This window comes from Hemicordylus capensis, chromosome 1, assembly GCF_027244095.1.
Source record: "Hemicordylus capensis ecotype Gifberg chromosome 1, rHemCap1.1.pri, whole genome shotgun sequence".
Taxonomy (NCBI): domain Eukaryota; kingdom Metazoa; phylum Chordata; class Lepidosauria; order Squamata; family Cordylidae; genus Hemicordylus; species Hemicordylus capensis.
Genome location: NC_069657.1, coordinates 114,458,163 through 114,746,520, shown reverse-complemented (window position 1 = coordinate 114,746,520; position 288,358 = coordinate 114,458,163). Strand labels below are relative to the sequence as shown.

The following is a 288,358-nucleotide window of genomic DNA, read 5'->3' as shown; positions in this document are numbered from 1 at the left end:
CAGGCAGGCAGGTAAGAGCCTGCCTTCCTGCCTGCCCTCCTCCTGTTGGTCTTGTGAATGAGTTTAATATGTTTCAAAAATATCTTTATCAAAAGAAAATTTTCATATCTGCTACTTCATGAAATGGCTTTTTTTTTTTTTTTGAAGTGACACACATAAGTTACTTTAATCTATGGTTTTCCTATTGGGGCAAAAATCAGGTCAGGGGGATAAGGGAAGGGGAAATGGTTTAGAAGTCCTCCCCCGTGCTGCAGTTCTGATCCAGGTCACACAAATACGTAGTGGCTGGAATTTATGAAACATTAAAGCAAACAGAGATACATCCACACAGCTCCACTGTAAGACATAGTTTCTAGGAGTGATGTTCTAAGATCTAAAACACTTTGCACTTTAGCTCCTTCAGGCTACTTGAAATGAGTCTTGTAAAGTGTAGTATCCTCAATCAAAACAGAGTTTTTGTTTTTCTTTTTAAAAGGAGCATAGCCAGGGGAGGGACGGGCCAGCATGGACAGTTGTGTTCAGGCAGGTATCGCCCAGTCTTAATTAACTGTAATTAAGGGGGTGTCCATATGGCAGCTAACCAGGCTTTGCACTGTTGTGCCCAGTTGGGAATGTCTAGATTTGCCAGCTTTTTTGCTGGGACAGCTCCTGTGCGGGACAGTTTGGCAGGGTGTTTTTCACACAGCAGGCTTTACCATGAGTTTACTGTGAGGCTTTACTGCGAGTTCAAAGTTGCCCCACAAAACCAGCACAAAAAGTGGATTTTCAAACCCTAGATATCAATCGGGCTACATTCTAAGGTGCCATGAAAAACCTGAATTGTGCGTGAAGTGCTCCCTGATAGCTCGCAGGGACTTCGGGGTAGATTTGGCTGATATGTGAACACAGACCCTTCATTCCAGAGGAGATGCAAGCTAAAAGCCCTGTGTGAAAATGCCCAGGTGAAGGTTTTCTCAGCACAGTATCTGGGAATGGTGCTACCTGCTGAATATCTATTTGTCACACAACTGTCAAAGGCACAGAAGCATGGGTGTAGTGTCTGTTGGACAAGAGGGGGATGTCCCCCAGTCCAGAGGGTCAGGGGACCCTCAAGGGGCACACAAGGCTGCCGTTGGGCACTGCTGAAGTGTGTGGTGCTTTCCCCCGCACTTTCCGCCGTGATTCCTCCTCCCAGCTCCTCGCCGCTGCTCCTCCCCCTGGCCTGGGTACTATGCAGGAGCCGCCAGAGGAGGGGCTGCCCGGCCCTGATCCCCCACCACCCCCAGACAGAGAATGGTGTCCCCGGTGTCCCCGCACCTGGCCCCAATCCGCGTCGTGGAGCTGGTGCTGCTGTGGCCACCCTCCTGAAAGATTCACTGAACTCTGAGTTAAAGAGGAGAAGGCTTGGGAGTGAGGCAAGGTTGCCCTGCCCCCTTGTGTCTGACATCAGACACAGAGGGCATGGCTTGGGGCTCTGGGGCATGTGAGCGCTTTGCAAGCACTAGGAGACCCCCTGAATAAACTTTGTCCCCCGGCCACCAGGTACCTCACTACACCCCTGCGTGACAGAAGCCCTCTTAGAAAAGTTGGCAATCCTTGAAATCTGGAAAGTATCCCAGAAAAAGAAAGTAGCTTTTGCTCTGGATCATGCCTTTACTTATTCTCCCAAGCCAGGTATGCAGATGGCATAGCCCATCCTGGTCCTGCAATCATCCCTCTCACCTGTGTGAATGGATGAGAAACCAGCACAAGCTGGAGCATCATGTACATGTGTCCTACAGTACCTGGATTGGCTGAAATGGCTCTTCTAGCTGCAAAATCAGAGAACGTCCAGTGGATAGAGCATTGGACTTAGGAGAGTCAGGGTTGAATTTATCTGATTTAGGTATCCCGGTTGTTGTGAGGATAAAATCACAGAGAACTTCCACAATCCACATATATTGCCTGGAACTCCTTGGAGGAAGGGTGGGATACAAATGTGACAGGTAGAAAGTAATAAGCACATGAAAATATCCCAACAATTGTTTGCATAAACTATGATTTCCAAAGATTTATATTCACAAGCCTCTGTTATACGTGCACTAACAGTAAACCAGTGGGAAAAGTCAGGATCTGAATGCAGCCTACAAGACGAGTCAAAGTCAAAATTCAGTGCTCAAGTAATGCGGTGGGCGCTCCCAACTCTCTGTCTTTTGTGGCTGCTATGGGAAGGCCATTATTTGGAGGGGAGGGACCAGAGAAGTCCATTTACAAGAATGGACTTGTAAAGTTCATGAAGAGCCCCTCACCTTTCCCCCCTAAAATGCAAGTATTGACAAAAGTGCTCAATATTATGCATATCCTTTAAGAGAGAGAGAATATGTAGTTTTAAATGCAGCTCAATGGATCTTAAATTGCACCTAATCCAACAGAAGATTATGTTCAGGGCCTATTGGACCCTTCTACATCTTAAGCGATTAAAAATGTCCACAAATGTTGGAGATGCAGTAATCTGCATGCCAATTTAACACATATGTTATGGGACTGTCCCATTGTGCAAGGCTTCTGGAGGGAGGTTACTATGCAAATTAACTTAGTGATGCATTCATCTCTTGCACTGAAGGTGGAACACTGTAGTGTTGGGGTATATCCCATCTGACTGGGGACTAAAATCCAGTTCTAAACAATGGCTATGGTGGAGCTTGCTGGTAGCCAAGAGGCAGTGGTTAATATTGAGGCAGTGGAAATCTCCCAATCCCCCTAGGAGAGAAGATTGGGTGCAGGATCTGCTTGAGCTGGCGGCACATGAAAAATGGGCCTTCTTAAAAGTATATAAATCAGATAAATGATCAGAAATCTGGGACAACTTCCTTGAACTATTCTTAGAATAGAAACACCTCTGATCTAACCATACCTACTAGTGCAATGGTGAGCATCCCTTCTCCTCTTCCCTCCCTCCACTTCTGCTTTATTTCTCCCTCTTTCTCTTTCCATCTCTCCTTTCTTTTCTCATCTTCCCCCAACCAGTGCTGAAGGGGGAAGGTAAGGTTGGGCTCAGGGGCAGGGTGGGGGTGGGGGTGGGGGTAGGGAAAGCCGTTGTAAAATACAAAATGTCAAAAAAACATTAAATAAATAAATAAAGAATCTGCTGTATTCAGATTTTTATATGTCAGTTGTATTCTGAAAGTGTGTAAACACGAATTTCATTCTAGGTTATGATTACCCATGGTTCAACCTGAGTGCAGGCTGACACAGTAATCATCAAGTTCTACTCCCACCCTTTTTATGTTTAAAAACCTTTTGTGCCACAGGTCTGGGCATTGTTCCCAGGAAACCTCTCCGTCCTCCTGGTACACACTCTTCAGCATTCATATGACATATAACATGATATATACAGCAAAGCTATCCCCACTTTACAAGGATTTTGAGTTCTGCAGATTGTCCTTTAGATTAACCTTTGATTGAGCTGTAAATTTCAAAAGAAGAGTAAAATCACACTTTCTGTTTTTCTTGTGCTGCTGGTGGTTAATGTGCAAAATGCTATCCTGGCCATTTCTTCCTTAGGAGTTACCTAGTAAACTAGATGGTGATAAGCCTATCTTTGCTTAATTCCTCTTGTATAAACACGCTCCGAAATTCAATGCATTCTTAAAAGAAAAAGCATAGCAAATGCTGGCACTTATTTGATTCCATATAGTTTTCTATGTTAATGCATAACTTTTTTGCTTGCTGGCATACATGTTATGTTCAATGCATGTACAATCTGTGTACAATATGTGCATGATTGTTGATCTGCTGCACACTCATACAATTATCCATATATATTCAGCATATGTACATTAGTACATACGATCTGTACTCTACCATTTTGTGGGGTCCAGACCCCACATTGACTTTTAATATGAATGCATGTCTAGTCATTCACATGAAAATCTGGACATCCATACAGATATCTGTTCACATGTATAGTGTAACTGGTGAATAGCCCTATAGTGACATGATATGTGCTTCACAGCTAAATATTATTGTGATGAAATGCAGACCTCCATCTTAGCTCAATAATGTTTTACACGTACGCTCCACTCTGAGTGCTCTGAATGGGAGACATTTCTCCCTTTTGTTACTAAATGGGGACAGTTTCTTACTTTTGTTATTGAAGGGACAGGGCCATCCAGTTACAGGCCTACGCCCTTTTTCACAATAGGTAGCCAGTTCAAACTGGATTCACCTTTAGACATGTAAGTTCAGACCCACTAAGGAGAAGGAACCTCCAGTTTGGAGGGGAAACCTCTACCCTGGATTAGCCTAAGACTAGCCTTACATCAGAGATGCACTGACTCTTTCCATTGGATCCCAGAGCTGTCTATCTCTGGAAGAGTGAGAAAACCTTTCCACTCTTTATTCGCTTTAAAACAGAAGACAAGAACCTCACCATATGGTCACCAGTACAGTCCTGAGTTGCCAGCAACCAGGCACCATGTCACCAACTGCTACTAGTGTCCAGGAAAGGAGACACTGTAGAGATTAATACTCTCTCAGCCAAGGACTTGCCTACTGCTAGACTAAGGTAGAACTCAGTGCTAGTTAGTTAATGTTTTTCCCCCCTTATGAATTCCTATGTGCCTTTATTTACTACCACTTTCCTCTGTTTCTCCCAATTCCTTATTCTGTGTGCAACCCTTGTTATATAAGAAAGAGAATATACTTTATTATTTTTTATTATTTTATTTATTACATTTATACCCCACTCTTCCTCTGTTGTGTTTATCCTCACAACAACCCTTTGAGGTAAGTTAGGCTGAGAGATACATGACTGGCCCAGAGTCACCCAGTGAGTTTCATGGTTGAATGGGGAGTCAAACACATGTCTTCCTGGTCCTAGTCCAACACTTTAACCACTACGCTATGCTGGCTTTCATTGTTTCTCCACATTTACTGAGAGCATTTCCATATGCTGTTCCTGGACCAATTTCATTCGCAGCATCAATCATGTATTGACCCAGTACTCCAGGGCTATTCATACGACTTGGTGCTTTGCGGTCCAGTGTTTCATGGACAAACTCCTCTATTCTAGCATTTGGATTGGGTTGCAATAACACTTCTATCTGTTTCATAACTTTTTCTGCCCATTGTTTAGTACATTCTGCTTCACTGAGAAGATTTGCTAAATGAGCATCCAATGCAGTCTTCTCTGCTTGACCAAGTGTCTCTTTTGTAAACTTCACGGTGCGGCTGAGGAACATGCCAGCATCAGCGGCCAGCTTCTTCACGTTGAAATCCATAATATTCATCTTCAGCGGGGCCTGGCCACTCAAAGGTGTTATTGGCGGCATCCACATGCCGCCACCACACTTCCTTCTCTCGGAGGCTGCCGGCCAAGGCGGCAGCAGTGGGGAAGGGGATGGGGTCAGAGCGGGTGATGCCAGCCTCGACTGGGTGCAGCAGACTTAGAAGTGACTTCAATCTGATGTAACAGGTTCTGGAGGGTTACTTACAAGATTTCCCCCCACGTGCCTTGTAAGGTCATTCACTACTATTGAGTTGTTTTCCTGAATAATGTATTATTGTCTAGAGCTGGGTTGTGTGGGCTCTGGCTGCACATCCCAAGCCAGACAGTTCTAGATTGTTGAAGCTGTCGTTGTGAACCAAGCCTGATCTGTATACTGCTGTATACTGTATGCTCCAGAGCTAGCATATGAAATTAGGCTTGTTTCATCAGTGTCACAAAGTGACCAGTTCTTTTATACGGTGACCATGTATAGTCTGGGCGCAAAGGTAGAAAGAAGATCAAAACCACTCCTAAATGATTCAATGGGCTTTATTATAGAAAGTTGCTCATCGGGATAAAATTCAAACAGGTCATCTAAGTTAAACATGTCTCTGATTCAAGGTGTAATGCAGTGTGCCTCGCTATCATATGTGTGTGCAATCAATAATTGCAGCTGTCTAATAAATCCTAATAAAGCATTTAGAGAGAAAAGAGAGAGAAGGAGGAGGAAGGGAGGGCTTAGGAAGGGAATGGCAGTGATTAGTAGGGAGGAGGAAAGGGGGAAGCAGGCTGGGCTGTGCAGTGGATAGGCATGTCACCAGGTTCACGAAGAAGGCTTCAAAGGACTTGTTCATTGCTGGAGCTTTGTGAGTGATGCAGGCTTCAGATGGAAAAAGGCTTGGTGCTGGATTTCACAGACAGAGTCAGCCCTCGGTTCTTCGCCCCGCAGCAAGAATCACTGAGCAGTGTCTTGTCTGCAGGTTCCAGGCTTCTTCTAACTGTGTGGCTAGACAGCAAGCACTGGGGATGAGCACATGAGCAAGATCTGCTGATTAGGCAAATATTGCTGGGAGTGCCATGGCTGGGGAGTCTTGACTTCTCACTGCACAGCAGAGGTCAACAGACAGTCCCTTCTCCCTGGAAAGAGTTCCTGCCTTTAGCCCCACAGCTTGAGCAGCCAACTCTGCAATCGCTCATGAGCAAGTATTGCTTGTAGGCAAAGATTGCTGGCTCTCTGTTCAGTGAGCTCCATTCTTGCAGTTGCTTCTTCCTTTGATGTCCATTCCTGTTATCCTCTGGATATTGTCTTTTAATTATCAAAATTAATTATCAAAATTTGGTCAGTCAGGGAACACAGGATCTGAGTTCATCTCCTGTTAGCCGAGTATTGTTCTGTTGTCATTTCCAAAGTAAATTTTCTCCTCTCTTGGTTCCAAGAATGCTAAAAGTCAGAAGAGTTAGTGAAAGAATCAGATCTATTTGTGTGAGACAGCAATTAAATTACTTCTTGTGCACACCTATCTAGTGTGTAATTATAACAAAAGAGTGTTTAAAGTAACATCAAAAAGGGGTACATGTTTGAGGCTGGTTAATCAATACATTTGACTAGGCAGAAGCATCCTGTCAGCCAGGTAAGGGGATTACCGGAGAGCAAGTTAATTTTAGCAGTGTGAGACTGGTAATCAAGTCTGACCCATTGTGTCTCATGTGAGTTTCACAAACACTGATAAACAATGCTAGATTACCCCTGCCTTCACAAATCATTTACCAGGCAGTCTTGAGGTCTGGGTGTCATGCACTGGTCAGTTCATCTTAATTTAGGCATTAATTGATTCCTTAATAAAATGGAATTCAGACACAGGCCTGAATTCTACACAATTCTGGGTTGGTAATTCTGGGTTTCATGTTGGGGTCAGGGTGTCCCCAACACTGTGCTTAAGCCTGGTCAGTGGCTTTAGATCAGTCTTCAACTGGTGGCAGCCTACCTCGAAGGAGCAGCGTGCTCCTCGTTTGGGATCAGAACAATCTCTCTACTGAGGGTAGATCCCAGGATAGCATAAAATAACCCTCAGTAACAAACATGGCAACATTATTAACAGAATGACTAAATAATCCAACTAAGTAACTTTAGGGGAGCTACTGTAACTTTTTATCTTAACAAGTTCAGCAGAAGAAAATTTGTAATATCAGATGCACCTCCAAAGGGAAACTTTTATAATATAGGGTCCTCTCTCTCCTCCATCACCCACTTCCAATTTTTATATTATGCTGTTTTTGCTTTCTATTTTGCCCCCCCACACACACACACACTTTTTGGCTGTAACTTATTTGAAATGTCTTGAGCTTGGAAAGAAAGAAAGAAAGAAAGAAAGAAAGAAAGAAAGAAAGAAAGAAAGAAAGAAAGAAAGAAAGAAAGAAAGAAAGGAAGGAAGGAAGGAAGGAAGGAAGGAAGGAAGGAAGGAAGGAAGGAAGGAAGGAAGGAAGGAAGACATGAAAATATTGCACCTCTTTTTAAAAAGCAATTTTATATTTGGGGTAACAAATGTTACAGTAAATCTTTACCGAACAAATGTTCGTTAAAGCTTTTGTATCAAAAGACATGTTACCACTTGTTTGAGTACTGACACTGATGTTTAAAATATTTTCTTCATTGTGCTATATTATTGTACTATAAGCTTATACAACTCTGCCCCCTTGTGTTTTATTTAATATATGCAAGTGCTATTTTTAATAGTAGACAAAGTAGCACAACATAACAGGCTTAGTTAGTTCAGGCTTTAAAATGTACACCCATACAAGTGTAATGAAGGTAAACAACATTTTCCTTTTTTTCCCTTTTTAATAGAATTTTAATTTTCAAAATAAAAAGTAGATAAAGGAGAAATACAACAATAGTGTTCGAAAATATCAAGCAATATAAATTTTTAAAAAGGAAAAGAAACAACAACCTCTTCCCACACTTTTCACCACCCATAGTTTGATAACTAAATAAGGAAACAACCTAACGTTTCATAATTACAAATATGATAAAAATGCAGTTCTATTGAGTAAAAAATCGTTTCTATAAAAATCATTTAATTTTTATTTTAAAAAATCATTTCTTTAAAAATGCCAAGTTAACGAACAGAATAACATCCTTTTCTGCAATGTTTTATGCCATTTTTACCTTGTGTACATGCCAAAAAAAAAAACTGGATAAAAAAACAACCTAACATTCCATAATTACAGATTAGAATGATAAAAAAACCAACAGCAACCAATTCTACTGAGTAAAAAAAGAGTCATTTCTATTAAAAAGCCAAGTTAACAAATGGCAAAACACCCCTTTCTGCAATATTTTATGCCGTGTTTACCTTGTGTACACAGAAGATCATAAATCAAATCCCGACATTGGGAACAAATGGAGACCTTGTTGGATGTTGTAATTTATAAAAGGCTCCCAAACAGACATAAACGACTCAGAAGAGAGACCCTTCTTGTAAACTGAGATTTTTGAAATTGATGCATAATCCCATAGCTTCAAAAACCAGTCGTTTAGAGAGGGAATCACAGGTACCCGCCAGTTTGTGGCGAATATAATCCTTGCTGTGGTAATCATATATAGGAATAACTCATTAAGTTTAGAAGAAATGTAAGATTTAGTCATACTGAGAAGAAATATTTCTGGGGGGGGAAGAAGCTTAACCTCTAAGATTTGTTCGATTTTCTTATGAATTTGCTTCCAAAACAGTTGAGCTTTGTCACAGCTCCACCATATATGATAAAATGAAGCAGGATGCTTGTTACATTTCCAGCAATTCTTCGAGATAGAATCATCTATTTTGTTAATTGTCAAAGGAGTTATGTACCATCTAAAAAACATCTTATACCAGTTTTCTCTTAAGTTGTTACTCAGGGTAAACTTAATGTTCTTCTTCCACTGATATTCCCAATCAGACATGTCGATCGACCTGTTAAAATTGTGCATCCATTTTATCATGCATTCTTTAATCTGTTCAGTCTCTGTATCATATCTAAGTAACAATTTGTATATTCTACCTAACAGATGATCCGTATTTCGAGTAATGAGATCCTCATAGTCAGTTAATTCTCTGAGCTTACCACCCTGTATCTGCAACTCCTTCTGTACTATCGAACTGATCTGGGCATGTTGAAACCAAGATGAAAAAAGTGGCAGTTGTTCAGAAGATTTACTTTGGGCAAGGCATTGGATTAAACTATGCAGAGTATGTGAGTGCTCTCTCAAAGTTTTATACTTGTACGAAGATTCCTCTACATAGAAATACACATTCAAGATTGAGGTCAAAGGTGATAGCCTTGGACTTATTATTTTTTTATATTTATCCCAAACGTATAAAAGACTTTGCCTAATGGCATGATATTGTATCTCCGAATCATTTCTTGAGCTTGTAATCCACAAATAGTTATGCAGTCCTCTAGAAAGACCAGAGTTTTCCATTCCAGTAAGATAACCGTAGCGGGATATAATCCATTCTGAAATCCAAGTCAAACAACTGGCATGATAATAGAGTTTCAAGTTTGGAACACCTAGTCCACCTCTTTCCTTTACATTTTGCATAACCTTAAATCGTATTCTGGGTTTTTAATAGTCCCAGATAAATGAGTTAAGCTGACTCTGCCATTTATTCAGTATACTATCTTCTATCTTTATAGGGATCATTTAAAAAAGAAAATTCATCTTGGGCAGTACATTCATTTTTACCGCCGAAATCTGCCCGAGCCAAGAAAGGGTCAGCTTTTTCCATCTGTCCAGATCAGCTGCGATAGATTTCCAGATTTGCATATAATTATTTTTAAACAGGTCTTTATTATTCTTAGTGTGATTTATTCCCAGGTATTTTATTGGCTTCTTCTTTGTTTGTACTCCTAAAACCTTAGTGAAATTTTCCATTTCCTCTTCCGTAAGGTTCCAAGTCAGAATCCGTGTTTTATCCCTGTTAATCTTGTAACCGGAAACCAGACTGTACTGATGTAGCTGTGTCAACAGTGTGTCAAGAGAATCTTCTAGCTGTGTTACAGTAAGGAGTACATCATCTGCATACAATTTTATTTTATGTTCTAGGTCACCAATATTAACACCCTGGATCTGTTGCTCCTGTCAAATTTTAACTGCCAGGGGTTCAAGAGTGAGTATAAACAAAAGTGGAGAAAGCGGGCATCCTTGTCTAGTTCCTTTGTTAATATAACACTTTTGGGATAATAACCCATTTACTATTATTTTTGCTGACTGTTGTTGGTATATACTGTGAATCCAGGATAGAAAATTAGAGCCACAGTTCATTTTTTCTAGAACTGAAAACATTCCAAATTATCAAAGGCTTTTTTGGCAACTGGGAAGAGCATAGCTGCTTTTGTACCTGTTGCAGTTATTTTGTTGATTGCATTCAAGACGAATCTTGTATTATCTTTCATAAGCCGTTTTGGGATAAAACCGGTCTGGTCTGAGTGGATTACCTCAGACAAAAAACCTCTTAGTCTCGCAGCAAGGATGGATGTAAAAAATTTGTAATCCACATTCAGAAGAGATATTGGCCAATATGATTCAGGCTGGGTTGGGTCTTTCCCATCTTTGTAGGTTAAGGAAATGAATGCTATCGCTTCTCAGCCTTTTGGCTAAGATCATGTGTAAACGTCATTTTCCTACCAGTTTAGAGAGCAGGAGGCTATTGGTTCAAATCCTCGCTGGTGTGTTTTCCAGAATATGGGAAGCACCTATATCAGGCAGCAGCGATATAGGAAGGTGCTGAAAGGCATCATTTGGTACTGTGTGGATATGAGATGATGCCTTTGAGATGATGCCTGTGAGAAGGCAATGATAAACCCCTTCTGTATTCTTCCAAGAAAACCACATGACTCTGTGGTCACCAGGAATCAACACCGACTCGACGGCACAACTTTTCCTTTCCTTTTTTAAGAAGTACTTTAGCAAAGGTAGCCTAACTGGCCAAACAGTTTGGTCCTCCATCTTTTTTTCTTTCTTTCTTTAGTTCTAACTTAACCAGCCAGGGTGTGGGGGGCAATCAGGATGAGGACTTCAGCATCTGGGGAAGGGGGAATTTAACCCCATTTCCCCTCAATTCTATTTAAAATAGCCCTCTCGGTGCCATTAGCCTCAAGAAGGAAAATCCAATTACATCCAATTCCAGAGAGGCATCCATGCTAATTTCTTGCAGCAAAAATAATGGAGTCTTTTAGTACCTTAAAGTTTAACATCTTTATTTATTATCAGTTTAAGCGTTTGTGGACTTCATCAGATGCATGAAGTTTCATCCTCAGCTGGCAAGCACACACACACACACACATACAGGAGTAGGAAAACTGGCGGAGGGAAGTTAATGGGATAAAAGAAGTACAGTCAATAACCATTATGTAAAGTTAAATTAAAAGATAGAAGGATGATGACCATTCGCAGCAGCAGTAATAGTGCATCCAATATTAAAACAGCCTTTCTGGCAGTGCTATTCCATTCCTTGCTATGAATTTCTCGTTCATCCAGCCATGGTCTGATAACCTGCATTTTTTCAGAGCAGGGGAGCCCCTCCCTCTTCCTGATCCACTAAGGTTGAATCCCAGCAAGCTACGTCGTGCTCACATCACCAGAGTGAGGGCAAGGCACCAGCATGTCACGAGAGCAGCAGCCATTGGCCGCAGTCTTGAAAGGAATGTGCCAAGGGTGATTGTGCCTTTTCGGAATGGTCCACCCGTCCTTGGCAAGGAAAGGACATGTAAATCCCTTTAAATGCTATGCAATGCAAGCCCTTCTTCTGACAGTGATTGCACCGCCACCCTCATAAGAGCCCTGAAACAAAAATGCCTCACACAAGTACAATTTCTGGGGGTTGGATCTGTTGGAAGTGGAGGACAATGCGCTGTCTCTTGTCTCAACGACAGTGGAGGACAGACTAGTGAGTCAGAGGGCTAGAGGGTAAAGACATTGGTAATCCCTTCTCTACTTCTCTGACACTATCCCTTTGATATGTAGATTGCTAATCTCAGGGACTTCCTTCCTTCCAGCCATTTCCTTCCTCTCTCCCTTCTCTTCCCTTCCTTCTCCCTTGCAACATGCAAGCTCTTCTCCCTGCACCATGTGTACAGAGATGCAGAATCCATCTGCATCCAGATGGATAGATAGTTTAGAGATTCTATCTCCTCACTTTCCTATCTAGAATGGAGTTCTCTAATAAATATCACTTACATGGATTTGAAACAATGAACTGGCTCCAAGTTACTTTACTCTCAGCATACACACATGCCTAACTAAATTCCGCTGTGTTGTGCCTCTGTGCACTCTGCTATAATGAAAAAGGGTTTCTCTTACCAGAGAGAATTCCCAACAGGTTATGGGAGTCCAGTATTTTGAGCTGCATGTGCTGCAACTAAAGAGTTAAGTCTGTTCCAGGAGATCCAGTGAGATCTAGCCGTGGACACTTTGAATTGCTAATCTACAGCAGCTTCCCTTTTATGGAGCTCAGTGAGGATGGCTACTTACCCAGAGGAAAAGCTCAGGCTGATTATCCTGAACCCAGACAATTACTTGGAATGGAAAACTCAACTGAGGCTTGCATTGCGAGCTGAAGGACTACAGAAAGTCACTGAAGAAGATCCCCCCACAGATGGAACCTCAGCTGCTGAGAAAACTGCTAAAGAGGCGTGGCAACTCAACGATGCAAAAGCTCAAGATTTGATTGCTGCTTCAGTGAGTAAAAATTACCTTTCTACCATATGTAATCTTGAGACCTCAAAGGAAATGCTAAGCAAGCTAGATTCCTTGCATATGAAAAAGGGGTGGGCATACACCTTTAACTTGAGAAAGAAAATGCAGAATCTCCAGTATAAAGATGGAGACTGTTTTGCCAAGCATGTGGGATTGCTGCAAGAATTTTTTTTAATTTAAAGCTGCAATGGAGGAATTTACAGTGAATCAGAAGCTGGAAGCTCTGTTTCTAAGCATGAATCTCCAATATGATGACGGGGGCTGTTTTATCAAGCATGTGGGACTGCTATGGGACTATTTTGCTGAATTTAAAGCTGCAAGAGAGGAATTTACAGAGAATCAGAAATTGGAAGCTCTGTTCCTAAGCATGCCACCCAGCTATAGCAATATAATCGGCAAATTGGAAGTCCACACCACTCTAACCTTTGAGAGAGCTGTGGAAACTATCTCTGCTGAAGCAAGCAGAAGACAAGTTTTGAATTCTCAATATGAAGGTGAATTGGCAAATAACTTTGCTTTTAAGGCAACAATTGGCCATTCCAGAGGAAACCCAAGGTGGGGAAGGAATGCTGCAAGAGAAAACTGCATGGGCCCTCCACAATTGCATACAAAGAGGTCTGGCTCCATTGCCAAGGGAACTCAATCCAGAGAGAGAGGTCACATGACTGCCAGCAGGGAGACTGCTCTGGGAATAAGACCATCTGAGTCTAATGCCTTTAGATGTTTTCTGTGTAACCAATTTGGCCACAAGGTGGTGAACTGTCCCAAGAATCAGACAAGGAAAGCTGACTTTACAGAAAGAGATTCAAATAAGAATTTCAGTGTTTGCCTGATGCAAGGCGATGAAAAATTTATTCTGGACACAGGTTCGATGGTCCATATTCCAAATCATTTAAATTTCTATACTGAACTGTTTGATATTCCTGAAGAGATTGTTCATTTGGGCAATAATACTACAACTAAAGCGAAGAAGAAAGGCAGAGCAATTTTGTATTGCAAGTTATTGGATGGATCAATTAAACAATTTTTTGTGAAGGATGTTTTGTATATTCCTGACTTCTCAAGCTCCTTGCTTTCAATATCCAAGCTAGAGAAACAAGGCTGTGAACTGTATATTAGAAATGGACAATGTGTTGTTTCCAAGAATGGAGACGTTTGCCTTGTAGGCTCTGAATGCAAAAGCCTGTACAGCATGCAGGAGCAACTTGTGTCAAAGACAGACAGAGAAGGACCAGCCTGGTCCAAACCTGAAGCATACCAGCCCAATGAAATGAACTTTGCTCAGTCATGCTTGCATGAAAACTGCTTGCAACTGTGGCATAGACGCCTGGGACACAGGAGCTATGAGTCAATTCAAAACATGAAGGAAAGGGGATTAGCTGATGGCATTGATTTTGTACCATGTGACATTGTGACTAACTATAATTATTGTCTTGAGTCCAAAGCAGTTAACCAGCCATTTCCTAAGCAGAGTGAAAGGAAGACCAGAAGACTCCTGGAGCTGATCCACAGCGATATTTCTGGACCACTACCAGCCACCATAGGTAATTTCAAATATTTTCTCATATTCATTGATGATTTCTCATGATACACGGTTGCTTTCTACTAAAGGAGAAATCACAGATCCTCAAGGAACTCCAGGACTACGTGGCCATGGTAAGCAACAAATCTGAGCGGAGGCAAAAGATCCTGCGCACAGACAATGGAGGAGAGTATATGTCCAGCGCCACGCAGCAGTTCCTGAGAAAACATGGAATTATGCATCAAACCACGGTAGCTTCTAACCCATCACAGAATGGAATGTCAGAAAACAGAAGCCTCCTGGATATGGTAAGATGCATGCTTACTGACGCATACCTCCCACAGAAACTCTGGGGAGAAGGCATCATAACTGCTACATACATAAAAAACAGAATGCACACAGAAGCTGTAGGAACAACACCATATGAACTTTGGCATGGTCATAAGCCGTCCATGACGCATTTGCATGTCTTTGGAAGCATGGCTTACTCATACATCCCAAAGGAAAAAAGGACTAAGTTAGGGGCTAGGACCACAAAAGGGATTTTTGTAGGCTACTCAGCACAATCGAAAGGCTACAGAATTCTGGATCCTGACACCAACAAGATAACCATAAGCAGATCGATGTATTTTGATGAGAATGAAAGAGCTATGTCTTCAGAGGGAGCCTACACCAAAGCAAGCAACCAGACCAAACACCCTGACGACTGGATTATGATTCCTGATCTCAACAGAATTGAGGAGGAGGAGACAGCAGATCCAGATCCAACCACGCTCGACACAGAGACCCCCCAGCCATCCACCAGACACACCTGAGATAATGGAAGGGACCACAGAGGATGAGGTGAGGCGCTCAACGCGCTCAACCAGAGGTGTTCCAGCCCTGAGACTGTCCTACCTCGCAAGAATGGCGGAACAACAAGAACCCTCATCATGGGAGAAAATATCCCAGCTACCACAACCAGAAGCCCAGAGGTGGAAACAAGCTGCAATTGAAGAGCTTGAGGCTCTACAGAAAAACAAAACCTGGACTCTTACTAAATTACCTCAAGGGAGGAAAGTTACAGGCTGCAAATGGGTTTTCAAACTCAAACATGATGCTGATGGTGAGATTCAGCGCTACAAAGCCAGATTAGGAGCGAAAGGATATTCACAGAAATATGGAGTAGATTATGATGAAACCTTTGCAGCAGTGGTCAAACACACCACAGTAAGGACTCTGTTAAGTATTGCTGCTAGCAAAGGAATGCATGTTGAACACCTAGACGTGAAAACTGCATTCTTGCATGGCGAACTAGAAGAGGACATTTACATGCAACATCCACCAGGTTTCTTAGAGAAAGGCAAAGAGGACCTTGTATGCAAACTACAAAAGAGCATTTGTGGTTTAAAACAGGATGCCAGAACATGGAACACAAAACTAAATGATATGCTGCTTCAAGCAACCTTCAAATGAAGTGAAGCTGATCCCTGCCTGTAGACAAAATGCAGAGATGGTAAATGGACTTACATTTTGGCGTATGTTGATGATTTGATTCTTGTCTATGAGAATCCAGATGACAGCAAGGAAATAATGCATCATCTGAACAGAGATGTGGAAGTCAAGCAACTTGGCAACACTGCACACTACCTGGCATTCAAGTACAAAGAGAGAAAGATGGAAGTTTCCTCATCAACCAAGGACAGAAAATAAAGCCCTGATAAACCTGCTCAGACTAGAAGATGCGAATCCTACACCAACTCCAATGGAAGTGAACTACATAAAGCAAGACGATCAAACTGAGCCACTATCTGACAACCATAGATATTGTGAAGCATTGGGTAAGCTTCTATACATTACTGCACTCACTAGGCCAGATATTAGTACAGCAGTTGTTGGCTTACTTTGCAGAAAGACTGCATCACCAACAGTCAAGGACTGGAATGCAGTTAAGAGACTTGTTAAGTATCCAAAGGGTACTGCACACTTTAAGCTCAAGCTACCAGCTAACAGTGAAACAAAACTAGAAGCATACGTAGATGCTACATATCTGGGGTGGAGACAGGGGCGTAGCTAGCCTGCCGGTGGCCCATGTGCGGCCGCAGCGGATGCCCCGATAGCCCTGCCCCCTGCATCTGATGTCAGACGCAGGGGATAGCCATGCCCCCTATCCCACAGGGGATAGCCATGCTGACATCAGATGCGGGGGGCATGGTCTGGCTCCCGAACAGAGCCTTGAGGCTCCGTTCGGGAGAAGTAGCTTAACTGCTGAAGGGGCTGCGCGACCCCTTCGGTAGTTAGACAAAGGCTAGTGCTGCGTTCGCAGCGCAGCCCAGGATCGGCTCTTCCCTGCAGGGAAGTTTGCATTGCAAACGCAGCACCAGTCTTAGCTCCTGAAGGGGCCGTGTGGCCCCTTCAGGAGCTAGTTAGGCTGGCGCTGTGTTCGCAGCACCAGCCAGGAGCAACTCTTCCCTGCCTTTGCAGGGAAGAGCCGCTCCTGGCTGGCGTTGCAAATGCAGCACCAGTCTTTGTTTAGCTCCCGAAGGGGCCGCGCGGCCCCCGCTCGAGAGCTAAACTACCACCCCCGCGTCTGACGTCAGATGCGGGAGGCGTGTCAGGGCTGCAAATGGCGGCTCCTGATTGGGCACGGGTCGGGTTCTTTGAACCCGTTCACCCAATTATAGCTATGCCCCTGGGTGGAGACCTAACAGAAAGGAAATCCACCAGTGGTCACATAATTTTCTGTGGAGATGGAGCCATAAGCTGGTCAAGCACCAAGCAAGAAATAAAAGCATCATCTACCACTGAAGCAGAATATGTATCAGCTGCACAGGGCTGTCACGAGATACAATGGCTGTGTCAACTACTGAAAGGTCTAGGTATAGATGTACCACAGCCCATACCATTGTATGAAGACAACCAAAGCTGCATTCAACTCTCCAAACATGAAGATGTAAAGAGGCGTACCAAGCATATTGATGTGAAGCACCATGTAGTGAGAAGTCTGCAAAAGGATGGACTAATCAAGCTGATCTACTGCCCAACAAATGAAATGCTTGCAGATCTACTCACTAAGCCACTACCAAGATCTGCTTTTAAAAGCTGAAAGAGAAAATGAATCTTGTGAACTGAGTCACGAGACATCAAGAGGGGGTGTTGGAAGTGAAGGACTATGCACTGTCTCTTGTCTCAATGACAGTGGAGGACAGAATAGTGAGTCAGAGGCCTAGAGGGTCAAGACACTGGTCATCCCTTCTCTACTGCTCTGACACTATGCCTTTGGAATGTAGATTGCTAATCTTAGGGACTTCCTTCCTTCCAGCCACTTCCTTCCTCTCTCCCTTCTCTTTCCTTCCTTCTACCTTGCAACATGCAAGCTCCTCTCCCTGCACTATGTGTGCAGAGATGCAGAATTCATTTGCATCCAGCTAACTATATAGTTTAGAGATCCTAACTCCTCACTTTCCTATCTAGAATGAAGTTCTCTAATAAATACCATTTATATTGAATTGAAACTATGAACTGGATCCAAGTTACTTTACTCTCAGCATACGCGCATGCCTAACTAAATTCCGCTGTGTTGTGCCTCTGAGCACTCTGCTATAATGGAAAAGGATTTCTCTTACCAGAGAGAATTCTCAACATGATCTGGGGAGGGGGCACAATTCTCCTATTACTCAGGAAATGGAAGGGAACATGATGTCTTCTTAGGAGGGGATAGGTATATGAGGGAGGGCAAAGGATCCTGGGGTCTGGCCTGCTGTGACCAAGGATGCTCTTGTGAGGGCTCACCCCTGCAAAGCAGTCCATGGAGACCAAACCACATTCCTGACCCCATGGTGGCTTGCTGCCAGGGGACTAGCACTCTCATGAGAGGGCCAGTCTACTGGGGAGGACCTTAGGCTTGAAAAAAACCTTCGCTCTTCCATCAGACTATGCACTCATGAGTTATGCTAACCCAACAAAGCCCCCCCCCCCGCTCTGGTTAATGATATAACATTTGCACAGCTACCCCCTCCTCTCCAGGGAAGCCTTTTACAGACTCAAAGGAGCTTTTGATGCCCCATATGTACGGGCGTAGCTGGGTGTGCAGACTGGGGAAACCACAGGACTGGTGACTGATCTTTACTCTTATTCAAAAATCTTGGGTTTGGACCTGCATTGCATTGTATGCAGATCTGCTGCAGGGGGGAATTGTGGGAGAGGGCAGCCCTGATTTTCAACGACCCCAGGAGAGCAGGGTTGCTGTTCTGAACAAAAACAAATATGGACATGTACAAATGGTCAGACAGACTGGCATGCTTTGACAGCTTCTTCACAGCAGTTGCCAAGACAGGGAGAGCTGTTGGCGGAGTACCCGTTCTCATGGCTTCCTTGTATAGACCAAGCTGGCCAGGCAGCATCTGCCACCTGGCCCCCATGGCTGACACTCTAGTGAAAGGGTGGCCCATAGGAGAAGGGGATGTCACCACACATTATTAGTGATTCAGCTCGACACTCCTGTCCCCACAGATGGTTCTTCTCGTGAGTTGTGAAGGGGTATCCCCATGGCCTTACATTCTCATGAGTCTGCAGTCCACTCAGGAACAGCATCCATCATAATCACAGAGGAGAAATCTCCCCTCTCACTGTTGGCAATGCTGATTCTGCTGTCAGCCCATATCATGAATAAGCTTAGGGAGCACACATGTACCCCCAAGGGGAAGGAGCTCGGTCCCCCTTCCCCCAAGCCCTGCTAACTTGGCAAAGAGGCACCTTTTAAGGTGGTGATTCTCTTTATTTAGCAGGGGGAGAGTAACTAGCCCTTTCCACCCCCAGCACAGTACCTCCAGTGACTGTTGCTGGTGTCTGTCTGATGTTTCTTTTTAGAATGTGAGCCCTTTGGGGACAGGGATCCATCTTATTTGTTTGTTATTTCTCTGTGTAAACCACCCTGATCCATTTTTGGAAGGGCGGTATAGATATCAAATCAAATCAATCAATCAATCAATCAATAATAACATCATCGTACCAAAAAAATAGCCAATTTTAGCCATTCAAGAATTCCTGGTTGGGGCTGCCTTTTAAACCCAGCTCTGGGTATCACTGCGCTGCCATAGCTTCCATCCTAGCACTCTAATGGGGTTGCCCTGCCTGTGTTGCCAACTTGAAGGAATGGGCTTGTGAACATGCATCTTTGTTGCTTCATTTTTGGACAGTAAAGCACTTAGTGCCTGTCTTGCCATCCCATCCCCTTTCTCTCCTGGTTGTAGGAGGGGGGAGCAAGGGACAGAGTGGGAAGAGGGCATGCCCCTGTGTGAGTTTGCCATTGGACAGGCTGCCAAGCTTGGGATGGGACGTGGTGGTGTCCCTGTTGCTGGGCAACTATTTTTGGTTCAGAGACAGCGGGCCAGTGAGTGCTTGGAGAGGTGGACAGTGAGAAGTGCCACAGGCATGGAGCAGTGCAATCCTGGGCAGGTTTGCACCACCATCTCAATGCTTACAGCTCCAGAAAGTGAACGAAACCAGTTATGACACCGCCCATTTTTGGACAAAACACTGCTGCCAAAAAACCTCAGTTTATGGCAGCAAATCTCACCACAAACTGAAGGTTCAAATTGGAGTTTGGCGAGGCAAACTGCTGGTCGAAACCATGGTTTCATGTATTCGGACATAACAAAGTTCCAACATCTGCCCCATTTATCTCTGGTTTCGTGTTAAGTGCAAATGTGGCCTTAGTCTTTAAGGTGCCTCAAAACTCTGTTTTTATTCCCAAATTGGAACACTAGATGGTAGCAAATAGCTAAACTCAACGGGAAATGAGCCAGGAAACAATGTCTGTATCCTGCCCACTAACTGCAAATTAATCTTAATCTTAAAAATTTATCAGCCTTGCCCCCATCTTGAATAAGCTGAGGGGTGGTTGCAGGGGGGTGGGAGAGAGTTAACAAAGGTTTTGGTTGCTCCTGAGGAACTGCATCCAAGTTTCAAGGCTTGGCTGCACTCATTCAGAACATCTGAAACCTGATTATACAACAGCCTCTGCACACAGTCAGCTGCTCTGATTCCTTATCTTTTCATATTACAGGTACAGGAAACTGCCAACTGTGTATGACTGACTGGTTGAGGGAATTTGTGATGTAGGCACAGAGCATGTCACATTGTAGTTTTCCCTCACCAGTACTACTTCTCATGTTAAAGCATGCTTGAGAAGTTACCTTGCTGTGTAGACACAGCCTGAAGCAGTGCATGGAGCTTACAGGCCATGAGAGCTCTTAAAGAATGTGAAAGGTTTAATGCAATGCCAATACAATGTGGCATGCATCAAATCTATTGTCAATATCAAAATCAATTCCAGAGTAAAATGCTGCAATAGTGCTCGTGTCACTTCTGAACCAATTATTGGTTCATATGCAATGCACAGTCCTAGTAGTCAGTATAAAGGTAAAGTGTGCTCTCAAGTTGATTTCAACTCCTGGCACCCACAGAGCCCTGTGGTTTTCTTTGGTAGAATACAGGAGGCGTTTACCATTGCCTCCTCCTGTGCAGTGTGAGATGATGCCTTTCAGCATCTTCCTATATTGCTGCTGCCCAATATAGTACCAGAGGGGATTCAAACCGGCATCCTTCTGCTTGTTAGTCAAGCATTTCCCCACTGTGCCATTAGGTGGCTATGGTAGTTAGTATACCCTTTTAAAATATTCTTTTAATATGATGTTGTTTGAAATAATAAAGCAACTTACAAACAGCAAATAAAAGAATATAAAAATCAGAAGCAAAACAATGTCAACGAAGCAGACATCTTTTAGCTGCAAAGAGTGAATAAAAAACCTGTATGAAATTGATTTATGAAACATTTTAGTGTCAATAATTTAATGCCAGGCTCTTCAGTAGTATTGCTTCTTCAGTAATAATCAGCCAGTGTTGATTTATTTATCTCTTGGTGCACTGCATAACATTCAGATTCAGTTAAAAGAGAATAGGTCTTCAGATTTTAACTGGACACATGACTGTTTTTAAGGTCAAACTAGCTGCAATATTAAGCACATCATACACTATAGTGTGTGGGGGTGGGGGGTGTGGTGTGGTGTGGTGTGTGTGTGTGTGTGTGTGTGTGTGTGTGTGTGTGTGTGTGTGTGAGAGAGAGAGAGAGAGAGAGAGAGAGAGAGAGAGAGAGAGAGAGAGAGAGAGAGAGAGAATGTTTCATTGTAAGTAGTAGCTGCAAAGATAGGGTGTCCATCCAAAGATTGGCTGGCATGGGTCAAGGTTTTTTAAAAACCCTTTGCCATTTCAACTCATTTTTAACCCATGCTGTTATCAAAGTGGACAATAAAATCTTCTTTGAATGCATTGTAAGTAGGAAATCTCCCAGGAAAGCAGCTGGACCATTAGATGACAAGGGTGTAAAAGGGATGCTTAAGGAAGATATAGAGATTGCTGAGAAGCTGAACTAATTCTTTGCATCTGTCTTCACTACAGATGATAAAGGACAGATATCCATGACCGAATTGACCTTTATAGAGTGAGAGTCTGAAGAACTGAGCCAAATAGAGATGACGAGAATTAACATTGTAATGTGTACTGAAACATTAAAAATTAACAAATCACTGAGTCCAGACAGCATCCACCCAAGTAAGAACTCCTTAATGCAAACGTGAAATTACAGATTTAGCAAACAGAGAGACAGACAGACAGATAGATAAGATTAAATGCCATCAAGTCAGTGTAGACTCTTAGCGACCACATAGATAGATTCTCTCCAGGATGATCTGTCTTCAACTTGGCCTTTTAGGTCTCTCAGTGGTGCATTCATTGCGGGCATAATCAAATCCATCCACCTTGTTGCTAGTCATCCTCTTCTTCTCTTTCCTTCAACTTTCCCCAGCATTATGGACTCCTCAAGGAAGCAAACATATATAACATCCCTAAAATCAGGCTCTGTGTCAGAAGACTACGAGATAGCTAATACTAATATTTAAAAAGGGAACTGGTGGGTTTCAGGAAATTACAAGCCTGCTGGCTTAACATCTGCTCTGCATAAACTGGTGCAAAGTATAATCAAATATAACGTTATTAAGCATATAGGAGCTTCGCTGATGGAGAATCAGCATGGCTTCTGCAAAGGTAAGTCCAGCCTCATTAACTTTTTAGAGTTCTTTGAGCTCCACAGGCACTTAAAATTAATGAATGACAGATTCCCTCACCAAGGCTCTTGAGCAAATTTAGCAGACTTGTGATAAGAGGATAAGTCCTTTTATGGACTGGTAATTGATTTAAGAACAGGAAGCAGAGAATAAATAGACACATGATGTTGTCTGCATTCCATGTGTGATTTGCCCTACCACTGTGAAAACAGGGGCATGGGGGCCCAGATCCATGTGCCCATTCCTCTAGAGCAGGGATTCTCAGTGTTGGGTCTCCAGATGTTATTGGACTTCAACTCCCATAATCCCCAGGCCCAGTGGCCTTTGGCTGGGGATTATGGGAGTTGAAGTCCAATAACATCTGGGGACCCAACATTGAGAGGTCATTCACACAATCAAAAACTGTGTTCTACCTGGGTTTGGGAACTGTGTGTACTCCCAATTTTTGATTGTGTGGAAGCAAGGTTAAAAGAAAACCTGAGTAGAAGTGATTGTGTGGAAGCAAGGTTAGAGAAAAACCTGGGTAGCTTTTTCTCCTACCTTGCTTCCACACAAGCACTTCTACCCAGGTTTTCCTCTAACCTTGCTTCTACACAATCAAAAATTGGGAGTACACACAGTTCCCAAACCCAGGTAGAACACAGTTTTCGATTGTGTGAATGACCTCTGAGAATCCCTGCTCTAGAGGGCCCCATGATGTTTCCCAAGGGAAAAGAGGGTAGCTTTTATATTTCTGGAATGGCTTGACATAGAGTTCTGAAATTTGGCACAGATGTAGGACAGATGATCAGAACTCTGTGTATTGATTTTGAAGAGGATTGGTCAATGTATTGTTGTTGTTGTTAAGGACTTTTAAAAAACCTCCCCCCAAAAGTCCTATAAGTGGCTTGTTTCATGGCATAAAATTACAAAAACTTCAGGAACTGAAGCCCCTCCTAGGACCATCATTCCACCACCATGTGGAGGAATGTGCCCTTTGCCTTAATAAAAAAAAGGTAAACTTCACCCTCTTTTTACCTCTTTTATATCTCCAAAATGGCTGGGTCTAGAGTTCTAAAATTGGATAGAGATGGAGGACAGCTTAGCAGGATACTGTGTATTGATCTTGAAACAAATTGGTCAATCTGTTGATTTTTAATTATTTTTTGAATTTTTTAAAACTTCACAAATGCCCTAAAAATGGCTTGTTTCATGGTAGAAAATTACAGACACTTCTGGAAGTGAAGCCCCCATCGGACCATCATTCCAACGCATGTGAAGGATTCTGCCTTTTGCTTACATTAAAAAGTACAATACCCGCCCCCTTGCCCAACCCTTTACCCAACCATCTAATGGCTGGGCTTAAAGTTCTGAAACTGGACACACATGTAGCCCAAGATGGCAGGACTCTGTGTATTTTCATGTATTTTTATTTCACGGAAATCTGTCAGTCCTGTCATTTTTAATGATTTTTCCCCCTATGCAGTAAAGCTTCCAGAAAGAGTCATCTCTATCCATAGAATACTTCACACCTAGGAACTAACTGTTACATCTGAATAAACAAACAACATTTTTTAAACAAATGCACTATGCTCAAGGTGGTTTGTGATACATGAGGCATGCTTGAGAACCGTTAAGCAAGTGGCATATGTTGTGTTTTTAATTGATTTTCCTTACAAATGCGCTATATGTCCAAGGTGGTTTTGTGTTTGAACTATGGAGCAGGGACATATGTTGTGTCCCAGTTAGTTTGTAAATTAGTTTGTGACCAGATGTGTGGGTTTGTGGTGAAATGTATATATATAGAGAGAATGCTTATTTTGCTGGGGTACAGGCACAAGCTCATTGGGCCAGGGTCCACAATCACCTAGTTGCACCTCTGTATGAAACACCTGTTCTTTTCGTTTTCAGATATTTTGATTTCAAACCCTGTGGAACCAGCTGCACAATGAGCCTAGGTGTAGATGGACCATTAGTATAGATTTTTCAATTTTTTTAAAAAAAACACTGCCTGAAAGTCAAATCACGTGGAAGCTGTTCTACATGGGGAGCTGTTAATTTAATACCTCACTACACAGGTCTGCAAGTCACAAAATATTTCACTACATTACCACAAAGCATTAAGAATGACTCACAAACCACACATAAATGACTTGCAACCACAGCCAGCCCAAGACAATTTGTTGCCCTGAATTACTGTGCTGTGCTGTGCTGTTTGGGAGGCTCCAACCCAGGTTTCTTACTCAGAGGATGCTGGGGCAGAACTCAGAGCAATTGAGTTGCTTGTGCCATTGCATGTCACATGGGGCAGGTTCCAAGCAGTTCAACTAACCACTGTGGGACAGCATGGTTGTGTGAATAAGGCATCAGTGCAAAAGGAACAAGCACTTTGAGGATTTGTTAAACTGAAGTGACTGTGTAAATATGACCTAGGGAACTTTTGAGCTACAGGCTTCACTTATGGGAATGATCCTATAAGTTACTCCTGTGATGAAATATTGTGACAACCACCACCACTAATAATTAATAATAAACTTTATTTGTAAGCCGCCCCATTAGAAATTGTTCTCTGGGTGGCTCACAACGCAGCATTAAAATATCCAGTAAAAACACATAAAACACACGAAATTATAAGAATACAAAATATAGTACAAAACAATTTTAAAACTTGGGTTTTAAATTTAAAAGGCCTGAGTGAACAAAAAGGTCCTTACCTGTCATCTAAAAGAACAAAGTGATGAAGGCAGGCTAACCTCACTGGGGAGGCTATTCCATAAATGCGGTGCAACCACCAAAAAGACCCTCTCCCTAGTAGCTACCCGCCTTACCTCAATAGGCAGGGGCACTCAGAGCAGGGTCTCCAAAGAGGATCTTAAGATCCAAGTCAAGACATATGGGGCAAGGCACTCTCTTAGGTAACCTGGTCCCAAGACATGTAGGGCGTTAAAAGTTAAAACTAGCACTTTGAATTGGGCCCAGAAATGGGTAGGAGCCAGTGCAGTTGATGAAGCATTGGTGTGATATGATCAAAACGCCTAGTCCCAGTTAACAATCTTGCAGCTCTGTTTTGTACCAACTGCAGTTTCAAGACCATTTTCAAAGGCAGCCCCACGTACAATACATTGCAATATTCTAAACCAGAGTTTACCAGAGCATGAGTAACTGTGGCCAAACTATCGCTATCCAGGTAAGGTCACAGTTGGCATATCAGCCGAAGCTGGTAAAAGCCACTTCGAGTCACAGAGGCCATCTGTGCCTCTAGTGACAGTGTAGGATCCATGAGCACCCCCAGCCTATGAACCTAGTCCTTCAGGGGAAGTGCAACCCCATCTAGAACAGGCGGAACATAATTCACCCAGGCAGAGGAACCACTGACCAGCAATACTTCTGTCTTGTCTGGATTGAGTCTCAACTTGTTCACCCTCATCCAGTTCATTACTGCATTCAGGACAGTCACCGCCTTACCTGTGTCCGATGAAAGAGAGATACAACTGAGTGTCTGAGTGATCATATCAACTGCCCGAGCTACATCCAGAGAGTAACTAGAGCTTCGACAGGAGTGCCTGCCATACCAGCTGGAAAATCCCCCAGAACTGTCAGGAATCCATTGGAGTCCATCAATCTCTAGGGGTGGACCATTTTAATAGATCCCTCACCCTCACAAAGTAGTGTAGCCACTGAAACATCTAAACCTCAGAAGGAAGTGATCTGACCGTGACAAGGGCACATGACACATCCCCCACTTTCAAGTCACCATCCTCCTGCCCAGTCAAAAAAACAAGATCCAGAGTGTGCCCCAATTTATGTGTTGGGCCAATAACATGTTGGGACATCCCCAAGAACAAACATTCTGGGAGTCCTCAACACCAAATCTGAGACCACCTCCATGAGCTCAGGCATGGAGACAGCTGAGCACAGCAGCAGGTTGGGTGGTACACCAACAGAATCCTCACTCTGTCTCGAGAGTCCAACACCAGGTAGAAACACCCTGAACCTGCACTCACTTGGACAGGGGGCCTTCAGAAGAAAATAGAGCTTTTATAAATCGTAGTGACACACACACACACATACACACACACACACACACACACCCGCCCCCGCATGGAAACCTCCAGTCTATGCTGATGCCATAGTAGGCAGATTGCTGCAGAGACAATAGAGGCAGATCTATCAATAGACGTCTGCTTCGGGGACAGGGCATGCACTCATTTGGGAGGGAGGAGAGGAACTGGAAGTTCTTGAGTTTGTCCAGGCAGTGAAAGCTGCTTTAAGGTAAAACAGCGGGGGAACTTCCTCCCTCCCAGTCCCCGCTTTAAGCTATTGCATTCTGCCACAAAGGCAGAATGGTTTTAATGAAAAAGGGGGACTTTCCTCTCATCCCCTGGCGCTCACCGGCCCTGTAGGCAGCAGCCGCTGTGCAGTTGCTGGTCACTGGCTGCCCCACCACTGCAGCGGCATTTAGAAGTAAAGGGGGGGCTTCATCCTCACCACAGACCCCTATCCTCCTCGCTGTGGTGGTAGGGGCGGAAAATCCTTGGCCGCCTACAGGTGGCAAAATGGTTAATCCTCCCCTGGCTGATGCTGCACTAAATATCAAAGTGGACACTACTGGGAAAGACTACTCTCTCCCAGCTCATTTCAGTAATACAAACCAGGTCAGCCCCTCCCTCCACAGTTAAATCTGGATGGGGGCAAACAAGCTGGGAAATACACACACACACACACACACACACACACAGTTCCCCCTCTTCCCACCGGAGACGAGTATATATTTTATATTTTTATACTGCCAGCCCAGGAAATGATGCAAGGCCCAGAAGAGACCGCTGAGTCAGCACTCTGGCCCCGCCTGCGGGCTGCAGCTCTGCCACCAACAGCGGCTTGCAGCAATGTTGCAGGAAGACAGAGAGGCAGCTGTTGATACTCATCACAAGCTCTACTCATCACCTTCCAGGGCAGGGTGACATAGGGTAGATAAGCTCCCTTCCTCTCTCTTCTTCCCTCTGTATACATCACATGCAGGGTGATGTATATGGGATGGCGAGTAAGAGGGGATTTAGCAGTGATAAAAGTACAGAATTCCTATTGGGCACTGGGTACTGGTATACATCAGTAATGGCATGATAGTACCAGTATAAACCACTGCTACTTCTAGGGATGTGTGATTCGGTTCGGATCCGAACCGATTCGGATCCGAACCAGGCCGGTTCGGCGGTTCAGATCCAAACCGAATCCTAAACATTTCGGATCTGAACCAAATCCGAACCGGTTCGGATCCGAACCGGTTCAGATTTTCTGAACCGGTTCGGATGTCCCATAGGCCTGTATAGGCCTTCAAATTAAGTTTAAAGTGTGTCCTCCATTTTGTGTCTCCTTCCTGAAACCTTTGCTCTGGCATCCATTTTGTGAGGCTATTTTTCAGGCATTGCATTGGCTGAATCGGCCAGAATGAGTCCTTTGCTCGGCCAGAATGAGTCCTTTGCTCTGGTAGGCTGCTTGGCTGTTGCATTGTTGAGAGCTGGCAACCTGTTGGTTGTGGGGGGAGTGCAAAGGTGGGGGCTCCCAAAGGAGGGACTTTCAAACCTACTATATAAACCAAGCCTCTTGCCTAGAAAATTCTCTTTGGCTGCAGTTGTGGGATCATCATCTGAGACCTTTGCTTGCTCCTTTGCTGCTGGTGTCTGTGAGTCCCTGACTGTGTCCTATAGTCTCTCTCTCTCTCTCTCTCTCTCTCTCTCTCTCTCTCTCTCTCTCTCTCTCTCTGTTGTTGTGCCACCTTCTTTTGTCCATCTGCCCTGTGTCTGTCTGTCTGTCTCTTCTCTTTATTTACTTTACTTTTTTCTTAACTTTTCCCAAATTTCCCTGTTGTTTTTCTTCTGTTGTCTGTCTTCCTTTCCTCACCCTCCCCCGCTCACCCTTTTTCCCTCTCTCATCCCTCCTCCTTTGGGCTTCCCCTCCCCCACTCCCACCCATCTGCATTGCTTTCAAAGTTTCATTTATTGCTGTTTGTGCCTTGCCTTGTTTTTGTTCCACCTTTTGATTTTCATTCCATTGGTTTCATTTATATATTTGCTGCTGCTTTGGTTGGTTGCTTTAATTGTTAACTGATTTGCATTTTGTGCTCTGTTGCTGCTGCCTGCCTGAGTTGGTTCCTCCCCCCGCCCCCAGAGGATTCTGTTCATATAGCCAATTTTTGTTGTGATTGTCCCATATTATCTATTTTGGTTCTTCTTTGGTGGTTGGTTGTGTGTGCTCCTCTCCCCCCCCCCCGAGACTTGCCCAAGTTGCTGCTGCTTGATTCTTTAATTTGGTTTTCGTTGTTCAACTTTTGCATTTGGTGGTTGTGATTTGAATTGAGATTGTTCCCTCTGTGTGGCCCCTCTGTTCCTTACTTGCCCCTCCCATCCAGAAACCCACTCCCCCCCACTCCTGCCCACTCCCACCCAGATTCTGCCCCCTTGCCACACTGACCCCCCACCCCGGAAACACACCCTCTGGACCTCCCCTCTTCTTGCCCATGACTCCCTTTACATACCCCAGAGACCCCTTGCAACACCAACCCCCCCAAAACACACCCTCTGGACCTCCCCTCTTCTTGCCCCTGACTCCCTTTACATACCCCAGACCCCTTGCAACACTAACCCCCCCGAAACACACCCTCTGGTCCCTCCTCTTGGGACCGCTGCAGCTGCTGTCCCCCCACACCTGAATCCCCCCTCCCCGCTGCTAAGCTCCCCCCCTCCGTGCTGCTCCTCCTCTCTTCTTTCTCTCTCCCTCTTTCCTTCCTCCCTCTCTCTCTCTCTCTCTCTCTCTCTCTCTCTCTTCTCTCTCCTCCATCCCTTCACTTCTACCTCACACAGCTGCAGCCAGCCACAGTACCCTACCACCTCCGACCTCACCTGGAGGTCCCAGCCATCGGTTTTTTGGTTTTGTTTTTTTAAGTTGTTCATTTCATTTGTCTCTGCTTGGGGGTGAGTTGAGTGACACAAATAGTGTTGTCTCCTCACTTCTGCCCCTCCATCGTTGACCTACCCTGGCTGCCTGTGCCTCGTGCGGCTGCCCTGTCTGTGTCCCAGCCCAGGGGTGACTGGCTGGCGGTGGCGCATCCATGACCAGCAGTGTGCAGCAGGAGAAGGACCGGAAGAAGAGGGGTTAGTGTGTGCGCAATTGTGCACCTTTTGTTGCCCCCTTTCCCTCCCTAGGAAGTTTTAAATAGGGACACCCCTATTTTGAAATGCATTTGGGTGTGGGGAGGAGGGACCCTTGGAGATGTACTGTTGTGTAACTTGTGTCTTGCTTGATGAAGAAATTGGTTGCTGCTGTGTGTGTTGCATTGCATGCAGGTGGTTTTTTAACAGGTTCCCCCCAACAACTCACCCCGTCCCACCCCAGATCATTATGTTTGGAAGATATATGATGATGTTTCATGCTGCCAAGTGTTTGCTGCCTGCTTGCTTGCCTTGGGCAGAGTGGGTTCTCTCTGTGAAAGTGCAGTTGGGTTCTGGAAGTGCAATAATTTGGGTTTTGTGAAGAAATTGAAAGTTCCTATAGGCTGCATTCATTGCAAGGTTGATGCTTAGTGCTTAACCACACAGCAGCATTGCCTGAAAACCATCCCCCAGCACCACACACACACACACTGTGTTAAGTTCACCAAAGAAGGGTTTCCTGGGGTCATCTCACATGTTTTGAAGATGATGTTCCATCCATGCTGCCATCAAGTGTTTGCTCCTTGCTTGCCATGGGCAGAGTCAGAGTGGGTGGGTTCTGTGAAAGTGCAACTGGGTTCTGGAAGTGCAATTTGGGTTTTGTGAAATTCAAAGTTACTAAATAGGCTGTATTGCAAAGTTGATGCTCCCCCCACATCTTTACTTGAAAACCACCCCCCAGAACCACACACTGCATTCAGTTCACTAAAGAAGGGTTTCCTTTGATTTGCAGGTTCCCAAGCTTTGACTGCGTCCTCCCCCCCCGGTAGGTGCTGTGCCCTCCCCCATCCATTCTCCCCATAATAATAAAAAGACTTGCCCCCCCCACCCCACAACTACTCCACACCACTGCCCATGCCACTAACCCCAGGGGTCCACCCTTTCCCCAATTTAAAAAAAATACCCAGCCCCATCTCCCCAATTGGCTTAAGACCCCAATTTCAAAAGGTTACCCTCCCCCTCACTTCAATTGGCTTTCCCCCCATATCAAAGAGTCTTCCTTTCCTCCCAATTGGATTTTTCCAAGCAAATTTCCCCGCCGCCGCCTCCAGATCAATTGGCTTTTTTTGCCCCTTCCCACCCCCTCCAAATTATTTTTTTGCCCCTTTCTGGCCTTCCTCTTAAAGTCTCCTTCCTCAAGCAATGTCTAAGCAACATGAGTGCCGTGTGGCAGCCAGGGCTCACAGAAGGTTGCCAGGCAGAGATGGGAGAGGCCAGGTGCGGGGTGTGCCTGCGCCGGTGGCTATGGCGCATAGACCAGGGAGAGGACGCGGGGAGCCTGAGGATATCCCGGTCCTCCCCATTGGACAAATTTTCGCCCCAGCTCCAGGTTTTGTCTGCAGGCTTGATTAACCCCCGCCTGCTGCCGGCAATCGCGGCAGAGGCAGAGGTGTTAGGGCTGTGGCGGGTCCCTCCTTGGCAGCACCAGGTGCTGCTGGGGTACCGCCAGTGGTTGTGGTGGAGGAGACTGTGGATGTGGGAGAGCAGGTAGAGGGCGGTGAGGACCGTGCGGCTGGCAGAGATGAAGCCAGGTGCTCCCTCCCTCTGGGGACCCTTCCCCCTAATCTTTCACCGCTCAGTGGGCCCCCCCCTCATGAAGCCCGCCACTCTGGGGAACGGTCTGCCGAGGTGGCGGAGGTGAGGCCTGCCTCTCCTCTGCCAGTGGAGCTGGGCCCTTCCTCTCATGTGCAGGGTGGAAGGGGCGGGTTGGGTGGCAGCAGTGGGCAGGCAGCGGAGTCCACCCCCCCCAGGACTGCAGCCACCCCACGAGAAAAGGCCAAAGACATCACCCAGGGCGAAGGAGGCCAAGGGCAGCGGTGTATGGGCCCATTTTGAGGCCTCTCAAGATGACCCATACCATGCCCGCTGTGTCCACTGCAGGATGCAGGTCAGCCGTGGCAAGGTTCTGGGGCACCTGGGTACGACACCCATGTGGAGGCACATGGAGCATCACCACCCAGGTCTCCGTGGACAGGCTGGCAGCGCTAGTGCGCCTTGTGCATCTGCCACTAGGGCGGACAGGGGCAGTGTGCCTGCGCCAGTCAAAAGGCAGGCTGCACTGCCAGTCCAGCGGTGGACACAGGTGTCGGGCAGCCAGCGTACTGTTCGTGTGGACCATCATCACCTCACCCGCCTCATAGGGGAGATGATTTCCACCGATGACCAGCTGTTTCAGGTGGTCGAGAACTCCGGCTTCCGCCGGATACTCCAGTACCTGGCTCCCGAATACATCATCCCCTCAAGGACCACGTTCAGCCAGAACGTGGTCCCCTCCCTGTACCGCAAGTGCAGGGAGCTCGCGTCGGCCGGGCTGCGTGCGGCTCCGGCGGGCACCAGCGTGCATTTCACGACTGATCTCTGGACCAGTGTCAGTGAGATGCACGCTGCTTTCCTGGCCCTCACTGCCCACTGGTGGGGACCAGAGAATGAGGGGACCTCCTTGGGCGATGCTTCCGGGTCCGCCGTGTCTCCCGCTGCACTACGGCACAGGTGGGCCGTTCTGCACGTTGAGACAATGGACACAAGGACACATGGAGGAGGTGGCAGCTGTACTCAACCGCCAGATAGAGGAGTGGATTGGCGGGTGTCCACACCTCTCCAGGGGATTCATTATCACTGACAATGGATCCAACGTTACCGCCACTGCCGAGACAGTCATGGGCAGTGTGAACATATGGTGTATGGCACACACGCTCCATCTGACCATCAGGGGCACCCTCGGCCTTAAGGAGCTGAAGGCGTCCCAGGAGAAGGGCCACCCACCCCCCCAGTGCTGCTGCTGCCACCGCCACGCTTGTCGAGAAGGTTTGCAAGCTGGCCGCCCACTTCCACCACAGCGAGAAGTCCAGGAGACTGCTTCGCCAGAAGCAGGATGAACTTGGGCTTCCTCGCCACCTCATCCCAACAGATGTAGAGATGCAATGGAACTCCACCTTCCTCCTGTTCCAGCGCCTGTTGGAGCAGGAGAGAGCCCTTGTCGCCCTGGTGAGGGACAAGTCTTTGGCCATCTGCGACCTCTCGAATGCAGAGTGGAAGCAGATGTCCGAGGAGGTGACAGAACTCGAGCCCTTCCAGTTTGCCATGAAGGGCTTGTGTGCCGACACCACTCCCTTGAGCCAGGCGCTGCCCACAGCTATGGGTCTGGATAAGCTGATGGGTGAACTCCAGATTTCTCTGACCACGCCAGAGGGTTGTGCTCTGGCTGGGAGGCTGAAGTCTGGGGTTGACAGGCGGCTCGTTGTTGAGCTGGGAGACAGGGAGGAGTATGTCCTCGCTTGTCTCTGTAACCCAGCCATCAAGGGCAATGCCGTTAGTGCCAGCGACTTGCCCAGGTGGAGGGACATCCTGGTACAGAAGGTGAGGGAGGAGGAGGCCACTAGGGCCCGCAGAGACCAGGATGTTGGTAGTGGTGCGGGGGCAGCCACCGCCACCCAACCCGCACCCAGCAGCAGCGTGGGCGGCCAGCCAGCGTCAGCTACCCCTTCCCCTCCCTCTTCCCAGTCCAGCAGCGTGGCATCCCAGGCAGTGCCAATGCAGCAGCCAGTTGCTCCTACCGCAAAATCCACCCAGTGGTTTCAGCAGGTGTGCTTTGGCGCCTTGCCTGGTGTGCGGGAGGCTCGACCTGCCAGGCCCCCCTCCAGTGCTAAGCAATGCATTGTGCAGTACTTGGAGGAGCCTGTGGAGGAAGACGCCATGGACTGCGCACAGTTCTGAGCAACCTGCCGCCAAGTCTGGCCGGACCTGGCAGTGGTTGCTGTGCACATCCTCTCCTGCCCCCCAACCAGTGTCCAGAGCGAGCGGGTGTTTTTACATGCCGGGGATGTGGTGACACCCTCTTGCTCACGCTTGGACGCTGGTCTGGTGGAGCAGTTGGTCTTCCTCAAGATCAACCTCCCCCTGCTGGGCTACCCCCAGCTGGAGTTTGAGGCGGGTGAGTGATTACCGTGGTCGCCCCATGGTTGGTCACCTGCCTGGCTCAACCTCTGTGCTCATCCCTCCCCTCCCCCTTCCACCTCTAGCTGAGCTGACATGACGGATGCTGAGCCATGCCAGCCAGTCGCAGCGTGTGCAGTGCCCACACAGATGCAGTGGTAGTAGTAGTAGTAGTGCTGCGACTGGCCAAACGTTTACAATGCCCATGCCCACCTAAGAAGAAACCCAATGCTGACCAGCACAGGCCCTTATCTCCACCTGTCAGCATTTGGGGACCTGGCGTGGGCACGGCACACTCACCCAAAGTAGCACAGCCCTAATTGTAGTAGACTCAGCGGCAGCGGCGGGTATACGTTCTTCTGCAGTGTAAATATATAAATATTAGTATGTAAATAGACATGTAAATATTTTTTTTCTTTAAAATCCCATGTTAAAATCAACCCTCAAAATTATGCAAAAGAAAAAAAATTGGTAACAAAGGAATAACAAAATGAATGCTGAATGAATTGATTTTATTGAAAATGTTACCAAAAAATCATGTGTTGGGGGGGGTTGGTTTACATGGAAAAAAGAATTTAATATATATATTTTTAATGAAACGAATGAATTATCATCTTATGTTCTTGATTGTGGTCACTGTTGATGTTGGCTGATGGCGAAAAAACAAAAACCATCAGAATAGCAATGGCTGCCAACACAACATATCGATTGATAACTATGCAGGGGGGACTTGGGTCTGTGTGTGTGTGTGTGTGTGTGTCTGTGTCTGTGCATGTGTGTGTGTGTGTGGTGCAGGCTGTTTCTTTCTGTTGTGTGTCTGTCTGTGTGAATGGATGCCTAGCACTGTCTCTGTGTGTGGATGCTTTCTGTAGTGTGCTGTCTGTCTGTCTGTGCTGTGAATCTACATTTTTTTTCCTTCCCCCCCCTCCAAGACTCCCTCCCGCCCCATGCCTCCCTCCATCCCTCCCCTCATCCTCCCTCCTTCCTCTTCATCACCCTCCATCCTCCCTTCCACGCCCACCACCTCACCTGCCCCCAAACCCCGGTCTGGCAAGATGATGAGAATCTGGTCTCTCCCACCGAAGCACACATGTGATCACGTGTGTGCATAATATGTGGCTGACCAACTCTGAGCCAGACCCTCCTCCCCCTTCATTCCCCTCTGCTACATCCCTCTCCCCCTCCCACTCCCCCTCCCCTTTCCTCCCACCTTCCCTCCCTCCCTCCCCCTCCTAGCTAGCAACACACACACACACACACACACACACACACACACACACCACCTGTGGTGGCAACCACCAGCACACATGCACTCACACTGGTGCCACCACCTGCCTTGGGCCTCTCTGTGTCCTTGAGCAAATATGTGGTGGACCAGAGAACCATTTCTTTCAAGTAAGGCAAAAGGCATGCACTCACTGCGCACACACGAAGAAGAGGTGAAGACAAGAGACAACTTCTAGAACCAGCAGCAGGTGAGTGTTGTGTTGTGTTGCTTGCCAATGCCATTGCCCATGCGCAATGCTCAGTCTGCTGTAACTGAACTAACTATCATCCTCACACACAGCTCAGCTCAGCTCAGCTCAGGTCAGCTGCACTCACTGCACTCACTAGACACTACAGTTGGTGGTAGAAGTCCTGAATTCTAACTTTCAAATCTGTGCTAGGATTGCCTCGCCTCCTCCTGCCTGTAATTGTGCCCTCTCCCCTTGCAGTTGCATCATGACGGGTTGGCGTGCATGCGCCGTCTACTTAGCTCTCATGTTGGTTTGGCTTGCTAGGCACTGGCTGGCAGCAGCTGTTGGCTGTGTGCTATGCTCAGGCTGTGGCGCGTGTGACTGGCAATGTTGGTGTAGCAGCAACACTGGTTGTGGTGTAGTAGTAGTTGTTGTTGCTGGGCTGGCTGCTGGCCTGTGCTGACTCTGCGCGCTTGGTCTGGTTTGGATTGGTGGACGCAGATGTAGGGTGTGTGTGCATCATCCATGGAGGGGAGCAGCAGCAGAGCAGAGCAGGTTGGCTGGCTTCTGTCTGTCTGGCCTCAGTGGCAGGCACTGAGTGAGGCAGTGGTTTCTTTGGGCATCACATCATCCATCATGCAGAGCAGCAGGTCTGCTGCTCTGCTCCGCCTCCGTCTTCTTCTCTGTGTGTGTGCTGTGCTGTGTGCTGCTCCACTCACTGCTGCTGCTGGCAGGCAGCGGCAGCAGTGGCCTTTTTGTTAGATCAGAGAGTTGGTGTTGTCTCTCTGTGTGTCATCTTAGTTGCTTGGGTAGGTGGTGGTAGGTAGGTAGGTATTAAGGTGGACTGACTGGGTGTTACGTGTTAGGGCACCCAGAGAGAGGGGCAAAAAAGCTGGGGTGGCAATTGTTGGTTGCCCCTAGCACTGTTGGTGGATTTCTTGAAAAGAAGAAAAAAAAATCCCATTGGCTAGATTGGGGATTTTGGGCAGCCCCGGACCCGCCTGTGGGGCGGCAGCACCCCCAAAGTGGGTCTGGGGGGCCATGGCAAAAATGGCCTCAGTCCCTCCCGGCAATCCATGGAGAGATAGGAGTGATGGGTTTTTTTTATTAGGATTTCCTAAAGCATTAAATAACTGTTTCTCTCAGAGCTATGCTGGCTTTACCTTTCACCCACTGACACACATTCTATTCTTTCCAATTAGATATTATTTAATGCCTTAGAAAATCTTAATTTAAAAAACCATCACTCCTATCTATCTGGGGATTGCCAGGAGGGACTAAGGCCATTTTTGCCATGGCCCCAGACCCACTTTGGGGGTGCTGCCGCCCCACAGAGGTGGGTCCGGGGCTGCCCCAAATCCCCATTCTATCCAATGGGATTTCCCCCCCCAAAAAAAATTCACCAATAATTCTAGGAGCAACCAATTGCCTTGGGATTCTTGGGGTGGAGGACACCCATGGGTGCCTACCACCCACCCCAGCATTTTTCCCCTAAGTGCTCCACATAGGGAGTTATGGGCAAAACTTCAAAAAAAAATTAAAATTTGTAAAAATATCAGAGGAAGGTCCAATCGACTTGAGGTTTGGGTGGTAGGTGGAACACAAGGTCAGCTTTAATGCCAGCTACTTTTTGAGATCCGAACCAAACCGGGGGGCGGTTCGGACAAAACCAAACCCGAACCCCTCCCCGGTTCGGAACCGAACCGAACCAGGTGAACCGGTTTTATGCACATCCCTAGCTACTTCCACTATGCACTGCTGGATAGGGCAGTGGCACATTTTGAAGTGGTGGCTCTCTTATATTTATTATTATTTTTATTTTTCAAATGTGTAGACTTCCCCAAATGTCTGTCTCTGGGCACAGGTGCACCTAGGTAATTTTAGAGCCTGGACCTAAAGGCCTTTGGAGGCCCCCCTCCCCTGCAAATTAAGCATCATCATGCTTGGCCGGGTGAACACTCCACCTGGGACTGACTAAAGAGGATTTGGAGGTCCCCAGGGGCTGTGGAGGCCCTGCACTTCTGCCCCTAAGTCCAGGGGTAAGAGTGCCTCTATCTCTGTATGATTTACAACATAAAAAAGATTAAAATTAAAACCACTTAAAACAATTTAAAACCACAATACAGTTAAAACACTTGGGTGAAGAATGGTCCTTAGAGACTTTTTTAAAGTTGTTAGAGATGAAGAGGCACTTATTTCAGAAGAGAGTGCATCCCAGAATCTCAGGACAGCAACAGAGAAGGCCCGTCCCTGCATAGCCAACAGATGAGCCACTGGAAACTGTAGACGAACCTCTCCGGATGATCCCAATGGGTAATGGGACTCATGGCGAAGACAATGTTTTCCTAAATACCCAGGGCCTAAGCTGTTTAGGGCTTTATAGGTAATAAGCAGCACCTTGTATTTTGCCAGGAAACTTATTGGGAGCCAGTGTAGCTCTTTTAGTATAGGAATAATATGTTCTCTCCAAGATTTGCCAGAGACCAACCTAGCTGCTGCATTCTGTACCAAATGCAGTATCCAGACTACATACAAAGACACCCCCACATACAGTGCATTGTAGTAGCCAAGTATGGAGGTTGCCAGCATATGTACCACTGTCCTGAGGCTATTTATCTCAAGAAGCAGACACAGCTGGCATAACAGCTGAAGCTGATAGAAGGCACCTCTGACCACTGCCTCAACCTGGGACATCAGGGAGTGGTTTGGATCTAGAAGCACCCCCAAATTGTGTATGTGTTGCTCCTGGGGAAATGTAACCCCATCCAAAACTAGCAGATCAAAATTGCCTTCCAAGTTCCAACCCTGCACAATAAGTATCTCCGTCTTATCTGGATTCAGTCTCAGTTTGTTATCCCTCATCCAGCCCATCACCACCTCTAGGCAGGCATTTAGGAGTTTATGCCTTCTGATGATGATGACATGGAGAAATAGATTTGGGTGTTGGTATATGGTATATGGTATCAGCATATTGATAACACCCTGCACCAAATCTCCTGATAATCTCGCCCAGTGGTTTCATGTTGATGTTAAGACTCATTGGAGACAATATGGAGCCATGGGGGACACGATATAAAAGTCCAGATTTTGAAGAGCAACATTCTCCAAAGGACACCATCTGAAATCTGCCTAAGAGGTAGGAGCGGAACCACTGCAAAGCAATGCCTCCCACCCCCACCCCCTCAGACGTTCCAGAAGGATACTGTGGTTTATGGTACTGAAAGCCACTGGGAGATCCAAAAGGACCAACAGCATCATGCTCCCTCTGTCAATTCCTAATTGGAGATCATCCATCAGGCTGACCAAGACAGTCTCCACCCCATAGCCCTCCCAAAAGCTAGTTTGAAATGGGTCTCCAGATTTTTCCTTTCAGTTTCAGACTTTTGGAATTCTTTGAGAGTGTCTACAGGTGTGTGGATAAAGGTGACCCAGCTGACATAGTATACTTGGACTTTCAAAAAGCTTTTGACAAAGTTCTTCATCAAAGACTCTGAAGAAATTTTAGCAGTCATGGGTTAAGGGGATAGGTTCATGTGTGAATTGGTAACTGGTTGAAGGACAAGAAACAGAGGATAAATATAAATTGACCAAAAAAATGGAGGGAAGTAAGAAGGGGAGTCCCCAGGGATCTGTATTAATAAATTAATTTAATAATTTATGAATAAATTGTTTTTTTAATTTATTCATAAATGATCTAGAAGTTGGGGTAAGCAGTGAAGCAGATGACACTAAACTATTTAGAGTAGTGAAATCCACAACAGGTTGTGAGGAGTTCCAAAAGGATCTCTCCAAACTCGGAGAGTGGGCAACAAAATGACAAATGTGGTTCAATGCAAGCAAGTGCAAAGTGACACATATTGGGGGAAAAAACCCCAACTTGGGTTTCACATATACGCTGATGGGGTCTGAGCTGTTAGTAACTAACCAGGAGATCTCTGGGATCGTGGAAGACAGCTTGTTGAAAGTGTCGACATAATGTGTGGCAGCTGTGAAACAGGCCAATTCCATGCTTGAAATCATTAGGAAGGAGATTGAAAATAAAACTGCTAATATCATAATGACCTTATACAAATCTGTATATGCTATTCTGTACAGTTCTGGTCACCATACCTCAAAAAGGACATTCTAGAACCTGGAAAGGTGCAAAAGAGGGAACCACGATGATCAGGGGCCTAGAGCACCTTCCTTACGAGGTAAGGCTGCAACACCTGGGGTTTTTTAGTTTTTTTAAAAAAGTGTTTGGGGCAACATGATAGAGGTCTATAAAATTATGTATGGTATGGTGGGATTGGACAGAGAGACATTTTTCTCTCACACACACAATCAGGTAATCCCATGAATGTGATTGCCAAGAAATTTAGGACTGACAAAGGAAGTATTTTTTTCACACAACGCATAATTAACCTATTGAATTCTCTGCCACAAGATGTGGTGACAGCCACCAGCCTGGATGGCTTTAAGAAGGGCTTTGATAAATTAATGGAAAACAAGTCTATCAATGACTACTAGGCTGAGGGCTATAGGCCACCACCAGTCTAAGAGGCAAGATGCCTCTAAATACTATTTGCAGGCAAGTAACAGTAGGAGAGAATGCATGCCTTCACCTCTTGCCTGTGTAATTCTGAGGCATCTGGTGGGCCACTGTGTGAAACAGGATGCTTGACTAGTTAGGCCTTGAGCCTGATCCAGCAGGGCTGTTCTTATGTTCTTATTTCGTTAAGGTGATTGAGAGGGTGGGGGCCTCTTGGCTTCTGACAGTCTTGGATGAAACTGATTATTTAGAACAATTTCACACTATGACTGCCTTCGTTGGCCTGATTAAAGATTTCCAATTAGGTACTAACAGAGCGACTGTGACTCTGTTGATACTCTTGGATTTCTCAGCAGTTTTTGATACTATGGACTATGGTATCCTGCTGGGTCCACCTTAGGGAATTAAGATTAGGTGACACTGTTTTATGGTGGTTCTGCTCTTATCTCTTGGGCAGATTCCAGATGGTGTCGGTTGGAGAATGTTGTTCTTCAAAGCAAGAGCTACTGTATGGAGTCCAGCAAGGTTCCGTATCATCTCCAATGCTTTTTAACCTCTACATGAAACCACTGGGAGAAATCATCAGGATTTGGTGTAGGGTGTTACCAATATGCAAATTACACCCAAATCTATTTCTCCATTTCAGCTTCATCAAGAAATGCCACAATGTCCCTAAATGCCTGTCTGGAAGTGGTAATGGGCTGGATGAGGGATAACAACCTGCGGTTGAATCCAGAAAAGATGGAGATACTGATTGCAGGGGTGGGTGGGTTGGGACTCAGGAGATGGTTTAGACCTGCTTGTTCCAGATGGGGTTAAACTCCCCCAGAAAGAGCAGGTAGGGAGTTTGGGAGTACTCCTGGACCCAAAGCTCTGTCTGATTCCTCAGACTGAGACAGTGGCCAGGAGTGCTTTCTATAAGCTTTGGTTAAGACACCAACTATGCCCATTTCTGAAAGTAAATAATTTCAAAACAGTGGTACATATGATGCTAACTTACAGCTCGGGTTCTGTAATGCATTGTAGTGGGCTGTATTTATTCGTCGTTTGGAAACTGGAATTGGTTCAGAATGCAGCAGCCAAATTGGTCTCTGGAGTGTCCTGAAGAGATCATATTACACCAATTTTAAAAGAACTGAGCTGGCTGCCAATATGTTTCTGAGCAAAATACAAAGTGCTGGTTATAACCTATAAACAGCTTGGGTCCAGGGTACTTAATAGCGCACCTTCTTTGTCATGAACCCTGCCATTTACTGAGATCTCATCGGGAAGTTCAGTTACAGCTGCCACCAGCTCGTTTGGTGGCAACGCGGGACCAGGCCTTCTCTGTGGCTGCCCCAAGGCTTTGGAATATGCTCCCTGTCAAATATAAGAGCTTCTCCATCTCTGGCTGCTTTTAAAAAATCACTTACGATGCACTTGTTTTCTCCAGCCTTTTGCCAAACTGTATTTTTTAAAAAATGTTTTTGTTAAAACTATTTTTTAATGTTATGGTTATAAAACAATTATAAGTTGTTTTAGCTGAGTTTTATTTATTGTTTAAAACTGTGTACACCACCTTAAGATTCAGCTGTTAGGCAGCTTAGAAATGAAATGAAATGAAATAAATTAATTCATAAATGTGATTAATAAGTAAATAACTTAAGAGCAAAATTGGACACATGTCCTCTAATATTTTAGAGAACAGAAATGAAGTGAGGTGATGCTTCTGTGGGCAAAAATCATAACATGGGAAATGGCCTTAAGCAGTTCTGTGAAAGAAATATCATCTTGATTAACAGCTGTTAGTTGAGAAACGAATTGATACAGAGTTAATCAGGATCTCAAATCACAACACAGGGAACCAATTTGACTTCAGTGTAACCTAATTGGCGAATTTTGTACTACTCTCTGAAAGAGAAATAATCAGGTGTCCTACTATTTTGGGTGGGCGTGGTTAACAGTGGTGGTGACTAATAGTAACCATGGAAATGAAAAGACAGTGGATAGAACCCCGTGTGCAATCCTTAATGGCGTCCTCAAAGAGCAGAAAATAGGAGCATGATTAATTTTGTACACATCAAAGCAAACTCTGTCAGTAGCAATTATGCGAAGGACAAAGGAGACAAAGTCCATGGAGCCTTTTCAGTGGTCTAAGTATTTAGGATATATTATTTCCCATTGCAAACAATAAAAATGCCTTTGAAGCCAAGAGATTGAGTGCACATACATTGCCTGGATTTGCAAGCAGCATACATGTCAGGTAGAAACCACAAATTGGCTTTAAAATAGGACCAGTGACATTATTGTGGCTGAAAAGGATAAATAAAAGGAACAGCTGATGACAATTCTCTCTTGAAAGGAAGAACTGGACTTCTGGCATATTGCTAATTACCATATTGAGCAGATGCATTCTGGAAAGTTTATTAGAAATAAACAGGAACTCGGAAGTCATCCTTTGTGATTATATTAATCAAAGCATCTTGTTAGATACCTGATTGCAATCTAGTGCAAAAGAGCAAAGCCACAAGGAGCTGCTTAAGCAGTAACAACTATGCTCCACAAAAAAGATGCACATTCTCTTCTCAAAGCTAATGGAACTCTTGAAAGAATTAACAATGACAGCCAACAATGAAAACTGTTCCAATAATGCATTGTTGCATGGATCACATGTGCCACACTCCATGTACTACTGAGCATATAATCCCCTGCTAACTGAGCAAAGAGGCACCTTTTTGAAGTGGTGATTCTCTTTATTTAGCAGCGGGAGAGCAACTGGCCCTAAACATCCCCAGCACAGCATCACTCCAGGGGCTGTTGCTGGTGCCTATCTTATGTTAAAAAGAAATATATTGTGAGCCCCTTGGTGACAGGGAGTCATTTTATCTAATCTAAGTGTTGCAGTGGGGAAATGCTTGACTAACAAGCAGAAGGTTGCCAGTTCAAATCCCTGCTAGTACTATATTCGGCAGCAGTGATATAGGAAGATACTGAAAGGCATCATCTCATACTGCGTGGGAGGGGGCAATGGTAAACCCCTCCTGTATTCTACCAAAGAAAACTACAGGGCTCTGTGAGCACCAGGAGTCGAAATCGACTTGATGGCACACTTTACCTTTATCTCTCTACAGGTGAAACTCGGAAAATTAGAATATTGTGCAAAAGTCCATTAATTTCAGTAATGCAAATTAAAAGGTGAAACTGATATATGAGACAGACGCATTACATGCAAAGCAAGATAAGTCAAGCCTTAATTTGTTATAATTGTGATGATCATGGCGTACAGCTCATGAAAACCCCAAATCCACAATCCCAGAAAATTAGAATATTACATGGAACCAATAAAACAAGGATTGTCAATAGAACAATATCGGACCTTTGAAAAGTATAAGCATGCATATGTATTCAGTACTTGGTTTGGGCCCCTTTTGCAGCAATTACTGCCTCAATGCAGCGTGGCATGGATGCTATCAGCCTGTGGCACTGATGAGGTATTATGGAAGACCAGGATGCTTCATTAGCGGCCTTCAGCAATTCTGCATTGCTTGGTCTCATCCTTCTCTTGGCAATGCCCCATAGATTCTCTATGGGGTCAGGTCAGGCGAGTTTGCTGGCCAATCAAGCACAGTACACTGTATACTTTTCAGAGGTCCGATATTTTTCTATTCTACAATCCTTGTCTTCTTGGTTCCATGTAATATTCTAATTTTCTGGGATTGTGGATTTGGGGTTTTCATGAGCTGTACGCCATGATCATCACAATTATAACAAATTAAGGCTTGACTTATCTCGCTTTGCATGTAATGCGTCTGTCTCATATATCAGTTTCACCTTTTAATTTGCATTACTGAAATTAATGGACTTTTGCACAATATTCTAATTTTCCGAGTTTCACCTGTATCTCTCTATCTCTAAACTGCTTTGGAAACTTTTGTTGAAAAGTTGTATATAAATATTCATCGTATTGGGTTGGCAGGTTTGCCTTTTTTAATGCCAAACTTTGGCTTACAGCCCATTTGACCCATGAGTATACCCCTTAGGTTTTGATGAATAGGTCACAAATTGACAAATGAGCAGGGAATATGAGGTAAAGGAGATGCAAGCAACAGTGGCAGGGACAAATAATTGCACAAGTAATATATACTGTCAGTATATATTACTTGTGCAATTATTTCAGACTACTGTATATGACCATTGTTATTGCCTGTCCCTGCCACTGTTGCTTGCATCTCCTTTACCTCATATTCCCTGCTCAATTGTCAATTTGTGACCTATTCATCAAACCCTGCCTTATCTTTTTGGCAGAGAGTGGAGAACAGCACTGGGAAGATTCCTTAACTAAGTGATTCCAGATCCTTAACCAAGTGATGCTCCATTGACAGAAGCTCCTTCTATGTGTGCAAGGACTTCCTGCATGAGCAACTTTCCTACCACTGACGGTTTCATAGCAGCACCAAAGTTCTGGATACCACCCACTATCCAGAACACTGTTAGTATCTAAGTGGCAGTGGCCAGACATTTTGGCAAGTGTACCACAAATAGACTCCAAAGTGCTACTCCACAGTGCTACTCTAGGATGCAGTCTGTCCCCTACCCCTCCACTTCTTTTGCCATTAGCATACTGAACTGGGAAACAGGAACCTGTAGCAGCATAGTATAAGAGAGGCAGGAATGCAGGATGTAAGCCCTATTCACACATTATGTTCAGCACTCATACAATCTGTATACAGTGCATACCTCTGTATGCAGGTACAGTTATTCATACAATATGTTATGTTGAACACACGTACAACAGCATACTTGCTATCTGTATCCTGCATTTCAGGAGGCCTGTACCCAGGTTCACCAACAGTCATTCACACAAACACATGTACATGTGTACAGACATTTGAACACAAGTACAACATAGAGGCTGGATTCAGACGTAACACAAAATCAGAGGTCCCATCACCTCAAGTTTCGCTGTCCGAAAATCCACACACAGAAGACTACAGTTAAAGGGAGAAATTTGCTACCTTTGGTTCTCTCCAAGTTTTGTTGTCCCAACCTCTGGTTTGGCAGGGCCAGTGTTACATCCAAATGCAGGCACCGCTGTTAGCCTTGTCCCAAACTGGAGTTGAGGGAGAAAGCTCCTCCCTCATTCTGGCTGCTGTTGGCTGTGTGGGCTGTTCTTCAGGAAAGAAGGAAGCCCACACAGCCAGCTCCCCTGCCTCTCTGCAGTCTTGTGATGTTAGTTTTGGGTGGTACACCCAAAATATGCCAAATAAATAAACAAATCCGTTAGGGCATATGACCCTCAGGGACATATTTTCAGGTGGCAAAGAGTGCTTCCTGGGGAAGAGGAGTTCATAAAAATTTGTTCCCACAGCTGAGCCAACAGTGGAGCTGTGTTATTTGAACTTTTCAGAAGCACTGGGGCTTCTCCCATTACACCGGTGCTTCGGTAGTCAGGGTGTCAGATACTGAGGCTGTTCTCATGAGCAGCCTAACCCAGCCTGGTGCAGCCAAGCCTGGTTTAGGCTGGTTGTGAGAAGTGGTGGGATCCCCACAGATCCCAACACTTCCTGCCCACCTAAGCCTCCTAAACAACACGGCTGTTTGCCAAAGTTAAGTGTGCCCTTAACACTCATGCATCATGTGTCTCCTCAGGCTGAGTTCAGCCTGAGGAGACATACAGACCCTGTTCTGTGGTTTATGTATTTGTTTGCTGTAAAATTCATAGACTGCTTTTTGCCTCTCATGAAGATCTTGGCTCAACATATCCTTCAAATACCTAGGACCCAATCTGTTTAGGGTGCTAAGGGTAACAACCAGCACCGGCTTGAATTACACCTAGAAGCCACTTTAAAGTAGTCATGAAAAGAGATGGGAAAGAAAGTGCTGGATGGCAGGTGATGTTGTAAAAATAGCATGAGGGTGTGCTCCATGTCTGGCTGGAGTGCCACTGCCAAAACTCACAAGAGAGATGACGGGTTTTATCAGAACCAGAACCTGACACCTGAAGCCTGCGTAGGAGCCTGTTAAGTAAGGCAGGAGCTTAAAAAGAAATGAAATAAAGCAATGTGTGGAAAAGTCCTCAGAAAGATGTCAGAGGAACATGTCAGGGTTGTGTTTCAGGAGGAAGGATATAATAAGGGAATCGAAGAAAAAGTCCCTGGAGTGTCATCCAGGGAAGACTGATGGTGAATTGCCTTCAAAAGAAGACTGGCTGATAAAAATTTTGGAATATGCGGAGATGGCAAAACTTACAGCACTATTAAGAGATCAAAACTTGGAATGTTTTAAAGAAGATTGGAAACCATTTTTGTTGTATTTTAAAAATTACTTCCCTACTATGGACTTGACAGCAGGGTTTGAAATTTAGTATAAATCGCAGGTTGGTTAGTTTAATTATGTTTGTAAGGGCTTGAACTTTATTATTATAGCAAGGGTAAATTTTATAGTTGATGATTCACGAAGAAATGTGAGCGGGAAGTCCATCTTTTATGTGTGTATTTGTAATGAATGACAATATTGCTATTGTTAAAATTAATTTAAAAAATGAACTTGGATCAAGGGAAGACTGATGGCAGTGCGGGCTGGAAGATCTGGGTGGAGAAGGTTGGATCCAGAAGAACGGGAAATGAAACTAGGCAAGAATAGAGCAGAAGCAGAACAGTCACTCACGTACCTGAGTCTGTGAAGGAAGCAGCAAATCAGGAAATAAAGTGCATGTGTACAATACAAAGTTAAATTGGTTTTATACCAATCTTGGGAATAGCAGTGGGTGAAGATGCTGAGAACTCTATGGTAGAGGTTACAAGTCTTCTCTTTGTCATTAAACTACAGTTTTCAGGGTTCTTGGGGAGGGAGGGAGTGATTAAACTAGTTTAAAGTATTTAGTGTAGATATATCCAAAGTCGGACAAGTCAACACACAAAATAATAAAAATAAGCAGCACAAAGGCTTATTGCAGAGACAAAACTCTTTGGCTTTTCCTTTCCCCATGTAATAAAGATAGCAGCAGCAAAGAGGAAAGGATTTGGCTCTTGCATCCATGTTTATAATGGCAAAATGACCATGAAAACACTTGACATTATTCACAATTGTCAGTCCTGAATATACATACTGAATATTCTGAACACGCATGCATGCATGCATGCATACATACATACATAGTCAATACTACAGCTTTCCTTAAAATGACAGTGTGGTGTTTTTGATTAATCCATTCCTTGATCCAGGCCAGCTTTTGAATGGGGCTTTAGTTACTTGTATTCCTGTCCTGGAGTAGAGGCGGGGCTAACAAACAACCAGCTGGAAAAGCACTAAAAAGCAGCCTGCACTTGCTTCTCTGTACATAATATCTATTTCATTAAACTGTTTATTTTTCTGATTCCACTCCACTGCCTTGTCCTTGCGTACCATAACTCTTTCCCTTGGATTCTACATACAGGTGCTTCAGAGGAACACCAGTGGTGTTAACTGAAAGAAAAAGAGAAATGGCACAATACAGCCCCAGTAAGACTCTGTGAACAAGATAGGATAAAATTAAGAGATAACTAATGTTTTCTCCCAGTATATGAGGATCCTATTCATAGTTTTACAGCATTCTAGTAAAAACCACACACAAAAGCCTTGGCTGAGCAAAAGGGTTTATTTGTGATTGAGGCCTTTGACATAATGTTTCGATGGAGAAGTCAAATTGTTACTTAATTAGAAGGCAGATTTCACATAAGTTCAATGCTAGGCTTAAGATTTATGCCATTCTTAACAGGGAAATGCAATTAATTAAGCACATTTTTGTTTGTTTTCCTGGAGTGGGTGGAGAGGAACTGACCTATTATCACATAAGCCTTCAAATACAAAATGATTTCAGCATGATAAGTTCATGCTGTAGAACTGGAAATACTTAAGCTGAATTTCACTACAGTGCTTGACTCATAAAAGCATCCAAGAACACACATACAAGTTCATGCTCTCTCATCCCATTAACGCACCCAGCCATAAGCAGGTTGTTCCTTCAGTTCTGCCATTGTCATGGTAACAGGTAGCAATACTCTTCGGGAGAAATCAGTGGGAGCTTGAAATGCCTGCCTACCCGCCGGCCAGCCAGCAGATTGACTGATACTCATATTGTATCTATTGTGCAATAATCTACTGCTGTGCCAGGGCTATCTCAAAACCTGGTACTGCAAGTAGTATGTTTTTTGATCCTATCTTGGAAATAAATAGCACTGGAAAACACAGTAGCTGAGACAGTTTTTCTCCATATATGTAAGCTATGGATGGAGGAGTCTGGAATCTGGGCTCCATCATTGACTGCAGGGAGTGTAAGCATCCACAAAAGATTCATTGAAGGAGCTGCGTCTGTGGACTAACATCTGTCAACCTGAGAGTTCATCTGCAGCTCCTTCTGCCTACCCTCTGTGGCGTGGAGAGTCTGGTACCTGGTTTATTACATCACTCCCAGGGACCAGAAGACGTTTCTATAAGCACCTCCCCTCTAATACATTGCACCCAACATGTTGTACCTTTTTTTGCAGATTTAAATTGTAAGCTGCTTTAGGAGCCAGTCCTGGCTGGAAAATGTGGTCTGAATAAACAAACAAATACATAAGCATATAATAAATGTATTCCTTAAAATTTGCTATTTTTTTCTGTCTTACCATAGTTCCATTTGGCTTGTCCTTGAAGATATTTGCTGCAACTTAGCACATAGTAATAGCTGGGTAGCAACTGCCCATTCTCCTAGGCCAGTTCCATGTGCTAAATCAGAAACCCATGAAGTGGTTACCTCGAAACAAGCAAACACCATTTCTGTGTGCCTCGAGAGTAATTCCTACAGTGCAGAGTATATGTCTTGTTCATCATTCAACTGCACTGTAGATATACTCTGCACTGCACAGAGTATATGCACTTGTTCATCATTCAACTGCACAGCATTCAACTGCACTGTTCATCATACAACTACACTGTAGGTGTAGCTGCTGTAAAGTTGTAGCTACTATGGTGATGTGAGTGCTATGTTTTATATTAAACACTATTAAAAGAAGGCTGAAATGCTTTATCTCTTGAGCACATCTGCAATACCAAATCAGACTGTGATTTCCAGACAAATGACTGTGCTGTTTATATGGCTGAGGTCAAGTTCAAAAGCATTGTTGAATACTTTTTGGAAACTCCCTTCCTGACTACAATCTGATTCACAAATAAAGATGATGAATAATCTTCCTAGAATGCTTCCATAAGTACTTCCTGTCTTTCTCCATAAAGGATGATAAATATAGGGTGCTTCAGTGCTGCATATTTGTCAATTACCAGGCACACACCCTTGGGTGGAATGAGTTAGGTTTTCTTGCGCCCAGTTCAAAACATCTAGAACATGATCCAGCAACATGTTAAGCAATTCTATGTCCTATTGATTTTAATAGAATGCTTAACAATGTGCTTTGCTCTCTCCCATTTTTAAAAAAATGACATTTATAAGTGCTGAATCATACCCATAGTTTGTTTATTTCTACTGTATGTACATTCTCTTGCAGAAGAGAAAACAAATTTGTTAAATTTTAATAACTATTCTTAAAGCATTTGACAGACTCATGAAATGGAACTAACAGTTTGGTTGATGCTATTTACAGCACATAAATTGGTCTTATTACTGTAGAAACATTCATATCTTCATTTCTGTTTAAATTAGCTATTTTAAACTTTTATGGAAGTTTGGAATGTTTGGATGAAATTCTGATTCCACAAATAGCATGTCTACATTTAGCATTGGATAGAAATTCACTCAATAAGCAGAACAAAACAAAACAAAAATCCAAAGAAATGATTATATGATGAGACATGGTTTTTTAAAGTATAATAAATATAGTATCTTAAAAAACTAAGAAAGACTGCACTAATTGTATACACCCATAAAAATCCCCATCAAACAGACTTAAAAGAAATATATATATTCTGTGTCTTCAGACACCATATAAGAATAGAATTCAAAACAGTTGTGGCATTCAAACAGTTGTGACTATCCAATCTAGCCCTATTCTGAAATTACTGTATATGTGTATACAGGTGTTTGTGCATATGTACGTGTTTGTGTGTGTACATGTGCTCATTTTATGTACATGTACTCATTTTAAAAATGAATCTTGGTAAAAGCTCCCTCAGATGCAGGATATAGAAAGGAACTGTATTACTGTGCATGCATGGAACATAATGTGTGGATGCATTATGTTACATGCATTACATGCATACAGATCTGTACATGTGTACACTATATACTGCTTATATGTGCTGGAACATAATGTGTGGATTCTGTAGTGGATTCTGAAGATCCCAATTAAGTTCTACTGGATGCTAGTACAGCTATTTGTTTTGATCCTCATTAGTCATGAAATAACTCCTCTTGTGACCATCCTATGTTGTCCTTCATGCATCAGGCAGAAATTAATGAGGTGCATCTCTAATAAGTGACTGGGGGAGCTGCATTTGTTGAATTTCTCTTTGGATATATCCCTCCTCAGCACAATGTTGAATTGAAAGAGCAAGACAACATGTGGGTGCATGGAACCTAATTTGTAAACCCAGCATAATACACCACAGAGTCTTTACTACTTATGAATACGATGATAAATATTTATATACTGCTTTTCAACAAGAGTTCCCAAAGTGGTTTACACACACACACACACACACACACACACACACACACACACACACACACACACACAGCTTGATGCCAGCACTCAGCAACAGCCTCTGGAGGGATGCTGTGCTGGGGATGGATAGGGCCAGTTGCTCTCCCCCTGCTAAATAAAGAAAATCGCTATTTTAAAAAGGTGTCTCTTTGCTCTGTTAGCAGAGAATGCCATAGAAGTTAAGGTTACCACGTTAACTTGCAGTTTCTACGCTTTTTAGAGTTTTAATTTCCTCATCTTTAAAAATCCAGCAAAGATATAAAGTGGGTTCAGTGGACTAGTGCTAGGTGTATTGCACATAGCTATCAATATCAGTATACACTGGCAACATTCAAGAAGGAATTATAGGTACCTCATTCACATTGGTATTTAGTTATTGTTATTGCAAATATCTATTTACTGCTTTTCAGCAAAAAGGTTATCAAAGTAATTTACATCGAGAAAGAAATAAGAGTTGCTACATGTATGTTGTTTTCATAAACTTGTAAACTTATAGTAGGTTTAATCAGTCACAGGATGGTGTTTGTCTTGCTTTCCCCCTGCTGCACACAAAACAATGCTGTCGCAGTCTGGTCAAATCCTTACTGGGCACACCCTTCTTGCATGTTTAAACAGGAGGTTTTGCCACCAACACCACTTTTGTAGAGAGAAAGCTTCCCTGTTTAGCCCCAAACAGGGGTGTCCTCAAAACATATCCAAAAATGTCTTAAAATACGCACAGATAGAATAAGTTTAAAACAATTAAAAACCTAGTTTATTTAATTAAGTATAAAAGGAAACAAGAATTTGGAGATGTAAAAAGGAAAATATTCAAAATATGCATACAAGGTACCTGCTCGTCTTGCCTGATGTTAGGCAGGAGGCTAAAAGATTTCAGTTGTCAGGTTGAAGTTCAGAAATAAAAAGTTTGCATCATGAATGGAGCTTTCTTCCACTCAGCCAATCAGAGTAGCTTTCTTCATGCTCTCTGGAGCTATGCAGTCAGGACTCAGCCAAGAACTCAATAAAGGTAAAAGCTAAACTAATACAGAAATCATCTCAAGAGCAGGAACTCAGAACAATCCAAGAACAAGGAGAAGAACCCAACAACTGACAAAAACCCACCTAGCTTTTATAAAGAAAGATTTGTTCTTTCACCATCTGCCATGGGAAAGATTGTAGAGAAGTATAATAATTTTTAAAATCTCCCACCCGCCCCCTCCATCTCACATGCAGATCTCTGGGATCAATGGGGCTGATTACTCTGGCAATTGAGGATAAGGACTTCAGCCATTATTTTAATCTCTGTTTTAGGGGATAAGACTCTCCCCTGTTTGCATTGATGATGTGGCACTTAGCACCATTTGAGTCTTTCCTGACACAGGGAGATCATATAGAAATCAGATTGGTCATGCGACTTGGAAACATGCATGCACAGTTCTAAACATGGGATCAGACAAGCTCAAAATGGAGTTTAGAATAAAGGAAGGTTTGGACCTTTAGACTGAAAAATGGCCAGTTTAATGACAAGTACATTTTAAAATGTGTCATTAGAGGGCACAGCCTCTGAGCATAGACTATGTACATTTCTCTTCATAATTAGAGCCTATACAATATAGAGAGGCTACTACTTACTGCTGCTATAGACAGCCAGCTACAAAGTATTACATTGTAAAAAAGGACACAGCCTCTATGCATACACCGCATACCGTATTTACTTGAATTGAAGACATCTCTGAATTTAAGATGACCCCCTTAAAAAGTAGAGGTTAAATACAGGTTATACCTGCATTTACTCAAAAGGAACATGACTCTGAATTTAAAATGATCTCCTGATTTCTAATATCTAAAGATTTGGAAAAACCTAATCTTGGATTCAAGTAAATACAGTATCATTCTCCGCCTTAAACCACAGGATCCTGCTTAACGGTAATCCCCAGCACAGCATCCTTCAAGTGGCTGTTGCTGGCATCCATCTTATGTTTCTTTTTTAGATTATGAGCTTGTTGGGGACAGGAAGCCATTTAATTTAATTTATTTATTTATATGTTAACCGCTTTGGGAACTTTTATAGATAAGTGGTATATAAATATCCACTGTCATATTCGTATTCCTTTCTCATTATACCATCAACAGAATAGAGAGGAGTTCTTGATATTCTTTTAAAATATATATACTGTATTATAAGAGACTTTGCTGTGGATCATTTCAGATCTATATAAGCATTGTGTGTGTACTGGTTAGGAATGAGGGAGAGTACCCTCTTCACTTCTTAAAAAAAAAAAATCCTGAAGAAGTTGTAGCATTTGTCATCTAGCTGATGTTTGCAAAATTTCAGGAAGATGGGGCAAATTTAGATTTTAGGACTGATTTTTAGGATAAAAACACTGATTTTTATACTCAACTATAACTATAGGGGCACTGATATACCTCTATAATAAAGAATATGCTCTGATCTCTTGACTTAAAAAAGAGGGGATGAGGACAGGGAACTAAGTTTCTGCCAACCTTCAGCAATGTGGGAAGTTGCAGGCAAGCACAAATACAGACCAAGAGGCCTCAAACAGCTGGGGAACCACTCTGTGGGTACTAGAAACAGATCTGAATCTGCAGGTTTGGATGAGGCAGCTCCCGACCCAACTGTTGTACCAGTTGTGAGAAACTTGGGACATATGCATTTATAGTAGCCTCCTCCTAGATCTTCTCAGAGCCTCAGTATGGAGCATGTGTTTTCCTCCTCCTCCCAAATAGAGGAGACCAAATGGGCAGTGCATCACTGGACATAGTGCTTTAGAACAAATAACTGTGGGCGCTGCAACACCTGAGATCCTAGAGGTGATGAAGGTTAGGGTGGGGATCCAATGAAGGGCACCAAGTTCACCACTATTAGAGTCCCCTTGGGTGAGATTATCATCTGGAGGAGTGGCCTCTGACTGTCCTTCAGGGCAAAGAGAGCGTGTAGGATCCCATCTGTACTGGAAGCCACAACAGATTCCTGCTTTTCTTCCTCAGGAGAAAGTTGCATCAGGTCCAAATACTGGAAGAGGGTCTAAGGAAGCAAGCAGAGTTAAATAAGTAAAGGAACTAGGAAGCAGAGTGGCTGAAGCAAGAAGGAAGTAGGGCCTCATAGGAGCCCAGTGGCTTTTTTTTTAAAAAGATGTTTCAGACAGGTTGAATGTTGTGAAATGGGAGCAGAGGGGCAGGAAGGCCAAGAAAGGAATAGCACTGGTTCAGACAATACTTTGTCTGCCAACCTGACCCCCATGGCATAAGGACGTGTATGCACCATGAGCATGCATAACTCCCCCCCCCCCTTCTAGTGCACAGGGGTATTGTTAATTAACAACACATGGATATTTGGGATGCACATACAGGAGCAATTTGAATGAACTGTCCCCCCGCCCATCAATCAGTAATTAATGCATAGTACCTCTGTATGCCAGGTGCAAGGACAGACATGTGCTCTCATCTTCTGGAATCAGGTTGGCAGATGAAATATTGTCTGAACTGGCCCGTGTTCTTGGCTGAAGCTTTCTCATGCGTTGTTACTGTAGTAAGCTTATGACCATGAGGTGAGATGTTCTTAAACACAAACAACTGATACTGCTGCTCCTCCTTAAAGATGTTTTGAAATCATTGCACATGGCTTTATTTACCAAGTGATTTATCAAGGACACTCAGTATTATGGTTATTTATCAATCAATCAATCAATCAATCAATCATTTTTTTGATCAAATATCAAATACTGGGTTGTTTACACCTCTGTGATAATTGTAGTGTGCCTATAAAACTATTCACATCAGCAGCCTAACCCAGGTTAGAGCAGCCCAGCCTGGGTTAGGCTGCTTGTGTACAGAGTCAGGATTGGGGCTGAACCCAGCGCTGCTGCCTTGCCTAACCTTACTTTTGACCCCAGGCTTTAGGCATTTATTCTCATTCTATGAAACCACTAGTTGTTCCCAGGTTGTTTCTTCAGCCATATCTTTCAGCAACTTCACCGATTCTGTCTGCTTCTCAACATAAAACATAGTTTATTTATTTGTTTAATCTAGTTAAAACTTGTTACCTCAACAGAGCCCTCAGGGCAGCTGTATGACATACACAACTTTGCCTTAGACCCCAGTTGCAGGGGAGTAACAGCAGGAGAGAGGGTATGCCCTCAGCTCCTGCCTGTGGCTTCCAGTGGCATCTGGTGGGCCACTGTGAGAAACAGGATGGTGGACTAGATGGGCCTTGGGCTTGATTCAGCCGGGCTGTTCTTATGTTCTTATGACAGAATTATCTATGCTTCACACGCGCTCCTGAAGTGAACAGCCACCTTCCCACCACCAAAGGTACACTTTTTGCCTTGCAATGCTCATGGAGACACACACTGGAACAAATTTTATTTTGTGAGCTGTCTTTTGGGCTTGTTGCAAGCAAGAGGTGCAGGACATGCTCTTTATAAACCCCCGAAGGGCCAATAAGTTCCTTTTCCTCAACAGCAAAAATCTGAAAAGGGTTTCCACATCACATTTTAAGCTCACTAAATTGCCTCATTGTCATTTTTTGCTTTTGTTGCCTGGGTGAAATTGACATGTTGATGCTGTGACAGTATGGTATGGTGGGGTATTATTATATGCTGACATTGCTATGGTGATCCTGTAAAACTGTGAGCTGCTTCTGTGGCAGTTTGATACTATGTTATATGAAGATGGTAACACTGGCAGCAGCTCTGGCAGCATGATGTCATTGCTATGGCATTGCTGCAGTGATTCCATAGCACTTTGAGGGGGTTGATGTTGCCATAGCAACAGCAGATTTGAAGCTGTGGTAGTGTGAGGGGGTGGCTGCTGTAGTGATGAGAGATGTTACTATTGTAGCAGCACACAATGACTGTGGAAATCTTGCAGGATTTTTGCTGTTAAGCAAGGGGCCTGACAGACACTGCAATATAACGGTGGGAGAATAAGAATGACACAACACTAGCACCATGAGGATGTATCCAGGGTTGCAATATCTAAACCTATTAATATGAAAGAAGATCATCATGCAAGCAAAACGTTAATGCAAGACCCATGGCCAATACCCTTTTGTCTTGCTACTGTTTGAGGATGTTCTTTGGAAGTAACAAAGGATCTACTGGAAAGGTTCCCATCCTCTCATCACATACTTCTAATTATGTCTTCACAATCTGAATTCAATTCTGACTTTAATATGGCTTTGTAAATTCCCCTGTCCTGATTCTCATAATGTGACATGTAACACAAGCCTATGCATATTTACTCTAAAGTGAGTTTCCTATTCCGAAGTGTAGTCTTAACAATAACTGTCTGAACATGTTGCCACAAAATAAGGCTATTCATATGAGCATGCAAAACTGGGCTAAGGGAACCCAGCCCAGTTTTGCATGCACGTGTGTACCACTGGGATCGAGCTGTTCCATGGCAAACCCGCCTATGAAGCCTCCCTTTAAAACAAGCTTAAGGGAGCAAGCGTACCCTTAACCTCGCTTTCCAGATCGTCTGTCAGCCGTGGCTGCAAGCAGCCACAACTAGCAGACTCAGGGAGGGGAGGGGGAGCCCCATAATCCGCCATGCATTCACGTGGTGCACTATTGGAGCTCCAGGGGGTAGGGTGACGTATCCCGGCTCCTGATCCTTGGAGCTGCCGGCAGACTTGCGTTTTGGGTGGTATACAAATATGTTAATTAAATAAATAAAACAAATAAGTAGTCGGTGCTCGTCGCCCACCCAGGGAAGGCAGAATGATAGTCTATGGGGAGGTAAACTCTTTAGGGCTTCCTCCCCACAAACCCTGTAGTCCTGTCTCACTGCTCATGAGAAAGGGCTCAATATGCAGGGGTGTAGCAAGGTTGGAGTGGGCCCAGAGACAAGATTTTAAAATGCTCCCCACCCCTCACTGAAGCTCAGCTCATGAAGTAAAGAAATCTTAAATGAGGCTGAATAGTGGTAACAAATATATATATATATATATATATATATATATATATATATATATACACACACACACACACCTATGTGCCACAATAGAACATCATCCTAAATGATTTTTAAAAAGGTTTTGTAAATTGTGGATGATGCAAGTCATTTAATGGTACTAGAGAAAGACATGCTGTTCTGGCAGCTCCAGGTCTTAACACACATCAATTTCAGAGGATGAATACAACTGAAGGAAGCCTGCACAGGTGCGCGTCTGGGGGAGTCAGTCATGTGACTTGCCTCGGGGGGGGCAAGGCAGTGGGCCCCCAGACAACTGTCTCCCCTTGCCCTATTATAGTTACACCCCTGTCAATATGTCTTTAAATAGGGGGGGGGGAGTTGAAGTTTGCTTCCAAGCCTCAATGCTAACATGGTTAAACACACATTAGTAAGAAGTGATCAATGTGGTCAGTGAGGTTGATCTGTGACTGTCACAATCAGAAGAGCTGGTCTTGTGGTAGCAAGTATGAATTGTCCCCTGTGGTAGCAAGTATGGCCTGCCCTGGTTTGCATTTGGATGGGAGACTACATGTGTGAGCACTGTGAGATATTCCCCTTAGGGGATGGGGCCATTCTTGGAAGAGCAGAAGGTTCCAAGTTCCATCTCTGGCATCTCCAAGATTGGGCTGAGAGAGACTTTGCCTGCAACCTTGGAGAAGCTGCTGCCAGTCTGTGTAGATAATATTGAGCTAGATCAGGCATCCCCAAACTGCGGCCCTCCAGATGTTGCTGAACTACAACTCCCAGCATCCCTAGACACAATTTTTTGTGGCTGGGTATGCTGGAAGTTGTAGTTCAGCAACATCTGGAGGGCCGCAGTTTGGGGATGCCTGAGCTAGATGGACCAATTGTCTGACTTGGTATAAGGCAGCTTCCTATGTTCCTATGACCAATATGGGAAGAGATGTGAATAAACAGTTTGTTAACTTTTTAAGTACTTGGCTCTTGAGTACTAAAAGCCAGCTGATGCAACTGCTGAGTAGTTAAGACCAGACTGAAAGTGTGCATTGATTTGCGAAAATGCCTAGTAAGTTATGTAGAACTTACAGCCCAGATAGTAAGCAACAGGAGTAAAAAGCTAGGAACTCAGCTGGTTTTGTTAAATATTCCTACAGTGCACTATACCAGTTTTAGTTGAGTCTATTTTATATTACAAAATAATGGATGAAATAGATGCTTTCTCTCCTTTATTTTAATATGAATTTCTTAAGGCATTGATATTCCAATTAGATAAGGGAGGGATGAACCTATAAAAAGCAAATTGCTGCCAGCAATGGGAGGAATGCTTAAGTGATAAACTACAGGGAGGAATGGTGAAAGAAAGTGAATGGAAAATACTATCTCAACTGACAGCTATTTTTCAGTGTAGGATAATAGACCTGATTTAGCAGCATGCATCTCTTGGAAATATTAGTTAGAGATACTTGATGCATTTATATCATTAGGAACATAGAAAGCTCCCATATACTGAGTCAGACCATTGGTCTATCTAGCTCAGTATTGTCTTCACAGACTGGCAGCGGCTTCTCCAAGGTTGCAGGCAAAGTCTCTCTCAGCCCTATCTTGGAGAAGCCAGGGAGGGAACTTGGAACCTTCTGCTCTTCCCAGAGTGGCTCCATCCCGAGGTGAATATCTTACAGTGCTCACACTTCTAGTCTCCCATTCATATGCAACCAGGGTGGACCCTGCTTAGCTAAGGGGACAAGTCATGCTTGCTACCGCAAAACTATTTCACACTCAGAGGCACATAAACATAGAATACTTTAAATGCCATAAATCAGGAATTGTAATCTATATGTTTAATTTTCTAAGGCATACCCGTAGCTAATCCAATGTGTGGCAGCTCTCGCGAGAGTTCGTGAGCAGAAGCACCATGGTGATTGGGCAGTGGGGATTCCATATGCAGATAGGGAGGAGGAGCCTGTAGCACCATGGTGATTGTACAATGGGGATTCCATATGCAGATAGGGAGGAGGAGCCTGTGATGGTTAAGGTCAGTTGGAGTACAGCTGTTACTGGTTGGAAGATGTTCTTGATTGTAGAGGAGAGGAATATCTCTCTCTCTCTCTCATTATATATATATATATATATATATATATATATATATATATATATATATATGGCAGGGGTCTGCAAAGAGAGGGGTTTTAGGGAGGAAAGAGCCCCTTCAGAAGGAGGCTGCCGTTGTGTTAATTAGATGAGGAAACAAGATGAACAAGATCTGTTAACTCAGGAAGGGAGAGAGGGAGAGAGAAAGGCCTGCCTTTCAGCGGCCTGAGGGGAATGAGTGGCTATGGCGGCAGCAGCAAGGAAGAGCCCAGTCAAGCAGTGCTGCTGTTTGGAGCTACTGAGGCCATTGGTGGAGGGAGGCAGGCAGGCAAGGGACGGGTCCAGGCCTGTCAGCAGCCTGAGGGGAGCGAGCGGCCATGGCGGTGGCAGCAGTGAGGAAAGGCCCGATCAAACATTGCTGCTCCTGTGGTGGGGGAGCAGAAGCGGGGCTTGGGTGAGGAAGTCTCTGGGGATAGGGGGCTGCAGCTTGGCTAATAGGCACCACAACACTGCAGCTGCGACCAAGAGGGGTGAGGGAAATGGAGGAGGAGGAGCAGGAGTACAGCTCAGGTGAGGGTGGAGAGATCTTTGCTTTAAAGTGAAGGGGGTGGTGGCATGGGGCAATGGGAGCAATCAAGTACTAGCGCGCAGATGCTCTGTGTGGGTTAAGCTAGTATTAAATAATTCATGTATAGCAGCACTAGTTCTTCATTTTGTCATAAGGTAGTAAAGTAAGTTAAAATCACTATAAAACCAAAATGACACCTCCCTAGCAATCATATAAAAGAAGAAAGTAAGGTATATGGGAGAAGGGACTGAAAGTAAGATGTGCATTTTAGAAACTTAATGTCAATCTGGAGCTCTGCTAATGGACACCTTAACTGTCAATTAAGAGTCCTTTTATCATTGCAGATGTGGCCTTACAGTAAATATGAGAAAATGCTATACGAAAAGTAAGACAGACAGGACAGGGTGTGAAATAACACCTTTCTGAAAGAAGCTAATTGTGGGGAAACTAAAAATACATTGCAATATGTTTGTTAAAATGAGATTTGGAATATTTACTTTTAAAATAGCATAGAAATAAATGGTTAGCAACTATTATTTCACATACCTCACTATTATACACCTTTTTTAAACCTTCAAACATTCATCTTGTAAGTCTTTGTAACAGAGTGAGTTGGACACCTAGATTACAACAGCCCCTCCTCACAGGATTCCTTTGCCTTTAATAAATCAGCTCAGAACAGAAGCAGTTTCGCCGGGCATGGAGACAAAGCGATTAAGAAATCTACATTTGCCCTTCTAGGCATTGGAAAGGTACGGTAGCCATACCAGGTCGGGAAAGGTGGCAATTGGGGGCCCAGCCCATTCTCAAGGTGATAAATCTATCCGGAGTGGCAAGATGGAGGCCAAATAATTTAGGAAAGCTTTGTACAAGAGACAGGTTTGCCTCTGGAGGTGTGAGGCTACCATGTACAAGCAGAACTGAAATATTACTAATATATACAATAAAACAACAGCATCCTGTGACTCCTTTGGCTTTTAAGATGGCAGGCACACGATTCTTTCTGGCACATTTTTTTTTTAAATCTTTTAAAGTGGCACAGTACTCTTTTTTGTGTGTGTTTTCATGCTGTAACTCTGGAATTTGTCAAGACTGGCAAATTTATCATTTTATAAAACGTGCTGGAAGAGAGGAAGGGGCTTAAGCAATGCTTGGTTACACAATATTCCAAGCGGTAAAGGAGCTTCAAAGTAGAGAGCCGAGGGAGTAGGTGAAGGCTTTGCATAATGAAGCCTATGAGACTTGAGAACAAGGAAGTGTTTTCGTGGGGCGTAATACTGTCAGTACATCTCAATCCACCTGGAGTCCTCAGAAAGAGTGGGAAATAAATAGCATACACCATTAAGAGGCTGCCTCACATGCTGGCAAGGCTGCCTTTTTGGAGGAGGAGGAAGACAGCACTAAAGGGCAGCAGATTACGGACAGGGTTTCCCCAGGCAAAGGCAAGAAGCAAAGCCTGCCACGGGGAGAGGCGCCGTGTAGGATATTCTGGGAAGCGGGCTGTGCCCTATTCGTCAGTTTAACCTCTCCACCCCCGGCCCGAAGAGGAATAAAAACCGGCAGAGGCAGGAAAATTCTGACAATACATGCATCAAAGAGAAAAGAGACGTCGGTGCTCCCAAATGGCGATTCGCTCCCTTGCTCTGACGACAGCACGGCGCGCAGGGGAGACTGGGGCTCCGCGCAGTAGCAAGGCTGCATCCGGGTCCAAACCGGTCTAAACCTTCTGAACAGCCGCTTACGCAACCGTTAGCAGGAGCAACAACAGCCCGGCAGGGCGAGCGCCTCTACCGTCCCGCTCCTGCCCCCGCCCCTCAAGTTACTTACAGTCCTTGAGGCAGGCGGGAACAACAAGAGCGAGATCCCCATTCCGACTCGTTCACTCTTTAGCCGATTGGTTGGCAAAGGCGGGGAGGGCGGGCCATGAGGTGCATTCTTGTTGACCATTGAACAGTAGCCCCGCGTAGGTGCTCTGCGATTGGTCGGGAGGCGGGCCGATGTTTAGTGCGGGGGGAGAAGCCATTGGCTGGAAAGTAGGTTAGTGGTGCGACGTTCAGTGGCAAGCCAGGCGGAAAGTAGGTCAGGTACAGCGGCTGCTTGCGCCGGGCGTCGCTTCCTTTGCTACACAGCGCACCACTGTGCTGGGGGCCACCCTTCATCACCCTCCTCCCTGCCCCTCTAAATACGGTGAGGAGTTTGGGGGGGGTGGCGGCGAAGTAGTTCCTATCCGCAGTCGGGGTGGAGAGCTGGGCGGCGGCGACGGAGGGAAAAGGGAGAGATGGTGGAGGAGATTCCTGTTTAATGACCAAGTGCGGGGAAGGGGAGTCCCGCTGGAGGGAGGGGGGGGAGCTGTGAATGCGCCGGGGCAGGTTGGAGGGGGTTGATTTCCGTCAGGTTTAAGAAGGAATGATTTCCTATTAGGCTCCACATATCGCCTCTGTCTTCTCCCTGCACAGGTGGGTGGAAAGAACCCTGGTGTTCGTGACAGATATATTGTTTGGAACATATCTTAAGGGACACACACACACACACACACACACACACACACACTTTCCTTAAATCTCCAGGTAATTTCATTGGAGCATTCACTCAGGAAATACAAGGAGGGAAAGTGTGTATGTGTTTATGTGCATGTATATAATATACAGAGAGACTTCCTTCCTAGTGTGTCTAGGTTATATCACTCACGAGAGAGAAGGAAATGGGATGAGATTCTCTTCCTCTTGTCAGTGGAAAACAGGGAGTTTAGACTGACTACTTACACCGGATTGCTCTTTAAAAGATGCATACTATAGACTTATAATGTTAATTCTATGGCATTGTGGTCGGGGTTTATTTTGTACAAAATCTTGCCCCATATGCTATGAACTGACATTATGGATCCATAGTTTTCTGTTTGGGAAACAAAGTTACTGGCAACTCAGCCTTCTATAAGGCCACAGTAATGTGACTTTTAAAAATGCAGCATAACTTATGCAAAGCTAATAAGTCTAGAGAGATCAAAGATGCATAAGCCTTGTTAGTCTAGAAAGAAAAACTGTAATGTGGTGCAATCTTCTGCATGTGTACTCAGAAGTCCCACTGATTTTTATGGGATAGATGGCCATCAAATGCATGTTTACCCGGAAGTCACATTGACCTCAGTAGAACTCTGAATAAACCCCTAGACCTCAGTGGGCCTGTTTACTTCTGAGTAAACAGGTCTAGGATTGGGCTGCACATCTCCCTTTGGTGACTTGAGCTTCCTGAGGCTTTGCAAGATCACATGTACTATTTAATGTGTTCTTCTTCTGGATTTTTTCAGTAAAGTGTTCCCTTGCTTGTAAATCTGAATTAGATTCTGTAATGGTTTAATGAAGAAGGCATTTATGAATGTTTTGCATGTCTCCTCCCCTGCATTGAGATAGTGTCTTTCAAGCATATCACACTTTAAAAACCCTGTCATGGTTTGCTCCATTTTAGTCAAAGCTCCATCTTTCCTCTGACACTAAAACACTAGTTTGTTATGCCAGTTGATGTGTGATGCTTTATGGGTGGTCCCTAATCATAGGAGGATTATCCAGCCCCATGCTTAAGTGATGCTTGAATAGACCTTGGTATATTTGGAGGCGGGGAGAGTGGCAGAGTTATTATATAGTATTGTTAGTGCAGCAGGGAAGAAACTTGCCTAGTGAGCAAGAGGTTGCCGGTTTTAATCCCTGCTGGTATGTTACCCAGACTATGGGAAACACCTATATTGGGCAGCAGTAATATAAGAAGATGCTTAAAGGCATCATCTCACACTGCACAGGAGATGGCAATGATAAACCCCTCCAGTATTCTGCCAAAGAAATCCAAATGGCTCTGTGGTTGCCAGGAGTCGACACCGACTCGACAGCACAACTTTACCTTTACCTTTAAGAGAGGAATTTAGATGTTTTAACTGGGAAAAAGGACAGTGTTGTAGGTGCTGGATAACTTATTATGTAGCTGTTACTTTGCTGCTTAAATGTTCATACATCTGAATATATTAACTGCAAACTAAACTATGTGTGTACCTTTTTACATGCAGCAGGAGTGTGATACAGAATAATCATTATATAGGGTAGATTCTACCATAATAAGATATGGTATTAAAATATAAATGTAAAAAAGGTTACAGTGTATTAAAATATCCAAACAGGCTATTTTAGAATTAGTCAGGCTTTAATTTCTTCCATTGTTTCTGAATAATAAAGTATTTATAGTTGGGAAGTAATGCAAGTATACTGATTTAATAATAATTAGTTTGTATGTAGCACTCTTTAGAGAGTTCAAACTGGTTTTAGAGCAGGCTATGGCGTGGAGACAGTGGCTATTGGTTTTTTTGGACCTCTCTCTGGCTTTCAATACTATTGACTGTGGTATCTTTGTGGATTGCTTGGAGGATTTGGCAATAGGTGGTACTGCTCTTCAGTGGTTCCATTCCTATCTCTCAGGTAGATTCCAGATTGTGTCGCTAGGAGATAGTTGTTCTCTGAAACGAGAGCTACTGTCTGGTGTCCCTCAGGGCTCCATCCTATTTCCGATGCTTTTTAACATCTACATGAAACCGCGGAGTGAGATCCTCAGGGGATTTGGAGCAGGGTGTTATCAATATGCTGATGGCACCAAACTTATTTCTCTATATCATCATTATCATCATCACCAGGAAATGGTATAAATCCCCTAAATGTCCACCTACAAGCAGTAATGGATTGGATGAAGGATAATTAATTGAAAATGAACCTAAACAAGACTGAGGTACACATGGTAAGGGGTCATTCTTCGAGGGATATATCTTCCTGTTCTATATGGGATTGCACTCCCCTTGAAAGAATAGGTACATAGCTTGGGAGTGTTTCTGGACCCAGGCCTCACTCTGGTTTCTCAGGTTGAGGCTATGACCAGAAGAGCTTTCTATCAACTTTGGTTGTTACGACAGCTGCATCTGTTCCTTGAAGACAATGATCTCAGAACTGTGGTGCACTCTCCAGTAGCTTCTAGACCTGAGTACCACAATACGTTCTATGTGGGGTTGCCTTTGTATGTGGTTTGGAAACTTCAATTGGTCCAAAATGCAGTTCCAGATTGGTCTCCGGGGTTTCTTGGAGAGACCATATTATGCATGCTTTAAAGCAATTGCATTGGCTACCAATAGGTTTCCAGGCTAAATACAAAATGCTGGCAATTACTTTTTAAAGCTCTAAACGGCTTAGGACTGAGTTATCTGGGAGTTACCCTCTTCTGCATGATCCCCACCACACATTGAGGTCATCAGGAGAGATTCGTCTCTGGATGCCACCAGCTCCTCCTCCCGGCAGTTGCTCAGGAGTGGGCCTTCTCTGTGGTTGCTCCTGGGCTCTGGAATGCATTCCCAATAGCTGTTTGTGATTCAACATCTTTAAAAGAGCCCTTAGGACACATCTTTTTAGCCTGGCTTTTAGTAATCTGTGAATGTTTTAAATTGTTGTTTTAATGGTGGTTTTATTTTACCTTTATTGTATTTACTTTTGTGAACCCCCTAGATCTTTTTGAGTCTGGTGGTATACAAATCAAATAAATAAATCTCAGCAACTCTTACAATTACCTTACATAGGAAGCTGCCTTATACCAAGTCAGACCATTAGTCCACCCAGCTCAGTGTTCTCTGCACTGCATTGCAATGGTTCTCCAAGGTTTCCAGCCCTACCTAGAGATGTCAGGGACTGAACCTGGCACCTTCTGCGCGCAAGCAGATACTCTACAACTGAGCTAGGACCCCATCCCCTAAAGTGAATATCTTATATCAAACAGTGCTCCCATGTAGTCACTCATCCAAATGCAAACCAAGGTGAACCTTGCTTAGCAAAGGGGACAATTGATGCTTGCCAGCACAAGACCAGCTTTCCATCTCCTCCAACCTTGTGCAGAAGATGAGTGCTTTCCTCAGCAGAGAGGCTGAAAGACTGTCCACTGAGTTTGTGGCAGAGGGATTTCTAGTTTCTAGTTCCACTCAGTCTCCTGCAATGCAATCCTATGCATATTTTACTTAAAAGGGTGTTCATTAAGGCTCACTCCCTCATAGGTATATTTAGGATTGCAGCCTTAGTTATTGTGCTAATTTCTTTTAATCTTATACGTGTTCACATATTTTAATTTTGTTTAGATGTCCATTGTATCCTGCTTCTAAAGCTCTTGTACTCTTTTGAACTATGCATCCAGCCTCAAACCAAATGTATTAAATACATCTCTTAATTGTATTCAATTGTTTGGATTGTAGATCAACTGCCATGCTATATAGAAACACAGCTGTTCACCTACTTAACATCCCTTATGCCTTCTTTCACATTCATATACATGAGCTCTTCTAAGGTGACTGTCCAATATCAGAAGAGCAGTAAACTATAGGAAGTAGCAGGTAGAGTGATAACTTGCAGCTACTGGATAAAGCTATATAGTTTTCATTCCTGAAGCTACTAAAATAATAGAAACTAGCTTAACCCTTGAAGAGCATCTGTGCATTAGTACTTGATTGCTCCCCTCACCCCCTGCCATGGTGCTTCTGCTCACAAACTCTCATGAGAGCTGCCACACATGGGATTAGTGATGGGTGCATCAGAGAGAATTATACAGGTGAAACTCGAAAAATTAGAATATCGTGCAAAAGTTCATTAATTTCAGTAATGCAAATTAAAAGGTGAAACTGATATGTGAGATAGACGCATTACATGCAAAGCGAGAGAAGTCAAGCCTTAATTTGTTATAATTGTGATGATCATGGTGTACAGCTCATGAGAACCCCAAATCCACAATCCCAGAAAATTAGAATATTGTGAAAAGGTTCAACAGTCTAGGCTCCAGGTGTCCCACTCCAATCAGCTAATCAATCCATAACACCTGCAAAGGGTTCCTGAGCCTTTAAATGGTCTCTCAGTCTGGTTCATTAGGAATCACAATCATGGGAAAGACTGCTGACTTGACAGTTGTGCAGAAAACTATCATTGACACCCTCCATAAGGAGGGAAAGCCTCAAAAGGTAATTGCAAAAGAAGTTGGATGTTCCCAAAGTGCTGTATCAAAGCACATCAATAGAAAGTTATGTGGAAGGGAAAAGTGTGGAAGAAAAAGGTGCACAAGCAGCAGGGATGACCGCAGCCTGGAGAGGATTGTCAGGAAAAGGCCATTCAAAAGTGTTGGGGACTTTCACAAGGAGTGGACTGAGGCTGGAGTTAGTGCATCAAGAGCCACCACACACAGACGGATCCTGGACATGGGCTTCAAATGTCATATTCCTCTTGTCAAGCCGCTCCTGAACAACAAACAACGTCAGAAGCATCTTACCTGGGCTCAAGAAAAAAAGAACTGGTCTGTTGCTCAGTGGTCCAAAGTCCTCTTTTCTGATGAGAGCAACTTTTGCATCTCATTTGGAAACCAAAGACCCAGAGTCTGGAGGAAGAATGGAGAGGCACACAATGCAAGATGCTTGAAGTCCAGTGTGAAGTTTCCACAGTCTGTGTTGATTTGGGGAGCCATGTCATCTGCTGGTGTTGGTCCACTGTGCTTCATTAAGTCCAGGGTCAACGCAGCCGTCTGTCAGGAGATTTTGGAGCACTTCATGCTTCCTTCCACAGACGAGCTGTATGGGGATGCTGACTTCATTTTCCAGCAGGACTTGGCACCTGCCCACACTGCCAAAAGTACCAAAACCTGGTTCAATGACCATGGGATTACTGTGCTTGATTGGCCAGCAAACTCGCCTGACCTGAACCCCATAGAGAATCTATGGGGCATTGCCAAGAGAAGGATGAGAGACTTTTCAGAGGTCCGATATTGTTCTATTTACAATCCTTGTTTTATTGGTTTCATGTAATATTCTAATTTTCTGGGATTGTGGATTTGGGGTTCTCATGAGCTGTACGCCATGATCATCACAATTATAACAAATTAAGGCTTGACTTCTCTCGCTTTGCATGTAATGTGTCTATCTCATATATCAGTTTCACCTTTTAATTTGCATTACTGAAATTAATGAACTTTTGCACGATATTCTAATTTTTCGAGTTTCACCTGTATATAGAAATTATATTCAGGTTCAGGACTTTCTTTTTGGTTGAATCTGGAGTGAACTGAGGAGATTGATTCTTTGGTGTATCTGTTGGTTGATTGTTAGGTATATCCTAAAAATGACCAGTTTTAGGAGTAGCTCTGAGTCTTCCTTCTAGAGGGAGAAATATATGGAGAATGCTGGCAAATGGATTCTGTGAAACATTTTCTTTCTGTGCTTGTTTCCTGACTTCTATTTGTCCATAGATATAATAAAAGGACTTGCCATCAAAAACATGGAGACTATTGGATGTCAGAATGATAAGATGTGTTTATATCAGATATTTATACATTTCAAATATAGTGTGAGGCATGTTGAAGTAGATGATTTTCTACTTGACACACTATATAGCTTATTAAGGCTGCAGGACTAACCATGCTTGCATCTGAATAAGTCCCACTGAGTTCCTTAGAAGACCTGTTAAAGTCAATGGGAACAGAATCTGAATAAGTGTGGCTAGGATCACAGTCTTACTTGGAAGCTAGAGCCATTCTAAGTACTTTAAAATTATCTGTAGTGCTGTACTCTGTTAGGGAACCGGCGGGGCTGGTTTGACAGCCAGGTGGGAGGGATGGCTTTAAGGGTGGGGGTGGGTGCTCTTACCCCCTGCTCACTGGGTTTCCTTCAGAGCCCGTCAGGGCAGCAGCGTACCTCCCTGCTGCTCCGTGCTGCCATTTGCCGGATGTAGCTGGATGTAGGAAGTACAACTGCACGTGTCACTCGCTTGTGCATATCGCACTCATGCGTGTGCACATTGGGTGCATATGCATGATGTGCGTGTGCATGCGAGTGATGCACACAGTCACTCTTCCTACTTCCGGCTGCATCTGGTAAACAGTGGCATGGGGCGGCAGGGAAGTACGCTGCCACCCTGATGGGCTCTTAAGGACTCGTGCACTGGAGGGGGAAACATGTTGTGTGAGGCGGGTAAGTGCACCCACCCCACCCTTAAAGCCCCCCCCCCCACCGTTGAACCTTTGTGCAGGTTTATGCACATCTCTACTCTCAGTAGCCCCAAGTTCTTGGTGCCATTAATGCAGGCCTGCTCAACTTCGGCCCTCCTGCAGATGTTGGCCTACAATTCCCATAATTCCTGGCTATTAGCTGCTGTGGCTGAGAATTATGGGAGTTGTAGTCCAAAAACAGCTGGGGGGGCCTAAGTTGAGAAGGCCTGCATTAATGTGACAGAGTTCATATTAATCATTCTCAAACTTGGGTTTCCAGATGTTGTTGGACAATAACTCGCATAATCTCGAGGGCCATTATGACTGGAACCCAAGTTTGAGAACTCCTGATAGAATGGATTATGATTGAGCGGGGAGATTCCTTTGCCAGAGCAGGTAGCCATGCTGTTCACTTCTTTAAAAACTGAAAATAAGGTTGGCTGAGTGCTCCAGTTCTGCCTTTGCACCATGAAGGTGGACACACTTAGTAGGAACTCTGTAGTCCTACCCACATTTACCTGTTGCATTGTACTTGTGCATGTACATTGTACTTGTGCACTTACATGGATTGTAAACATGCATAGGATTGTACAGTAAAAAAAAAACTTAATGGCAGGGCAGTGTGGGGAGGAAGCAATATAAAGTTGCTGCTTTTTGAGGGTTTTTTTTTGTTGGGGGAAAAAGGAACAAAAAGTAGTGTGTTAGCTCTCTGGTGCTATGGTAACGTAGAGGGGAACTCATAACCACCAAGGCACTCATATATATCCAGAAATAGTACAGGCTTGGGGGAGAAGGCATTGTGTCTCACTGCTTATGCCACAGGCACTATCCAGTAAGTGCCCACCACACTCATGCAAAAACATCCCACACAGCATTCACAATAGCAAGAAGTGTGTGTGCTGGGAGGAAGAGCATTCCCCAGCAACAAAATATTGTGGCTCGAGTGTTGCGAAAATACAATATTCCACTGCAGAACCATTACCTTGAAGGTAGAAGCTTAGATCCAAGGCAACAGATTCATTGCAAATTTATTGTGTTGCAAACAGTGTTTTCTCTAATTGTTTTCATCTGTGTGCAGAATTAGTTTTCTTCTGAGCAGCAGTATCAAAGCAGTGTGTGCACACATACATTCAGAGTGGGACCTTCCTGACTCAATCTGAGCGGGATCTAAAATTAACTGAGTGGACATAAAAAAATGTGTGTGTGCACATATGCACACACCTTAGAGGGAACACTGGCAAACTGATCATCTGGGAGAGTCCTGAGTTCACTGAGACAAATGGTAATTAATTTTAAGGAAGTGTGCTCAGTAGCAGAGTGAAAATGCAAGTGGTTAATAATACTGACAATAAGGCTGCAAAGTGTTATTTGATGCAGCTGTACTAGTCTTAAAATATACACACACACAAACACACGTGTGTGTGTGTTGGCTGGCTGGCTCCATCTCAAGCTGTGTGTTGGTAATCAGTTGGCCACCACTAAATTTAAAATACTACAGCTGCAAAATTACCCAGCTCTCTGCTTGCTTTACCTTAGTTTTTAATTGTTAGCCTAAACAGAAAAATGTGTAATACTTCAGAAAGACTCTAGAATCACTCTAGAATGGGATTAGCTTTCCTTGCAACCTTGCATGTTACCTGGACAAGATGGATGGCATACTTAAGATGATGAGAGATGAATGGTCAAAGCTGTGAACCAGTGCCATGTACCTTTTAAGTTCTAGGAAACTATTTACAAACCCTAGTTGTAGCCCAATAAATTCAAACAATTGTCAAACTTTTCAAATTGGTTGTGAGAGGAGAAAGCAATAGGGTATACCTTCCTGGATTTTTAGTTGTGCAAATTATTTTTTAAATTTTATTTTATTGTCAGATTTATATACTGCCTTTCATTAAAAACATTCCCAAGGCAGTTCACGTAGAAAAATTAAAATAAGACTATAAAAATTGCACAATTAAAATATTAAGCTAAAATATAAAAACAGAGATCTAACTAAAAAGATTTAAAAACACATGCATCAAATAACCATGCAGAATAAGTAGCAGTGGAGACAATCACATGAAAGCCTGGGTAAAAAGCCAAGTTTTCACATGCTTTCTGAAAGCCATGATGGAGACTGCGGAGCGATTGGCCACCGGGAGAGCATTCCAGAGTGGGGGCAGCAACAGAGAAGGCCCTGTCCCATGTGCATGACAGCCTAGCCTCCCTCATTGTTGGCACATGGAGCAGAGCCCCCTCAGATGACCTTGTCAAGTGGGCAGCAACCCTTGGGAGCAGGCGGTCCCTCAGGTATCCCAGGCTCAAACTGTTAAGGGCTTTAAAAGTCAAAACCAGCACCTTGAATTGGACATGGGAACAAACTGGCAGCCAGTGTCGCTCTTTCAAAATGGGTGTGATGTGATCCCAGTGGGCAGCTCCAGATAAAACCCTAGCTGCCGCATTTTGCACTAGCTGCAATTTTTGAATATTCTTCAAGGGCAACCCTACGTAGAGCGCATTACAGTAATCCAGCTGTGACGTGACTAAGGCGTGGGTAACTGTGGCCAGATCTGCCGTCTCAAGAAAGGGATGCAGCTGGTGCACTATCCAAAACCGTGCAAAGGCACCCCTGGCCACCGCCTCTACCTGAGCTTCCAAAAGCAGAGCCGGGTCCAACAGTACCCTTAATCTTAAGCTCCTAAAAATCAAGCATGCTGTTTATAAAGATATGCTATGGTAATTAATGGTATTAAACTTTTGGAATAGATAGTATGTATTCCAGTTGACCAGAAGCACCTCTGTCTTGTCAACATTAAATTTTGCCATCATTCATTTAACATGAGTTTACAGATGTTCCATTAGTCTCATATTTTGAGACCAACATTCTAGAAGTTAACATTTGAGAACTTGCATCTGCGTAACGGTCACCCTTAAGCCTTATGAACAGTTGATGTTCAACACTCCTATGTTGTTGTTGTTGTTGTTGTTACATTTATATCCTGCTCTTCCTCCGAGGAGCCCAGAGCGGTGTACTACATACTTAAGTTTCTCTTTCACAACAACCCTGTGAAGTAGGTTAGGCTGAGAGAGAAGTGACTGGCCCAGAGTCACCCAGCTAGTTTCATGGCTGAATGGGTATTTGAACTTGGATCTCCCCGGTCCTAGTCCAGCACTCTAACCACTACACCACGCTGGCTCTATTGCACACTATTAGTGTGCAATAATAGTGCACACTATAATAGTGCAATAATAATGGCTCCAATAGTGCACACTATTGCATACATAGTGTGCACAGGTATACACAAGTACAGTTATTCACACATTCTGTATTTTTATGGAATTGTGTTGCTGTGTATGTTATTGCTTGTAAGCCTCCCTGAGTCCTATGAGAGTAGGGTGACATATAAATCTAAATAAATAAATAAACACAAGTACAACAGTACCTTTCCTAACTATATTGTGCATTTGTGGGGCCTATACCCAGGTTCACTTTGAAAATGAATGCACCTACAGTCATGTACACAAATGCATGTATGAGTGTACAGACATCTGTACACTTGTACAACGTAATGTCTGAATAGAGCTTTAGACTCTCACTTATACATGCATATTGAAAACCTCTTGCACTCTGCTAACATCCATTCTGTCACAGACTGCTGTGTAGAGAGATCAGGAGGAAAAGCCTTCTACTTCCCTTACCAGCACTATGCTGTTGAACCAACAATAGTTCTGTAAGGAACAGTTTAAAATGGCCTCCGGGCATAAGGCAAGTATTTGTTGTAGCACAAGAGCTGTGCACAGAAAGATTAAGTAATTGTTTTAACACAAAATGATGGGGAAGGGGGAAGCCTAGCAGTTTCATCATCGACTGCCACTGATTGTTTATGGTTTGGTATACATTTGATGGGGATATATTGCCAATAACAGTTACCTTATTTTATGTATAGTTTTTTCAATTGTTTGAATTCCAGCTACTCTCTTCTCCTTAAGATGTGAGTTGATAGTGGCTGCTTGCTGGTTCTGGGAGTTGTCCCTTCCTCGCTAAGGTGGACACCCTTAAGTGCAGGACTAACTATGTTGGTACCATATTAGAGTGGTACACATGAACTTGCTGCTAAGGCAGTACTGTCTGGCATAGAGACCACCATGCCATCTCACAAAGGCAGTGGCTGTAGTTGAGAAAGCTGTCTTGGATGAGTTGTTTGGAGGGGGAGGGTATGCTGCTTGTGCACGTGAGCTTTACATGAAGTTTGGCAAAAGTGCCAAATAGATACTCTTCCCATTTGACTGTATGTAGGCGATGGGAGGGCTATGGCTACGCACATGACTCATGATTATATTTCTGTATAGAAATATACAGAAGGCAGGGTTGAAATGTCAGAAACAAGTAATTTGCATGTAGGCCACGAGTTCAATTTCTGGCACCTCCAGATTTTAAAAATTCTTTCTGGTAGCAATGCTGGGAGGGTGGGGGTGGAAATTTTGCCTGAGACATGGGAGAGCTGTTGCCAGTCTGAGTTATCAATAATGGACTAGATTGATCAAAGTCTGCCTCAGTAGAGGGCACTCTGTATGTTCAGTGACAGAATCTGTGTGATTTCTTGACTCTTATTATTTTAATGTGTTAAGAAATGGTGGGAGGAAGGGTTGCTTGTGCTTGCGAACCTGATGATATTTAATCCGTTCATAATGAGAGAGAGAGAGAGAAAACTCCATATAATTATCATTAGCACTCAATAACTTGATACCTAGGATTGACTAAAATAGAGCAAAAGTGTTTGTGACCTTTGCTGTAAATCTAAAGGAGAGCGTCATTCTCTTTGCACTGCTTTGGGCAACAAGTAATACCTAAAACTAGCTTTGAACTCCACTAACACTGTCAAACTCTTGGCAATCTGTCAACAATGATGCAAAAGCCCCTGGAGAGTAATACAAACAATTGATACATGTTTTCCCTTGCTTCTCCTCCTTTCCCTCTTTCTTATGAGACAAAGTACAAGTCTGAGTTAATTATGTCTAGAAAGATCACTTGAAAAACAAAAACAAGCCACTTCCAGGCCATTTTTTCTCACATACTACTGCAATGAGTATTAGTTGGCGTATACAGACTTGGTAACCTTTCCAGCCTCATGCTATCTGAGAAGCTTGGTATTAAGAGTCTCAGCAGCTGGGATGTTTCCAAGTCAGCTGCAGGAATTGGAACAACTTGTGATGCCACACTGTAGTATACTGGGTTAATTTCTAGTAGGAATGATGCCAGTGGGCTGCTACTAGAGCAAACAATATCATTCATAGGCATTTCAGCAGTGAATGGCATACCCTATTCTAAAGAGCTTGCAACCCCATTCACAACTTATGGAAGCATGTTCACACCTTGATCTTAAATATATGAACCGCTCAATCTCTCCATATTTACTCAAAAGTAGGTTCTATAAGCAAACCTCGGCATTCGTGGACCTGACATTTGTGATCCTGCATATCCATGGTTGGGTAGTTGACACCTGACCTCTGCATACACGGGGGGGGGGGGAGGGATCAACAAAGGGTTAATTTCACATAATTGTGGATTTGGGGTGGCCAGAAATGATCTCTGAGGTCATTTCTGGCCACCCTATTCAGGAGAAGAGCTATTCTGTGGCGCGCGTGTGTGATATATATATAATCCACAATGTTTCACATGAAAATGCTGCAACTGGGCTCTTTGGGGGCATTGCTGGACACCTGGAGACCCACAGAGCATGGTAGGGTGCTTTTCCCTCAGTTTTTAGAGCCCCTTTCCACTGACTTTTGCTATTTTCTGTGCCTCCAGGAACTGAATCCCGCAAGTCCTATCAACTCAATGACCCATTATCTGCAGTTGTGTTATCCATGGTTGTAGTGGAGAACGGAACCCCTGTGGATAATGGGATTCACCTGTTTTGAGTTCAGTCACAAGTTCCTAGGCAAATGTATGTGCATTAGGGCTGCAGCCTTACAGTGAATATACATTCAGTAATCCAAAAACTTTCAGAATTAAGGCGCTTTACACTTTCACTCATGCTCTTGAAAATTGCAAGTTAAAGTGCCCATTTCTGTGTCATGTAAGTTGTAAAGAGTTTGTACAATGCCTTTCAGAGATCCTGTGGCAGAAATTCATCAGCAGTATCTTTAGCAAATGATTGGGGAAGCTGCAGCTGTAGAGAGTCTGCCTGGATGCATCCCTCCCCAATCACAAACTGAAAGACCAAGGTAAAATGTGAGTGAGCCTCATTTCTAAGGCCACTATTCAAAGTCTTTACGGCTTATGTGGTGCAGAAGTTGATAGGCACCTTAACTTGAGATTTCGACACTTTTCACAAGTGAACATTTAAAGCATTTAATTCTTGCCTTAAATCAAAGGTTCTTGGATTACTGGATTTCCAGGCTTAAAAAAAGAAAAAGAAAATCTAATTGGGCACTGTGGCAAAGAGAATTGCCTCTTAAACATGCTGGCAAAGTGGAAGCTCCATATTCGGTATACCTCTGAATGTAGAACATTCATGTTCAAAGATAGTCTGCTACTGCCTTGTGTGCCCTTGTAAGAACCCCAGCCACTTCGCCACCATTCTGCGTTTCCTCATAAGTTCATTTGCCATCCCAACTCTGCACTCTGTGTTCTTGCAAGGTCTACCACCACCTCCCCACCACCACCTTGCATTCCCTCATAAGTGAATTCGCCTTCTTCCTGCTGCCTCACATTCCTGCATAACGTCCCTGTCACCTAGTATGCCCTTGTATACCCCCCCACCTCACACCAGATCAGTGGGGGGAAGCCCATAAAAGGAATAGGACAGGGAAGGGGATGTTTAATATAGAAGTGCAAGAATGCTCCTAGCCTTTCCTTGTCAAGGAGCTAGGTTCAGAACCAGGAAGTGGCTTTTCAGAACTTGTCAGGACTTGCCCCTCCCAACTCTGGCTTCCGAACCCTCAGTAGGCAGCTTTACTCATCTGGGCACTTCATTTATTTTGCCCTGTTGTTAGGTGGACTTCAGAGGCTAATAACTCAGGAAATCCTGGGTGGACTTTTATTTTTCAGAGCAACACAGGGCTATGCTTCAGCATATACCTGGATTTGTAAAAACAACTAAAGATACATCAGAGATTGTAAGGTATGATGGAGACAAGGTAGCAAATCGGTTTCTTGACTCCAAGGGTCAATTTTCAAACTGCTGTATCTCAGCCATTTTACGTCAGATCTGTACCAGACTTGGAGAACTTGTGTCAGTTGTCACCTAGTTGATATCTGTGAATGTTCAGGCAGGTTGGAGAGACAGATCCAGTTTTATGACCAATAAAATATTCAGGGCTTATAATGGTAGGAGGTTGAAACGACTCCACATCTTAACTATAGCAATAGCAATAGCACTTACATTTATATACCGCTCTATAGCCGAAGCTCTCTAAGCGGTTTACAATGATTTAGCATATTGCTCCCAACGTTCTGGGTACTCATTTTACCGACCTCGGAAGGATGGAAGGCTGAGTCAACCTTGAGCCCCTGGTCAGGATCGAACTTGTAACCTTCTGGTTACAGGGCGGCAGTTTTACCACTGCGCCACCAGGCCTCTTGCCTCTGGACTACTATGCCTGGACTACTGTTTCAACATAATATAGCTGATTTTACAGGAACTTGCATTACAATGGGCATCCTCCTAAATATCATTGACTGTTTATATTTTAACTTCTTCACTTCTGCTCCTTCTACTTCAGATCAGTCCCCGGGGTCGTTCTGCTGTGATGCCTTTAATGGTTTTTTTGCAAACCTGATCGCCTGTATTCGGGCCGATTTGGACTCCACTGTTTTTGCAAGGTCTATGGAATAGGTATCCAGCAATCTCTCTTGCAGTTTTAGATTGGATCAGTTTCAATCTGTGACTCCTGAGAATGTGGACAAGCTGCTTGGGGTGGTGAGGCCCACCACCTGTTCTCTGGATCCTTGCCCGACTTGGCTGCTTCTATCTAGCAGGGAGATTGTTGGAGGTGGCCTAGTTAATATCATAAACGCATCACTGAGGGAGGGTAGGGTACCCCCTTGTTTGAAGAAGGCATTGATTAGACCACTCCTAAAGAAGCCTTCTCTAGATCCCTTAGTGACTGACAGTTACAGGCCAATCTCCAATCTCCCTTGGTTGGGCAAGGTGATTGAGAGGGTGGTGGCCGACCAGCTCCAGGCAGTCTTGGGGGAAACTGATTATCTAGATCCATTTCAAACTGGCTTTAGGGCTGGCTATGGGGTAGAGACAGCCTTGGTCGGCCTGATGGATGACCTTTACTGGGGAATCGACAGAGGGAATGTGACTCTGCTGGTTCTTCTGGATCTTTTGGTGGTGTTCGATACCATCTGCCATGGTATCCTTCTGGATCGCCTGGGGGAGTTGGGGATAGGGGGCACTGCTTTGCAGTGGTTCCACTCCTATCTCTCGGGTAGATTCCAGATGGTGGAGCTTGGTGACAGTTGCTCCTCAAAATGGAAGCTGCTATATGGAGTCCCTCAGGGCTCAATTCTGTCACCAATGCTTTTTAACATCTACATGAAACTGCTGGGTGAGGTCATCAGGAGATTTGGTGCTGGGTGTTATCAGTATGCTGATGACACCCAAATCTACTTCTCCTTTTCATCTTCAGGAAATGGCACTCATTCTCTAAATGCCTGCCTACAGGCAGTAATGGGGTCGATGAGGGAGAACAAATTAAAGCTGAAGCCAAGCAAGAGGGAGATGCTCATTGTGGGGGCTCAGAATCTGAGGGATGAGTTAGATCTCCCTATGCTGTATGGGGTTACACTCCCCCAAAAGGAGCAGGTACTCAGCTTGGGAGTACTCCTGGACCCAGGCCTCCCCCTGGTATCTCAGGTGGAGGCCATGGCCAGGAGTGCTTTCTATCAGCTTCGGCTGATTCGACAGTTGCACCCATTCTTTGGAGAGGATGACCTCAAAACAGTGGTGCATCAGCTGGTGACCTCCCAGCTCGACTACTGCAATGCACTCTGTGTGGGGCTGCCTTTGTACGTAGTCTGGAAACTTCAGTTAGTTCAGAATGCGGCAGCCACATTGGTCTCTGGGGCAACCCGGAGAGATCATATGATGCCTGTTTTGAAACAGCTACACTGGCTGCCGATATGTTTCTGGGCAAAATACAAAGTGCTGGTTATTACCTTCAAAGCCCTGAACGGCTTAGGTCCGAGTTATCTAAGAAAATGCCTTCTTTTACATGATCCCCAGTGCACGTTAAGGTCATCTGAGGAGGTCTGTCTCCAGTTACCACCAGTTCGTCTAGTGGCGACGCAGAGGCAGGCCTTCTCTGTAGCTGCTCCTGGGCTGTGGAATGCACTCCTGGCAGAAATTCATAATTTGAGATCATTGCCGTCCTTCAGGAGAGCCCTTCAAACCTACCTATTTGGCCTGGCCTTCCAGGGTTTTAAATGATTAACTGTTTTAAATTGTTGCCCTGATTTTCAGGGCTTTTAGCTGTTTTATTGGTTTTATTGTGTTTTAATAGTTTGATTTTAATTGTTTTTATCATGCTGTGAACCGCCCTGAGCCATTTTGGAAGGGCGGTATACAAATCTAATTAATATATAAATAAATAAAATAATGGTAGTAACAGATGTAGATGGATTACTATAGTCAGTCAAATGGTGGCTCACCTTAGACTGCATTCTGTGTACTTAGGATCATAGTAGATGCTACATGAAGGAATGTATAACTTTATCCCAACTCATAGGAACATAGGAAGCTGCCGTGTACTGAGTCAGACCATTGGTCCATCTAGCTTATTATTGTCTGCACAGACTGGCAGCAGCTTCTCCAAGGTTGCGGGCAGGAGTCTCTCTCTGCCCTATCTTGGAGATGCCAGGAAGGGAACTTAGAACCTTCTGCATGCAAATGTGAAGCAGCTCCATCCCTGAGAGGAGTATTTTACAGTGCTCACACATCTCCCATTCAAATGTAAACCAGGGCAGACCCTGCTTAGCAAAGGGTGCAATTCATGCTTCCTACCACAAGACCAACTCTTTCTCCCTCCCCCTGTTTCATTAAGGGAAAGCAGCCTTAAGAGGCTGTGAATTTGACAGGAGGAATGCTGGGTTATGTGTGCTTAACTTTATTTCTTTGGGCTGCTTTTCCACTCACAACTGCCTCCACCCCAGGTGGTTTCTCCCCCGCCCCCAGGAAAAACAGATGTAGAAAGTCTCCCTTTCCCTCCAACTGCTGCTTGCTAGATTGTAGCCTTCTGAAGTTTTCTTTCTTTCTTTCTTTCTTTCTTTCTTTCTTTCTTTCTTACAAGTTAGGAGAAAATTGGCACATCTGAATTTAACATCTCTAGTTTTAACCTTCACTTGGAAGTTGGTTGTACTGAAGTCATTTCAGCTTTCTTCCAGGTACAGAATTACAATGTAGGGCTTCTTGGTGAGTAGCAAAATTTTAAGGGTCTTAAAAGCTCTGGTTCATTTTCTGTTGAATGTGCTGAGACTGCAGCTTGCAATGTTTAAACCTAAGATTGACTCTATATTTCAGTGGAGTAGCTTGCTACTTCCCTCCAGATACCTTTCCCAAGCAGCAACGCTTTGCTGATTGTACCCCCTCTTTGAATGCAAATAAAATTGAGAAGATCGGACTAGTGCAGAATAAAGGGCACAGCTCCAGATCCAATTTAGTGCACGTTGATGGCTGTGTTGCTGATGCTATATTTTGTGTGCTATGTCCTGTGCTGAAATCTCAGTCCATGTTATGCTTTGGGAGGAACCTCCTGATGTTTTTGTTTTATTTTGTACAGATGTTTTGCTCATGTTGAATTAGTCTTCTGGGTATGTCCCACATGCATTAATGTATCACGTGACATAATGGTTCACCAGACACATGGTGATGATGAGTGGACTGACTGCTTTGCTCTTGCTGTCAGTTTCCCAGGAGAGGTTGTCACAGTGAATACCTAGGAATTCTTTGATTCTGAAGTCCTTAACAAAATTGGAAGGACTAATAGGAATGAGACTTGTAGAAAGAGAGGTGATGGACTCAACAAGGCCATGACCTTTTATTGGCATTTGGAGAAATGACAAAGTACAGAATGTTTCCAGTCAGGAGGTGGGGAGTCATACTTGGTCCAGGATCTTAGAACAGGCAGTGTTTGATATGTCCACACAATTTGGAACAATGCTTGATGAGTTGTGGCAGGAGAATAAGTCCAAAACAGAGTTACTGATGTGAGTTCCGAGGGTTTTTTTTCTTTCTGCCTTGTGCCAAAAACTAGTTCTATGTCTGCCTCTAACATGGATGGAAACACTAATATACAATACTGTGCCATCTTCAACACAGAACAGTTAAGTCAGTGTCGTGATAGTGGACATTTAGCTGAACCAGTTTCTAAGACGGAAGGGGGAGGGGGGGCGGCACCGAACCAAATTAAAAACAAGATTAATGGCAGCAGCTTTATGCTTTGTGAACAGAGGACTCCTACTGCAGTTAATTCTTAGCCCCTGATGAAGGAATTTGCCTAACATGATAAGAGTCAGAAGAATCTCATAAAAATACATTAGTAAAAGTTCTGTATCTCAGGCACTTTGAGGAATGTTTTCTCTCTTGTTTTCAGTAAAGCAGGAAAGCAGATCCATTTAAAGAGGGTAGGGGGCAGTCCTTCTGCCCATGTGCACTGTTTCAGACTCCATGCAATTATTTCCCAGAAACATGTCTCTGGCCAGCTCACTGATTCCAAGCATTGATTGGCTGTTATAAACAGTGGGTTGCATCCTAAGTAGTGCAGGCACAACAGCCCTTGTGCAAGCTACCCTCCCTGGCCCATCCTCCTTTCTGAGCCCCCCTGAGGGTTGGGGGACCCTCAGAATTGAATGAGTGTGCTGCAGGAGAAGGGGGAATCCCTGGTAATAGAAGGTCCCTGTGCCTAGTTTCTCAGGCTTCCCTCTTCCCACTGGCTGTGCCGAATCCCAGGCCATTCCTAAGGCTCTCCTAACCCTAGAAATGGCTTTCTGGGAGGGCTCGGGCAGCTCTCTAGGGAGGAGAGGGTAGGGAAAATAGCTTGCATGAGTGCTATTGGCCTTGCACAGCTTAGACCCATTTCCTGTGCATGCCAGAAATGCAGATTCCTTAGGGCAGGGTTTCTTAACCTTTGGTCCCAGATGTTGTTGGACTACAACTTCCATCATCCCCAGCCATAGCCTTTGTGGCTGGGGATGATGGGAGTTGTAGTCCAACAACATCTGGGGACCCAAGGTTAAGAAACCCTGCCTTAGGGTATTCGAAAATAACTATAACAAGGAATTTTAAAAAGTTCTGTGTTTTGGTGATTTGATCTCAAATATATCCTAAGAGTGGGGGCTTTAAACCATACAGTAACTTGTAAGCCTTGCCCACTGAACTCTTTGTCCCCTCCTCCAAAATCTGAAATGGTATGCCTGTTGGGGAGGGAAAGTAACAGAATGTAGTGAAGGGAAGGAAATAAAAGAGAGGGAGAGAAATCCAGTGTGGCTGGGATAACAGGTAAAGGTAAAGTTGCACCGTTACGTTGGTGTCAGCTCCTGGCGACCACAGAGCCCTGTGGTTTTCTTTGGTAGAATACAGGAGGGGATTGCCATTGCCATCTCCCGCATAGTATGAGATGATGCCTTTCAGCATCTTCCTATATTGCTGCTGCCTGATAGAGATGTTTCCCATGGTCTGGGAAACATACCAGCGGGGATTCTAACCGGCAACCTCTTGCTCACTAGGCAAGTTATTTCCCTGCTGTGCCATTAGGTGTGTGTGTGTGGGGGGGGGGATAGCAGGTGGCATGCCAGAAGGAGAGGTGGGGGAGGGAAGAGGAGGAAAAATATGTAAAGTGATATGTAAAAGCCTATGCTAGTAATATGTAAAATAATTCCTATAGTTATGCTTGGTGTTCTTGTGCTAGAGATGAGTCTAGCACCTTGGTGTACACCACTGCCAGTTCTGAATCAGTCTTTTTTCTATCCCTGTACACTGCTTAAAAACCTGCTAAAGTAACCACAAGGATAAAGAAGTATTTCTGTATTGCACAGGATGTTGTAGAAGCAGCTTGCATGAGTTGGGAGTGGGCCAGATAGGTGGTGGATAAAGGACTGCTAGAAGATGCTCCAGCAGCTTGTAAGAATAAAGATCAGGTGGAGTGGAGACCATACCCATTACAAGGAGCCGGGTGGTTGTGCAAGTACTTCGGCTTCTGTTTTTTGTTCTTTAAAAGGCACGTTTATAGTTGTTAAGACTGAAGATGTGTTAATGTGTTTGTTGGCAATGCCTGATTAATTATTGGAAATAGAGAAATATGGAAGAGGGTTGCACAAAACTTCCAGTGGTTATGGTTTTAAATAAAAACATAGTTCTTTAGCCCTCCCCATGACTGATAAAAGCGGAGTAGATTATTCAAAACCTAAAAATACCTGCACTTTTGCATGGTTTGTACTGATAGGATAATTCAGTGTACTTTGGTGTTTTGCTGCAGCTTTTGTGTGTGTAGAATCTACCCAGCTATAATTGATATTTAATTTGACCAATAAATGAATTGATTGGTAACATTCAGTTCCTGCAAACAGCTCTTTCTTCTGCCTGTTTGCTGATTGGTAGTTTAATCAAATTTCTGAAATTGTTGTTTTAACTTTCATGTATTAGTGGTCAGTTCCCAGAAGAGGTCTGTATTATTAATTAAACAAGCTTTTTCAATTTAATGATACAATTGAGCTTTGTTTTTTAATGAGACAACCCAAGGTAGTAATTGTAGCTATAGGTGCAGGCGGAGCTGAAGAAAAATATCTCGGGCACCTCAGCAACCAGGCCTAGAAATATGATTCAGGTATCTTGGAGGTGGGAATATCGGTGACTTTCTTACTTTCTGCATGGTGGGTTTTTGTTTGTTTTTGCATTAAGACCATTTTCTGCGAGGAGCATGAATAGAGAAGTATGTCCTCCTCCCTTTCTAATGTTTTAGGTTTTGTTACCCAGTTTAGAATAGAAATAGATGAGAGTTGCTAGCAGTACACACACTTTTTTTAATTCCTGACATTTTCAATGTGCTTTTACTTTGTTATTGAAAGGACTATATTTTATACAGTATTTGGGGACTCAAAGATCAAACCGCATTGATAAATGTTGTCTAGAGGGAGGGGGAGGAAACACTGTGCATATAGTAATTTGATTTACTTTTCTTCTCCCACCACCCCACCCCAGTAAGAATGATCTAGTAAGGTGGGCTGGGGCACAAATGTTGGTATTCTTTAAATTATGTTGGTGGAGCAATTAAGAAAAACTCTCAGGCCTTCTACCCACATTCAATCTTGACATTGCAAGTTGCCACAAGATTGTTACCTTGTCAATTACACAGGGTAATTGACACATGACTGGGCGCCCCCCCCCAACAGCTGGTGTAGCAGTCCATCTGCAGTAAAAAGCTTTAGAACTTCTAGGCTTCCTAGCAAGCAAAATACAGCTGTGAACTGTGTTCAGCAAGGGTGTGATTATCCAGTATTGGTGCTCATGCTGAGGCAGTCAAATTGCCCTTTTGCCACAAATTCAGCTCACTACTTACACACACACACTCCCTCCCTCCCTCCCTCCCTCCAATACTGACTCATAAAATAGCTGCTGGTCTGTTTGTTTTTGATGAGTAAACATAGTCTCTGTGTGATCAAACAGGGAAACCTTTTTTAAATTAGGAGAGCTGGTTCTCCCCCCCCCCCTTTTCAGACCAGTGATATGCCAGGGATGGCTAACGGAAGCTTTGAGGTAGCATGCAGGTAAATACAATATTTAATGGGCTAGTAACTTTTATGGGCTTATTTGGAAGGCTGAGCAACTCGTGTCGTGAAATGCCCAACTGTAGTTGTGAACCAGCACTTACTTTGGTGTAGCTGCATTGAGTTAAGTGAGATTATTACAGAAGTTCATGTGGTCAATGAGCTGTCCCTTTCTTGCTGACATTTTGATTCCCCAGAAAAAAGTACATTTGCATTTGTTCATTATGAAGCATCGATAGAGAGTTGACCTAGTTGCACATTACTTACCCCCCAGCTAAATACTGGTGACTAATATTGCAGCGAGTGTTTCCCAACCTGGGGGGGAAAAGACAAAAACAAACCTCCTATTAGTTCAGCATCCTAAATCCTCTTTGAGCCCCCCCACACCTTTTTTGGATGGTTCTGTGCTCTTAGCATGCCTCTAGTTGACTCCAACATGGCTTCAGTTGCATTTGGCAACATTAGACCAGGGACAGAATGGTTCAATATGTGCAGTTCTGGAGAATGGTTATTGTGGCAGTCTTGCTTGATAGGAGAGTTGCTCATTTATAGCAATAGCCAAGACCATTTGAATTATGTGAACATTGGATTTATTTCATAGAATGGGAAAGAAATGGAAATCTGTTGGCTGTTGCAATTTTGAGAAACATTCCTTATTTAAGAATGTCACATTCCTTTACAAAATTCTTATTTTGTGAGATTTTTATTTGGCAGTCACAAATTCCAATAGCAGTGTTGAACTTCTGTACTACTCTTGCACTAGAAAAGCAAGAGGAAAACAGATGGTTCCTTATCATGATGCTCTTAACTATGCTAAAAATTGGAGTGGAAACATAAATCCTAAAAGAAGTCTAGCTTGAGGGCCAAGAGGAGGCTTTAACTTTTTGCTCCTGCCATGGTCCCAGTCTGGCATCAATGGGAATTTTCCTCCTAAGGAAAACAGCATTGCTGAGGAGGGCAGGTTATGGATTGGGACCACAGCAAGGGCAAATGTTTAAAGTCTTCCCAGCTCCCCTCTGCTTCTGCTTCAGATCCCAATCCAGACTGGGGCCCCACAGGACTGCTGTTTACATTTACACAGGCTCCAATCGTGCAATATGAGTACAGTCTAGTTGGGTTGTCTGTGATGGCGATATTGCCCTCATCAGACACATTTCACTAGTTACCAAGAGACTCTTTGTCATAAGCATGGAAGGACATACCTGCTCTGTAGCTTGAATGATACATTGAGGAGATATTGGTGCACGACTCTCATATGGAAAGTAGTATAAAACCATGGAATGGATTCAGGCACTTCCTTCTCCATCTGGACAAAATATGAAACATATTCCATAATTCATTATCTTAAAACACACTTGGTCATATACAACTTCAGAAAGGAAAGGTTTCTAGTATGGATACTGATTAATACAGAGTCTCTCAATATGTATACTAAACTGCCTCTTATCCATAGGTGATATACAATAAGTGTCTCTTACAGCTATTATTATTTATTATTATAATTGTATGTATAGGTTATATAGGTCTCGTATACCTATATAGCTACCTTGGATCAGTTTCTTCACATTCTCCTGCTCCACTTTTTTCTTCTCTTGTCCTTCTCCTGACTTTCCCCCTATCACTGTTACTCTGATTGATTTCCTTCTTTCAGTTGTTGTAGTGTACTTGAAAAATATAAATAAACCAAAAAAGAAAGCAATACAATCTTTTTTAAAAAAATGGTTGTGTATTGGCGATCTTGGAATGGCTAAGAATCCCTGAGGCTCAGAGCCACAGAACAGTAGTTGCTGTGGAACAGGCGGAGGGGAGGACTTTTGCCTTCAAAACCTGACTTGGAGGTATGTTGTTGGCCCTTATGAGAAGCGTGATGCTGGACTAGATGGACCTTTGGTCTGATTCAGCTGGGTTTTCATAGGTAGTATCATAAACAACTTTCTGTTTATGATGCATATTTAGATATACCGGGAAGCAGACACCTCTGTTGTATAGTTGTGGTTGTCAGTCTTAATTTGTAATGAAAGCAGACACACTTCTCATTATCATTGTGTTCCTTGTGTGAAAAAACGCCACAGTCTTTGTTGGCAGTTGATAAGGATGCCTTCATGGTGTGATGGACTTGTGATTCATCAAGTGAAGAGTGATCTTTTGTTGGAAAGAAGCAAGCATTGTTTCAGGGTGACACTGAATTTTCCTGTAGGCAGTGTTGGAGCTGGCAGTGCTTTGCATGTTGAGGTCTTGCCTTCCACATGGGTGCCTCAGCAGACTTTTTAAGGTGACCTACTTCTTTTTCTTTCTTTCTTTCTCTTTTTTTGGTGGTCTGACCTTGATTTGCTCACTGAGGTGTTTATGTGCTCCTGATCTGATTTGCTGCTTGATTAAGCCAATCATGTGATGACTGGCAGTCCAAAAAGAGAAGCCTTAAATCAAAATGCAGAGTTGTGTGTCTGTGTGTGTCTTTCCCTTGCATGCCCCTGAATCTTTCAGGGTCTCAAAGAACATAAGATAACATTTAAGATGAAATGGCAAAGAGAGAGTTACAGAAGCAGCGCAATGTGCTACCGCATCAATACACTTTGGTTGTTCTCTACCAGGGCTCTAATCAGGAAGTGGCCTAGATGGCATTCTTTCAAATAAGTCCTTGAAGTATCTTGGCAACAGACTTGGGGTCACAATAGGAAGAACTTGGCTAGGTTTGTATCAGTGGGTGTTTAGAGTATGCGGCAGTAGGGCAGCTTTGCTTTATTTATGGAATATTTTGTACAGGCCCTCAAACAAGATGAAAAATCCATTGTGTGTTTTCTCATTACATTGTAATAAAATGAATAGCTGTTGCTTGGCAGTGGGGGGAAAAACCCTCATTACAGCCGAGGTTACAAATAATGGACAGTGCACTTTTTAAAGCAACCTCAGTGTGAAGGATTTTATAAGGTGGCTATGGCTTCTAGCTTTGCGTATATGGATGTGGATGTAATGTTCTTGTGATTTATTTATTTTTATAAGCCACACTGACTCTCATAACGTTAAATGTTGATGTAATGTTTGTGCATGTAGTTACTCCTGCTTTAAGAAAATGCTAGATTCCTGAGTTAGATAACTCCTTTGTTACATTGTTATAGGCTTGCAAAATAGTGGGGCAAGATCCCTAGGATGATCACAAAACATCTTATGGGGGCGGGGTGTCTCAAGTGCTGAGGATTCTAGAATTAATTTCTTAATACTGAAATGCAAGCTGTGGCCAGCAGTGTTCCCTCTAACAGGGATTCCCAGATGTTGTTGACTACAAATCTCATAATCCCCAGCCAAAGGCCATTGCAGCTGGAGATGCTGGGAGTTGTAGTGAACATCATCTGGAAATCTCTGTTAGAGGGAACAGTGGTGGCCTGGGCGGGGGAGTTCCTATCTGTATCTTGGAGACCCTGAGCAAAAATTCTGTAACCAACAGCTGGAAGAAAGATCTGTTCTGTTCCTGATCTTCAGAACAAGGCTTGCATCTACCAGACAGACTACTTTTTGCTAGACATGAAATTGGGGGGGTGGGGGGGAGAAGTGATAAGAATGGAATAGCACTTTTACTTTTTAAAAAAATACATTTTCAGATCCTCCCCCCAATAGACAATGAGATGTACAGCACAGCATAAGGGTCTCCATACCATGTATATTTTGACTGCTGTAAGATGGGGGTGGGAATCAGCATTTCAGAATGTAGAGTAAGTTTAGAAGATGGACCCAGATTCAAAAAGCTTGAACATTATGTAGACACTCAAGTGATTAATCCCTCAGGTATCATTGGAACTTAGATGTGCTTAACATTCATTGGATTATACATTTTCATTTACATGAGAGAGCTTTCTGCATTTGTGCACACTAAATTGCTGGGGCTGCGATTTTAAATTGATTTTTTAAAAAAATCTTACATACGTTTGTTTGTTTAACATATTTTTATACTGCCCAAAATTAATGTCTCTGGGTGGTTTACAATAAAAGCAGTACAAATTAAAACAGAGTTTAAACAATTTACAGTTTAACACAATGTTAAAACTGTTAAACTATTAAACTGTAAATCTAATAAAAAGCCTGGGTGAACAAATGTATCTGAACTACCTTTTTAAAATTATCAGAGATGGGGAGGCTCTTATTTCCTCAGGGAGCACATTCCCAAGCCTCAGGGCAGCAATGGAGAAGGCCTGTCTCTGAGTAGCCACCAGAGTTGCTGGTGGCAACTTAGATGAACCTCTCCAGATGATCTCAAAGGACGGTGTGGGTCATGGTGTTGCTCTTGATTAATTGGGTACTAGATTCCCCCCCACACACCTTTATTCTTGATACAAGTATTTATAAGATACTACCTTGGTGGTATTTTCTCCTTTGTGCTTTGTCACAGGGTACCTCCTGTGACAAACGCATGCATTATCCAGTCTATAAAACGAAGTGTTTTACCCCTTTAGAACTATTGGTTTTCTCACATGCAGAATTTATTCAGTTACTTGACTAACCATACGAGTTTTACATCTAAAGAGATAGATATAAAGAACTAGCTGAGTGTGAGAAAGTGATATTAGGGAACCAATAGGGATTCTAGAACTAGGACTGAGATCTCTGTGGAAAGACTACAGATTTCTAGGGGAAACGTATCGGGTGGGTGGGTGGGGGGAAGTAGATGAATCTACAGCATGTTGGAGATAACTTGCTTAACTTGTATAAGTAAACGAACAGTAATGTTTTAAAAAATATGGAATTTAATATTAAACTTTTTTATTTTATTTTAATAGACAGAAAGGATGTACATTTATCTATATAAATCTGTTCCTCTAGGCTGCAAATAATATTTCTTATTGTTTTAGAACAAGGTTTGATAAGTCCCAGGTACCAGGGAACGATGGTGCCTAGACTAGGATATTCAGAGGTAGAGTTAATAATACTTAATAAATAATACTTAATAAAATCTTTATTTGTCCCATACAGCCCTATATCTGTTCTTCTAAAGGGAATAAAGAGAAGTCCATTTACTCTCCCTCCTCCACGATATCTGTTACCAATTCAGGCAATTTTGTCAAGTGTCCATTGTCTGGCTCCTAAATGTTTGGGGCTGGCTCTAAGATCCAAAGAAAATTTGTCAAGGCCTGTTCAAGAATCTGAAAATCTTATAAATGGCTTGATTTTTTAAAAAAAGAAAGTAATAAAGGCAGCAGGCAAATAGTAGCTTTGGCATCGGGACAGAAAGTGGAGTACTGTGGTTTGTGTTCATATTTCAATTGAATGTTGAGATCCATTAAATAGATTCTCAACATTCAATTAAAATAGGAATACAAATCATAGTACATATTGAACTATAAGTGGTTGTCATGGTACATGTCTTTACAAACAAGTGATTGGGCAGTGGGCTGTGTGTCACATTAGAATTTTGTCACAGATACATAAAATTGCACACACATCCTGCTGATTGGGTCCAGGTCCCACAGGGCTTCACCTCATCTCCCATGGTCTTTAATATCTACATGAAAGCACCAAGTGAGGTCATCCAGAGATTTTCAGCAAGGTGTCATTAGTACACAATGATATCTAGCTCTATTCTTCTTTTTATCTGATTCCAGCGAGGCAATGAAGGTGCTTGATGAATGTCTGGGTCTAGTAATGAAGTACCTGAGAGTGAATAAACTGAAACTCAGTCCAGATAAGATGGAGGTTCTGTTGCAGATGGTTTTTCTGACTAGAAAGGTAGCTTTCAACCTGTTCTAGACAGGGTTGTACTTTCCTTAAAGGATCAGGTTCTCAGTTTGGGAACACTGATAGATCCCGCATCATCCTTGGAAACCCAAGTGGTATCCATAGCATGCAGCATATTTCATCAGCTAGTTTGATGTGCCAACTGTAGCCCTCCTAGAAAGAGAGAGCTTCAGTTATCCACACTGTGATAACCTCTAGACTGCACTTATACTGACTGACTGTATGTGGGGCTGCCTTGGAAAGCTTCTTGAAGCAGTTGTCTCCCAGTATCACCTTTTGGAATCGGCTGTTGGAAGATCCACTGTAATGCAATGCCTCCAGTTCCTAACTTTGATAGCCTATGCAGAAGAATACCATGGCTGATGGCTTTGAAAATTGCTGAGAGCTTTAGGAGATTAGCAAGATTGCATTTTCCATGCCAGAGATCCAGGTGGTTTCTGTTCTGGAACCAGGCCGGAACCCTGATTGAAATGGATCCATAAGAACAGCCCTTCTAGATCAGGCCCAAAGTGTATCTAGTCCAGCATTCTGTTTCCCACAGTGGCCCACCAGATGCCTCTGAGAATCCCACAGGCAAAAAGTGAGGGCATTCACTCTCTCTTGCTGTTGGTCTCCTGCAGCTGGTATTTAGAGGCATCTTGCCTCTGAGGCTAGAGGTGGCTTATAGCCATCAGACTAGTAACCATTGATAGACAAACTCATGGAAGACAGGTTTAACCCCTTTTAAAGCCATCCAGACCAGAGGCCATCACCACATCCTGTGGCAGATAATTCCATCAATTAATTATGCACTGTGTGAAAAGGTACCTCCTTTTTGTTGGTCCTACACTTCCTGAAATTTCAACTGGAAGGAAATTGAATGGGGGAGGGTGCACTTACCCCTCCCTCCACTTCCCCCCGTCGGCACCCGGTTTCCCTCAAGTCCTACAGGGCAGCAGCGTACTTCCCTGCCGCCCCGTTCGCTCTCTTTGGCCAGAAGTAGCTGGTGCTCTTGTGTCCGGTGGGTGTGCGTGCTTGCGGCATGCTCACACACACTGGGCGCACGTGCTCCAGCCACTTCTGGCCTCCCCCGCCCTTAAAATGCAACCCCCCTCTGCTATCGAGCCACCCGGTGTGGTTCCATTCACATCCCTAGTGGAGGGCACGCCCTCTCTCCTGCTGTTGCTCCCCTGCAACTGGTATTTAGAGGCATCATGCCTCTGAGGCTGGAGGTGGCCCACAGCCACCAGACTAGTTGCCATTGGTAGACCTGACCTCTATGAATTTGTCTAAGCCCCCTTTAAAACTATCCAAGCTAGTGGCCATCACCACATCCCATGGCAAAGAATTCTATAGATTGATTATGCTCTGTGTGCAAAGAGGGGCAGATGTGTATATGGAGCTGTATATGAGAAAGAATTATCTTGCTTTTAACATTTGGGCAGGTGTGCTTTTGCATCTATATTCCAGACTGGTAGAGAAGCTATGCTTTCCAAACAGATTAAGATTCAGCTCTCTAAAACTGGGCTGTGCAATTTATTGCATCCTTGAACAAATGCACTGTCCTAGCTTGTTTATCAAGACTCCTTTTTTTGCAAGGTCAAGGGTACCTTGCAGTGGTCCAGTTGGGAGAAAAAAAATAACAGTGTGACATTGTTTTCTTACTACCCAGTCTTCTGAAAACAGTTGAATAACGCGGCTGGAGGACATGAAAGGAGGGCTGAGGTGATTGGATGCTTCGGCATTGGCTGTAGCTGGAGGACACATAGTTCAGAGTGGATCCAGGATTCCAGAGATCAAGCTTACAGGTAAGAATGATTGTTGGAGTTAAAATGCTCATGTGCTGAGTTTCTGTATAGTCTCTAAGAGTATTCCACAAAAGGATAAACTTAAATAGAATGCTTTGTTTGTGGGACTCTAAAAATGCATGTTACTTAAAGGCATAATTAATATAACTGCATTGTCCTACCTTTTCCCCCACTAAAGCTATTTAGATCTTTTACACATATTTTATGGGGGAAAGTTCACATTTGCTTCCAATGTGGTTCATTAATTATCTTTAATTTTTGCAGTTTTGCATGTCATGCCATTATCTTACATTTCTCTTTATGTCAAGAGCTTGGAAAACACTATATTAGGACTGTGAGCATTTCGACAGCCTGTAGCATGTTCACAAGAGACCAGCATGTACACAATGAGTAACACTTTGTTTCTCAAAGCAATCTTTTTATTGTCTAGAGGAATTTGTCAACTTGTTCAACTTGTAGTCTTCCTTCCTTTTAAAATATCATTGTAATGATAAAGATGCTGTTAGCAGATTTTCTTTGCTTTTTACAGAAGTCAAATGTATAATTGTAGTGATAGTTCCACTGGCAATTCCCCAGCTAACTGGGCAAAGAGGCACCTTTTTAATCTGGTGATTCTCTTTATTTATCAGGGGGAGAGTAACTGGCCCTATCCACCCCCAGCACAGTACCTCCAGTGACTGTTGCTGGTGTCCATCTTGTGTTCCTCTTTAGATTGTGAGCCCTTTGGGGACAGGGATCCATCTTATTTATTTGTTATTTCTCTGTGTAAACTGCCCTGAGCCATTTTTGGAAGGGCGATATAGAAATGAAAGAAAGAGTGCTTGGTTTGGACTTGGAAGACCTGGGTATAACCCTTAGGTTCAGCAATGGCTTCATTAGGTTGCCTTGGGCAAGCAACCCTCTCTTGGAAACATGGAATTTAAAAAAATCCATAGGCTTGGTCTGTCAGTAGCTATTAGCAATGGTCACTGTCATGGAATGTTCATGTTCAGAGCTTGTAGCCTTCTGATTGCTGCTTCTTGTGAACAAACAGGAAATGACTATCTCCATCTTGTTTTGCTTGTGAGCTTTTCAAGAGCACGTGGATAAATCCTATGTCTGATGCAGCATGGCATTTCTTATTTGTTCCTTCCAATATAATAAGAAAATTAGTTTCCTGTAACTCACACAGGGCTGTTGTGGAAATGAGTTAAGGAATTTCTTTTACCCAGTTTCATTCTTAAGAATAGAAGGGGCTATACATCTGAATAAATGAAATTGTCTTTGCGATTCAGTAAACCAACTGTCATGCTTTTTCTGATAACTCCAGATAATCCAATGGCTGACCAAAGGATGGACATTTCTTCTACAATCAGTGATTTCATGTCGCCAGGTCCCACTGACCTAATCTCTAGTTCTCTTAGCACTTCGGGAATGGATTGTAATAGAAAAAGGAAAGGGAGTTCTACTGATTATCAGTAAGTGTGTTTCCCATTTAATATTATCCTTCAGCAGTGTCTTTTTCTACATATTGCAGTGCAAAAGATTGGATCTTATTCGTCCTCTAAAAACTTCCCACAGTGGCCTATTAATTCATGATGAATCCGAATGTACTGGCCCACATAATGTGGGCAGTGCCGATTCACCTATTTTGCTGCGGGTTTGCAGTGAAGCACTCCCAGTCTTGCAGTTTTGTACTTCAGTAGCACACCTGCATTCTGGAAGTACTAGTTAGATTGGAAACATGTCACTTGATGGTCAAGCAATGTGTTTCTGATCTAAATTGGGCTTTTGAAGTACGGGTGTGCTGGTTTGTGCTTGTGTGCAAAATTGCAAGACCACAGCAGTGCAGGTCGACTGGCAATGCCTGTGTTGTTCTGTGTTGAATGTTGACCATTATCTCTTGAAGAGAGTTGGGCTTTTGGAAACAATGAATGTATTTCACGAATAAGCTGTTTGCTTTGCAAAAATTGGACAGGCAGTTATTATTTCAAGTATCTTCATGAATAGGAAGAAAGGTATAAAAACTGGTACTAAATATTTGTCAGTTCTCCATGCCTATGATGAAATAAAGGAGTTTTAAAAAAGAAAAAAAGAGCCAAGTCTTGCACATTTTTCCAGCTGCTGTGATGCTTTCAGCAAATGCAACCAAGTTGAGTTTCCAGATCAGGAAAGCTCCTCAAACCCCTAGATATGAAAAGGGCATTTCAAAGACAAGGTCTGTGTGTGTGTGTGTGTGTGTGTGTGAGAGAGAGAGAGAGAGAGAGAGTGAGTGTCATACAGGAATATTAGACAACTAGCTGTGATGAGCTCCTGCTCTCTGTGTCTGCAAGTGCACACTCTGTGGTAAACATGGGTTTGCTGCTATGTAATATGTGAAACATCCTTAACAAATATAGGGACCAAATCCAGAGAAAGTTACTCACTAAAATCATTGGACAAATTGGTTTGTATCATTGAGATACAAGCGTCACAAACTTTATCTGGTTTTGGTCTAAACATTCTTAGCAACTCTGTAGATATGAAGCTGGGAGTTTTTAGGCACACTGAATGTATAAGACTACCTGCCCTAATTGCAATGGGTGTGTTGCAGGCACCACATTATGTTTAATACTTTAGCCATCATGAATGCAGAAGGCCTATGATTTTGAAAATGAAAGCTGAAGTACTGTTTATAGAAAACTATCTTGTATAGGGCAGAGCCCAGATACAGGCAGCAAAAAGGGAATCTCTTCATTTTGAGGTGCAGGGAGATGAGACATTAGTAAAGAAAGCTGACATTTTATCCATTCTTAGAGTGCAGGATTGCAGTCACCCAAACAGACATTCAGACAAATGAACAATTGAAATGTATAGACAAAAAGTTTTTCCCCAGATAGTGCTATAGCTCAGTGGCAGAAGCACATACTTTGTATGTAGCAGGCTCATCTCTGGTATCTCCAGATAGGTCTGGGATGGACCCTTGAGTTTTAGCCAAATACTGAGCTAGATGGACCAGTGGGATAAAGCAGCTTCGTATGTTCATGTTCAGAATTTGGAGTGTATTGTATAATATTTTCTCTTTTTTCAGACTCGACGGCTTTTCTTTTGAGTAAGTACAACAGTGGGGATGGGGAGGAACTCTGTTACAATATTGACTAGATAAGAGCATCCTAAGAGCATGAGAGAGCGCGCCTGTGCAAATGTGGTTTATTAAGTCTTGATTGTTTGGCTAATAAGTTAAGGTTCATAATGCCAAGAAAACGCTTTTAAAAAGCAAAAATAATAATCAAGCACTAAGTTGGGAATATTGTATTCAAAATGACTTGCAGTTACTGGAAATCTAGCAATGTAAAAAAATAAAACAAAAAAGGAATATAGATTACAGATGTATAGATTTTTAGCCTTTTGCATCCTGTACATTCAAGTCTGCTATCCAGTGTAGCAGGGTGCTAATTGCACATAGAATCAGGCTTCTACATACGGGTCACCCAACATATGTGTGAGGCTGCTGTGAGGGTTGGGAATCCCTTGTATTCATCAGTACAGTTGCATTTGGAGACTAATTAGCACAGCTGTAGCATGGAACCTTCATCGTTACCCTGTTTCTCCTCCACTTGGATTGGGGGGGGGGTGTTGCGTGCAGTTGGAGCCTGACTCAGCATATATGAACCTCTACTCTATGTTAATTTGGGGACAGCCAGAGTGGGGGCAGGAGAAGGGAAGGGCAGCAGAACTATTTATTGGTGGTAGGTTCTTGTTTAGACCAAGTGCGTCTAAGTGCCTTTACCCAACAGTTGAGTCAACTGAGTTGACACAGCTACTGGATTTTGGATAATTGATTCTGGAACTGGTTTAGAGCTTTTTAGCTGCAATCCTGTTGTCTTGGTTAGTGCATAGAATGATATGCTCCCATTCCATTTAGTAGGTAAGGAGAATGCTTGGTGCATGTAATATACACATCCTGACGCACAGAGGCAAACAGGGAAGCCTATGTTTGTCTGTGTTGCCTCCTCGAAGCTTTGAATCATGCTTCTGCTATCTCTGATTAATTCAGCCCTGAAACTGGTACTTTGGTCATATTCATAAATGTCCTTTATTTATATAAAGGACATTTAGGGCTGCTTCAAATGTTAAGTTTTCATTAATACAGATCAACCCATGTTTTAAGATTCCTGTCTGCCACTTTTGGATGGACAGATGTATGTCAGTTTAACTCTGGAATCTAGAAACCAGCTGCAAAGGTCCTGTCCTGAGGATCTTGATGAGGTTCAAAAGCTAGGATCCAAGGAACTGTGCAACTAGTTTTGAGGAGCCTCTTTCTCTCCCCCTCACCCAACAGATGATAAAGCCATTTTGAATCTAAGGGACTTGCAAAAGCAATTTGTAATATGGCATAGGGGTTGAAGTGGCGGCGGGGGGTGGGGGTGGGGAATAAATCCCACAGGCATATCCAAGCCCAACAATGGCTCTTGAGATTCAGGCCATTATATCTCAATTTTTAAACAAATTTAGTGGATCATTGAGGGATCCTTTGTGGGACTAATGTGTTCACCTGGATTATTCAAAATTACGTACAACTGGTGGGAATTATTTAAGCTTGGGTTATACCTTTTGTGAATCAGAGCAATAAAATTTCCCACTTTGAGGAAAGTTAAGTATCTTCACATTTAAATAACATAATTACTATTGGATATAATTGAATATTTTGTATGTCTTGTGACTGTGGCCAAATGAGATGTTGCACTAAAATTGCAGCTGCCACTGAAAATGGCTGCTAAACTTCTTCTCCCTTCTTCTCCATAAAATCTAGTAACCCTTATCTTGTCTCATAAAGTCACAGTGTAGCACATTTCCCAACCAACACCAGTTATTGAACTGCCATATACAAGCCATTGTGTGTATTATTTCCAGAAGAGACTGTTTTTATGTATACATAACAGCTAGTACAACAGTATACCTGATTTCACTTGTGGAAATGCTAATGTCTTGAAACAAGATGGTAAGAAGCAGCACTTCCTATTGCAGTTGTACCATGTTGATTTTTCTTTCGTTTTAATTTTGTAGAGAGGGTATGGATACAGATAAAGATGATCAGCATGGAAGGTATTTATCTGTGCATTGTTGCTGAATTGCTTGTACATTACAGAAGCAGCATGTGTATTCAAAATAGTGTTCTGATCATTCTAGAGAGCAGGATAAACTGATGGTTGTGCTTCATGTAGAATGTAATTGAGGTCTGTAGGAATCTGGGGAGTGCACAAGGACTGGGTTAATCCTACTCAAGGATCAAGTCCTAATATAGCACCTAGATAAGAGAGAAATGCTAATCCTGGTAAGAAAATACACAGTTGTGATCCTTCTGAAATTTGAGTGAAGTCAGTGGCTAGGATCCAGTATCTAGTTCTGCATGCTTAAGGGGGCTTTGAGTTGAATGTCTATGCACAGCTGCCCCCCTTGCCACATGGCAAGCTGTTTTTGAAACTGAGGATATTTCCCAAATCCGATTGGGTTATGCCTGGGAGTGGTGGTTGTCTTCTATTTTGCAAAGAAGAAGAAGAAATTGCCTGGGCATGCTCATGTCCCAGTGCACTCCTAGGGTAGCTCTTTGGATCCCAGCCAATACACTCTAGTAATACAGGTGAAACTCGAAAAATTAGAATATCGTGCAAAAGTTCATTAATTTCAGTAATGCAAATTAAAAGGTGAAACTGATATATGAGATAGACACATTACATGCAAAGCGAGATAAGTCAAGCCTTAATTTGTTATAATTGTGATGATCATGGCGTACAGCTCATGAGAACCCCAAATCCACAATCCCAGAAAATTAGAATATTGTGAAAAGGTTCAACAGTCTAGGCTCCAGGTGTCCCACTCCAATCAGCTAATCAATCCATAACACCTGCAATGGGTTCCTGAGCCTTTAAATGGTCTCTCAGTCTGGTTCATTAGGAATCACAATCATGGGAAAGACTGCTGACTTGACAGTTGTGCAGAAAACCATCATTGACACCCTCCATAAGGAGGGAAAGCCTCAAAAGGTAATTGCAAAAGAAGTTGGATGTTCCCAAAGTGCTGTATCAAAGCACATCAATAGAAAGTTATGTGGAAGGGAAAAGTGTGGAAGAAAAAGGTGCACAAGCAGCAGGGATGACCGCAGCCTGGAGAGGATTGTCAGGAAAAGGCCATTCAAAAGTGTTGGGGACTTTCACAAGGAGTGGACTGAGGCTGGAGTTAGTGCATCAAGAGCCACCACACACAGACGGATCCTGGACATGGGCTTCAAATGTCGTATTCCTCTTGTCAAGCTGCTCCTGAACAACAAACAACGTCAGAAGCATCTTACCTGGGCTCAAGAAAAAAAGAACTGGTCTGTTGCTCAGTGGTCCAAAGTCCTCTTTTCTGATGAGAGCAATTTTGCATCTCATTTGGAAACCAAAGACCCAGAGTCTGGAGGAAGAATGGAGAGGCACACAATGCAAGATGCTTGAAGTCCAGTGTGAAGTTTCCACAGTCTGTGTTGATTGGGGAACCATGTCATCTGCTGGTGTTGGTCCACTGTGCTTCATTAAGTCCAGGGTCAACGCAGCCGTCTGTCAGGAGATTTTGGAGCACTTCATGCTTCCTTCCACAGACGAGCTGTATGGGGATGCTGACTTCATTTTCCAGAAGGACTTGGCACCTGCCCACACTGCCAAAAGTACCAAAACCTGGTTCAATGACCATGGGATTACTGTGCTTGATTGGCCAGCAAACTCGCCTGACCTGAACCCCATAGAGAATCTATGGGGCATTGCCAAGAGAAGGATGAGAGACATGAGACCAAACAATGCAGAAGAGCTGAAGGCAGCTATTGAAGCATCCTGGTCTTCCATAACACCTCAGCAGTGCCACAGGCTGATAGCATCCATGCCACACCGCATTGAGGCAGTAATTGCTGCAGAAGGGGCCCAAACCAAGTACTGAATACATATGCTTGCTTATACTTTTCAGAGGTCCGATATTGTTCTATTTACAATCCTTGTTTTATTGGTTTCATGTAATATTCTAATTTTCTGGGATTGTGGATTTGGGGTTCTCATGAGCTGTATGCCATGATCATCACAATTATAACAAATTAAGGCTTGACTTCTCTCGCTTTGCATGTAATGTGTCTATCTCATATATCAGTTTCACCTTTTAATTTGCATTACTGAAATTAATGAACTTTTGCACGATATTCTAATTTTTCGAGTTTCACCTGTAGATAACACATCAGATCTGTGTTTAGAAACACTGATATTCCAGAATTACTATTGGTATACTGTTATCAAGGCTTGACATATGCCACTTTGCTCCCCTTTAGGTTGGAATATACAGACCAACAGGGCCGAATAAAAAATGCAAGGTAAAATAATTACAGTCATGGATGTATTTATTGTTTTACTCAATCAGCAATGATGGATTTGTGATGTGATGGTACAGGCCTTTTGGATGTGTTCCTGGAATGGAATTTTCTTTCTTGTTTTTTTATTAGTCAGCGATGTCATTACTATACTTAGGCGAAATAGTTGTATTTTTAGCTGAATGAGTGTACTGCAGCACCTGGTTCTTTCACCTAGGAGATATTTCATGTGTGGATCCAGATATCATGACATCTCTGTCTTTGGCCTTCTGCCAACACAAGCCCATTCATTCCTTGTAGCTTGCAGTCACGGAGTGTTTTGCAGACAGGGGATTTGAGTTGTCTAAGTATTTCCAGATTGCTACAAATGGCTAATAACAGGACTACAGAAAGTTAGAGAAGGTGTCAAATTTTGAGTTAAATATTAAGTACTTAAAAATATCAGTTGACTATCTTCAGAGAGATTTATTCAGCAAATGTGCTATTGAGTTCACGTGGAATCTTACGAAAATAGTAGCTGTTGCCTGAGAATTTCATCACCATGATTGTGATAATGAATTTAACAAAACATAGGATAAAATGGCAATGTAAATTTTGAGTAGGTGGCTGAGATCCCACCCTGTATATTTTAGCATTCACATTTACCCACCCATTACCCAACATCTGCCTGGTCAAGACTTCATAGTGTGAGAAAGTACAGCTTAGGACTTGATTGTCAGTTACTTTCAATGTTTCTGCAGTCTAAAACATGGTAGTATGTGGCTGTTGTACAAAACGAGCATAACTTGATGAAAGGGAAGATCTGTTTACATGGCCATGTATACTTGGATTCTTTCAGAGGTTAATTGGAAAATAAAATTCAAAATAATGGCTCATAGTGTTGTCTGAACTAATAACTCAGATTTACAGAAGTAGGGAATCCCAGAATATATTAGTCATACCCCATGCTCTTTCAGATGGAGCTTTTCTCAATCTGTTGCAATCTATTTCTGAAAGGGATGGAATACTATGATCCTTATGGTTGCATAACTGGAGCACCTGTGGGAGGTACTGGCAAACTCAGGATCACCCACAGATATGTTGCTTTGCAAAAATCTGATGTCGGGTGGGTGGGACCTAAGGGGACAAAAAAAAAAACCCAAACTGCCCCAGTGTAACTCAATGGAGTGGAATGTTCATGGACTCAGAGGGCAGTTAACAGACAGCCAGGTGGGCAGAGCTAATGGAACTCAGTGGCAAGGAGGGCTTGAACAAAAGGAGAGAGAAATTGCTCAGCTTGAAGAATACTCCTTCAAGACAGCCTCAACCATTGTGCTTCTGAGGGGGAAAGTTCCTAAAACTTTCACCATGCTCAGGTAACACATGCACACCAGGGATATATATACTGCAGCATTTTGTTGTGGTTCCATACTTATGATTCCTAATTCTATATTTCTTTGCAGGCCCAAGATTATACCACTGTTTATATAGTCAGTTACCCCCAGATTTCTCGAGATGGAATTAACAGCTCAAAATTCTTAGCTGGGGCTCCATCTTAATTTGTTTAAGAATCTGACTTAATATTTTCATCATGTAACCAAAGCAAGTTAAATTTAAAAATACTTATGAATAACTGACCATGTAAACAATCATGTTCTCTTTTTATATACATATGCAATTAAGGGTTCTGGTATAACTCTAAACTACTGAAATCTTACATTCTTTCTTTCTTTCTTTCTCTCTCTCTCTCTCTCCCTCTCTCCCCCTCTCTCCCTCTTAATTGTCACTTAGGGAGGCTCACAGTCAAATTGAAAAAAGGCGCCGTGATAAGATGAACAGTTTTATAGATGAATTGGCCTCTCTAGTGCCAACATGCAATGCTATGTCCAGAAAACTTGATAAACTTACGGTACTGAGAATGGCTGTTCAACACATGAAGACATTACGAGGTGAGTTTCAAAATAACCACTAGGGGTAGAGTGATTGCTTCTGGGACCTAGGACACAAATAAGAAGCTTTAATAATTAGTCCTTTCCAGTGTCTGGAACACATTGATTTATTTAACACATTTCTATACCACCCCATACGCAAGTACCTAGGCGGTTCATAATCTAAAAACACAACAATTAAAACATAAACACAATTAACAGATGAAAACTCTAAAACTGTAAAACTATAAACTAAAAAAGCCTAACTAAACAGGTATGTTTTTCAAGTTCTTCTTAAGAACATCCAGAGAGGTGGGGGCTCTAATTTCATTAGGAAGTACATTCCAAAATCCTGGGGCAACCCTAGAAAAGGTTACGAGTCACCACCAACAGAGCCATTGGCAACTGCAACCCGACCTCCTCAGATGATCTTAATAGGCAGCAGAGTTCATGAAGAAGGTGTTCTCTTAAATACCTTGGACCCAAGCCGTTCAAGGCTTTATAGGTAATAACACTTTGTATTTCACCCAGATATATGTTGGCAGGCAGTGTAGTTATTTAGAATGGGTATAATATGATCTCTTTGGGTAACCCCATGCAAAGACAGCCCAATGTAGAGTCACTGCAGTAATCAAGTCCAGATGTTACCAGCATATGAACCACTGTTTTAAGGTTGTTTATCTCCAGAAATGGACGTAGCTGGCATATCAGTCAAAGCTGATGAAAAGCCTTCCTAGCCATGTCCTCAACCTGAGGGACCAGGGGGAGGTTTGGGTCCAGAGGTACTTCCAGACTATGCACCTGCTCTTTCTGGGGGAGTGTAAATCCATTCAGAATAGCAGATCTAAGCCACTTCCTAAGTTCTAACCTCCCACAATGAGTACCTCCATCTTGCTTAGATTCAGCCTCAGTTTGTTCTCCCTTGTCCAGCCCATTACCACTTCCAGGCAGGCATTTAGGGAGGTTAGGCCATTTCCTGTTGAAATTGACATGGAGAAATAGATTTGGGTGTCATCAGCATATTGATAACACCCTGCACCAAATCCCCTGATGATCTTTCCCAGTGGTTTCATGTAGTTGTTAAAAAGCATTGGAGATTGAATGGAGCCCTGCGGGACCCCATACAATAACTCTCATTTTGAGGGGCAGCAATCTCCAAGTGACACCATCTGGTCGCTCCTACCAAGAGGTGTTGCTCCTACCAAGAGGTAGGAGTGGAACCACTACAAAGAAGTAGTGATGTGCCCAGACTGGTCTGGAGGCCATTCTACAGGCCTCCGGACTGGTCTGGACATGGGCGGTTCGGGGTTTGGATGGATTGGGGTGGGGGGTTCCTTTAAGGGCAGGGGAGGGTTTACTTACCTCTCCCGCCGCTTTCCCCCTCCGGAGCATGTATTCTCGTTAATAATCGGGGCGGCAGGATACCTCCCTGCCGCCCCTTTCCCCTTGGCTGCAAAAGGCTTCAAGAAGTCGCTCACGCGCTTCATGTCTCCGCGACATGCGCACATGCAAAAGGTTTCTTGAAGCGTTTTGCATCCAAGCAGGGAAAGGGGCGGCAGGGAGGTATCCTGCTGCTCCGATTACTAACGAGAATATGCGCACCGGAGGGGGAAAAGCGGCGGGAGGGGTAAGTAAACCCTCCCCCTCCCTTAAAGGAACCCCCCACCCCAGTGCCGGACCGCAGCTCTGCGGTTCCGTGCACACCCCTACAAAGCAGTGCTTCCCACTCCCAACCCCTTTAGGCATTCCAAGAGGATACCATGGTTGAAGGTATCGAAAGCTGCCAAGAGATCCAAAAAGACCAACAGTTACACTCCCCCACCCCATCAACTCCCAATTGGAGATTATCCAACAGGCCGACCAAGGCTATCTCTATTCCTTAGCCTGCTCGAAAGCCAGTTCGAAATGCATCCAGATAATCTGATTCTTCCAAGACTGCCTTGAGCTGAAATGCCACCACTCTCTCATTTACCTTGCTCAACCATGGGACAGGCCCATAATTGCCTAATTCTGAGGGATCCATTCTTCAACAGTGGTCTAATCTGCTTCCATGAGATAAGGAGGCATTCTGCCCTCCAACAGAGAAGCATTAATGATCTTAAAAAGACCTTCTCCAATAACTTTGTAGTTTTTCATCTACAAAAAAACCCAAATTCTCATTCAAGGGAGGAGAGGCATGTACTGACCCTCTCACAACCCTAGACAACTCCACTGGATGTGAGCTTGCAGAAGAAATGCGGACAGAAAAGAACTGCTTCTTTGCTGTGCACAGTCAGATTTTCAAATGTGCTATGTGTTGTAATCTGTCAGATTTTAAATGAGTCTTTCTCCACTTGTGCTCTCTCCATCTACTTTGCCACTTCAGTGCCTATAGTTCTTCGGTATACCAAGGGGCTAATTTAGAAGCAGGTAGGAGAGGGCGCTTAGGGGCAATCATGTCTACCGCCTTAGTAAGTTCATTATTCCAATCTGAACCAGCCAGGGCATTGACAGAACCAACCTTAAAGTCTTTCCAAGGCTTCTTGAAATCCTATTGGATCCAATAGCCTTTTCAGACGAATCATCTTAATAGGTCCTTCACCCCTGTGGAGGAGGGTTGTGGCTGTGAGTCCAACTTTAACCAGATGGTGGTCCATCTATGATGATGGGGAAATCACAGGAGTCCCCACCCATGGAACACCATCCAGATCAGAACAAAAAACTAAATCAAGAGTGTGACCAGCAAAGTGCATTTGTACTGAGACCACTTGGGATAGGCCCATAGCTATCACGGCTGCTATGAACTCCTGAGCTGATCCTGACAAATTGGTTCCAAAATGAACATTACAGTTCCCCAGAACTATCAGTCTGGTAGATTCCAATGCCAACTCCGCAGCCATCAGCTCAGTCCCTAACTGAGGGGTGAATGGTAAACCAACAGAAGTCCCAGTCTATCTTTGGTCTCCAGATGTAGGTACGCACACTCAGTGTAGACCAATTCCCTGACAGGAACCCTGCTAAGGGAGATATTATTCTTATACACCACAGCCACTCCTTCTCTCTGCCCATGCTCCACAACAGAATATCCTGCTGGGAGAAGCTAGGCCCAAACTGGACCACTAGCCTCCCCCATCCAGCTCTCTGTAATACATACCAGGTCAGCTCCATCATCCACAATAAAATCATGGATGATTTTAATTTTATTTTGAACTGACCTGGCATTACAAAGAAGCAAGGTGAGGTTCTGTGGGAGGTTGATACTGCTCCCCAAGGGCAAAGAGCTGGCAGGGAGCTGGAAGCCGTAACTGCTATTAAATTACTGATCTCCCTTCCCCTGTAATGGCCTGCTACCCTGCCAATGCCACATCTTCCTCTGTTCCCCATCACTGGAATAGCACCAGGGACAGTGAACACCCTTCCCCCATCTCCAGATACATGAAACACATACTTGTATAGACCTACTTAATAAAGAGAGATAAGTTTTTAAATCATCATGGCTTGCCCCAGCTCTCAGTCCCATCCCCAAAACCCACCCCCAAAGGCTAACTGGCTTCGGTGACTGCCCAGTGGCCCACCATTTACCATAGGATTTTACATTCCTTACCTTGGTAATTCTTGCAACAGCCCAATACAAGAAGTTAGTATTGTCATCTCCATAAAGCAGATGATAGAGTAAGCCTGGGAGTATAGTAGTTATTTTTTTATTACTGAGGTGAGAGTTGATCCAGGGACTTTCTAGCTCTCACACTCTTAGCCAGTAATCTGCACAGGCTTCTGATGACTTAGCAGTGATTTCATACTGCTAATAAGATACAACATACTTATTTTATCATACCAGCTTTTGTTGATCTTTTCATCAGGCAATCTGAATCTTTGTGAGAACATTCAGACGAACACCACCCTTTTGTTAGAACATTGCTCATGTGCAAACAATCTTTCCTGAGCCCCCTTTCCCTCTGCTGACCCCAGATCCCCCACCCTCCCAAATATGCCTCTGAGTGATGGCTGGAGGACCCTCAGGAACATGCTTTGGCGGCAACGGAGGAAAGTGGGGAAAACTGCATGTGGGCAATGTTCCAACGCAAGGGCGTCATTAGTCTAGATCAGGGCTGCTCAACTTTGGTCCTCCTGCAGATGTTGGCCTACAATTCCCATAATCCCTGGCTATTGGCCACTGTGGCTAGGGATTATGGGAGTTGTAGTTCAAAAACAGCTGGGGGGCCTAAGTTGAGCAGGCCTGGTCTAGATGCTGCTCAGTAACTTAGGAAAATAGCATCAAATGGTTTGTCGAATGTCAGGCATCATTCTGAGCAATATTAGACAATAGGCTAAGGAAATGGGGGGACGATATGTGCTGCACATAACATGATTGGTTTGTTTACTTAAAGTGTAATTTAATGGTTTTTGCCTTGCCTTAAGGTGCCACAAACCCATATACTGAAGCAAACTATAAACCTGCTTTTCTATCAGACGATGAATTGAAACATCTTATTCTTAGGGTATGTGTTTAATTTTAGATATTAACCATAGGAGTGTTTGAGTGTGAATGCATGTACATATTTTACTGTGATTCAAGAGAGTTTTAAAATAATATGTTCTTATACCAGGCTCAAAACAACTTCCTTCACCATAGGAGGTGGATGCTATAAGACTTTAGCCATTGTGACTGGGAATGATGGGAGTTGTAGTCCAACATCTCTGGGGACTCAAGATTGGGAACCCCTGCTTATAAATCCTCAGCACCAGGATTCTGAATTAGCAGCCAGTCACATAAAACTGGGTGGTAATAGGAGTGATTACAAAAGTGGTTATGCTATATTTACTCGTATTATATTTTGAGATACAAATGTGAGTGTTCAAAACACTAACACAGAAAGCTCTTTAGTTTGTCATAATGGACACTGATTTGGCTGAGTATTCACCCCAAACTAGCAATTCCTTCTGGGCACAATACCTGCTACATTGAAGGGGATGGGAGGCCTCCAGGTGTGTTTGTGGTGGATTTGGAGGGCAGTTTTGCCTTTTTTTTTCTAACTTGCTATGAGATTCAGTGGTTGGGTGTGTGCTTTTTAAAACCAAATTATGTTTAAGTGTGAGCTGGCTTGACATTAATGCATGTCGGACATATGTGGTGTTTCAATAAAGTTCAACAACCAAATCAGTGAACAATTTATTATAGGGCAGTTAACAAATAAAGTTGATTATCATCGTCGTCATCATCTGTATACTTATCAGTCAAAATATTTTATCCTTCAGTAACTAATGTTGCTCAAGATCCCTTGTTTTAAATGCTTGTCGTGTCTTTTAGAGCATCTTATCCCATATAACACAGAAGGTGCCTCTTTATTTCAGTCAGCACAGTTGCCCTTCCACCTTCAACCTTGTGGTGCAAGATCGCCCCCAAGTAGCCTGATGCAGTATATTAGTCGTGAAGGGCCTCTCAAGATCTTATTTGGAGCCAGTGTTTGTGTTCTGTGCTTTGTACTTTTGATCCCAACTGTAACTCTCTTCCAAGTGTCTCATAAGGCATTCCACAAAAATGTAACGGGGTCTGCCTTGAATTAATCTGACCTACTTCCAACAATCACTTTTCTCCTGGTTTCCTAGTAGCCCCTGTGGAAGGATTGCTGGGTACAATCCAATGAAACTGAGTCATGCTTCTCTGGCCTTTTCCACCCACATAGAGGAGCTGCTCCTGGCAGACTCCTAGGGTCCTGAAAAGGTTTTGTAACTGCAAGATGAGGAAACTGTCTCCTTACTTCTCCCATGAAACTTCCTGTAGATTCTGGACCTGTTTTGTTTGTGTTTCCACCACCACACTGCAAGTGAGATTATTTTTTTTTAATCAATTGTGCATCCAACAAAAAATTCAGCACTGACACTTTTTTTCCATTGTCATTGAAAATAGTTTGAATTGAAGTCTGCACTAGAACAACTTTTTTACTGCTGTGTTGTGTGCAAACATAGTAATGTTTAAATGCAGAGCAGAAGAAACTCTGATCACAGAAATTTAATGGCATGTCATGAATTTTTAAAGAATATATATATATCAAGAATGCATTCTAACAAAGCTGCTATCACAAACTATCCTGTGTTTCCCAATTAGGCTGCAGATGGCTTTCTCTTTGTTGTGGGCTGTGACAGAGGAAAGATACTGTTTGTTTCAGAATCAGTCTTCAAGATCCTCAACTACAGTCAGGTATTTTTGTCTGTCTAGTGAAGTAGTGGTAAATGTAAATTAATGTCTGTTTAAATGATCAATAGTAGTTTTCTGCTTATTCTATGGAGCAAAATAAGTCTCTTTTTTCTTGGTTTTAAAAGCAAACCTGTTTATCTTCACTAATAATATAAAATAACAAGACATTGAAATAAAACAAAAAGACGTATTAGGAATTTTCCTCAACACATAACTCACTGAAAACATCAAGGCATACTTGTAATTATTCTACTTGTCATACTCTTCTGTCTTAACAGAATGATCTGATTGGTCAGAGTTTATTTGATTACCTTCACCCTAAAGATATTGCCAAAGTTAAGGAGCAGCTTTCATCATCGGATACTGCACCACGGGAAAGACTCATAGATGCAAAAAGTGAGTATTCAAAATGTTCATCTGTGAACTAGTTGCCATGTTCACATACTCATCAGTTGATGTGTGAGTAAGACATCACAGATCAGACCCAAGACTCAGCTTTCACATCACTTCAAACACAATTCTTTCCAGTGGAGTCAGCCCACATATTTCCTGCAGGTCAATGTTGCATAAATGGGCAATGTATATAGATGTGTGGGCTGGCCCTTAGAACGTGTGTGCGTGTGTGCGTATGTGTATTGCATGTATAAATATTCAATAAGCACACCTTGTGCTGAATCACTTTATATCTTTTGACATGGTAAATATTTGAGGTGATTTTACTGGTTGAGTAAAACTACTCTTTGGATATATCTGTAGCTGTGCATTCCTTCAGTTATATACATTAAAGAACCTTTCATTTCATCTGTATCTGTGAGAATCTGCCCTTGCACCTGCACTGCATCCATCTGTGTTACAGTGTGAGAGTAGAAGCATGGAATTGTACAGTAGGGAGCAATCAGGGATGGAGTTGTTTGCTCTTGTTCTAAATGGGAGCCATTTGTCATGGTGACTAGGGGTGTGCACGGAACCGCCAATGCGGTCCGGCACTTGGGTGAGGGGGTACCTTTAAGAGCGGCGGGAGGGTTTACTTACCCCTCCCGCCGCTTTCCCCGCTTGGCGCCGTAATCTTCAAAGTAATTGGGGCGGCAGGACAACTCCCTGCCGCCCCTTCCCCGACGTTGCTTGCAAAAAAACCCAGCAGTCCTTTGCGTGCGCTTGTCTCTGTGACATGCGGGCGCGCAAAGGACTGCTGGGTTTTTTTGCAAGCAACGTCGGGGAAGGGGCGGCAGGGAGTTGTCCTGCCGCCCCAATTACCTTGAAGATTACGGCGCCAAGCGGGAAAGCGGCGGGAGGGGTAAGTAAACCCTCCCGCCGCTCTTAAAGGTACCCCCCACCCCCGGACTGAACCACCCAGCTCCGGACCGGTCCGGAGGCTTTTTTAATGGCCTCTGGACCAGTCCGGGCCCATCCCTACTGGTGACATTCTTCCACCACAGTCCAAGTGGGAACTAGGGATGTGCACGGACTGGTTCAGTGGTCTATTCACAGACCACTGAACCAGTTCAAAAGACTGGCATTCGAGCTGATTTCGGAGGCGGAGAGGGGGTTGCTTTAAAGTGAGGGAAGGGTGTCCTTAGCTTCCCCGCTGTGTTTCCCCCACCGGCACTAATGTCAAAATCGCTGGCGCAGGGTTGCTGTATATACTCTTTCCACCTCGGTCAGCGTAATATGGAAGTGGCCGGCACGTATGTGCGTGCACACACACGCTGATCATTTATTTATTTATTTATTTATTCATTCATTCATTCATTCATTCAATTTCTATACGAATAAATAATAAATAACACTTCCAGTATTACACTGACCAGGGTGACAAGAGGGTGTACAGCTGCCCCACACAAGTGATTTTGACAGCAGCACTGGTGGGGGAAACACCTTCCCCACACCTTAAAGCAACACCCCGCCACCCTCCTGGTAGTGCATGGACCCATTTCCGTGCACATCCCTAGTAGGAACTCCATGAACTCTTCAACACAGACATATGCATAAAGCATGGTTTTAACTCACCCCATCTCTCAAATCTGATCTATTTCTGAAGTCTGTTGTGTTTTAAGATTATTGTCATGTGAAAACCAGCCATTTTGACTCTCCAAGCATTGTTGTTGTTTTTTAGGTAGGGGTTTCATTGGCCAATATTTTTTCTCATCAACTAATAGCTAATTAAACAATCATTTCATCATCATCATCATCATCATTGGAGAATTGCCTTTTATCACTCCTGGCTTTCTAATCTACAGTGGGCAGCATCCAGATTATGTTAATCATGACTAGGTCCCATTGAAATTAATGGGATTTAAGTTAGGCATGAGTAATTTGTCTCATTGACTTAAATAGTGCCTAGTCATGAGTAACTTTGCCTGGATACTCAGTATCTGCATATTAAATCTAAAAACAAAACAAAATTCTTTAAAGCCCTGATAGTGCACTGTGACAATAAGCACTAGCCATAGTGCTATAGATTTAGGAAGGTTAGTTTAGATTCAAGCCAAATTCACCAGTTTGGAGGGTTTTGTTTTATTTTTTTAATGTATGCAGCTGGACTTCCGGTTAAAACGGATATAACTCCTGGACCATCACGACTGTGTTCTGGAGCAAGACGTTCATTCTTTTGTAGGATGAAATGCAACAGGCCTTCTGTGAAAGTAGAAGACAAAGACTTTCCTTCGACTTGTTCTAAGAAGAAAGGTACCTATCATTTGACTTTAATGTAGATAAATCGTCTGGGATATTTCTGCACTTAAGATCTTTACTTGGGATCTAATGAGATTTTGCAGAGATACAGCTGTGTAAAAACATGAGGCCACAGCCTGAGTCTCATTTGCAGTTTTTGGATGGTATGGTTTCCGGCTTTGAAGCAAATGACCGGTTTTTCCATTGAATTCAGTGGGGCCAGGATGGTATTTGCTACATACAATGTCAGTTGGAAAATGGGATTCAGTTTCAATCCTACAGTGATTTATGATTCCATTGAGAAATGTAGGCAACCATGTTGTCTATAAGGAAAAAAAAAAATTAAAAGCCACAGTCTAGTAATACCTCTAAAAGGACTAATAGGTCTTCAGATGTTTTGGGGGCATTTCACCAGGCCCAGCTTCTCCCCTCGCCTTATTTTTCTTACTATCCAGCTTGATGAAGAAGAGTTCTTCAGAACTTGAGCCAGCTGCTCAAGATTTTATGTCATTTTGGTTGATCCTAATTAAGATATTACTAGATTGTGGTGCTTGGATTACGTAAGTTCGCAAACTGTTTCTATATATATATATATATATATATATATATATATGGAGAGAGAGCGCGCCCGAGCGCTAAAGGCTGTTGTTTCCATTTATTGGAAGAGACAAGTCGATAGCAAAGTGCGTCTTTTTCAGTCAAAGGATGACAAATTGTCTAATTCTATAGATAGAGTCTAAATTGTGCCCTCTTATATCTGTAATCAACCTTCTTGCATTTACTGGGTGCATGAATAATAATATCTTGCAGCTTACTATTATTCTAATGTTTGTCACAAAATTGTAACAGTGTTTTGAGGAGGAGAGCTGGTCTTGTTGAAACAAGCATGAATTGTCCCCTTTGCTAAGCTGGGTATACCCTGGTTTGCATTTGAATGGAAGACTACATGTAAGCACTGTAAAATATTTCCCTTGAGGGATAGGGCTGCTCTGGGAAGACTATCTGCATGCTTGCATGTAGAAGTTCCAAGTTCCCTCCCTGGCATCTCCAAGATAGGACTGAGAGAGACTTGGAGAAGCCACTGCCAGTCTTTGTAGACAATACTGAGCTAGATGGACCAATGGTCTGACTCGGTAGAAGGCAGCTTCCTATGTTCCTATAGTGACATTAATATCTAAGCACTTTACAAAGGCAAAAGCTTCTCCTTCAACTACTGCAAACAGGAAGCCAGATTGACAATCCTTGGATTATTACCATATAAATTTTCTGAATTGGATGGGCAAAGGATCCCAGGGCTAGATTTTCAACTGCTGACTTATCATGGTGGCAAAATTAACCATTAGCCAAGTCAGACACAGGAGCCCTTCTCTTCTTCCCATTGTTTCCAGGTCATGGTGTCTTCATATCAGTGCGACTGGAATTAAATTACTTTGACATTTTTAATTGTATTATTTATCGTTCAATTTTTATACCGCCTTTCATAAGACATCCCAAGGTGGTTTACAAAAGTTAAAATAAAATAAAACTCCATAAAAATGACACATAAAATCTTGAAGTCAGTTAACCAGTAAAGACCATAAAACACCAAAAAAACAACAACCATAAAAATAGATAAACAGAAGCAGGAAAGCTGAGAGGAAATTGCAACTGTGCTCACTGTGAATTTCTAAGAAAGATTAAACTGGCCAAGTGAAGCATAATGAGCTCAGCTTTCAACATTGAAAATTACTAATAATGAATAGTAATAATAAAATATCTGTATTAGTAAGACAGTTTCATTCTGATTATATTTTCCTACCTTTTGGAATTTTAAATTCTCATGCTTCCAAGTTATGGCTTCCTTCACATGCGGTGCTGGAGCATGGGATGCACCAATCTGGAGTACAGTCAACATCCCAACTGAAAATCATGGCAGAGCCTCATTGGCAGTATGACTTGGGATTGCATTTCTGGGTTTTATGCAGTGCCTTTTGAATGGAGGGATGTTCTCGTAGGTTGTTTGGAGAAATATGTAATTTTACAGTTCTAAAAATGAAGATCTGCTGTTTGTAATTAAGGGAGTAAGATTCATTTTACTGGTTTGTACCTTTTCTGCCATGAAGCACTGATTTGAGAAGTTTGTCTAACTTGTAAGTAAGTAAGTAAATAACTGCCCAGAGATGCAAGTTTTGGGCGGTATAAAAATATGTTGTGTCTGTGTCTTTCTCTGTCTCTCTCTGTCTCTCTCAAAATAATGGAGAGGGGAGATCACTGCTCAGTGGTTAAAGATAGACCACATACCTGTATATTAGACTGAAGGGGCTCATTCATATGAAACTCCTAAAAAGTGGCATTGGTCCAAGCACAAACACGTGGAAAGCATTGGAAGATGGTCAAGAGTACATCTGAGCTAAGGCTAACAGATGAGTAAAGGAACATGGTAGATGCAACAAGTAGAATCTTATGTGGGAAGCATAGGGTCTACATCTACCTCTGTAACAAAGGTTGAGCAGCTTCTGGCCTGTGTACATGGACAGTGAATATTTATATACAGATCTGGATTGTGATCCATTGTATCCATAAGAACTGGGTTTCTGCGCCTGCGCAGGGACCTCCCGGGCTGACTAGCTAGCTCCTCTCCGCGCCCCGCCCGTCTGCACGTGCCTTGCAGATTCCGTTGGAATCGACGGTTGGGGCGCCTCTCCTTCAGTTTTCTCTTGACCGCCAAAGCGCTTACACCTCTTGGCTGTTGCTCCTCAATTGTTATCAAAAATTTGACTTCGGACTGTTTGACTATTCTCTACTGAGCGGATTAATTGGTTTGACTTCAGAACGAACAACGGACTTGATTTTGGGACTTTGATTCTAACTACGAAGTTTGTACAGGACGGTTTTGACTCGGAACGGCGAACGGACTTGATTACGGACTCTGCTTTGTTTGTTCCTAAGATTGTTTACTGAATTTGAAGGTCTTCTTAGCTTCCATTGTCCAAATGCCGTTCCGAGTCAAACGGTGTGAAAAGTGTCGAGCAAAGTTGCCTTCAACTGATTATCACGACGCCTGTTTGATGTGCCTAGGAGAGAATCATAACACGGCGGCGTGTAAGATATGCTGCTCGTTTTCAAAACAGACTAGACAAAATAGAGCTCTCAGGCTTCGAGCTGCGTTATACGAGGAGGCACTTCGACCGCCAACTCCTCGTCCGTCGGCGTCGATGAGTTCCGGATCGACATCGGGAGCTTCGATGTCGAAGGAGTGCGGTGCGTAAAGCTCCCCGGGATTGGGTTCCAGTGGGTCTGCTGATACGCAGTCTAAAACCGCTGTTGACACTCTGTTTAAGAAACCAAAGGAGGTTTCAAAAAAATGGAAGCATAAGGATAAAGATCGTCATGCTTCTGAGAGGGAAGGTCGCCATCGTGAGGTGTCTCGACATCGAACTCCCTCACTGACGGCAGCACAGATTTACGATGTGGACTCGGCTGAGTCCCCTACAGCCTCGACGTCGACACCTTCGGTATCGAAGGTCAGGATGGTTTCGGCTTCGACATCGACTTTAGTCTCGACATCAACACCAGCGTCGACATCGAGATTGGACCAAGGCAGTCTGGGACAGGCATCGACATTGGAATCGACATCGACATCTACATCCACATCGACATCGACGTCGAGGCATTTGCAAGTCTCGGCATCGGAGCCTCCCATAACTGCCCAGGCGGTGTATGCCATTCCTCTGTCAGCATCCACGGTTCCAGAGCAGATATTGAATGTGAGCACTGCTCCTTCGTCGGTGTTGACGGCTTCGACATTGAGGAGGATTCCTCATCTTTTGTCAACGGCATTGACGCCGGCACAGTCCCCCTCGACGCCGAGGACTCCGAGTCTGGCTACACACGGGGACGGACTTAGAGAACTGCTGGAGTCGAGTTCGAGTACCCCCTCGGGTGCGACGTTTCGCGGCTTCCTGTCGACAGGCTTAGACGAGGGTCCTGGAGGTGGAGAACTGGCTGATCTGCCTCATATTGCCTCACTAACACCAGCAGTGATCCAGGATCCGCGAACCGATGTCGGGTGCTCTACGATGCTGCAGCCAACTCATTCCTGCGGTTTCCGCCATGGTGTGCCGGATGATTATGCAGAGTTCTTGCGTTGGAAGGCGGCACAGGTAGAAATGCAACCAGTGCAAGGGCTGCGGAATTTTGTGCAGGCCGCTGCTGCAGTCAGAGCATACAGAGCATCAGGGGCTGTCTGTGAACTTACCTATACAAACACCATTGGCGCAAGTTCAAACTTACCTTCCAGAGAATTCACAGTTACCTGTGGTCCATACGAGGATGCCAGAAAAACCTGCTGGGAAAAGAAAGAGGAAAGCAACACCTCCTCCTTCTGAACCATCATCTTCACCCTCTGATGACAGTGAGGACGATGAGTCGGGACCGGCCTCTGACAGGGATGATATCAGTCGTAGGTCGGACCCCCCTTTGGATGTGCCACCAAAGCTATCCACCTCGCCAACTGAGGAATTGAAAGCTTACCATATCCTCATAAGGGACATTGCTGAAGCCCTGGGCATGGACGTAAGCTCTCCGGATGCGGACATTGCTGACCCGGTCTATAATATGATGAAGCGGTCTAAGACTTCGCATCCTGTTGCCCTCACCATGATTCCTGGGATAGACAAGGCTGCGAAGGTGGCATGGGACTCAGTGGGGGTCGGGGCTCCGACTTCCAAGCGCATTGAGAATTTGTATAGGGTGACTGAAGGAGAGAACTCTTACCTGTTACGCCATCCTATACCGAACTCCTTGGTTGTCAGTTGCGCTTCATCCACCAAGAGTGGACACCGTCATTCCACGCCTGCTGACAAAGAGGGGAGGAAAATTGACGTTATGGGTCGAAAGATCTATAGCACCTCCAGTTTAGCAATTCGTATTGCTAATTGTGCGGCGTGTATGGCACGCTATAACCATTTACTTTGGGATGCGCTCTTACAGGATTCATCCTCTTTATCTCCGGAGGACTTCCAATGGAGATTTAATGATGTGTACGAAAGAACAACGGCAATAACACGCCAACAACTGAGCGCATTCAAACACTTGTCGGAGACGGAATCGAGAGCAATGGTGACTGCAGTGAGCTTGCGCAGGCATGCGTGGCTTCGCTCAGCAACCCTGCAGACAGACATGAAGGAGAAAGTCGAGTCCTTGCCATTTGACGGCAAAGGCTTATTCCATGAGGACACGGACACGTCAATGGAGACGTTGAAAAAATCTAAATTCACTGCCCGCACCTTTATGGTGCCTTCAAGCGGTTCCAGCTCAACTGCAAGGAGCCGCACTTATTATCAGAGAAAGAGTGATCGGTATCGGGACCGCAAAGAATACCGAAAGCAATTCAGACCTTACCAGCGCAGTAAGGGCTTTAACCAAAAACAAAAAGGAAAAACAGCTCGTCAAGGCGACAAGGACGCCTCCAGCAAGAGCTTTTGACGGGACTGTTCGTCCACTGCATCAGTTTTACAGCAGCCAATTACGTCCAACGCTACAATCCAGGACCCACTACATTGGCCCTGTAGTTGCCAGGATCGACATCAAACTGGCAAGCCGTGCGCCAGCATGGCACAACATAACATCCGACCGGTGGGTACTAAGAATAGTGCAGACTGGATATGCGTTGGAGTTCGAGACAAGGCCTCCCTTCTCTGGACTGGTCTATACGCCGGCCACAGAGGTGTTGCGGGAGGAGGTCAAGGTGCTGCTGGAGAAACAGGCAATCACGCGGGTGCAATGGGCGAACAGACTGACCGGCTACTATTCCCGGTATTTTCAGATACCAGAGAGGGACGGTGGAATAAGAGCCATAATGGACCTGAGGGGGCTCAACCTCTTCATTCGGACCAAGAAATTCAGAATGGTGACGCTGCAGGGAATTCTGCCTCTGCTGGTAAACGAACAGTGGGCAGTTACTCTGGATCTCAAGGACGCTTATTTTCATATCGGGATACAGGAGAGTCACCGCAAGTACCTCCGGTTTACAGTGGGGGCACAGATTTATCAATATGTGGTGCTTCCATTTGGACTTTCTACTGCTCCCAGAGTGTTCACAAAGGTGATGGCGGTGGTTGTGGCCCACCTACGAACTCAGGGCTTGAGGCTGTATCCGTATTTAGACGATTGGCTCGTGGTGAGCCACGACAGGAGTTTACTTACCCGCCAAGTGCAGATGCTGCTAGCCTTATTGGAGTACCTCGGCATCAATGTGAATTGGAAGAAGTCGAGACTCGAACCCATGACTCGAGTGAACTTCATCGGAGCGGTGCTGGACTTGGAATTGGCCAGGGCGTTCTTACCTGCGGAAAGAATTACCCAAATGCACGAACTCATACGTCACTTTCAGAGGACTCCACGGCAGCCAGCGGTTCAAATCCAGTGGATGTTGGGTTTGATGGCATCATGCACCGCAACGGTGTCGCACACGCGCCTCCGCATGCGCACATTGCAGCATTGGTTTCTCCACAACTTCCGACCCAATGTGGATGGCCAGAATATGCACTTGACATTACCACAACATGTCCTCGCCAGCCTAGGGTGGTGGCTAGACATGGGCAATTTGGGCAAAGGAGTCGAGTTTGTGTCCAAGGAGCCCACCTCCCGGATAACGACAGATGCCTCGATGGGGTGCGCATTGCGCCAGCGTATGTGTGCAGGGGACATGGACCCAGTTGCAGAGACTTCAGCATATAAATTACTTGGAGCTATTGGCTGTGTTCTAGGGCCTAAGGGCATTCGAACCTATGATAAGGGGACAAGCAGTACAGCTGGAGTTAGACAACACGACAGCGATTGCCTACCTCAACCATCAAGGGGGAACAGTGCCACTGTCTCTTTGCCTACTTGCGAGAAAAATATGGGACTGGTGCATTCGACATTCGATTCACCCGGTGGCAATACACATAAAGGGTGTAGACAACTGCTTGGCCGACAGGCTCAGCAGGGACATCAGTTTCAACCAAAGACACGAGTGGGAAATCAACCCGATGTATCTCGACAGGGTGTTTGAGATCTGGGGGGTCCCATCGATAGACTTATTTGCCACGGTTGCCAACAAAAAGTGTGTCAATTATTGTTCGCGTGCGGGCATAGGCCAAGGATCCCTGGGGGATGCTTTTCAACGGGCCTGGAAGACGGGACTGTTATATCTTTCCCCCCCGCTGCCGTTAATGGGCCGTGTGGTTGCGCAGATATTGCGGGACCAAACGAAATGCATACTTCTGGCTCCATGGTGGCCGCGCCAGCCGTGGTTTGCCACACTTCTGGGAATGTCTCATTCAGTGTTCCACAAGTTCCCCAAGGCTCCAAACCTGTTACAAAGAGAACACGGAAAGGTGTTACACCCCGATGTGCACTCTCTCAAGCTGACCGCTTGGAGAATCAACTATTAAACAACATCTTACTGAATAGTAGGCGTGCGTCGACAAGTCGAAATTATGCCTGCAAGTGGAACCGCTTCAAGAGTTATATGAAGGGGAAGAGTGTCACGCCATTGCGTGCGACCCCACAGGATGTGCTACGTTACCTGACATCGCTCAAACTGAGTGGATTGGCGAATGTCTCCATTAAGCTGCATTTGGCTGCAATCTCGTCAAAGCACAGGGGATGGGATGGGTCCACGGTTTTCTCCCACCCGGAATGTAAACGTTTCCTGAAGGGTGTTAATAACCTCTACCCGCCTGTGCGCAGCCCAATGGAGCAATGGAGTCTGTCTTTAGTACTCTCTGCCCTAACGGAGGCACCGTTTGAGCCACTGGCGACTGTTCCACTAAAGTTTCTGACCTTAAAGGTGGCATTCTTGGTAGCCATTACATCGGCTAAGAGAGTGAGCGAGATGACGGCCCTGCGGATGGATAGACCCTACACTCAATCCTATGCACACAAGGTTGTGATGCATCTCGATCCGAGATTCCTGCCGAAGGTGGTAACAGATTTCCACCTAAATCAAGACCTAGTGCTGCCAACTTTTTTCAGTAGTCCGGAGACGGACTTAGAGAAGGCCCTCCACACGTTGGACGTGTGTAGATCACTCCTATATTATTTGGAGAGAACTCACAACTTTAGGAAGAGTAAAAAGCTTTTTCTCTCCTTCTGGGGGCGTAGCAAGGGCCGTCCAATCTCTCGCCAGAGACTTGCTCACTGGCTAGTGGAGCTGATTTTCCTCGCCTATAAAAGCCAGAAGATAACACCGCCGAAGACGGTTCGGGCTCACTCTACTAGGGCCTACGCAATGTCTGCGGCACATCTGTCAGGCATTAAAATGGCAGATGTCTGCCTGGCGGCGACATGGTCATCACATCTACCATTCGTAAAGCATTATGCTCTGGATCTGCGGATGGCTAGGGAGGCAAATTTTGGAAGATCAGTGTTGAAACGTGTGTTGGCATAGCTGGGGGTCATCTGCACCCGCCTCCTTATGGGGTAGCTTGCTAAACACCCAGTTCTTATGGATACAATGGATCACAATCCAGATAAACAGGTTGCTTACCTGTAACTTATGATCTGGATGTGATCCGTTGTATTCATAAGTCCCTCCCAGCCGGCCCCGCTGCAGAATGCATGGACTAGTGGATGCTGGTGTGTGGATCGTCACTTATATGGCGGTCTGCGAGAAATCTGAAGGAGAGGCGCCCCAATCGTCGATTTCAACGGAATCTGCAAGGCACGTGCAGACGGGCGGGGCGCGGAGAGGAGCTAGCTAGTCAGCCCGGGAGGTCCCTGCGCAGGCGCAGAAACCCAGTTCTTATGAATACAATGGATCACATCCAGATCATAAGTTACAGGTAAGCAACCTGTTTTACTGCTTTTCAAAAAAAGTTCCCAAAGCGGTTTACATAGAGAAATAAAAATAAATAGATGGTTCCCTGTCCCCAAAGGACTCACAATCTAAAAAGAAACGTAAGATAGACATCAGCAACAGCCACAGGGATGCTGTGTTGGGGCTGGATAGGGCCAGTTGCTCTCAATAAAGAGAATCACCACTTTGAAAAGATGCCTCTTTGCTCATTTAGCAGGGGAGACATGTATGTGATCCTTTTCTATTTTATACACACAGGATGATTTTGGTATACCATCCTGTGCAGACCAGTGTGTCTTTAGTTGCAGTTTTTGATGTTTCTGGCTGAAGGTTGGCCTCCTGTTCGTAACAAGCTCTGACCATATGTCACAAAGGGAGAAGATTTTATTGTAGAAGGCAGATACCGCTATATGTAAATTGAGGTGAATATGCCAGTTGGCTCATCTTCCAGAGAGAGAATTTAAAAATAGTGCAAGGATCTCAAGAAGTTGTCCACCATTAGCATTACCAGATTCTGGATAGGATTGCATTCTTGGGTCTTTAATAACTACATAGTATGCCGAATATTGACAAGTGCAGCATCTTCCATGTGCTCCTGTTTTGAGAGAAACAACCATAGTTTCCCTGTTTTGCAACTATTCAAGTCTCAGAGGCTCTGATCCTTATTGAGTCTGGTAATGGTATATAGTGAATGCTATCATGGATGTCGTATTAGGGTCCCCACTCTTCTGGGTTAGAAGCCATGAGGCTATTTCTCTGCTTGGTACCATTGAGCTCACATGTACTCTGACAGGGTTACAACCCTAGTCTGTGTCCAGTTCAAAGTTTAATTTATCCCATTTTGCTACAAATGCTGCCACACCTGGGCAAAGCACTATTGTGACTAAATGTGATGTACTATAAAACAGTGGCTTCTTGGAAGCCTTTGTGTGGCCCTTCAGCCTTTCCTGAAGAATTTGTTAATGGCGGACCACAGGAGGTATCTTGGTGTACTGAGGAGCTCTGTATTGTCTGTTCAGCTAGAGCTACCAGCTTCTGGCTCAAAACATACTCCTGTGTCTTTAAAAGCAGTGTGATATATCTTCAGCAAGTGTTTCTTCGCCTAGTATTGAAGAGGAACCTGTTTGTCCTTTCCCTATGTTTCATGTGGATGAGCTCCAAACTGAGTTGTTGTTTTTTATCAGTGCGGTACTGATGACATCACCCTTGTTTTCTTTTGTAGCAGACCGCAAAAGTTTTTGCACGATCCATAGCACAGGATATTTAAAAAGCTGGCCACCAACAAAAATGGGACTAGATGAAGACAATGAGCCTGATAATGAAGGCTGTAACTTAAGCTGTCTTGTTGCAATTGGACGGTTGCATCCTCACGTAGTTCCTCAGCCAGTAAATGGAGAGATCAGGGTTAAACCTACAGAATATGTTTCTCGGCATGCAATTGATGGGAAATTTGTATTTGTAGATCAGAGGTAAGAATAACATCTTTATTTCATGGTACCAAGGGCCATGGTCTGATGCTGATGTTTATTCTGATAGTTTGTTCAAAACAGTAATAATGACAGTATGAAAATAAATTTATTAGAAATTATACCAGAACAATTATACATGTGGTTTGACTGTGTACATAATTTATCATCCTAAATTGTTTGTTTCCAGTAGCATGGAAATGTAAACATGGTGCTCAAGAATATTGCTCAAAAATAGTGGGGCTCCCCCGCCCCACTTAGAAACACAGGGGTAGACCCTAACACTAGTATCCATAATCGTGATTGCACTGCAGTGCAAAGGCAGGCCATTTCCTCCCCTTGGCAACAGTTTTGGATGTGACATGGATGGTTGAAGGGGAAGTGGGGGGAATACCAGGAAATTGGGTGGAGATGCCTTTTGCAAGCAAAGGTCCATGGAAGGTGTTTTGATCTGATTTCTAGATATTTCTCTTTTTCCATGCAGCCACTTGACTCTCATCTGATGCTGTTGCCAAAAGTCCCTTGATCCTCAGAAATTGCTTTTCAGGGTATTCCAGTGACTGCAGGGAGAGGGAAGGGGTAGGGAAATTCATTTGTGCCGATGTGAGGATGCCTCTATGAATGTTAGCCTAAATTCCTTGCTCTGGAGGAAGGGTTCTGTTAGGATTCAGTATACCAGGGCGCAGTTTACAGCCTGCTTCTACTGTGGTGGGAGCCCCTGCCCTGCCCCCCACCCCTCCACACACATAGCACATAGGGTAGGAAGCTGAACCAGGACACTTCATAGCCTAGCTGGTTTTGAGCAACTCAGACATGCAGCTGGCCATGCAGAGTTGCAAGTGTTCTCTTGTACAAATGCATCCAGGGTATTCTAAATTTGATGTGTATTGCTCACAAGGTCCTGTTGTTATGGGGATGATAATGTATGAATGAAATTCTTTTGCTATTTGAAAAGGGATTAAGAAAAAATGCATGAAGTTGCTGAAATTGTTTGCCTCAGCTATTATTAATTCCCATTTGGTTTACTGCATAATATTTGGAATGAAAGCTTTAAGAAAAGGAAGTAAAAGAATGACTGTTATAGGGATGTGCACAGAATGGGATTTGTGTTCTATTCCGAGCTCAGAACGCAAATGCTTGGAATGTTCCATTGGAACAAATGGTCAAGCCGGTTGTTTTGATGAGCTCGGAAGTTCCAAATGTTCCAAGTGCCATTTTGGAGGCCTGTTTCCCCCCCCTTCCTGACTGGTCTTGGCACTGGTTCCCAGTTGGCTTGCGATCTTCTTGCTTGGCTTGTTATAATACAAATCAAGTAAGGAGATTGCAAGCCAATTGGAAGCCAGTGCCAAAACCAGTCAGAAAGGGAAAACACACCTCCAAAATGGCGCTCAGTATGTTCCAATTCTCAGTGGATTTGGAATGGGGGTCATCCCATTCCAAGCTCAAAACAGGCCCTTCATTTGAAGAGTGTTCTCTTTTGACCTTGAAACAGCCTGATTTGAGTCTGAACATTCTGAGCTCGAAACGTTCTGCAGATCCCTAGACTGTTGCTTCTGTATGCAAGGAAAAGCCTAATCTTTATTTGGCAGAAGCTGAGATTGTTGAGTGAAACTTCTTTTTTTTTTTTACAGTGCAAGCAGTATTCCTGTGTGGCATACACTGCAGTGTGTGTGTGTACACTCTCACTCAATGTATCTATCTTTGTGGCCATGTCAAAGGAAGGACGTGGCACACGGTACAATCCTGAATGTAAAAACTTCAAGGCTATTGACTTAATTAGCTTTGCAGACAGATGCCAACTTTTTAGCCTTATGTAGACTGTCCCTTCTCCTGAAGTGCATTGGAGACTACTTATGGGCACTAGATCTCCCACTCTCATAAGTGATCACATGAGGTTTTAGATTTGTGAAAGGAAACAACTCTGTTTTACCACTTTGTCTATACATGAGCACTGAAGACTTTACCTGCTTTCACATGCTAATCCTTACCACTTGACCCTTGCCACTATATTTTTAAGTGGTATGAACTAAAAACTAACTACCAACATTATTTCCAGTGTTCATAAACCTGGTTGTATCCTTTCCTGCAACATGAGTCTTGAACTTTTGAGTTTTTTTCTAATCTAAAATATATTCAGTCAGCAGCTGGAGTTGCTAATTGGGGTTTAGTGGAAGATAGAAATTTATTCAGACTCTTAAATCTCAGGAATGTGCATCCTGTTCTTTATTTTCTCGAGCACTTTCATAAGCAAGTTGCTATATGTTGCCAATGGTTAAATTAAAAATACTTGGCAAAGCCTTCCCAGAACTATCTGGAATACAGCTGCTAAAGCAGATGGTACCCAAAAACTTAGAAGAATATTCACATGCAATATATTTCCATACTAACACACAGCACTGGCAGTGAAAAAGAAGAGAATAATACTAGCTTGGGAAAAGGCAAAAAGTTAAAGGCTTCATGCATAATCCCTCTTAAGAGCTGGTGCTTCTCTACTGCTCTTACCATTTAATAGTTTACATAGCAACTTATACATATATTATATATATATATATTCTATATATAAAATAAGTTTCTTGAATCTCTTAAGGGATTAAATAAAACAGTAACCAAAACTCCAACACACAATTAAGTACATTCAAGCCTTTTGAAATCGGTGGACTTGAGCATGCCTAACTCTGTGTTAAGATTGTGATTATCATATCTGGCCACTAAAACTCTGTATTGGAGCAAATACATTTTTATTCCACTGTCTGTCATTACCTCTAAAGCCTTTTGTTCCTATGGTTAACCTTTATGTTCAGTCATTTGTATTGGCGATGTCTCCTGGCAAGGAGGAGAGGTGATGGCTCATAGTTGAGTAACATGCCCAGTAGCTCAGTCAATCACTATATTTCACCCTGGGCCTCCCCATCCGAAAAACCTAAACAGAAACATTTCATTCACATGATTCAGAATGATGAATGAGATTCTTTAGCCTTAGTTTTGAAATGAAGAAAACTGAACTTCAGCTGCTGCAATGATGATGATTTTATTTGGTCAACATCCAGATAAAATACCTTAAAATTCCAACAAAGTTTTTGATCCAGTTAAAACACAGAGTTGTCATCTAGAGGGCCATGAGCAGAAGAAAATACTGCTTGTGCAGTCCCACAAGTGGATATGCAAGGCCTTCCTAAAACTGTTCACACAGTATGCGAATTCAGGTTTCCACAAACATGGAAGAGATTATCTGACTTTAGCTTGATTTTTCCCCCCAGGCAACAAACTTGCAAGCAGTAAACAGTGTAATAGACTTCTTTCTTGCACTTCTGGATTCATAGAGTCCCCTCTTCACAGACAAAATATTTGCCCCTTCCATTTGTAAAACTACCAGTTTCTCACAGGGTAGGAATCTCAAGATTTGCTAACATGACACATAATTGCAACACAGGCAGAGGGTTCTTTTAGGATTTTTTAAAAAGTAATTATCTATTAACTGCACAATTGCTTAATCTCCAGTTGCTATCAGATAAGAAGAGAAAGAAGAAAAACACAAAGCACCTCCCAGAGGAAGAATCAATTACACATTATTCATCAAATACAAGGCACATCTCACATTTCCTTTCAGTTTAATCACATGCAATTTTATCTCTTGCATCAATGGTTTATTCAGAACATTAGTAAAGTCTGTTTTCCAAACAGCCTTGACATGTACATGTAGTAAGGTGCAGATAGCCTTGGGCCTCTCCTCACTGCAGCTGAGTGATTTTAGTGTTAACAAAGGCACACATTCATGTGAAGAGTTCTCAGTTATGTGACATCCCCATCACCACCAAAGGATGAGGCCTATTTGCACACCAAATACCATATGTACAACGTTGGGCAAGAAAGCATGGGAGCAGAAGGCTCACTTTCTGTCTCCCACGGTGTGCAGAGTAGATGTACACTGAGAGCTGTACGAACCAGTTCCAAGTCATATCAATTCATCAGTCATTCACATTCACCCAGGCAACCAGTCACACAGCCAAAGATTGTAGCAAAGCGTGATCATGCAATATAGTTGAGGTTGTAGCAAAAGTGGGTGGATGAATTCTTCACACTAGGGAATGACGCAGGCAGGACTGCTGTGATATAGCCCTTGGCTCCTGCCACAATGAGAATTTTGGCTCATGCTCACTAACCTAAGTTTTAGCCTGAGGTGTTTAAATGGCCTTCAGAATGAAATATGAAGTATGTAGCTCCTAGATTTTTTTTTAATGTGACATTCAAACAATATATTTTTAATAGTACTTCATGGTTCCACCAGGAAGATCTATTTCTGGTTTATAGTAGATGGGCCTTTCCCAACCCCAGCTCTTGCATCTTTAACAGCAGGTTAATCTTTAAATAGCAGCTGGTGATAAGGCTTGCCTCCATCCTATGAAAAATTTCATCTGCTGATTTCTGCAGGTCAGACTGCAGTTAAAGGCATAGGAGCAGGCCAGGTCAATTTGTTTCTGGTCAGTTGGCACCCCTGTTTTATAGCATTGTTATAGCTGCTGCTCCTGCGTCTTTTTTAAGGGAGGAAAAAACCCTAAACAGCCATTTTATATTTTAGGGCAACTGCTATTTTGGCGTATTTACCACAGGAACTTCTAGGTACTTCGTGTTATGAATACTTTCATCAAGATGATATAGGACACCTTGCAGAATGTCATCGACAAGGTAAAATGTTTTATTCAAAACTGGCCTAAACAAATCAGAACTCAATTTCTGGTCTCTTTTTGAAAAAGAGTGCTAACTTTGAAGAGGTATCGACAGAGGCGTAACTAGGGAAAACGGCGCCCGGGGCAAGCACTGAAATTGCGCCCCCCCGCCGCCCCCCCAACATACATCTGACTGACACACATGTTTCAGAAAACTTTTATTTTAAAAATTTAAAAAATTACAAAAATTACCAAAAATTTCAAAATGCACTACATACTTAGGTTTTTCCTCACAACAACCCTGTGAAGTTGGCTTGTATCTCAAACATCAGAATTATGATGCAATGATGATTATTATGATTATGGTGCCCCTCCCTCACGCCCTGGTTCTGTTCCTGACTTTCCCTTGTGAGTGACTGTATTTTAACAAAACGAAAACCAAGGACTCCAAAGTAATTCGCGGGACTAGGGTGATAGTGCTAAAGACTCCTTATTCTCCCGCTGTTAAAGAAAGACTCCCCTTTTCCAAAACCGCGCACTATTTACACCAGACAAGGTTTCAAATGGAGGGGGAAGCATTTATGCATTTATGCTTTGTTTTATGTTACGATTTCAAAGTTAGAAAAACTATAAAAGGGCCATTTTAGAGAAGATATGCACTGCCTTAGTTGCAGATCCTGCTTTTTTGAGATTCCCTGCAATTGAATAAAGTGATAATATACACCTTTGCTATTTAAATTGGTTGGAGAGTATTTATGACAATAAAAAATGAAATGGCATTTCAGATGCAACATTGGTTGCCTAAGACCACTCAGATTTAACTAATCTTCATCACATTGACAAAAAGAGCTATTAAAATTAAAATCCATGACTAAAACCAAACCACTTTGGGGTTGTTTTTAATGAAAGGTGGTATATAAATTTAACAATAAATGTTTAGAAGTATATACTTTCACCCCCTGCCCAACCTACTATTAATTCCAGCTTATTTTCAAAGGGCTTCTAGTTTTATTTACAAATTGCTTGGCAGCACCAATGTTTAAGTAATCGCTAATTGCTCCTAATGATAGTTTTACTTATTGTTAAATTTATATACCCCCTTTCATTAAAACATTCTCTGTTCATCTGATTTTCAGTCTGGTTAATTAAATTGGTGGAGGTTTAGACTTTCCTGATGGGCTGAAACAGCTAATCCATTTTGATGATGACATATAATTAAATTAGCTTGCATTACATAGTGAAAAAGTCCAGGAAGGGAGAGATGGGGGGATGTGGAACCCAAGGTTCCACATCCCCCCATCTCCCCCTCCCTGAACCTTTTCAGTTAAAATGTGGTTAGATTATAGGGGAGGAAGGACTTGAATGAGCAAAAAGGGGAACTGGTTCGGGCGTTCAGGAAGTTGTTCAGAAGAGGGAGTTGTTCAGGAAGTTTGCTCTGGTGCGTGTCCTCCTCTCGACGCATGCGTGACTGGTGGCGGGGCGGCGGGGCGCGCCGGGGAGTGAGAGTCAGAGACTTGGACTACGAAGATGCCGCGGCGCCCAGTGCTGAATGAGAAATGCCAATGGGGGGGGCACGCCGGGACCGGGGGAGGGGGACTGCTCTGCAAAAAATTTTTTTAAAAAAATAATAATGAAAATTTTTTTCCGGCAAATCGGCGGGGGCACTTTTTGGCGCCCCCTGCCAAGTGGCGCCCGGGGCACGTGCCCCCCCTGCCCCCCTATAGTTACGCCTATGGGTATCGATCCAATAAATAATGAAAGCTGCTAACATGATGGCAGGAGCAGAGCATATTAAAAAATCTTGCCATAATAGTAAGGAAGAGAACCAATTAAGGCAAGACTAGTTCACATATTTATAGAAGGAATGTATTTTGAAGTAACTTTTCTCTTCACCCCTCCCCCTTTCAGTTCTACAGTCGAGAGAGAAAATTACTACTAATTGTTACAAATTTAAAGTCAAAGATGGATCATTTATTACATTGAGGAGTTGCTGGTTCAGTTTCATGAACCCTTGGACCAAAGAAGTAGAATATATTGTCTCAACTAACACGGTGGTTTCGTAAGTATTTTTCTATAGCTGATTTTTTGAAAACTTAAGCCTGTTTCCATGTAAAAAAGTAGGGGATGTTCTAAAAGTGTGCATCCATCTCCCTTACAAAGATGGGGTTGGATCCTAATTTTTGGCAGTGTTCATGAGAAACTTCTGGAAATGGAAGGCGAGTTGTGCTCATTCAAGGGGTCCTTGCACAAGCAGACAAGGTCATCGTGTGAGCTCCATTTGCCTTCCATTTCTGGAAGGAGCTTCTGATGGTGGAATGGCGCTCTTCCACAGGTTAGGCTCTAACCCAAGATAAGCATGCATACAAAATCATAGCCATCAGGAAAACCCACCCATTCTAATGTATATGACAATGAAGCCCTAGGCCCACTCCTACATTATGGCAGTGGTTCTAGTGGCTTTGCCACATGCTGTCTTGTGTGGAACATCAAAATGTAAATAGTCATACTACTATTTCAACAAAGTTTCCAAAGTGGTTTGAAGATGGTTGGTTATTTTTTACATATGTTTATACTAATCTGGCAATTCGATCTGGTTTTTTTTAATGCCAAGATACATTTAATCAAATAATGGTAGAGCTAGAAGAGGCCAGAAAATCACATAGTCCTAATGTGTATATTGCAGTAAGATCCAATTCATCTAAATTTACCTTGATTAAGCAAATGTTTGGGTTTTTTTAAATTTACCATATATGACCATGGAAAGCAAGATAATATGGACAAGGAATACTTAATTGCACCAAAGAAGGGCCTTTGCCCACATGGTTGGTGTAGGGCAGGCCTGCTCAACTTCGGCCCTTCTGCAGATGTTGGTCTACAATTCCCATAATCCCTGGCTATTGGCCACTATGGCTGGGGATTATGGGAGTTGTAGTCCAAAAACAGCTGGGTGGGGGGGCCAAAGTTGAGCAGGCCTGCTGTAGGGCCATAGATAATGGTTACTTATTGGCTCCACTTTGAGGTCACAAAAGCGAGTTTGGTTTGTTGGGAGTAGAGAGAGGTGGTACATCCAGTTGCTATCCTTTATGGATGCTGTTCCAGAAGCTCAAAGCCTGTTCCTAAATAGCCTGTGATAGATCGAAGTAGGAAAAGCAGAAGTATGAGTGTATGGTGTGTTTGCCTTTCCTGTTTCTGCTGTAGTATGTGAAGCATGATTTGTGGGCCTTATCCCTGCTGAGATTTGAGAATCCGAGATGGCCTAGATTTTATGAATCTTGAAATATCTCCCTTTGTATGTTGCAACAGAAATTGTAAATACAGAAGCAGAACTTACACACTTCTCCTTCTCCTGCTTCTGGCTGATTCTACCTTATTTATTGGCTTTAATGCAAATCAGTGTTCCCTCTAACAGGGATTCCCAGATGTTGTTGACTACAACTCCCATAATCCCCATATGCAATGGCTTTTGCTTGGGGATTATGGGAGTTGTAGTCAACAACATCTGGGAATCCCTGTTAGAGGGAACACTGATCCAAATCCTTTATATTAAAAAAAAAAAAGCAAAAAGCACTAATATGGCTGCCATGGTTGTGATCTGAAAAGAGAAACCATACTTTTAACTGGACACATGCAGGTACATGTTTCATTTGTCCTTCTGCTTCTTTTGAACCCCCCAGTGCCAATGTACTCGATGGTGGAGATGCAACTTTTCCACAGCTTGCAGCTTCACCGCACAGCATGGACAGTGTCCTCCAGGCTGGAGAAGGTAACTGGATCTTTGTACATAAAGTCATTAACAACCTTGCTTTTGCATTCACTCTTCCAACCAGCGTGGTGTTGTGCAATCCAAAGACAAATAAGTCAGACAGGTCCTAGAAATACTTGAAGCCCATGATTTTTAAGTGCCTCTTCAATTAGATTTAAAGAACTCAGTATGTTTCAAGAACATTGGGCACTCTTTCAGAGTTCAAATTGGGATCTGCCCCAAAGAATGCATATGGAATTGGTATAGCATAAGGACTAACCAATTGGGCTTTGATTGGGAAGGACCTAGTGTGAATCTTGTCTCTGCTGTGAACTCACTAGGTAGCCTTAGGCAAGCGAACCACAGTTCTCTCAGCCTCGATCCTGCCTTCTGCAATATGGGGCTAATGCACCCTTACAGGGTGGTGGTTTGTAAGAGTTTCAAGAAGATCATGTATGTGAAGTACTCTGAACTCTAAACACCATTTAAATGCTAAGTATTATGATATCTGTAATGGAGAGAAAACAGAGTTAAAATGTTAGTACTTTCTCGTATGCTAAAGAGAGATTTTTCTAACACTTCAGTTCAGGGTTCACCAGCTGTTAAGTTACTTTTTAATGCTCTACCAAGACTGAATTGATCTAATGCTTGTCCAGTTCTGCTGTGTATGTTGACAATTCCATTGGAAGCCTTCCTGATTTTATATATTTGATGACATTTTAGACTTTGTCTCCATTATTTTCTTTTTACTGTGTATATTCTGTGTATATTGATGTTTGATCTAAGATCGTAAATAAACAACTAACTAACTCCATTGGAAGCCTCCTGGCAATAAGTGGCCCATATGCTAGCCTTCCCGATAAATCCAAAGAAATAACAAACTCACCTGCCTCGAACATCACTCTGTTGGCCATTTTTGAACTAAAAGTAAAAAGGAGTCGATATGTGTAAAGCTTTCCGGCCTGGAAGCCATTTTTATTTGCCAGAAATGTCGCAGGTGAGTGGATATTCAAACTTGCTATATCCACTACTGGTTCTCTTACATTGTTTTGCCATTGAGCACTGTTCATGAAAGGCTGTGATGTCATTCTCCTACTGCAAGCAATGTTCGCACTGGAACAGTTGCCAGCATTTTCATGAAGACTTGAAGTTAGACCACAGATTTTGAACCTCTCATTCAGCCTCCTGGTCTAGAATGGAAAAGGGAGCATTGCTGAGACAGCTACATTATCCAATCGATTCAGCTGCTGCTAGAGGGCTTCAACCCAAATGCTGAACTAGAAAATCTCTGGGTAGAAAATAACCGCTTCCCTTTGGTGTTTGATCATGCTGTCCTAGGTGGGTCACCTGGCAGCGATGCCATTTATTATTGCAGATTGCAGATGCTTATAATCTGCTTATTGCAGATGATGTTTAGTAGTCATCAACAAGTCAGGGCTGCTCAGGTACGGAAAGGGAAGAAAGTACAGTTGAGATCTAAAACTTGAGAAGGATGCAAAAAGGAACAGAAGCAGAGATGCAGGATATATAGACAACAGTGCTTTGCTTGGTGAAAAGGCACAAGTATGCAAACATCTGTCTGTCAGACCTTGATTCCATTGGGTGCTCAAACCACTGCACAGTATAAAAAACAAATCAGCAAATCAGATTAAAACAGCATTAAGATTAAAGTAAGAAGCCCCAAATCTATAAGCCAAAATCCCATCATAACCTAATTCTCTTCCCCTCTGGCTCCATTGTACTAGAATGTTATAAAGCAACTCTTGAGTAGGGTGGACTTAAGCAGCTGCAGACACTTGTGCATTCTACCCCCTATTCCCTCTGTTTGGCACTTCGGCATTGTAACAGTCCAGGGAAGGATCCTTGGAAGATTCATCAGGCAGAGTAAGAGTAAGCCATTATCCTCTGTGGGTGTATCCTTGGTTCACAGCGAAAGATGGTGATTCCCATCAGGCCTGGCCAGAAGCCTATAAAAATGGAGTTTGTCACCTCAAACTCTCCCCAGTATCCTCTGCCTAGTATGCAGGGATTGCCCAGCCAAAAGATGTATGCAAAAAAGTTTCCCTGAAGTTAGAAAGTTGAAATGCACGGTAACAGAAGAAGCCACATACTAACCTAGTGGATGCCACTCTCCTAGCAGCAGCTCCTCCAGCAGTGATGGTAGAACCTGTCTTTATCCTAGTGGCAAGAGTTTTCAATCACAGAGAGGCTCTTTGGCTATTCATCTATATAAAGAGAGTTATTTAAGAGGTAGAGGTATCCTGTCTTATATTCTATATGTATTCACTGGAAACATTTGATCAACTAGCCCCACCTTTAAAAGCTGCTCCTAGGCAGAGTACTGGTTGGCACTGTGTTCTTGATGGAAGTGTGGAAGCTTAAGTCCATGACGGCATCAATTTTTTTTTTAAGAAGCCAGTGGCATGCAGAAGCTTGTTTAGCAAGCCTCTGGAACTGGAACATGATTAATTATGAAGGTGCATGCCACAGCTTTGAAATACATGCATGTAATTCTTCCTGCATGACAGTAGGATAAATCTTGAGACTCAAGAATGCACATTCAACTCTTTGAATGTCAGAAGACAGCTTCTGCACTTTGTACTGCAAACAGTGTAGTAACGATTGAAATAAAGTGTGTGACGTTGGAACCTGGGGCTGGGGAGACAAAGGATGACTTTCAGTAGTGGAAACAAAAACCACAAGAGTCTTTATCCTTAACAGCAATGTGATAAAATTGTTCCAAAGCATTTTGAGCATCCAAAAGGTCTTCATCAGGGGGGTGGGGATGTGTGCTCGGCTGGAAGCCTGCTGTACAAAACACTTCTTGACAGCTCTGAAATCACTTGTGGGTAAATAGCCCTTTGTGTAAATGAGTTGGTTGATCACTCTTGCTACCACAAGACCAGGAAGAGAACTTGTCTTGTGGTAGCAAGCATAAATCTGCTAAGCAGTGTCTGCCCAGGTTTGCATTTGAATGGGAGACTGCATGTGAACACTGTAAGATATTCCCCTTAGTGATGGGGCCACTGAGGGAAGGGCATCTACAATATGTGCAGATTCTGCATGCTTGCATTCAGAAAGTTCCAAGTTAGGGCTGAGAGAGACTCCTGCCTGCAACCTTGGAGAAACCACTGCCAGTCTGTGTAGACAATACTGAGCTAGATTGACCAGTGGTCTAATTAGGCAGCTTCCTATGTTCCTATTTTTGTTTTCTGCTGTAATGCTGTAGCCATGAGGCTATGGATTTTTTTTTTTTTTTTAACATATTTATCCAAATTTATGGGTGCTTTAAAAGAAGTGTGTGGACTTTAAAAAAAAAGTAGTTTAGTTGTATGATATTACTAATGTGACTTGTACTAATTCAGTATTTGTCAAGCACCTTGTATAGAAAGGCAGAGCAGAATGTGTTCTTTATATAACAAATTATTAAGTGTCTGAGTGCTCAGCAGACTTCACATACAGTATCTCGGTAGTCCCTAAAACAATCGTGTAAGTCAATAGTATTATTCCCATCTTACAAATATAAAAGGATGCTGAAGCTGAGAGAATAGCAGCTTAGATGTTCCCTCATCACTTCCTGTCTTAGCCAATACACCACACTAGTTCTAAAGTTGAACGTCTATTTATTACTTTACAACATGCCCTTGTTTCTTTTCCTTTTCCTTTTTTAAGGTGGTCCCAAAAGGACTATTCCAACAGTTCCTGGTATTCCAGGTGGAACAAGAGCTGGAGCTGGTAAAATTGGCAGGATGATTGCTGAAGAAATTATGGAGATTCACAGGTAAACCCAGCTCTGTTTTGTCCTCACAAACTGTATTTCTGAAGGGATTGACCAGCTGTTTGCTCTTCAGGAGCAGCAAGTTCAACTGTTTTGTTAGCTTCAGATTACATGAAAGAGAGAGCATTTGAGGAACTGGAGATAAATCTGATGAGGATGAGAACAAATGTCTTTGCTTTTATAAAACACTCTCTATTTAATTGTATTTTAAAATTTGATACCTGTCTGAAAACTTTACTAAGGCAGGTAACAACACTAAAATCAATACAAATCAGCATAAACAGCAACATTAAAACAAGTTTTAGAATATCAGAAAACATATAACCACAAAACGATAACTAAATTCAGCCAACAGTTTTAAAGCCTGGTAAAATAGTGTGGTGCCAAAAAGGCATAAATAGGCACCAGATAATCCCCCCCACCCACCCCCAAAGGTCCTGTTCCACAGATGAGACACAATTAAGAAGGCCCTTTACCAGTTGCCATCTGTCTAACTTCAGAACCCAGGGCATCTGGAGAAGGGCCTCTGATGACTAACATACTGCATGAGCAGATATGTATGCAAGAAGGTAGTCCTTCTGCTACACACTCATTCACAGTAACCTCTGTGACTAATTGCTGCTGCAAGAATTTGGAAGAAGAGAACAACTTATGAAACTACCCAAGATGTGGGTTGAATTTTTCCTGCAGATTCCCCCCCCCCCCCAAATTGGAACATTTTCTGGAATTTTCCCGCAATATTTTTCCTGTAGAGGGAAAAATCCATTTATAAAAACCAAACAAACCTGCTTACTAGCCTCCTTCAGTAACAATGAATTGAATGCCAATGCAATATTAGGCAAGCTTGGCAATTTCAAAGTTGTAATTAAAGTTTTTCAGGTGATTATCCCTAGGAAGTATGTGAGTACAAATGTTACATTGATTTATATATTTTATATTTTATGAAAATATTTTGGTTTATATTTTATTTACTCAATAAAATATGTTTTCACATATTGTATCAGTATATCATGTAAACCAAAAGTGTGTCTTGATTTTCTTTTTTGTTCCTAAATATTTCAGTTCAGCTACTTAACCATATAGGTCAAATAATCTGTTCGACATTAGTAAAATTTTCCTGAGAATTATGCAGAGTTTTTGCAGATGAGGAAATCATGGCATAGCAAAACTTCCTGGATTTTTTTTCTGGAAATCTTCCAATTCAACATTTTCCAGAAAACCCACATCTCCAATAACTACACTGATATGCCAAGAATAATGAAACATGAATAAAACATTCTCAAACTATGCCAATCTCGGGTGTCCATCTGAACAGACACACAAGTTCTAGTCAGTGGAAAAGCCCTCCTGGCTGCTGCCTCCAGTGATGTACAAACTTTGTTAGACTATGGAGCCTCAGTTGAATGGAGATCGTCAAGACCCCATAGCCAAACAAAGGTTTAATACGTCTAGTGAGTTTTTAAAAAAAATTAGTAGCAGAGACACCCCAATTTGGCTACTATATGAGGAAGTCTCTTTCAGTACTGGCACTGAGTTAGGACCTTTTGAAGTGCCATGCTATGTATAATATTCAATTTTTGATGCTGTGAAAAGTCCAGTATTTGAGCCCTCGTTCTTAGACCAAAACTATGTGTCCCAAGATGGACTTCCGGAGCCGCATACTCATGAGACCAGGTTGCCATGAGCATTATAAATTGTTCAAGCATAATTGCATTGTTTAGTATGACCTCTTTAACCTGGATTATGTTGTGACAGGATACGGGGTTCTTCACCTTCAAGTTGTGGCTCGAGCCCATTGAACATGACCAGCACACCTCCCCCTGACACTTCTTCGCCAGGAGGCAAAAAGGTGAGATAATCCTGTAGGGTCTATCCTTTACTTTATTATCACAATCTGCCATTCAGCAAAACTCAAACCATTGTAACTAATTAGCAAAAATAAATACTATGATGATGATGCCTTGTGCCAGACTACCATGTGCCCAGTGAATGGTCTACGAGTATAAAGTGCTAGCATCATTCCAGCTAGAAGAGTGAGGACCAGATCAGTGGCTCACAATGGACCCTGTCGAAGAATCTTGCTCAGAGAATAGTTTTTTGGGTGGTTGTTTTTAAGTTGGAATGTTGGGCTGGGGCTGCAGAACTCAAGGGGGGAAAGCAGGATGCTACACTCACCTTTGACTTTCTGGGAATATGATGAGTTGTCAAATGGCTAGAAAGTGAAGTTGATGCAACATGTGTCCAGCATCAGCTTTCCAACTTTATCACAATCTGTCATGAGAACATAGGAAGCTGCCTTCTACTGAGCCAGGGCATTGGTCCATCTCGCTCAGTCTTGTCTACACTGACTAGCAATAGTTCTCCAGGTTTTAGGCCGGAGTCTTTCTCCCAGGCCTACCTTGCAACATAGCCAGGGAGTGTGCTGGAGACCTTCTGCGTGCGAAGCAGATGCTCTGCCAGTGACCTACAGCCCCAGCTCTCAAGTGTACCCAGCTGCTAGGCAAGCCATTAATTGGCTTTGCTGTCTGTGTTGCTCCAAAGATGACTGCTCTTTGCACTTCACATGCTTTGCAAGTTAAACACATTTTCACAAGGATGGAGGAAGAAAATTTTACTAAAATAGCCATGCAATGTAATGTCTTGCAGGTAAGTTGACAGCAGTAAAGAGGATATGATGTCTGTATCTCACAAGCTTTGTGAGCTAATACCTCATGAACCTGGGCTAGAACAGCATGCGTAGTTTGCCTCCTGAATAACTGAAAGTAGTAGTATTTGCCCATTGTACCTGACATCATCTTATCCTCCATACTGGATGCTTCCTAAAAGGAGGAGGAGACTCTCCAGCTTTCATAGATGGATGAGTAAAATATGAGCAGTAAAGGCAATATTTTGTGTCTCATTGAATTTCATGTAAGAACACATGGCTTTCAAAACAGACATATTCTTCTGAGTGACAAGTTACTTTTTCCAACACAAAACCTGATTTCCTTGTAAGGAATGGTCTTGTCAGTATTTTCAGTTTTGTAGTGTATGCTGCACTACAGATGTGGATCAGGCTGTAAAAGAAACAAAACAAAAGGTGGGAAACCAACATATTTACATAGACTGCATTCAGTATAACAAATCAAACTATTCTTACTGAGTGGAGATGGTTGTCAACCCACTTGCACCATCTTCTGGTGAATGTGTTGTTGCATGTACAAGCTATTTGGATTTTTTTCCCCTTCCCCATCTCAAAAAATCCAAATTTCAGTTGAATTTAAGAACTTTAAATCTCTTTTCAGACTCTGAATTGTTAATATTCATTACCAGTATTTGTGTATTATGTGGAATGTGTTGCTGATCATGAACAGAATCGAGTAAGAATGATGCTGCTCATTCACTAAAAAAGCAGCAGCTAAATGACATCCACCCTAGCTCTTTCAAATTGACAGAGAGCAATTATGCTCAGATTGTGGAGAGGATATTTTTTCAGAACACCACATTTGAAACAAACACCTCATGTATTCATCCATATTGTAAAAGCCTCCTTCACAATGAGCAAAGGTACTCAAGTGTAGAAGCTTCTGTACTGACACAAATTCCTGTAGGCATTAAGATGATGGATTTTTGAATGAAATTTCAAAGAAGTAAAATATCTGAGATACATTAATCTGTTTGAACCATTGTTAAATCTGTGTGTGTGTGTGTGTGTGTGTGTGTGTGTGTGTGTGTGTGTGTGTGTGTGTAGTTTCACAGAGTAGATCTTGGTCTAGGCTGCCCTTTCACTTGTTTCTGTGACTCCCCAAACTCTTGTGTCTGACTCCAGTTCTTCTGTCCCATGTGGCTGACATGATATCCTGCACAGCCCTCATGGATATATTTCCTGGCATCAAAGAAGGGAGAGAATAGAAAATGTGCCCTCCCCACTCCCACTGGGATACATAACAAAGCTGGAGCACTATAAAGCTCTAGCCTTTTTGCAGTGCTGTACCTACTAAGTCATGTCAGCCACTGCAGCCACATAGAATATCATCACAGGGGAGCAACTTCCACACAGCTTGGTGTCCTGTTTAAATCAATAGGAATTGAATTAGTGATTAATGTATCCCATTGACTAGCTTTCTCCAAAGCAGGGTGATTGTCTCCCCATAATAATACTTGCTTCCAGATATTTGGCCAGCTGGATAAAGAGACGACGTCCAGAGAGACTACACCCAACTATGGTATAGGGCTATATTTGGGGATTTGATCCTAAACTCAACTAGGCAAAAAAATTCTGACTTTAAAATAAAAATTTCTGCAGATTAGATGTCAAATTTATTTGTGACCATTTAAGAAATGTGAGCAGCTAATGTGTTGATGTAGAAAGATATCCTGGTGAAACAAATCTATTGCCTCAATTTTAATTTAAGTTTCAAAAGGGGGGTTATTGTTCTACTTGCAGCTCTAGTTAATCACTAGTGGTGTATCATGATGTGTTAGCACCCTGACAGGTAATTAACACTCTTACCACTGATCATATTCTCTAGCGGCACTCATTTAGCAAGGACCCAGCTTGGAATGGCAGAGCATCAAAATAAAAAATAAAAAAATAGAGCTGCTAGTCAGTTACTCAACATTTTTTTCAAAAGAGCGGTTGACAATTGAGCCTTAAGTACTACAACAAATATTTATATACTGCTCTTCAACCAATGTTCTCAAAGCAGTTTACATAGAATACATACATAAATAAGATGGTCCCCAAAGGGCTCACAATCTAAAATTAAAGAAAGTAGATACCAGCAACCGCCATTCAAGGGGTGCTGTGCTGGATAGGGCTGGTGGTGCTTCCATTAGGGTTAGGGTTTGCTGTTTATCCTTTAAATCGCTATAGCTCTGATACTATCCACTACCTCTCCATCTTTGATCAAGGCATGTGTAACTTCATCTAGCTGAGGATCCAGCTTCTCCTGGCTTAATTTTCTCAAAGTGATGGACTCAAGTCCAGCTTGCTGGCAGTCCAGGCAACATTCTTGCATACCTGTGTAAGAGAATGGGGGTGGGGGAAGTCCAAACAGAATGGGACAATACCCTGTTCACATGTTGAACTTAACACTCTTACAATTGTAGTGTATTCAGCTAGTTATTCACATATTATATTGAACATAGGTACAGCATTTGTGCCATTCATTTGACAGGCCTGTATCAAGGTTCGCTTTTTTAAAAGAATGGAGGTACAGTACACAGACATGAACCTATGTACAGACAGCTGTGTGGTCATACAACATAACGTCTGAGTAGGGCTATGGACTGTTATACTTGGGAATCATAGCTATGGATGTTGAGCAGTTCACTAAACAGGCCTTTGTAATGCCCAGAAAGGCTCCACAAATAGCATTTTCTAGAAGGCAGTAGGAAAGAATTTAAAATGCCTCTAACATCACATGCACAGAAGATTTCACACATGCACAGCTAGGGAAGGCAATTTCACTAATCCCCCATTCCCTCTGTGCCTCCCAAAATTATGCCTGAGGGTTGTATTAAGTATTTGTGGTACAATGTGTTTGTTTCTGGCACTAGTTAAATACTACTTTTTCCCATCCAATTTAATAAACCTCCAATTTAGATCTATGGCAGCACTATACTTTGTTTTACACTGCATCATGAACTTACTACTAAAGGTGAAACAATCTGTGGGTAGCTGTAGAAAAAAGTATTGCACTAAGTGTGCTTTTAGAAGACTCTTCCCAGATGTGGATTTTGCATTCCAGAATTGAAAAGAGCAAGCCACATTATAATTGGTGACCCACATCCAAACCAAGTTGGGTGGGGTGGATACCTCCACACATGCACAGAAGGTCAGGATGAGTCTCAGTAATCATCCTCCCCTCCCAATCCTGAAAATATGCTGGGACACTGGTAGTTGATGTCAGAAGCCACATGTGGCTGCAGAGGGAACGGGAAAGATTGCTGAAAATAGCTCCTCTCCATCATGCAACTCTTAGTTTGAATGACACGTTGCTTTTTCTTACAATGCAATCGCCTACCTTAACTCAGAGCACATCAGACTGGTGCATCTTATTGTAACTCTTTAGATCACGATTAAGCTGCAGTATGGCTGACCTGTCACTGTAGTGATAAGCATAGGCATTTGAAGCCTTCATCACATGACTCACCTGCAGCTTTCAGTGAGAAGAAAGCTCCATGTGATGACTTGATCATACTGAATGGGTTGTTACTAGGCCTGAATCAATCCTATGGAAAATTCTAGCTGAGTCACCTTGTTAATTTGTGGTATATGAAGATCAACTAACACATGATGGATTATTCTTCTGTCTAAAAAAAATTTCAGAGGACAAGTGCAGTAAGTTGCTGTGATTCATCAAAGAATCACACATTAAATTACAGAACTGGTTAAGCTTTAAGCTTCAGTAAACATTTTACCAGGTAGGAACTCTTGATATACTCAAGGAAAGTAGGGATGCTGGATATGGAAGGGGAATTTCCCCTTCTGTTTCAAGTCATGTGTGTGAGGATTTTTAGGAGCTGCTATGATACTTCTGCTTTTGGATGACTTTCTCACTGAGCAATGTGAAATTCCATTCCTATCTCTGTTTTTATAAAATAATTACTCCTCCCAAAATAGATGCCTACAGCTGAATAGTTTAAAATAGTTGTGTTTACTGGGGTGGTGTTCTTCGAGTTCACAGCAATCTACAACTGATTTCTAAAGAGTTTCTACAGTGATGGTGCATCAGCATCTTGCCTTTCAGAGAAAATGAGCAGTTTAACACATTCTCCTTCCAAGAACACTGAAGATTTTAAGTAACATGTTTCCTGGAAACAAGACACCATCCCAATGAAATGTTTGGCATTCATGAGTGGAATTTTATTCCCAAAATATGTGTGTATGAAACCTAGTTGCATAAGTACTCCAAATGAGTGGGTTACTTATGCAACTAGCTGAGCAGATCAACTCAAAGATAGGGGTGTGCACAAACAGTTTGAAGTGAACTGGACTGGTCTGAGACTGAACTGGATCTGGCCTGGTTCTCAACCAGTTCGCCAGTTCATGCGGCTTTAAAAGTTTCTTGTGAAGGGGAATCCAGTGAGGATTCCCCTTTTGCTTTACAGAGGCCTTACAAAGGCAATGTGTTGAGAGGCATCTTTGAAAAGTAAATAAGGTGCATACCAGTCTGGCGACTGCAGAACTGCTCCTTCCTGGAGCAGCACAATGTAGTTCTGGCATTCACCTGGCTTCCGAATGTGCAGAGGCCAGGTGAGAGTGCCGCAGCCAATTTGCACGGGATGCTGGGGAAAGCACCGTGTTGCTCCAGGCCTTTGTAAAGCAAACAGGGAATCCTTTAAGAGCAAAGGAGTATCCTCACCAGATTCCCCTTTACAAGCAACTAAACTGTTCAGTTGAACAAACAGCCCAGCTGATCAGTACAACCAAACCAGTTTGCAGACCCATGGTTCAGTCCAAATTTGGACCAAACCGTGGGAAACAGCATATATAAACCCCTACTCAAAGATGATCCCATAAAAGTGGTGCAGAATTAATTTTGAGCAAGTTGCATGAGCAACAGATTGTTTTTCACATTAGTACACATTGGAATATCAAAAGCCAACTCCATTATGACAGTACTTTGGCTTTAAGTTTGTATATGAGACTGAACACTTAACAGGTTATTCCCTCTCAAACTACAGGGTCAGGTGTTCAAAATAAGTATGAAGTTCACAGCACACACATGCTGGAGATTAATATCTTTATCCTTTTTCATTTATTTAGATTTTGAATGGTGGAACTCCAGACATTCCTCCTGCCAGTTTATTATCAGGCCAGATCCAAGACAATCCTGGCTATCCATATTCTGACAACTCCTCTATTCTTGGTAAGCAAAATTCTTGTACCTGGAGAAACTGAGGTTCTTTCCCCCATTTCTTCATCCTTTTTATTCCTCTCATTAACTGGAAGATGAAAATCCCTAGTTCTGGGTCCTACCACAGGAAGGTTTTAAAAGAGAATCTAATTGTAAATGTGAGCATATTGTAGAGTAAAAGCCACTATTGATAACTTCATGGAGGCACTTGCCCAACCACTGCTGCAGAGTGCATTTGCTCCAAATTAGTCCTACCAGGAACCAAGAAGCTGCTGCTTTGAACATCCAAGAGAGGAGATTCCACAACTTTCCTAGAACAGCTGTTCATTTTGCATCCAAAATGTTCGTTTAAAAAAAAAAAAAACTTTTAGTCCATCTCTAAAGCTTAATCTCTGCTTAAAGCAATTAAAGAGACAAGGCTGCTGGAAAGCTAGTATTCATTGTTGGCCAAACAAAATCATCAGTCTGCTTTCCCTCTATAGGAAGGGCCCGCAACATTTTGGTTATTCAGATAGATACTGTTACCACTAAGGGTATATGGGTATGGGTATTTCCTCTTATAGTACAACTTCAAACAGATGCAGCCGGCTGATAAAAACAACAGTAACACTTCCAATTCTAGCTTACTATTGTACATTACTCTCAGCCATTGCCTTGTTAAACATGCTACTCAAAAGCTTGAAAATGCTTTAAATTCTAGTACAGCATTACCATTTCTGTTTATTTTACAGAGGAAAACCCGCACATAGGCATTGACATGATAGATAATGACCAAGGCTCCAGCAGCCCCAGCAACGATGAGGCAGCAATGGCCGTTATCATGAGCCTTCTGGAAGCAGATGCAGGTCTTGGGGGCCCTGTCGATTTTAGTGACTTACCCTGGCCCTTGTAAATTGCTACCCAATCGCTTTGACATCTGGATATATCAAAGTGTATTATCGGTGGAGTTCTCCAATCTGTGAAGCTTGTTCAATTGCGTTGATGTTTTAATTTTATAAAAGCCATATCAAGAACACAGTCATCCTTCTCCCATGTGTAATTTCAGACCAAGTGGAGATCAACCTGCTACAGTGTTCCCACATCATTGATTTGGTTAGCTGTGTATAGCTTGCATTAACTGTATATTTTGGATTCTGTTCTGGTGTTGACTTTTTTAAAAAATCACTGTGCAAACTAAGCACTGGCATCACTGGTAGCTTTTATATGCAAATGGTCATTTCAGTTGTATGGTGTGTTTTTACACTACAGAAAAGGTCCCCCATGTGGATACTGGATATTTCTTATACTAATGTATCAAAGCTGTTTCTTGTAAGAACCTTTACTATAAATATTGTTGAAGTGTAATGTATTAGACAGTTAAATATTTTTAAAATAAAACGTTTTCCCTTGTTCTAAGTTGCATTTCTAGATGGAGTGCATGATGAATGTGAATAGGTACAGCGAATGAAGTATTATAAATATTATAACAGTAGTATAAACATGCAAACAGTGGCCGTTCTGGCAACAATTCACATCCTGAGTCATTCATGTTCTTGTTGGAATCCTTATTAGCTAGAAACTCATGTGGGCCTAGAGCAACCCAAGGTAAACTTGATTTCTTCCATTAAGGGGACAGCAGCTGCTCAAAAGGAGTGGATCAGCTGAGCATCCCAACAGGGCAAATATGCAACTCCAGCAGTCTCCAGAGAGTTGTTCCAAGCTCACTTTGGAGGTTCTGTACCATCAATGCTCTGCTCCCATTTTTGCTTTTGATAATATGGCATTCACAAGCATCTTCCCCCAGAGAAAAGTGTCCTGGAAGTTGTATCCAGGAACAAAATGGTAGCATTTAAACACTCTTCCAGAAGTACAAAAACAAAAGAGCTCTCATCTGCAGCCACACTTACAGTAATTAATGTACATTTCTGTAGGGGTCTCCTGTAAGCAAGGGTGGAGTAGTACAGGAACACTGAGCTAGTAAAACTACAACTGCAGACTCATGTAGGGCTTCAAAGCTGTGACTAAATGGCTGGGTAGCAGGACTTGAAGCAGCTGGAAAAGCAGGGAGAACATAGGCTTTGGAATTGGGGCATTATTACTTTATGTACATTAATCTTAATAGGCCTTCTCTCCCCTATTAAGTGGCACACTTACTTAATCCTCCCTACATTGGTTTAGTCTCTTCCAGAGTTTAGCTCAAGATGGTCACCTATTTCTGTTGAGACACTATTGGGGCGGGGGGGGGGAGTTAGAGAAACAAAACATTTTAAACTGCTCAAAGGCCATTCTTAAAGCAGGATCTATCCATCCTGCATAGACAGATGCTTAACATTAGCAGGAAACAAGGTTAGAGGAGATAGTGTCTGTCTTCCCTTCCTACTGAACATCAACTCTACAGTTATTACTTATCTGCACAATGATAATAGATTAAGATGCCTTCCGACACCTTTATATAACGCATGTTACAGCTTGCCATTCACTCAGCATCATCTTATCTCCTGACATAGCTTACAATTTTGACAAAGGCTGAAATCCTGGAAACTGGGTAACTTGTGCTGCATCACCAACCCTCCTTGCCAGGTGTCAATTTCTACATCTATTAGTTCTATTTGCCATTTTTCCTATTATGTAGTGGTATGCAATATTTCAATTTTATAAGTTTGAGTACTACCAACTATTTAAATGTTTTGGAACAGAAGACAGTCTCATAGTGTGTTACACCTGAAGGCATACTTCAGATGTAAAAATTTTAAAGCTAGGAAAATAAAATAAGGCTTGGAATCTGGTAATTTACTAGAAAATGTTTTAGAGGTAGGTATAAGAAGTTAGCTTCACGGCTAATATTAAAATAATGGAAATTTTTATTTGAATGAAAAAACTTGTTTACAATCAGTTAATAAATGAAGAGTGAACAGCATTTTCCTATTCCATGACACATGGAAAAAAAACTTTTCAGTAAATAAATATTTCTGTGAACAGATTTAAGGTAAGGCAAAATTTTAAGATAAAGCCCCTATCAGTTGTTCCTGACCCTTGAACATGGTTCACATCAAACATGAAAAAAACCTTCACTGGAGAAATCTGAAAAAATAGGCTGTTGGGCTGCAACCTCACAATCCAAAAGCCCCAGTGGCAAGAATGAATGTTGTGCTCATCCAGAAGAGAACAAAGTAGGCTCATCATCTCTATTCAGAATAAACTATTTACATTTAGCTGAATAGAAAGTCTCTGATAGAAGCACTCCGTTAAAGTCAACATTGTGCATCATGACTATAAAAATGGCTTTGAGAATTCTGTTTGTCCACCATTTATAAAGTGCCACTATCAATTTTAAGTCTGCATTTTGCCCACTGTGTACCAAAATACTGAAGAAACGTTAGTCTCCACATCCTGCTGTTTCTGACAGAGCCTTGGGATGAGGACAGTCCACCATACAAGTAACCAATACCACAAAACCTACTGGTAAACAAATGCAGGTATGTAACTGACCCTCAGGATGTTTCACGTGAACTCCTAAAAACCATAATTAGATCCCACTTTGGTCTGTTAGTCCATACTGCAATATCCTAAACATTTTATGTTCATTACACAATGGAGAGAAGCTGGAATTGCAGTGCAGTATGAGCTCAATACAGCATCTTCATTTTTATAATAGCATGCTTTTGTTTAAACAAGTGTTGGATCAGAGTGGCAAGTTCTGTCCCTCGGGATCCACATCACTGTTGCTGGGTGGAGGATGAATGGGCAGAATATCCAGCTCATCCACCTGAGGTGTCGGGTGCATCACCACGAGCTGATCTTGGGGAATGTCTGCGGCAGCTGCGGCCAGGTTGGTAATGGATTTGCTTTTTACACACTGGAAGTCCACATGCCGACTTTTCCCTTCCTCCTTCTCCCATGACATCCGGATGAAAGGTCTTTGGACATAATTATAGATTACTTCTGGCCTTCCCCCGGGCCGCTTTTTAACCTTCTCCTTATACGTAGGGTAACCTGAAATATTAAATACCAGTAAGATAAGATTATCGCATACACTTCAGTTCAAAGTACTTCAGTACCAGGGTATCTAAAAGAGGGCACACCTTTTGATGCAGGCAGGCTAATTTTAAGTAATACAGCATTCAGAACTCTCTCCTCCTCCCCCATTCTTTATTTACTGGCATCCTCTACCCCCAAGCAGCTACATGGGATCAGATCTGAAGGGCTATTTAATAATCTATGGCAGCACAAGGTGGTACAGTATTGACTAGTTAATATGTTTTGTGTTCAGTATAAACACAGAATGAAATTTAAAGACAGTCTCAAGCTGGTATATATGCAGAAAGGTGTTTATTTTTGTACCATACATACTTATTTTCCCCATTTAAAAGAAAAATGAGCAACACAATATACACTGGTATTCTAAAAAGAGCACATTTGTAGGTAGAAATATATATGCCAATCACAAGTTCGCTGTTCTCCTGACCCTAACAGATCATGAAGAGCCCCCTGCCAGGGTAGGAGAGTTGGGCATGCTCCCGCTCTGCAGTCAGTCACGTGTTTGCAGGAGCGGGGAGAGTGATGGTGTGGGAGACAGGAGCTGGGCAGGAAGGGTGTGGTCAGCTCACATTCTGTCCCCAGCATTTCATCAAAAGGTGGAGGAAAAGCCATCCTACCCAGCTCCTGGCTCCCATACGATCACTCTCCCCTCCTCCCGCCATGTTCGTGAGAACAGCCTTGAGTGTAAGACACTTCACAGCACAGAAAGACAAAAAGGGGCAGAACACATAACATATGTTCTTCCAGAATGCGCAGAACTCAATTTTCCCATAAATTTATGCTTGCGTCTCGCTCTTAAAAAAATAAGCAAGTGGAGATTTGGGTGACATTCCATAATTTAAAGTACCAATCTGAAAGAAGGGGAAACTCACTTTCCAGGAAGCAGAAATACAGATGATTGCAAGTGTAAGTAGATGAAGAACCAATTCCAAATATATCTCTAATACTATATCGGAGATAACCCAACACAATTATTTTGGGACCAAAAAGCACCAGGCTGATTTCTGATGACTGAACCCCAAACCATAAAGGAACAAGTCCAACAAATATGGAAAGAATGTGAAGGATTCAATCTGCATCCTCAACACTGATTGTGCGATAAGCTCTATTATATTTCAGCCTGTATAGTGTGAAGTATTACTGAGAATGTATTTGAAGACATTTCCCTTTAAAATTAGCATAGTTCAAATCTAGCCCTATTCTTCTTGAGTAACAGAGAGACTCAAATTCCATTCCCATTTATTTACATCACTGAGTAATGAATTGTACTGATTCAGTAGTAACAGGTATATTTCATCTATTCAAATTTTAGGGCTTGTTCTTGATTCAGAGGAGACTCTAGAGTTCAGTTCACTAAATTTCCTCAATAGTGACATCATGTCTTAATTGTAAAATTCAAAAGAGACTCCTTCCCACAATCTTTACTGCAATTCCATCAAGAATGAGAACATTCTCTTCTACCAGGGTTATTCATATAAAAGAGGCTAACACAATCAGAGTGATCCACTGGCCAGAAAGGAAACAAGCCTCAAGCTATGAGGTCTCCACCTTCTAGTACAACACTCTCTTATTCTATTTTTTGTGTAAAGACAGACACACATTTGACTGGAGGTCTAGCTCAGAAAGCAAATCCACCCTTACCTTCTATACCTAATCGAATCTTCTTAAGACCCCTTTCCTTCAGAACAGATTTTGCCACATCCCTATTTTCGATGTACTTGAAGAATCTGTACAACTTTGTGCTGTAAATAACTGGTGGTCGGGGGGGGGGGAGAAACATATATGAATAACTGTACCACAGTAGTCTACCCATTTCCATAACAATCCTATTTGAATCAGCATTAAAACGCTCACAATGCTATTTCATTAGGTTAGAAGCATATTCTTTACACTTCCTTTGTCATGCAAAAATTGTATCTGTGATATAGGAATAAATCAACTTTGAATTTTGAAAAACGCTCATCATTTAAGTTCACGGCCCTTGCACTCTCTTCCTTTCCCAGTTTTATTTGTCTTCAAGAGTCCACAGTAGAACAAGCCCTTACGCCAGGGTGCACAACTCAAATGCCCCAGTGGGCTGGAACCAACCATGACTTGGTGCATGGAGGCAGAGTTTAATTTCCAACACACTAATTATTACATTAAAATTAGTGCTTGATCCCCCTCCTATTAAGGGAACCACAATTGTTAACCAAGGATATTGGCCAGAAAATAAGCCTTATTCTTGCTGAGTCAGTGGGGCACCTGGAGGGCATGCCAGCCCCAAATAAATGCTCTCTGCTCTCCCTAAATCACTGTCCTTTTCAGGCTAAAATCCTAGGCATGTTTACTGGGAAGTAAGCCTCACTGGCTACACAATGAGATGTGTTTCTAGTAAACATGCACAGGGTGGCACTGCCAGGCAGTTCCCAGCTCCTATGATGCTGCAGGATATTCCTACCCAGGGGCCTGTAAAAGAGTCCCTGCAGGCCAGATCCATTCCATGAATGACTGCCTTCTATAATGAGCCATTGGCTGATGGGATTCAGGCAAAGTGATTCAAAGGCTTTCACATAAAAGGAGTGAGCAAAGGAAAGCCTTCAGATCAAAAATCACTACAATGAACATAAGCCTTAGATATGCCGCAATCTGTGTTCATATACAAAATTCATTAACTCAGTCTACACTGAGGCACTTCTTGTATATTGCATAAATTTATAATATGCAATTCTTATAATTACAATATAAATATTATTTTTATATTGTCATTTGGATTGTGTACACCGCCTAGAGATGTATATATCAAGCGGTATATAAATATAAAGAAACTCCAAATCAAAGTTAGTTCCAAGAGCTTACTTTGTGAATATTCCTCTCCCATCTGTGGAGGGTACTCTTCATCCCAATCAACCACATCATCATCAGTGAGCACCACAATATGACATTCTCTTTCCCCACTTTGAGCACTGGCTACCATCAGTGGAAGAATCATTTCTTCAAGGTAAAATTCAAACTGTTTCCGAGCACCATCATTTGATAGTTCATGCATAAGAGCACCTGAAACCAAAAGCACCAAATCTTTACTATTTAAAACTTTAGGGAAGACACTGGGGTGTATTTTTTTTTTTTTAAAGTCAGTGCCATATAACTGCTATCTTTGAGATTGCTCCCATCTGAGTGTACCTGCCTGACAAGATCCACTGGGAGGGCTCTGCTTTACATGCAGACAGCTGGGAAGGCACATCTGGTGTGCACATGGAACAGAGCCTTCTTAGGGATAGCCCCAGATTGTAGAATGTGCCTCCAAGATGAAGCTTGTGCTTCTCATCTCTTCAGATGTTTCAAAAAAACCAGTGAAGAAAATCCAATTTTTCTGGACTTTTGGCTTTAATTTGTTTTTATTGCTGCCTGGTTGTTTTTCTCATTTGCTGCTGTGGCTGACATGATGCACAGTGCACCTTGGATGGTTCTGCACTGCTGCAGTTGTCTAACAAAATGTTGGTGCTGTTGGGTTGTCAAATGTGTGTGTCTTTACACAAAATTGTGTAATCATACTTGTGTAGTGTAAAGCCACTGAAAATAATGGCTAGCATTGTGCAATTGCATGGTTTTCTGTATTAACACAATCATGACATTGTTTCAGATGCCTGCCACAGCATACACAGTACAAATCTACCCACAGTATGTTGCGCATCATGTCAGCAACTCTTTTCAGATTGTTGTACATTGCCGTGAAGTCTCAGGACAAAGGGCTGTTGATAAATGTAACAAATATATACATACTAACTGACCCTGCACAGAGCATCTGTGCGGTCTTGTACTGAGCTTGTGGCATCCCACCCCCGCAACGCTCTCACCTGCTCTCGCAGCCCCCCCACAACGTTCTCGCCCGCTCTCACCGCCCCCCACAATGCTTTATATTGCTGTATCAAGTTTGCAGGGCAGGGGTTGGGGAGAATTGGACTTGAAACTCATTCATGAAGCACCTCATATTACCCTACTTTTTAAAAGTGGCATGAGTTCAATAATGTAACAGAGAACAGTTGATAAAGCCTTTCAATCCCTGTTCACAGAAATAAATGCACAAACATGAAAGTTAAATCCAAATCCAAAATTTGTTTTTAGAAGGCGATGTTCAGATTTTGGTCTCACAATATTTTACAGTCAAGAGCATGACACCTTAACACACACACATGTAAGCCACTTTCAGCATACTTACTGAGGTCTCTACATTTGATAGTACTATAATCAAAGGAAATACAGAGATAATCACAAGCTTCTCTTAGTTCAGGAATAGATATTCCATCAGGACATCGTATCACCCCAGTCTTGTAGTAATCCTTAGTGGGGGGAAAGCAAAATTATATTACATTTAAACAGTGAAGAAGGACATTTAACTTTTTGGGGGGAAGCTTTACATTTTAAAATTGTGACTTTTAAACGCTTCTTTATGACAAAACTAGGTTACCACCACAACTTTTAAAAAAGAAAACCAGTTTAAATAAAAAGTTAGGTTTTGGGTCCCACCCCACAAACAGCATCAATCTTAAGGGTTGTTGTGAGGTTAACTATAACCACGTACACCTCCCTGGGCTCCCTAGAGGAAGAGCAGGATATAAATGTAACAAAACAAAACAAATAAAAACAAAGAATCCTGATAGGGATTCATTATGAGGAAAAGATACCAGACACCAACAAATCTAAACACTTCAATATACCTAAAAAATAAACTGAGTACCCCACTGGCTTGCATGTGGGGGGCGGCACGGTGGTGGTTGGCACATGGCAATTGACAGTTGGCACTGTCCAATTACAAAAAAAATGATCAGAAGAAATGAAGGTGTGCAATGAATCCTCATAGGGATTCATTATGAGGACAAGTTATTATACACCAAAGAATCCAAACACTTGAAAAATAATGACAGTATATTTTGCTTCATAACTCCACTACTACAAGGACTAGAGCTTAGCTTTAAATGAATGAATGAATGAATAATAAAGCTGGGGATCCATGTTAGGGTTTGGATAGGGTGACTCTGAATCCCCATTATTTCATATGGCGGAAATATACAAAATCAGTAAACACTAAAAAAAAATCATTGAAAAATCATCCAAGTGCCCCACTGCCTTGAAATTTGAGTGGTAGGTGGCACCCATGGGGACCTACCCACCATCCAAATTTGGTGTTCCTACTTTATAAGTGGTATCAATTGATCTGAATCCAAATAAAATCAAATCCAAATCGAATCTGGGGTGATTTGGGGGACAGATTAGGACACAAAACAAATGAGGGGTGATTCAGTTTGGGTACAAATAGAATTGAAAAAATTGATTCATGCACATCTCTAGTTTCAACTGCTATACTGTGCCACAAAAGTTCACAATGATGAACTTTTATAAAGGACTAAGTTTTTTAAAAAAAAAGATCAGTCAACAAAACATCTAAAAATAGATACAATCTTTTATATCCCTTGATTTTCAATGTCTGGCTAAGCTGTCTGATTACACAGCTGGAAACACAACTGCACTATGAAGGATTTTCATATTATATTTGTTCAGAAAAAGTAATTCAGTTTATGTAAGAATGAAACAGAGGGATGCCATGCACAATGAAATCCTGCCCTGCAGGAATCCTTAGACAACCTTAATTACAAACCTGCACAGGCCCCAAATATAATAGGAGGAAATTTCAAGGCCCTTTGAAACTCCTCAAAAACTTTTTAAAAAAAAATCTATACTTCTCATATATTAAACTGTGACTACAGCAAGAACAATGCATAACATGAGCTCACCAGAATAGCACGAAACACAGTAGAGCCAATTCCTTCAGCCACTTCATACTCTCCTTTTTCATTGGGCCGTGTGAAGTTATGTTCTCTTCCTGATCCAAACATCCTATGCAAAAAAAGAAGTTTGCCTGAAATTCATTTCAAATATATAAACCTCATTAGTGTTCTAATTAGTTAACTGAAATTACAGAAAGAATGGTAACAAATGCAGACTACAGAGGATTAGTAAAGCCTGCATCCTTAGTCAGATTAAGCGTGCCCAATATCCCAGGATTTTGTGGGTCTAATTACTTAAGATTTTAAAACCCTACAATTAACCCATACTTACTCCTAGCAGTGAGTCTTCTGATCTAGAGTAAGTGTATTTCAGCCCATGCCAGGAAATAATTTATGCTTTCAGTTAAGTGATAGTCATCAAATCAGCAACAACCAATCAACAAAGGGCTAATCACCTCCCTTCTTGGACTGGCTTACCTCCAAACCTCATCGAGCATTTCCTTACTGGAATATCTGCATTCAAAGTTACTTTAAAGATATGGCCTCTAACACTGCAGTTAGAGTACCAACCATGTACTACTCAATTCACCACAGAACTACACGATCATAGGTAGAATTTCACATGAGATGTCAGTGCTAGAAGCATTCAAAAACATGCCGAGAAAGTCAAAGGACTTCTATTTCCCTCAGAATAAACTGAGCTAAAGACAGGCTTATTTAAAGATAAAATGCTAGTTCCATTTCCTGAAAAAAGGATAGCCAGCCTAACAGAGACTGCACACTTGAGAAGTAGCACTGAAATGTATGTCAGCCTCACAAAAGTAATATTTACATAGCAAAAGCACAATTTTAAATAAAATATGAACCAAAAATGAAACATGTTATTCATAAATAATTTTGAGACCAGCAGTTTGTGTGCATATAATACAAAACAATGCCAACCTGCCCAACATCGTATTTGGCTGTGCCGTAAAAACAGAAGGGTCCACAACAAATCGAGTGTTGTCCACAATAAGCGTTACTCTCTCAGAGGTTCTTATGTTCCGAGCTCCCTCTTTTGCATTCTCATACACAAACACCATCTCTCCAGCATTCTTGCAACTCCCATCAGAACTTGACTGGCTACTGTTTCTGCTGTTGTTCCCAAGACTACTACTAGAACCATTTGGAGAGGTCTTCTGAGGACGAGGGCTACTTGGCCGAGACGAGCTATGATCCTTCTCACGCTCTACAAAGAAAAAAGGAAAGTTTTGCATGAAGTTGTGGTATCAGACCATACTACAACATAGGACACTATGACATCCTACACAGTGGAGTCTACGGTTTTTCTATGGTGGCAGCAGAGACTCAGTGTGTGACCATGTGGTGAGGCAAAGGGAGGGAGGTTCTTTTAAGTAGGGTGAAGTGTGGGTCTTCAGCTCATCACTGATTTAGCAGGTGATCACAAAGTTCTGAAAGCTAGTTCCAAAAGCATCAGTCCTTGAGGGCTGGCTGTTTGTTTTTTCATTTATAAAAATGAAAAAACTATATATTTATATAAAAATAAATAACTATAGAATGGAGACGAATCACCTCATTTTACAAAAGTGGCAATCAAAGGGATGTTCATTTAAGAAATGCTTGGAATTAACCTTTCACAACGGGCATATGCTAGACTTGTTCCCAGGTAAGAATGCATAGGGTTGCAGCATTAGTCTGTTACTATCCTCCGGTAAGTAACTATTGCAAGTCCTTTTTAGTAACACACCAAGCATGATCATTAAAGCATATAGTAGTGAAAAGTAATGAAACAACAATGGCTATTGCGCCTATTTTGAACTGTATTCTAGGTAAGGATTCTACACCTTTGATCTGAGTATCACTCTTCCTTCTTGCCTTGATTTCATCAAGTCTCCTACACAGGCACTCTTCCCTTCCCCTCTAGCCCAGGGCTGCCCAACGTCAGCCCTTCACCTGCTGCTGGACTACAACTCCCATCGACACACTGGCTGGAGGGCTGAAGTTGCATGCCCCTGCTCTAACCCCATCTCTGAAATCCAGGAGAGATTCTGCTCCTCATGCAAGCCAGACTAGCAGTACATTTCCCTGCAAGTGGAAATTTATCAAATGAAATGGTGAACAACCATATTCTGTGAATGACACTGTGTGGAATTTAAAAGGTGCCAGTCCTAGAAACATCAAACATCCAGCCTCTATGTGGAGGCGCAGATAAAGCAAAGCAAAACAGAACCTGATAATAGTGTGGCTGAAACAGTCTTTGAGCCTCTCACACTATTTATGTTAACATCCAATTGTCCATGTAGAAAGAGAAAGTGGAGGGGGACATGAGTAATACCCAGGAACATCCTGGCCAATGTATGTTTTACATCCACAGCACAAGCTTCACACTTGAAAGTGTCCTTAGGACCAGCCTACACATGATGGAGGATATCCATGATAGGATCTCCTGAGGTCTTTTTCATTAGAAGTACCTGAAGCGGTGGGTGGGCATAGATCAGCACTGTGGTGTGAGGAAAGGCTTAAATCCATCTCTTCCAGCATTATGACCCCAAGTCAAATTACTTCCCAGTTCATAGCCACTCTTAATGGTTGGGGTGGGGGATGGGGGACATTGGGAGAGCCAAGCACAAATCTCCTGCAATACTTGTAGTTTGGCCTTAGACTTAACCTCAAAGATCACGCTCTTTAGAAAGCAGTAATACATACTCAGTGTTGTGGTGGGGTCAACACTTTGATCGCTACTAAAAAGAGCACAAGATTATATTCTTAAAACCTTTCAGTACAGTCCCCTCATTACATACCTCCTTGGTGTTGTCTTGTTGGTGAAGTAACATTCCTGATACAGGGAGTGAGCTGAGACTCTAGTCTTTCATGAGAGGAGTCGCGTGATCTGTCACTTGACCTCCTTCTGTCTCGTGATCTCTCATGCCCACCACTAGCACCATGGAGACTCATTTTGCCACGATCTCCTTTAGCAATACGAGATGAAGAACTAGAAAGACAGGCAAATGTTTCTTTTAGGTCAAGTTTTGCTGTTAAAGTTTTTAAAAGAAATCACCCATATTCTCATACATAGTGATGAATGCATTATAAACATTTTAATTCAAGTTATGAGGCATGAAAATCTTCCCTTTCTCAGTAACATTCTAACATTAATGCTAACTTGAACAGTGGTTTAGAAAGAGGCACACTGAAAAGTTTGCAACATTATAGGCATTATGCTTCTGACCTCTTCAAAGCTTTCAGTAAATGTATCAAAGAAGTCTGTGCAAAACATTCATACCTTATTGTGGCACATTGAAGAGTAGAATCAAATGTTTAAAATGAATTGAGAAACTAAGCAATGCCTCTGAAACAAAATGTGTATTGAAATTACTGAAATATATCAAGTTTAGTTCAAAACGTGATATCATGGAGAAGTTTAAAAATTAAAATTAATATTCAAAACCCCCATTTCCCTACATAGTCCAGCAGCTAAAATGCTACAATATTATTCTGTTTGAAAATAAGAAAATCTGAAATCAATACAAATTTATTCAAGTTTTCAAGCTTGTGATATGGAGTTCAGCAGCTTGTCAAAGTAAGGGAGAAAAGTCCTCAAAAGTATATGTTTTAATGAAAAGAGGATCTGTGCCATTAGCAACAGTGCCTATTTTAAACTGAGAAGAGGAAAACGTCACATTGGCTTATCAAACTAAAACTAAAACATATTGAGAGACAGGTCAGTGTCTTGCTAATAAACCACACTACACAAGGTACCAGAGAAGTGACATATTGCCTCTCAAGTGCCGCCGCCACCTCTTACGCTTACACACCCACCCACCCACTCACACACGCAAGGTCTACAAGGCCACCCCACCAGAGTCTGCAAGGCCCACACTTGTGCCATATCCTGGCTCCATTCTCAGCCAAGAGAATTATGACATCAGCAGCAGATCAAACAATCTCTCCCAGCTTATTTGCATGCTTGGAGCTTTAGGTCATTTCAGGAAGCTTCCAGCACAGGTGCCCTGAAACCTCTACATATTCGGACCCAGCTCCCTTTGTTTGGCAAGCTCTGCTACCTTGGTTGAAAATTCTTTAAGATTCAACGCTGCACATAGTGACTTCCCAGCCTAACCCAGCTCCATATCTCAAGCAATGTTCAAATCAGCCTCTCCAGTTCCACTTTACAGTTAAATCTGTTGAAAGGCTTTTGGGAATCTCAATAAGCACAATCCAAGAGCTAAAAGAAGAGTAAGCTAACACCAGGTATAGGAAACAAGACTCCACTGATAAAATAGCTGGAAAGTCTGAATTAAGAGTCCCTGTAAAAAGCTCTTTTTAACAAACAAAGCAACAGATTAAATTTTGTTCTGACAAAAATGTTAGCATAATTATTTATCAAACAAAATTACCGTAGGTATATTTCTTTGTGTTACTTTGACCATGTCATACTTTGGGATACTCACTGTGGCACTAGAATGATTGAGTGCAGTGCAGTTAGCTACAAACTTGGCTGTCAACTAGTTTTTCCAGCACTCTATGTTGGAAAAGGAGCTGCCTTTCCCGACTCTAAGCTGCACCGTTTTTAAACAGATCAAGGGATGTGGGGGGGGGGGGGGAGAAAGAGCACCAGCACAGGACAGGCTTCTTCTCCTCTCCCTCCCACTCCTAAGCTGTTTTAAGAAGTGCAGTGGTAAGAACAGAAGTATGCGACCCGAGGCGCCAGGCAGCAGTCCCCAGGGGCGAGAATTGCTGTCCTCCATTCTGGAGTATTGAATAAGCTTTCATACTTGTGACTACCGCTCCATTGTTACAGTCAATTTAACATACACTTTATTAAAAAGCTTTTTGCCCTACAAGTAGGCCAACTTAACTAGTTAAGAAAAAACAAAAACAAAAGAAGCCCAAAATAATGAAATGGTTACATGCTTAAACAAAGTGTATTGTAGCTATATTAAACTTAAATATTTGATACTATGCAATAAAAAGATGGTTTTTAGGCTTCTCTATATTTCTATGAGACTAAACTTCCAACACTATGGGATAAATACAGAGAAAGCATTTGCCTTTTCAAATCACTGAAGACAGTAATGTACATTTCTGATTTTCATTAGAATGGATACTTTTGGAATTCAGCATGTACTGTACGTTAAAAATCAACAATTTGTACAGATAACACAACTATGAATATATGAGGATATTAAAGAGAAATGTGTAATCAACCACCTTCAGAGTTTGAATTCTTGCATATCATATCATACTTTTATTGACCGATTGATAAATTTATATACCGCCTTTCATTAAAACAATTCCAAGGCGGTTTACACAGAATTTAAAAACAAGATTATTAAAAAGCCACAATTAAACATAAAAACAAATCTGATTTAAAAGATTTGAAATACAAGCATAAAAACAGAACAAAATACAAAGAAGCAGCAGCAGAGACAATCATACAAAAGCCTGGGTAAAAAGCCAAGATTGAACACGCTTTCTAAAAACTGTGATGGAGACCACTGGGAGAGCACTCTAGAGTCTGGGGGCAGCAACAGCGAAGGCCCTGTCCCGCATGCATGACAACCAAGCCTCCCTTATCATCGGCACCCGGAGCAGAGCCCCCTCAGATGACCCCATCAAGTGGGCAGCAACCCTTAGGAGCAGGCGGTCCTTCAGGTATCCTGGGCCCAAACCGTTAAGGGCTCTAAAGGTCAAAACCAGCACCTTGAATTGGACCTGGAAACAAACTGGTAGCCAGTGCAGCTCCATTCTAATGGATTCAATGGATCACGACCCAGATCTGTGGCTAGATCTGCCTTTTTGAGAAAAGGGTGCAGCTGACGCACTAGTCAAAGCCGTGCAAAGGCAACCCTGGCCACCGCCTCCACCTGAGCTTCCAAAAGCAGAGCCGGGTCCAGTTGTACCCCCAAGCTGCATACTTGCTCCTTCAAGGGGAGTACAACCCCATCCAGAACCGGTAAGAACTCCTCATCTCGATTGGCTCTCCTACTGACCAACATTACCTCCGTCTTGTCCGGATTCAGTTTCAGTTTAAGACAAGATATTTAAGACAATCAATGCATCAGGGCCAATTAGGAATATTAACTACTTTTCAAAAATGTTTGACATTAGCACCAAAAAACAGCAAACATAAAACAAAACCACCAACAACCATGAGCAGCATCTGGAGAATCCAAGTGCAAACCATTTCCCCCACTCCTCTCTCCCCACTGCAGCCCCAAAGAGCAATTTCTGATTTATAATCACAGCTGCCCCTTTCACAAGTGTCTCCACCTTGTTTCTGAAGACTCTTTGCTACCTCTACTGCCACCTATGCCACATCCCACACCATTACTGAGGTTCCCACAACCCTCAGAAATGCAAGGGAAAGAGGGGCTTTAACTCTGCTCTGCCATGATTCTGAACGGGTTATCCCACAGCTGCTGTTGATTCCTAGAAAGAGGCTTTTTTGCTCAATTGCAGTGTTGCAGGGCTGATTTGTAACTGGGTTGTAGCTGGAACTAGAGTTAAAACTCCAGTCCTACACATCATTATCCCAAACTATATGGGGAGCGAAGGGGAGATCAGAGTACCATTTAGTTTACATATTATAAAGCACATGATCATTATGGACACCAAGCACGATGGGAGATGGGCTGTGGCTCAATGGCAGAGCATCTGCTTGTATCCTAGGTTCAATACCTGACATCCCCAAGAATGGCTGAGAAAACCCATCTGCAATCCTGCCAGTCAGTGTAAAATATACTGAGCTAGATGGCTCAATGGTCTGAGATTCGGTGCAAGGCAGTTTCATATAGCACAGCATATAGTTTGATTCTTAGATGTCCCTAATGCAGGTAGCATTGCCTACTGCCTTTGCCTCATCCAATATTTTTCATGCTTAAAAGGAAAACTAGATGAAAATTATTTTAAAAAAATGTGGGTGAAATCTGCATATTGTGATCACCGATACCTCAGTTCTACGAATCTATAAGGCATACTCTACAAATACTCCATATTTCATCCAAACATTCCCTGAAAAGAGGTGTACTTGGCAACATGAATATTATAAGAAGGTCATGAAGTTAGAATGACCCAAAATCTAAAGCCCATTTCATATTACTTCCAATGCGGCTGTGTGGGCAAAATTCCAAATAGTAAGCAGCTCCCCACAGCTTGGGTGGATTTTAGCCATATTAGGGACTTATGGTGGTGTGCTTATAATCTTCCTGAACTGCAGGGAAACCATTAAACAAGTGGCTTATCACTTCCCCCACATGGATGAAGCAATAAATGTTCATTACACATATAATTTTGTCCTCACATATTATTATTATTTATTTATTCGATTTCTATACCGCCCTTCCAAAAATGGCTCAGGGCAGTTTACACAGAGAAATAATAAATAAATAAGATAAATCCCTGTCCCCAAAGGGCTCACAATCTAAAAAGAAATGCAAGACAGACACCAGCAACAGTCACTGGAAGTACTGTGCTGGGGGTCGATAGGGCCAGTTACTCTCCCCCTCCTAAATAAAGAGAATCACCACGTTAAAGGTGCCTCTTTGCCAAGTTAGTAACAGCATGGGGGCCTATAGCGGGGTTGGATCCCAAGTTGCTCAGGCAAAAAGGGACTTCTTCATCCTTCCTTTCCATTGAAACCATCTCCCCCACCAAAGGTACTCCTGAGCATCAGAAAACCCTCTGAAATGGTCTAGACATGGGGTGAGGAGACTGGCAAAACTGGAACAAGGCCTCGCACCAGAGGAAAATACCATCCATTCACACAAGAGCACCCTAGGATCCAAGCCAAAATAATCAAGTCCAGCCTCCTGCTTTAAGACAAGAAGATCCTTCACACAGTGGCCATCAGGCTATATACCAGAACTAAAATTACAATTAGCAGATTAAGGGCTAATGAGGTGTACCAGTCCACATGTCGTTGAGACAATAAAAGTCAAGCCATACACCCTAATGCAGGCCTGCACAACATAAGGCCCGGGGGCCGGATCCAGCCTGCAGGGACTATTTTACTGGCCCCCAGGTATCCTGCAGCAACACAGGAGCTGGAAACTGCCTTATAGCACCATCCTATCCATGTTTTCTCAGAAATATGTTCCATGGTGTACCTGTGAGGCTTATTCCCATGTAAGCATGCCTAGGATTGCAGCCTGAAAGCAACAACAATTTAGGGAGAGGAGAGGACTTGGCATTTGTTTGGGGCTGGTGGTGTGCACTCCAGGGGTCCCATTGATTGAGCAGGGACAGGACCTATTTTCTGGCCACTATCCTTGGTTAAAACTACGAGTCTATTGATAGGGGAAATAGATCCACAAGTAACTAATAATATTTTTAATTTTAACGTAATAATGTGCTAAAAATTGACCTCGGCCCCTGCACGCCCAGCTGTGGATGGTTCCAGCCCACTAGGGCATCTGAGTTGTGCAGCCCTGCCCTGATGGGAGGCAAAAAAGAGAGTGACGAGAAAAGAACGTGGTGCATTAGCTAATCTGACCAGTGAGAAATCCCATCTCAGGTCTCAAACATGAAGCAATGCCCATATACCAATTCCTCTCAAAATAAGTTGTTATTGGGATATATCAACTATCCCACCCCAAACCCTTTTTGCGCAAAAAAAAAAAAAAAAAAAAAAGGCAAGGCACGGCAAGGTATAGCCTTAAGATATCAGGTAGGAGAAAACCTTTTCCAGATGAACAAATGATGCATAGCTTAGTGGAGAGAGTGTTGGACTAGGATCAGGAAGACCTGTGTTCGAATCCCTATTCAACCATGAAACTCACTGGGTGACTCTGGGCCAGTCATATGTCTCTCAGCCTAACTTACTTCACAGGGTTGTTGTGAGGATAAAAATAACCATGTACACCACTGAGTTCCTTGGAGGAAGAGCGGGATATAAATGTAAGAAGTAAATAATAAATAAAATCTCACATTGGAGGAAAAGGCAGGTTTCCGCATTCCCATAACACATCGACCCTTTCATTTCTGGAACATTTGAAGGGGTCAGTATTTGCAAATAAAGGAGATGCACTCACAAACTTTGACTCCCAAGTACCCTTTTCATATATTTACATACACACAGCGTTACAAACAAATATTTTATCTCTATCTCTCTAATCAATGAACTGTAGACATACAGGGACCCATCTTTTACTATAAAGTGTGAAGGAGTGACTGGTGGGTGAAAAATGTGTTTGTTGAATTGCTGCTCAGAAACTCCTGCTGGGTGTGTGTGTGCATGCAGGACCAGTGGCTGGGGCAGGGGGTAGCTATACAATTCAATCCTGTGTCCGTAGTACTTTAGAGAGAGAAAAGATTCAACATATTTTTTGTTGTGCTTATTATTGTTACCCATCCTTTCACTGCCTGCCAAGATGCTTTTCTGAAAGTCACTGTCCAAATCCATAAGCTAATTCAGACAAAAAGTCAATGAGCCAGGTCTCACAATCAGTGAGATCCGGTTTGGAGAGTGAGCGGGGAGAGCGGGCTAAGCCCACTCTCCCCGCACACGAGCAGGGCGGGAGCCCTGGGTGGCCGGATCGGCCGCCCACACGATTGCTGGCTCCATGACGGAGCTGGCGGGGGCTGGGGGGAGTGGGGGCCAATTGGCCCCCGGAAGCTCCAGCATGCCTGCTGGTGAGACCCCCGGAGCCGGGAGGCAGCTTTTTGCCTCCCCTCCGGGGGTCTCCTTGTGAGTAGCCATGGCACAGAGCCGTGCTGCGGCTACTCAGGACAAAAAAAAACACACGGGTTTGCGGAGCACTCGCTCCACAAACACGGTTTTAGGGGCAGGCTACCCGCTCAAGAACCACCAGGCTCGCAGCCAAGTCCGGTGGTTCTCACGATTGCAGAAAAACAGGCTAGCGGAGGCTAGCCCAATTTTCTGCAATCGTGTGAATCGCCTCAATATCAGTAAATTAAACCCTTTCAACTCTAGAATGGGAAAAATGAAGAAAACATTTCATAGTACTGTACTTCAGTCCAGGTAAGAATAAATCTATAACGTGTAAGTCAAGATTGTGAACCTACTTCTAGAGTTTGCTGTAGATATATTAATGGATTTTAAAAAAGCAATAGGTACTATGGAAGGAGGTCTAATGACTCAGATAATACACTTCCTTCTAAGAAGGAAACCAAGACAGGTAGTATCATGCTACAAGAATCTCCTCCAAAACAAAACTGAAGCTAAACTTAAGTATTTTTAAGGGTATTATGAACAGGGAAAGCATCTGGCTTTCGATAAAGCTAAACTAAACCATAAGATTATTTTATTCCCCATAGAAATTAGAACATGCTTCACTTCCTTTAAGAAGAATATGGCAAATGTGCACAGATGATAATCACAGCAAATATTTTGTCTCAAAAATTATTTATATATAAAAGATTAAGCATGCAAACAACACTGAAACAATAGTGTTAACTGAAGTGTGCCAATGACCTGAGGATATTATTCAATCACCTTACGCCTGCTGGGCTTTGAGCCTCTCCCGCATCACTGAATCTTCATTCCAGACTCCTCTGTGTTGTCAAAGTCCCATCTGGTCTCCAGGGAAGCACTCCTTTGCTCTCCCCAGCCAGGCCGAACTCTGGGGCACAACACTGCCCCATGCCTCCTTGCCCCAGCCTCGTTACTGAGCACCAGCACGCAGCTCCCACCATAGTTCATGAAAAAGGAATAGCGGCAACAGAACAACTAATAAGGCTACGGACAGAGTCACTAGGCTCGGCCTGCTCTCTTCAGTAAGGTGGAAAAGAATGGGAGAAACAGCTTCATTTGGGGTTATTCCAAGCAGTTTTTTGCATAGAGAGGAACAAAAAAATAAAGCAGTATGTCTCTGAATACAAGCTGCTGAAAAGCAATAGTAAGAGAAGGCTTCTAGGCCACTGTGAGAAACAGGATGCTAGTGCCCATCTTCTGTTGGACTAGATCTTTGCTCTGATCCATCAGGGTTCTCCTTATGTTCTCTGCAACAATCCTTATATGCCAAAGGAAGGTCTAGATTGCTTCTGTGACAAACTTCTCTCATACTGAATACAGGCTTGTTCACAGAGTGCGAAGCCTACAGGTGCATGGAGCAGCACACTCACACTGTACTCACCCTAGAGAGATACTAGATCGATCTCTCTCTCTCTCTCTCTCTCTCTCTCTCTCTCTCTCTCACACACACACACACACACACACACACGGCTTGCACAGTGCTCAACTACTCTCTTATTACCCACAGCCAGCACAATTATTTGCAGGTCTGCCCTTTCATGATCAAACAAATGTGCATCAGTGGTACAGACTGCTTGCCCAAACCGGATGCATCTGAAATGTGACTATTCCAGTATAAATCTTCAAGAGTCTGTAATATTTGCTGTACTCTGAACATTAACTGACAGAAAACAGCTAGCAACTTCCCCCCAACCCAGCAAAAAACAAACAAAATAATGAAAGAGTTTCATGCTCCCTCAGCATGTGAAAAATACTACTGCAGTACTGTGTCATTCAAAAGTTTTAAGGCTCAATATGCTCATGAACAGAAGCAAGCACTTCATCTTGGAAGTAAACAGAATCACTATGGAGACTGAAGAGGAAGAATGCAAAAAAACAGAAAACAAAACACCAAACCTGGAAAGTATCAAAAAGCAAGTTTGCACATCTCCATACACACCCTCGAAGGTACTGAAGAGTAAAAGCACAATGCATTTTATGACTCAATCCTCTGGAAACTTCTGTAATTGTATTGTAATCTCCAATATATGTAGACGCTCAGCTTTGAACATTATTACTGCAGACCCCCCATGTACCAGGGCTTGACAAATCCCAGAAATTCAACAGTGGTACCTAGACTGGGATATTCAGAGGCAGAGTTACTTAATTAAACCTTTATTTGTCCCAGGCAGCCCTGTTTCTGTTCTAAGTATGGTACTTGGTAAAGGGGATAAAGAAGTCCTTTTACCCTCCCCCTCTTCTCAATGTCCATCATGAAGCCCACTAATTCTGTCAAGTGTCCATTGTCTGGCTCCTCCGTGTTTGGGCTGGTTCCTAGACTCAAAAGGAAATACAGACCTCAGATCTTACTTGAATGTTCACTAGTAGAACATTGCTCAAATATATGTTTCACGAATAATATAATTTTTAAGGCAGTGAAGGTGAGTCAGTGCAGATGCCCTTATGGCCAGCATGGGTATTTATTTATAGCAAGTTCAAGTTTGTGGTTGCAATATAGTTACATTACAGACCAGCCTCCAGCTGCATTACCAATCCTCTGTTTCACACACTGACTCAGTGCAGATGTAACAGTACCCAACCACGGTTAGGTCACACCACATACCAATGAGAGTCGTGCACTTCCTCCGCATCATGTGCTGCTCTTCCATCCAAGGCAGAGTTGATTTGATTTAAATCATGATTTAAATCACTTCACAGAAGGACTCAATTTTAATTATTTAAATAGCTATTTAAACCACTAGTCAGGAAGATTCTGTTTTAACCAATTTCTAGTAAAAGTACATTCTAGTTGTCTAATATAGTCTTAATACATATTCAGAGATGTAGGTTTCATTTTTAGAAGGTAGGTACACACTTCTCATTAATGATGTTTCATTTGGGCAACCAGGCCTTGCATTCCTTTGTTGCACTGTTCACATTTCACATGCATGCATGTCTGTCTTATCCAAAGGTACAGGAATTTCATCAAAATATTTCCAAGTGGAGTCTCTTTTACAGCCTGCTGCCACAATAGGCATTTCCCATCTACAATGGAGGATACATTCAGAAAATGTTTCCTTCAGATTCATGAATATGTCCTGTTCACTTTTGGCTTCATTTCTATTCCCCTCTCCTACCCCTTACATTTATATCTAGGCTCTTCCTTCTTGCTCAGATCTACTCCATCACCCCCAGTTCTCTATTAATTCATTATCCTTCTTTAGCCTGATTCAGACTTTAGTCTATATACTTGTACATGTGTGTGTGAACTGCCGTACCTGCGTTCATTTTTAAAGTGAACGCGGATACAGGCCCTTCAAATGCATCGGTAGAAAATGTACTGCTGTACCTACAATCAACATAACATGTTAATGAGTGTAACTGTATAAGATCTGTGCCTGTATATATTATACACTCGTTGTATGAGTGTTGAACATAACATGTGAATGGGCCTAATGTCTTTGCACTTTTAGAGAGAGAGAGAGAGAGAGAGAGAGAGAAAGAGCTGGGTAAGTCTTGACTGTGTGTGTGTTGCATTTACAACATCTGTAGAATAGGGTTGATAACAAAAAATATTTATGTTCCACTTTTCAACAAACGTTTCCAAAGCGGTTTACACAGAGAAATAATAAATAAATAAGAGAAGATAGATTCCTGTCCCCAAAGGGATCACAGTCTGAAAAGAAACATGATAGACACCAGCAACAGCCACTGGAGGGGTACTGTGCTGGGGGTAGAAAGGGCCAGTTACTCTCCCACTTCTAAATAAAGAAAATCACCATTTTAAAAAGGTTCCTCTTCACCCAGTTAGCAGGACTGAACAGTTTTGTTATTTCTCAACCCCATATACTGCTGTTAACAAGTACACAGAATATAATTATGAGTTATGCTTCACATTCATGATTATAGGTTCTTTTTAATATTTTTTTCTAAATTAAAATCAGATTTAAATTTTTAAAATCTAATTTAAATTTTTAAAAAAATCCAAGGTACTCCCCATTCTGTTTTGCAGCCATCATTATTTATTATTACTATGACTGTCAGCACTGAAGTTATTGTTAACCACAGTTTGTGCTCATTGCTACATCGTTTGGAATCAACTGTGTTAGCATTCCCATTTGTGCAGATAATTTGTGTTAGACAATGGGTAACCACAGTCAGTTCTAAAAGCGGAAGGGAGGGGAGATCTGTAGCCCTTAACTTACATGCATCATTTTAAAATTACTGGCTTTTGAAGCTGTTGCCCTCATTATTTTAAGAGTCAATAGCTGAATTTCTCAGTGACCGCTTTTACAAAGCAATCTGTGTTACTGAACACACAAACATAATTCTTACAGAGATGTTAGGTCTTGACCCAATTCTGAAATGGAGAAGTGAATGGGTGCTAGACCAAGTTTGCCTCTCTCTTTTGGTATTAATCTAAGTTCAAAGTTGTGTCAACGGATGTGAATGCAGTTAATACATTCAGAAGAAAGTTATACTCAGAACTTGTTTCATTGCAGTCCAAGGACAAACTGGCAATGATATTCAGATATTTGTCCTTCACTCACCTGAAGTCTACAAGTTGTATATACTTTGAAAGTATTTATGACACAAAATGGACCTCCTTAAATTGTTTCCATATGGAAGTTACTTTAAGTTGTTCATGTGCAGCAGCTTGCTACATGGACTGATGGCACCAATTATGCTTCTCCACACAATAACAAACCACACACAACAACATTTTGTTGCAGGGCAGAGGAACAGCATGGTGGCAACAGATGAAAGTTTTGACTCACAAGTGGCTACCATACAAGCAATTTCAGGGGGTCTCTGGATAGTGGTTCATGTAAACCTGCGCTTCAGTTGCAAACTACAGTAATCAAAAAGCAATACCTTTCAGTTCTATCAGTTATTTTGTATAGGAACAGAAATCTCAGTACTTTCAGTTACCCTGAACCTGAACTGAAGTGGTAATTGGTTCAAAATAAGTGTTTCAATGAGCATATACTCTGCTTTTTAGTTGTATATGTTTTACTTTCCTGCTGGATATATGTTAAAAGTGTGTGTGTGTGTGTGTGTGTGTGTGTGTGTGTGTGTGTGTGTGTATCCCCCTTCCCCCCCTGTGTTTAAGTGTCTGAACCAGAAAGTTAAAAAAATACTGATGAACCTGAACCAGAATTGAAGACAATTTTAATGTTTTGACTCCCTTATTTTAAACTATTCTGTATGATGTCTTTCCTATGAAGTAATAATTAGTGCACCTATCACATGCACTATAAAACAGTAAAGCCAATTAAAAATTAAAAAGCAACAGTTCTACAGACAAGCCATAACAGTTTAAGTAAGAGCAGCTGAAAAACAACATCTACCCAAAACAGCAGACGTTGGCAGCTTTAACAGCCATGATCTATTTTCATATTGTCAAGAAAGGTGTTTAGTGACCAACAATAATCAATGACAGAACACTGTATCCATTTAAATTCTAGATATCTGAAGGTTGCTAAACACAGATTTTAGTCTTCCTTTTAAACAACTTGGTGCTTTCAAAGAAAACATTTTAACTAGCCATCTCTCTATTGTCCTTGTGGCTAAAATAATTTCAAATTATAAATGTTACATCTATTTTAAAAAATAATTTTTCAAATATAAAAAGCAGTATTCTGTCATGGGTTTAAAAAGCTAGTAGTCAACCAAACAAACTTAAGACAAGCACCTTCAGATAAACTGTATTTATGCACATTTACAAGTTTCAGTTCCGAGAGAAATAAATATTAAGGCCACCAGTATAACATTTGTTTATATTACAGCCTTTCCTTCAGACATAAAATTACACACACAGCGCTCTTTGTCAGACATTTAAACTGATCAGGCTACACAAAAGGATAGTTCATCTCCTTTACTGTATTCCCATCCCTGCTAACTGCTGTTCAGATAATCAGATTAACAATGGTTACGCACCTGCTTTTTGTGTACAGCAGGGAAGACACACACAAACATGGGGAAAATACTGAGACCAAAGTACAAAGGAAATCTGTTCCTTTCCAGGCGGCAGGTCTGGAAGCCAGCTCAGCATCCTTTGGCATTACTTGCTAAGTTCAGCATATTTGCTATTTCCATCCTCCTCTCAGTACTCCATTGCACCATTAGCCAGCCTCAGTTTCTAGCATCCTCTTTCCCTTTCCCCTCAAGGGTAGCAATCCTGTTACAGCTATTCAGTCCATTAAATACCCAGAGACGCAAGCCCCCTAGATATTAATTCAATTCATTTTCTCACAGCCACTGACTCAGCCGTGCATAGTGCAGTGCTGACGTCTGACCTCACAGCCTCCTGTAAGCTGAATTCATGCTTACCATTTCCTCGTCCTTAAGCAGCCATTGGCTAACAGAGTTGACAGACAGATTACTGAGCGCATAAGAGAAGAGCAGCTTGGTATATTGCCAAGTGCCATCTGTGAAGCTATTTCTAGTCCTGCCAGCTTGTTAGGTTTCAATAAACTATCACACATCTTTCATGACTGATTTTATGGCCATTCAAGGCAGTACAAACTATCCAAGGACTTCTGCACTGTTATGGTTTGCCTGGACAGGAATTCACATCGAAACAACTTTAATAAAAGCCACTTAATCATTATCTATTTAAAACAGAGTGGAGAAAACAATACTTGAGAAGAAACTGCATGTGCAAACAAGCAGAGCTACTGCAAGTGCTCTGAACAGAACATTTCTTTTTCAGTTCCAATGTTTTTCAGTTACACCACCACAAATCAGGATCTAGGTCACTGATTTCTGAAGGGACAAGACAGAATTTCATGAACACAACATAGCTAAAATGTGTTTAATTATTTCTAGACTTGCTCCAGAACATAAGCTGCTGTGCATGAAAGGCTATGCCTTCACAAGAAGAGACATTCAGCTCCAAGTAAATAACCCGATACATTTTATTAACTGTTATCTGTTGTTTGTTACATGAGAACAAGAGTGTGTAAAGTATCAAAGCTTCCACAAATATTCCCCATCTAATGAGTATAAGATTCATTCAGTTTAGCTCCATTTCCACTTGGCCATATTTATTCTCTCTCTCATTATACAGATCTATTACTGGCTCTCAATGTATACATACACACAAAGCAGGTCAACAGCCATGAATGGCAGGTGGTGGCAGAGGGGCTTTTGCAATCAAACCCTAGGATGTTTTGATTTACTTATTTTTTGGCAATGAGTTTTCCCACAATGTTTTAAAAATTAACCACATAACTAGTGTTTCACAAGGTATTTACAAGACATCCTGAAACCGCAATTTTTACATTAAAACCAATTAGCTTTTTTACGTCTTGTTCAAATAAACCTATTTTAAAAACCTTTTTCTGAATTGCATGATTTATAATAATAGATTTTAAATCTTGTCGACCAAATAAACTTTTCAATAGATAGACTTAATGTCCTTGTCTGGTGCCTTTCAGACTCTTCAATACTGCTCCATGCAAGTCTAGATCTTCCTGTGATTAGGATATTGAAAATCTGCTGCAAGCTGGTACACTCCTTCCACCTATTCAGTTTCCCCTCCCATCCCCAATTATCATCAGCCATAGTGCAGCGTCCCATGAACAGGTGGTAATCATGGCTACCTTGTAAGTCAGGATTTAGGCCACAATTAATGTTAACTATGATTAGCACTAGGTGCAGATGTAATGCTGTACAATGAATGGTTAATGCTAACCAGTGAAGGGAGGCTAGAATCCACACATGTGAAAGAAGAAGGAGTTAATGAAGAAAGCACACAAGTCTGATCTCCTAAACACTGAGATCACAAGTGCTACATTGGGTCACTGAATTGTTTTTCCAAAGAATTGCAAACTGAGGGAAGATCAGGGAGGCAAACCTCAAAGATGTGCCAAGGAAAAGTATATTAAGTTGTCCAATGCATTTCAATAAAATCTTAATCGGAGACGATTACAAGACCTTCTGTGGCAAAATGTGCATTATCAAAGTATTTAATTTAACACATCTTTCCTCTCTTCACTTTTTAAGACTTATTTTTGTTTTCTTTTAATGTAAATTGAAGGTCCATTGAGATGGGATATAAAACAATTTTTAAATAACTATCTTGTCTAAACCCTCCCAAAGCCATGTCTTATACATATTTATCAAATATTTCTTTCTCTTTCACAACAAAGTCTGCCTGAAGACTAATTCAGAAGGTAACCTACTGAATGTTTTGAACTTAGTTTAGCACATGCTGTTTTTGTATCTGAATGCTATAGTATAATTAACTAGTTCTATACATAGTCGTGTTTGGTAAACGTCCTTAGTGTTTTCTGAAAAGCTTATTAACATGGATTTTTAAAAAAAATCTAGGTGTCAATTTTCTTCCAACTCAGGTCAAGCAATTTTTACAGTGTCTAATGCAGTGTGTAGCCACCTAACGGTGCAGTGGGGAAGTAACCTGCATAGGGAGCAAGAGGTTGCTGGTTTCAACCCCCACGAAAACGCCTGTAACAGGCAGCAGCATTAGGAAGATGCTGAGGCATCATCTCATACTGCACAGGAGATGGCAATGGTAAACCCCTCCTGTATTCTACCAAACAGGGGCATAACAAGGCTGGAGTGGGCCCAGAGACAAAATTTTAAAGTGGGCCCCTTGCTGATACAACACACACACACACACACACACACACACACACACACACACACACACTTCACATGTGACTTGCCTCTGGGGGGCCCCTTGAGGCGTGGGGCGCCCCAGGCAGCCACCTCCCCTTGCCTAAGAGTAATTACACCCCTGCTACCAAAGCAAACCATATGGCTCTGTGGTCATCAGGAGCTAACACTGACTCAACGGCACAACTTTACCTTTTAATGCAGTGTGTGTGTGTGTGTCTGTGTGTGGGTTTTTTTGGTAAACTTATCCACCCGTGTATGCGTGTGTAAGTAAACCTAGCCACCTGATCTTACATATCCCCATTACGTAAACACCTGCTTAAATCAAATTTTACATTATTTCTGGAAAATACACAATCTAAGATCCAAGTAGATTTTCCAGAAACAGCCAACTCCCAAACTGGAGAGCATCCTCCAAAAACAAGTTTATGTAATTTATTCTATCTGATGCACAGCAAGCACTCTTTAAAGGTCATTTCCAAATGACCATAGCATTCTAGATAGGATGTAAATAAAGTGACTTCTTAGGTGATTGAACCAAAGCTGTTTCAAGACTTAAACTAAAAGTATACTACTAGTACTAAAGTAGCAAGGTTACAGTGCTCAGATGAGCAGGACACCATATATTCTATTCCCAGACTCAACTCTGAATTGATACCTGATGAGACAGTAACATTCTATAATCTATACCTCTTTTTCCCATCTCTACAGTAAGTATGGTAATTCTGAGAGGACAGTTCTGAAAGCCAATTAAGGTATAGAATTTTTGATCCAAGGCACTGTATGCAAAGGCACTCAAAGCAGTCATTTGCCAAATACGGTTCTGCATTGCTTAGCATTACTTACAAATACAATATATGCTATAAAGCATTTATTTCTGCTATCAAGTGCCTTCAGGTATGCATATATAAACTTAAGAGTAAAATTATGGCAAAATAGATTTCTGTGATTAAACAAGTTTGTCAGACAGCCAAAGCAAAAGCTATTCAAATACTCATTTGATCATAACTCACGATGCCTTATGTGTTCAAGTGTATACCTAGTGAAGAATCTGTTCAATTTACAATTATTTTATCAATCCATGTAGAAATCTAATTATATAAAACATCATTAAAGCACCATCAATTGAATTCTCCAGTTATTAGGGATAGCAGATGTGAATTGATATTAACAAGCCCAATGAAAGTATTAAAAGCAAAACATTATCTTAGAATGTTTATCTTCTGTTACTTCAAGATAATATCAGCTGTTTTTAGGATAGAGCCACAATATAATTGCTTTCAGAATCTGGTTGAAGTTTTGAGATGCTGTACGTACCACCTACCTTGAATGCTTACAAAGTTTACGGGGTCTACTATGCAATTTTCGATCACAGTTCTCTGGATCACTGGAGTTACTGTCATAAGGATGAGGCCGTCCTGCCATTCCACTCCAAGCTTCCTCACACTACTGCTCTGAAAAGCAGACAGCCAGTACTCATAATCTACATTAAAAGAGTAGTGTTGACCTTTAAGCATGCCATGCAGAACAAAACAAATGCAAAATTAGAGATGTTCTTTGCGGGGTGGGGGGAATGGGGAGGTGAAAGGCTTTCCTTTACCTTTAAACCAACCCTGCTGCCAGTAGCGGAGGTGGCCACTGTGGCAGCAGAGACTTGGGGGGGGGGGGCTTTTCCAACCACCCTGTTGGCCTCCCAAACGACAGTCCGGGATGGCAGAGGCCCTTAGAGAGGCCTCTGGACGTGCACAGAGGCTATTTGCATCATCACCCAAATTGCCCCACCAGCTGCCACCCAGTTTGGGCCTCTGTGCAAGCGCAGACTCCTGAATTGAGCTGAAGCCAGCCCGGACTGTCATTTGGGAGGCCAACAGGGTGGTTGGAAAAGCCCCCCCACCCCCCACCTCCCAAGTCTCCGCTGCCGCAGCGGTCTCCCAATGACAGAGCTCCACCGCCAGCAGGGCTTCGTTTAATGGAGCCTTTTTAAGGTTGGGGAAACCAAGGGGTGGTTCAGTTTGAACTCGAATCTGGCTCAAATCCTGTCCAGATTTGAGCCAGCCAGGATAACCAGTTCCGTGCACATTTATTGTTAAATTTGTGTACCGCCTTGCATTAAAACAATCCCAAGGCGGTTCCCATCCCTCATCAGCAATCCAGTTGCACAGACAGACTTTATACTTCAATCCAGCGATGGCAAAGACATATTTTCACTACTGGACATCAGTTTTAATTAGTGTTTACCACTCACAGGCACCTCTAGTTACTACTACCATGAAAAAACCTATTCAGCGTTAACTATTAGCTGCATGCTAGCAACAGCTTAGGAAAGAAAATCCAAACGTTTCAAGGCTAGACTGGAGTTAAATGAGATCATACCTTTGCAAAACTTCCCACTTCAGGCTTGTGCTACTCAGCTACAATTTTCCAAATTTCCCTTTGAGAAGCTGACCACTCCATCTCTCCAAAACCCCACATGTACTGCTTTGAAACTCTAAGTTCAAGTAGTTTGTCATGCAATCAAGGAATTGGGTGATGAGGGTTCTACTATTTGAGGCAGGTCTAGAGAACAAATTGCATGGTTCTTTGGATTCTACCTTAAAAATTGCATTTTTATAGTCCTGTTTCAGTGTGTAAAGCACTTCACATAAACAAGCCTTCATTAAGAAAGAGAGAGAGAGAGACGCATGTCTAAAAAAAGCAGTTATCAACATTGTTTATGTATTCGTGGTACAGTTGATTTATCTTGCCTAGGTATAGTTCCCAACACGGTACACACATTTCAAAACACTAAGCAGCATCCAGAATAAGACTTGCACGAGAGGAACACTTCATGCACAGGGGAAGGGGAAATTTTCACCAATCCCTCCTCCTCTCTGCAACCTCCTGCACTGCACATTCTTAAGCTTAGTTACAGTAGAAAATGGGGACTATGGCACTGTACCAAACGCTTCAGGTGAAGCCAAAACCATTGTACAGCCAAAGGTGAAATGTCAATGGGACTCACTTGTGAAGTAAACCTAATTATGACCGAGCTGCAAGGCGGCTAAATATGCAGACACCAAGACAACTTCTTAGAGGATGTTATTTTGGAACAAAAAGTACAATTAAAAATAGCAAAAGAAACTCCTTTCTACAAAACACTGAAACAACACTAACTGTTCACATCAAAGATAGATTTTTTTGTTTGGCCATGGTCAGTAACCTGCAAGCTGAATCGTTGCACTGCATTATTGTATTTCTTAACTTGCATATTAAGGTTAATTTGATCAATCAAAGTACCACACAAGAGCACAAAACACCATAAGCTTGCTTCAGTCAGTATCCAACATCCAGGCTAACATTCCCCCAGCAAAATGTCTCTTCCACAACTGGAAGGAGTGTTGTGCTAGCACAAGGATCCCTTCTGCTAGTGTAATGCCTTTTTCATTTGCAGAGGAAATTTCTGCTAACAGTAGTCTGGATGTCAGCAAGTGTTTCCTGTTCCGAAAGTGGCTTATGAGCACTGTACACATGAGACCATGTTGTACAAAGATGACAAGAACAGTACAAAGAAGCCAAAAAGAAAGAAAGAACAGAAAAGGCTAAACAGTATGGAGATAGCATGCTTACTAATGTAACAAATTGTAACTACATTCTGGTTATTCTTGCGGCATTTTACAGCTAAGATCTATGGTTTTTGGAATGGTTTATACAAGTCCACACTGCAGGAGGGTCCCTATCTTCATAAATTCAGAACACACCTTAGACAGGGTAAGCAACGTGTAGCTTCCAGAACTTGAACTACAACTCCCAGCCCCTAGCCACAACTTATTACAGTTGGGGATGATAGGAGCTGTAGTTCAGCAACATCTGGAGGGCTGCAGTTTGGGGAAGCCTGATCTAGAGAGTCACATGTTACCTATATCTATTACATATATTTAATCTGTCAGTGTGATCTACGCAAAATGACTTTGCCTGATCAACAACAGGCCTCACCTACTAGATTTAAATCAGTGAGATAGGTGAAGTACCTAAAGACTGACCGTTAAAGATATGATCATGTGAAAGGGACAAAGTCTGAACTTCTGGGCAGAAGGTTGTGCATAGCTCTGGCAAAGGCTACACCATAGTTAATCAATGGCATTCATGCTATCAGCATGATCTCATTGTATAACTTTGCCTTATTTGAGCTCTGATTGTTTTTTTAAAAAACATTTACCAGTAGTAGTAAATGACACACCTATTAGAAAGCTTAACCCTCTCTCACATATGAATGAAGATGATATGCCACTTCTTGTGTGTGTGTCACAGCATTTCAAGCGAATCTGTCATTTCCTTAGTCTTCTGAAAGAGCTTGTTTACTCCTGCTGTCTCAACTTTGGCCCAGTTTAGGAGCACCACCAGGGACCATCAGCTTGCAACACTACATGAACAGCAGCCCAGGGCCCAATTTAAACATAAAGCCAGTTGTGTTCAACTGAATGGGTGAGAGATTTTACTCCTCCTGGCATAACATTTCAAATTAGCTTTCCTCTCTTTCAAGTCTACTCAACTCCTCATAATCTAATCCCCCCCCCCAGAAACTCTCTTTGCCAGTATTACGGAAAAACCTTTCACTGCCCAACATAAAAATCTCCACTCTGTTCTTCTCAACCCTTCTGCTGTCACCAATACTGCTGACAATCCTCCTGCTTTGTTCCCTCATGCCTCATGTTCCTCTAACAGCAGCCTGCCTTTTTTGTTAATCAATTCTATAAAGCACCATTTACATGGATGGCACTATAAAAATAGTTAGACCATAACAAAGAGACTGATTAGTAGTTATTAGGCCATTTTTCTAGATTATTAATTCTCCTAAACGGGCCATGCATGGGGATGTGGCAGAGATTAGGCGACTGGCTGACAGAGGAGAGTGTTCCGGAGCAGCAGGGAGTTTTGCAGGGTGGCTGGAAAGCAGTTTGACAGTTGGCTCGGGGGCGGGCGGGGGGTGGCCGAGAGCGCAGCGGGGGGCGGCACAGGCTCAGTGCACTACTGCACAGATGCTCTGTGCAAGGTTAGCTAGTTTGGCATTAAAGCACACACAAGTTCTGGTTGTCATAGAACTTTTCAAATTGATTAAAACACACACACACACACACACACACACAGAAAGGGGGGGGGGAACCCACTTTCCCTGTCCCTGAAAGTGTATCTTCACGTCCCGCCATCACCCTTCCCATGCACTGAATTTTGCTTTCACACGAGGTAATGGATTCCTTGTGACACATTTTTACATAGGCAGAACAGCAGTTGCACTGATGTTTACAATTTGGGGCTGAGAAATTTCATCACCTCCTCCTTACCACTGTGGGTACCAGAATCCCTGGAAAACCCATTCCCAAGGATCAGGATCCACTTGGCAACAGCACAAGATGCAGTACGGGTGGTGGGGACAGCGGGTTCAAAGAAAACAGAGTGATGGAAAGGAACTTTGCACTTGCAGAACACTAGCCTGGATGCCACTCACATGTATTAATTTAAGAAACTTGGACTGTAGGACTAGTATAAACTAATTGGGTGTTGCAGGTGATAGGGTGATATCTCAGTTTTCATGAAGAAAGGGCCCGGCTCAATCCATGTCATCTCAAGATAAAGCTGTGAATTCCTGTCTGAAGCCTTGAGAGTGGTTTGTCAGTCAGAGTAGATAATACTGTGTTAGGTGGACCAGTGGTCTGACTCAGTATAAGGCAGCTTCCTATGTATTCTTTTTTTTTTTTTTTGGCGCACCAATGGGTAGGGAATTCACCTCAAAGTTGGGCTAATGGGGTTGGGGAGAAGATGGGTGGCTCACTATTTCTGCCATCTGAAAGCAATATAGAAGAGAAAGTTACTCTAGAAAACTTCCATCTCTGTGTTGAAGTTTTAAAAAGTTAATTTTCTATTCATGTTTGTTTTCTATCAACCCACATAAAAAACAGTATCTCACAGTAGAAAGAATTATCCGATACATTATAAATACATTTGAACATTCCCTTAAAATTATACATATATAAAAATTAAAAAATTAAAAGTACATTTGGACTTTCCAAAGTAGAACTGTTTATCAGAAAATTTCTGACTGAATTTAAGCCTCTCACTACTTTAAAGCCCAAATACTGTTCTATGTTCCTGTGCTGAAAATGATATAAAGCATTTTCTCCCAAAACAAGGCATAGGGAATCACAGATAATGGTTTAAACATTATAGTTCAGTGGCTAAAAATATCTTGGGGAAAACAATGAGAGCCTTTAAAGAAAAATAATGAAGTCATGGGTTTTGAGGAAGTAGAGCAAATGGAGAACACAAAGGCTTGTTGTGTAAAATACCAGGATAAGGTTTTATTTTTTAGATTGAAATTTGACTCTCATAGTACAGAGGATGCATAGGCCCCTCACTAAATAAACGCTGTTTTCAGAAGAAAAGATCTAAAGAAGCATTTGCCTCTTTAAAACAGCAATACAAACTGGAACTTTGTATATTGACCAGATGTGCGATTCTGTAGATTACTCCAAACAGTGATCTGTTGATGTGTATCCTTGGAATAGTCCAACCTAAATATAATACTAACTCTTAAGTCAAAAAGAGGTCTATAGGTACACCAATACCGGACAGTGAGAGGTAGTGGAAGGGACACATACAATTTCTGTGTGCCTTGTAATAATTATAAAAACAAAATGATTGACAAAATAACTCGTTAGCGACTGGACAAGCATCTACTGGAAAAAAATAGTTCTATTTTTGTAAGGACATTTAAAGAGAAGATATTTCAAAAGTATCGTATAGAAAATATTCAGCGACACAAACTGAGCGACAAGAGGTACTCAAATGATTCAAGAAATACTTGATAAACAAGATACAATGACAAAGTTAACAATGCAAGAACTACTAGACCTCACTGTATTCTTCTTTAATAGGTTGTTCAACCTTGAGCAGAATAGGTTACAAGAACTATTCACAAAACAAACATCCCAGCTCACCTTCCCAAGTAAGCATCCAAATGATTTAAACCTAAACTATCATATTGATTCTCTCAAGACACCAAACATCAGCATAAACTACTGTTGGTGCAGCAGAGTTCTAGACACCCCCCCCCCCACAACAATGACGCAAACAAGTGTCCTTATCCATCAACAAGCAGGGAAGAGAAAATGCACAAGCAATATCTCCCATAAAGGAAATGTTTCAGCTTAAAGTTTTGAAACAGAGCAATCTTTTGACTAAACCCCATATATTGTACTGTTCCCGTTTGTCAATCATCTCCATCTCATCAGCTCCAAGAGTACTTGTGTAAGCAGTACTCCCAGCGACATGGTTTTACGGGGGGGGGGATTTACACAAGCCTCCCCCCCCGCTCCGAAAATTGCAGAATGTCGAATGCAAGGGGTGAGGGTGCTACTCGTAACAAGGCATTTAGACAAGAGAAGCCACATACAAACAGCTCTCCAATGGTACTGCGTGCGGAGAGAATAGGAAGCAGGCCCGCATCTATGCTGGGGCCAAATACGGACCGCCCCAATCAAAGATTTCCCAGCTCCATTACAGCAGTCCCGGCCGGAGCCTGGGCGGTGGCTGTACCAACTTACTGTCAGCGTCGCGATTGCCGTTGTCGTCGTCCCCACCGAAGAAGGGGGCGGGGGGAGCGCCTGCTGCCTGACGGAGGAAACCGAGGGGAGAAGTGGAAGACGCGACGAGCGAGGCAATCCCGCCCTCCCACCTCCTTTGCTTGTCATTGGCTGAGGGGTATGTAGTGCAGAGGCGGACTGACTACTCAGCGGATGAAAATGCCTGGAGAAGAGCCTATCAGCCAGCCTCGATCGGCACACCCCTCAGCCAATGACAAGCAGAGAAGGAGGGATTGGAGAGATGGGGTGGGGCTAAGAAGGGAGACAAGGGACTGTTTCGTGCACGAGGAGGGATATTTGCGCGGAGATCTGGTGACGGGGCACGTGGTTCTGAGTGCTCTAGCGGAGAGAAACAGCACACACAGATTTTAAAACAATTTTGCATCGTTTCCTTCAAGGGGCCGGCTTGCTTAATGGATTTTTAAATAGTAGTTCATTCTGCATTTGTGCTTGCATTTACTTTGAGGGAGACACCTTACTGCGCCGATTTCTTGGGAGTAGCACAGCCATTCTGTTGTGTGTGTTTGTTTGCGCGCATTTACTTAAAAGGGCCAGTGGGAGTCAGGAGGCGGTGCCCTGGGGCAGATCAGAGTGTGGGTAGGGCTTCCTTAACCGGGACTGTCCCTATCTTTTGTAGGGCCACCCAGGGTGAGAATAGTTTGCAGGAGTCCCTATGATTAAAACAACAACATTTACTGATTTAAGTTTATGCCAGCAAATATTGTTTAATATCTAAAAATGAAGATTTCTATCTCCCTTTTTCTCTTGTAGTCAATACCCACACAGCTGAGAGCCAGAGTGCTATAATGGTCCAGATGTTAGGAGACCTGGGTCAAATCCTTTCCTATTCAGCCATAAACCTCACTGGGTGACCTTAGGACAGATACTCTCTCTCCTCCTAACCTCTATGATTCTAATCTGCCTCGCAGGATTGTTTAGAATATATCTGGAGATTAAAAGCCGGGTGGTGGAACCATGCCCTCTGCCCTAAGTGACTTGAAGGAAAGGCAGGATATAAGAAAATGCACCTCTATGTGTGCACATAACACATGCATATTTATGTTGACTTTTAGCCACATGAAATGCTATGTATGCCAAAACAGAAGGAAATGCTACCTACTTGCAAACAGTTTGGGCAAGAATATATGTGCAAAAGTTGGAAGAACTGGAAACTCAAATCAGAATTCCCATCCCACCCCATGAGGAGGCAGCTGATCACAAGACATTTGGCTCAGGTAGTACAGTGTTTGGGGAGGGGTCTTTAAACACCTACCCAGCACTGGTGCAGGGAAAGCTGAGCAAGGGCAGAGAATTCCAGGAGCATCCAGAAAAGCAGGGAGTGACACGGGGAGGATAAGAACAAGCATAGGGCAGCCAGGATGGTGCACAGGGATGTTTGGGGGCTGTAGCTGAGTGTCCCACAAGAGCAGAGGACCCTTCCCCTGGGTGGAACTACAACCTGCCCCCCATCCCTACATTTCTTCTGTGCCACTCTGCACTTATTTTCAGACTGCCCTCCATCACTCCCAGCCCACTCATGGACACTCCAGGGATTCTCCACAGGGATTCTTTCATCAGTGCTGGGTTGGCATTTAAAGACCCCTCACCTCACCTCCTAATAATGCACTACCTGGGACAATTGCTCCACAATCAGCTGCCTTCTAAGGGGGTGAGGGGGTGGTGGTGAGAATTCAGATGTGGGCTTCCAATTCTTCCAACTTGTATATCTCTCCAACAATATGATTTAGAACCAGACAGCAGAATGACATACATGGAGTTACCCCAGTTTCTTAAGATTGAAGGATAAGGAAGGAAGTATTTCAAGCACAGGAGAGAAAGGCAACTTAATTTGGGGCTGTTTTACTGCACTGTAAGCTTATGAAAAAATATGGCAATGATTTATGCTAACTGTTTTTATAAGCACTGAGCAAAACAAAATAGCCACTAACTCCTATGAGGAGAGCCATACTGGAGTAGATCACCATTTACTCATACCTTTTGCTGCCTTGGGGACTTTTAAACAAAAGAGTAGTATATGTATTTTGAACTAGTAGGTGAGGCATGTAGCTGACCAAGCAAAGTCATTTTATGTAGATTACACTGATAAATACATGTGATAGAATTTTATTAAAGCGCTTGCAAAAGGAAAGTAAAAGAAACAGTTTGACATTTGTAAGATTTCAACTTGAAACATTATTCATTTAATTGAATAATTACCATATATGGTAAATCTGAATCATAGCAAATTTGAATCTGAGAAAGATCTTCTGCTTCTCTCGGACAAGATGATGTTTTTGAATTACTGATCTGATTGAGTGTTTAAAATATGTAGAGAACACTCAAAATCTGCTGATTATATTCAGAATTTATTCACACACACAAAAATATTTAAACCTGTTCCCCAGTATATTCCAATGTAACAAGTAGCACATTCAGCTAATTTTAGTGGCAGGATTGTCCATGCAAAATTTGGTGTCCATATATCCATAGGGAAGCATGATATTCAGAATTTCTAATTAGAATTTTTTAAAAAAATTTAACCATTCAGAAAGCAAGTAGCCAATTGGCATTCAGTCAATTTCAGTGGCAGGATTGTGTATGCAAATTTTGGTCATCAGTAAGTATGACTTTATTTTGCACACATTCTTCAAAATATATAATAGATAATAAAACAAAGTAGAGATCTAATCAGACTGTAGCAAACAATGTAGGATTCTCTATTATTCTTCCCCCACACACCCCGCCAACTCCACACACACACACACACACACACACACACACACACAAATGAGCAAAAAGTCATTTCTTAAATGTTTTGTTATGAATACCATTCTGAGATTTGTTATTGTTGAGAAGCAGTATATTTTTTCACATAGCCAAGGCACAAGAACAAAAAGACCACAGATCAGATTAACGTCAGCAAACTACTTATCTAGCACCCACTGCCACAAAAAGACGTCAAACCAAATTGGGGGTGGGGGCAATTCTGCTAGAAGAGCATTAACCCCCATTCTCTCCCACTCCCCATGCATACAAGCCACAGGGGAAAGTGTTTTAAAAGTTAAAACAAATCAGTACACAAACAGGTTTTGAAGTTGCGAGGGAGAAAAGCATCTCTTTCTGAGGGGGAAAAACCCCCCCACACACAGCAGTTCAAGCAGGGAAGGAAGGAGATCACACACACTCTTTGGTGAGAACAGCCTCTGCAATTGAATTCAATTGCTGAGCAGGAGGAACATATGACTAGAGGAGGAGAGCCAATTGGCCTGGCCACAGCTGTTGCTTGAGAGGCATAAGATAGCAGAAAGGAACAGGGCATGAAGTCTTCATTAACTCTTTCTGCTACTGGATAGAAAATGCTTCAGTATTTCCTTGAACCTTAGCTTTAAATGGGCCCACAGCTCAAAAACTGGGCCAGATCCCTTTGCTCAGAATGCTCACTTAAAGATACACAGGTGCCTTTCCTGGGAGGCCCCACATAGCAGGAGGGGCTTAGGAAGGTGTGGGGTTAAGGGCACTGACCCTTCATATATACAGCACTGCTTTGAGCAGCATACCTTCATTCTCTATTTTGTGCTTGAGTTTACTTTGAGGAGGCCAAATTACATGGCTTTGGGTGGCACACACTCATTCTGCATTTCTGCTTGAATTTAGTTAGAAAGAAGTTCTTTCTAACTAAATTCAAGCAGAAATGCAGAATGAGTGCATTATGAAGGCCTCCGAAACATTTCAGCTCCGGGGGCTGTTTCAGTGCTTTGGCACCAGCAGGGGTAGTCCTTTAAGGGGGTGTGTGCACTCACCCCTCCCACCACATATCCCCTGCCGGCACTCCATTACTTTTAAGCCCTTTGGGACAGCAACATTCCTCCCTACCACCCCGTTTATATCCTTGGCCGGAAAAAAGCAAGCACACACCCATTTGCCATGTGGGCATGCGACGGGCGCACGCACGCTTGCTTCTTCCGGCCACTTCTGGCCGAGGACATAAACAGGGCAGCAGGGAGGAACACTGCCACCCCGAGGGGCTTAAAAGTAACGGAGCACCGGCAGGGGATATGCGGCAGGAGCGGTGAGTGCACCCTCCCCCGCCCTTAAAGGACTACCCCCGCCGGTGCCAAAGAAACTTGGTGCACATCCCTAGAAAGAACCAACTTACTGGGCATAAAGCTTTGAGTGACACACATTCATTCTGCATTTGTCCACACATGCATAAAGGAGCCCATTTACTGGACACAGATCTTTGAGTGGCGCACACACATTCCACATTTGGTACTTGCATTCCTTCAAAGGGGCCATTTTATTGGGCACAGATTTCAAGTGGCACACATTTGTTCTGTATTTCTGCTTAAGTTTATCTGAAGGGGCCAACATACTGAGCACAGTTATTTGAGAAGCACATACATTCTGCATTTCTGCTTGCAATTACTTCCTTTGTAATGAAGGAAGTAATAAAGCTTGGTTCTCAGCAAGAACATTCCTGCTCTGCTGCACAGTTGAAATCTGGTTCTGGGACAGAATGGTCATTGCAAGGATGACAAAATTTGTGGAGAAATGATTCCAAAATACCCCAGAGGATCCAGATGGCACACATCCCTCTCAACCATGTTTCCCAGGTATCCAAAAGTCAAAATTGGAGACAGGGAGCAGTGCTTCAGGAGCAGTTGACATAATGGATGCCCCTGGTTGGAATACTCCAGTTCCAGTGACAGGGTTTTCTGCTACCCTTACAGAATACATAGAGGGAGGATGAAAGCATGGAACAACCTTTCTCTGATACTGGCTTTAACAACTGGAAGTCAAAGAGAGAAGGATTTCCCATCCATTGCTTATCTAGAGCCCACATTATGGGAGTGACTGCATAGAAAAAACAGAAGCAGAAGTCAGAAAGGAAGAAATTCACACCCTTTTAGTTTCAGAGCAGGCTCAGAAAAGCAGGTATCATATCCCCAAAGTAGTAGAATGCATGAAGTTCCTAGCAATACATGAACTGCTTCTATGTAGCTGTGCTGGTCATGGTTCCAACTCAAACTGCCCAGAGATGGAAGCTTATGGTGGTATACAAATTTGAAAAAGAAATAAATCTGACATAAACTGATGGTGGTGATGAAGGGTTGTTTATTGCTCTTTTCCTTTACACAACTGAACATGACCCACAACTGAAAGCTATAGTTGAAGGTATCCCTGCCAGTGCAATGTATACATCCCCCATAACATCTAGTCAATGACTGTAATAAAGGATTTACTTATTTACATCCCTCATAATACAAAATGAGAGAATCTCCATCATGAGTAGCATGGTAATTGAACAAGTTTATTCAATGTACTGTACAAGAACAGCAAGGTGGGTTTCTATGGCCTGAAAGCAGATGAAATGCTCAACTCTGCTAGTGTAGGAGACCTTTCAGTTGTAAGGTAAAGCGTGCCATTAAGTCAATTTCGACCTCTGGCGCCCACAGAGCCCTGTGGTTTCCTTTTCCTGGTAGAATACAGGAGAGGTTTACCCATTCCTCCTCCCTCACAGTGTGAGATGATGCCTTTCAGCATCTTCCTATATCGCTGCTGCCTGATATAGTACCAGCGGGGATTTGAACCAGCAACCTTCTGCTTGTTAGTCAAGCATTTCCCCGCTGTGCCACTTAAGGTAACCCTGTTGAAATCTTCTGGCCTTGGACAAGCTTAGTAGTCTCATCAACGTGATGTTCTGCTCAAAGATCTGTCTGACTGTAGTTTCAGTTCTCCTGAGCTCATTGTGAAGTGCTGTTATGGTGCCAACATGATGTCGGGGAAATCTGGTGGTGTGCAAAGGCATATACATGATAAAACAGGGAAAACTATTCCCTACATTCACTGTCTCAATCACCAACTGCACCTTGTAATAGTGTCTGCCTGCCCCATAGTACATCAGGTTGAGGACTTTTAAACATTCAGTAACCACTAAAATCAGAGGCCTCCGCCTGCTGGCGGTCAGGGGCCCTGCCGCACAGATGACTGGTTGTGAATGCCTTCTCGTGATGTTGGGATTCTGTTGATGTACCGGCCACGCCGCTGCTCAGCCTCTGCCCTCTTCTAGCTCCTTGACCTCCTGGCGGGGGTGGTGGTTAAGACTCCTAGACTTATGATCTTGGGGGACTTCAACCTTCCGGCCCTTGGCGGGGCATCGGTGTGTGCTCAGGAGTTCATGGCCTCCATGGCAACCATGGGCTTGTCGCAGGTAGTCTCAGGACCAACTCATGTGGGCGGACACAATATGGGGGATATAGCCATCTCTCCCTTGCAATGGTCTGATCACTTCCTGATCTATATGCAGATTACTGCTCCTCCTTGCCTCCACAGGGGTACTGTACTTTGATGGTCTGCCCCAGCGCCTTATGGATCCTGATAGTTTTTAGAGGGCTCTTGGGGATGTTCCCAGCAATCCGGTGGGCACCTTTCCAGCACAGCTCATTGAGGCCTGGGACATTGAGGCCACAAGGGCTCTGGATGAGATTGCCCCTGAGCGGGCTCGCAAGAATTGTGGATCCCAGCTTCCTTGGTTTACTCAGGAGCTTTGGAAAATGAAGTGCCTTAAGAGACACCTGGAACGCCACTGGAGGAAAACTAATGCCAAATCTGACCAAGTATGGCTACTCTTATCTTTGGGAGTATTCCGTGGCGATAAGGGTGGCGAAGTCCGCTCACTTCTCCACTCTTATTGCATCAGCTGACTCTCGTCTAGTGGCCTTATTCCGGATTACCCATACCCTGCTTGGGGATGCAGATCCAATGGAGGTTCCATCTGGCCACTGTGACATGTTTGCTAGATTCTTCGCTGATAAAGTCACTTGCCTTCGGTGGGAGTTGGGACTCCAATTGCACAGGATCTGATGAGATGATGGAGATTTCATCTTGTGAAGTCATTTGTGAGACTTTTGAGCATGCTGAGGCCGGGGACATGGACAGGATTCTCTATGGTACGGGTGTTGCAACCTGTAGCCTGGACCCTTGTCCCGCCTGGCTTATTAGAGTAGCTGGCAGGAATGTAAGATCCTGGCTTCAGGACTTGGTGAATTCTTCTCTTCATGAGGGGTCTGTGCCGGCAGCCTTAAAAAAAGGCTGTGGTGCATCCTCTTTTGAAGAAGACTTCTCTTGATCCTGAGGTCCTTGATAATTATAGACCAATCTCCAACCTTCCTTTCCTTGCAAAGGTTTTGGAGAAGGTTGTATGTGCCCAGCTTGAAAAAGCTCTGGGTAAAGCTGATTTTCTAGATCCTTGTCAGTCAGGTTTCAGGCCACAGCATGGCATGGGAACAGCACTGGTCGCTCTGGTTGATGATTTGTATCGTGACCTTGAGGAGGGTACCGCCCCTCTTTTGGTTCTTTTAGATCTTTCAGCAGCTTTTGATATCATCAACCATGGTATCCTTCTGGAGCACCTGCGCAAGATGGATATTGGGGGCACTGTTTTGCAGTGGTTCCATTCCTTCCTTAGTGGGCACTTTCTGTAGGTGTGCATTGGTGGCAAGTGCTCTGCCCTGTGGCTACTCCTTTGTGGGGTGCCTCAAGGGCTCAGTTCTCACACCCATTCTTTTTAACATCTACATGAAACCACTGGGGCAGGTCATCTGTCAATTTGGGGTGAGATTCCATCAATATGCCAATGATACTCAGTTGTATATTGCCACCCCAGGTCACTCCAGAGATGCCGTTTCTGTGCTTGCCCAGTGTCTGGAGGCTGTCGGGGTCTGGATGGGCCAAAACAAGCTCAGACTTAATCCCTCCAAAACTGAGCTGCTCTTGCTTACTCCTCGATCTAGCCAATTGCTGAGTCTGAGTCTCTCCCTGGATGGGGTTGCGCTGCCCTTTAAGTAGGTAGTCCACAACTTGGCGGTCCTCTTGGACTCACAGCTCCTGCTTAAGCAGCAGGTGGAGGCCGTGGCCAGAGGTGCCTTTGCCCAGCTTCGGCTGGTCTGCCTATCTCGACTAACAGGCCCTTGCAACAATAACTCATGCCCTCATCATCTCTCGTCTGGATTACTGTAATGTGCGCTACCTGGGGTTGCCTTTGAAGACTACCTGGAAGCTTCGGTTGGTCCAGAATGCGGCGACCCACCTGCTTATGAGCGCTAGGAGATATGATAGTGTGACACCTCTCTTGTGGTCGATGGACTGGTTTACCTATTTGCTTCCAGGTCCAATTCAACGTGCTAGTTCTCACTTTTAAAACCCTTTGGGTCTTAGCACCTGCTTACCTGCAGGACCGCCTCTCCCGGCCAGTCCTGTCCTATATTTTCAGATTGCCTTTCTTTCGGTCACCTGTCTCAGAGCGGTCCATAGTACTAGACAGGGTGGATTTGAATTAAATCAAATCAATTTAAGTCACGATTTAAATCACTAGTCAGTAAGACTAGGTTTAAATCATGGTTTTTTACATAAAGATTCATTCTTGCTGGTGTAATCTTAATATTTACAACCAGATGAAAGTTTCATTTTTGGTCCTCTTCTAGATAGAAATTGCCCAAAATAATCTTACAGAAACCTCTGGAAGAGCATGACATGGTGAATGGATTAATGGAATTCATTTACCAAAAAATTTAAACATTGCATATATACAGCCTCATGCTACATAATTAAAAACTAATCCTTATTTCATGATGAATACCTTTGGACTATAGTGTATCTTAAATAGGAAACTATCTTTAGATAGATTTTTTCCCCTCAAAAAGCTTTTTTTTAGAATCAGATTTAAATTTTTAAAAATCAGATTTTTTATTTTTTTTAAAAAAATCATTGATTTTTATCCACCCTGGTACTAGGGCATGTGGTAGGGCATGCTGCTGCCCCTTCACTTTGGAATTCTCTCTCCCCCCACCAGATTCCGTCTGCCTCCTCCCTTTCAGCCTTCAAAACCTTATTGAAGACATTTCTTTTCCGCCAGGCATTTGCCCTTTGATTTTCTGGGGGAGGTTATTTATTCCCCCCGCCCCGGCTAAATCTTGGATGCTGCTCTTGTTTGTACACAGCTCTGAGTCTTTGGATTGGGAGGTATATTAAATCTCTTACTAAATATAAATAAATAAATGAATGAATGAATGAATGAATGAATGAATGTAGAATTAATGGGTCTGCCCTCATTAAAAAAATTTAAGTTTTACAAATGATGTATACAATTTCACCTATCCATTTATATTACCATATGCAAACATATGCCCTCTTTTCCTATGGTGCATATCTTTTCTTTTGATATGTGTAAGTGGCCACACAACTTCACGAAGGGGACATTTTGATGTTCACCTGCCCCTTTTCTCAACTATATACATTCTCTTAATATCATGATAGGTTTCTTTTCCAGGTTTCAAAATCCTGCTCCCAGCTGACTTAAACAGGTGGAGGGGCTTTTCCATATGAGAAGTTGTTTCAGAGGCATGACAATGTTTCAGAGGGATGACAACATACAGCAGCCAACTCCATGCTTTTGGACCTTGCTCCTCCTAATTCCAGAACCCATTTCCCTGTGTGATCTTAATCCTCAAACCGACTCCCTGCTTTTCCTAATTTCAGATCTCACTTTATTCTCAGATGCTGATTCCAATTCCTAACCAAAAATACTGCGCGTAAAGAAGTGCTTTTTATCAGCTTCGGCTGATATACCAGCTGCATCCGTTTCTTGAGATGAACAACTTCAAAACGTTGGTACATATGCTGGTAACCTCCAGGCTGGATTACTAAAATGTGCTCTAAGTGGGGCTGCCCTTGTACGTAGTCCAGAAACTACAGTTGGTCCAGAATGCGGCAGCCAGGCTGGTCTCTGGGTCATCTAGGAGAGACCATATTACTCCTGTATTGAAGGAGTTACACTGGCTGCTGATATGCTTCCGGGCAAAATACAAAGTGTTGGTCATAACCTATAAAGCCCTAAACAACTTGGGCCCTGGGCATTTTAGAGAACATCTTCGTCATGAACCCCACCGCCCATTGAAATAATCAGGAGAGGTCCATCTGCATTTGTCACCGGCTCGTCTGGTGGCTACTCAGGGACCAGCCTTCTCTGTTGCTGCCCCAAGGCTATGGAATGCGCTCCCTAGTGAAATAAGAGCCTCCCCATCTCTGACAGCTTTTAAAAAGTCTTTAAAGATGCATCTGTTCTCCCAGGCTTTTGATTAGATTTATAGTTATAATATTTTTAATATTGGTTTTCAATTTTTTCAATGATTTTAATTGTTAATTGATTTGATGTTTTAAACATTTTAATTGTAAATCACCCATAAGTTTTGGGTGGTATATGAATATTTAAAATAAATGAATGAATGAAAGCAAGAAGAGTAATTGTTTATTTTCTAATAGCTGATGGGGAAAGTTTTTATAAGGCTCAATAATTTTAACTTTCAAATTAACGACATTTCCTACTCTGAAATTTGCTATGGGCAGATGTGTGCATGTATAAAAACATGTATACAAAAGAGAAAGCAGTGCTGATACTACCTCCTCTCTTGTTCACCCACACTAGGCACCATGGTGAGAAGGACTGGGCCCACAGTTTTGCCTACAGTGTGAGAGCAGCCACCTCTGCCCACTCACTTGCTCTCTGTCCCTTATCAGTGCAGTGTCAGTCATGGGAGGGACTAATAGCTGTTAACAGACTTCCTTCTAAGCTAGTGACTGCATCTTCTTACAGTGAGTCTTGATAAGACAATAAGGGAAGCAGTGGTCTTTTAAAGTATGTGTGGCTCATACCATTTATATTGTCCTGCTTGAACGAATCCCACATTTGTACATGGCACATACTTAGAAAAAGTCTCAGAAATGTCAAAAACTTGTGTGAAAATGTTATGTTTCTACTAGCCCTTATATGAAAAAGTGTGTTTAGGATTAAGACTTATGTAAGCTGACTACATCCTTGCCATGAACCTGCTACCCTAGTAAACTCCTTGCAATCTGTGCAGAAGCCACCAACATATGCAAATGATTGCACAATTATCTTTCCCAAAAGAGGACATACAAAAGAAATTTATTTTTTTGCTAAAACTTAATTGCTTAGGCTATTTCCAGATACAACTTTATTTACTGCCAACTCTGAAGTGCATAATAGAATAGCAGCATTTTCGAAGTTCATTGGAAGTGAACTGGGAGTTTTCTAAGAGAAAGCGACATGGAAGGCAGTGTTCCCTCTAACGGGGATTTCCAGCTGTTAACTACAACTCCCCGAATCCCCAGCTGCAAAGGCTTTTGCTTGGGGATTCTGGGAGTAGTAGTCAACAACATCTGGGTATCTCCTAACGGCTGCCAACCTCCCTTCTTTCCATTGGCTCCTGCCCTCTGGAGCATCCTACACATTTATCCCTTTGGTGGCAGCCCCCCTCTTCCTTCTGCTGCTTGTTCGAGGCAGCCAGGGAGCACCCTAAATTCAAGCCATGCAGCCTGGCTACGCGTAGGCGCAAGCGAGCCCCTCCTGCGTGTTCTCCACCTGCTGAATCCCCTGCGCTTCATAACGCTTTTAAAGGCTCTCTAGGGAACTACCGTAAGCAGCAGGAAGACGCATGACGATCCTCTCCACCACCCCCGAAGAGCCTCGGCTGATTCCTTCTCAGCACCCCCGCAACACGGCGCTGGCCACCAACACGTCGCCAGACGACCAAAGGCGGACACCACCACCATCATCGACACCCCCCCACACACACACAACCGCTGTCTCAGGGTCTCCGGCAGCAGCTTCGTAACTCCGGCGCCTTTCTGGAGCCTCACCTGTCGCCCCTCAGCCTGGCTTACACCGGCATCCACGGGGCGCCGTCGCCTCCGCCCTGCAGGAAAGACGCTCGGCCCGTCCACTCAGCGCCCTCGCTCCTCTCGCAGAGCCCCATAGCCTAGGCCGCCGCCCTCCCGCCTTCCTCCGCCGCTGCCTCCTCACCTGCTGCGCCCAACGTCGGGGCTGCACTCCTCTACCGGTTACAGTAAACTGCTGCTATACCAACCAGGCCCGTTCCGCAGGCAGCTCTCGCGAGGAACTGGCCAGGGCTATACGTGAAAGCTCGCGATAGTTTGCGGGAGAGGGGGCGAAGAGAGAAAAATGATGGGAGGAGGGCTCCGTGACTTACTGCAGGGGGAGGGCCGGTTGCTTGACACCCAAGACCACGCAGCCGCTCTGAGCTAGGCGGAAAGTAGAGAGGGACCTGTCCAGCGGCAACAGGTTCTTCCTCCTGGCGAGTCTGGAATGCGGGGGCTCCAGCTCCATCCTCGTCGTCTCACTCGGGCCCCTCCCAGCAGCAGCGTCGGCTTTGCACTCCAGACACAAATGAATCGTTGCTCCCAAGAGCCCAACAGGCCACCGGGAAGCATGAAGTGGGCGGGCTCATTCCTGTGCATTCTTCATTCCCCGCCCCCTTCCTTAAAGGGTGTACACCTCCCAGAGCCTTTGGATGGATAGGGTGGTATAGAAGTGTAAGAGAGAAAGAACCTTTAAGGGACAAGCTTCCGTCTGTATGGGCTTCACCCAGTTGTTGCTCTCGGGCAAAAGAGTCCCTCTCGTCTCCTACATAGGCGCTCTTGTGCTACTCCACACCAGACTCCGCAGCACTACCACCACCTGCTGGTTCTGTAACAATAACAGAATGTCAGCACAGTGAAAAAATGGGACTATGACTAAATGTGAACAAGACTAAACTAATGACAACGGGTACAGCACCCAGTCTCAGAATTGACAATGAAGACACTGAAGTGGTGGCTAGCTTCTGCCTTTTAGGATCAACTATCATCAGTAAAGGATCCAGCAGTCAAGAAATACTCCACAAACTAGCCCTTGGTAGAGTTGCGATGAAGGCCTTGGAAAGGATATTTAGATGCCGTGACGTGTCTACACCTACAAAGATTAGAATCCTTCGGACCATGGTTTTTCCCATGACACTCTATGGATGCAAAAGCTGGACTTTGAAGAAGCAAGATAGAAAAAAAACCATTGATGCTTTTTAACTTTGGTGCTAGAGAAGACTTTTGAGGATACCATGGACAGCCAGGAAAACAAACAAATGGATCCAGAATTTTCACTTGAGGCACAAATGACCAGGCTCAAACTATCATACTTCATGCGAAGGGAGAAACCAGCTCCCTTGAGAAGTCCATAACGCTGGGAAAAGTTGAAGGCAAGTGAAGAAGAGGACAACCAGCAGCAAGGTGGATGAACTCGATTACGACAACTATGAATGCACTTCTGAGAGACTTTAAAGGCCAAATTGAAGACCAGGGCCGTCCCTAGAGGGGTGTGGGGCTGGGGGCGAATCAACATCTGTGGGGCCTCCTTAACATTTCATATCATTACAGAATCATACTGATTGAGGACATACAGTGTAAATAGTGTGAGTGAGGTTTTTGGACATGTCCAACCAGCTTGGACATATAATGCATTTCTAAAGAAATAAAAATAAAAAGCACAACACAAGCTTCACAGTTGTCAGACCTTCTGGGTTGCAAACCAATTTGAGCATAGTGCATTCATAAATAAATAAATTAAATATTGTTCCAGATTTTATTTTATTTTTAATTTTCTGCCATGAAACAAGCCACTTCTAGGACTTTGGGGATGGGTTTTTTTTTTGAACCAACAATTTGTCCAATCCACTTCAATTTAGATATGCATATTCCTCCCACCCTGCCCTACATCTCTGCTCAATACCAAAGCCCTATGCCAAGTCATTCCAGGACAGGTGATCTAAAGGGTGGGGCAGAAAGGGGGTGTTTTACCCATTTACAGGTGAAACTCGGAAAATTAGAATATAGTGCAAAAGTCCATTAATTTCAGTAATGCAAATTAAAAGGTGAAACTGATATATGAGACAGACACATTACATGCAAAGCGAGATAAGTCAAGCCTTAATTTGTTATAATTGTGATGATCATGGTGTACAGCTCATGAAAACCCCAAATCCACAATCCCAGAAAATTAGAATATTACATGGAACCAAGAAGACAAGGATTGTAGAATAGAACAATATCGGACCTCTGAAAAGTATAAGCATACATATGTATTCAGTACTTGGTTTGGGCCCCTTTTGCAGCAGTTACTGCCTCAATGCAGCGTGGCATGGATGCTATCAGCCTGTGGCACTGATGAGGTGTTATGGAAGACCAGGATGCTTCATTAGCGGCCTTCAGCTCTTCTGCATTGTTTGGTCTCATGTCTCTCATCCTTCTCTTGGCAATGCCCCATAGATTCTCTATGGGGTCAGGTCAGGTGAATTTGCTGGCCAATCAAGCACAGTACACTGTATACTTTTCAGAGGTCCGATATTGTTCTATTCTTCAATCCTTGTCTTCTTGGTTCCATGTAATATTCTAATTTTCTGGGATTGTGGATTTGGGGTTTTCATGAGCTGTACGCCATGATCATCACAATTATAACAAATTAAGGCTTGACTTATCTCGCTTTGCATGTAATGCATCTGTCTCATATATCAGTTTCACCTTTTAATTTGCATTACTGAAATTAATGGACTTTTGCACAATATTCTAATTTTCCGAGTTTCACCTGTATATGAAGGTAAAGGGCGATTCTTCCATATGGAGGTGGAATGATGGTTTAAGGAGGGGGGGCTTCAGTTCTAGACATTTTTGTAATTTTCTGCTACGAAGCAAGCCACTTATAGGACTTTTTGGATGGGTTTTTTAAAATTAAAAAAAATTAAAAACCAACAATTTGTCCAACCCACTTCAGTTTAAGTATACACATTCCTCCCACCCTGCCCTACATCTCTGATCAATACCAAAGCCCTATGGCAAGCCAATCCCTAAATATTCAAGGCGGGGGGAGTAACCACAAAAAGGAAATAACATCATATTCCATTACTAAGCCTGGACTGGGGAAAAGGTCTGCAGAGAGCTCTGGTGCTGGACACTCTGCCTGGCTGGCTGGCTGCTTGCTTCTTTCCTGAGCTTCAGGCTTCAGGGAGGCCTGCAGAGAGGCCTCTCTGCAAGCCCTGCCCACCCGCCAAACAGCTGAGGGGGAGCTCTAGCGGCTTGCCTAGGAGCCTTTCAAGCTGCACACAGACACAAAAGATTGGCTCCGGCTGGGCTGCATGGGGGAAAGATAACTGGCTGGGACCTGGGGAGAGAGGAGGGCAGGCTGTACTGCAATGTGCCCAGAGTGGGGCCTCTGCCAGCACGAAGCTCGGGGCAATTGCCCCAGTTGCCCCGCCCTAATGACAGCCCTGTTGAAGACAGATCATCCTAGAGAGAATCTATCTATGTGGTCTCTAATAGTTGACACTGACTTGAGGGCACTCAATCAATCAGTCAATCAACCAACACCCTCTAGTGGCTGGATTGCTAAGAAGTTTCTGATCCTTGTGTTTTGTTTTGTTTTAAGTCACAGTAGTTGAAAAGCAGGTTATTCCAGTTTCGGTCATATTGTCATGTTCAACAAATCAGATATGGCTAATCAAGATAAGATGAGTAAGGATGGCAGACCATGGTGCCTGCATGTGTAAAATTCCACAGTTGAGCAGTCAGAATAAAACTGCAATTGTCAGAACAATTCTTTCTTCCCTGCTTCCTTTCATTCATATCCAGAGTTTTATCTGGAGTGAGGTAACACAGCAATGTTGCTGCATAATCTGCTTTCATAAACTCTAGCAAATAGCACCAACTGAAATACAGTCTTATGGTAATAAAACTGAGAACTGTGCTGTTTGGGAGCTTTAGTAGGCTTTTAGAATTAGCAAGTATCAGTAATTTCATAAGCAACCTTTCCACAAATATAGACTCATCTCCAGTTGGAGGGCTATTCCCAAAGTGGTAAATGATTGAAACTGAAGGCAGATTAGACAGAGGTGATGCTGGTAGGAAACAGCTGTGGTCTTGGGCAGTTAAGCCTCTCTGTGATTGATGGTATCTGTGTGAAGATCTTAGGGGTCCTCATGGATCTGGCCTTGCTTTAGAAGAAGCAGGTAAGCAGGTTGGAGCTGTTGCTCTTCCTCTGCCTCCTCCTCCTGTTACTGTTACAGATCTGGATCCCATATCTGAAAATACACACACACACCCCTTAGTTTGGTTGACACTCCTACAGATGTGTTTGGCATGGCTGACATGTGTCTGTAAGGAAATAGTCCAGGAATAAGACAATGAGACTATTCACATGACTGCTCAAAAGGAGGCTAAGTAAGCCCAGCCTGCTTTCGAGCGGTCATGAGAACATCCGGGAGCTGTGTGGCTCCTGGTGGTTAACCCGCTTAAATCCCCACCCCACTTAAATGAAGTTAGTGGAGCAAGCATGTCGCTAACCCTGTTTTGGTGAGCGTGTGTTGCCATGGCATGGCTCTGTGATGTGGCAACTCATGAGGAGAATTCCAACCAGAAGACTCCAACAAACCTCCTGGCCTCGGGGTTCTCCGCAGAATGCCTGGTGCATTCACGTGGAGCATTCTGGGACTATCAGGGAGCAAAGCATTTCACACACAATTTGGGGTTTTCATTGTGCGTTAAAGTGTAGCCCGCAGGGGCGTAACTACCATTAGGCAGGGGGAGGCAGTCGTCTTGGGGCCCCCACTGCCTTGAGGGGCCCCCCAGAGACACCTCACATGACTCCCCATTGCCCCCTGCCCAGCCCCAAGACCCTTCAGCCACTTGCCCTGTTTGCCCTCTCTCCTGCTTGTCGTCCTAATCAAAGCAGCAGGCAAGCTGCTTTTCTCCCTGCCTCTCAGCTGATCGGTGGGCGGGCGGGGCTTCCAGGGAGGCCTCCGTGTAGGCCTCAGTGAAGCCTGAATTCGAGTAGGCTGGCAAGCCCCAGGAAGAAGGCTGGCAGTCAGAGTGGCCACTACAGTTCTCTGCAGCAGACCCTCTTCCCAAGCCAGACAGCTCAGCCTTTGCCACGTAGAATGTGAATTCCTTTATGTGGTTACACCCCACCCCACCCGCTACAGGTAGGGATCTGCTTGCCATAGGGCTTTGATGGGGGGTGGGGAAACTGAGAAGTCTCTGAATATTTAATTTAAAACTGATTGGAAAATTTGCTGGCTTAAAAAAACCCTCTAAAAAGTCCTATAAGTGGCTTGTTTCATGGCAGGAAATTACAAAAACTTCTGGAACAAATTTATTTATGTATTAATTCATTAATTCATTCATTCATTCATAAATACACTTATGTTCAAGTTGTTTTGCAACCCAGGTCTGAGTGAGAACTGAGACATGAGTGAGAACTGTGACGCATGTGTTGTGCTTTTATATTTTTTCCCCTTAGGGTAAATCTGGCCAACATGTGAATGCAGCACCTCCATTCCAGAGGAGATGTGTGTTAAAGGGCTTTAAAAGCCTCTTGTGAAAAACCTCCTGGAATCAAACTTTACTGAATTTGTTCAGAATTCTGAGAAAACAAATATAGGCTCACCCTGCATGGTTTAAAGTCTCCTTTGCTAATCTGCAGCAAGGGGCCCATTTTAATAATTAGTGTTTCTAGTGTGTTCTAGGCATTAAAAGTAGCACAAATATATAGTATTCAATGTATATCACTATATATTGTGAAGTGTGTGTGTTCAGTGAAATGTATTTCTTGGCAGCATACTTATTTTGAAATATCAGACTTAAATCCTTGGAAGCCTGGGGTGTGTGGAGGCCCTGGACTTTGGGGGGGGGCATTTTAAAATCTCTTCTCAGGGCCCACTCCAACCTTGCTATGCCCCTGAGCGCATTCAGCTCCGCTCTTAGAGCTTTACTTCGAAAACGGAGCACAATGCAGAGAGCTTCACGATTGAAACGGGAGCTGCATCTGCTGTCCACAGAGCCACCACCGGGTATTACTTGCTGGCAGACTGGAAGTCGCTTAGATGAACTTCAAGCTCAAATCCTTGGTTTTGCAAATACACCATATGAAAAAGGAATTTTTGACTTGGAAATAGTTGTGTCTGAAAGGTATCCATTTGAGCCTCCAAAGATGCGCTTCCTGACTCCTTTTAAAAAAGGTTTTACTCCCATATAATTCTTCTCTTCTCATTTGCTCAATTTTGTACATCTGTTTTTTGTATGTTTTGAATGAGGACAGAAATGTGAGAATAAAAGCCCCCTGCTTACTGGGCAAAGAGGCACCTTTTTCTCTTTGTAAACCGCCCTGGGCCATTTTTGGAAGGGCGGTATAGAAATCGAATTATTATTAATTATTATTATTATTTAAAAATTTCTCAGTGGTGGGGGCCCATTTAAGAATCTTGTCTCAGGGCCCACTCCAACCTAGTTACGCCCCTGGTAGCCCGATTTATATCCAGGGTAAAAAAAATGCACTTTTTGTGTCAGTTTTCTGGGGCAACTTCAAAGCTGCAGTAAAGCCTTGCAGAAAATCCATGGTAAATCCTGGGAGAGCTCCAGCGTGCTTTCTAGATTACACCCTGCAACGGGGTCATGGCGGATCTCTGAAGTGTGCTTCCATACTTCCTGTGTTGAGACAGGGAGAGAGAGGAGCTTGCATGTTGCAAGGGAGACTGCTTAACCAAGCCTTGCAGTCTGAATTTAGGGGTACCAGAATACCCCACATTTAATTTCTTCTGTTAATCAGCAGACGTTCTCTTTTGTTTATAGCTTGCCTAATATGCAGGTAAAGATGCTTTGCATACAACAATTTAAAACAACAACATCGAACACCAAGTTCTTTCAAAACATTCTTTTCTCAGTTCCACATTATTCATACTTAATGTCCAGATAAAAATTAATAGAACCAGAAATCAGGACAAAAATCTGGTGACAATGAGAAGAAATCCCAAATATATCTGTTACAGCTAATATATATGGATGTAAAATGCCCAGGTGATGAACCCACGTCACTTGTTCCCTCTCCCTACTGAAAGATCTTCCCCACTGGCAGAGGTGCACCTATGTAATTTTGGAGCCTGGACCTAAAGGCCTTTGGAGGCCTCCCTCCCGCAAGTTAAGCATCACTTTTAACATGTAGGTTTTTGATGGCACAAACTACACCACCCAGGACAGAATAAAGAGGATTTGGGGGTCCACAGGGGGTGTGGAGACCCTGGACTTCGGCCCCAAAGTCCAGGGGTAAGAACACCTCTGCCCACTGGACACAATGAAGAGATAAAAACAGATGTGATCTACTTAAAGATCCCAGACCAACAAGATGGCCACAGCATTCAGGATTCCCCGCCAGCAATTATAACTTGGATGCCCATGCAGTCCTTTCTCGCAGGCTAAATCTAGCAGCTCCTGCAGTCTGTAGTGAACCATGTCCATCGGCCTTGTCATGACCCCAGATCCAAGATCCACCACTTGGGGGCTGAGGCAGACAGTTCAGGAGATGAGACCCAGACCTTGGGTGACTCTATGCCATGTGAATCTCCCACAGCAGGAGTACTGGGGGGAACCAGAGCCAGGACCCCCACCATAACCAAGGATATGGCCCCACCTTCATCATCTGACTCAGGAGTCCCTTAATGGTCTCCTAGCCCAGTTAGATCCCCCAGTGCCATTGAAGGCAGCAGACAATTAGAAAAGGTCCCTTTAAACAGCAGAGCTTCTCCAGGGCCAATCCACTCCATCTAATGGGCAGTTATAAAAGCCAACAGTCAGCTCCTGGCAACTTTGGGAGCAACATTCATCTCATGCGTGCCAGTTCTCTTGATCATGTGATTGGAGCTATCTGGGTCCTGCCCGCCTCTTCCCTTGGTGCTATCTGAGGTCTGTGTCCCTCCTGGATCCTGGTTCCAGCTCAGCCTGAAATAGGATATTGTCCCAATCCATCTTCTCTGCACGATGCACCTTTATATTCAAACGTGTCCTCAGCTGAGTTTCCTTACTGGATCACATCTATTATGATTAAGTGCAGGGAAAGTAGAGGTTGGCACAACAGATGGGCGATGCCATGCCATGTGAACTCCCAGGAAAGTGTGAGTAAACAAGATGTGACAACCCCAGACTAAACATCCAGTCTGGAAGTACCTAGAATTTCCAGAGTACCATAGGGCTCGTTCAATTCCATACTACCTTTTCCCTGTCATGTTGTTTAGTAGAACTTAACACATGATGAATTCCTTCCTTTTAGGCAGGTCAGTTCTTGCCAGACTGATTAATAAACTTCAGACTTTCTTATTCTGCCCTTGAAGATGGCTCAGGAAATTCAAATGATGTAGCATGTAGCTGCTCTTCTCCTAAGTGGTACACAGGAATCTGCCTTATATTGACTCAGACTCTTGGTCCATCCAGCTCAGTATTGTCTACACAGACTGGCTTCTCCAAGGATGCAGGCAGGAGTCTCTCTCAGCCCTATCTTGGAGATACCAGGGTGGGAACTTGGAACCTTCTGCATGCAAGCATGCAGGTGCTCTTCCAAGAGCAGCCCCATCCCCTAAGGAGAAGATCTTACAAGCTCACACGGAGTCACTCATTCAAATGCAAATCAGGGGGGATCCTGCTTAGCAAAGAGTCAATTAATGCTTGCTGCCACAAGACCAGCTCTCCAGTGCGGTAGGGAGGTGGACAAATATTTAACCTGTTGCTTGCATAACAGGTCAGTTGAAGGTCAACACAAAATATTTTTATGCCTGAAACAGGGTACCAAATGCCAGTCTCTTATCTACTGTGCCCTTACCTGGCACAGGGGCAGCGGTGGCAGCAATGTATGGCTCCGAGGCAGCAGGCAGGTAAATACCTGCATCTCCTCTTCCTCTCACACTGAATTTCAAAAGCAGGAGGGGAAGGAGAGCTGGTCTTGTGGTAGCAAGCATGGCTTGTCCCCTTAACTAAGCAGGGTTGCATATGAATGGGAGACTAGAAGTGTGAGCACAGTAAGATATTTCCCTCAGGGGATGGAGCCACTCTGGGAAGAGCAGAAGGTTCCAAGTTCCCTCCCTGACATCTCCAAGATAGGGCTGAGAGAGATTCCTGCCTGCAACCTTGGAGAAGCCACTGCCAGTCTGGGTAGACAATACTGAGCTAGATGGACCAATGTTCTGACTCAGTATATTGCAGCTTTCTATGTTCCTATGAAGCAGCAAACACTGCTGCCCCTAGAGTTGGGCTGCAACCTCTCCTCTCTTCAGAAGCGGTAATGGTAGCAGTGTGAATGGGTGAGGGTGGCTGGCTCATCAAAACTTTCTGTTCCTGCTTGACACAAGTAGGCTGTGTGGAGGAGCAACAGGCTAACTCTATCAGTCATCCCTTACCATTTGAGCCCCCCCGCCAGGAGTCGAAATTGACTTGACGGCACACTTTACCTTTACCCTGCAACAGTTCGGCTTAATCAGCATGCTCTGCTGTCTGCTTCATTGCTTATGCAGACTTTTTCAGTAATAGACCCAGTAGTAGTAGTAGTAGTAGTAGTAGATGTAGATCAGTAATAGACCCAGTAGACCCACTCTCCTTCTGGGAGTACTATTACCCTCTTCGCAGAAGAAGTTCGGGAAATAACTTCCTCACAGTTGTCATTCTGGAAAGACTGAACGTCTGAAAACTGGCTTATGCCCAAGTCCACATGGTCTGCTCTGCCTGGCAGCCAAGAGTGCAGTAGCCGAGTGCGTCCTTTGCATGCAGGGAGGCCCCAGCTTCAATCTCAGGCACCTCCAGACAAAAAATCAGGCAGCAGCAGACCCTGCCTGGGATGCTGGAGAGCTTGCAGCCATTCAGAGCTGACTAGGCACAAACCCATTCCCCACCCACCCAAGGTTTTCCTTGTGCTGCCAGCATTTCCAGTTAATGAAAATATATTGTGTGGTCATTCTTCTTCTTCTTCTTCTTCTTTTACTCAAATGCAATCGTTTCATTGTGCTAAATAAAGGGGAGAATGATGCCCATAAATAACAACAGAAAGACTAACAGTTTATGCTTTTCAACTACTGCTGTCCAAAGAGCTTTTGGTCCGTTTTATTTGACAATGCAAGACACAGATATAAAGCTGCATTTTTGTAAATTAGACATGAACATACAACAAAAGAATAAATAGAAAGTGCGTTTTTAGGTCTTAGTCCCACAAATTTACCTTCTCTAATCTCAGAACCCTGCTCGGAACCCATGGAATGCCAATGGATGCAATGCACTTCTCTCGAGAGTCAAGGATCTGTATTAGTGTATTGTCTGCAGGATCATGTCTGTTACACCAGTAAAAGTACAAGATGATATTCTGATTCTCAGTAAAAGCATTGCCATTGACTTTAACTGAGGCAGAATCCCCTTGTTGTCAAGATAGAATGAATTCCAGCTCACTATTTGTAAAACCACTTCTAGCTCAAAGCATGGTGAATGTATTTTGTCTCTACTATTTATTATTTATGAACTAACTTTTCCCAAATGCATGAGATGCAAATGCTTTAAAAGTGACATAGGGACATAGGGCTGCCAAATAGGATTAGACCTAAATAAGGTGTGTGCGGTCTTTCTTAGATGTGATATTAAACAGCATGAGGATCACCCACCCACCCAAACACAGCCACACATAAATCTTTTCATTTCATTGTGATTGTGTGTGTGTGTGTGTGTATTAATATCATTATCTATCAAAAGTGCACTTTTGTTATAATTGTGTTTGAAATAACATTCTGTGGTTATGAACCCCCAGGATAATAATGAGCTTTATCTCAAATATTTTACCACCTGTGTACTCAGTACTGAGTAAATTCTGGCAATTCACTAGACATGGCCACAACTGTGGTTAGACTGTTCATCATAACTTGTTTTTAAGTGTATTTTGCAGCCATGTTTATTCAGACGTAAGTCACACTGTATTCAAGGGGCTTACTACCAAGCAAGAATGCATAGGACTGCAGCTTCAGGCTATGATGATTCCATGCAGAAGTATGCAGATATCCTTTCTTGCAGTGAATGGGCCTTCCAGGGAAATGTGGTTAAGATCAGGGGTGTCAACAGGGGAAGTTAGTTTGGTGCGGAAAATGCTTGTAAAAGATCTGAACTCGCTTCCTGACTACAGTTCCCAGAGACCCATGGGAAGAACAAATAACTGTTAAACCAGATAAAGTCTGTCAAGTGGTGATGCCCATGTTCCCCATATGATCCCAATATTCATAAGAAATAAAGTGCTGATAATTTAATAGCAGGTCTTTGAGCCTATGACCTTAAATTATTTTACAAACTATATTCTGTGGTTATTAGAACAAACCAATCTTCCTACTTAGTTCCTTTGTGCACATTTACCCCTTTACCCAAGAACCCTAGTTCTCTTCAAAAAGCCCTTTGTTAGTTAATAGTACTTTCGTTGGTCTGAACACTGGGTTTCAGAAGTTCCCCAAAAGCATTCAGATAGATAGTGAGGCCATTCACACAGTCAAAAACTGTGTTCTGCCCAGGTTTGGGGACCTGTGCGCTCCCAATTTTCAGCTGTGTGGAAGCAAGGTAGGGAGAAAACCTGGGTAGAAGTGATTGTGTGGAAGCAAGGAAAGAGGCAAAGCTATCCAGGTTTTCTTCTCACCTTGCTTCCACGCAACCGAAAATTGGGAGCACACAAGGCTCCCAGACCTGGATAGAACATAGGTTTTGATTGTGTGAAAGACCTCACAGTTTGTCAAAGATAATGGTTTGCACTGGGGGCAATCTACAGGCCACATTTTTGAATGATTAGGGTCTTTTTGACACTTCTGGTACCCAGTAAGTGGCTCATCCTAACAAGTTGGGGTGTCGAATGGGAGGCTCAGTTGGAGCTGCCAGGAACGAGAGGCAGCTGCGCTTTGTTTGGTGCCACTCCCTGGCTCATTGCAAGACTTTTCTGTTCTGTATTTGTGGTTTATGGATTCTGGCCATAAATTCTCTGTTTACCTAGATTCTCAAATTAGGACCATGATGGTGCTTTGAGAGAGGAGCAATTGCAAATGAATGCTTTTAAGCCATCTAGCACACCATATTTCTCAGGGCTGATCTCAATTACCATGATCTAGATGAAAAGAATAATTCTAACCAGTCCTTCCGTGGCTGCTGCCACTTGCTTATCCTGACTGGCTGAAAAAAGCTGCCCTCTTCCAGTGGCCATCAGGTTCTGCAGCTTGGGAATAGTCTTGACATTCACACTGTGTGTAGTGAGGACAAATGAATGTCTGGACCAGTCTATGCTACTGCCTTTCCTAGCTGACGAGAAGGCAATCTACTTCTTTCTTTCAGCAAACAGAACAAGAGATAACTAGGGATTGTTCCTGGCACCTGTTTGCCCAACCAGAGGAGGGTTGTGCTTGCTACAACCAGTCCCTAGCTCCGATCAGATGTCTTGTTTGGGTTGGAGGTCAAGTTAAACAAAACTGGTAGCATCAGGAGACAAGCACCATGCATTCACTTATTAATATAATGTGTGAGTTAGCCCTTCATCACCTTATTTGGGCACATCCTTATATTAGCTGTCCATGTGCCTGTTCAGTAGTATAGCATCCAACAGGAAGTATAGGGAATTTACCTTTGGGAAGGCAAGTACTTTTCTTAACCACCACCCGACCCTTCCACCAGCAGGAAGCCAATGATGTAGTGTGTAGAGCAGGGCTGCACAGCTTTGGCTGTTCTGCAGATGTTGGACTACAACTCCCATAATCCCTGGCTACCAGCCACTGTGACTGGGGATGATGGGAGTTGTAGTCTAAAACCAGCAGGAGGGCCAAAGTTGTGCCGCCCTGGTGTAGAGTCCAGAGTGGCCTTGTAATTCTTATTGTCAGCTGTGTGGTCATTTGTGGAAATGGTGGGCCAGAGCCCCCACCACATATGGACTGTGGGTATAAAATGTATGGCCTAAGCAAACCCAATCCCCAACAAATAGTGTGATGCGGACGTGCTCTTAGATGTCATTGTCTTATAAATAATAAATAATAAAATGCCCTAATTGTTCACTAAGTATGCACCTAATTGGAAGGCATATGTGAAGATGGCTTTTTCACTGGGCCTTTGTTTTGAAGGTGATAGCCCTGTAACCTTTGTTCCAATCCCTTGGTTTCTTCTGCATTTTTGCTTGCAGGTGATCAGGGAGAACCTTCCAACTTCTGACCTCTTGGGGCTTAGCATCCTTTTTTTCTTTTATGATAGCCTTGATACCGCGTTCCACCATTGCTACTAACGCAAGGATGAACTTTTGCCTTTCTTCATCCTTAAGGAACTTCCCTAAGTCGTTCATAAACTGCGCTTCACCCACAGACTTCTTCCTGTAAGGAAAATGGAGGAAGTGGAGTTAAAAATAACCTCATTGCAGCCAAACCTTAAGTTCTATCGCTTTGTATGACCCACCCTACATAGAGCAAAGCTGTGGTATACATTGCTCTTCCGCTGTATTACTTGCCTGAACACTGAAATGCATCTGTGGTGTCTCACTAGGATTGGGTTGGGAGACCTGGACTCAAACCCTTGCTCAGCCACAAAGCTCAGCTGGTGAAACCGTGGGTTACTTTTAATCTCTGAGCTTAACCCACCTCATGCCATGGCATTATCATGATGCTAATATAGGGGCACACCAGTTTACCTGAGTAATGTACCTGAGCTCCTCAGAGAAAAAGTAGGATGAACATGTAATAATAACATTTTTTAAAAAAAATCTGTTAAGGATGTCTGTTAAAACACAGGAAAAAAAAGAAAGATTTTCACAATCTATTTGGGGGCTTATATTCAGTGTTTGGAGACTTTGCTTTTTAAACTGATGATGATGATGATTGATGATGTTCCTGTAAAGGTTCATCTATATGCTTCACTCTGCACACAGGTCCAAATTTGGTGTACAGATGTAAAAACTTCCAATATAACATTTGCAGTTATACCCAGATTTGAAACTTGGGCATGTGGCATGCACACACTCAAGCACATTCAATTCAAGTTAGAGTGAAGAAAACATTGGTGTCACTAAATGAAAATAAATAATATGCTGAATGAACCCTTATCATTACTCCCAGCATCAGAGGAAAAAAGTTTGAAGACTGAATAAGATTCTCTCAGTTATTCAAGAGTGCATCTGTCCATAGGTTTTGCACAACGAATTCCCACTGATGTAGAATAGAGGTAGGTTAGGGAAAACCTAACCTGACAGTAGTTTCTTGGATGGTTAATTAAAGAGAGAGGGGAATTACTTTGCACATGGTCAGAAGCACAGTTAATAGATGATGCGACTCCTGCACCTTTAATAGTTGTATAGAATTGCACATTTTTCTGAGAAAACCTGGTGAAATTCCTCATGGTAATACCAATTGTGGAACTGATCACGAACTGATCATGTGCAAGTTCCAAGTTAAGCTAAAGTGGAAAAACAAAGCTATCCAGTTTTCACGATATGATCTTGAGAATGTATCCACCATTTTCAAGGAGAACATCAGGAACCACTTTGAAGTTCTGAACTTTCATTGATAGGGAACCAGAGGAACTGTGGAATGAATCCAAAGAAGTTAAGGATGAATGTGAAAAGAAACTGCCAAAGACCAAGAAACAGAAGAAAGCAAAATCGATGTCAGAACAGACGGTGGAAATTGCCCAGAAGAGGAGAGAAGCCAAAGTCAAGAAAGATGAAGACCTCAGGAAAGAACTTAATAGGGAATTTCAGAAAGTTGTTAGCAAAGACCAGGAGCAATACTACAATGACATCTGTAAAGACCTTGAGGATGGAGACAGAAACAGAAAAATAAGGCAGGTTTTCCAAAAGATCTCTGAACTCAGAGGGAGGTTCCAACCTCAAATTGGTATATTAAGGGATGCCAAAGGACAGATTGTAACTGACTCAGAGAAGATCAAACACAGATGGAAAGAGTACACTGAAAATCTGTACAGTAGGGATGTCAATGTCCAAGATACTCTAGAACAGGGATTCTCAACGTGTGGGTCCCCAGATGTAATTGGACCAACTCCCATAATTTCCAACCAAAGGCCACTGGGGCTGGGGATTATGGGAGTTGAAGTCCAATAACATCTGGGGACCCACACGTTGAGAAACTCTGCATCTAGAAGATATTCCCTACTTACAAGAACCTTTAGTACGGGAAGATGAGGTTAGATCAGCACTCTGGTTATTACCAAGTTGGAAGGCTACAGGAACTGATGGAATAGCTACAGAAATATGACAGGCAACAGAAGAAGAATCATTCAAGGCTCTAACCAAACAATGCAAGCAAATTTGGAGAACAAAACAGTGGCCAACAGATTGGAAGAGTTCAGTCTACATTTCCATACCAAAGAAAGGAGACTTAACAGATTGCGCAAACCATCACACAATATCCTTACTTTCATATGCTAGCAAAATAATGCTCAGGATCATCCAATGCAGATTAGAGCCCTATGTGGAAAGGGAGATGCTAGATGTTCAAGCTGGTTTCAGAAAAGGCCGCGGAACAAGAGACATCATTGCTGATGCATGCTGGATAATTGAGAAAGCCAGAGAATACCAGAAAGAAGCCAATATGTGCTTTATTGACTACAGAAAAGCCTTCGATGTGTTGACCATGTCAAGTTGTGGAATATCCTTAGGAAAATGGGCATCCGAGAACATCTCATTGTTCTCATAAAAAACCTATACACAGGGCAGGAAGCCACAGTCCATATAGAACATGGTGAAACAGATTGGTTCCAGATTGGCAAAGGAGTAAGATAAGGCTGTATACTTTCTCCTTCTGTATTCAATGTATAGGCTGAACATATACTGAGAGAAGCTGGATTGGAAGAAGATGAACATGGTTTTAAAGTTCTAGGAAGAAACATCAATAACCTGCGCTACGCTGATGACACCACTAAGATAGCTGAGAATGCAGATGATCTGCAAGCACTAGTAATGAAAGTCAAGGAGCACAGTGAAAAAATGGGACTATGACTAAATGTGAACAAGACTAAACTAATGACAATAGGTACAGCACCCAGTCTCAGAACTAACAATGAAGACATGGACGTGGTGGCTAGCTTCTGCCTTTTAGGATCAACTGTCAACAGTAAAGGATCCAGCAGTCAAGAAATACTCCGCAGACTAGCCCTTGGCAGAGCTGCGATGAAGGCCTTGGAAAAGATATTTAGATGCCATGACATGTCTACACTTACAAAGATTAGAATCCTTCGGACCATGGTTTTTCCCATGACACTCTATGGACACAAAAGCTGGACTTTGAAGAAGCAAGATAGAAAAGGCATTGATGCTTTTGAACTTTGGTGCTGGAGAAGACTTTTGAGGATAACATGGACAGACAGGAAAACAAACAAATGAATCCTAGAACAAATCAATCCATAATTTTCACTTGAGGCACAAATGACCAGGCTCAAACTATCATACTTTGGACACATTATGTGAAGACCCAGCTCCCTTGAGAAGTCCATAATGCTGTGAAATGTTGAAGGAAAGAGAAGAAGAGGACAACCAGCAGCAAGGTGGATGGACTCGATTACGACAGCAATGAATGCATCACTGAGAGATCTTAAAGGCCAAGTTTAAGATAGATCATCTTAGAGAGAATCTATGTGGTTGCTAAGAGTCAACAATGATTTGACGGCACCTAATCAATCAATCAATCAATCAAAATACATTTAATAAAATACATGATAATTAAGGTACAGAACCCAGTCTTCTGTTGCACCGGATTGCCTCAGTATATTCCTGCATTCTTAGATGGATGCAGAACAGATATAACTACATATTATGCAGAAATTGTAGGTGGATGAGAGATCCCAAAAAGCCATCGCTGCAGCTGTTTCACCATCCGAGTGATGGTACACATATTAAAGTTGGTTTGGGGGGTTTTTTAGCCACCATAAAATCTATCAAAATTACCCTTTAAAAATGAAATCTCAAATGGACTTGATTTTGTCAAGTGTGTTTGAAATGTGTGAAGGGTGGGAGTGAATGATGGCTGCATTTGAGAAGACTTTAGTCCTGGATCTAAATCTCAGGCTGCACCTCTCTGGGTTTACATAACTCAGGCAGTAATGGGGAGCCTAAAAGCATAACAAGAAATCTAGCAAGACAAGATGGCGAACCCCTGACAATATCACAACATGCATAGCACAACCCACATTATTATGATTGCTCATTACATACATAATACAGAGTACCATCTATGTACATGGTGCTTTGCAGAGGATTAGGTCCCTGCCGTAAGAGGATTACAGTTGGGGAGACAACAGATGCAGGGAATGGAAATGGAGGAAAGCGTAAACAAAGAAAAATATAATATTTCAGTTACATGTACTACTTAATTTTAGTAATGGGACACATTTAGCTGAACTCCCGGCTGTGCAGCTGATCCTATGAGAAGTAAACCTGGTTAGAAGTGAGCTGCATGGGCATTTGATGGTTGTAGTTTTCAGCTAATATTACCCACCATTTTATTCATAATTATTATGTTTAAGCTCAGAAAATTCATAAGTAACTAAATGAAAGAAATTAATATAAAGTATGCACTGTTCATTACCATCTTCAGTCCCTTAAAAACTGTTTAGCAATATACTCTACTCACATCACGGCTTTTCCGTCAGAACCCGCAAAGATGCAGACAGCACACAGAATGACTGCAGTTTTAGCCATGTCTCTGGCTGAAGTCATGTTAACTATAAGGGATGAAATAAATTTGTCAACCTCATGGTTTGATTGTGTGAGCTATTATTTTGAAAAGTATAAAAAATCAAAACAATAAAAAACAAGATGATCAGGCAAGTGATTCTGCGAAAATAAATAGATAGATAGATAGATAGATAGCTTCCCACCCCACATGAGCCCTGAATAAAAAAGGAAACCAGAAGTTACCTAATTTTGCCATAGCCTTTTTATATAATCTCGCCAACACTTCTTGTCTATCTGCCTCCCTTTCCTTGTTTTAACCTGAGGTTTCCAATACAGAGCATTGATGTTCTAACAGCAACTTTAGATGCAGCAGCTTTAGATACAGATATTAGATAGTAACGGAATGTTAGAGCTGAAAGGGATCTGGGAGGTCTTCTAGTGCAACTTTCTGCTCAGTTCAGGGAACTCCTGCAGCACCCCAAACAGATGGCTGCCCAGCCTCTGTTTCAAAACCTCCAGAGAAGGAGAGTCCACAATTGCACGAGGTAAAGTATTCCACGGTCACAGCTCTGACAGTTAGGAAAATCTTTCTAATGTCTAGCATGAACCTGTCTTTTGTAATTGGTTCCAATTCTGTCTTCAGGAACAACAAAGTCCACTCGCCCTCCTCTGTGACACTCCTTCAAGATATTTGAAGACAGATATCACATCCCACCCCACCCCTTCCATCTTTCCTTCTACAGGCTGAACATATGCAGCTCCTTCAACCATTCTCCATAGGACTTGGTTTCCAGACCCCTCACCATTTTGGATGGCCTCCTCTGAACCTATGCTTGAATCTTCCATATAGGACCACTATGATGATGCATAACTCTCAATAGTTATAGGAAGAGAGCTGGTTTTGTGGTAGCAAGCATGACTTGTCCCCTTAGCTAAGCAAGGTCCACTCTGGTTGCATATGAATGGGAGACTAGAAGTGTGCACTGTAAGATATTCCTCTGAGGGGATGGAGCCACTCTGGGAAGAGCAGAAAGTTTCAAGTTCTCTCCCTGGCTTCTCCAAGATAAAGCTGAGAGAGATCCCTGCCTGCAACCTTGGAGAAGCCACTGCCAGTCTGTGAAGACAATACTGAGCTTGGTAGACCAACGGTCTGACACAGTATATGGCAACTTTCTATGTTCCTAACCACCCTTTATTTTAATGAAAGTCACACACACGGGGATCTTATGAGTATAACTGTTGAATCAGACCAAAGATCAATGTAATGCAACATTCTCTTTCCAGCATTGAACAGTCAGGTGCCTCCAGGAAGGACATAGATGGGAAATCAGAGCAACACCTTCCCTGCTGTTAGTCCGCAGCATCCATTGTTCAGACATATACTACGTCTGTACATGGAAGTTCCATTTAACTATAATGGTCAGGGGCGTAGCTATAATTGGGCGAACGGGTTCAAAGAACCCGAGCCGTGCCCAATCAGGAGCTGCTATTCGTGGCCCTGACACGCTCCCCACGTCTGACGTCAGACGCGGGGACAGTTGTTTAGCTCCTGAGCGGGGGCCACGCGGCCCCTTTGGGAGCTAAAGAAAGGCTGGCACTGTGTTCGAAGCACCAGCCAGGAGTGGCTCTTCCCTGCAAAGGCAGGGAAGAGTTGTTCCAGGCTGGCACTCCGAATGCAGCGCCAGCCTAACTAGCTCCTAAAGGGGCCGTGTGGCACCTTCAGAAGCTAAGACTGGTGCTGCGTTTGCAGTGCAGCCCAGAAGTGGCTCTTCCCTGCAGGGAAGAGCCACTCCTGGGCTGCACTGCAAACTCAGCACCCACCTTTGTCTAACTGCCGAAGGGGCCGCGCAGCCTCTTCAGCAGTTAAGCTGACCATGCCCCCCATGCCCCCCAGTTAAGCCAGACCATGCCCCCCGCATCTGATGTCAGAGGCAGGGGGCGGGGCTATCCCCTGCGTCTGATGTCAGGTGCAGGGGGCGGGGCTATCGGCCACACATGGGCCACCGGCGGGCTAGCTACATGATACATGATAACGGTCATGTATCTTTTGATAGGCCATGAGGCTGTTCACACCCACAGCCTAAGCCAGGCGAGGGATGCCCAGCCTGGGTGAGGCTGCGCGTGAGAACCGCCAGGATCGGACCTGATCTCAGTGGGCCACAACCGCCTCGCCTGGCTTTTTAGTCCAGCTGCTAGCTGAGGTTAAAGCAGTGAGCACTCCCTAAGCCAGGTTGCTTGCTTGTGTGCGAGCTGGGCTGCTTCCAGCCTGGTCTCACACAGAGACAGGCAGAGATGCACTGAGGTAATTTTGCAGCCTGGACCTAAAGGCCTGTGAAGCCGCCAACCCCCTGCAAGTTAAGCATCATCCCCCTACACACACACACACACACACACACACACACACACACACACACTGACACACACAGGATTTTTAACACATGGGTTCTTGAGGGTAAAAACAGCAGCTCAGAAGAATGTAAGAATATAAAAGAGTTATAAAAGAATCTAACTCACAAGAAAGTAAAGATATAAAACAGGTATATTTACGCAAATATGCATGAATAGAAACCTTTCAACATTCAACTTAACATATTCCCATTCCACATATTTCTTTCCCTACTCCCCACTCTGACTCTAAAGCAGAGGTCGTGCTGCATGCCTGGCGCAGGACATAGTCAGGCTCGGCTACCCAGCCCAGCATGGGCTGGCGGCGTGGTGACCACACCACCCAGGACAGACGAAAGAGGATTTTGGGGCCCCAGGGGGTGTGGAGGCCCTGGACTTTGGCCCAGAAGTCCAGGGGTAAGAGCGCTTCTTCTGGAGACAGGCGTCTAGAGCACCTGTCTCTCAGGGGAATCCCCCAATGCATAGCATGTATTGCGCAGTGCAATGTGGGATTCCTGGAGGCCAGGACAATGAGGCCAGGCCTCTGTTTACCCATGCTGCCTGGAGCAATGTTGAGAGTCATTCAAAATGGCTCTCTGCAGCACTGGCCATGTGGGCGTGCAGCTTGTGCATCTTTGGGGCTGCAAGCAGTCATCTGGGGGAAGGTAGGTTGAACCCTGCCTTCCACCCTGCCCACCCGACCGCACACGCGGCCATGTAAACAGCCCCCTAATCCCTTTTAAAAGTCATCTAAACTGTGCCCATCACCACGCTCTGTTGTAATGAATTCCATCCGCTTATTAAACAAGATGTTCAGTGGTGGTGCAAGATCTCTATGTATCTGAGACCTTTGGGTGCCAAATGTCACTTCCCTTTTGTAACAGGAACACAGGAAGCTGTCTTTATTGGTCCATCTAACTCAGTACTGTCTACACTGACTGGCAGCAGCTCTCCAATTTTTCAGGAAGGAGACTTTCCCAGCCCTGCCCAGAAATGCCAGGGACTGAACCTGGGGTCTTCTGCGTGTAGAGAGCAGATGCTCTGCCACTGAGCTCCTCCACCTCCTCCCTCTTTCCCTTTTTAAAAAAGTGTGGGCAGGAGGCCATCTTCCTGCCTTGCTTACTCGCCTACTCCCACACGTTGCCTAGTGAAAGGGCTGCCCCTGACCATGTGGTGGGAAAGTATTTTATTTTCCACTGCTGTAAACTTAGTGCCCATAAGGTTTTAAGTATTTTCCTAGATAAGGCTAAAGGACGGTCCAGTTGACACAAGTAAGTTAGTTGCTGACATCCAGATGAATTCAGAAAAACATTCCCCCACATACAACAAGGGCAAAGGTGATTTTTGCTGATCTCCTTTTTCCTTTACAGCCATGTGTGCCTCTTGAAAATATTCCCTGGTGGTCCCACAACCTCCAGGGACACATTATCTAGACAATGGTCTGACTCAGTATGTGGCAGTTTCCTATGTTCCTATCTGGGGACACTGCTGTAGAGGGAAGGGGATATTGGCAAATAAAAGCTCCTCCCCGCTGCATGCATGGATGGTTTTCTGCACACACAGCATTCGTCTGGATGTCAGCTGACAGCCTGTGTCTTGATAATGTGAGTGGAACAGATCTGTGCTGAGCTCAGCACATGGTGAAGCAGTCATGTGCTTGCTTCATTACTTATGCAGCTTGCAGGATGCCCATGCTTACTACACAACTGCTTCACCCACTTGTGGCAGGTTTGTGTGTACATGGTGAGTATGGGTTGAAGGGGAGATAATAATAGCCATCTCCAATACCTGAAGGGCTGTGACATAGGAGCGGACTCAAGACTAGAACTAATGGAGCTCCTGGTGGCGCAGTGGTAAAACTGCTGCCCTGTAACCAGAAGGTTACAAGTTCGATCCTGACCAGGGGCTCAAGGTTGACTCAGCCTTCCATCCTTCCGAGGTCGGTAAAATGAGTACCCAGAATGTTGGGGGGTAATATGCTAAATCATTGTAAACCGCTTAGAGAGCTTCCAGCTATACAGCAGTATATAAATGTAAGTGCTATTGCTATAATGGGCTGAAATTACAAGGATGTAGAGTCAAACCAGACATTAGAAGGAATGTTCTAACTCGAAGAGCGGTTTGAACAGTCTGCTCTGTGCCATGCTGGGCTCTTCTTCACTAGCAGTTTTCAAACAGAGATTGGATGGCCATTTGTCAAGGATGCTGCAGTAGTGGAGATGCCGCTCCTGGAGGTTTTCCACACATGGCTCTATGCCTCGGGATATCTGAAGAGCATCTATGCCTCGGGGTATCTGAATCTGCTTTGCAGCAGATTCGAGGCATTTTAATTTGAGGAATTAGATGGACCATTTGCATAGCCATCAGCACCGCCATCAACACCTCTGGAGAAAGCAGAAGCCCCCAAAGCTGCTGGAAATAGAGGATTTTTTAACCCCGGACATAACTCGGGCTAAGCCAGAATTCACAGCCTCTCTTCAGAGAAAAACAAAGCCCTGGTCCCTGATAGCCTGCAGGGAGGTCAAGTTAAATCCAGCAAATATGTGGACTGGCCCATTCCAATCAGGAGTGGATTTGGGGGGAAAGCCCTGTCTGTAAAACCTCCTGGTGGCATCGACTATTAGCACCAGCAACCCTATTGACCACTAGGGCCATTAGGAGTAGAGATAGTGAGCAAGGGAATCCCCTCTCTGACTATGTTTTTCCTGCTCTGCTTCCCCTTTGTCAGACTGATAATCTCAGGTTTTGTTCTCTCACCTGAGAGACAGACTTCCTCTTCTTCCTCCTCCTCTCTTCCTGATGTAGCCAGAAGCTAGGCATGCAGGCCTTCCCTATCTCTCTGATGTATTGCCTAAATAAACAACTTTACATAGAATTTTGACTCTATGTCTCTGGACAATATTAATTAGCGGTACTCTCCTTACTCTCCCTCCAAATCTCTAACAGTGGTTTCCCGTTTTAAGGAGTTGGACTAGAAGACCAAGTTCCCATCCAACTCTAAAAGTTGATGATTCTATGGGATAGCTCTGTCAATGAGAGTAGAAGGGTGTATCAGATGGGAGAGCCACACCATGTTTTGCATGATTCCACTCACACCATATTATGTACTGCTCAGTTTGGTTGTGTGAATTTGGATCTTATCACACCGGCACCCTAGATCCTATTAATGAAACGTTTTGATGATTACTAACTTCTTATCTTCAAAGCAGCTTGGAAATCTGTAAAGCAGCTTTTTAACATTGCTAAAATTAAAGCCAGCCTATTATTATTATTTAGTATATTAAAAAATAAAGCTAAAAAGCCAGCCAAAGTTAGACACTTCAAATTTCAATTGATCATAACAGAGCAGGTTTAGACATGTGCTTAGCTCTTTCACTGAAATCCATGGGCAGGTTTTCATGATCAAAACAAATGTCTGGTAAACAAAAACTGGATATCTCAATGACATGCACGCTCCTCAGAGAACTCAGAACTTTTTTCCGATCTCCAGAACGTGAGAACTCTGAACTTTTCTCCATTCTCCAGTTGGCACTGTGCCAACCCGACATTTACCTGGAATTGACAGCTGGTGATTAAATCTAAGAGTAATGATTCTGGGTAAATGACGGGTTGGTGTGTTGCCAACCGAAAATCAGGGGAAAGTTCCAGGTGTGCATGACACACTCAGCGGAGCGCACGTGCTGCTGAGATGTCTGGTTTTCATTTACCCATCATTTTTTTGATCGTGAGAGGTGGCCCAGAGTGATATTAGGAACATAGGAAACTGCCATGTACTGAGTCAGACCATTGGTCTATCTAGCTCAGTATTGTCTTCACAGACTGGCAGCGACTTCTCCAAGGTTGCAGGCAGGAATCTCTCTCAGCCCTATCTTGGAGAAGCCAGAGAGGGAACTTGAAACCTTCTGCCCTTTCCAGAGCGGCTTCAATCCCTGAGGGTAATATCTTGCAGTGCTCACACATCAAGTCTCCCATTCAGATGCAACCAGGGCAGACCCTGCTTAGCTATGGGGACAAGTCATGCTTGCTACCACAAGACCAGCTCTCCTCTCCTAAATATTAGAATGCATAACTTTGACTAGATCATGTCTAGTATTATTAGCTTATCTGCTTCTCAACATGAAACAGACTAAAGATCTGATTCTAACCTAATGCCAGTTTGCCTATACCAACAAATTTGCCTTTGCTCAAAGATTCATTGTGACAGTAGTATACATAAACAACTGACAACAGAGCTTTTCTTTCTCCCCCAACCCTTCCTACTTCTAGCACCATAGCTATAGGAGAGGCTACATTTTCTTTAGCTTTGCATATATCCTTCTGTCTATAATCACAGAAAGCCCAGCCTTCAAACAACTTTGTCGGCATAAGCCCATTGGAGGTTTCACTGACAGAGGTATTAGAATAGCTCAGCAATGACTGGCATTACTGGTGATTCAAGAGGCAAAAAGAAAACATTCTGAACATTGAGCCCCATTTTAACTTTGAATCATGACTTGAGAGAGAAAGAGGAAAACATTAGTAAAATGCTTAATAACTTCAGTTTTAAATAAATATAGTATAACATTGATGAACAAAACACTCCGTACTTACAATATTCGTTTTGTATTATTTTTACTTCTGCAATATTCAACACACCTACAGTTGAGATGCTTTACGTTCATATATGAATAGAACACCATCTGATTTTAATTTCATAATCCCATGTTTTAACTTTCTTAGTCCATTGGGTTTACCACTCTGGTGAAATGTTTAATAATTTCCCAGCTGGCTTACAAAAGCTGTCAGTTAAATAAACCCTTTAGGCTCTGCCACACATTAGTTTTCAAAAAAAATGTTGACCACAAAACTGAATAACAGATGAGGCAGACAATTTTATTTTTGTTATTTAAAAAATCATTTCCAAAATAAAATAGTATGTTCTTACCAAATGATTGTTTGCTTTAGATATATCAGCAGCAAGTAGATGTTGACTTGTAGTCTGTTTGATTGGTCTAGATGTCTCCTTAAATGTAACTTTAAAATAGAACTTCTAAGTAACTAAGGAGCCCTTTTATTGTCTCAGTTGATGTCACTCCCAAACACACACCCTGACCCTCATGTACCACCCATCACTTGCTTCAAAGAGAGAGAGAGAGAGAGAGAGAGAGAGAAGAAAGGTTTAGGGCAAAATACAGTAACCTGGGTAACTTGAAAAGAGCCGACTTCTTGCAATTGGAGCTTAGAGTTGGAAAGGAATTATGTCACTGAGTTAATCATTTAATGATCAATGTAAATGTTAATGAGACCATTGATTACTAAAACCAGTAACATTTGTGAGTAGGTTGATACAATTAGCCAATAAAATAAATGCCAAGCCGAAGGACACTTTGTCCAACATGTCCAATTTTATTAAATTCAGCCTATTCTAGATGGGTAGCAAGACAAACTAGGAAAAGAAAAATGTTCCACTGGTTTCCCACTGACCATTTTAATACTAAAAATGGATTTTAAGCACAAATCACAACAGAGAAAATCCCTGCAGCCTAACCTATGACCCAACTCATTACCCACAAAGTGACAATAACTTAAACACAAACATGATCTTGCTCTGAAAAGGATGGAGTAAAATTACGATCCCTATATTAGAGGAAGCAGATTATTGAAGCTTCATATTCCCTTCGTTTTAGTAAAGAAAATAGCAAAGAGGAACTGTTGTTAGGATAGATTTTTCAGCTATGAATGACACTTTCACATAAGCAATAGGAATGTGCACAAATCTGGCTTTGCCAGTTTGGTGCAAACTCAAACCAGCTTTGAACCAGGGTGGGTAAGTTTGGTTTTGCTCGAACCATCCCCTGGTTTGGTTTGAATTCAAACCCAGTTTGAACTGGTTCTAAAAGGTTCTACATAGGGTTTAATGGGGACTCGAACTAGCCCATTACTCCCTATGCTAGCACCTAGGGGCACAAAACCAGGGTGGCTGGTAGGCACCCAGGGGTGCCAGCCACCCATTGAACCCCAAAGCAATCAGACACTTCTGTGATTTTTAATTTCTCCCATAGGCAATAATGGGGATTTGAGGCAGCACCATTCCCCCCCTTTGGGGGGTGCCAGGGCACCACAAAGTGGGTCTGTGGGCATGGTGGGTTGTACCCCAACTCCTCCCAGGCAGCCCCAAGCTGCTGGGGTTCATGGTTTTTTCCCCTGGAATTTTTTCAGTTGCTGTCCTTTTAACAAGTCTATCTCTATCAGAGTAGCTTCTCTGGTGTGTGTGTGTAGAGATCTTGATAGGGATTCATTGAGAGAATTCATACACAGCGAGTCCAAACACAAATTGGATTCTTGGTGGCTGTATGAGTTCTCTCAATGAATCCCTATCAAGATCTGCAAAGAAATTGCAAAGAAAGAGGGGCAAAGCAAAAACACACCAACACACTGAAGGAGAACTTAAAGTAACACACAACTGGTTCTTCTGCCCTTCTCTTCGTGTGCAATGCATGCATTTTGCCTGTGGGGAAAGAAATGCCTCAGAGTGTCTGGTCCACCACATCTTTGCTGGAGGCCACACAGGGCCCCATGCACGTGGTGGCACCAGTGACGTGCATGCGTGTTTGCATTCGGTGTGTGTGTGTGTGTGCTACTAGCTAGAAGAGGGGGAAAGGAGGGGCTTTGAAAAAATTTAAGGGATGGGAACGTCCGGCTCAGAGGTGGGTCAGTGGAGGCCACACACGATGTGGTGTGGCGGGAGACCACTTACTCATCATGGCCGGTGCATGCGTGTCTGTTTGTATTGTTTTTATACTTGTATCTTAAATTTTTAAATCAGATTTGTCTCATATTTTAAGCTCAATATTTTAACGGTATCATTTTTATGATCTTGTTTTTAAATTTTGATGTAAACCACCTTGGGGTTGTTTTTAATGAAAGGCGGTATGTAAATTTAGCAATAAATAAATAAATACATGTCCAAACATAAATTTTGGCAGTCCCGCTGCCCTCTCCCCACAAGTCAGCTATGTACAAAAACAAGCAACATAACACACATCAAAATAATTACATGTCATCTACACAGTGCCACACTGGCACAAACTGCCTAGTGTCTCTGTGTGTGCCAACAGCCCCCCGAGGGCTGTGGTCAGGTGGAACCCGGGCCTAGTTCAGCATCGGGTTATGCCAGTGGGGGTGTGTATCCAGTTGCCAAGTTAAAGCACTATTGGGCATGCTGAGACTTAGCACAGCTGAAGGTGAAAGGGTAGCTGCTGGGCAGGTGACTGGCACCATGGCTCAACCATGAGTCAATCACTCACCCAGCTCAACCTCTAGCTCGGTGTCTTAAATTAAAACACCCGCTCGCTCTGGATGCTGGTTAGCGGGCAGGAGAGGAGGCGCACAGCAACCACTGCCTGGTCCGGCCAGACTTGGCAGTAGGTTGCCCAGAGCTGCACGCAGTCCATCTCGGGGTCTCCCTCCACAGGCTCCTCCAAGTACTGGGCAATGCATTGCACAGCACTGGTGGGCCTGGTAGGCTGAGCCTCTTGCAAACCAGGCAATGCGCCAAGGCACACCTGCTTAAACCACTGGGCTGATTTAGTGGGAGGAACTGCCTTCTGCATTGGCGCCGCTGCCTGGGATGCTGTGCCACCGGACTGGGAAGAAGAAGAGATGGGAGCTGAAGGGTTGCCCGCACTGCTGCTGGGTGTGGGTCCACATGTTCGGGGGGCACACCATCACCACCCTCCTGGTCTCTGTGGTCCTAGTGACCTCCTCTTCCCTAACTCTATCGACCAGGAGGTCCCTCCACTTGAGCAAGTCATTGGCACAAACTACATTGTCCTTGATGGTCGGGTCACAGAGACAAGCCAGGACATACTCCTCCCTGTCACCCAACTCATTGACCAGCCTGTTGACAACTCCGGCCCTCAGCCTTCCAGCCAGAGCACACCCCTCTGGCATGGTCAGCGAAGTCCGGAGTTCACCCATCAGCTTCTCCAGGAGAAGAACCATGGGCAGGGCCTGGCTTAGAGGAGTGGTGTTGCCACACAAGCTCTTCGTGGCAAACAGGAAGGGCTCAAGTGCCGACACCATCTCAGACATGAGCTTCCACTGCACATTGGATAGGTCACACACGCCCAAGGACTCGTTCCTTGCCAAGTCATCGAAGGCCACCTCCTGCTCCAGCAGAAGCTGGAACAAGAGGAAAGTGGTTCCACCGGGTATCTACATCCATGGGGATGAGATGTTGTGGAAGCCCATGGACACGCTGCCGCTCGTAAAGCAAGCGCCTGGACTTCTCACTCCAGTGGAAGTGGGTTGTAATCTTGCGGGACTTCTCCACAAGCGCAGCCGTGGCAGAAACAGCACCTACCATGGGGCTGCCATGTTCCCTGGATGCCTTCATCTCCTTGAGGCTCTGACAGTCAGGTGGAATGTGTGTGCCATGCAGCCGATGTTCACACACTCCAACACTGACTCTACCGCTGCCATGACATTGGAGCCATTGTCTGTCACAATGAAGCCCCAGGAGAGGTGTGGCAACCCGCCTATCCACTCATCAATTAGGTGGCCAAGTACGACTGCCACCTCCTCCTTGGTGTGCTTAACATCCAAGGTCTCAACATGCAAGATGGCCCAGCTGTGCTGAAATGCAGTGTGGGACGCACTGGAGCTAGAGGCAACACCGGAGGTCCCCCCTCTCTCCGGACCCCACCAGTGGGCACCAGGAAAGCAGCGTGCATCCCACTCACTCTTTTCCACAGATCAGTGGTGAAATGTACGCTGGTGCCAGCCAGTGCTGCATGCAGCATGGCTGACATGAGCTCCCTGCACTGCCTGTACAGGGAGGGGACCACGTTCTGGCTGAACGTGGTCCTTGAGGGGATTATGTAGTCAGGCACTAGCAGCTGGAGTATCTGGAAGAAGCTGGAGTTCTCGACCACCTGAAAAGGCTGGTCTTCAGTGGCCATCATCTCCCTTATGAGGCAGGTGAGGAGACATGGGTTCACGTGACTAGGGCGCTTCTTGCCCGACTACTGCATACAGTGCTTGATTGGCAGCGTGCCCTGCTTCATGGAAGCTGGCACACTGCCCTTGTCAGCACTAGTCGCAGGCACACGAGGCGCACTAGTGCTGCCAGCGGAATCAAGGAGATCCGGGTGACGTCCTCGCATGTATCACCACATGGAGGTTCTCTCCAGATGCTTAGCATCCTTGCCCCAACTGACCTGTGCCCTGCAGTGGACACAGTGAGTAGCAGTTGGGGCATCTTGAGGGACCTCAAAATGCCACCAAACATCACTGCTCTGGGTGGCCTCAGATGCCCTGAGCGCTGACTTCGGCCTCTTGGGTGATGGCGGACCTAGGGTGGCTGCTGGTGCTCACCCACCACTGTCACCCACTACTGTCACCCACCCCCTTCCACTCTGCGTGGAAGAAGAAGGACCCGGCTTCACTGGAGGAGGGACCGCCCCCTCCACTTCAGCAGCAGACCCTCCTCCCTTTGAGCCAGACTGGGAGGACCCAGCACTGGACTCTGCCACAACCTGGGCATCATCAGGGGGGCCCCCACTAAGTGGTGAGGGGAGCATTAGAAGGGCCACAAGAAGGAAGGAAAATCTGGCTACACTGCCAGCCATCAAGCCCCTGTCCTCCAGCCCCCCACAGAAGAAGTTTCCCTGGCAGGAGAGCCCCATGCACCACCAGCCCTGGCAGTGCATCACCTGATGGACCCACCACTAGTGCAGGACCTGGCTCAGCATCAGCAGGCTCCTCCAGTTAGGAGAGCCTTCATGCCTCCACCTCACCTGGGCCAAAGAATACATCGATGGGGACCTGTGGGACCCCAGGATGGCATCTTCTCTGCCCCCCCCCTTGCCTCGTATTATGGCTTGTTTGCCAGATGGATTTGATTCTTATCAATTTGCATATAAGAAGAAGAGATCCACGGAGGATGCTGTGACTATGGCCTTACACACTGTCCTGACCCATTTGGAGAAACAAGGGAATTATGCAAGACTGCTTTTTGTAGACTTTAGCTCTGCATTTAATACTATTCTCCCATATAGATTGGTGCCAAAATTATTGGACCTGGGGCTTCCACCGTGCTTATGCAGGTGGATACTGAATTTTCTAGCAGATTGTTCTCAACGGGTCAGTATGGGCTCTCATGTCTCGACGGATCTCAGTATAAATACAGGGACACTGCAGAGGTGCGTGTTGAGTCCACTTTTGTACACGCTTTACACATATGATTGTGTTCCCAATTACCTCAGCAATAGGATTATTAAGTTTGCAGACGACACAACTGTGGTTGGTCTGATTACTGCTGGAGAAGGGGAGTCGGCCTATAGGAAGGAGGTGGAGAGGCTAACAGAGTGGTGTAGGGAGAATAACTTATTCCTCAATTTAAAGAAAACAAAGGAGATCATTGTGGATTTCAGGAAATGCAAATTGGATTTCCAGCCACTCATTATTGAAGGGATTTGTGTGGAACGGGTTTTGCTGTTTAGATTTCTGGGAATGGAGCTGAGAGATGACCTGACATGGGGAGCAAACACCAAAAATCTGGTGAAGAGAGCACAGCAGAGATTAAATTTCTTGAGAGTTCTCCGGAGGACTAATCTCTCAAGTAATCTATTGTTGGTGTTTTATCGCTGTGCTATAGAGAGTGTGTTGACTTATGGGATCTGTGTGTGGTTTGGGAGTTGTACAGCCAGAGAAAGAACATTGCTGTCCAAGGTTGTTAAGACTGCGGAGAGAATAATTGGATGTACTCTTCCTACCTTAGATCAAATCTATGCCACTAGGTGTTATAATAAAGCTGTGGAGATAGCGCAGGATCCCACGCACTCTGTAAACGATCTCTTTCAGCTTCTGCCTTCGAGAAGGAGGTATAGGGTCATAAAGACCAGGACCAGCCGCTTGAGAAGTAGCTTCTACCCAAAAGCGGTCTCAGCTTTGAACGCAGCAAAACACAGCTTCTGAGGGGTTTTTTGTATTTAGTTTTTAGAGTTTTTTAGTGGGTTTTTAGTGGGTTTTTAGTGGGTTGATGGGAGGGGGGCGTATGGGTATATGTTTAGATTATTCTTGTTAGGTCCTGTAGTAGTGGTTGTAGATTCTTTTCAATCTTGTTGTTCTGCACAGGACAATGACAATAAAGATCTATCTATCTATCTCCCGCACCTGCTCGGGGAGCCACCCCACCTCTGCCTGCCACCCTGCTGCGAGCTTTGCTCACGACAAGGCACTCAGACTTCCCGAAGACTCTGGGGCTTTTTAAAATGGAGGGGGGTAAAAAAAAAATCCCTATTTGGGGGGAAACCCTTTATAAAAAAAGCCTATTGAGGGGACCTTTAAAAAAACAACCTAGGGGGAGGAAACTTTTTTTTAAAAAGGAACCTATTTAAAGAAAAACCCTTTTAAAACAAGCCTACCCACCCACTCTACCCACAACAATACAATACAATAAAAAACAATGCAATAAAATATGCATTGGGGGGGGGCAACTAAGAGAGAACCTGTAAAAATAAGAAACAGCCTGTGAAAACAAGAAACAACACGTAAAGAAAAAACCCCCACAAAAAAACCCCTCTCCACACCCAAACATGAAAGGAGGCCCTATTTAAGGAACACTAAAGGGGACAAACAGGTCAACAAGAAGTAATCACTTTTGTCCTGGAGGTCTTCTGCCCCACACACTGGTCAGGAGAAAAAAGATGGAATTCCAGACCAGTGACAGGCTGGCACAGTGCAGGTGGGCAGGCACAGTCAGGGCAGGGGTAGGGCAGAATGAAAAGCTTTCCAGCTATTTCACCTGCCAAAAAACAAATTAAAAGTAAAAACACTGAGAAAATAAATAAAAAGGCTGGTTGGGGGAAAGGCTGTGGGGATGGGAAAGTGGGGGATGAAAGGGGAGGACAGAGAGGCACTGGACTCTGGAGCAGGCAGTGGGCTACGCACAGCAAGAAAAGGATTAACAAAGAAAAGCACCTGCTCCAGAAAAAACAAAGAGAAACACCCCCCCCCCCAAATCCAGAATAATAATAATAATAATAATAAAACTGACAGTGGCTGCTGGGCTGAGGAGGAGGACTCTTTCTCTAGCTCAACTCAGCCAACAGATTTAAAAGCAGCAGCCACCACAAAAGCAAAAAAGGTGGGGGAAAGTGGGGAGTGGGTTAGGGAAATGGGCCAGAGAGAGGCCTCAGGCCAAAGGCCCTGGGCCCCCCTGGCCCAGAGGAGGGGGGGAGAGAGAGAGACAGACACTCACTCACTCTCTCACTCAAGTGGGGGGGGATAAAAGCAGCAGAACAGACACACACCGGGTGGAGGGAGGCTTAAAGCAGGGGAGAGGTTGGGGGGGCAGAGAAAAACAGGCAGAAGGGAATAGGGGATTGGGAACAAAAACACAGCAGTGTGCCAAGCAGACTTTCACCACACCAGCAACAGCAGGCCAGAAGGAAGCCAAGCAGCAACTGCAGCCAGAGTAATTTTGCGAGGTCAGGGGCTTGGCTTTATATTGGATTTGAAACTCCCTCCTTTGGAAGCCCCCACCTTTTCCCTCCCCCCTTGGCCAATAGGATGCCAGTTCTCAAGGACTGCACAGTGCAGAGCCTACCAGAGAGCCAGACTCATCTGGCCAATCAGAGAAGCAAGAGCTCAGCCAATGAACTCAAGCAACACAAGTCACACAAAATGGAGGACAACATCTAAAATGGCCTCTAGAACCTTCAAACTGGCTCGAACAGGCTCGAACCAAATCTGGATCGATCGGTCCGAACCCGGACCATCATTGCCAATACAATGCCCTGTTTGGTTCAAGTTTGAACTTTCAAACCAGTTTGCACATCCCTAATATCAAATCTTTGACTTTAAGCAAGTGTTCCCCCCATTCTCTGGAGCAAGCTGAATAATAGAATTGAAACTGAAAATAAAGCAAATGCCACTGTTTCTCTGTCAGCTTAGTTTTGTCCCAGTAAAATTTTAGTGGAGAGACTCGTCTCAGAACTAAGAGCTTTTTGGATCTCTACACAGGGTCACTTAGTTCACTTCTTCAAGTTATCATCATCTCTTGATTCTGCAGGCAACTTTGTCCATGTATGTGCTCTCTACTTCTGCCATACTGGCTTGGACTAGATAGATCGTTCTGCAGCAGACTGTTGGGTTACCTCATGTTTCTAGACTAGACTAGGTGGTTTTTTGGTGTCTTTCACGGAAACGACTCCATGATGTATGTGGATAAATTAATATTAAAAATTAAACAAGTCACTATCCCACTGTAGTTTATGTGGGTCTACAGTCAGTGCCATATATGTTAAATTAAGCAGGACGGGATAAAAATGGGAAATTGATTTGATAACTGTGAGTTTTTAATGGCATGTGCAGCAAACTTCTTTCTTTACAGAACATGTGAGAAAATATAAGACATCTGGGCTCCTGTGAAGCTGCTGAAAAACAGAACCTACCACTTATCATGCTCAGCAATTCTGAAACGATTTTTGAGTAGCTTCTGAAATCAGTAAAAATACTACTTGTGAACAGATAATTTCAAAATGTGTTATTGATTTTGTAGTACCTAGCATACCGATCATGGAATGTTCATGAATTAACTGGCAGTGATATTTGGATGTTTGTCCTTCGCTCACCTGAACACATTGTATACACTTGGAAAGCTTATGACATAAAATGGCCCTCTGACATGAAAATGAAGGATAGAAAAGGCTGTTGACTGGGGAGCAAAACGGTGTGGCAGAGACTGAAGGTTGGAAGGATACATGGAAGATATAGGACAGAGCCACACAACTTCAGCCATTGTTGGACTACAATTCCCATCACCCCTAGCCACAGTGGGCAGTAGTCAGGGATGATGGGACTTCTAGTCCAACAATGGAGGGCCAAAGGATTATGTAGGCAAGCTAGTAAGCACGGAAGGGAAGCTCAGTTGTGTGAATTCTTCCTCTGAGGGTCTTATTTTGTTTACCCCAGACAGGTTCAGAAAGCTGCAAGCTGGTTTGGAGATTTGTACTGCAGGGAGGGCCATTTGTTCCCTGTAAGCTGTAAATTAAAATCGCCCCTTCTGAGCTGGTGTTTGTTTTTTTGTTTTGTTTTTTATACTCCTATCTTTTTGCCCACAAGGTAAAAAGCAGCTGGGGAGGATTTTGAAAAGAAAGCAGCCACAGAAAAAGAGACCATACTTCCCTACAGCTTGAATTTCCTGACAATTGCAGCTTCCTGCAGCTGTCTGGGTTTGGGGTTTTTTTTAACGTATTAGGAAACCATTCACAGAAGTGAGTGTTATGTGAACACGCAGGAAAAAGAGGCAAGATGGCTGAAGAAGAAGCATGAATTCTCCATTGCTTTTGAATGGGAGACTACATGTGTAAGCACTGTAAGATATTTCCCTTAGAGAGGGAGACCTATCTGGGAAGAGCACCTGCATGCTAGCATGCAGAAGGTTCCAAGTTCCCTCCCTGGCATCTCCATATAGGGCTGGGAGAGACTCCTGCCTGCAACCTTGGAGAAGCCTTTGCCAGTCTGTGTAGAGTAGACAATACTGAGCTAAATGGACCAATGGACTGACTTGCGGAATCGCCTCCGCCACTCACCTGGCCACTGGTGGGGGCTCGCCTCCTTGGGAGCCAGGTACGGTAAGTGGCGGAGGTGATTCCCCGCCATGGGGGCTGCTAGGTGGCATGGAGCACTAGCTCCATTCACCTTAAAGAAGCTGCCTGCCCCCGCCCCCCCCGGAGGCGTATTCATGGCCCACGCCTGGATATAAGGCAGCTTCCTATGTTCCTGTGTAGGCAATGTATTAGGAGGGAGGTTGCAGAGGGAGAGATGTAGGGAAGGGGAAGAAGTACAGAGCAGGCAGAGGCTGGAAGAAAAGGAGCCAATGAGAAAGGGGGGCTAAGAAAAAACCTCATACAGCCTACAGACAGTAGAAGTTGTATAATACAATCATACAATCATACAGAAGTTGTATAATACAATCATACAATCATCCAAATCCTGAGCACCCTGCTATTTATTAATAATGTGCAACCGTCTGGAGAGAGAGATACCAACTTCATAATGGTGACATTGTCAGGCTATCAAATACAATAGCTCCAGGCATCAGACAGGCACCTTTGAAGGACAGAGATGTAGGCTCAAGATGCTGGTGTCACGTGGTGGGAGAAAAAACTGACCACAATTTTTCCCACTGGATCAGTCAGGCATACATATACTCTTCACTGACCTTCACACATGCAACAGAGCAGAGCATGAAGAAAGAAGAATGACGCATTGATATGCCTTGTGCAATTGAATTAGGGATGTGCAAAACGTTTCGGGCACAGATCGATCTGTGCCCTGAAATAGCAATTTCGGGTGATTCGGCACCGAGCCGAATCACCCCTGATGTCCCCGGATTATTTTCGTGCCCGATCTGAATCACCCCTGTTTTGGGGCCCGAAAAATTCGGGTGATTCGGACCTCTATTTTGATGCCCAAGAAAGTGCCAGCCTTGACTTCTTCTTCCCCCTCCATTTTCTGAATGACGTCTCTTTGAATTTCCCGCCTTTTTGCCTCTATTGATTTCAGTGCAGAAGAAAGTGTTTCCCATTCACCTTAATTGAAAATGTCCGACCTGCAGAGAAATGAGTCAATGACCATGTGGGGTGTTGATTCTAGTAAATCACACCCTCCCATTGGCCAGGTGGAGGTGGAGGAAGGGTCAAGGGTGGGGGCGATTTTTGGAGGGCTTTGCAGGAGGGTATTTAAGGGGCCACCAGTAGCCATTTTCTTCCTTTCTGCTGCCTTGTGTGGGAGAAGAGAGAGCTCTGTTGCCCTGCTTAGTCAGCCTTGCCTCCGTTTTGCTTAGTGATTTGTGTGGGTGATATTGTTCAGCATTTACGCCATTGCTCTGCCTTGCCAGTTGCCTGCCTTTCCTGCTTGATTTCAGCATTTTTTGTTGAGAAAAAGAGAAGAGGGGGAGAATATATATATATATATATATATATATATATATATATATATATATATACCTCTGCCTTGCAAGCCTTGTCTTTTTTATCCTCTTTTTGAGAAGAGGAGAGGAGAAGATTTTTAATAAACAAACAAACAAACAAACAAACAAACCTCTGCCTTGCAAACCTGTCTTTTTCATCCTTTCCCACCCTGAAAAATAGAGAAGAGGAGTAGATTTTTTAAAAAACCTCTTTCAAGGCCAAGGCCTTCCCAGCCTAGCCTTTTTCATCTCTTTTTTGAGGGGGGGGGGACCTCTGGCAAGGCCTTGTCTTTTTCATCCTTTTTTTGAGAAAAAGAGAAGAGGAGGAGGGGGAATTTAAAAAAAAAAACCAAAAACCAAAAACCCTCTGCCTTGCAAAGGCAAACCTCTTTCTTTTTCATCCTTTTTTTTGAGAAAAAGAGAAAAGGAATTGATTTTTAAAAAAAAACATCTGCCTGGCTGCAACGCCAGCCTGCAGCCCATCATAGAAAAGGAGGGTTTTTTTTCTCCTTTTAAATCCCCCCCCTGATTTTATGCAAATCCTTCCTGCTGTGGAGAGAAAATCATTCATCTTCATCACTGCAGCCTTTCCCTGCCTGCCTGCCTGCCTGCCTGCACTCCAGGCCCAGTGCCATCTTCCTGTGACCAGACCCTCAGAGGTGGACTACAGAGACCCAGCATTGGAGAAGACTTCAACTGAGTGAGAGTGGCCCAGCCATTTATATTTTACACACACGCACACACACCATCACACAAACACACACACGCACATCACACACGGCTTTCTAATCTGTAGTCTCCCTTGAATTGTGTATTTGGGGTTTATTATTTTATCCCTGTTTGGAGAGAGGGTAAGGTTTGGGGGGGTTTAACTGTTCTCTAAAAGTTTTGTGATAATTGGAAGATTGGGTTTTAAATAAATAGGGTTTCTTCAGTTTGTGTAGCCTTAGAGTCTATATAGGTTGGATCCCCATTAGCTAGCTACTATTAGGTGGTGGTTCAACTGTAGAGTAGACTGGAAGCGTAGCCTAGTAGTGCTTTATAAATAATTCTTTTTTCCCCTCCCAAGCAATTTTTTTTAAAAGAGGAAAGGAGCCTGAGCCTGTCCTGGTGCTTGCGCTAATAAAGGGTAGCATAAGCATATTATTCAGCTGTCTCAGCACTGCCTCTTTTGTGTTGCTGCTTTTTCAAAAATATTTTAAGCCCCTAGCCTGCCCTGTGCCCTCCACCCAGTCATTTCTTTGCCCAACCTTGGTGAGTTGAAACACACATTGTTTGATTGACTTGTGTGCAATTCAGTTACTTTTTCATCTTCTGTGCCTGTGATATTGACAGACATAATTAGATTTTGATGCATTTTGTAACTAACTTCCATTCCAAGGACCACAGTCAGAGAATCACTTTCCCTGTTGGTGAGTGCACTGTGCCAGCGTTAAAGAACTCCTCCACACACTGCCCTGCGCCTGTGCACAGCAGCGCCACAAGCTAAGATTTTTATTTATTGTTCTGTGGCACAGCCGGCTTCTGTTGTATCACACACACATCTAACTCCCAGTCCCTCTGTGTGATACATTACACGGCAGCTTCTGAGATCTAGCCAGCCACAGCATTTGTGCCAACAAGCCTTAATAATATAATTCAATTTGAGGGTGGTAGGGGTGGTGGAATTGAATGCATGAGTATTCCCATTTGATATATGAGGGAGAAAGAAAATCTGCATCATCAATATAATTTGTTCTCCTGTTTGAAATGGGATACATTCAATTTAGGGGTGTGCAATTCGGATTTTCTGTGTTTCAGCTCGGACCCAAGCCGAAACACCCCTGTTCTGTTCTGTACCCGAATTTGGCCCATCCGAATCACCCCTGATTCGGTTCGGATTAAAAAAAGTGTCCCACGGGCAAAATAGTGGGGTGGGGTGGTAGTTCCCAATGGGTGGAGGATACCACCCAAACTTCAGGAAGATTGGGCAAAGGGCTGGTTTTTGGCAAATTTTTGCTGTTTTAGTGTCTTTGGGGCAGATCGGAGGCATAGCGTGGGATCTGGGCAAAAAGAGTGGGGTGGATTGGTAGTGCCTAATGGGTGGAGGCTACCACCCCAATTTCAGAGTGATTGGGCAGAGGGCTGATTTTTGGGGAATTGTTGAAGTTTACGCGTCTTTAAAGTTTCCCCCCATTAAGTGGAATTGAGGGTGTATCACTTCACGTCGGGGGGAAAGGGGTGGCCTAGAGTGGTGTGGGGTTGGTGGTAGTGCCGGGTAGGGTCAAGGAAGCTACATGAATTTTTTCAAAGGATTTGGGCAGAGGGCTGATTTTGGGGGAATTGTTGAAGTTTATGCGTCTTTAAGGTTTTTCCTCATAAGGCAGTGTAGTAGATTCTATGATAGCAGATGAGAGTGAATTCATGGTGTGTCACTGAAAATCTCATTTGCTATCACAGAATCCACACTCAGAACACCTCAGAAGCAACAAAACTCCAACAAATGAAATCACCAAAAATCAGCCCTCTGCCCAAATCCATTGAAAAAATTCAGGTAGCTTCCTTGCCCCTACCCCACACCACCCGCCCTCACCACCTCGGCCCGGCCTGCCAGCCGCCTCACCACCTCGGCCCAGCCTGCTGGCCGCATGGCTGCGCCCGCCGCCACCACCCATCACTGTTGCTGCGCGCACGCGCGCCACGCATGCGCAATTCGCCTGCCAGAGACACGGACGCAGGTACCGAGACACGGACGCAGGGACCCTAGCATTTTATTATATAGGATACAGTTGCAGACACCACACAATGAGGCCATTCTCACAACACGTGTCTGCCTGGTTACCTCAGGCAGCTCATGTCATCTGGTGCCCCAGGACCCTTCCACTCCCTTCTACTCCAGTTGCAGGTAGCCTGCCTTTTCTTCCTGGTGTTTTACCAAGGTAGAACGAACCTATGGCTCATTCAACTTTGGCAGGCAATTGTGTGTGTGTGATCATCACTGGGTAGCTGGGCTCTTCGCCCCACACCAGCCCACTGCCATTTTGGGCACTGAGTTGGGGGGAAGGTCTGGCCACACAGAGTGGAGCAGCTGCTACTCCACTGCTTGCACTGGGCACACTGGGATGCAGGAGGACTTCTTCCTCTTGATCCCAGCTTGGGACTCCACAATGGTGCTGTCTGGCAATTCCACATTTGGAATCATTTACAGAGATGGGTCTATAATTCACCTCCACCATGTAATTGGATGATTGAATCTTCAAAGATCAGGAGCCACTATGTGGCAGATTGTTTAACTTTGGAATTGGGTGAATGTCCCCCTTCTTCATAGTACTCATCACTCCCTTACCACAGTTAATGTGGCAACAGATTAAGGCTATTTACAGGAGCTTAGCCCAGGGCAGTCCAGCATGGGCTAGGCTGCTCATGTGGAGCACCAGGGTCACTCCCAATCCTGTTGCTCCCACCTCCCGCCCATTTAACCCTGGACTTTAGGCAGACACAGAGCCAGGCACCTAGAAAGCCCGACTGCTGGGGACATTCCCCAATGCAACACGTTGTGGGATTCTACTCAATTTGAGTAGAGGGAATCCTGGAGGCCATGACTCATTTTCCCAGCCTCCAGGCAGCCATGTGGCTCATGGCAGTGCCTATCATATGGGTGTGTGAACAGCATAGCTTGGAATGGCACTGGATCATCTCTAGAGGGAAGAAAGGTGCTTTGCTGCCCCCCATCCTCCCACCCTCCCAGCAGCCATTGAAGGTCATGTGCACAACCTTGTTGCCTTCTCATGCTTAAAAAAGGCCTGGCCTTTCAGGGGTTTTAATCAGTTGTAATTGTTTTAATACCTGGTTTTCAGGGTTTTAATTGTTTGATAAGTTTAATTGTTTTTTCAGTTGTTTTAAATTGGTATTTATATTTGTATCTCTGTTTTAATTGTTTTTAATGTTTTCTGTTTTAACTGTAAACCGCCCTGAGCCATTTCGGAAGGGTGGTATATAAATCAAATAAATAAATAATAAAAGGGGATTGTGTACCCAGTAATATGAATACCATGTTGCAGCTTGTTCCTGGCATGGCGGATGCAGGATTAAAACACAGAACCTTGTTTATTTCATCTTTCTAAATATAGCTGTTCTTTTCCCATCTCAATTTCCCCCCTTGCTTTTATGTTGCCCTTTCTCTGCCCAGTTATCAATTGAGAATTATCCTTTCTTGGTTCCCCCCAGTGAACTCTCATATGGGGTGAGCAGGGAGGGAAAAGTCCAACCTTAATTTCCTCCTGCACCCCTTCTCTTTCTCTCATAGCAGCACCATAAGCCAGTTTACTTCAAGAAAGTGCCTCAGAGGAGCACATTTCCTCTTCCATTCTGGCAGCAAACAACCTCCCCCAGTTATGTTGACTTGCCCTCACTCCTTAGTTTAAAGGAGTACATTATCTTATCTTCTCTGCTCTCTTTGGGGAAAACTGAGCCTTTTTCATTCCATTTTCATAGCAGTTCTACAGGATGGCAGCAGTCCATAATCCACCTAGAAAAGTTCAACACTCTATTTTTTTGACATATTTATATCTCACCCAAAACTTGCATCTCTGGGCGGCTCACAATAAAATATAAATTACAACAAAATAAAAAATTTAAAAGCACAATAATTTAAAATTTAAACAATTTTAAAAACTATCAAAACAGTATCTAATAAAAATAATATTAAAATCTGAATCTAAGACTCAATTGTTAGAGCTAGATTTCAATCTCTTTCTTCAAGACAGAGATGTTCCAGAAGTGAAGCCCTGCTCTTTGTTTTTTCTGCACACCTTTCTTCAGAAGATGGGAGCACACTATGCTGATCAGAAGCTGATCTTACTAGTCAGTGCTCCTCCCCAGCATTACCTAACAGCCTATCTAGATGCTGAGTGATGTCTGCCACCTTCACACCAGGCAGGCAAGTCACCAGGCAGTCTACACCGAGGGTCACAGACCCATCTCTCTATACCTCTAATGACTGAATCGCCCACTACAAAGAGGCCCCCACCCCTTGGAGGAGTATCCCCTGAGCAAAAGGATATAGGCTCATCATCCACTGAAGGAGTCCTTTCTAAGGGAGCATTTCCCTCTTCCTCATACTGATGTCCTCCTTCTCCAAGACCTTCATTCTCCCTGACAGCAGAGGAGCTATCAGCCTGGGAGTGGGATGCTTCTATCATTTCCCTGAAGGTCTTGTCCACACACCTCTCTGACTCTCTGAGCTTCTACAGATCCACCACTTTGATCTCGAGGGAATGAACTTGTTCCCTGAGAGCCATATATGACCCATTTGGTTCATTTAAACTCCGTATTATTTCATAAAGAAAGGGAGAGTTATAACTTGTAGCACAGCAGAACATGGTTTAGTTTCTTTTTAAAAAACTTCTCCAATATCTTAATGCTGCACGTGTGTAGCCAAAAGAAATATGCTTGGGTCCCAATTCTGAAGCACGGGTGTTTATGCATAGGTGGTTTTTTGTTTTGGTTTTTTGCTGCTTTCCCCTCCCCCAGGAAGCATTCTGTGCAATGTGCAAACATGTCCTCAAGGGCTGTCCTCAGGAACATATCTATGCCTTGCACAGAATGCTTATGGGGAAGGGGAGTGTTGTATTCTAACTAGTAATCTTTTATGTTTTGTTGTTGAGAAGTTTGTCCCAGTTAGAATCCTGTAGAGAGTGCAAGGTAGTGGAGTCAGAAAGGAAAAGGGAGGGGAAGGAGAAAGAGAAAATGGAATTGCATATGAATAAACTCTTAGTTAAATCTGCATAAGATTACTTTGTGTTTACGAGGGAAGCAGCTACAAAACAGGGAGATGGTAAAAATGCACGCACACCTGTGTGCATGCACACTTCAGAAGTCAGAGTGTATCACTGTATGTATCCTTCCTTTCACCGTATGTGCACAGAATTCATTAGGATGTTGCCCCCTGTTTTTAAGGCGTGTCAGAGTTCCTCTGACACTTGCCCTCCTAGCAGCTGCCATGTTTTCTCCCATAATAACCTGAACGTTTCCTTGAAAGGACAGAACATGCTGGCCATTTGGAGGCAACTACTATGAGCAACTTTTTTATATATTCAAAGTATTATAGAAAAGTGGGGGCAGGAAGCCCAACACTATGGTGTGTTACAAGATAAAGCTTTCCCCCTTCTCTACAAATATGAACAAGGAATGAAAGGGAAGGTGAAATTCATCCAAAACAAATGGGATTTTTATGCATGGATGACAAAATAAGGAAACCAAATGGAATAACAAACAAAAGCAAATAGGATAACAAACAAAAACCTTGCACAGTCCTACTAGGAACTACTACCATGCCCCCCAATCTGCTACTCCACCACACTAGTGGACAAAGTTAGGGCTGCACTGACCAAGTCTCTGAAGTCTTCTATAGGGGTGTGCTGAAAACCAGTTTGTTCGGTTTGAGTCCAAACCAGACTCGAACCGAACCAGGCATTTTAGTTTTTGTGCCCCCTGAACAACACCCCACCCCAAATCTGGCTTGAATTCAAGACGGTTTTGGGGTGTGTGTTCTAAAGTCTTTATATATATATATATATATATATATATATATATATATATATATATATAAAAAAATCATCTCTGCCAGGTCCAGCGGCCTTGGGGGGTTCTGCTGCAGCCATGGTGGGTTTGCGCCATTTCCTCCTTCTCCCCACCCCCATGACAGCCTCTCCTTGGTCTTCTAAGGGCATTTTGGCTCATTTTGGGGTCATTCTGGCCCTTTTTTCTGGTGGCGGCAGCCATTTTGGAGGCCACTGTGCATGTGCCCTGGCCATTTGATCCGAGGACTGGTTTGATGGTGAATTGGCTCACCCTCGAGCCAGTTCGCACATCCCTAATACCTTATGTACAGAAGGGGGGGCGGGAATATTGTACCTTACATAGAGGGAACATGGTCTTTCTCTCCCAGGAATCATAAGGCTCAGCCTAAAAGCCCTAAAGGGACAAAATTCTAAGCAAAAACAAGGGCAGAGTTGCTCACAGGATTTGACCTCTAGGATATAAACAAGAGAAGACCTGTTTCACCCCTTAAAATTGAATAAATTGAGGACTATTTTGCATGTCTTTATAATGGAAGCAAACATCTGCTTCAGAGAAGCAAACCAAGCTTTCTTCAAACTCAGTTTTACCCTACTTAACTTTGCAAATTGTATAAGAATTGGACAGACACCACAGCAATTTCCCCCTCAAATCACACAAGAGCTTTTATTTGGCACAGCAGCAAAATGCAAACAATAGAAAAATATAACTGGCATCCGTTTGATGTTTTGTTGCTTGTATCAAAGAGGGAAGATTTATTTTTCTGTCTGAAGATCAAAATATGAGGGGGGAAACACTGAGGATAATTGAAGAAAACAAGTTCCGATGGTATCTAGCTAGCAGAGTTGTCATCCTGGGAATTGACAAATCTTCTTCCATACCTGACAGCTTTCATCACATGAGGGAACAAAGCTTCTCAGCCAGCTTGCAACACTTGGACCAAGATTCTGATCTCTCACACACAGAAGGAAAGATGGAACTACTCCAGCAAAGCCTTAAAATCTGCCCAAATGCACTCATTGCCTGTAGTATTTCATTAATCTGCATGCATAAGGGCAGAAGCAATAAAGGCTAGGCTGTAACAATGGGAAGCTCTAAGTACTGAAACTGAATTTACAAAACAACTACTACTACTAGCATGACGCCTCTCAATACCAGTTGCAGGGGAGCAACAACAGGACAGAGGGCATGCACATACCTCTTGCCTGTAGGCTTTTCAGAGGCATCTGGTGGGCCACTGTGTGAAACAGGATGCTGGTCTGGACTAGATGGGCCTTGTGCCTGATCCAGCAGGGCTGTTCTTACGTTCATATGTTATGTACTACTAGGGATGTGTGAACCAGCTTGCTTTGAGCTGGGCTCATCCTGGAGCTGGCCTTGTTCAGGCGGTCAGAGTTCGAACTGGACTGACCCCTAGTTCTAAGAACTGGCTTGCAGGCTAGCTCAGAGAATATACTTATACAGAGGAATCCAAAGAGGTTTCCTCTTTACAAGTAAAGGGGAATTTCCTAGATTAATGCGGGGGAAAGGGATAGTAGGGATGTGCAAACCAGCTCAACGTTGAATGGGTTCGACATCAAGCTGGGTTGGTTCAACAGTCCAGGGTCGAACCGAACCACCCTCTGTTTGGTCCGGCCCCGGACCGCCCCCAACTGCTTGGTTTTTACCTTCTCCCCTTCGGGGAAGGTCTCAAGGTGATGGGAGGGGGGCCACAGAGTTTTCCCCTCCTCCTCCAGCCTCCGTTGTCACCCCCTCCTGCCAGTTTGGCCAGTTCTTTGGCCCATTTGGGCCTCTATAGTTCAGCATGGTGCCATTTTGGATGCCGCTGTGCATGCGCAAATGGCCTCTGTGAGGCCCCGATGTCTCCGCCGCTGCCTCCACTGTCCCCATTGCCCCCAGCACCTGAATTGAAAGGTTTAAATTACCATTTCTCTCTTGCCCCTGCATTACTCTAGGGAAAAACCTTTACTTGTAAAGGGGAATCCTCACTAGACTGGACCTGGTTGAGTTGGTTTGAATCCTCACTAGAGGAATCCTCACTAGACTGGACCTGGTTGGGTTGGTTTGAATCCGGTCCAGTTGCACATCCCTTACTACTACTACTACTACTACTACTACTACTACTACTACTACTACTATGGCTTTGCTGAATATTCTGCAATTTCATTTTCAGGTCAAAATTAGCAATTTTTGTGGGATGGAAATGTGTCTTCAAAAACACTGACAGTGCAATCCTATGAATATTTACTCTAAAGTAAGTCCTATCAGGTCAATTGGGCTTACTCCCAAGTGTGTATAAGATTGTTTTAGCTGTTCACCTTTTTTCAGTCCTTCAGAAGGAAAACCTGAGGAGCAACTCCTCACAATGTTTCCTCCCTGCTTTGCTTTGTGTGTGGGGGGCGGGGGGGCAGGGGGGAAGACACCATTGGGAAGGAGAAAAGAGAAAGATACAAGTTATTAGGTTTGGTGGAGGGAGTTCAGTAAAATGACAGGAGAACTCTTCAAATGGTTAGCAGGAGATCTTTCTGTACATCTATGTTATGCATCTTTGTTTCTGCTTCTTTGGCAACATTTTGCACTGTTCTGGGTTTAATCACATTGATAATCTCATCCAATCAGGAATCACATCATTAATGAGATACTATAGCCTGATTCAGACTTCATGCTGTACAAGTGTATGGATACCTGTACACTTGTACACATATTTGTGTGAATGACTGTACCAATGTTCATTTTAAAATGAGCCCGGGGATACAGGCTCTTCAAATGCATGGTACAAATAGGAAGTGTACTTCTGCAACATAGTTCAGCATAACATGTGAATGACTATACCTTTGTACAGATCTGTATCTGTGTACACTGCACACTTGTTGCACAAGTGTTGAACACAACATATGAATAGGCCTTATGACTCTCATTAACTTCCATGGAAGACAGTAAATAAGGACCATCATAATGTTTGGTTCTTGAGAAGACATATATGAAAGTTGCAGTTCCCTGTGGAGATAGACAATGAGGCTATTCACACAATGGAGAATCTAAGTGAGCCCAGCCCAGTTTTCCTCCATTGTGAGAACCACTGGGCTCGCGGACTGGCCTGGTGGTTCAATGCTGGCTAGCCCGCCAAAGTAGCCCTCTCCTTAAGTTGCCCTCCCCATTTCTTTGATAGTGAGTTACTGCGGCACAGCTCCGCGGCGTGGCGATTCACGAGGAGATCCCAACTGGGAGGCTACAACAAGATTCCTGGCATCAGGCGTCTCCCCAAAATGCCCTGCGTGGGGCATTCTGGAACTTCTGGGGGTCAGGTGGCCCCCAATCCCCATCGTCTCAACTGACTCTGTGATGGAGATGATAATCGTGTGAGCGGCTGATCAGGCTGCCCAGGGATGGCTTGGCGATCATCTGCAGGGAGGGATAAGTTAACCTGCTCTCCCCGCACTGATTCTGAGAAGCGCTTCAATAAGTGGGAACCTACATATGATATAATGTGGTGTTGCAGAAGGAAGGAAAGCAAAATACGAACATAGTGAAAACCATTTGAGGTAGGTTGGGGGGATAAAGACCTCCTACCCTATTAGCCACAGATGAGCAGAACCTCTGTTTGGGTCACCTGTTTGGGTCACCAAACGCAGCACACAGGGCAGTAGAGGATTCTATTGCTGAAATTGGGAGTTGGAAGAATAGAAGGTCCTCCAAGGATCAAGGCAGCCCTCCCAGCATGCCTTGTGCTGTCAGTACACTGGCAACCCTCATTATACCATCAGCTGTCCTCTGATTGGCCACAATGGGGCAGGAGGCAGGCCTACCCTTCTGAAGGTAAAGCAAGAATAGGATCATAGAGTGTGCTTTGCAGAGTGGCACATTCCTGGATGGCAGCCCTGTAGCTATAGCTCTCCATGGTTTACATGGCCACTAGTTCTCCGGAGCTGTTAGACAAGGTAAATGAACCCACAATATCCAAACACAAGATAGGAGAGCTCTCGTTTCCTCCTACCTGGGTAAAGAGCAGGATACCGAACTTGGGTTATCCTGTTTTGGACAACTCAGGTTGGAGGGATTCCTGTGAGTTCACATGACCATGAATTCCATAGTATGTTGCCTCCTATGCACTTTTTGATAGTGCTGTGAAAGGGCTCAGTGTAAAGTCATGTAGAAAGAAGAAATATTCAGAGAAACTATATGATGCAGAAACAAAACATATGACATTTGGATAGGCTTGCCAGCTGATCCCTATTTCAAGGAACTGTTCTTTATTTAGAATTAAAATATAGTGCTCCTTTTCAAGCTAAGAAGGAACTCAGTGAGGTTGTGCACATGACCTCATTTCTCAGGGCTGGAGGGGGGCAGGCTAGGGGGAAGGCAGAATCGATCGTACCTCCCCCCACATGACCTCCACTGCTGCCACCCTTGCCATGCATTGCTCACAGCTTAGTGCCTCTGTGGTGAGTAGTGTGGCAACAGAGAGCCAGGGGAAGGACAACCAGCCTCCAGAAAGCTCACAGTGCACCATGCTGCTCATGCAGTGCAGTGAAGTCATTCTAGAGCCCAGGGCACTCCTTCCCCTGGCCTCAATGATAGCATAGGCTGCCGGCTACGCAAATGGGGCTGCAGGCAGTCTATTCTGCCGTGACCCAGTGGTGGGGCAGGAGAGCACGCTCATGCCCTCTTACCTCACTTTTAGCCTGGGTAAGAAACCAGGGCTACCTGTCAGGGCAGCACCGGGATTGGGACCAATCCTGGTGTTCCACACAAGCAGCCCTACCCAGGAGGGCTGTAGAGCTGCTTGGGTGAACAGCCTTAGTTTGCTCCTCTTTTTTCTTTTTTCTTTTTGGCCTTGGAATGGGCCAGGACCACTGACTGCAGTGGACAGCACAATGGCAAGACGGTAGCATTATATTGCAGGCCTCTAGAGATCAGCCCTTTGGGCCAGATAGTAGATTACACTGTGGTAGGAACTTCAGCTCCCATGAAGTTTTAGAGCCATAACATTCTTCTTGCCCCTGTGGTCGGAGGGAGGTTAAACCTTCTGGAGCACAGTAGCCAGGCCTGTGAAGGTATGGTTCATTTTAAGAATGTCTCTTGTTCTCTAAACTCAGCATGCTTTGGGCTGCATATTGTCATCATGACATCTTTCTCCACTCAGCCTCCAGTTTTTTTTTTTTAAAGGCCAATGCAGAAATAACAAAGAATGGAAAGAGGACTACTGTGGGTAGCATATTGCAGGGCATGTAACAGAGACTTCTCAATCTCACATGGTGGAGAGTGTGATGTGTGTGATTTTATTAAAGTCTTACAATGTGTTCTATATTTTGGAGCTTTTCAGGTGGCCAGCCTATATTTGGATTACAGTTACACTGAGGATATGCAGTCTGGAAACACTCCATTCTGCTGGTTTAGTTTGCAAGCTGTGTGGTGGGCATCCAGAAATAATCCAGTGCGTCTAGACAATTTCTGAATTCAGTTCTTCTTGCAAGGTGCTGGTTAAGGCCTAGTAGCCCAATACAAGGGAATGTATCAGTGCACCAGGCCTGAGTATTCACCACTAGGGATGTGCAAAAATCAGGTTTTTCTAATTTGACTTGTGCCCAAATCATATCACCCCTGATTTATTTTGTGTCCAAATTTGTCCCCCTGAATCACCCCAGATTCGATTTGGATTTGATTTGATTCAATTTGGATTTGGATCAATTTGGAACACTTATAAAGGTCCTAGGGGCACCAAATTTGGGTGGTGGGAAGGTCCCCATGGGTAACACGTACCACCCAAATTTCAAGGCAGTAGGGCACTTAGTTGATTTTTTACTGATTTCATATGTTTCTGTCATAAGAAATAATAGAGATTCAAAGTTGTCCTATCCTAACCCTAATATGGATCCCCAGCTTTCCTTAAAATTTTTGTTTTAAAAAAACAAAAAACTAAAAAAACCCAACTAAGCTCTAGCCCTTGTAGAAGTGGAGTTATGGAGCAAAATGTCTGGTCACTATTTTTCAAGTGTTTGGATTCTTTAGTGTATAATAACTTTCCCTCAATGAATCCCTATGAGGATTCATTACACACTTTCATTTCTTCTATTCATTTTGACTGTCTTTGGACAGGGCCAACTGCCAACTGCCATGTGCCAACTACACACACCCCTCCTACCAGCAAGGAAGTGGAATACTACTCAGTTTATGTTCTAATAATTTTTTCAAGTGTTTAGACTCTTTGGTGTCTAATGACATTTCCTCATAATGAATGCCTATGTGGATTCATTATACACCAAAGAGTCTAAACACCTCAAAAATTCCTAAAATATAAATTGAGTACCCAGTGGCTTGTGTTTTTGGGGGGTAGTTGGCACATGGGATGCCATTAATTCCCCGCCCCCACCCCCAGCCAGTGGGGTCAAAATGAACAGAATAAATGAAGGTGTGTAATGAAGACATCAAAGAATCTAAACTCTTCAAAAATACCTTAAAAATAAACTGAGTACCCCAGTGCATGTGTTGGGGGCACGCGCGTAACAACGATCGGGCAAGGGGAGACAGTTGTCTGGGGGCCCCACTGCCTGTAGGGACCCCCCAGAGGCACCTCACATGACTCCCCATTGCCCCCTGCCCAGCCCCAAGGCCCCTCAGCCACTTGCCACCTCTCTTCTGCTTGTTCTCCTGGCCCGCAATGGAAGCAGCAGACAAGCTGCAAAGAGCTCCTTTTCTCCCTCTTCTCAGCTGATCGGCGGGTGGGCGGGGCTTCCACGGAGGCCTCCGCGTAGGCCTCTGTGAAGCCTGAACTCGAGTAGGGCCCAAGCAAGCCAGGAAGGAGGAGGCAGCCAGAGTGGCCACCACTGTTCTCTGCAGTAGCAGACCCCTTGCTGCCCTGCCCAACCCAGCCCAGCATTGGCCAGGTAGAGTGTGAACTCCTTTTTGTGGTTACCTTCCCCGCCCCCCCCTGCCCCCAATATATAGGCATCTGCTTGCCATAGGGCTTTGATATTGGGGGAGGGACTGAGAAGTCTCTGAATATTTATTTTAAAACAGCTTGGAAAATTTGCTGGCTTTAAAAAAAAAAACTATCTAAAAAGTCCTATAAGTGGCTTGTTTCATGGCAGAAAATTACAAAAACTTCTGGAAGAAACAGTATTATATTTATTTCATTCATTCATTCATTCATTTATAAATGCACTTATGTTCAAGTTGTTTTGCAACCCAGAAGGTCTGAGTGAGAACTGTGAAGCATGTGTGGTGCTTTTATTTTATTTTATATTTCTTGTGTGTGAACTGCTCCCCAATAACTCGCAGGGACTTCAGGGTCAATCTGACCAACATGTGAATGCAGCACCTCCATTCCAGAGGAGATGTGTGTTAAAGGGCTTTAAAAGCCTGGTGTGAAAAGACTCCTGGAATCAAACTTGACTGAATTTGTTCAGAATTCTGAGAAAACAAACATAGGCTCACCCTGCATGGTTGAAAGTCTCCTTTGCTAATCTGCAGCGAGGGGGGGCATTTTAATAATTAGCATTGCTAGTGTGTTCTAGGCATTAAAAGTAATACAAATGTATAGTACTCAATGTATATCACTATATATTGTGATGTGTGCGTGTGTGTATTCAGTGAAATGTATTTCCAGGCAGCATACTTATTTTGAAATATCAGACTTAAATCCTTGGGGGCCTGGGGTGTGCGGAGGCCCTGGCATAGGCGTAACGATAGGGGGGGCAGGGGGGGCACGTGCCCCTGGCGCCACTCTTGCTGGTCACGTGGGGGGCGCCAAAAAGTCCCAGCCACCCCCCTGCCGATCCAAAAATTTGTTTTTTAGTAAAAATTTATTTAGCGGCAGTCAGGAGCGCATGGTGGCGCCCCCCCCCCTTAAGCGGTCCCTGCCGCGGCTGTGCGCGCCCCCCCTTGCTTTGCTCAGAGTCAGCTGGCTTGGCAGGCGGTGCAGCGCCGGATGCCTATTTCGCATTGCTTTATTACTAGTAATAATGCTGTTTGCCTTCGGAATCGGGACCGGCTGGCTTGCTAGGGGGCGGGCACACACACAATCTTAAACTGGCCGAGGCGCGCCGCTGCGCATGCGTGCGCCCTCCTCCCAGCGTCCCCAGCACCTTCTGGACTGCACGTGGCATCGTTGGAGGCAGAGCCACAGTGAGAGCATGGAGAACAACAGACCTCGCATCAAGTGTTTGGTGGTTGTCGTCGACAAGGAGGTGTGTGTGTTCTCTGCTCTTCTTGAAAAAATTATTTCAAAAAAACTAGTGCGAGAGCCGGCGCTGGCTGGCAGCAGCTGCTGACCCCAAAGTTGTCTGGGGCGCGGGTGGGGGGCAGGCAGCAGCGAGGCTGGTGGGAGGAGGAGCATTGGGAAGGGAAAAGCAGCCGCCGCAGCCCTGCTGCACTCCGGGCAGGATTTCAATGCATGCTGTAGTTGTTGTTTTTTTGTGTCCCCTGGTCCTTCCGTTCCGCTGCGCTCCTGCGCTGCGTGTGTGGTGGGCGATCACTTAGCCGCCACCACCACCACCACCCCTTCCTTTCCCACCAGCGGTTTCGCTTCTCCTTTCTTGTCTCCTGTGTGGGCCAGTCTGCCCGCCCGGGGAGGCAGCGCACAGCTTGTGAGCCGCGGCAAAGCTGCCCTTGAGGCAGCGGAGGAAATGGAGGATGACGAGGCTGCTCAGGCTCGAGCAGGCTCGAGGGGCGGGCAGGGGGGAAGGACACGAGCGGAGAGGATGTGTCATGGAAAGGAACAGAGGAGCAAGCGATTTGGAAAACTGGGAACTCTTGTATTTGGGGGCTGCTGATTTCCTGACCTGTGGGCTGTTCTTTATGAAAGCTGACATGTTTTTAGTGAGCTCTTCTCAGGGGCAGGGTCGTATGTGCAAAAATGGGTATTTTGTCAGTCACCCGGAAGTATGAGTCCATTCATTTCGCTCCAACTTGTTCTTTAAAATATATAATAAATGTGTGACCCATGAATTTGTTCCTGGAAAGTTGCAGAATTGTCGAGAATCCTACAGCACAGGAAAGTTTGCTTACAAAGTTCAAAGCGAGAACTGGAAATCTTTTCCTGGTAAGGGAAACTCAAAAGGAGAATTGGAAATATTTTCGCCTGCCGACCGTGCTCTAAGCAACCTTCGTTTTTCAGTCGGCTTGTAGAGAGACATCTGCCCAGCAACAGACCACGAGAGTTCTTCCTATTGGTGGAAAATTTCAATCTCGGCCAATCCTGGACTAGGGGGATTTCCTTGTTTGGGACTTTCCTGGTTCAGACTGCGCCTCCTCTGGGTCTGCGCCCGGAGCTGGAAATCCCCGGTTGAGGATTTCAAACTCGAAGGAGACTGCTCTAGTGAGTACTATCCTGCAGGTGGTGGTGGGCTAGCTCCTGTTTCTGGAGTTTGTGTGAGCAGAGAGAGGACTTCTCACTCACCAGCGGGGCTGGCTGTGAAATGCATGCAGAGCCTTTGCTTAGGAAGCAGGCATCCAAAAAGCGGTGAGAGGGGCAGATTTTCAGGCAGCCCACAGAGTAGAACCCACAGCCCACAGAGTAGAAGAGGGTGCTGTTACTTGGTGGCATAGTGAAAGCAATCTGCACATGCTTAGAGGGCCTTTTCTTTGTTGTTGCTATTTAATACACAGTTCAGGCTGGAGCCCTGGCACACATTAAGACCCAGGTGTGTGTCTTGGGCAAATGACTTCTGCTCTTACTGTAGACAGGAGATCTAACTCTTTCATGAGATGTGAATGGGTGATGACCACCACTCTACTAATGTATCTGCATCACTCAGCTTTGAATCTCCATGTTAAGTGTGTGTGCTGAAAGGTTGGAACATGAGATAAAGAGCAATACAAAGATGGATCGAGTCATCATTGAGGTAACTAATCTGTGTCAGGAGGTCTCTGAGCTTTCTCTCCAGCCTTATTCATTGTCAATGAGTTGTCTTTTGAATGAAGTTGCTTTTTGAGGTATAGGAGGGTTGGATTTTGTAAGTGCCCATTAAGGTGTGGAGTTTATTAAATTATTGTGAACTTTCCAATCTGAAGCTCTGATATGCTTCAAAAATAGCAACTTCTTTTGTTCCATATTGGTGTGTTATGCTTTGATTAAACCTTCTCAGTCTTGCCAGGAGGCTTAATTCTTTGTTTTTGGAAGCTGTTCTAGCAATATCTTCCACAGTTGTTTTAATTTGTTAACCTTTTCCTCCCTATGACATTAGACTAATGGAAGTTCATGCGTCTGCTGGGATCTGACAAGCTAGCTTTGTAGCGTTAAAAAGCTGGCATAACAGAGGACTGAGTGAATTTATCTTGGCATGTATCTTGATGGTGTGTTGGTGTGCAGAGGTGCTCTGGCACTAAATTTAACTTTGGTAGAGTTCTGTATATAGCATGCTAATTAATGCATGGCACTTCTATAATTGCTAAAAGTTTGTAGTCTCTGAACACTTGTCCTAGTGTGGGTTCCGGTACTAGACAAGAGAAGATGTATTCCATACTTGGGTTTTGCCCACTTTAGTGCCTGAATCAGGGCACTGTGTAACAACACATTTTAAAAATAAAGTGTGTGCAAGAGAGAGCACAAGTAACCCTAGAGAATGTAATATGTAGGGTTTTTTTTTTTTAAGGAACTACAATTGCTTCATAGGATATGAGAGAGAGCTTCTGTAATTAAACTGCAGAATGTTATAAGGTTTCAGTTTTTAACGTTACGGTATTTGGAATAATTTTATTAGCTTAAGCTGAGAGTAATTTTCTGAAACATGTGTGTCAGTCAGATGTATGCTGGGGGGGCAGTGGGGGGGCGCAATTTCAGTGCTTGCCCCGGGCGCCGTTTTCCCTAGTTACGCCTCTGGGCCCTGGACTTTGAGTGGGGGGGGGCATTTTAAAATCTCGTCTCTGGGCCCACTCCAACCTTGCTATGCCCCTGGTTGGGTGTGTGTGCATAGTTTGATTTGGACCCGAATATAGCCAATGGACCACAGGGGTGATTTGCTCTGTCTCCAAATCACCCAAGTCAGCTAGATTGAGATACAAATTGATTTTTACCCAAATTGATTTCCACATCCCTGTTCACCACAGAAGAGCATGGTTGCAGCTTCACAAAGGAATGATAATAACAGAGCCTGATTAATGGTAGGAGACAAGAATTGGAATGGAGCATGTACATTTCCAGGATGGAGGGCCTAAGGCTCCTAATTTTCTTACCTATGGGTTAATACAACCCTGTTGTTGCCAGCCAGCCATATTGGGGGGTAGCACAAAGAGCACCCCTCTGACCAAATGTCTCAGTCACACTGGATCATGGGCTCATGATCCTAGTACCCACTTTACTCAGCCTAGTCAACTTGACTCTTGGCTCAAAGCAGATTGATGGCACCAATTATTCTGGCAGTGTGCCTTCAGGTCTAGGCTATCAAGGGAGACCAAAACCAATACACACCCGCACCTCACTAATGAGGGACAACAGACTATTCAGATCCTACTTCAAAGGCAAGTGACTGATGGGAGGGATTTCCTCATCTAGAAGAGATAACAGTGAATAGGGAGTAATGCAGATAACATTGGGAGTAACGCAGACAGAGGCGTAACTAGGGAAAACGGTGCCCGGGGCAAGCACTGAAATTGCACCCTCCGCCCCCCCCCAGCATACATCTGACTGACACACATGTTTAAGAAAACTTTTATTTTAAAAATTTAAAAAATTACCCAAAATTTCAAAATGCTATAAATAACCAAAAATGCGATAAATAACAAAAAATGCGATAAATAACCAAAAATCCGACAAATAAATAACCAAAAATCCGACAAATAAATAACCAAAAATCCAACAAATAAATAACCAAAAATCCAGCAAATGACCAAAAATCCAGCAAATGACCAAAAATCTATGACCTGAAATCATAACTTGGCCCTCCTTGCTTTCATAGATGCGAATTGGTCTATGATGCCATCAAAGTTAGTTTTTTCTGTTTCCTCTCTCTCTATGCTCAGCAGAGCAAGATCACAGAGTCTGTCTTGACCCATGGAAGCTCTCAGACAGGAAAGTATCAGCTTTAACTTGCTGAATGATCTTTCACAGCTGGCAACGGAAATTGCAATGGTCAGCATGATCTGTACAGCAATGCGCAAGTTGAGGAAGGTGGCATCATATCCATATTGAACTATAAATTCGAGAAGCTGTTACGGTCTTGCTACTCTCATGTCGGTCCGTGCTGCTAGCAACATTCTGCAGACCAAAATCTCGTCATATAGCGCCACATCAACATCAGTGCTGTACATTTTGCAGAAATTTTCACAGTTGTTCTTTAGGTTCTCTGTGTCAGCACTGTAGCACAGTCCCTCGATATCGAGAAGGAACCCAAACTTGGCATCAGTGTCATGTAGGCAAGTGAACCTTTCACCCAGTTCTCTGTGAAGACGGTCGAGTGCTCCCTTCATGACTCTTTCCATCTCCTCCCTAGCTGTTAGCCCAGTGTCTCTTGATTTCTCACCAGGCATTCATTTTTTCCGTCTCGGACGTCTTTCAAAGTCGATATCCCGTTCTTCACAGAGACGACGTCCTACGTCGAGTGCCTCACTGACCAGCACTTCTCTCTCACCATGAAAACAATCCTGGAGGGCTTTCAAGTGCACAGCAGCATTGTGGAAGTTCATTTTAGGATCCTGCAGCCTCTTTTGAACACTGTCAATTCGAGCGAGGATCTTATTCCAAAAACCTAGTAGAGTCAGAAATTCATAACTCAACAAGTGGCTGCGCAGGTGCTTTGCATCACTTCTGCTTTCAACGTTCTCATCTGCATCATCTCTCATGTCCAGAAGAACTGGAAGTATCCTCTCCAGGTGGTTGTTGACTGGCTTCACTGCTTCCGTCCTTGAATTCCACCTGGTTTCAGACTCCGACTTAAGAGACACAGGCACGGCGTCTCTGAGTCTTTGCCAGCGCTGTGTTGAGCAAGAAAAAAAAGCGTAGATGGAATCAATGGTTCCAAAAAATGACTCCATCTCCACATCCTCTTTGGCTGCATGTACACCCACCAAGTTGAGTGAATGATTGTCGCAATTCACAAACACTGCCAGCTTGTTTTTCTCATGTATCCGTTGGGCAACACCACTTCTGTGTCCAGCCATCACAGCAGCATTGTCATAGCACTGTGACCGACAATCTTGCAGCTCCATTCCGTCCTTCTCTAACTTTTCCAAAATGTCTTTAGTCAAGCTCTCAGCATCCTTCTGGCTTAGCTCGATAAAACCAAGGAAGGACTCTCTCACACGGACTCTATTCCTCTCATAATCAATTTCTACATATCGAACTACTTGTGACATCTGCTCATGGTGTGCCAGGTCAGGAGTCAAGTCGAACATGAGGCCATAGTATTTTGCTTTGCGAATGCCTCCCAGTATACTCTTGCGAACAGTGGATGCCATCAGATGGATGAATTCATTCTGGACTGCCGGTGAGAGATAAGAGGTGGATCCAGGATGACTTTCCACATGGGTCAGGTGTTCTTTCATGACTGGGTCACAAGTAGCCATTAGTTTTACTAAGCCAAGGAAATTTCCTACATTGGTGTCATATAGCTGAAGTGACTCCCTGTGTCCTCGCAAAGGCAGGTTCTGAGTTGCAAGGTATTTGATGCAGTTAAGGATTCTTGTCAAGATTTCGTGCCACCTCTGCTTCTCCTTCTCAATCTGTGACCGAAGTTCCGCATCAATGAGTCCTCTGTTTCCAGCTATATTTCTCTCCATTTCTATCCACTGTGCGAAGCACTCCAGATGATTCTTGGCATTCTCATGAACAGGAATCCTTTCAGGTTTTTTTCCAGTTGTTGAATCCACTTTCCTGCTCCAATGTGGACTGATGCTCTGATCGGGAAAAGAGAAGGCAGCAGAAGCAAAATGCCGACCTCTTAGAAGGGGAATAGAGCATCCATGGGCGATCCACCTCCGCACCACAGCCACCTCCCAATCTCTTCCTGAACCAAGTCTTGTTCATTGCACGGTTTTTAGTTGGCAGGAAAGGCCCCTCAGAGTTCTGGAAATACTTAGCACCCAGGCTTATCATTTCTTCTCTAAGCATGTCAGGGATAACCGGTCTTCCAGTTGCCTTGTCAAACTGCAGAAGTCCGATGTCATGCCGCTCAATCACTTCCGGCCTAACAGTTAGAGGCTCTTGGTCAGCGTCCGGTTCACTGCACATAGTGTCCTCCTCCTCCTTGGGTTCAGTCTCACTCTCATCAGTAGACTCGACATCACCACCGGCTTCCCCTCCTGTCACGTCCACACTCTCTGTGGCAGCCTCCTCATCTGGCTGGACTCCCTCCTCCACTTGTGGTGGATGTGCACTTGATCCACCTTCATCTGGCTGGACTTCCTCCTCCACTTGTGCTGGCGACTCTGTGAGAGGTGGTGTGGAGCTACTTGTCCCGGGCCTTGTAAGGAATGACTCGAGGACCCTGCTTGACCTCTGGGCTTCCTCTGCCTCCAGCCTCCGCCTCTTCTGTCCTGCAGCTCCACTTGCCTTCTTCGGTGGCATGATGATGTTCGAATCTCTAAGGGAATTTGTTCATTATGTCAACATCCCACTCTTCCTCCAAGGAGCCCTATGCACACCTACGTCTGCATTTGACACCCCTGGTCACATAATTATGCTTTCCAGTATTCTGGAATTCTCGAGAGCCAGCACACCCCCACAACTGTATCTGTATTGAAGTCTGGGCGTAGCAAGTTTGTAGTGGGCCCAGAGACAAGATTTTAAATTCCTCCCCCCCATCAATGAAGCTCAGCACATGAAGCCAAGCAATATTGACTTCATTAATATCAAATTAAATCATTTACAATAAGTTACACTGCTTAACATCAAATTGCATTTTACTTAGAAAGGTTTGCTTTACTCACAGTAGGCTGGTTCTAAGCGCTGGTTTGTGGTTGGTTTTGTGCCTGCAGTTCCAGTCAGCAGAGTTGCTGTTATTGTTTTTTGAGAGAAAATAGTATTTATTTTTTGTATTTCAATTTATTTATTTTTACAGTTTATATCCCGCTCTCCCTCCAAGTAGCCCAGTGTGGTGTACTACATACTTATGTCTTTCCTCACAACAACCCTGTGAATTAGGCTTGTGTCCCAAACATCAGAATTACGACTGTGAGATGACAACTTCATGGTAGATCTCAGGCCTACATTACTGTATCATAGCAGATGAACATCCAGGTCCACTCAAGCCATGAGGTTAGCTGTATCATTGCCCCTCAGCTTTTGACATTAAAATGGGCAAAAACCCAAATTACTCACACATAGTGCAAGAAATCCTGTCCCATGTGTTGAATGCAATGTGGTATGGTTGCAAGTTCCATTGAGGTTTCTCTCATCATTACTGATCCCATAAGTACATATGGTTTAATTAGCTGGGGCTCAAAAATTGAACTCATTTATGAGCTTTCCAAGTCAGTTCAGTGAATTTAATATTACCAATCCCTCTTCAATGACAAAATGCACAGTGCACTGTGAAGTGAAAAGGCATGCAATACAGTGTCAAGTAACGGGACCATAAAATGAATTTGCAATTGTGATCTGTGGAAAATGGATTGATGAATCCCCTGCTAACTGGGCAAAGAGGCAACTTCTAACATGGTGATCCTCTTTATTTATTATTGATTTGGTGTCCTGTGTCTCCCCCCTCCCTGCTGTGCAGACCAAAAAAGCAGAAAGACTGCTATGCAGAGCATATTGTTGCTGCTACTAGAACATAAGAACAGCCCTGCTGCAACTGGGATTTAGGGGCATCTGGCCTCTGAGGCTGGAGGTGGCCCACAGCCACCAGACTAGTAGCCATTGATAGACCTGCTCTCCGTGAATTTGCCAGTTTAATAGGCTCTTGACTTGCAATACTGGGAAAGATCCTTTAGGAGGTAGCAGCACTTGGAAAGCAGCTGCCAGTCAGAGCAGATAATAGTGGGTTAGACAGAGCAATGACTTGACTCGGGAGAAGGCAGCAGCTTCCAAATTTACAGCCATAGGAATCTGTTCAAACACAGATGGTTCTCCTGGATTTCAACAGCATCACAGTAGCTGAAGTTTAGCGTTGTGTAGAGCTTTCATTTAGCGATTCTTGCTAAATGAAAGCTATGCACAACATTAAATCACAGCTACTTGGCTGGGCAAATCACCTAGCACCTAGTGCTTAAAAAAAGCTGTAACTTCTGTTAGATTGCTTTGAATTGTTAGCCATGTTGGATAAAGGCAGGACATAAAGTATTTCAACTATGATAATCACTTATTAGGTAAACTAGTGTTTTCTGGCCCGTTGTAATAACGGGCGCTAGTAGGGGAGAGTTTCCCCCCCCTGCCCCACTCCCTCTGGCCTCCCCCCCCCGCCCTCCCAGCTGCCCGAGACCTCCTTACCCGAAGCAGCCCGCAGCAGTCGGGCGAACTGAAAGCAGTTTTTGCGCAGAAGAGAGGAGCTCCCGAACAGAGCTCCTCTCTGTGCTTAGCCAATGCCCAAACTGCTGCTATTGCGTCCTTTCCGTCCTCCTCTGTTCGGGAGCTCCTCTCTTCTGTGCAAAAACTGCTTTCAGTTCTCCCGACTGTTGCGGGCTGCTACGGGTAAGGTCTCAGGCAGCTGGGAGGGCGGTTGGCGGCCATGGCGGCGGCCGCGGAGGCATTTTCCTGGGCCATTTTGGCCCTTAATCATTTGGGGGGGGGAGCAGGGAAGGAGAATTTGGGCAGCTGGGAGGGCGGGAGGGCGGGCGGCAGAGGCGGCCGTCTCCCCGTCGCGGTCTCTGTCTCCTCCGGCCGAGGCGGTGGCTCTGGCGCCGCCTTGGCTAATCTCCCCCGCCGCCTCTTCCCTGGCTTTTTTGGGGCGGCACCTTCTGGCTGCTCAACATGGCCACCGGGTGCTGGCAGTCGTGTTTCCCTCGGACTGTTCTGAGCATGCTCTCCGCGCATGCTCAGAACAGCTGAGGGAGGCACGGACACATGCTTGGTGTCCGTCCACGGACAGACACCAAGCGTTTTATTAGAGAGGATGACCCAGCCGCTCAGCCAGGGGCAACTCTGGTACACTGCAGAGGAAAGAACATGCACACACCTTTTCTCTTAAGATCTATATTCCATTTTCCTCTCCACAGCAAGATGTTTCTTAGTGATAAAAAGAATACTAAACTCCAAAATTGCTCAAGGGGTCTTCTTTTATATGTCATATTTACAACTATGTCTCACTAAAGTTTGGAATACAGTACTTACTTAGTGGCACAGTTAGTAACAATCTTTGGTCTCCCTAAATGGATCAAGCTCAAGCATCTATTTGCCTACCACAGGGTGGACTGAAGGGGATGCAATCGAGCTAGACACAATTAAGAGGGAATTCTAAGGACTTGTTATTTTAATTTCAATGGGACTATGAGTAATTTCCAGCCAAGGGACAGTTTCTTCTTGGATTGTTCCAGACCATTAACCAGGCGTTGGAAGCAATTCTGTTCAGGATGTTAAAATTTAGATGAAAGCACCAAGCAATTAAAAGGGAGTATAAATTTTCCACATCAAATTTCCATTTTCCACATATCTGAAATGCAGCAGTGTGAGGGGAGATCATTTTAATTTGATCTGTGGAGACTACAAGCACACTCTTTGGTACACAGATTCTGTACGCAGTGCTCCTGCAGACTGCAAACCTTCCTCCACTTAGAAACTGGAATACAGACACCCAAGCCAACAGCCAGCAAGCCTACAGTCTTAATGCTTTTTCTTTGGCACAATTCACTGGCAATTTGCAAAGTAATTATTTTCAGTAAAAGGAATAGTAGTAGGATGGAAAAAGCCCAGAGGGGAAGTGGCAGAACGGGCAGGGAAGGGATTGATAAGTAAGAACGAAGAATAAGATGGCAAGACACGAGAGAGAAGAGAACAGTAACACAAACACACACACCTGAGTGCACGCTTGACGATTTTAATTAATAAACGGTGGTTGGTTCTTCTGGCTTCTCGAGTCCGATGCTCCTGCCGCCCTCCTCCACCTCCTGCACCTAGCTCTGGCTGCAGCCGCCCCAGCCGCAAATAGTAGTAGGAAAAAGCCCAGAGGATAAGGAAGGAAGTGGCAGAACAGGCAGGGAAGGGATTGATAAGTAGAACAAAGAATAAGATGGCAAGACACGAGAGAGAAGAGAACAGTAACACAAACACACACACCTGAGTGCACGCTTGACGATTTTAATTAATAAACGGTGGTTGGTTCTTCTGGCTTCTCGAGTCCGACGCTCCTGCCGCCCTCCTCCACCTCCTGCACCTAGCTCTGGCTGCAGCCGCCCCAGCCGCAAATAGTAGTAGGAAAAAGCCCAGAGGATAAGGAAGGAAGTGGCAGAACAGGCAGGGAAGGGATTGATAAGTAGAACAAAGAATAAGATGGCAAGACACGAGAGAGAAGAGAACAGTAACACAAACACACACACCTGAGTGCACGCTTGACGATTTTAATTAATAAACGGTGGTTGGTTCTTCTGGCTTCTCGAGTCCGACGCTCCTGCCGCCCTCCTCCACCTCCTTCCTGCGCCTGGCTCTGGCTGCAGCCACCCCAGCCGCCCACAGCAACGCTCTCCGTTAGGCTCTGCCGCGCGCCACGTGCAGAAGAAAAGGCGAGCCGACGGACGAGAAGAGAGGACGCCGAAGGACGCACATGCATGCGCAGCACGACTCGGCACGCCGGCCGAGTCGTGCGTGCGCTTGTGAGACAGACGAGACCCATTGATAGCCTAGCCAAGAGAGAGAAGGCTGCCCCGCCGCACCAGAAGCAGCTCCTGTTCCTGCAGTGCTGACATGTGATGTGTGCGGCCAATCAGTGCCGTGCTCGCTCGCGCGCGCTCTCTTTCTTTCCCGGCGGTGGCACGGCACCTAGGCCAGCAAAGCAATGGGGGGGGGTGCCGCGCGGAAGGGACATTTTAATATTTATTTTTTTTAAAAAAAAAATTGAAATTTTTTTGCATCGTCGGGGGTCATGGCAGCGCCCCCCACATGACCCACAAAGACGGCGCTGGGGACACGTGTCCCCCTGCCCCCCCTATAGATACACCCCTGAACGCAGATAATGAGGCACATTTCCCAAAGTTGACCTGAATTAACAAATTGGCTGGCAAGGACTCAGTGGAGGAGCTCATAAAAATTATAGATGTGTAATCTTTCCACACCTGGTCTTAAGATAGTCAATCAAGCACAGTCCTCTTCACCACATACATCACAATTATATAACTTCCTCCATCCTTTGTTGGGCAAGCTACCCACAGAGTCATTAAGTTCGAGGGACAATAGATTTCTTTGTCTTTCATGAAAGCTTCCACCCTCTGGGTAAGCAGAATGACTTGGAAACTGCCTCGGAGAATGTTTCGAGGTATATCTACCTCTAGCCAAAGCACATGGACTCAGAATCTGTTTGGATCACTATCCTATGGACTCTCATACGTGTGAGTTGTAGCCCTTCACTCCTCGCTCCTCTTCTTCACTTTCTTGCCTATTCCCCAAGAGGAAGCCTCTCTGCCAACTTGCAACGAACGCACCAACTTACCTGGGAAGGATAGATTACTAACCTTTTGCCCTTTTGAGTCTCCTCACCACTTCTCTCCCTTTTCTGCATTCCTCCCCTCTCCCCAAGCACTTTTCATGGCAAGCCTTAAGCCGGACTCTGGTATAAGAGCCTTAGCCAACCTGATTTACTATTAATTAAGACTTTAGCTAAATTATTTCCAATATGACTCTGCCAAGATTGATTGCATTTCCTAAATAAATGTTTGCTTTCTGTACCCGCATTTTACCCTTAATAACCCCTTTTAATGATATTTCTGTCTCTTCATTCTTCCAGTACTCCAAAACTTGCTCAGATTGATACTGGAACTGAACTGTTCCCCAAGCCAAGCTAATTTCCCCCAAGTCAAGCCAAAAATATAGTTGATATATATAGATATGGCCTTTGTGGCTGAGGATGATGGGAGTTGTAGTACAATAACATCTGGGGGCCTAAAGTTAAGAAACCCTGGTATAGAGTCACTCCCTCCTCTTCCTTTAATAGGGGAACTGAGGAGGGCCTTTAATAGGCTTTTAGTGGGTTCTTTGCAGATACAATCTCCTGTATTGAGCCAACTTGGACTCCACTACTTTTGCAGGGTCTATGAAGGAGGTGTCCAGTGATCTTTTTTGCAGAATTAGAGTTGATCAGTTTCAATCTGTGACTCCTGATAATGTGGACAAGCTGTTTGGGGCAGTGCACTTGTTCTCTGGACCCCTGCCTGATCTGGCTGCTTCGATCTAGCAGGGAGATTGTTGGAGGTGTCCTGGTCAACATCATAAATGCATCGCTGAGGGAGGGTGCCTCCATGTTTGAAGGGGGCAAAAGTCAGACCTCTTCTTAAGAAGCCTTCCTTGGATCCCACAGCGATGGATAGTTATAGGCCAATCTCCAATCTCCTTTGGTTGGGCAAAGTGAATGAGAGGCTGGTGGCCAACCAGTTCCTGGCAATTTTGGAGGAAACTGATTATCTCGACCCATTTCAAACTGGCTTTAGAACGGGCTTTGGGGTTGAGACAGCCTTGGTCGGCCTGATGGATGACCTTCACCGGGGAATCAACAGAGGGAGTGTGACTCTTTTGGTTCTCTTGGATCTCTCAGCGGCGTTCGATACCATCATCCATGGTATCCTTCTGGGTCGCCTGGGGGAGTTGGGGATAGGAGGCACTGCTCTGCAGTAGTTCCGCTCCTATCTCTTGGGTAGATTCCAGATGGTGGAGCTTGGTGACGGTTGCTCCTCAACGCAGGAACTTTTATATGGAATCACCCAGGGCTCCATTCGGTCACTAATGCTTGTTAATATCTATATGAAACCACTGGATGAGATCATCAGGAGATTTGGTGCTGGGTGTTATCAGTATGCTGATGGCACCCAAATCTACTTCTCTTTTTCATCTGTATCATCAGGAAATGGTGTTCTTTCCCTAAATGCCTACATACAGGCAGTAATGGGCTGGATGAGGGATAACAAATTGAAGCAGAATCCAAGCACGTTGGAGGTGCTCATTGTAGGAGCTCAGAATCTAAGGGATGAGTTAGCTCTCCCTCTGCTGGATGGGGTACACTCCCCCAGAAGGAGTAGGTACACAGTTGGAAGTACTTCTGGACCCAGGCCTCACCCTGGTATCTCAGGTAGAGGCTATGGCCAGGAGTGTGTTCTATCAGCTTCGGCTGATTTGACAGCTGCATCCATTCCTTGAAGAGGACGATCTCAAAACAGTGGTGCACCAGCTGGAAACCTCCAGGCTCGACTACTGTAATGTGCTCTACATGGGGCTGCCTTTGTACGTAGTTCGGAAACTTCAGTTAGTTCAAAATGCGGCAGCCAGATTGGTCTCCGGGGTAACTTGGGGAGACCATATTATCCCTGTTTTGAAATAGTTGCACTGGCTGGCAATATGTTTCCAGGCAAAATACAAAGTGCTGGTTATTACCTTTAAAGCTCTAAACGGCTTAGGTCCAGGTTACCTCAGAGAGTGCCTTCTTCTGTATGATCCCCACCGCACATTAAGGTCATCTGAGGAGGTCTGTCTCCAGTTACCACCGGTATGTCTGGTGGCGACTCAGAGGCGGGCCAGGCGTCACTCCTGGGCTGTGGAATGCGCTCCCTGCAGAAATCCATAATTTGAACTCTTTATTGACCTTCAGGAGAGCCCTTAAGACTTATCTGTTTGGCCTGTCCTTCCAGGGTTTCTAAATTGTTGTAAGGGGTTTGTAATATACTGGTTTTTTTTAGGGTTTTCAATTGTTTTTTTTAACTGATTGTTTTATGGTATTTTAAAATTTTTGTTTTTATTGTTGACTGATTTTAACTTTTTTTTGTTTTGCCAAATTAGGAAGGGCGGTATAAAAATCAAATAAATAAATAAATAAATAAATAAATAAATAAATAAATAATACACATAACTATTTATCATTTTGTAACATAACACAAATGTTACGAATTATGGAACCACTTCGTAAACTAGCTAAAACTAGGGTATTATTCTGCCATCCTGCGACGAGGAAAATGTTACAACACTTGTATGTACCGGATCAGAAATCTGGGGCATCAGGGATGGGGAGTAGTCTCCTCACCACTTGGCAGGATGATGCAAATGACAGGCTTCCCTATGGGCACTGTGGTAGATTTCCACTTGGTAAATGATCATCTGTATTAGGGATATGCTCAAGCTGATTCAGCGCATCCTCTGGGAAGTACTGAACCAGCTCCGGCGCTGGCAGTTGAACCAGCTCAATGGGGCAGAGAGCTGTCCCCTTAAGGAGCTGTTACCTCACCTGCTCTTCCCTGCCCCACTACATTTCCACTGCCAGTGCTCACCCTAGCAACAGCTGTGTGGGACTGTGGTGCTGTTCTGCGTAGCATCAGCAAGCACCATGCTGGCCACACAAATGACCAGCAGGTGGGCATGACGACGCCACAGGGAGGCTGCAGGGAACAGTGCCTCAGACCCGCATGGCTGTTGCTAGGGTGAGCGCTGCCAGTGGAAAAGCAGCAGGGCGGGGAAGAGCATGAAAGGAGCTCCCTAAGGGAACCGCTCCCTGCCCCACCAGCCCATGCACGAGCCATTGGTGCACATCTCTAGTCTGTATTCCTCTCTGAAATCCTATGGAAACTTACTAAAGAGCAAGTCCCAATGAATTCAGTGTGACTTATTTCTAAGAAATGTACGTATGACCAGGCTGCAAGGGAGAAATAGATTGAATGTTATGCTGATAACAAAAGGGCCAGAATACAAATCTTGATGAGAAAAGGCTGCCTTCGTGAAACATAATCAAAATGAGGCAGAACTAAAAACCCAAACATAAATATCATTATTTCAGTGCTAATTCATCTATGCTGAGCTAAACTGAAGGGATTCTGAAGTAATAAGTGATCACCCTTACACATTTGTATATGAAGAATTGGCTCTCCTAATGAATCAAAATATCATACTAAGTTTTTAAAAAATGAAATGTATTAGACCTTCCCTTTCATTATATGTGAAGGTGACAATGGAAGGTGCTCCCCACCCCACAAAAAGAATTAGCAAATATATTTTGGTTTTACACTTTTGCATTACAGTCTCTCTATATATATGAAACTCACAGGATTGAATCTCCAATTTGAAGTATGGGATAATTAACAGCTCCCACTATACAACAGCAGATCTCATAGGGAAAGAAGTGAGTTCTATGTTTGATACCAAGCAAGCAAAGAATTTTATTTTGCGTTCAGTAGTATGAAACCACAGAAGTGGGCATTCAGACTACACAAAGATTATTAAGCAATAGTGAATGTATACATTACTTTGAATAAAACTCACAAAGAATCCTCTCAACATTATTTTCAACATTGTGCAGCTCATTGTACTTACGAAGTACAGCCATTTTTAATTTTCCAAATGGTTAGCTTATGCAAAGCCATGAAAACTTATATTAGGGATGTGCACAAATCGATTTTATTATTCAATTTGTGCCCAAAACAAATCACCCCTGATTTGTTTTGTATCCAAATCTACCCCCTCCAAAATACCCCAGATTCGATTTGTATTTGCTTTGATTTGATTTGGACCAATTTGGACCACTTAACAGGGTCCTAAGGGTACCAAATTTGGGTGGTGGGTAGGTCCCCATGGGTGTGACCTACCACCCAAATTTCAAGGCAGTGGGACACTTGGTTGGTTTTTAATGAATTTTTTGTTTTTACTGATTTTGAACATTTCCACCATAGGAAACAATGGGGATTCGAAGTTGGCATATCCTAACCCTAAAACAGATCCCCAGCTTTTTTTTTTTAAAGCTATGCTATAGCTCTTGTAGAAATGAAGTTATAGAGCAAAATGTGCAGTCATTTTTTGCAAGTGTTTAGATTCTTTGGTGTATAATAACTTTTCCTCATAATAAATTCCTATGAGGATTCATTATACAACTTCATTTCTTCAGTTAATTTTGACTATCATTGGACAGTGCCAACTGTCAACTGCCTTGTATCAACTACACCCTACACACACACACACACACACACACACACACACACACACACACACACTTGGGGTACTCAGTTTATTTTTAGGTATTTTTGAAGTGTTTATATTCTTTGGTGTCTTCATTACACACCTTCATTTCTTCTGTTCATTTTGACCCCACTGCTTTGCAGGTGGGGGTGGGGAATTAGTAGCATTCCATGTTCCAACTACCCCCCAACCCACAAGGCACTGAGTACTCAGTTTATATTTTAGGAATTTTTGAGGTGAATAATAATAATAATAATAATAATAATAATAATAATAATAATAATAATTCAATTTTTATACCGCCCTTCCAAAAATGGCTCAGGGCGGCTTACAAAGAGAAATAAAACAAATAAGATGGCTCCCTGTCCCCAAAGGGCTCACATTCTAAAAAGAAACATAGGACACACACCAGCAACAGTCACTGGAAGTACTGTGCTGGGGGTGGATAGGGCCAGTTACTCTCCCCCTGCTGAATAAAGAGAATCACCATGGTAAAAGGTGCCTCTTTGCCCAGTTAGCAGGGGTTTGCCCTGAGACTCTTAGGTATGTAATGAATCCTCATTATGAGGAAAGGTTATTAGTCTGGAGGTTACCAATATATGTACTACTGTTCTGAGGACATTTTTTCTAGAAATGGACACAGCTGGTGTATCACCCAAAAACTGATAGAAAGCACCTCTGGCCACCACCTCAACCTGAGACACCAGGGAGAGGTGGGCATCCAAAAGCACTCCCAGACTGCATACCTGTTCCTTCTGCAGAAGTGTGACACCCTCCAGAACTGGCAGATCAAAATTGCCTCCTAAGTTCTACAATAAGTACCTCTCTCTTATTTGGATTCACTCTCAGTTTGTTATCCCTCATTTTGCTGTGCAACATGTGTTCGTTATTTTGCTGTGCAAAAGACAGTTCCAGGTGTGTGTGTGTGTGTGTGTGTGTGTGTGATATTTGTAAAGTAAGGTAAAATTGTGCTGTCGAGTTGGTGTTGACTCCTGGCGCCCACAGAGCCATGTGTACGTCTTTAATAGAATACAGGAGGGGTTTACCATTGCCTCCCCCATGCAGTATGAGATGATGCCTTTCAGCATCTTCCTATATCTCTGCTGCCCGATATAGGTGTTTCCCATAGTCTGGGGAACATACCAGCGGGAATTCAAACCAGCAACCTCTTGCTCCTTAGGCAAGTTACTTCCCCACTGTACCCAAAACTTCCATCTAGGCAGTTTACAACATCCTAAAACAAATTAAAATAGATGTATATGTAAAGGTAAAGTGTGCCGTCAAGTCGATGTCGACTCCTGACAATGACAGAGCCCTGAGGTTTTTCTTTGGTAGAATACAGGAGGGGTTTACTATTGCCTTCTCCCTCACAATATGAGATGATGCCTTTCAGCATCTTCCTATATCACTGCTGCCCGATATAGGTGTTTTCCATAGTCTGGGAAACATAGCAGCTGGGATTCAAACCAGCAACCTCTCACTCCCTAGGCAAGTTATTTCTCCACTCTGCCATTAGGTGGCTCAAAATAGACATAAACACTTTTAAATGATTTTAAACTGTTTTGAACTATTTTAAACTGTTTTAAATGATTTTATTAGTTTTAAATGATAAATCACTCTGCTGAAGAAATGGGAAGGCCGCAGTCCGTGAGTAACAAGTTAGGACCAGTTCTGTTAGGTGCATGAAGGAACTTATTTTCCTTTACTGTATTGCGTGAAATCTGAGTTGCCTGGTTAATGGAAACACACACACAGAGCCTGGTCTCACGATCAGTGAGACCCAGTTTGGAAAGGTAAACGGGGAGAGTGGACTAAGCCCACTCTCCCGCAGATGAGCAGGGTGGGAGCCCTGGGCAGCCGGATCGGCCACCCACACGACTGCCAGCTCTGTGACTAGGGATGGGCCTGGACCGGTCTGGAGGCCATTGAAAAGGCCTCTGGACTGGTCTGGACCGGTCCGGACCTGGGTGGTTCTGATCAGGGGTGGGTGGTAGCTTTAAGAGCGGCGGGAGGGTTTACTTACTCCTACTGCCACTTTTCCGCTCTGGCACCGTAATGTAACGAGTAATTGGGGCGGCAGGATACCCCCCTGCTGCCCCTTCCCCGACATTGCTGTTCAAAAACTCCCTGTAATCCTTTGCACGCGCGCACGTCAGTGCCGGACCTTAGTGTGGCAGTTCCGTGCACACCCCTATCTGTGACAGAGCCGGTGGGGGCTGGGGCGTTCAGGGACTGCATGGCCCCCGGAAGCTCCAGTATGCCCTGCACAAGGGCACAGGGCATACTGAGGAGACCCCTGTGCTGGGAGGCTGCTTTTCAGCCTCCCGCTGGGGGTCTACTCATGAGTAGCCACGGTGCAGAGTTGTGCCATGGCTACTCACAATTTTTAAAACTGAGTTTGTGGAGCACTCGTTCCGCAAACCCACTTTAAGGGGAGGGTTACTTTGGCGGGTTAACTGCCTGGTTAACCACTAACTCCCCTAGCCCGATTTCTCCTGATCGTAGGATTAACCTCACACTCTCTCTTACAATCTACCCTGTGAAGAAACAATTGTTGTATACTGTTGTTTTAATCTAATAATAAACCCTTGTTGGTGAAGTGTGCTACTCTTCATTTTGGGTCTGCCTTAGTCACATGCCTTTGGAGGCCTAGGACTGCTCAGCCCTTCTAGGGAGGGGTTTGCCACTTTAACCTCCCCCAGCAATCTTATGTAGAAAGAGTGGTTTGTCCCACATTACAATAGAGTGGGTGATGGCAGCCTACAGTGAATGGCTTGCAGTCAAGGATTCACGCCAGTGAACTTTCCCCTCCTCCTCTAGCTCTGGTAGGAGTCATGACACGCAGCATCAAGTGGAGGATCTCTCAGTGAGAACAGTATTTGTCTCTGCAGAAAAATGCTGTAGGCATGGACAGTGAGGTTTTTGCACGCAACATGGCAGCAGGGCCAGGACTTTTGAGTGTTTTCTTGGGGGTGGTATATGCATCTAGTATCAGATAAATATCTGATGGCTTACATGGAAAAAATCAAAGTGATCAGGGTTATTTAGATCAACATCTCTTTTTTACCATAAACTCTCTGGGTGGCCTTGGACATGTCCTGCTCTCAGCATCTCAGCTCCCCATTGTAAAATTGGAAAATCAATTACCTGTCCACAACATTGCTGTGGGAATGGCAAATGCGATTCAGTGGCAAATGTGATTCAGTGGCAAATGGCGATGCGGCAATTTGCAAATGTAGTTCAATGTAAGCAAGTGTAAAGTGATGCATGTTGGGGGAGAAATCCCCAACTTCACGTATACGCTGATGGGATCTGAACTGTCGATGAGTGATCAGGAGAAAGATCTTGGGGTCGTGGTGGACAGTTCATTGAAAGTGTCGACTCAGTGTGCAGCAGCTGTGAAAAATGCCAATTCCATGCTAGGGATTGTTAGGAAGGGGACTAATATTATATTAAATATTAATATAATATTAAAAAGTGCTAATATTACAATGCCCTTATACAACTCTATATAGTGCAACCATATCTGGAGTACTGCGTATAGTTTTGGTCACCCTATCTTAAGAAGGATATTGTGGACCTGTTCTTATATGGATGAGTTAATTCCCACAACATGTTTACATACAATAAAGTGCCATATAAATTGTTGTTACACTGCTGAATAAGCCTTTTGGAAGCACAATTGAGCTTGCAAAAAATACATTTTCTTGAAATGTTTAATAAATCATCTCTTCCTATCATTATGCTTTATACAGAAATGTTACTTTTTGTGAGAAGAATACTTGTTAAAAATTATGTATTCAGCAACTGGATGGATTATGGTTTTGCTTGTTTGTTTTTTGCTGTAAAATTGGCAGGAAGGCGAAATGAAGTATCCAGATGGAAAGGTGATAGGCATGCTTTTTCTTGCACAGTTCCTGATTTTAGTTTATACTACAGCAGTAGCACTGTACATCATAGTATATAATGATTATGTCAGAAGTATTCTCTAAGAAGTGATCCAGTTTATTGCACAAGATGGAGCCAGATGGTTATTGCAAATAACATTCACAGGATTACATCCAAAATGTTTTTATCATGATCAGAATGTGTATAAGGCAGTTAAAGCTAAGGGATTGTGAGAGCCCTGATGGAATGAATTGATACTGGTACAGCAGCAGAACTGGCTGGATTGTACCCATGTCCTCCAAATTCAATGGCAATATAAATCCTGTGTCATTAAAAGTTTATAGGCCCCAATCAAGCTAAAGTTATTTCTGAAGTTGTAAGTCATGTTTGAAACTAATGGAACAATTTAGTAGCGACTAATTCGAGTGTCTTGCTTTCAGGGGCACATAGTGGACTTTTTCTGGAGATGGACCATATATTTTGGATGAAATCCAAAATCTGCTGTATTCAATCGAAAAACTATGGATAATTCTGGATTCAGCCTTAGGAAGGAAATGGCATTGGCTTGTTATAGTATTAAAGAGAAAGAGATAATAGGTGTGTGTGTGTGTGTGTGTGTGTGTGTGTGTGTGTGTGTGTGTGTGTGTGTGTAAAAGATATTGGCTGATGTCCTGACGAAACATATAAGAGGGAGTCCTATTAAATTGTACTAGTCCTTTAGAGTAACTCCTGAGTAATAGAATTGAGTAATTTAGTCAGTAATAGATGCCAGCCATGGGATGTGGTGATGGCACTAGTTTGGATGACTTTAAAAGGGGCTTAGATAAATTCATGGAGGACAGGCTGATCAATGGCTACTAGTCTGGTGGCTTTAGGCCACCTCCAGCCTCAGAGGGAAGATGGCTGTAAATGCCAGTTGCCGGGGAGCAACAGCAGGAGAGAGGGCATGCCCTTCTCTCTTGCCTGTGGGCTTCTCAGAGGCATCTGGTGGGCCTCTGTGTGAAACAAGATGCTGGACTAGATAGGCCTTGGGCCTGATCCAGCAGGGCTGTTCTTCTGTCATGTTCACTATAAATATAGAATTTGAGCAGAAATATGAGCCACAATAGCGTCTGCTATTCACATAGATGGATTTCCCTGCAGACTTTCCAGTGGGTATTCACTCAGTCCAGTTCTATCAGGGCTGGATAGAGCTTCCCAGGGGCTCTTTAAATATTATTTCTGCAGTTTCATGTTCCTGATGTTGGGCCAAGGATTCCTGGTGGTTTACATGCATGAACTGCCCCAAGTAATAAAAAGTTTGAAAGTAATTACAACCAGAACAGTACATTCCATGCAGCTTTTTTGTCTCTAATAAGGAACCTTTGAACTGCCTTTGAACTCTAATAAGGAAACTTTGAACTTCAGAATGGCAAGGTCACACTGCTCCTTGTCCTTCCCACATCTTTGAATACCTTGCCCTAACTGCCTATCCATCCAGCAAATGTCCTCAAGGGACGCTGTCAGCTACAGCTGTTTGCACAGGGGATACTTACTGTACCTGATGTGATGTTAATCTTAGTAGAACAAAAGTATTCTGGTTTTGGCCACCCCAAGAGGGACAGTTAGTTACATTCCACTTTCCTGCCAGGGAAGCAGAGTGAGGAAGAGGGTGAGAGACAGAGAGGGCATTACTCTTACTCGGCTGGGTGCATTGGAGAGCAATGGGGAATTTCCACATGAATTGAGAGAGAGAGAGAGAGAGAGAGAGAGAGAGAATCTGGTTTAGCCCCTTTACCTTTTGTAGGGCTTTGTGAACTGGTTTCCTCTGGGGTTTTTTTAATGGAGGTAGTCTAAAAACAGTGTGGCAGCAAAACCTTAATCATGTCACTGTCAAAAGATCAAATCACCTACTCTGATCTTTATTTTTTTTAAAGTATTTGAGGCACCAGGGATAGCTGCAACTGGAGACAAAGTGGGTGGAACATTTCAGCTACAAGCCAAAAACAAACTCTTAGTGGATGGTTTTTGTACAAGCTTGTAGACACAGTGGGAAAGGATTTTCTCCCGGAAAACTGGTTATATTAGCCAATTGTATATTTGCCTTTCTCTTTTTTTTCTTTCCCCTGTAAAGCCATTTTTGGAAGGGCTGTATATAAATTAGATGAATAAATAAACAAATAAATAAAGTATGACTTGCTTCACTTGGCCCATCTGGCTTGTTTAACTAAATACTTTCTTCTTCTTATCTCTGTGGTGGGTATCTCTAGTCTTGAGTAACTTGTTTGCTTTGGTTCCTTGCTTGTATTAGAACACTGTTACCCTGTCTAAATTATATGGGTATGATGTAGAGCAGTTAATTCATTATATGACATATTATAGGGAGGAACCTGCTCTACAGTACTGATCTGGAGAAGGCAATCTCTGATTCTATGAGATGTAAATAAATTCTGTATGGCTAGAATTTCAATGTGCAAAGTACAGAGAGATCAGAAAATACTTTCTGATCAGAAAATGTCTGGTTTGAAAAAAAATAGCATAACCTTATTTTTAAAAGCACATGAAAGAAACCAAGGAAAATATAAACATTTGCTTTGACGTTCAGGCAAAGCTTTGGAGGAAACTTTTTTTGTGTTTTTGTTTCCTAGCAAAATCCTATCCTCCTGACTCAGATCATCTTAGAAAGGACTTGCTTGCTCTTCTGGCTTTTATTTATTTATTTATTTATTTATTTATTTATTTATTTATTTTAAAAACAGTTTTGATACTATGTGGCATCCTCTCTAGATGCTGTGACTCCTTTATTATGTGAATCTTCCATCAAAGGCTTGTCTACAAAGAATCTGAGGTTATGTTGCTTGAGACAAGTAGGGCTTGCCCTATTGTTGTATCTAAGCCCCATATTTAGGCAGTGGTGGACTACTCCTACTACAACAAATATTTCTATACCACTTTTCAACAAAGGTTTCCAAAGTGGTTTACATAGAGAAATAATAAATAAATGAGATGGATCCCTGTCCCTAAAGGGATCACAATCTAAAAAGAAACGTAAGATAGACACTGAAGAGATACTGTGCTGAGGGTGGGTCGGTGCCAGAGCCCCCTCAAGGCGTTCTCCGCGCTGGATGACTGGACCATATTGCAACTATTGTTGTTTTGTACTCATGTGGGGAAATATGAGGAGCATCAATATGCTCAGGCTTTTATGGAATTATGGTCCAGTGATGAACTATTGAAGTCTTGTGGACTGTATAAGGCTGCTAGGATTGCGGTTGGAAGGTCTCGGCCCCAACCACCTCCTTATGTACATCCATGCCCTGAGGAGCCTATACCCACTATACCTAGTGCCTCACGTTCCCCAAAAGAGACAGTGCCTCGGCCTGTTCGACAACCCCGGCTTTTGGTCGACCCCAGTTTGATTCTTGACACTCGGTTGCATTCAGAGGATGGGGGAGGGGATAGGTTGCAGTTGCCAACAGTGGGAGCGGGCATTGGAGCTGTTGGGTTGCCACTATCAGCAGGAGCAGCTAGTCCCGAACATGTGGACATTCCCGAGGCAAGTTTAGAGGAGGAAGAAACTGTCCTCTTTCAGGAGAAGGAACAAATTAATGAGGAAGATTCAAGCCCAGCCCTTGTGGCCCCCCTCCGTGAGGCTTTGTTGAAGAATGGAGAAAAGACTTTGGTCTATGTTCCTTTTACCTTGGCTGATCTCTTAAATTGGAGACAGAATACTCCCTCATTAAGAGAGGATCCTAGTAAGATGTATGGCCTGTGGGAGTCTGTTTTTGAAATTCATAGACCTACTTGGTCTGATATTTGCCAGATGGGCCGTAGTTTGCTCACAACAGAAAAGCGTCGTTTGTTGGAAGAAAAGGGCTGGGAATTGGCAAAGAGAGCCAGGAATGGGAGAGAGGATGAAGCATGGGAGATTTGGCCCCAGGCTAATCCTGATTGGGATGTTAGGGCACAGGGTGCACGTGATCTTCTGTGGAAACATCAGGAGATAGTGTTAGAAGCTTTGAAGACGTTTGTGCCAAGGGCCATCAATATGGCAAGGGTTCACCAGATCATGCAAGGACCCACGGAAAACCCTGGGGAACTTTTGGATAGATTGGAGAAGGGATTCCGACAATATACCAATTTGGATTTGGAGACTCCAGAAGGGGAGTATGTTTTGAAGATGGCTTTTGTAAGTCAGAGTGCCCCTGATATTAGACGGAAGTTGCAAAAGTTAGAAGGTGGATTAAAGGTACCAATGGGGCAATTGATGAACGTGGCATATATTACCCATACACAGAGAGAGGAGACAGCAGGAGCAAAGCAGAAGGCAAAGGTTATGTATGTGAATGAGTGTGGAGGATTTAGAGGAAGAGGATTTAATAGGGCACAAGGGAATAGGAGAACTCCCAACCCCCAACCAGGACAAGAACAGTGTTTTAAGTGTGTGGGAACTGGACATTGGCAAAGAGAATGCCCAAATCAGTTTGGACAAGGACCTACCCCTAGGGGACAAAGAAGAAGAGGAAACTGGAAAGGAGGACCATCAGGAACCCTATCTCCCTTGGCACAGCCTTGGCAGCCACAAAGGGACCAAAGTCAGCAAAATCAGCAGCAAAATTCTTGGCCCCAAGCCCCAGAGCCCTGTATGTATCAGGGAACTTATGCACAAGATCAAGGTTTCCTGCAATAGGACAGACAGGGGCTGTATATATACAGCAGGAAATTGACTTAGACCCACAAGAGCCCCTTGTCTCAGTTACAGAGGGTCATGGACAGCATTCTCTTTTGGTGGATAGTGGAGCCACTCATTCGATTTTGAAGACACCCCAGGGAGCCCCATTGTCAGGAGAAACTAAACAGCTAATTGGCGTGGCTGGGAAGGAGCTCTGTCATCCCTTTTTGAAACCCCAGATTGTATGCTGGGTGAAAGAGTGTTGATCCACGAATTTTTGTGGGTCCCTGAAAGTCCGGTCCCATTGATGGGAAGGGATTTGCTTTGCAAACTGCATGCTATTTTGGAATTTGCCCCTGGGAAGATTAAAATGATTATCCCCTCTACAGAAGAATGGAGGTATCAGGCTGCTCTCATGGGTCTATTATCTGAGCCATCTCCATGCCCCGTGCCTCAGGAACTATTACAGTTAGTGACTCCTGACACTTGGTCCATAGATGGGAGACCAGGATTTGCCCATTCTGCGAGACCTGTTAGGGTTGAATTGCGCCCTGGAGAGCAGCCTGTTCTCATTCGACAATATCCCCTGAGGAAAGGAGATAGAGAAGGGCTGCAGCCAATAGTGGAGCAGTTTCTGGAAGCTGGCATTTTAGTTCCGTGCGTGTTGGAATGGAATTCGCCTGTCATCGCAGTAACCAAAGCATCAGGAGAGTGGCGCATGGTTCAAGACCTAAGCGCCGTAAATGACTCAGTGGTCACTCTCCATACTCCAATTACCAACCCATACACTTTATTGACCACCCTGGGGGCAGAATATGCTTCTTTTACTGTCTTGGACTTGAAGGGTGCATTTTTTTTGTATACCTCTTGCCCCTGAAAGTCAACCCATCTTTGCTTTTGAAAGGGAGTGCTCTTGAACTTGGGTCTGAAAAACTCTAACATGGACGAGGCTCATCCAAGGTTTCAAGAACTCAATGGGAGGCAAAAAAAGCAGGAAATTCAAATAGACGTCATTGCTCAAAATGGAGGGGGATCTATTGGCCACAAAATGGAGGGCCGAAACATCCGAATATTTCAGATCCGAAATGGGGTAATTCGTTTTGGATCTGAAATTATTCGGAGCTCTTCGGGAGTGATTCGGTTCGGATCCGAATCACCCGAAATTCACTGTTTCGGGTACAGATTGTTCTGTACCCAAAACGTTTCACACATCCCTATTAGTAACTCCCCTTTACATTTAACTTTTCATTTTTAACTTGTTCATAACCTTATTCCTGTTTCTCAAAAGAGCTGTTTTTCATGCTTCTGATTCATGCTTCTGATTCAAACAAGCAAACTTCATTGCTGAAATAATTAAATTAGACCTGGATATCTGGGCTTTCTGCAAATTGTTTGTCTTGCACATTTTGTTAAGAATAGATGCCTGACAAAGTTGTCTTACATAAGGACTTACATACCACACTTCCTTAACTTATCAAGAACTTGAAACATGAGATGGTTTTCAATTTATGATCTGGCAACTTGTTATCTTTCCGGACAGAAGTTGAATCACTCTACTTTCCACACTGTGCCAGTTATAAATTTTCTCTTTTCATTTTCTTGTCAAAAGAAATGATAGCTTCAAAAAGGAAACAACCCATCCACCAGCAAATCTAAAATAATGTGTGCAACAACAAATAATGCTCTTAAATGAACTAGGTCCCTGACAGATCACTATTGGCTGCAACTTAAACTGATTCCATGCAATGTGATCTGCTAAGCACTCATCAGATGCATGTTAAGGACATGATTACACCCTAAAAACAAACAATGACATATCAAGCAACTGGGTAATGTCATAATTTTTGTTTGGAAGCATACTCCCCCCCCCCTAAATATCCTTTTGATTTCTTCATCATACTTTACAATTGCTAAGCAGGCAATGGCTGGTGCAATAGAGGCTGACATGCAGAATTTCCCCTGAATTCCACTGTGACTCCTGAAAATATGTCCCTGAGGGTTGTGCAGCCCTCAGGGACATGTTTTCAGAAGACACAATGGGCTTCAGAGGAGACCAAGGGGAGGAGAGGCCATCACAATTGCCCTTTGCCCTTCATGCAACATTGCAGCATTTATCTGCATGCCAGCCACTGTATTTACAAATCTGTTGCAATGTGGAAAAGAGTAATTGGACTCAGGTTGGTTGTACTGTGGTTCCTGGGAGAACCAGTCTTGTTACAGAGCTAGGCTGTTCAAGTTGTTGGAAATTCTCTGTGGTGAGAGAATTCCTTTCTCAATATAGCAGAGTGCACGGAGGCACGACACAGCGGATTTAATTAAGCATGCGTGTTTGCTGAGAGTAAAGTAACTTGGAGCCAATTCATAGTTTCAGATTAATATAAAAGGCATTTATTAAGGAACTCCATTCTAGATAGGAAAGTGAGGATTTAGGATCTCTAATCTATCTATCTAAGTGGATGCAGATGGATTCACCATCTTCTCTGCACATATGGTGCAGGGCAAGAGACTTGCCATGTTGCAAGGTAAACAGCCAGGTAGCAAGAGAGAAGGAGGAAGGAAGTCCCTGAAATTAGCAATCTACACATCAAAGGGATAGCATCAGAGCAGCGGAGAAGTGATGACCAAATGTCCCGACTCTCTAGCCCTCTGACTTACTAGTCTGTCCTCCACTGTCTGAGGCATGAGACAGCTCAAAGTCCTTTACTTCCAACACAAGTGTGGAGGGGGAGTTTGCATTTTGAGCTTCCCCATTTCAAAGTTATGTCCCACTGCTGCTTGTATTTTGTCACCAGTATCCACCTATTAGCTTCCTCTGCCCTACTTACTGATACAGTGGAGTGGTGGGGTACACAGTAACCAGGCTGTTCTTTTTTTTAATGTGTGAAAAGGAATGCAAAGGGAAGGCTGACCTAAAATCTCTGGAGTTAACTTTACAGGAAAAGAAAAACGTACCTGGCATAATTTTAATTGTTTAATTGATTTAGTTTTAATTGTGGTTTTTTTAAATTTTGATGTAAACTGCCCTGAGCCAATTTTGGAAGGGCGGTATATAAATCAAATGAATGAATGATACAGTGCCAGTTTATTACAATTGCTGCCAGCCTTCAGGCTCCACCCTCTTAGTGAACAGGGTGGATACCAATCCAGGACTCACTTAGTCCTCAACTGCACACAGGAAGCTTCCTTATTCCAAGTCAGACCATTGCTCCATCTAGCTCAGCATTGCCTACACTGACTGGCAGCAGCTCTCCAAGGTTTCAGGCAGGAGTCCTTCCCATTTCCATAGAGTGCTGTGGCTTGTGTGAGGGCTCCTCCTCCTTGCCTCGCATTGGTGCGGGCTACCTTTCTGCTTCCTGTGCATTGCATTCTGGGATAATGGAGGTCTCCCTCCTCATGACCCCAGCTCTGCCAATCACCACCGTGCTGGTTGTTTGGGTGCACAATTTGCAGAGCCAAAATGAGCCTCCGGTTGTATGGGAGAAGGTAGGAAGGTCCATGCCTCCCCACCCCGAGTCCCCTCTATTTGGTCATATGAATGATCCCAGGATGTTCAAATGCAGACATTACTTGGCATCACATTAACTGGGGGACACTTACATTGTTTATGCTGCCTATAGAAGGGGAATGAAAATGAAACCACCAAAGTTCTTTACTTATATGACTTGGTACATTCTGACACCCACCCACCCTCCACTTTGCAGTTGTACCAGTCAACATGCTGGAATAGGAGTTTAGCTAATGAATTTACTTAGTTAGTACATCAGGATGCTGGTGGTTCATCAGATCTACACTGACTTTTTAAAATGCAATACCATGCAAGTCAGAGAACAGGAAAGGATCTGGAGACCATTAAAATGCATTTTTCCCTCTTTTTCTTTTTCTTTTTTGATTATAGGTTGATGTATGGTTGCTCATTAATGGCACTTGAGATTTATGCTGTGTTCACCATTTTCCTCATTAAAATGCCTTCTTGCCACTTCCTTACTGTCTCTGGTTCCAGAGGAGAAGTTTTTATAGTTAGTTGTGTGATACTCAAAAATGTGTTTTGGGGGGAGAAAAATATAAACAAGGTAAATGAAAGAAAATAAAAGGAATGAACAGACAGCCAAGCTATTTATATCCTTTGAAGGTTAAACAGTCCTTCTGCTATTGCACTGCTTTGACATATGGTGCTACGTACGCAACGTACATAATCTGAGATATTATGAAGCGGACTGATCCTTGCTGAAAGGCAGATGATAACGATTGGTTGCCAAAAGTTGCACTTGCATTGCTGAGACCACTTCAGAAAACAACAAATTTCAAAGAAATATCTGATGGGTTGAAGCAACATGAAGCACATTTAAAAACTAAATATTAATCCTTAGTGTGTTAAAGCTTAAAAAAAATATCTTTGGAATTGCTGTCATAAATGCTATTATTATATTATGAGCTTCTGATCAAACACTTTTTTGTGTCTACTGGTGAAAATGTGCATGTTTGTATATGTTGTGTTTAAGGTGCTTCTGTTCTGTGTTTAAAAAATGCAGCTGGAGCAAACATTGCTTTAAAAATCAGATCTCAGAATTTGTTGCTTTCATGAGTACTTTAATTCAGACTTTTAAAATCCTTGAACAATGTGTAACTTGCATCAAGAACTTCAGCCAAAATATGTAGAATATGTGACATCACAGTCAAACAGCCATAAGCTTGAACTCATGCATGTGTAGTCCATCCAATGTTGGACTTTGCATCAGCATGGGTTCCTGCAACAAACACAGATATCTGTGCCCCTGTTAACTGGGCAAAGAGGCACCTTTTACCGTGGTGATTCTCTTTATTTAGCAGGGGGAGAGTAACTGGCCCCATCCACCCCCAGCACAGTACCTCCAGTGACTGCTGCTGGTGTCTGTCTGATGTTTCTTTTAGATTGTGAGCCCTTTGGGGACAGGGATCCATCTTATTTATTTTATTTATTATTTCTCTGTGTAAACCGCCCTGAGCCATTTTTGGAAGGGCGGTATAGAAATTGAATTAATAATAATAATAATAATAATAATAATAATAATAATAATAATAATATCAAGTTGTTGGCACACGGAAGAGCACTCATCACTACTCACTGACCCTCAAAAGCAGTTCATGTGGCATATCTGAGAATAACTGAACACATGGACTAAACGAAGCAGGATTTCATCCGTTGGCCCTGCCCATGGTAGGATACAAAGTCCGTCACAAATTTTATCGTCACAACAACCATGTGAAGCAGGTTAAGAGAGAGTGACTGGTCCAAGGTTGCCCAGTGAGTTTCATGACTGAGTAGAGATCTGAATTGCACATTGGCGAATGCATGTAGGTTCTGTTCAGAACTGACTTCCCTCCTTCATCCATTTGTTCATAGTCCCAGATAGGCTACATAAACCAGGCTACTGTTGCAGGTGTCATTTTTCTGATGACTGGGCTGCCTGTGTCAGAAGTATAATCAGACATTTATTTAGAGTCACCCCCGTTTTTATTTTTATGAAATGATACATAATAAAATAGTATTTAATAGAAAGACAGATGCAGTTCATAGAGATCATGTTAAGGATGTGCGCGCACACACACACACACCACAGGAATGCAGCAGTGTACAATACTACATTTAGACTTTTGCAAGGGAATTTATACAGCTACCTCTGGAACAAGAAATTGTTTGTACTCTCTTTTTTTGAGGACACAGTTTACAAAAGAGAGCATTCTGGAATCTTTCTGGTGCGGGATAGCTTCTAGCACCACCTTCGGGTCATCAGAATCCTTGACTCTGGTGATGAGATTTAGAGTCTGATCCAGTGTTTCACAAGTCAGCATTAGCATTTTCAGACTATAACCAATTATAATGATTATGTGGAGCACTGCTTTCACACACATCCTTGAAGACAATATTCTAATAAATCTGGAAATATTTCTTTCAGTCCGGGTAACACATTCATGTGAGTCTTGCCCCCCTGCTTGAACCATACACCCGTAGCATGAATCGTGCATGTAATTCTTCAGACAGTATTTTAAAATTCCATATACCCCCGCTCTGACAAGCCCCTTCATAGCAGACTTCCTTTTCCTTGCTGGTATGTAATCTGATTCATTCACTTGTAGTCCTAGCAAATTCTGCATAGTAACATGACTGGGTTGATACATTCTCACTTCAGGAGGGTTCTGTAGGAGGGGAAGGTATGCTGTTATTACCTTTTCTTTCTATCTTTCTTTTTAAAAGAGATATTCCCACCCCAAATTCTCCATATGCACCCTGATATGCATGTTCCCAGGCTCTGTATAGTTCCACATTGCTAGAGGGTGTGTGTCAAGACATTGGTCCTCACCCTCCTGGGAAAAAATAAAAGAACACAGTTTTTTAAGTTGCATCCATGAGGAACTCTCCCATACTCCCAATCCTATAACACCAACACTCCTTATTTACCTGGGTTCCGAAAGATTCTGCCGCTGCATCCTCCAAGATTCCCTGTCAGATTTCATAAACTTCTTGGGCTTCTTCTTCAGGACGCTTGGCAGACGGAAGTTTCTTATCATCAGAACTTGTGCTAATATACCACTTTCTCGGGCTAAGCTTTACATCTGTTTCTTGTACAATAGTCTCCAAGGATCTCTCTGGGGAACCCATGATCGCACAAACAGTGAGTCTGCAAAAACAAAATGGCCAAGAGAGATGCGGACAGGATGGCCAGGCGTGTTCATAGAGGGATCACTTGACCCCGCTTCAGCCAATAAAGTTACACAAAATGGCCGCCTGGTCATTATCATGCCTGTGCACACGGACCTTTCCGGGGTCTGAAACCTGTTCTGATTGGTCCAGGGTGGCTAGGCATGTTCGTAGAGGGGTCACATGCCCACCTTCGGGACACGTCTGGACATATTCGGGGGGCAGGAGTGGGAGGTGGGGGCCAAACTTCCGGGGTGGGAGCATACCCCTACTTCTGACCCTTTCCAGCCATGTTAGCGTCTCCTCTGACCATTTCCACTGATGTATTTCCGCTGATGCATATCCGGTGATGTATTTCTGGTGATGTCAGCGCATTTTGACAGCTGCACGCCCCCCCCCCCCGCCCGTGACATCACTATGAAACCATCCTCCATGGCTTTTGACAGCAGGTATGTCTCTATACTACTGTTCTCCATGTAAAAACACACACCCAAAACAGAAAAGTAACACATCAAGGGGGTAGATTCTAGTCCATCTCTCTGAGTGTTCTGCTGTTTTTCAGTTTTCTATTAACTGACACAGGGAAGCATTCAAACATGCTGATCTTTTGCTTGCAGTCTGAACTGGGCCAGTCTATTCTGTTGTCTTACCACATTCTTCTACATGGAAAGACCAGGCCCAAGTCCCATTGACACCAGAGGACTTAAGACCAATTGTTTTCAGTGTGATGTAGTCATGAGCAAAGCATGTGGGAAGAGCATGGGCAGGTACTTCTTCCCCACATCTGGTGTACCATTCCAGTGCCACCTCATCACATGGGGGAGTAATTTGTATGAACCACTGTTCAACGCAGGGATGAAATACTACTTTAAAGTAGACCACACAATTAGGTGGTTTGGAGGCATGCATGACTATGCTTCTCCCCCGCACAATTAGCATAGGCCAATGAATGTATCATCTGAAACCAGTGGCATACCTAGGTAATTTTGGAGCCTGGACCTGAAGGGCTTCGGAGCCCCCCATCCCCCACTGGCTTGAGGGGGGACGTGAGCAAATTAAATCTTTTTTTAAAAAACTTTTTTCAGCTGCCGGATGTGGAAACCGGGGGTGGCTAGCGGGGCACACAACAAGGCAGGGGAGGCAGAGGAGGTGGCAAGATCTCCTTCCCTGAGCCCACTTGCCAACCAAATGACAAGTCGGGCCATTTTGGGCCTCTGTGCATGTGTGCAGAGAGCCCCTAAATGGCCCCCAAATGGTCAGACCTGTCGTTTTGGTGGCAGGTGGGCTCAGGGAAGGAGCTTGCCACCTCCTCTGCCTCCCCTGCCTCGTTGTGCACCCCGCCAGCCGCCCCCTGTCTCTGCTATCATCTCTGCCGCTCAGCAGTGGTTGAAAATATATTTTATAAAAGATTTAACTTGCCCTGATCCCCCTCCTGCAGGCAGCAGTGGGGCTCTTGGGAGCCCCCCACCGAACATTTGGAGGTCCCCCAGGAGACAGGAGGCCATGGACCAGATCCCCAAGGTCTGTGGCAAAGTGCACCTCTGTCTGAACCAGCCTCTACTTAAAACACAATTCAGGTGGAGAGGAATGCCAGCTGGAGTGAACCAGAGGAACAATAAAGGAAGAGGAAATAATTTCATTCCTGGCTAATTCACCAGAATGAGAACTGAAGAAGTTTCTGTTCAGAAGTGCCTTTCCTCTAAACCAGGGTTTCTCAAACTTGGGTGCTCAGATGTTTTTGGACTTCAACTCCCATAATTCCCAGCCCCAGTGGCCTTTGGTTGGGGATTATGGGAGTTGAAGTCCAAAAACATCTGAGCACCCAAGTTTGAGAAACCCTGCTCTAAATGAATGTGTTTCTTACCATCTTTCTTGGGAATCTTTTTTTCTTCTGGTATGGTGCAGTTAGCACAATCACCTACAATATTATTTCATTAGGTACCTTCTTATCTCTGGAAAGCTTTGAATATTCCAGTTGCTTCTTTTTAGGGAGACCGGTAGTAAGCACAGTTCACCGCTGTCACTCAAGGGTAATGCTCATGCTGATATCCTCAGTAGATAAGGTTGTTTCTGCTTTCCTAACCAGCTGCAACTGAATGTTATCATAAATGAATAAATGAAGTGTACAAGTCAGTGCTGAACCAGGTTAAATCAATCCTAACTATAAATTTGGAAGGGAGATGCACTATCACAAATTTAAAATTTGCTACATTTTCCTCTTGTAATAAATATTGTTTAAATATATGCCTAGATATATCTGTATGTCAGCCTATGAAGGGAGAACTGCATTATCCCTTGTAAACTTGCCATAAACAGCTTCTGCTAAAATGACATGTATTATAAATGATTCATGATATTCAATCAGAGAAAGCAGCCGAGGCAATCAGGCTAAGGAGAACAGTCAGGGCTTGAGAGGTAACTAGAATAACCAGTTCTTATCAGAGATACAGATTCTCTTCTCTTTTCCTCCTTTAATAGACCAAGGGAGTGATCTAGCTCTCATTGGAATCAACTGGAGCCTTCCGACTGATTAAAGAGGGAATTGAATTGTGCAGTCTGGGCTTTTGCTTGTATGGTTGCTTTCCAAAAATGTAACTCTGGCTTCTGTAGCAACATGTGACAAAACAACAACAACACATATTTCACTGATGCACAAATTTCATCAGAATAGGGATGTGCAAACAGGTTCGACGTCAAATGTGTTTGTCGTCAAACCGGTTTAGTTTGACTGTTCGGGGTGGAACTGAACAACCCCCTGTTGGGTCTGATGCCAGACCCAACCGCACTGGGGGTTCGCGAGGTTCACAATTCCCCCCCCCCAAAAAAACTTATCCCCTCCAGGGGAGTTGTCCCAGGTAGCGTTGGTGGTGGGGTGTCCGCGGAGGAACCTGCATGGACACCCACCCCCTGCTGCCTTGGATAATTCCCCAGGATGGGGTAAGTTTAAAGATTCACCCAAAAAAATTAAAGGGGGGAAAAAGCTCATGAACACGCCCCCCCTCCACAGACTGAAACAAACTGGGAGGGGGGTTCAGGGGTTGCCGGACCGAACTGGCCCAGTCTGGTTCAGGTCCCATTTGGACTCAAAGCAAACTGGACCAGCTAGTTCTGTGCACATCCCTACATCAGACTAGAGAAGAAACCTTCGTGTTCTGGCAGCTTTTTTCACAAGCAGGAGCAAGAATGGCTGGAGCACAGTAGCTCTGTTCAGGGATTAGATAAACTGAGAACATTGTACTAGCATATAGTGTCTCCAAGAGCGCACTTGGAAGTCACCCACCCACCTTGATGTGCACTAAACTCTGCCTCCATTTAGGAACATAGTAAGCTGCCTTATACAGAGTCAGAACATTGGTCCATCTAGCTCAGTATTCTCTACACAGTCTGGCAACAGCTTCTTTCTTATTTATTTATTTATTTATTTATTTATTTATTTATTTATTTATTTGATATTTATACCCCGCCCCTCCAGTACACTACTGCTCAGGGCGGCTCACAACAATAAAATAAATACCATGTAAAATAAAACTAACTAGCTGACCCCGCACAGAGCATTTGTGCAGTTGTGCACTGAGCCTGTGGCATCCCACCGCAGCTTGCTCGCTCTCCCCCCCACAGCTCACTCACTCGCTCCCCCCCCCCACGGCTTGCCCGCTCCCCCTGCAGCTCACTCGCTCTCTCTTCCCCCCCCCCCCGGAAGTGCTTCCCCCCCCGCAGCTCTCCTCATTATGTGGGCCAGGGCCAGGCCATCTCACCACCGCCTCCCACCTTCTCCTCCTGGATGGTAGGGCTTTGCCTGCCATCTGCCCACCTCCTCACTGGCACCATTATTTCTCCCCACCACCTCATCTTCCTGGCCAGGGAGGCCTCGCCCACCATCCACCCACCTCTTCTGGCTGGAGGGGCTTCACCTGCCAGCCCTCCACTTCTGCATCCTGACCACCACCATTATTTCTCTCTGCTTCAATGATAGAACTCTTGCACGCTCTAGAGCATCTGTGCGTTAGTACTTGATTGCTTCCCTCACCTCAGAGATCTCACCACCTTCACCTGAGCTGCACTCCTGCGCCTCCTCCATCCCATTGCTTCCATCTCCCTCACTCTTCTTGGTCGTGGCTGCAGCACTGCTGCCGCCTATTGGCCAAGCTGCAGCCCTCCATCCTCAGAGACCTCCCCACCCTCAGCTGAACCATGCTCCTGCTTCTCCCTCCAGGAGAAACAGCCCCCAAGCCAATTGTCAAACTGCTTTCCAGCCACCCTGCAAATCTCCCTGCTGCTCTGGAACTCTCTCCCCCTCTGTCAGCCAGTTGCCTCATCTCTGTCACGTCCCCATGCATGGCCCGTTTGGACAGGGAACATGGGATTTTTTTGGTCCCTTTCTCTGTGTGTGTGTGGTGTGTGTGTGTGTGTGTGTGTGTGTGTTTTAATCAATTTGAAAAGTTCTATGACAACCAGAACTTGTGTGTGCTTTAATGTCAAACTAGCTAACCTTGCACAGAGCATCACTGCGGTAGTGCACTGAGCCTATGGCCGCCCCCCGCTGCGCTCTCGGCCACTACCCCCGCTGCGCTCTCGGCCGCCCCCCGAGCCAACTGTGTCCAGCTCCCGAAGCCGCCCCCAGCCTCCAAGTTCCCTGCCGTTTCACAGTGCCCCCCAGCAGGCAGGTAAATACCTGCATCACCTCTTCCTCTCACACTGAATTTCAAAAACAGGAGGGGAAGGAGAGCTGGTCTTGTGGTAGCAAGCATGGCTTGTCCCCTTAACTAAGCAGGGTTGCATATGAATGGGAGACTAGAAGTGTGAGCACAGTAAGATATTCCCCTCAGGGGATGGAGCCACTCTGGGAAGAGCAGAAGGTTCCAAATTCCCTCCCTGGCTTCGCAAAGATAGGGCTGAGAGAGAGTCCTGTCTGCAACCCTGGAGAAGCCACTGCCAGTCTGGGTAGACAATACTGAGCTAGATGGACCAATGTTCTGACTGAGTATATTGCAGCTTTCTATGTTCCTATGAAGCAGCAAACATTGCTGCCCCTAAAGTAGGGCTGCAACTTCTTCTCTCACCAGGGTGTATCTAGGGTAGGGCAGTCAGGGCACGTGCCCTGAAGGGGGCACGTGCACCACTTGAAGGGGGGTGCCATTTTTTAAAAATATAAAAATTTAAAAAATGGCCGCCGAAAACAAAATGGCCACTGCGCATGCTCAAATGGCCTCTGTGAAGCCCTAGGCCAAGCAAGGCCTTGCAGAGGCCATTTGAATATGTGCGGTGGCCATTTTGTTTTTAGTGGCCTTTTTTTTTTTTAAAAAAAAAGTTTATTTTAAAAAATGGCCTCTGCACATGCTCAAATGGTCCCTGTGAGGCCCTAGATGCCAGTGGGGGGAGGGGGAACCTTTGCAGACTGCCCCCCATGGCCTTTAGGAAGCCCCCCGGAGGGGCTACAGGTAAAAAAAATTAAAAAAAATAAATATAATATAACTCACTGTACACATATTTAGTTTGGCACTATGTACAGAGAATCAGGGCTTGTGAATACTGAGCTGAAGCTTATGAGCTAGTATTGTATTCATTTGCTTTTACTTTCCTTCTTGTGATAAGTGAGTTAAATGTGATGTCTTAATAATATGGCTATTAATGGTGAGTTTGTCTTTGTATCAGTGTGAAATCCTTAATATGAAGGCCTACTGGGAGTTTCTTGATCTCTTTCTCTCATTTTAACTGTCTTTCTGAAATACTAGAATATATTCCAAGCAGTGACACAGTTTACTCTGCATATCCTTCAGTTATTTTCAGAGTATCTGGGGAAAGTAAAATTCTCCATTTATTTCTAAAACTTATGTAATAGTGATGCTACAATGCATAGTAGGGAATTAGACAGGCACTTCTGTTTAGTTTTCCAAGTACACCTCCACATATTATTTGGGTATTTCATGAGCCCCAGCATACTGAAATTTGTAGTTTTCCAGCATTTTTTGGTCTGGCTATATCCACTGCTAAATAGTTTTTGAAATATTAAAAGATTAACTAGCTTGACTTCTATTTTTCAGCTGATATTATGGTAAAGTTATCTGAAAGGTGGGTGTCAGATGTTTGGATAGGGGGCGCCATTTCAGTGCTTGCCCGAGGTGCTATTTTCCCTAGATATGCCTCTGCCTCTCACACTGAATTTCAAAAGCAGGAGGGGAAGGAGAGCTGGTCTTGTGGTAGCAAGCATGGCTTGTCCCCTTAACTAAGCAGGGTCTGCCCTGGTTGCATATGAATGGGAGACTTGATGTGGGAGCACAGTAAGATATTCCCCTCAGGGGATGGAGCCGCTCTGGGAAGAGCAGAAGGTTCCAAGTTTCCACCGTGGCTTCGCAAAGATAGGGCTGAGAGAGACTCCTGCCTGCAACCCTGGAGAAGCCACTGCCAGTCTGGGTAGACAATACTGAGCTAGATGGACCAATGTTCTGACTCAGTATATTGCAGCTTTCTATGTTCCTATGAAGCAGCAAACACTGCTGCCCCTAGAGTTGGGCTGCAACCTCTCCTCTCTTCAGAAGCGGTAATGGTAGCAGTGTGAATGGGTGAGGGTGGCTGGCTCATCAAAACTTTCTGTTCCTGCTTGACACAAGTAGGCTGTGTGGAGGAGCAACAGGCTAACTCTATCAGTCATCCCTTACCATTTGAGCCCCACCGCCAGGAGTCGAAATTGACTTGACGGCACACTTTACCTTTACCCTGCAACAGTTCGGCTTAATCAGCATGCTCTGCTGTCTGCTTCATTGCTTATGCAGACTTTTTCAGTAATAGACCCAGTAGTAGTAGTAGTAGTAGTAGATGTAGATCAGTAATAGACCCAGTAGACCCACTCTTCTTCTGGGAGTACTATTACCCTCTTCCCAGAAGAAGTTCGGGAAATAACTTCCTCACAGTTGTCATTCTGGAAAGACTGAACGTCTGAAAACTGGCTTATGCCCAAGTCCACATGGTCTGCTCTGCCTGGCAGCCAAGAGTGCAGTAGCCGAGTGCGTCCTTTGCATGCAGGGAGGCCCCAGCTTCAATCTCAGGCACCTCCAGACAAAAAATCAGGCAGCAGCAGACCCTGCCTGGGATGCTGGAGAGCTTGCAGCCATTCAGAGCTGACTAGGCACAAACCCATTCCCCACCCACCCAAGGTTTTCCTTGTGCTGCCAGCATTTCCAGTTAATGAAAATATATTGTGTGGTCATTCTTCTTCTTCTTCTTCTTCTTTTACTCAAATGCAATCGTTTCATTGTGCTAAATAAAGGGGAGAATGATGCCCATAAATAACAACAGAAAGACTAACAGTTTATGCTTTTCAACTACTGCTGTCCAAAGAGCTTTTGGTCCGTTTTATTTGACAATGCAAGACACAGATATAAAGCTGCATTTTTGTAAATTAGACATGAACATACAACAAAAGAATAAATAGAAAGTGCGTTTTTAGGTCTTAGTCCCACAAATTTACCTTCTCTAATCTCAGAACCCTGCTCGGAACCCATGGAATGCCAATGGATGCAATGCACTTCTCTCGAGAGTCAAGGATCTGTATTAGTGTATTGTCTGCAGGATCATGTCTGTTACACCAGTAAAAGTACAAGATGATATTCTGATTCTCAGTAAAAGCATTGCCATTGACTTTAACTGAGGCAGAATCCCCTTGTTGTCAAGATAGAATGAATTCCAGCTCACTATTTGTAAAACCACTTCTAGCTCAAAGCATGGTGAATGTATTTTGTCTCTACTATTTATTATTTATGAACTAACTTTTCCCAAATGCATGAGATGCAAATGCTTTAAAAGTGACATAGGGACATAGGGCTGCCAAATAGGATTAGACCTAAATAAGGTGTGTGCGGTCTTTCTTAGATGTGATATTAAACAGCATGAGGATCACCCACCCACCCAAACACAGCCACACATAAATCTTTTCATTTCATTGTGATAGTGTGTGTGTGTGTGTGTATTAATATCATTATCTATCAAAAGTGCACTTTTGTTATAATTGTGTTTGAAATAACATTCTGTGGTTATGAACCCCCAGGATAATAATGAGCTTTATCTCAAATATTTTACCACCTGTGTACTCAGTACTGAGTAAATTCTGGCAATTCACTAGACATGGCCACAACTGTGGTTAGACTGTTCATCATAACTTGTTTTTAAGTGTATTTTGCAGCCATGTTTATTCAGACGTAAGTCACACTGTATTCAAGGGGCTTACTACCAAGCAAGAATGCATAGGACTGCAGCTTCAGGCTATGATGATTCCATGCAGAAGTATGCAGATATCCTTTCTTGCAGTGAATGGGCCTTCCAGGGAAATGTGGTTAAGATCAGGGGTGTCAACAGGGGAAGTTAGTTTGGTGCGGAAAATGCTTGTAAAAGATCTGAACTCGCTTCCTGACTACAGTTCCCAGAGACCCATGGGAAGAACAAATAACTGTTAAACCAGATAAAGTCTGTCAAGTGGTGATGCCCATGTTCCCCATATGATCCCAATATTCATAAGAAATAAAGTGCTGATAATTTAATAGCAGGTCTTTGAGCCTATGACCTTAAATTATTTTACAAACTATATTCTGTGGTTATTAGAACAAACCAATCTTCCTACTTAGTTCCTTTGTGCACATTTACCCCTTTACCCAAGAACCCTAGTTCTCTTCAAAAAGCCCTTTGTTAGTTAATAGTACTTTCGTTGGTCTGAACACTGGGTTTCAGAAGTTCCCCAAAAGCATTCAGATAGATAGTGAGGCCATTCACACAGTCAAAAACTGTGTTCTGCCCAGGTTTGGGGACCTGTGCGCTCCCAATTTTCAGCTGTGTGGAAGCAAGGTAGGGAGAAAACCTGGGTAGAAGTGATTGTGTGGAAGCAAGGAAAGAGGCAAAGCTATCCAGGTTTTCTTCTCACCTTGCTTCCACGCAACCGAAAATTGGGAGCACACAAGGCTCCCAGACCTGGATAGAACATAGGTTTTGATTGTGTGAAAGACCTCACAGTTTGTCAAAGATAATGGTTTGCACTGGGGGCAATCTACAGGCCACATTTTTGAATGATTAGGGTCTTTTTGACACTTCTGGTACCCAGTAAGTGGCTCATCCTAACAAGTTGGGGTGTCGAATGGGAGGCTCAGTTGGAGCTGCCAGGAACGAGAGGCAGCTGCGCTTTGTTTGGTGCCACTCCCTGGCTCATTGCAAGACTTTTCTGTTCTGTATTTGTGGTTTATGGATTCTGGCCATAAATTCTCTGTTTACCTAGATTCTCAAATTAGGACCATGATGGTGCTTTGAGAGAGGAGCAATTGCAAATGAATGCTTTTAAGCCATCTAGCACACCATATTTCTCAGGGCTGATCTCAATTACCATGATCTAGATGAAAAGAATAATTCTAACCAGTCCTTCCGTGGCTGCTGCCACTTGCTTATCCTGACTGGCTGAAAAAAGCTGCCCTCTTCCAGTGGCCATCAGGTTCTGCAGCTTGGGAATAGTCTTGACATTCACACTGTGTGTAGTGAGGACAAATGAATGTCTGGACCAGTCTATGCTACTGCCTTTCCTAGCTGACGAGAAGGCAATCTACTTCTTTCTTTCAGCAAACAGAACAAGAGATAACTAGGGATTGTTCCTGGCACCTGTTTGCCCAACCAGAGGAGGGTTGTGCTTGCTACAACCAGTCCCTAGCTCCGATCAGATGTCTTGTTTGGGTTGGAGGTCAAGTTAAACAAAACTGGTAGCATCAGGAGACAAGCACCATGCATTCACTTATTAATATAATGTGTGAGTTAGCCCTTCATCACCTTATTTGGGCACATCCTTATATTAGCTGTCCATGTGCCTGTTCAGTAGTATAGCATCCAACAGGAAGTATAGGGAATTTACCTTTGGGAAGGCAAGTACTTTTCTTAACCACCACCCGACCCTTCCACCAGCAGGAAGCCAATGATGTAGTGTGTAGAGCAGGGCTGCACAACTTTGGCTGTTCTGCAGATGTTGGACTACAACTCCCATAATCCCTGGCTACCAGCCACTGTGACTGGGGATGATGGGAGTTGTAGTCTAAAACCAGCAGGAGGGCCAAAGTTGTGCCGCCCTGGTGTAGAGTCCAGAGTGGCCTTGTAATTCTTATTGTCAGCTGTGTGGTCATTTGTGGAAATGGTGGGCCAGAGCCCCCACCACATATGGACTGTGGGTATAAAATGTATGGCCTAAGCAAACCCAATCCCCAACAAATAGTGTGATGCGGACGTGCTCTTAGATGTCATTGTCTTATAAATAATAAATAATAAAATGCCCTAATTGTTCACTACAGTATGCACCTAATTGGAAGGCATATGTGAAGATGGCTTTTTCACTGGGCCTTTGTTTTGAAGGTGATAGCCCTGTAACCTTTGTTCCAATCCCTTGGTTTCTTCTGCATCTTTGCTTGCAGGTGATCAGGGAGAACCCTCCAACTTCTGACCTCACGGGGCTTAGCATCCACTGCTGCTGCTTCGGCAGCCTGGGGGTCATGATGCACCGTCTGTAGTTTCTCAAGGAGCCAGTTTTGCCTGTCTGCAGAATGCAGGTGCTCCCCATAGTTGTGCATAATCTGCATTTCACTCACAGACCTCTTCCTGTAAGGAAAATTGAGGAAGTGGAGTTACAAATAACCTCATTGCAGCCAAACCTTAAGTTCTATCGCTTTGTATGACCCACCCTACATAGAGCAAAGCTGTGGTATACATTGCTCTTCCCCTGTATTACTTCCCTGAACACTGAAATGTAGGGATGTGTGAACCGGTTCGGATCCGAACCGGTCCCGGTTCGGCGGTTCGGATCCGAACCGAACCACCCCCGGTTCGGTTCGGATTCGAACCGAACTGGGGGTGGTTCGTTTCGAACCGGTTCAGACTGGTTCTGACCCCTGAAAATTGGTAGGATGGTAGCTGGCACCCAGTGATACCTCTCACCCAAACTCCAAAGCAATCGGACACTCGTATGATTTTTTTAATAATTTTGAAAAATATTTTTTTCTCATAGGATATAATCGGATTTGAACCAGGCCATTATTACTTATTGTATAGCACCCATGTGTGCCAACAACCATGCAAACCCTGAAGCAATCAGACACCCCTATGATTTTTTATGAATATTTGAAATATTTTTAATTATTTTTCACATAGAGTATAATGGGACCCGAACCAGTCTATATACCCTATTGTGGAGCACCTAGGGGCACAAAAGAGGGGTGGGTGGTAGACAGGCAGGGGTGCCTACCACCCAAAAAATCCCGAGGCAATTGGACACTCCTCTGATTATTGGTGAATTGTTAAATTATTTTTGAATTCCTCATAGAGAATAATGAGGATTGCAGCAAATGTATAGCTTCACGTTGTGGGGAAAGGAGTGTCGTAGAGTGCAGTGTGGTGGCTGGTAGTTCCTAGGGTGGGCAAGGAAGCTACCTGAATTATTTGAAAGGATTTGGGCAGAGGGCTGGTTTTTTGTTAATTGTTGAGGTTTACGCGTCTTTAAGGTTTTTCCTGATAATAAGTTATAATGGAGCTTTCAGCGGCCCCATAAGTGCACTTGGTTGGTGCTGCGGTGGCACAGAGCGAGTGGTGGTGTAGTGCACATAGGGTGCCAACCACCCCCATGGGTTTCTAACCCATGGGGTACAGGGTTCTCTTGTTTCTGAGGTATTGAGTGTGGATTCTATGATAGCAAATGAGACTTTCAATGAGAGACCATGAATTCACTCTAATATGCTATCATAGAATCACACTACCACACTGCACTCTACGACACCCCTTTCCCCCCGACATGAAGCTATACATTTGCTGCAATCCTCATTATTCTCTATGAGGAATTTTGTGCCCCTACTTGCTCCACAATAGGGGATATGGACTGGTTTGGGTCCCATTATACTCTATGAGAAAAATAATTAAAACTATTTCAAATATTCATAAAAAATCATAGGGGTGTCTGATTGCTTCAGGGTTTGCATGGTTGTTGGCAACCATGGGTGCTCCACAATAAGGAATAATGGTCTGGTTCGAATCCCATTATATCCTATGAGAAAAAAATAAAAACAATTTCCAAAAATTCATAAAAAATCGTACGAGTGTCCGATTGCTTTGGGGTTTGGGTGACAGGTACCCCTGGGTGCCAGCTACCATCCTAGCTACTTTTCAAGATCTGAACCATCCGATCCGAACCAGGGGGTGGTTCGGACAAAACCAAAACTGAACCACCCCCTCCTGGTTCGGACCTGGTTCGGATCCGAACCGAACCGGGCGAACCGGTTTTGTGCACATCCCTACTGAAATGCATCTGTGGTGTCTCACTAGGATTGGGTTGGGAGACCTGGACTCAAACCCTTGCTCAGCCACAAAGCTCAGCCGGTGAAACCGTGGGTTACTTTTAATCTCTGAGCTTAACCCACCTCATGCCATGGCATTATCATGATGCTAATATAGGGGCACACCAGTTTACCTGAGTAATGTACCTGAGCTCCTCAGAGAAAAAGTCAGATGAACATGTAATAATAACATTTTTTAAAAAAATCTGTTAAAGTTGTCTGTTAAAACACAGAAAACAAAAGGAAGATTTTCACAATCTATTTGGGGGCTTATATTCAGTGTTTGGAGACTTTGCTTTTTAAAATGATGATGATGATGATGATTGATGATGCTGTTGTACAGGTTCATCTATATGCTTCACTCTGCACACAGGTCCAAATTTAGTGTACAGATGTAAAAACTTCCAATATAACATTTGCAGTTATACCCAGATTTGAAACTTGGGCATGTGACATGCACACACTCAAGCACATTCAATTCAAGTTAGAGTGAAGAAAACATTGGTGTCACTAAAGGAAAATAAATAATATGCTGAATGAACCCTTATCATTACTCCCAGCATCAGAGGAAAAAAGTTTGAAGACTGAATAAGATTCTTTCAGTTATTCAAGAGTGCATCTGTCCATAGGTTTTGCACAACGAATTCCCACTGATGTAGAATAGAGGTAGGTTAGGGAAAACCTAACCTGACAGTAGTTTCTTGGATGGTTAATTAAAGAGGGAGGGGGAAATACTTTGCACATGGTCAGAAGCACAGTTAATAGATGATGCGACTCCTGCACCTTTAATAGTTGTGTAGAATTGCACATTTTTCTGAGAAAACCTGGTGAAATTCCTCATGGTATTACCAATTGTGGAACTGATCCCAAACTGATCATGTGCAAGTTCCAAGTCAAGCTAAAGTGGAAAAACAAAGCTATCCAGTTTCCACGATATGATCTTGAGAATGTATCCACCATTTTCAAGGAGAACATCAGGAACCACTTTGAAGTTCTGAACTTTCATTGATAGGGAACCAGAGGAACTGTGGAATGAATCCAAAGAAGATAAGGATGAATGTGAAAAGAAACTGCCAAAGACCAAGAAACAGAAGAAAGCAAAATCGATGTCAGAACAGATGGTGGAAATTGCCCAGAAGAGGAGAGAAGCCAAAGTCAAGAAAGATGAAGACCTCAGGAAAGAACTTAATAGGGAATTTCAGAAAGTTGTTAGCAAAGACCAGGAGCAATACTACAGTGACATCTGTAAAGACCTTGAGGATGGAAACAGAAACAGAAAAATAAGGCAGGTTTTCCAAAAGATCTTTGAACTCAGAGGGAGGTTCCAACCTCAAATTGGTATATTAAGGGATGCCAAAGAACAGATAGTAACTGACTCAGAGAAGATCAAACAGAGATGGAAGGAGTACACTGAAAATCTGTGCAGTAGGGATGTCGATGTCCAAGATACTCTACAAGATATTCCCTACTTGCAAGAACCTTTAGTACGGGAAGATGAAGTTAGATCAGCACTCTGGTTATTACCAAGTTGGAAGGCTACAGGAACTGATGGAATACAGGTAGCTACAGAAATATGGCAGGCAACAGAAGAAGAATCAGTCAAGGCTCTAACCAAACTATGCCAGCAAATTTGGAGAACAAAACAGTGGCCAACAGATTGGAAGAGGTCAGTCTACATTTCCATACCAAAGAAAGGAGACTTAACAGATTGTGCAAACCATCACACAATATCCTTACTTTCATATGCTAGCAAAATAATGCTCAGGATCATCCAATGCAGATTAGAGCCCTACGTGGAAAGGGAGATGCCAGATGTTCAAGCTGGTTTCAGAAAAGGCCTAGGAACAAGAGACATCATTGCTGATCCATGCTGGATAATTGAGAAAGCCAGAGAATACCAGAAAGAAGCCAATATGTGCTTTATTGACTACAGAAAAGCCTTCAATTGCGTTGACCATGTCAAGTTGTGGAATATCCTTAGGAAAATGGGCATCCCAGAATATCTCATTGTTCTCATAAGAAACCTATACACAGGGCAGGAAGCCACAGTCCAGACAGAACATGGTGAAACAGATTGGTTCCAGATTGGCAAAGGAGTAAGATGAGGCTGTATACTTTCTCCTTCTGTATTCAATGTATAGGCTGAACATATACTGAGAGAAGCTGGATTGGAAGAAGATGAACGTGGTTTTAAAGTTCAAGGAAGAAACCTCAGTAATCTGCGCTACGCTGATGACACCACTAAGATAGCTGAGAATGCGGATGATCTGCAAGCACTAGTAATGAAAGTCAAGGAGCACAGTGAAAAAATGGGACTATGACTAAATGTGAACAAGACTAAACTAATGACAATAGGTACAGCACCCAGTCTCAGAACTGACAATGAAGACATGGATGTGGTGGCTAGCTTCTGCCTTTTAGGATCAACTGTCAACAGTAAAGGATCCAGCAGTCAAGAAATACTTCGCAGACTAGCCCTTGGTAGAGTTGCGATGAAGGTCTTGGAAAAGATATTTAGAGGCCATGACATGTCTACACCTACAAAGATTAGAATCCTTCGGACCATGGTTTTTCCCATGACACTCCATGGACGCAAAAGCTGGACTTTGAAGAAGCAAGATAGAAAAGGCATTGATGCTTTTGAACTTTGGTGCTGGAGAAGACTTTTGAGGATAACATGGACAGACAGGAAAACAAACAAATGAATCCTAGAACAAATCAATCCATAATTTTCACTTGAGGCACAAATGACCAGGCTCAAACTATCATACTTTGGACACATTATGTGAAGACCCAGCTCCCTTGAGAAGTCCATAATGCTGTGAAATGTTGAAGGTAAGAGAAGAAGAGCATGACCAGCAGCACGGTGGATAGACTCGATTACGACAACAATGAATGCATCACTGAGAGACCTTAAAGGCCAAGTTTAAGACAGATCATCTTAGAGAGAATCTATGTGGTTGCTAAGAGTCAACAATGACTTGACGGCACCTAATCAATCAATCAATCAATCAATCAATCAAAATACATTTAATAAAATACATGATAATTAAGGTACAGAACCCAGTCTTCTGTTGCACCGGATTGCCTCAGTATATTCCTGCATTCTTAGATGGATGCAGAACAGATATAACTACATATTATGCAGAAATTGTAGGTGGATGAGAGATCCCAAAAAGCCATCGCTGCAGCTGTTTCACCATCCGAGTGATGGTACACATATTAAAGTTGGTTTGGGGGGTTTTTTAGCCACCATAAAATCTATCAAAATTACCCTTTAAAAATGAAATCTCAAATGGACTTGATTTTATCAAGTGTGTTTGAAATGTGTGAAGGGTGGGAGTGAATGATGGCTGCATTTGAGAAGACTTTAGTCCTGGATCTAAATCTCAGGCTGCACCTCTCTGGGTTTACATAACTCAGGCAGTAATGGGGAGCCTAAAAGCATAACAAGAAATCTAGCAAGACAAGATGGCGAACCCCTGACAATATCACAACATGCATAGCACAACCCACATTATTATGATTGCTCATTACATACATAATACAGAGTACCATCTATGTACATGGTGCTTTGCAGAGGATTAGGTCCCTGCCGTAAGAGGATTACAGTTGGGGAGACAACAGATGCAGGGAATGGAAATGGAGGAAAGCGTAAACAAAGAAAAATATAATATTTCAGTTACATGTACTACTTAATTTTAGTAATGGGACACATTTAGCTGAACTCCCGGCTGTGCAGCTGATCCTATGAGAAGTAAACCTGGTTAGAAGTGAGCTGCATGGGCATTTGATGGTTGTAGTTTTCAGCTAATATTACCCACCATTTTATTCATAATTATTATGTTTAAGCTCAGAAAATTCATAAGTAACTAAATGAAAGAAATTAATATAAAGTATGCACTGTTCATTACCATCTTCAGTCCCTTAAAAACTGTTTAGCAATATACTCTACTCACATCACGGCTTTTCCGTCAGAACCCGCAAAGATGCAGACAGCACACAGAATGACTGCAGTTTTAGCCATGTCTCTGGCTGAAGTCATGTTAACTATAAGGGATGAAATAAATTTGTCAACCTCATGGTTTGATTGTGTGAGCTATTATTTTGAAAAGTATAAAAAATCAAAACAATAAAAAACAAGATGATCAGGCAAGTGATTCTGCGAAAATAAATAGATAGATGGATAGATAGATAGATAGATAGATAGATAGATAGATAGATAGATAGATAGCTTCCCACCCCACATGAGCCCTGAATAAAAAAGGAAACCAGAAGTTACCTAATTTTGCCATAGCCTTTTTATATAATCTCGCCAACACTTCTTGTCTATCTGCCTCCCTTTCCTTGTTTTAATCTGAGGTTTCCAATACAGAGCATTGATGTTCTAACAGCAACTTTAGATGCAGCAGCTTTAGATACAGATATTAGATAGTAACGGAATGTTAGAGCTGAAAGGGATCTGGGAGGTCTTCTAGTGCAACTTTCTGCTCAGTTCAGGGAACTCCTGCAGCACCCCAAACAGATGGCTGCCCAGCCTCTGTTTCAAAACCTCCAGAGAAGGAGAGTCCACAATTGCACGAGGTAAAGTATTCCACGGTCACAGCTCTGACAGTTAGGAAAATCTTTCTAATGTCTAGCATGAACCTGTCTTTTGTAATTGGTTCCAATTCTGTCTTCAGGAACAACAAAGTCCACTCGCCCTCCTCTGTGACACTCCTTCAAGATATTTGAAGACAGATATCACATCCCACCCCACCCCTTCCATCTTTCCTTCTACAGGCTGAACATATGCAGCTCCTTCAACCATTCTCCATAGGACTTGGTTTCCAGACCCCTCACCATTTTGGATGGCCTCCTCTGAACCTATGCTTGAATCTTCCATATAGGACCACTATGATGATGCATAACTCTCAATAGTTATAGGAAGAGAGCTGGTTTTGTGGTAGCAAGCATGACTTGTCACCTTAGCTAAGCAAGGTCCAGTCTGCTTGCATATGAATGGGAGACTAGAAGTGTGCACTGTAAGATATTCCTCTGAGGGGATGGAGCCACTCTGGGAAGAGCAGAAAGTTTCAAGTTCCCTCCCTGGCTTCTCCAAGATAAAGCTGAGAGAGATCCCTGCCTGCAACCTTGGAGAAGCCACTGCCAGTCTGTGAAGACAATACTGAGCTTGGTAGACCAACGGTCTGACACAGTATATGGCAACTTTCTATGTTCCTAACCACCCTTTATTTTAATGAAAGTCACACACACGGGGATCTTATGCGTATAACTGCTGAATCAGACCAAAGATCAATGTAATGCAACATTCTCTTTCCAGCATTGAACAGTCAGGTGCCTCCAGGAAGGACATAGATGGGAAATCAGAGCAACACCTTCCCTGCTGTTAGTCCGCAGCATCCATTGTTCAGACATATACTACGTCTGTACATGGAAGTTCCATTTAACTATAATGGTCAGGGGCGTAGCTATAATTGGGCGGACGGGTTCAAAGAACCCGAGCCGTGCCCAATCAGGAGCTGCCATCCGTGGCCCTGACATGCCCCCCGCGTCTGACGTCAGACGCAGGGGCAGTTGTTTAGCTCCTGAGCGGGGGCCACGCGGCCCCTTCGGGAGCGAAACAAAGGCTGGCACTGCGAACGCAGCGCCAGCCTAACTAGCTCCTAAAGGGTCCGTGTGGCACCTTCAGGAGCTAAGACTGGTGCTGCGTTCGCAACACAGCCCAGAAGCGGCTCTTCCCTGCAGGGAAGAGCCGCTCCTGGGCTGCGCTAGAAACGCAGCACCCGCCTTTGTCTAACTGCCGAAGGGGCCGCGCAGCCTCTTCAGCAGTTAAGCTGCTTCTCCCGAACGGAGCCTCAAGGCTCCGTTCCGGAGCCAGACCATGCCCCCCGCATCTGAAGTCAGAGGCAGGTGGCAGGGCTATCCCCTGCGTCTGATGTCAGATGCAGGGGGCGGGGCTATCGGCCGCACATGGGCCGCCAGCGGGCTAGCTACATGATACATGATAACGGTCATGTATCTTTTGATAGGCCATGAGGCTGTTCACACCCACAGCCTAACCCAGGCGAGGGATGCCCAGCTTGGGTGAGGCTGCGCGTGAGAACCGCCAGGATCGGACCTGATCTCAGCGGGCCACAACCGCTTCGCCTGGCTTTTTAGTCCAGCTGCTAGCTGAGGTTAAAGCAGTGAGCACTCCCTAAGCCAGGTTGCTTGCTTGTGTGCGAGCTGGGCTGCTTCCAGCCTGGTCTCACACAGAGACAGGCAGAGATGCACTGAGGTAATTTTGCAGCCTGGACATAAAGGCCTGTGAAGCCGCCAACCCCCTGCAAGTTAAGCATCATCCCCCTACACACACACACACACACACACACACACACACACACACACACACAGAGGATTTTTAACACATGGGTTCTTGAGGGTACAAACAGCAGCTCAGAAGAATGTAAGAATATAAAAGAGTTATAAAAGAATCTAACTCACAAGAAAGTAAGGATATAAAACAGGTATATTTACGCAAATATGCATGAATAGAAACCTTTCAACATTCAACTTAACATATTCCCATTCCACATATTTCTTTCCCTACTCCCCACTCTGACTCTAAAGCAGAGGTCGTGCTGCATGCCTGGCGCAGGACATAGTCAGGCTCGGCTACCCAGCCCAGCATGGGCTGGCGGCGTGGTGACCACACCACCCAGGACAGACGAAAGAGGATTTTGGGGCCCCAGGGGGTGTGGAGGCCCTGGACTTTGGCCCAGAAGTCCAGGGGTAAGAGCGCTTCTTCTGGAGACAGGCGTCTAGAGCACCTGTCTCTCAGGGGAATCCCCCAATGCATAGCATGTATTGCGCAGTGCAATGTGGGATTCCTGGAGGCCAGGACAATGAGGCCAGGCCTCCGTTTACCCATGCTGCCTGGAGCAATGTTGAGAGTCATTCAAAATGGCTCTCTGCAGCACTGGCCATGTGGGCGTGCGGCTTGTGCATCTTCGGGGCTGCAAGCAGTCATCTGGGGGAAGGTAGGTTGAACCCTGCCTTCCACCCTGCCCACCCGACCGCACACACGGCCATGTAAACAGCCCCCTAATCCCTTTTAAAAGTCATCTAAACTGTGCCCATCACCACGCTCTGTTGTAATGAATTCCATCCGCTTATTAAGCAAGATGTTCAGTGGTGGTGCAAGGTCTCTATGTGTCTGAGACCTTTGGGTGCCAAATGTCACTTCCCTTTTGTAACAGGAACACAGGAAGCTGTCTTTATTGGTCCATCTAACTCAGTACTGTCTACACTGACTGGCAGCAGCTCTCCAATTTTTCAGGAAGGAGACTTTCCCAGCCCTGCCCAGAAATGCCAGGGACTGAACGTGGGGTCTTCTGCGTGTAGAGAGCAGATGCTCTGCCACTGAGCTCCTCCACCTCCTCCCTCTTTCCCTTTTTAAAAAAGTGTGGGCAGGAGGCCATCTTCCTGCCTTGCTTACTCGCCTACTCCCACACGTTGCCTAGTGAAAGGGCTGCCCCTGACCATGTGGTGGGAAAGTATTTTATTTTCCACTGCTGTAAACTTAGTGCCCATAAGGTTTTAAGTATTTTCCTAGATAAGGCTAAAGGACGGTCCAGTTGACACAAGTAAGTTAGTTGCTGACATCCAGATGAATTCAGAAAAACATTCCCCCACATACAACAAGGGCAAAGGTGATTTTTGCTGATCTCCTTTTTCCTTTACAGCCATGTGTGCCTCTTGAAAATATTCCCTGGTGGTCCCACAACCTCCAGGGACACATTATCTAGACAATGGTCTGACTCAGTATGTGGCAGTTTCCTATGTTCCTATCTGGGGACACTGCTGTAGAGGGAAGGGGATATTGGCAAATAAAAGCTCCTCCCCGCTGCATGCATGGATGGTTTTCTGCACACACAGCATTCGTCTGGATGTCAGCTGACAGCCTGTGTCTTGATAATGTGAGTGGAACAGATCTGTGCTGAGCTCAGCACATGGTGAAGCAGTCATGTGCTTGCTTCATTACTTATGCAGCTTGCAGGATGCCCATGCTTACTACACAACTGCTTCACCCACTTGTGGCAGGTTTGTGTGTACATGGTGAGTATGGGTTGAAGGGGAGATAATAATAGCCATCTCCAATACCT

General features: G+C 43.7%; 3 protein-coding genes and 1 long non-coding RNA gene across 16 annotated transcripts; 1 reads left to right on the top strand and 3 right to left on the bottom strand.

The window, feature by feature from the left end:
• Positions 1–47,290: 47,290 nt before the first annotated feature.
• On the bottom strand, positions 47,291–60,741 carry LOC128334732 (uncharacterized). Its single transcript, XR_008311381.1, has 2 exons — positions 60,517–60,741; positions 47,291–53,380 (listed from the first exon to the last, which is right to left on the bottom strand). It is a non-coding gene; the product is annotated as an uncharacterized LOC128334732 (long non-coding RNA).
• Positions 60,742–60,928: 187 nt separating this feature from the next.
• Positions 60,929–140,025, top strand: BMAL1 (basic helix-loop-helix ARNT like 1). 2 transcript variants are annotated; one of them, XM_053271629.1, is made up of 19 exons: positions 60,929–61,117; positions 90,085–90,220; positions 91,530–91,677; positions 93,270–93,290; positions 95,246–95,284; positions 97,527–97,568; positions 99,336–99,493; positions 103,871–103,950; positions 105,558–105,650; positions 105,926–106,043; positions 108,183–108,332; positions 118,364–118,610; positions 123,184–123,290; positions 125,180–125,330; positions 126,946–127,034; positions 130,686–130,794; positions 132,547–132,640; positions 138,545–138,647; positions 139,367–140,025. In XM_053271629.1, the coding sequence occupies exons 3-19, from the start codon at positions 91,538–91,540 to the stop codon at positions 139,525–139,527; spliced, it is 1,902 nt and encodes a 633-aa protein (XP_053127604.1). In that variant the 5' UTR covers positions 60,929–61,117; positions 90,085–90,220; positions 91,530–91,537; the 3' UTR covers positions 139,528–140,025. The 2 variants fall into 2 exon arrangements, with proteins under 2 accessions (XP_053127604.1, XP_053127610.1); XM_053271635.1 differs by lacking the exon at positions 60,929–61,117 and adding an exon at positions 61,265–61,386.
• A 1,432-nt stretch (positions 140,026–141,457) lies between these two features.
• BTBD10 (BTB domain containing 10) lies at positions 141,458–186,698 on the bottom strand. 12 transcript variants are annotated; one of them, XM_053271764.1, is made up of 9 exons: positions 186,439–186,577; positions 168,079–168,208; positions 151,219–151,409; positions 149,360–149,645; positions 148,424–148,526; positions 146,851–146,971; positions 145,491–145,688; positions 144,294–144,404; positions 141,458–142,607 (listed from the first exon to the last, which is right to left on the bottom strand). In XM_053271764.1, the coding sequence occupies exons 2-9, from the start codon at positions 168,177–168,179 to the stop codon at positions 142,297–142,299; spliced, it is 1,422 nt and encodes a 473-aa protein (XP_053127739.1). In that variant the 5' UTR covers positions 168,180–168,208; positions 186,439–186,577; the 3' UTR covers positions 141,458–142,296. The 12 variants fall into 12 exon arrangements, with proteins under 12 accessions (XP_053127739.1, XP_053127700.1, XP_053127709.1 ...); XM_053271725.1 differs by lacking the exon at positions 186,439–186,577 and adding an exon at positions 186,252–186,399; XM_053271734.1 differs by lacking the exon at positions 186,439–186,577 and adding an exon at positions 186,252–186,351 and having other exon boundaries at positions 168,079–168,237.
• A 91,524-nt stretch (positions 186,699–278,222) lies between these two features.
• Positions 278,223–284,256, bottom strand: PTH (parathyroid hormone). Its single transcript, XM_053271821.1, has 2 exons — positions 284,171–284,256; positions 278,223–278,487 (listed from the first exon to the last, which is right to left on the bottom strand). The coding sequence occupies exons 1-2, from the start codon at positions 284,254–284,256 to the stop codon at positions 278,223–278,225; spliced, it is 351 nt and encodes a 116-aa protein (XP_053127796.1).
• Positions 284,257–288,358: the final 4,102 nt, after the last annotated feature.

Excerpts from the sequence above, each read along its gene's own strand:
- PTH (XM_053271821.1), bottom strand. The coding sequence starts at position 284,256 with ATGACTTCAGCCAGAGACATGGCTAAAACTGCAGTCATTCTGTGTGCT. Across the intron at positions 278,488-284,170 it reads TCTGACGGAAAAGCCGTGAT|GAAGAGGTCTGTGAGTGAAA; the intron begins GTGAGTAGAGTA and ends TTTTCCTTACAG.
- BTBD10 (XM_053271709.1), bottom strand. The coding sequence starts at position 186,575 with ATGGAGCTGGAGCCCCCGCATTCCAGACTCGCCAGGAGGAAGAACCTG. Across the intron at positions 145,689-146,850 it reads TATCAAATGTAGAGACCTCA|GTGCTCTTATGCATGAACTA; the intron begins GTAAGTATGCTG and ends TTTTGGTTTCAG. Across the intron at positions 144,405-145,490 it reads GGGAGAGGAATATTCACAAA|TTATTTACAGCACAAAGTTG; the intron begins GTAAGCTCTTGG and ends CCCGACCACCAG.
- BMAL1 (XM_053271629.1), top strand. The coding sequence starts at position 91,538 with ATGGCTGACCAAAGGATGGACATTTCTTCTACAATCAGTGATTTCATG. Across the intron at positions 123,291-125,179 it reads TGCAGAATGTCATCGACAAG|TTCTACAGTCGAGAGAGAAA; the intron begins GTAAAATGTTTT and ends TCCCCCTTTCAG. Across the intron at positions 125,331-126,945 it reads TCAACTAACACGGTGGTTTC|TGCCAATGTACTCGATGGTG; the intron begins GTAAGTATTTTT and ends TGAACCCCCCAG.